This window comes from Cetorhinus maximus, chromosome 18 (genome assembly GCF_964194155.1).
Source record: "Cetorhinus maximus chromosome 18, sCetMax3.hap1.1, whole genome shotgun sequence".
Lineage (NCBI taxonomy): Eukaryota > Metazoa > Chordata > Chondrichthyes > Lamniformes > Cetorhinidae > Cetorhinus > Cetorhinus maximus.
This window is the reverse complement of record NC_135896.1, coordinates 28,502,225-28,790,582: the sequence shown is the minus strand read 5'-3', so window position 1 is coordinate 28,790,582 and position 288,358 is coordinate 28,502,225. Positions and strand designations below refer to the sequence as shown.

The 288,358-nt window shown below is 42.0% G+C and overlaps 3 protein-coding genes and 1 long non-coding RNA gene across 18 annotated transcripts in view; 1 reads left to right on the top strand and 3 right to left on the bottom strand.

The window, feature by feature from the left end:
• LOC144693023 (echinoderm microtubule-associated protein-like 5) overlaps positions 1-17,773 on the bottom strand; it is a 182,861-nt gene extending 165,088 nt beyond the window's left edge. For all 9 annotated transcript variants that reach the window (XR_013579443.1, XR_013579444.1, XM_078562291.1 and 6 more), the window contains exon 1: positions 17,290-17,773. Coding sequence is in view for 7 of the 9 variants with exons in the window: in XM_078562291.1 (XP_078418417.1) it covers positions 17,290-17,486 (197 nt within the window). In the remaining 2 variants the exon portion in view is untranslated. The remainder of the gene's footprint in view (positions 1-17,289) is intronic.
• A 303-nt stretch (positions 17,774-18,076) lies between these two features.
• On the top strand, positions 18,077-59,518 carry ttc8 (tetratricopeptide repeat domain 8). 3 transcript variants are annotated; one of them, XM_078562285.1, is made up of 16 exons: positions 18,077-18,163; positions 18,818-19,328; positions 27,151-27,180; positions 38,030-38,150; positions 42,800-42,863; positions 44,505-44,664; positions 44,783-44,872; positions 47,130-47,174; positions 51,629-51,714; positions 51,989-52,076; positions 52,987-53,097; positions 53,209-53,348; positions 53,664-53,838; positions 56,304-56,426; positions 56,527-56,610; positions 57,825-59,518. In XM_078562285.1, the coding sequence occupies exons 2-16, from the start codon at positions 19,215-19,217 to the stop codon at positions 57,939-57,941; spliced, it is 1,548 nt and encodes a 515-aa protein (XP_078418411.1). In that variant the 5' UTR covers positions 18,077-18,163; positions 18,818-19,214; the 3' UTR covers positions 57,942-59,518. The 3 variants fall into 3 exon arrangements, with proteins under 3 accessions (XP_078418411.1, XP_078418412.1, XP_078418413.1); XM_078562286.1 differs by lacking the exon at positions 27,151-27,180; XM_078562287.1 differs by lacking the exons at positions 18,818-19,328; positions 27,151-27,180 and having other exon boundaries at positions 18,121-18,163.
• A 34,274-nt stretch (positions 59,519-93,792) lies between these two features.
• Positions 93,793-279,698, bottom strand: rtn1a (reticulon 1a). 5 transcript variants are annotated; one of them, XM_078562280.1, is made up of 10 exons: positions 279,217-279,698; positions 220,495-220,533; positions 191,934-192,611; positions 188,057-188,869; positions 122,815-123,022; positions 117,995-118,133; positions 110,851-110,920; positions 103,242-103,288; positions 103,072-103,130; positions 93,793-94,441 (listed from the first exon to the last, which is right to left on the bottom strand). In XM_078562280.1, the coding sequence occupies exons 1-10, from the start codon at positions 279,437-279,439 to the stop codon at positions 94,399-94,401; spliced, it is 2,319 nt and encodes a 772-aa protein (XP_078418406.1). In that variant the 5' UTR covers positions 279,440-279,698; the 3' UTR covers positions 93,793-94,398. The 5 variants fall into 5 exon arrangements, with proteins under 5 accessions (XP_078418406.1, XP_078418407.1, XP_078418408.1 ...); XM_078562281.1 differs by lacking the exon at positions 220,495-220,533 and having other exon boundaries at positions 279,217-279,601; XM_078562282.1 differs by lacking the exons at positions 188,057-188,869; positions 191,934-192,611 and having other exon boundaries at positions 279,217-279,601.
• Positions 160,468-174,016, bottom strand: LOC144693020 (uncharacterized). The gene is made up of 3 exons (XR_013579442.1): positions 173,910-174,016; positions 172,619-172,691; positions 160,468-160,558 (listed from the first exon to the last, which is right to left on the bottom strand). It is a non-coding gene; the product is annotated as an uncharacterized LOC144693020 (long non-coding RNA).
• Positions 279,699-288,358: the final 8,660 nt, after the last annotated feature.

Sequence of the window (288,358 nt, the reverse complement as noted above, 5' to 3'; positions counted from 1 at the left end):
TGATTGAGAGTTCAAGCCCCAATCATGACACCAGGACACATTATGCAGATTGCAGTACAACACTAGTAAAGTGTTAATGTTGCAGTTGCCATATTTCAATGAGCCATTAGACCGAGGTCCCATCTACCTTCTCAAGTGGACATGACACTATTCGATGAGCAACAGGGGAGTTCTGTTCGTACCTTGGTCGATATTTGTACTTCTACCAACATCTTTAAAATATATTATCTGATTACTTATCTCGATGTTGTTTGTGGGATTTTGCAGTGCGCAAACTAGTTGTTACATTTCCTTGCATTAGTGGCTACACTTCAAAAGTACTTCATTGGCAGTGAAGTGCTTTGGAATGCCCTGAGTGATAAAGAATCCTCATTAATGCATCTTCTTTCTCCACCTACTGGACTCACTGTCGATGGGTTTTCCTTTCTGCCAGATTAACAGTATGATGGCCAAGCTCTGCCTGGTCTTTGGGCTTGTCTTGATGCCACCTTGGGGCACTTTTCAACAATAACTGCACTATATAAAAACAAGTTGTTGTGTTGCTTTGTTGCTCTTAAATCCACATTCCTTTATTGCTTCATGCTTTTTTTTTCCTTTCTCTATCTTGTGCTCCTCCTTCGTTACTTTGGCAGAAAATTCAGCTGAAGGTCAAGCTTAGAAGTTATATTATGCAACTGTCTGAGATTGCACATTTTATTGTAATACTGTATTGGCCCATTGTAATATTGTAACCTACTATTCTGCTCATTTACAATTCCGTTTTTGATCTTTGTGACCTCCATCAATTGGCACCATTATGTTGTTGGATCTGTTCTGTTCTTGTTGCCTAAATTCTTCAGACTACATCTTTAGACTAATGTCAAGTAAATTCTTTATGCCTCAGAGCCTCAAGTGCATCTTCATTGACCCTGATTAGCCACACACCCAAGATAACAACCTTAAAACTTTCTGTAAAAAAGTGTTTTAGCTACTAAATCTCTCATACCTTCACAGTTCAAACTCAAAGGCATCACATTGGACCTCATTTCAGACTTAACTGACAAGCAAGCTTTCAGACCAAATGATGAAGGCATATGAAATATATTTTCAATATAAGTTAAACTGATCAGCTCCTTAAATTAAACTAAATGGTCATAAGTTATATGCATTTAAACTTGTATATGCATAATTCTTGTTCCTTGTACTCTTCTGTAGTGTAGGGGTTAGCTAGTTAGTCTAATCTAGCTTCCTTTGAAAGTTTCAACTCACACAACTCAACCTGTGGGCACATGCAGTACCTTAATACCTCCCAAAACAACTGCCAGCGATTCCTGGATTTGAATAACTGGCTGCCCAACCACTAATTTCAAATGTAATTTATGTTCAGTTATGTGTATGGCTGTTGTGTTATGTCCTCAACACAAACTCCAACGATCCAAACTTCTACAGAACATAAGCTAAGTATTCACCCATCATCTCTTTCTGCTGACCTACAATGGCAGCTCAAATTCCATGTATTAAACTCAGAATCTTTGCATTTCTCCACTCTAGTTCTAGTCTTCGCCAACCTTTATCTCCTCCCAAATGCTCAGTTTCTCTGATATTCTTTGCTTCTCCTCCAAAGCAAAGCTTTCATCACCTCAATCCCCCTCTTAGGAACGACTTGCATAAACCTCTTGCCTCACCACCACTATCAGCATTTATAAAATCCTCAAGATCTTGGGTTATCCTTCCTAATCAACCCCTTTCCAGTTGAGTTTCCATTTTCCTTATGCCTATTTGGGAAAGCCTTGCGACATTTGTTACGTTTTTGGCGTTATGTTAATACGAGTGGCTTTAATGTGACTCCCTCAAGTTTTAAGAGGCAATGGGACTTTTACACTGAATAAATCTGGGGACGCATTTCTGACTGCAACTGGTACTTTTATTTCTTGATTCATTGTTACGAAAAACTAGGTAAAATGCTGCACTTTTGTCAGAGATACATTCACCAAATCAGATAACTCTAATTTCACAAACTATATTAGCTAAACTATATATAAGCAGTATGCTTTCAACTAGTTTCCAAGTAATCTAAATGTTTTGCTTTGAAAATCCATTGTCAAACACAATACATATAAATTTAATGCCTTTTCACATAGAAACGTCTCAAAATGTTTCACAAAACTAATTTCTCGCTATGGGGCCCATAAAGGAAGCACCCAAAAATTGCAGCCAGAGTACTAAGAAAGAAGCCACCAATTGGCCACAAAGGCCTCAATTGTGTTGACAGCAGGTGGGCCATCCTAGGCCCCCACACGCCACCCGTAAAATCGTAGCAAGATCAGGGCAGGTGGGTAGGCTGTGGGAAGTCACCCGCAGAATTTTACAAGATGCCCTGACTGCAAACATGCCTGCAGGGGCTGTAAAATTCTGCCCTCATGTGGTTCCAGAATATTCACTTCACTGTAATGAGTCATGCTCATTAATTTTTTTCAAATTGGCACTGATGTACAGTAAGACCAATGAGATGCCACAAAGTTTTAATATTTTGATGGTCAATTACAGGCCCTCTGCTATTTAGGATGTCATTAGATTAAATCACTGAGTAGTACCTGTACTATTCTTATGCTGGACACATGATAGAATTCAGCATGGTTACTGTTAAACAATAGTGGCGTGAAACAGTAACTCATGGATAATAGAGCACATTCCAGGGAGTAGAGCAGTGAACAAAATTATAAGTCACAGTGTTGGAAAGGGTTAAGTATGTAAAAGACTGGGTGCAACATACAGAGTATGGAAGATAATAACAAATAGGAAACAGGTTTCCATGAAACAAGAGATTTATCATTCATGAGAATGTAGAAGTATCTATACTATACTAGAACAAAGGCATACTCATTAATGTGTAAACTACACAAAATGTCTAGATGTACTCTGGTAGGTCCCAAAGGATTTCCCATTTGCGCACAACATATTGTTTGTCGATACTACAATGCTATTCCGTAAGGCATTGTTATATTTCACTCCAGTATCGAAGTCTTCAATGGATGGAATAATGTCCACACCAACGTACCCCCTATTTTTAAAAAAAGAGCGTGTGGGCAATTTGATCAAGTGCGCGGAGCCTTTAATTTTTTTTGCGTGATCATTTAAGAGGACTGACATATGCACGGCTTGTACGAGAACTTTTGGGTTGTTGCGCAACTGCACAATTTACATGAAACATGGTCCGCACTGTCCACTTTAATTAATAAGAGAATAATTTGCTAATGATGCCAAACTGCAGAGACAGATAACTGGTTTGTTTAATATAAATTCTGAACAAATTAAAGCCAACAGATTTAGAAACTGCAATATTTTAAACTGGATAAACAAAGGAAATGAACATGCTTTCAAAGTATTAAGTACAACAATGTACACCCCAAAGGTTTACAAAGTTCGCACAATTACAGCTGAAAGTAACAAGTCACAACTATCCACAAGAAGTCAGCCAAAATTTGCATCGTGCTCTTAAGACATAGTTGGCGAGAAATGACTGATGTTATCTAAATTAATACCTTCAATCTATATAATCTTCAAATTGTCCTTGTCCCGTGGGTTCAGGCTGTAATCACTCTTCATCCTTTTTCATTAGCTAATGAAAAAGTCATCTATCGCTGCAATTTTTTTGTGTCATTGGCAGGCATTCAATGGGTACTCATCTTTACTCCTGCGTGATTTTAGAGCACTTTGCTACTTAGTTTCTTTTTTTAACTAGAAAAAGTATTAATGAGCATTTTAAAAGCAGTCTCTGTGATTGATCATTTTACTTCAGTAATTAGAAAATTTATGAAATGGTGGTTATAGCTATTGTACAGGCTTTTAGAGTGAACCTTTAAAGTTTTAATGCACTTAGTAGCTTTCAGATTACATAACGTCCATTAACATATTACTTGGGCAAAGGCATTTGAACTCTGATCAATTGTTGCAATGATGCTTTTGTACCATGTTGCAGAGTTTTGTCAAAGAAATGGTATCCCTTCATTACAAAGGAATTCTATTAACTCAGATTATGCTTGACCACGTGGAAGAAATGGTCAAACTTTGTTTTTCTGCCTTTCTAATGGATAAGTTATTTCTCTGTTGAAGTTTAAAACACACACGCATACACTCAAAAACAGTTTTTCCACTGCAATTAACTCAAAGTGGATGACTGTGCTGTCAGTGTTTTCCCCGAATTGGAGGCTATTAAATTGCACTTCATGCAATTAATCACAAATATGTGGAATTCAGCCTTCTTCCACTTAACACAAACATGCAATACAATTTCCTACCAAAAGGTCCTACCAAGTCATCACTTTTTGTGGTTAAACTGATAATCAAGGATATTATAACTCTTACAGGATGCAATAAAGATTAGTCCGCATTTAATGGAATTACAAAAGAGACAAAGAAACATACGAAATAGGAGTAGGCCATATGGCCCACCGAGCTTACTCTGCCATTGAGTATGATCATGGCTCATCTCAAGGCTTCAACTCACTTTCCCACCCACTCTCCATATCCTTTGATTCCTTGAGACACCAAAAATCTGTCCACCTCAGCCTTAAATTTATTCAACAATGCAGCATTCACAACACTCTGGGGCGGAGATTTTCAAACCAACCCTTTGAGTGGAGAAATTTTTCCTCATCTCAGTCCTAAATGATCCTGAGACTGTGCCTTCTGTATTCTAGATTCCCTAGCCAGGGGAAACAACTTCAGTGTCTACCCTGTCAAGCCCATCAGGACCTTCTATGTTTCAATGAAATCACCTCATTCTTCTAAACCTAAGGTTGCATCATAAGACAACCTTCTCACACCAGGGACCAATCTGGTGAACTTTTGCTGTACTGCCTCTAATGCAACATGGGAGACCAAAACTGCTCATATTACTCCATGTGTTCTCACCAAAGTCCTGTACAACTGAAGCAAGACTTCTTATCCTCTTATTCCAATCCCCTTGCAATGAAGACTGTTATACCATTTGCCTTCCTAATTGCTTGATGTACCTGCATGCTAACTTTTTGTGTTTCTCATATGAGTACACCCAAAAACCTCTGAACATCAACATTTAAAAGTTTCATGCCTTTTAAAAAATACTCTGCTTTTCTATTCTTACCACCAAAGTGAATAACCTCACACTTCCCTACATTATACTCCATTTGCCACCTTGTTGCCCACTGACTTAAACTGTCTAGATCTCTTTTCAGTCTGTGTCCTCTTTACAGTCTGCATTCCCACCGAGCTTTGTATCATCAGAAAACTTGGATACATTACTCTCTATCTCTTTGTCTAAGCCATTAATATAGGTTGTAAATAGCAGAGGCCTAGTACTGATCCTTGCAACACTCCACTAGTTACAGCCTGCCAAATGGAAAATGTCTATTTTTTGCTCCCTGTCCATTAACCAATCCTCTACCCATGCTAATATATTGCCCCAATTCCATGAGCTTCTATTTTTTGTATTAACCATTTATGAGGCTCCGTAACAAATGTCTTTTGGAAATCCAAGTATACAAACTATTCATTTCCCTTTACTTAACCTACTAGTTACATCCTCAAAAAACTATAATAAATTTGTCAAACACAATTTCCCTTTCGCAAAACCATGTTGACTTTGTCTGATCATACTATGATTTTCTAAGTACTTTCCCAATGTCAGGCTAACTGACCTGTAGTTCCCAGTTTTTTCTCTCTCTCTCTCCTTCCTTACAGAGCAGTGTTTCTTTTGCTAACTTCCAGTATGCTGGGGCTGTTCTAGAATCTAGGGAATTTAGGAAAAACATAACCAGCTGTCTCTGCAGCTATCTCTTTTAGAACACTGGGATGTAGGCCATCAGGTTTTTGTTGGTTTTTAATCCCATAAGTTTTTCAAATACTTTTTCTCGTGATATTAATTAGCTTAATTTCCTCACTCTTATTAGCCCCTAGGTTACTCTCCATTCCTGGTATGTAACTTGTGCCTTCTACTGTCAAGGCAGATATTTGAAATATTTGAAAAAAGATATAATTGCATCAGAAACAGTTCAGAGAAGGTTCACTCGACTGATTCCTGAGATGAAGGGCTTACCTAATGAAGAAAGGTTGAGCCTATATCTACTGGAGTTTAAAGAATGTGAGGTGATCTTATTGAAAGATATAAAATCCCGAGGGTGGATACAGGAGGAAGTTTCCTCTTGTGGGAGAAGCTACAATTACGGTCCACAGTTTAAGAATACAAGGTCTACCCTTTTAAGATGGAGATGCGGAGAATTCTTTTTCTCTCAAGAGGGTCATTAGTCTGTGAAATTCTCATCACCAGAAAGCAGTGGAGGCTGGATCATTGAATTTATTCATGGCTGAATTAGATAGATTTTTGATAGTCAAGGAAGTCAAGGACTATGGAGGGCAAACAGGAAAGTAGAGTTGAGACTAAAATCAGATTAACCATGACCTTATTGAATGGCAGAGCAGGTTCAAAGGGCTGAATGGCCTACTCCTGTTCCTAAGTGCTATGGTCCTAATGTCTCTACCATTTCCTCACTTGCCACAATAATTTCTCCTGACTCTCCCTCTAAGGGACCATCGCTTTCTTTAGCTACTCTCCTTTTTATATACTTGTAAAAGTTCTTACAATCTGTTTTAATATTCCTGGCTTGTTTGTGCTCATGTTCTATTTTTTCCTTCAACTTTTTGGAGGCCCTTTGCTGCTTTCTAAAAAGACTGCCAATCCTCAAACTTACACCAATTCTTTGCAAAATTAAGTCTCTTCTTTTAATCTAATGCCATCCTTAACTTAACTTGGTAAGAATGTGTGATTGAAATACTGTTGAATGGGACACAGAAGCAATAGCTTTCAAGAGATAGCTTGTCTCTGAATGGCTCTTGATTGTCTGCTGTCCAAAACAAGACACTCATAACATGCCCTGAGTTCTAGTTCAGATTTACATTGACAAGAAAGCCAATTTCCCATTACTACCATTCTCTTATTCTTGTCATTTAAGTGATTTTCACATCCCTCCTACCATCTGGCAGTCCTTTGCCCCATAATGTCAACAATGTTGCTTAGAACCACACATGAGTCCCTATCCACCTCATATATTTCCTGAACCACGTACTTATGGGATATTTCCAGTAATTCAGGGTCCTTGCATCTGCAAATCCTCTGTTCTTCTACTGCTCTTCCAAAGTCACTCCTAGCTTTCACACGGTTTCTATCTACCACTGTCTCTTTGCACACACAGAGACCTTCTGCTAAAGATACAGTTTTCCAACACCATGCAAATCTGTTAATATCCTGAGGATCCATAATCCTTCACATATTGCATTTCACATCCGTTAGAAGGTTCCCTGTGCTGCCATTCTTCCAGCTTAAAAGTGTACATTCTGTTCATCTATACTCCCACTAGCAACTAACTCTCAAGAACCCTGAGCAGGGCAGCGTATTTCCAGTGCACTGAATGAAAATTGGCCCCATTATTTCCACTGCTATACTAGGAAATAAAAAGTACTCACTTTGTCTGCTGTCCCACCACCTGCGAGATCAATATGCAGCATACAACTGGGAACCACTATTCTGCATAATCTCACTCTAGTGATTTATACATTAGAATAGATTAACAGGTAATAGTATCCTCACACACACAGTTTATCAATTTTGGACCTACCCTCTTTTTCAAACCTTATAACTTAATTCACTAACATTGCAACTTCTTACTCCTTGCCCTTCACCTGAAACTTGCAAGATTCAGCCTCCTGGTGCCCACTTTCCTGCACCACTCGAGGAATTGCAAATGTTAAACCCTTGATTGAACAAATGTGTAAGGATAAATCCAGCAACTAACTTTGATGGTGGGAAACATTTTAGTGACAATAATCCAGGACAAAATTAGCAGTCATGTGGGCAAGTGTGGATTAATTAGGGAATGCCAGCATAGATTTGTTAAAAATAAATCATGTTTTTGCAGAAATGGCAGAGACGCTTAATCAGTATTTTGCCTCAGTTTTCATGGTGGAGGACACTAGTACCATCCCAATAGTAACAGGTAGTGCAGAGGGTATAGAGAAGGAGGAACTTAGAACAATCACCATCACTAGAGAAAAAGTACTGAGCAAATTATTGGGATTAAAGGGTGACAAGTCCCCAGGACCTGATGACCTACATCCCAGGGTCTTAAAGGAAGTGGCAGCAGAGATAGTGGATGCATTGGCTATAATATTCCAAAATTCCCTGGATTCTGGAAAGGTTCGAGTGGATTGGAAAAATGCTAATGTAACACCCTTATTCAAAAAGGGGCGGCAGGGGGAAGAGGCAGAAAGTAGGAAACTATAAACCAGTTAGTTTAACATCTGTCATTGGGAAATTGTTGGAATCCATTATTAAGGAAGTAGTAGTGGGGCATTTGGAAAGTCAAAATGCAATCCATCTGAGTCAGCATTGTTTTATGAAGAGTAAATCGTGTTTGACTAATTTGCTAGAGTTCCTTGAAGATGTGACAAGCAAAGTAGATAATGGGGATCCTGTAGGTATAGTATATCTGGACTTCCAGAAGGCCTTTGATAAGGTGCCGCACAAAAGATTAATACACAAGATAAGGTCACACGGAGTTAGGGGTAATATATTAGCTTGGATAGAGGATTGGTTAACCAACAGAAAGCAGAGAGTTGGGATAAATGGGTCTTTTTCTGGATGGCAAGCTGTAACTAGTGGGGTGCCACAGGGTTCGGTCCTTATTAATGACTTGGATTCAGTGATAGAAGGTACAATAGCTAAATTTGCAGATGACACCAAAATAGGTGGGAAAGTCAGTTGCAATGAAGAAATAAGAAATTTACAAATGGATATGGACAGGTTAGGTGAATGGGCCAAAATTTGGCAGATGGAGTTTAACGTGGATAAGTGTGAGGTTATGCATTTTGGTTGGAAGAATAAAAAAGCGACATTACTTAAATGGAAAGAAACTTCAGAATGCTTCAGTGCAGAGGGACCTGGGTGTCCTCGTGCATGAATCACTGAAAGCTAGTGTGCAGGTACGGCAGGTAATAAGGAAGGCAAATGGAATTTTGGCATTTATTGCTAAAGGAATAGAGTATAAAGATAGGGAAGTGTTGTTGCAACTGTACAAGGCATTGGTGAGACTGCACCTGGAGTACTGTGCACAGTTTTGGTCCCCTTACTTGAGGAAGGATGTAGTTGCATTGGAGGCGGATCAGCGGGGGTTCACTAGATTGATTCCAGAGATGCGGGGCTTGTCTTATGAGGAGACATTGAGCAGTTTAGGCCTATACTCGCTAGAGTTTAGAAGGATAAGAGGAGATCTAATTAAGGTATATAAGATGCTAAAGGGGATAGACAAAGTAGATGTGGAGCGAATGTTTCCCCTTCTGGGGCATTCTAGAATGAGAGGCCATAGTTTTAGGCTAAGGGGCGGTAGATTTAAACCGGAGATGAGGAGGAATTACTTTTCTCAAAGGGTCATGAATCTGTGGAATTCACTACCTCAGAGTGCAGTGGATGCCGGGACACTAAATAAATTTAAGGAGATAGATAGACAGACAGATTTTTAATTAGTAACGGGTTTAAAGAGTTTGGGGAGAGTGCGGGAAATTGGAGTTGAGGCCGAAATGAGATCAGCCATGATCGTATTGAATGGTGGGGCAAGCTCGAGAGGCTGAATTTGCCTACTCCTGCTCCTAGTTCTTATGTTAACTAGCTTGATTGAGTTTTTTGATGAGGTAACAGGGATGGATAAAGAGGATAGTGTTTTTGGAGCTGCACTCATCCAGGCAAGTGGGGAGTATTCCATCACGTTCCTGACTTGTGCCTTGCACATGGTGGACAGGGTTTGGGGATTTAGTTGGTCTCACCACAGAATTCCCAGCCTCCGGCCTGCTCTTGTATAACAGTTCATTTTCTCCTGGCAACCTCCCAGGAAGCTGATAGTGGAGGATTCAGTGATGGTAATGCCCATTGAATGTCAAGAGGAGATGGTTAGATTCTCTCTCTTGTTGGAGATGGTCATTGCCTGGCACTTGTGAAGTGTGAATGTTACTTGCCATTTATCAGCCCAAGCCTGAATGGTGTCCAGGTATTGCAGCATATGGACACAGGCTGCTTTAGTATCTGAGGAATTGCAAGTGGTGCTGAACATTGTGCAATTATCAGTGAATACTCCCACTTTTTACCTCATGATGGTGGGAAGGTCATTGATGAAGCAGCTGAAGATGAAGCCTAGGACACTACCTGAGGAACTCCTGCAGCAATATCCTGGGACTGAGATGACCTCCAACAGCCATAGCTATCTTCCTTTGGTAGGTATGACTCCAACCAGTGGAGAGTTTTCCCTTTGATTCACATTGACTCCAGTTTTGCTAGGGCTCCTTGATGCCTCAAATGCTGCCTTGATGTCAAGGTCAGTCATCCTCGCCTCATCTTGAATTCAACTCATCTGTCCAATATTTGGACCAAGGCTGTAATGAGGTCGGGAGCTGAGTGGCCCTGCCGGAACCCAAACTGAGCATCAGTGAGTAAGTTATTACTGAGTATCTGCTGCTTGACAGCACTGTCATCAACACCTTCTATCACTTTGCTGATGATCGAGAGTGGATTGATGGGGCAGTAATTAGATTTGTCCCACTTTTTGTGGACAGGACAAACTTGGGCAATTTTCCACATTGCAGGGTAGATGCCAGTTTTGAATCACAGAACTGTTACAGTGCATAAGGAGGCCATTCAGCCCATCATGTCTGCACCGGCTCTCCAAATGAGCATTTCACCTAATGCCTTCTTCTGCCTTCTCCCTGTAACCCTGCAGATAGATTATTTGAAAAGAAAAAATTCCCTCTTGAATGCCTCGATTGAACCTGTCTCCATCACATTCTCAGGCTGTGCATTCCAGACCCTAATCACTCACTGTGTGAAGAAGTTTTTTTCTCATATCACTTTTGCTTATTTTGCCAATTATTTTAAGTGTGTGCCCTCTCATTCTCAATCCTTTCACAACTGGGAGCAATTTCTCCCTATCTACTCTGTCCAGGCCCCTCATGATTTTGAACACCTTTATCAAATCTCCTCCCAGCCTTCTTTTCTCCAAGAAAGAGTCCCAACTTCTCCAACCTTACTTCATAACTGAAGTTCCTCATCCCTGGAACCATCCTCGTAAACTTCTTCTGCACTCTATACAATACCTTCACATTCTTCCTAAAATGCAGCGTCCAGAACTGTATGCAATACTCTAGCCGAGTTCTAACTAGTGTCTTATATAAGATCAACATAGCCTCCTTGATCTTGTACTCTTTGCCCCTACTAATAAAGCCTAGGATACTGTATGCTTTATTAACTGCTCTTTCATCCTGTCCTGCCATTTTTAATGACTTATGCACATATACACCCAGGTCCCTCTGCCCCTGCATCCATTTTAGAGTAGTGCCCTTTATTTTATACTGTCTCTCCAGGTTTTTTCCCTACCAAAATGTAGGAAAATCTATCAAACCTCCCATTTCTCCACACTGAGCTTCATCTGCTACCTATCTGCCCATTCCACCAACTCGTCTAAGTCCTTCTGAAGTCCTCCTCAAAGTTTACAATGCTTCCAAATTTTGTATCTTCCACAAATGTCAACAATGTTCCCTGTACACCAAGGTCTAGATCATAAATATATATTAGGAAAAGCAAGGGTCCCAATAACGACCCTTGGGAAACTCCACTACAAATCTTCCTCCAACCCGAAAAAAACATGCATAAACCATTACTCTCTATTTCCTGTCACTCAGCCAATTTTGTATCCAATTTTGTACTGTCCCTTTTATTCCATGAGCTATAACTTTGCTCACAAGTCTGTTGTGCAGCACTGTATCAAACGCCTATTGGAAGTCCACGTACACCACATCAACAATATCGCCCTCATCAACCCTCTCTGTCACCTCTTTAAAAAACTCCAAGTTAGTTAAATACGATTTTTCCTTAAGAAATCCATGCTGGCTCTCCTTAATTAACTCACATTTGTCCATGTGACTATTAATTCTGCCCCAAATTACAATTTCTAGATGTTTCCCCACCACTGAAGTTAATCTGACAGGTCTATAGTTACTGGGCTTATCCTTACACCCTTTTTTGAACAAGGGCATAATGTTTGCAACTCTCCCCAATCCTCTGGCACCACCACTGAGTCTAAGGAAGATTGAAGAATTATGGCCAGTGCCCCTCCAATTTCCACTCTCACTTCCCTCCATATCCTTAGATACATCTCATCCTGTTCCAGTGCCTTGTCAACTTTGAGTACAGACAGCCTATCCAATACTTCCTCCTTAGCAATTTTAAACCCTTCTCATGACTGAATTTCCTCCTCTTTCACCATGGCCTGGGTAGCATCTTCTTCCTTGGTAAAGACAGTTGCAAAGTATTTATTTAATTCTTTGGCCATGCCCCTGCCTCTATGTGAAAATTCCTTTTTTGGTCCCTAATCAGCCTACTCCTCCTTTTACCACCCTTTACTATTTATATATCTTTAGAAGACTTTGGGATTCCCTTTTATATTAGCTGTCAGTCCCTTTTCAAACTCCCTCTTCGTTTCTCTTATTTGCTTTTTCACCTTCCCTCTGAACCTTCTGTATTCAGCCTGCTTCTCAATTGTATTTTCTACCTGGCATCTGTCATAAGTATGCTTTATCTTCTTTATCTTAATTTCCACCTCCTTTGTCATTCAGGGAGCTCTGAATTGGTTTGCCATACCTTTTCCTTTTGAGGGAATATAGCTTGACTATGCCTGAAGCATCTCTTCTTTGAAGGTAGCTCATTGTTCAGCTCCCATTTTTTCTGCCAACCTTTGACACCAATTCATTTGGCCCAGATCTGTTCTTACCCCCACTGAATTTGGCTTTCCCCCAGTTAATTATTCTTACTCTGGAGAGTTCATTGTCCTTTTCCATAGTCATCCTAAACCTTATGATACAGTGATCCTTGTCCCCTAAATGTTCTCCTACTGACACATGATCTACATGGCCCACCTCATTTCCAAGAATCCGGTCTAGCAGTGCCTCATTTCTCATTGGACTGGACACATACTGCTGTAGAAAAGCCTGAACACACTCTAGGAACTTTTGCCCCTCTGCCCTTTACACTACCACTATTCCAGTCTATAGGCGGATAATTAAAGTTCCCCTAATTTTTGCACCTCTCTGTTATTCCCTTGCAGATTTGTTCCTCTATATTCTTCCCACTAGTTGGTGACCTATAGATTACACTAAGCAATATAATTGCACCTTTTTGTTCTTTAGCTCTAGCCAAATTGATTTTATCCTTTACCTCTCTGGGACATCCTCTTTCTCCATAGTAGCTGTACTGGAACAGCTTGGCTAGTGGGCGTGGCTAGTTCTGGGGCACAAATCTTCAGTACTATTGCCTTCTGCGATTTCTTGATATCGTATGGAGTGAATCAAATTGGCTGAAGCCTGATATCTGTGATGCTGGGGACCTCAGTAGGATGCCCAGATGGATCATCCACTCAACACTTCTGGAGGTATACGTGCACAAATCATTGAAGGAGAAAGAGCAGGTTGCGAAAGTGATTAATGAGGCACATGGGATCCTTGACTTTATAAATGGAGGCATTGAGTACAAAAGCAAGGAAGTTATGGTGAACCTTTATAAAACTCTGGTTTGTCCTCAACAGGAGTATTGTCTCCAATTCTGGACACCACATTTTAGAAAGCATGAGAAGGCTTCAGAGAGGATGCAGGAATTTAAAAACCAAAAACTTCACCAGGCCAGGCATGTAAATACGGCAGCTACAAGGGTGGAGACTTAGAATTTTACAGTGAATAACTCACCTCCTGACTCCCCTAAGCTTGCCCACCATTATCAAGGCACGAGTCAAAAGTGTGTTAGAATATTCTCCACTTGCCCGATGAGTGTGTGCCAACAACACTCAAGAGGCACAACATCATCCAAGACAAAGCAAGGCACTTTATTCGCACTCCATCCATCACCTCAAACACTTACTCCTCCACCACCAGCACAAAGTGACAGTAAAGTGTACCACATAAAGATACAATGCAGTAACTCATCACATCTCCACCCACAGCACCTTCCAAATTTGTGACCTTCATTACCTGAAAAAGGACAAGGGCAGCAGATGCATGGGAACACCACCACCTGCAAGTTCCCCTCCATGTACTAGATCACTGTTCCTTCACTGTCACTGGGTCAAACTCCCTTCCTAACAGCACAGTGGGTGTACCTAAACCACATGAATTTCTGCTGTTTCAAGAAGGTGGCTCACCACCACTTCAAGGGCAATTAGGGATAGGCCAGTGATGCTCATACCCCATGAATAAATATTAAAAAAAAGATTCATGAGAATGGTTCCTGGAATGTGGGACTTCAGTTGTGTAAATTGATTGGAGAAGCTGGGGTTGCTCTCCTTAGAGAAGATGGGGAGGAGATTTGATAGTGGCATTCAAAATCATACAAGATCTAGACAGAGTGAGAGAGAAAGTGTTCCCATTGGCAGAAGGTCTGAGAACCAGAGGACACCTGTTTAAGGTAATTGGCAAAATTACCAACAGTGACATGAGGAGAAACTTTTTTTAAAAAAAAACATAGCAAGTGTTTAGGATCTGAAATCACTGCCCGAGAGTATGATGGAGGTAGATTCAATAATGGGCTTCAAAATGGAATTGAAAAAAGCACAGGGAAAAAAAAAATCAAGGCTTTGTGGAAAGCACGGGGGAATGGCACTAGCCAAGTTGTTCTTGCAGATACCTGGCATGGACACGATGGACCAAATGCCCCCATCCTGTGCTGTAACCATTCTACAATTCATTAAACATTTATTCTACAACCCCTTTACTCTCCTTCAGTCTTTTCATACTGAGCCATAGGGTCCCAATTTCCCTGCTATCCAAGAGTAATATTACCAGCATTAATACTCTCGGCCATTTCGTTGCAGAATGTAATACATCTAAATGTCTTTTATTGGAAAACGTTGATGCTCCATTAGGAAACTGCAGAAAATTGCCCTCAGTTTATTTTGGGTTTGGAGGCCCCACTCACATGAACATTTCCAAAATCCAAGCCAAGCCGTAGGAGCCCTTTCCAGCCGTACTGCAATTTGCGTCTGACACCACCAGGTGTCTTGGTTAGACAGTAGATCTAGAGACTGAATCAATTTACCAGCCATCCTGTATACAAGCCATTTTCAGCATTGCCGTAGAGCAGGAATGACTTCACAGTGACACTGAAGATGGTCTGTTCAGTCAACTCACGTTGAAGTATGGATAGTTACATATAGATACATGGACAGCCCATTAAACCCAACTTGTCCACCTAGTGAATATGTTCCAAACAAGTGTCCAACCTTCTTCACCTAACTAGCAGTGTATCCTGCTACTCCTTTTCCTCTCATGTTTATCTAGCTTCCCATTAAATGTACCCATGCTATTTGCCTCAATTACACCGTGTACAAGTGTGTTCCGTACTTTTACTACACTTGGGTAATGAGATGTCTCTTGAATTCTCTATTGTTTTTTGTAACTAACTTATATTTACGAACTGTGGTTTTGGATGTCCCCACAAGTGGAAATATTCTCTGAGTGTGCCCCATGCATCAAACCCTATTGCGCAAATGCCTTTAAGAGCTCAAAGCATTTCCGTCTCTTTAATGTATCACTGAGCCCACATGGAGCGCCAATAGCAACTGCCACCAGCAAGAAAGTACCATACAAAACTAGATATTTTTCAAAATAAATGCCAGGATCAAGTTCAAGGATACCTGCCAGTCTCTGGGTTCAAATAGCAATTACAAACTCGTCAAGCTTCAATTACATAATTCAGGACGTCATTAATATCCCTGGGATAAAATTACATCCTTGTAATTCACCCCTGTCCATTCCCCTCGAGGTACACATCCATATCATCCGTTTCTTACCCCCACTGATCACATTATGTAACAGTTTGAAATGATTGAATTTAAATCAGTTCGACAATGGTGTTTGTTCTGGAATTTCAATTTACACATAATGGCAATTTTGTTACAATTGAATACGCTATGTTAAACACACACACACATATGTATATAGCATATATATAGCAATGATTTAACAATCAGCTCAAAATACCCGGCATCATATCCATTTTCATGCTCTGCCCAAAAGTCTTTCCGGAAATCAATTGAACAGCTAAATCTTTCACTTCATATCCTCTGACTCAAAGGACGGTGAATGGCAGTCCATCTGTCGTTTGTAAGATTTAACCTTTGTAATTTGGAGTCAAGAGCCATCCTTCCACACAAAGAGAGCCACGCACCACGGAATCTAAAAAGTGGATTACTACATCTGATAAATTATACATGTTATGATTTTTCTGACTAACTGTACCGCAGCTTCCAAGGGGAATGCACTTTTATTTATTAAACAATGGCCTGGGTTCCGCTGCTTGGGTTCTATAAAACGCTCCCGTAACACAAACCATCCGCATGTACAAAAGGACAGCAGCAACCGCCCGAGGATGAGTTATTCTCTGCCGATAAAAAAAAGAGCTGGTTTTATTTAGTTTTGGGAGCCGTTCCAGTGAGGGCTTTCAAAGTTGCAGATCCATACGATCACAATCAACGGTTACCTGTTAGGAGTTGGGCATTCAGGATCACAAAGTGCACTGTACAGTGTTGTCCAATTCAGATTAAAACAAAACACCCGTCGCCTCAAAATATAATTCCGAATTATTTGGAATATGTCGGGCGCTGTACAATGTAACAAACAAGTTACATTTTATAAGCCTAAATACAATCTCAACCTGCAGCATGGATCAATTCATTCAATTAACTGTGAATGCATTATTATCCCAACAATCGCAGCAAATAATAAACATGACGGCTTTAAGTATCTTTTTTATGGAAGCAACTTAATTCAAATTAATTACACTTGTAGAGAAGATGGGGAGCTCAAATCAAGAAATTCTTTTGCATGACAGAAATAAAATGCCTTTATGAACGATATATTGTTTCCAACATTCCAGGGCCAAATAAACAATTTATCTAGTTAGGTGAAGAATTTGAGGGGAGGGGGGGGGGGGGGTGAATCAAATATGGACCCTTCATAAATTCCAGAATCTGCGCGGTTGAATTTTTGACGTACATGAAGTAGTTAATTTAAAGTGCAAAGGAACTAACCAGATTTGTAGACTCGAGGTTACATTTTGCTTTCCCAGTGCATACAGCCGGATAACGGGACGCCGGAGCAACGAGCGGAATTCATACTGTACGGATGCGCGATTTTTTTTTTCATAATGGATTGGGCACTTTTTAAAAATAACAAATCATGATAAAATACCTGATTATATCATCGTTGTGACCCAGAAAGAATTTCTGTTTATGTTCCCGTGTGTTGTAAACCACCCCAACGCCCGCAACGAAATAAACGATTTCCTTGGAAGCTGTGTAATAGAGGTTGTTTCGACACTGGTGCCCCCGGTAGCCATAAACCCACTCCAGGCGCAGGTGACAGTTCGGTGCTGTTCCATCAGCCATATCGCCGCCTCCCACAGCCACTGCCACGGCACAGCGCCGTCCTCAGCTGATGAGTCTCCTCTTCCCAACCTTGCTCTGCACACAACCAGATTGAAGATGCGCGAATACTCAACAGTTGTCATGCATTTTATGTTTTTTGCTCTCCCACGCACACTTTGCAAATACGAACGTCAGAAACGCATGACGTCAAACCTTTTTTTCCTATCCCCCCCACCCCCTCCAGAATAAAATAAAAATGAGCTACCGAGCTCTGCAAGTTGACAGGTTGCCTTTGCCTCGCTTCGCTTTACATCGCCCGGTGTTGTATCCAGCGCTTTGACACCTCCGCCCGCCGCGCGCATGTCCCGCGTCCGCTCGCGCCAGCCCGACCAATCCTCTGCGGGCATTCCACTGATGGACAGCGCGACAGACCAATGGAAAGCCGCGTCCCCACGTCAATCATGCGCATCCCTCGCTCCTTCCCCCCGTCGGCCCGCCCCCTCCGCGGCGCTCCGCCCCTCACGCCCGCTTTTCGCTGGCGGAGGAAATAAGCGGGAGGTGGGAGGAAATAAGAGTCGTCTTATTAGCCGAGTGATTATCTAATGATGCACGGCATCGACTTGGAGCCGTCAATCATATCATATCGGGGCTGGAAATCTGAAACAGAGTCAGAAAATACTGGAAATAGAAAATAGCAGGTCAGGCAGCATTGTGGGGGAAAAGAAATGTAACTTTCCCAGGCATTACCTGGTTTTTGACGAAGGATTTACACAGTCCCTGAAATGTTAAGCGGAATGCTAGAAACCTGAAATAAAAACAGAAAATGCTGGAAATATTCAGCAGGTCAGGCAGCATCTATGGCTCCACATTCTCTGTTTCTGCAGCTGAAATGTTAACTTTTTTTAACCTTTTGCTGCTTGACCTGCTGAGTGTTTTCAGAATCTTATGTTTTCTTTTGTTTCAAATTTTCAGTATTTACAGATACTGGTTCTTCTCGCCAGTTTGAAGTAGCAACTTACCTTTTTTTTAAATTAAAAAAAAGCCACCCAGCTTACATCCACCGATTTAAACGGCGAAGTTATTTACCTCAGTGTGGCATAGTTTCACTTCCAGAATAATGAGAAAACGACATTGATGTAGAATGATTGGGAAAATGAATATGCTGCAAAATAAGGTGCTCAGCACTGGACATCAATGGCTCAATATGGGTTATTGCAATAAGCATGGGGCTATTTATAAAACATAATGTGATATAGGTACTTTAAAAATGTGTCACTTGCAGGATGCTTCTAATATGCATCAAGAAATGCATTTTCCTCTCCATTGACATTTATTTTTATATGTATACACAGATCTTTGGTTTATGAATGGCCACTGATATTGGCAACTGGAACAAGCTGATTGACAAGTAACAGTGAAGCTCAAGGTCGTAATCACTGCCGTGTTTCCAGTTTGCCAGTTTTTTTAAAAAAAAACACAATACGATTATAAGACAAAAGGTGCTTGACTTTATCCCGATGACTATAATTTTCGGTAAATGTTATTCCTATCTAATCGCGCTTCATCTGAGTGCAAAATGTGTCAATACTACGGTCGCTAATATGTTAGGCAGTTCTGGAGCCACCCCCGCGCTTTGCGAAGACCCGTGGATGCCGTTGCCGGGGGTGACGGAGGAAGGTGACGGAGCAAGGCCCCGAGGCCCCGATCCCACCTCCCCACTTCCCGGGATCGGAGTTTTACTGGAATAAGATGGGGCTGGACATGGATCCCATGTTCTTGGCCTGGAGCTATTTCAGAAGGCGCAAGTTCCAGTCCTGCGCAGCCCTCTGCACCAAGCTGCTGGAGAGCAACCCGTATGACCAGGTAGAGAAAGTGGAGCCGGCAGTTCAGCTGCCTGCAGCCCCGAAATGTCCTCTGTTTCCGCAGCTAATATATGGAAAATCGCGTGCATGTACCGGTGATTGTCTCATACTGTTCAGGGCGGCCGAATTTATGTGCTCCAATACTGAAAGTTAGACTCTGGAAAGTAAAGTGAAACGTGAGCTCCAAAACAGCAGAAGTACAATAAATTTGTAATATATGAAAAACATCTCGGAGCTTCCTTGTCAGATGGATGGATAAAGGACAAATTCATCCCTCTTTCATTCGCTCTCAAGGATATATATACATACACACACGCACTCAACTTCTACAGGTTTATCTATTTGTACAAAATAATGTGTAGTTCATATGGCTGAAGCCTTTGGGGCTCAGACTAATTAGGCATCAATCACGATTATTGCATCTTTAATTTAGCAGTTCCCATATGTCAGCTGTGTAAGTATTGAAGAATTACTGACTTTAAATGACTTGTTATTTTGTATATGCAATTGTTTGGTTAAAAATCAATTTCTGAATGAAACAATGGTGCTTTGGTGTATTCGTGTATATCCTTTACTTATTATAAAGAACATATGATTTCCTCCAACATTTTAATTCAATGTTTTTTATACTTATAGTCTGGATGCTACTTTTTTCACTACATTATTATGATTCGGAAGTCACTTTGTAAATTTGCCTTTTCTCACAAATCAATTCCTTTAATTTACAGGTAGATGTTGAGAAATTTAATGGAAATTGGTTGGGATTGTAGCCTGGCTTCATTTTACAATTAAGAGCTTGAATCTTGCACAAAATGATAGAATTTAAAATATATTTCTGTGGTTAAACATTGTCAATCCACTGCTCACTATTTGAAAATAAAATGCCAGTCCCAAAGACAAAAGATTGATTGATTATGGGATATGGAGATATCACTGGTGCATATGCTGTTGTAATGTTCAAGTTAAGGTATTCTTATTTTAAATTTTTCAGTGTTTAAATAAAGGCATTTCAAAAAATTCAAATCTTGATCAATAATTGATTACAAAAATTATTGCTAGTTATTCTCCTATTGCGTTGCTCAAAGCCAAAGTTCAGTGATTGTGTTCTGGAAGACCTTAAGCCACTGATCACTGAAATAGAATTATCGTTTGGTAGTACAGAACTTGAGTGTTGCTGAAAAAAGAGACATGTCTAAGCCTTACATCTTGCGCTCACCAGGACATTCGCAAGAATACCAATGTAAGGAGGAAAACACCAATTTATACTGTATGTGAAGCAAGTGATGATTTCTTGGCAAGTGGCATTGTCATGGAGAATGCACCGTTGATAGCGACTGACAGTTTACTGCAAAGCATTGTTTGAAATTTAAACCAGGCAGCTTGACCCTGATTGGTCAAGACGTTGCCCTGATGTGCCCTATTTCAGCATTAAGCTTGCATGGTAAGCAAATGGCTCAGGCCCTATTTACAAGATTGTCGATAAGAACCAACTTATGGCATGTGGCTCTGTAAGAATCCCAGCGTGTATATTGACCAGTGAAGGTAGGCTTGCGGGTAGACCATGGTAGAGAATCCCCTGGCAGATTTCTCAACTAGTACGTCAAAGAAGGGGAGTTCATTTGACTGCTCCATTTCATAGGTGCATTTGAGCGCAGGATAGAGTCAGTGAATGACTGTCACTTATTTTGTTTAGCTGAAACATGCACAATGTATGTACACGTTCTTTCTGTCTGCAAAGAACAGGGCCCTGTGTATTAATATATGTAGCTTCCAATACACGCAGATGCACCACACTGCGAGCCCGACTGACAATCTTAAATTGGCTGTCAGCGTAATTCTTAGCACATTGAGTAACATTTGCTAAATAATCCTCAATCGCAGAATCACAGCTAATGTTTTGTAAGCATGGGCTAGTTGGGTATGGTCTGTACCCTGCCCATTGCGAACAGTGGCTGGGTCACGCTGTTTGATACGATCCAACAGCCTTTGGGACGTACGCCCTACATACTTAGCATCATACTGGTGCTGAAATTCACATACCACATTATTCATTTGTGTGATAGGCAGAACGTATTTTTGGCTTGACGGCAGCATCCTATTAAGAACATAAGAACTAGGAGCAGGAGTAGGCAATTTAGCCCCTCGAGCCTGCCCCGCCATTCATTATGCTCATGGCTGATCTCCTTTCGGCCTCAACTCCAATTTCCTGCCCTCTCCCCATAACCTATTAGTGGTGAATACCACTCATGTTGCTACCACATAGCAGCGTGAAACAGCTAGCTTCACCTATTGCTCAAAATGTTGAGATACGTTGCCCTTCCAGGGTAACCTAAGGTAGACTGGGCACTTTTCAGGGCCAAAAAGGGCCCATTCATGAGTTTGCGTGAATTACAGCCCGAAATGATCTGATCAGGGTAGCCGTTATCCTGCAGGATGCCTTTGATGCGCCCTATTTCAGCATCAAGCTTGCATGGTAAGCAAATGGCTCAGGCCCTATTTACAAGGTAGTCGATAAGACCAAACTTATAGCGTGTGGCACTGGAAGAATCCCAGCGTGAATATTGACCAGTGAAGGTAGGCTTGCGGGTAGACCGTGGTAGAGAATCCCCTGGCAGATTTCTCAACTAGTACATCAAAGAAGGGGAGTTCATTTAACTGCTCCATTTCATAGGTGAATTTAAGTGCAGATTGGACCCCATTAAGACATGTAAGAAAATTGTTACATGCAGCTGCGGATTTAAATATAGCAAACGTATCATCCACACATCAGAAATATGGTAGGAGGTTAGGTGTCATTCCATCAAAGAAATGTGCCTCATGGAACTCAAAAAAGATATTTGTTGGAGCTGGGCCAAATGAGCAATGTGGTATATGAATTTCAGTGCAAATGTGATGCTAGGTATGTAGGCCATACGCCCCAAAGACTGGCAGATTGTATCAAACAGCATATCCCAGCCACTGTTTGCAATGGGCAGGGCACAGACCATACACAACCAGCCCATGCTTGCAAAACTCAAAACAGCGTCCAACATTAGCTGTGATTCCACGATTGGACAACATTTGGCTGAATAGTCCTCGGTGTGCTAAGAATTACTCTGACAACCAATTTAAGGTTGTCAGTCGGGTTCGGGATGTGGTGCATTTGCGTGTATTGGAAGCTACATATATTAATACACAGGGCCCTGTTCTTTGCAGGCAGAAAGAACATGTACAAACATTGCACCTGTTTCAGCTAAACAAAATAAGTGACAGCCATTTGCTGACTCATTCCTTAGGGCAATGCCTTGACTAATGAGGGTCAAGCTGCCTGGTTTAAATTTCAAACAATGCTTGGCAGTTAACTGTCAGTCACCATCAGTAGTGCATTCTTCATGGCAACGCCACTTGACAACCAATCACCACTCTTTTCACATACAGTATAACTTCTTGTTTACCCACCTTATATTGGTATTCTTGCGAGTGTCCTGATGAGTGCAAGACGAAAAGCTTAGGCATGTCTCCTTTTTCGGCAATTTGGAATTGAGTGGCCTTATAAGGCCACAGTTGCAATCAAAAGTTAATTTGCTATGAAACGGGAAAAGCACGGCATGGGAAGTTACAAAATCCATGTTAATCCCTTAGATGGAATTGTGTTTAATTCACTGCCTGATGTTTTTACTTTCAATTAAACTGAAACTTTTCCCTGAAGAAAATGATGTGCCGATAGCAAAGTGCCAAGATTATGTTCTTTAACTTTTTTTCAGTGGAAAAAATGCTATGCCCCATTATTTTGTTGGCTTTCCCCCTCCGTCAGCTCTCGCTCAACCTAGTATTCAGAAATAACCAGACACTATAAAAGGAAATGGAGGTTATGGCACCCCTGGAGAACAGAAACCACAGAATCATGAAGTGTAACATGATCTGGGATTCAGTCATAACCAGGAGCAAGGGTTATTACTATAAAAGGATTACATTCCCAGAAGTTAGGGGGGGAATGAAAACAAATGGATTGGCCGATAATGTTTGGCATAATTTCAGTAGAAGACAAATGCAATACCTTTGAAAGATGATACTGGGCATACAGAATAAATATATTCCTAAAATCATACACGTTAAATTAAGTAACAAATAGAGCTGAAATAATGAGGACAAATTACCTCCTAAAATCTTGTACAGAAGAAAGGATAATGTTAACACACAGAAAGACACCAAACATTTGATCAGAGGAGCTAAGTGAAATCCAAAAAATGCTTGAACAGTTGTAATAGTGGAAAAAAAATCTTTCAATACTATATATAATAATGAGGATTGTAGAGGAACTATAATATTAAAAATGGGTTTAAAACTGAAGATTAGCACATTATGAATATTTTTAGGAAGTATTATCATAAGAGAAAACATGAATGACATGCCCTCTTGGGGGACAAAAAGAGTACCAAGCCAAAATTCAGTGTTTCCATACAAATGAGATGTCCTGGATATGTTAACAAGGCTTAAAACAAATAAATCTCAGGTTGGATGGTATTTGTGCCAGCAAGGAGATTTATGAGATATTGGCAATCATTGTGCAAGAGTCCCTGTTAAGTATGATGGAATTTATATGCCCTGTTATTGTGAGTTATATTCTGAATGGCAAACTGAAATATGAATCCCAAAGCAGCAAATGTAAAACAATTTAATGGTACCCAAAGGGCATCTCATGAGCATCCTTTGATAGATACATGCTTGTCAGACAGATGATTAAAGGACAAGCTCCTCTGTCTTCATTTGTTCACTCGCGAGGGTGTATACACACAGGCATTTGGTGCCTTAATGATTTTACACTGAACCACTGCTTTGAATGTTTATATAAATTAATATGTAGTCCATAGAGCCCAAACCTTCGCTTGGGATCTAAACTAGTAGCACGTCGATCATGATTAACAACTCATACACAAAGATATATTTCAGGCACTTGGGTTTAAGTCTTGAAGAATTGTTGACTTTAAATAATTCATTATTTTGCATATAAATTGCAGACCTAAAAGTCGTCTTTCAATTTTGTGTCACATAATGGAATTGATTATCAGAAGTAAACTCGGGCATTATCTGTGCAACAACCTAGCAAGGGGAAAATTAGGTCTGATTTTAATTTATTTGAGAAAGTTTGACTCAGGTTGTCATTGTGGTAAAACTAAGACATTGACCTGGATTTTGCAGTTGTAATGACAGCGTTCGCCTTCATTACTCTGTGAAACTGACAACAACTCCTGACATCAGCACATGTGCAGTTAAACACAGAAATCCAGAAGCTGTTGTCCCTGATTCCTTGCTCCTCCAGAGGGTATGCTTTTGAAGTCCTCCCAGATGGAAATGATCTAGAAATCACAGAATTGATTTGAACTTCCACTTTATACGCTATTATTCTCACCGTAAAAACCCTTGAAAAAGTTGCACCTTGTTGAATGAGGTGTGGCTGGATTTTTAACGGTATAATACGTCATTATTGCCAAGCAACCTCTCTAGTCCTGAAAAGCTATTTTATATTTGTGAAATAAATTTTTCTATTCCTTGATAACAATTTCACAGGCTTTTGAATTAAAAAAAAAATTACTTTCAATACTTAAGCTTACTTAATGCCATATGTATGTGCCAATCTTTATTTGCTTTCTGTAAAATGATAAAAATCAGTGAATGTTAAAACATGTTACTTCCTAGTTTGCTAATTATGAGAATTATTCAAACTGGTTGCTTAATGTTGCTGGACTCCAGAGATACTCTATAGCTAATGCCAGAATGAAGTTAATGTCAGAAAAGATGAAGGCCATGCCTCACTAGATGTTTGTGGACAGCTTTTTTTGAGGTCAGCAGTGAGTGCAATCACTTCCCTGGTGATTGTAAAATCTGGGCCATTGTGTACTTAATGTCCAAAAGGGATTTGATTAAGTTCCATATGAAAGGCTACTAGTTTAAGTTCAAAGCTCTGGTGACTTGAGGGTAAAACTTGGGAATGGGGTTTTAAAAAAATTGCTGACAGACAAATGTAAAGCACTGTACATTGGGGGGAAAAAAGGATGATGTACATACACCATGAATGGTGTTGACATAGGTATGAAGTTGGGATTCCTAGAATTCTCAATGCTTCACTTGTTCAACCAATGTGGGGAAGCTAACAACAAAGCCAATAAAATATTGAACTATGTAGTTAAAATAGTAGAATACAAATCAGAGAAAGTTATGATCTTGTCAGAGTGGAATCCCAATTGTGGCTGCCTAGAAACAAGGGAAACAATGCCTAAAAGAGCTGTTACGCTGATCCCTGATGAGAGGAATCTGAACAATGAAAAAATACTGGATACTTTTCAGGCTCAAAAAAGCATTTGGGAGATAACTTTTTATGGAGAGGTGTAGGACAAGGAAATCTGGAATACTAATATAAATTTAAATTGTGGCAGTAAGACTAGGGGTAAAGGTCCAAGCTAAAGAAAGGCAACGAGCTATTATTCAGAAGTTTTTCTTTATGCAGTGAATGATAAACACTTGTAATGGACTTCTGGACAGTGTTGGATGTGGAAACCCTGTAATCTGTTTAAGAAATAGTTAGGTGCAACCAAGGGGGACTGTAATGTCCTTTTGAATGGATAAATTAAAACATGTAAGTCTACCACTTTCCAGTTCTAATAATCATTATTTGAATTAAAATTTACCACTATTTAATGTAGAAGGATTGCTTTAAGGACATGGTTTAATCATACTGTAAGCTATTAAATTTTGTTGAAAAAAAGAATGATTTTGCATTTCGAGCATACTGGCGTCCACACAGGTGAGTTTGGGTACAAGAAAAATGTAAATACATGGAGAACAAAGTATACAATATTTCTAAATTATTTTGATGTATTGAACCAAATATTTCTGTACACTGGTAATACAAAACGCTATGAGAACCATGACATTTCATCTTTTACAATATAGTTAATATTTTCAAAGTTAACTTATTACCTTTTTAATTTCCAGCAGATTTATTTTAAAACTTTTCTTGAAAATGCCTCCTCTAAAATGCTGTTAGCATTCATACAGCGCACCATTTAATGTTTCCCACTTTGATAAATATGTTGTTGCTTTCACTTGTGACAATATAACAACTTCTCCAACATTCCAAAAGAAACAAACCAAACTTCCAGCTATGTCTTTGGGAATCCTTGCCAAAATTGGAATGCACTGCAATTTTGTTGCTTATAGATAAGATGAGGTTTCAGCTTTCTGCATCAGCTAATTATACACATTTACAAATGAGATACTTTATGAAAAGTGATAATATGATATAGATGAAATTGTCTTGCTCAATAACTAATGGCATCCTGGAAGATATAAAATTTCATATTGATTTTAATTTACTGTGGGTTTTTTTTTAATGGTACATTTTATCTTTAGGAAATGTAACAATAAAATACATTTGCTGCCTTAAGGTAACATTTCTGTCCACGTTCTAAACAATACAGTAGTCATGGCACTTAAGTTTTAAGCTAATTGGAAAAATGCTGAGCACCTCCACAAGGCCTCCCCCCACCACCACCACCACCCCATTCTCTGTAATAGGTAGTTGTTGTAGTATATCAACATATGAGAATGAATAGGAAAAGATGAGCTGGACCTCCCAGCCTGCCCCACACAGCCCTGAAGTCTTCAACATCGTGACTCACAACACCCATAGACACATAAAAACACTCAGTTTAGAAAGAACAATCTGAAGTATCTCTCTTCGAAACAATTGATACACTCTCTTTTCTACATTAATTTGTGTTCTGTTAAACGATTAAAATGATTTCTGTTTATTTATTGATATTTTCTTTTTCATGCTTCCCAAGGAAACTGAAACTAAAATCATTGTAACTGAGGTAAAACACAAATCTAGGTTCTCCCATATTCCTTTTCACATGCTCCCTTTTTCACGCCAAACCTGTGCAATATTTAGAAAAAAAATCCTTTCAATGAAATTAGTTATGCTAAACGTAATTGCAGTAAAATATTTGGTGAATATTAGTGGACATCTTGCGGCATTGCTCATTGAGAGCTTTTTTTAAAAGTCTGTTGTTAATATAGCACAAAAAAAGCATGCTAACATGTTTCTTGGCTATTTCCTCCCTTGTTATATGCCATTCTTTCAATTGCTCTCCCCTTGCTTAATTATTTTGCAGGCTCTATTTTATGCTTTCTTGTTTGAGTTTAATGCATTTTGATGGTTTAATTTTGCTACTTCAATTGTGTTTTGTCTTTTTTCCTGTTGTCTATTTTGTTTTAGAATTTTATCTAACATTTGGTGATACTGATCTATTGTTATGTGACAGGGGAGCAGGAACAGGATCTTGATGGGAGGAAAATGCAGAGAGGAGAAAAAAAATGATCAGTCCATGCTGACCATGTAATAGATAATGGCTTGTAGTAAGCACAGGTCAATCAGATAATGCATTCTTATGATACAAATATTGTTACATTGATAATTTTTTTAAAATTAGTGAATGCTGGGAATCGGAAATAAAAGCAGAAAATGCTTGAAATGCTGACCAAGTCAGTCTGGGATTGGAGCTATGGTTGAGGGTTGGGGAGGATTGAAGTCCAGACTTGACCGATTTGGCACAGCACTGTCTCAACAACAGTATCTAATGTGATATTGGTGTTCACGTCAGACATGAAACCACAGCAAGATTACAATTGTGAATTTAAAAGAGCCAATTTTTACAGGCAGTTTTGGTCGAATTCTATTGGTCAGCTTGAATGTGTTTAGGTGGAGTCATGAGCCAGGTCAATCAGTATCTATAGAGAGAAAAGACAAATTAACATTCAGAGAACAACTCTTCTCAGAAATTAAAATGTAAAAAATAAACAAGCCTTTTAATAGAATTGTGGGGACCAGGCAGGGCAAGGAGAGAAAAACAAAATGTGTTGCCCATATTCTATCATGCATTAAGCCCTGATCACTCAATCACCTATCCTTAAGGATCTGCACTGGCTCCCTGTTCCCCAGAGCATCTATGGCCTCACTCCATCCTACCTCTGCAACTTCTTGCATATTTCCTTTTTAGCAACTTTCAGCCTTTTAGATTATGCCTCCTCTGAGCTCCCCCTCCCTTTACACCACCATTAGTGGATGAGCTTTCAGCCACCTTGGTACTGCGCTCTATATCTTCCCTAAACATTTTTGATTCTCAACTTCTGCTCTTTAAGGTCGCCTCAAAACCTCCATTTTTGCGGAAGCATTCAATCATGGTTTCTTCGGCTGTGTTCTTTTCCTCTCATTACTACCCTCTATTGTGCCTTTGGTTGTTTCTACATTGTTGTTTGCTTTAAGCAGTTTTCAGGTCTTCCTGGAATTGAGTATCTGTTATTTTTGTGGCCACCTCCTTTTTTTCTGATTCTACTAGAATGCTTGTTTATCTTTGCATTTTCAGTTCTGAGGAAGTGTTTTAACTGAAACATTAAATTTGTCTTTAACCTATACAGATACTGACTGCCCTGTTGTGTATTTCCAGCATTACCTGTTATATAGAAAGTAAAAAGCAAAATAACTCAAATGGTTTTAATTTCTATTAAAGGGAGTTGAGGTCCTGGATTTTGATATTTGTAATTGCAATTATTTTATTTAAAGTTGCTGAATGGGTCACATTTTATTTCAAAATGCATTGAAAAGTCCTAGTCTAGGCCCTGTATATAACAATAATTGAAAATGCTGGAAATGTTCAGGTCTGGCAGCATCTGTGGATAGAGAAACCGAGTTAACGTTTCAGGTTGGCGGCCCTTCATCAGAAATGAGAGTATTTAGAGATGTAGCAGTTTTTAAGCAAGGTGAGGAAAGGGAGGAGGGTAGAAAAGAACAGAAGGGAAGGTCTGTGAAAGGATGTAAGGTAGGAGAGATTAAATGACAAAAGGGATAATAGTGAAAGATAAAAAGAGATGGTAATGGGACAAGTAAAGAAATAAAAAACGTGCCTCGCGGAAATGTAAACGTGAAACCAGGATCTTGGTTAAAAGCTGCCATCCAAAAAAAAGGGAGGAAGTTATGATCTGAAATTATTGAACGCAATGTTGAGTCTGGAAGGCTGTAAAGTGCCTAGTCAAAAGATGCAATACTTTTCTTCAAGCTTGCATTTAGTTTCATTGCAACGTTGTAGGTGAACAAGAACAAAGAGAGTAGAGTAGAAGTGGAGAATTAAGATGACAGGCGGCAAGAAGCTCAGGGTTGTGGTTTGTGGATTAAACAGAGGTGATCCACAAAGAGATCAGCCAATCTCAGTTGTTCTCACCAAAGTAGAGGAAATCGTGTTGTGAACTGCAAATAGGGTATACAAAATTGAAAGAAGCACAAAGATAATCGTTGTTTCACCTGAAAGGAGTATTTGGGTCTTGGTTGAGAAGGGAAGAGGCAAAAGGGCAAATGTTGCATCTCTTCCACTTGCACGGGCAGGTGCCCTGGGAAGAGGAGGGGGTGTTGGGGTTGCTTGAGGAATGGACCAAGATGCCTTGGAGGGAACAGTACCTTTGGAAGGCTGAAAGGAGAGGGACGGGGAAGATGTGTTTGGTGGTGGAATCATGCTTGGGGTGGTAGAAATAGCAGAGAATAATCAGTTGAATGAGGAGGCTGATGATATGTAAGGTGAGGACAAGGGGAACCCTTGTGATTCTGGGAGGTGTGGGAAGGGGCGAGATCAGAAGTGCGAGTTCCACTTGACCATTTGAAGGCAAGAGAAGGATGAAAATTGGAAACAAAGTTGATTAAATTTTCCAATTAAAGGCAAGAATAGGAAATGGAACTGAAACAGTTATCAGTGAATTAGAGAAGAGGTGAGGAAAGGGTTTTGAGTAGGACTGGAACAAAGGATGTTCCCTACATTTCATGAAAAGGCAGGCATGGCTAGGGCCCATATGGGTTCCAATAGCAACACCTTTTATTTTACTTGGAAAAAGTGAGTGAAGCTAAAGGAGAAGTCGTTCAATGTGAAAACGAGTTCAGCTGGAGGAGGGTGGTGGTGGATGGGGACTGTTTTGGCCTCCGTCCAAGGAAGAGTAGAGAAATTCTCAGACCATCTTATTCTGGAAGGAGGTGCAGAGAAATTGGACATCTATGGTGAAAAGGAGACTTAGGGCCAGGAAATGGGAAACTTCTAAAGTGGTGGAGGGGATTGGAAGATTCCTGGATCTAGGCGAAAGAGACCAGACAAGGGGAGGAAAAAATAGAGTCAAGATAGGAAGGAATCAGTTCTGTGGATCAAAAACAGGCTGAAACATTGGTCTATCGGGGCAATCTTGTTTGTGGATCTAGGGAAGGAGATAAAAGTGGCTTTTTGGGATTGATGGAATATGAGGGTGGAGGCCAAGGAAAGAAGATCTCCAGAGGAGATGCTGTCAGTGATAGTCTTGGAAACAACGGCTTGATGATCTAGGTGGAAATCAGTTCACCAGACAACAGCAGCGCCACCTATGTCAGCACATCTAATGACAATGTTAGAGCTGGATCTGAGAGAACAGAGTGCCACAGGTTCAGAGGATGGTAGGTTAGATTGAGTGAGGGGAGCAGAGAAATTAAGACAGCCGATCTCACAGCAATTCTCAATGAAAAGATCTAGAGGGAGTAGGAGGCCAGACTGCTGGGTTCAGGTGAAAGGAGAATTCTGATGAAGGGGGAAAGAGTCAAATATGCAAAGGAAAGACTCCTGGCCAAAGAAGTGGGCGTGGAGGCAAAGGCAACAGAAGATGATCTTAGTGTCATTACCAAGCTCTCAATTCATTGATGTGGGGGTGTAAGCAAATGAAGCTGAGGCCTTTGCTAAGGATAGATTGTTCAAGATCAGAGATGGGAAGGTCAGAGGGGATTGTAAAAACAGAGCAAGGGGTTAGATTGGAAGAAGGGATGGGCTCAGAGGAAAGGGGAAAAAGGACCCGAAGGGTCATTGATATCCATGCGCAGTTAAATCTTGTGCTCCGACATACCTGAAAGGAAGAGAAAATGGAACTGTAGGCTCTTTGAGATAAAGTGAGTCAGTATTGCTGAAGAGAGAGGTCAAGAGTGTGCATGCGGCGGTGCAGGGTGTTGAACCTGTATCTTGGGATGCAGCGACAGCAGTGACTTGAGAAATGCTGGATATCTTGGAGATGTCTGTAAACACAGATGGATCTGAAACATGAACGCATTTCAGTTGGCATCCACATGGAATAAATCCAAATTGGAGACATTTGCTGAGGAAAGATATGTGGCTGTGAAAGTGAGTTTTGGAAGATCCCTCATCAAAGCCAGGAGGGGAAACAGAATGCAATCAAGATGAACAGGGAATAAGGAATTTAGAAGAAACTTCTTCACCAAGTGTGGTAAGAAAGTGGAACTCGCCACCATTGGGAGTGGTTGAAGCAGATAGTATTGATTCATTTTAGGGGAATTAGACAAGCATATGAGGGACAAGGGAATAGACCGGGGTTCCCAAATTGTGTGTTGTGACCCCCAATGGGTTGCAGAGGTCATATTTGGAGTTGTGAGCTGCCCCTCCTCTGAGCAACAATGACGACTGTGGCAAGGAGATGATCCAGTCTGGTGGGACAGTCTGGGCCCACAGAATCAATTCTGAAAAACAGTAGGGGCAGATAGTGAGCCTGAAGTGTTCTTTAACTTCAGAAAACACCCCCAGCAGCGAGTTTGAATGGACCTGTGATGTTTGTATGCTGACTGGCGCAACTGGAGACTGACAAGTGTCACTCAGTCACTGACTGCGGGAATAACCGGGAGGTTATGCAGCTAAGCCAGTAAGGTGAGTAGTGACTTCAAACTTGTTTCTGCTCCAGTCTGTCTGGCATACAGGCTCCTTACCTTAGGCTAGCAACTCTGCTTCACAGGTGCCAGCAATTAAACCAAAAGACGGAAAGGGAAGTTTGGAAGAGGTTTAAGGGGGGCAGGGGGTTTGGGAAGAAGGGCTGGAGATTCTACACAGAGCGGGAGAGGTTTTGGGAAGAAGGGAGCATTGGGGGGGTTGGGGGGAGGTTATCGGGGCTGATTATAATATGTATGTGGGATTGACAAGGAGAGGGGTTTCACTAAATCTTCTGTCACCAGGAAATATGGAGAGCTTGGCTGAAACCTAAATGAGTACATGAAATATTCTTAAAATTTGCATTAAAAGTACCAATTTTCATATATGTATTATATGTTGATCTATAATACACCAATTTTAATAATTAGACAATGCTACTATGCTGCTTTATTGCTGTTTTGTTTTGCTGGTGTCTGGGGTCATATTAATTTTCAAGTGTTGAATTGGGGTCACATTGGAAAATAATTTGGGAAGTGCTGGAATAAATAGTTACAATAGCAGATTTGGTTGAGAAACGAAGAGTGGAGGCTCAAGTGGTGCATAAACACTGGCATGTATTTATTGGGCCAAATGACCTGTTTCCGTGCCATATATCCTATGTAATCCCAAGGTAAAGGAGACAAACAGAAATCTGTCACGCAAGTGTAGAACTTACTCTAATATAAGAGCAAAATACTGCAAACGCTGGAGATCTAAAATAAAAACAGAAAATGCTGGAAATATTCAGAAGGTCTAGCAGCATTTATGAAGAGAGAAACTGCCACTATTCCACCACCCATTTGGTTGACCATTGATTTTGCTTTCTCCCTCAGCTGTTATTTTGGGTACCCATTTATTAGTCCTTTTCCAAGCCCGACTTACATCTTCCCCACCCCCATCCAGATGAATATAACCTTCGTTAAAAACAAAAGTGCCAGGCATCAGAGTGTTATCACGGGGCAAATTGTGCCAGGTGGACCAAACCCACAAGGGAAACTTGGCCACGCTATCACAACAGTTTTGCAACTTGTATTTATTATGAGAAGATGTGTGCACTGAATTCAGAAGCAATGAGTCCATTAAGGCCTTTAGAGATTTTAAAAATTAAATTAAAATGTTTATTAACAAAATAAAAGCTTTCAAGCACGTACATAAGTCTACAATTACTTAATACTATAACAACTCCTAAAATTCCTAATTCACCTGACTCTCAGTTACACACTCCCTTTAAGGCACCAGTCCAAAATAGATTTTAGATGTAAAAACAAAACCAGCAAATTAACACAGTACCCACTTGACGGTGGAATTCCAGTTGGCTTTCTCTAACTTTAGTTAGTGGACACAACAGATTTGTGCACAAATGGCTGGAGGCTTCTTCAAGGCTGTTTCACACACTCTTGTTAAATCTTACATAACCTCCAACATATCCTTTCATTCTCCTTTATGTATGTTTCTCTCTCTTTGGCCAGAATTTTTCCGTTGGCGATTTGGGGGCGGGGCCCACTCGCCAACGGGAAAATAACGCGGAATGACGTCGGGAGGAATCTCCAACGTCATCCCAGTCCCTTTAAATTTTCAGAAAGGGGGGCGGACAGCAAAATCAGCTGTCCGCCTGCCGACCTGTCAATGGCCAATTGAGGCCATTGACAGGGTACTTAAAGTAATTAAAGGACCTGTCCGTCCAACCTTAAGGCTGGCAGGCAGGCCAGGAGCCCCAGCGGGCTTTTGATAATACATGAAACCTCATCCACTGACAGGATGAGGTTTCATGTTCCTTTTTAAAAACTTTATTAAATGTAATGTTATATTTATTAACATGTCCCATCTCGTGTGACATTATCACATGAGGGGGGCATGTTAATAATATTTTTATTTTTCTATTTTTAAAATTTTTTTAGACCGTCACTAATCTCCCTGAGACAGCACTTAACCTCATGGAGCAGTGCGAAAGAATGCACTTTGACAGCTGGGGATTCCCTCCCTACCCCAGCACAGGATGCACATAGCGCTTCTTGTTGGGCAGGCCGCTGGGCGGGCCTTAATTGGCCCACCCACTCAAAACGGTGGCGGGGGTCGGCTGTCCGCCCACCGCCGAGCCGGTGGGGTCCGCACGCCCACCAAGGGCAAAATTCTGCCCTTTAATATATAAATTCCATTGCTCCATGTATCTTTGGAACTGGACCTTTCCCATAATATAAAAACTCTCATGTTGTCATTATTGTCAGTAACCTTTGGGAAAAATAAACACACACTCCTTAGCCCTGCTTATCTGGCTAGTTGTAAACATACTAACAACCCTTTGAAATCCAAACAATCCCTTCACTTATCTAAAAATGCAAATTCCCTTCACACCTTACATGCTAAGACCCCATCCAGGTTTACTCATTAGCATTTCAAGTATATTTCTACACCTAACCTCTTTTGATAATTTCAAGCTTGCAGTCTCCCTGACTCCAAGGTAATTAAATCACACAGACCGATCCACCTACATTCACACCCATAAACCTACTTGACAATAAACCAGAAAAGTATTATGAAAATTATTATACTTTTGTAACAAGAGCCAATCTGCTATCAGAGCATGTATTCTCTGCATTTAGGAGTGTCACAATTTGAGATTTATGCTGTTTTATGCTTTCAAATTCACCAGTCTTCTTCACAAAGAAAGGTTAAACATGACATTTTGCCATTTTATTCTTGTGATTCAGATTAACTAGTTGTTTTATTATGCTAAGTTGAAGCATCAAGTTCTGTGTTCTGCTTGTTATCATAGAAGCTTACAGCACAGGAGGTGGCCATTCGACCCATTGTGTCTGTGCCAACTCGATTATACTACCTCTCCTGTCGTTTATCTCAAAGTGCATAATTTCAAGCTTTTCCACATTAAAATGCATCTGCCATGTTTCTGCCCATTTCACCAATTTGTCTGTATCTTCCTTGAGTTTGCTTTATAAATTGACTACTGCCTTTCAATTTGGAGTCAACAATTGTATATGTGAATTTTGTCATTGTGTAATGTCAAACCTGTTTTTGTTTCAATAACATTATTTTGTGCGAATAATAATGTGAAATCAATCAGGTGAGATTTTGAAATTCAGCAAACCACAAGTATTTGGGATGTAGCCTAGTATTTTTGAGATAAAAAGAGTACAAGGCAACTGGGATTTATAACAGTTCTTCAGAACTCTCACCAGCCTTTCTTTAGACTCCTGGAATTAAACTGACAGTATTTTCAATATTGGTGAATTGACTCAAGTCTGATGGTCCCCCTTGTTAACAGAATGTTGCCTCAAGACATATTCCTCAGTAGCAAGAAAAAGGTATTTATGGTGGATGTTCAAAATGATGCGTTGGTGTTTCCGAAGTTCAGTCCGGGCAGGAAGTGAGTCAACATAGAAGTGGTAAAGAGAAATTGGGAATAGCAGAGCTCGGTCATCAGTCTCTATATGGAGGTGGACCTTAAGCCTGTGGATGATGCCAATGGTGAAGCAGTGGGGGCTCATGGCTGCAAGAGATGACTATAATTATCCATATACTATAATCATCCATTTGGCAGGAGACTACAACTTTTATTAAACCTCATCTTAGTTTCTGTTCATTCATTTTGGCTTAAGAAACAATGCGATTGAAAAATAGGAAGAGAAAACACCAAGTGGCCCATTCAGCTGTCTCATTCAGGCATGGTGCAACCTTCATGCATATCAACCGCCTTCCTATCCTCCCAGCACACACTCACAATTTCCTGGGGGTGACAAAAAGACCCGAAGTCACTTTTGGGAAAAAGTAATTCTGGGAAACTTTTCTCTGAATGCAGTCAAGCAAGCTTCAGGGGATAGCAGAAACTGATATCATTGGTAACTAGTAAAGTGCCAAAGAGATTAGTACTGGGGCCTCAACTATTTATGATCTATATCAATGATTTGGAAGAAGGGACCAAATATATGGTAAATAAATTTGCTGATAACACAAAGATTGGTAGGAAAGTAAGTTGTAAGAAGACACAAAAGAGTCTATAAAGGGATTTACATAGATTAAGTGAGTGGGCAAAAATTTGGCAGATGGATTGGCAGTATAATGTGGGAAAATATGAACTTGTCCACTTTGGCAAGAAGAATAGAAAAGCAGTATAGTATTTAAATGGAGAGACTGCAGAACTCTATGGTACAGAGGAATCTGGGAGTCCTGGTAGATGAATCACAAAAAGTTAGTATGCAGGTACAGCAGGTGATTATGAGGCAAATAGAATGTTGGCATTTATTGCATGGGGAATTGAGTATAACAATATGCAAGTGCTGCTACAGTTGCACAGGGCCTTGGTGAGACTACATCTGGAATACTGCGTAGTTTTGGTCTCCTTACTTCAAGGATATAATTGCATTAGAAGCAGTTCAGAGAAGGTTCACTCAACTGATTCCTGGGATGAAGGGTTTATCTTATGAGTAAAGGTTGAGCAGGTTGGGTCTATACCCATTAGAGTTTAGAAGAATGAGAGGTGATCTTATTGAAACACACAGGATTCTGAGGGGACTTGACAGGGTGAATGCTGAGAGAGTGTTTCCTTGGGGTGAATGCTGAGAGGGTGTTTCCTCTTGTGGGGAATCTAGAATTAGGGGTTGCAGTTTAAAAATTGGGGATCTCACATTTAAGTCAGAGATGAGGAGATGGTCATTAGTCTGTGGAATTCCCTTCCTCAGAGAGCAGTGGAAGCTGGCTCATTGAATATGTTCAAGGCTGAGTTAAATAGATTTTTAATTGACAAGGGAGTTGGAGTTGGGGGTTTCAGGGGAAGAGAGGAAAGTGGAATTGAGGCCACCATCGGATCAGAAAATAATCTTATCGAAGGGTGGAGCAGCCCTGATGGGCTGAATGGCCTACTCCTGATTCTTGTATAACAGGTAACACATCTTTCTTCCTTTCCTGATTCACAGCAATCTGACTCATGAACATGGGGACTCAGCTTCATATAATTTATATTAAAGCACACCTGAAAAATAATTTATGTCATGTGAATGTAACACTTTCTAAACTTGCTACCAAGTAGAAAATAGCAAGGAAAAGGGGTGTTCCATGATACAGGACAAAAATCTTTTAAAAGGATAGACATGATCAGTGATTCTTGTGAAATTACGTAGCTACTTATAATATGCAGAGGATAGCTGAGTCTGAGGATAGAGGAATACTAGTTTTGATGAAGGAACTAAACTCAAAACACCATTTTTCTTTGAAAATATTGAAAGTTCTGTTATGTATTTCTGCTGTTTTCTGCTTTTAATACAGAGAAAGCCTAGCAAAAATTGAACCGGTGTATATTAAATGGTAATGCCATAGTTAATTAAATATTTAGTTTACAATTGTTATAACCATGAGCAAGTTTCTACATCTAGGCACAGGTATTTGGTTTAAAATAATATACTGAGACATTTAATCAAGGGATTAGCATAAGGGCTCAAATAACACCTTATATAATCTGAACTTCAATAAAACAATTGCTTCCTTGAGCTCATTATTATAATTTTCTTCACCTTATTACTTTTAAAAAATAAACTTCTAAAATGTAACAAAACCTCATTTTCCTCAAGTATGTCTCTTTTTTATATTGGTAGTGTTTTCAGGTAGGATGTAGTAGAATATATAAAATTTGAGGTTCTTTAATCTAGGGTAGAAACTGTGCACTTAGATTGTCAATTTGAATTTCAAATAGGTGATGAATTTCTTCCAATACTAAATACTGTATTTGATGCAGTGCACATCAGTATGGCAAAGGGAGCCTTCTTTTGCTACTGCTTTTCCTTAAACCATGACTTAGCTACTCTTTTGTCTTCCACCCATTTGCTCCATTCCTTTAATTGTAGTTGTAGTTGATGTAAATTTGTAATTACAAAACTTTTGAAATGGATATTTGACTATTCTGTAGGCTGCATGGAGTTTGAAAACCCGAGCCTTAACAGAGATGGTGTATGTGGATGAGATTGATGTAGACCAAGAAGGAATAGCGGAAATGATGCTTGATGACAGTGCTATAGCCCAGATTGCCCGTAAGTACATTAGAAAATTAATTATAAAATTATTAAATTAGGCCTGATTTTAATTCAGTCAGACCTTCATTTCGACATTTGCTGTTGGCACTAAATAGGTTTGCCAAACAGTGAGACAGACTGTAAAAGATTTCAGGCAGACAAAGACAGATTAGTGGAATGGGCAGACAGGTAGTAAATATGATTTAATGTGAGGTGTGATATAATGCTTTTTGATAAATTAAAAGAATGGGAGAATACAAACAATGCAAAGATAATGAAAGAAGGATATGGAGCATCCAAAATACCTAGACATGTTGAATTCTGTACTTACAACAACTCATTTATTTAGTTTCTTTAACATAATGAAACCTCCCAGGGTATTCATAGGAGCACTATAAAGCAAAGTATGACACCGAGTCACATAAGGAGATATTAAGTCCGATGACCAAAAGCTTGGTCAAAGTGTTAGGTTTTAAGGATTGTCTGAAAGTAATGAAGCAGCAAGATGTAGGGAGGGAATTCCAGAGCTTGGGGCCTAGGCAACTGAAGGCTCTACCACTAATAGTGGAGCAATTATAATTGGGAATGCATTAGAAGAGCGCAGATTTCTTGGAGAGTTCTGGGGCTGGCAGAGATTACAGAGAGGGGAGTGGCAAGGCCATGGAAGGATTTGAATAAAGGATGAGAATTTTAAAGTCAAGACATTGCTTGAACCAGAAACATGTCAGTGAGCTCAAGAATGATGGGGGAACAGGACTTGCTGCGAGTTAGGGAACGGGCAGCTGAGTTTTGAATGGCTTCAAGTTTGCGAAGGGTAGAATGTGGGAGACCAGTGTGTTGAAATAGTTGAACCTAGAGGTAATGAAGGCCTGAACGAGCATTTCAGCAGCAGATCATCTGAGACGGGGGCAAAGTTGGGAACTATTATGGAATTGAAAATGGGTGGTCTTAGTGATGGCACAAATATGAGGTCAGAAGCTCATCTTGAGATCAGATGTGACAACAAGGTTGTAAACAGATGGCTTAATCTCAGACTGTTGCCAGAGGGAGGGATGGAGTCAATATCTAGGGAACGGAGTTTTGAGTGAGAACTGAAAACAATGGCTTCAGTCTTCCTAATACTTAATTGAAGGAAATTTCTGTTCATCCACTACTGGATGTCGGATAAGCAGTCTGATAACTTAGCAGCAGTGGAGGAGTCGAGAGGTGATGGTGAGGTACAGCTGGGTGTCATCAGCGTACATGTGAAAACTAATGATGATGTCAACGAGGAGTAGCACATAGATCAGAAATAGGAGGGGACCAAGGATAGATCTTTGGGAGACACCAGAGGTAACAGTGCGGGAACAGGAAGAGAAGCCATTGCAAATGATTCTCCGGCTATGATTAGATAGATAAGAATGGAACCACATGAGAGCAGTCTCACCTGACTGGACGACAATGGAGCTGTGTTAGAGGAGGATTGCATAGGTCAACTGTGTCAAAGGTTGCAAATCAGTTGAGAAGGACAAGGAGGGAAAGTTTACCTTTGTCACAGTCATGTACGATGTCATTTGTAACTTTGGGATTTATCTTAGTATTGTGGCAGGGGGGGAAACCTGATTGGAGGGATTCAAACATGGAGCCCTGGGAAATGTAGGAATGGATTTGAGTGGCAACACCATGTTCAAGGAATTTGGAGAGGAACGGGAAGTTGGAACGGTAATTTACAAGGACGGTGGGGTCAAGGGTTTGCTTTTTGAGGAGAGAGGTGATAACTGCAGATTTAAAGGTCATGGAAAACGCCTGAAGAGAGAGATACAATACTGTAATTTACAATATTGACTAATACAGGCCAGGAGGGGATGTTGGGTGATCAGCATTTTAGTGGAATAAAATCAAGGGAACAGGAGGTGGGTCTCGTAGACAAGATGAGCGCAAAGAAGGCATGTGGGGAGATAGGAGTCAAAATAGAGAAGTGAGTTCGGGGCTAGGGCAGGAGGGAACGTTAAAGGGAATTTGGCCAGGTGGGCAGTGGAAGGGAAGGAAGTGGCAGAGGCAGCTTCAAGGATTGTCTCAATCTTAGTGACAAAGAAGTCCATGAGCTCCTTGCATTGTTGTTGGATTTGAGGGTCAAGGAAACAGGGAGAGAGGTTTAAGATGGTCTGCAGTAGAGAAAAGACAATAGGGGCTATCTTTGCATTGCAGGATTATCTTGAAATTATGATCGGTTTTAGCAGGTGAGAGTGGAACCAGCAAGTGTTTTATGTGGTCTAGCCAGATATGCTGCATTGCTTGGAGTTTAGGGAGTGGAGATGAGGGCTTTACCAGGGGAACTGCCAAGAGTGAGAGAGAGAGTAATGGTTTTATGGGGATGCCTTGAAAGTGCAATTCAGTAAAGTCAGATCAAGGTCAATAGCACTTGGGGGTGGGGGAAGGAGGGTTTTTGGAGGGTGGTGGATGGGCTGGGGAGTTAAAAGAAATATATAATATAAGAATAAAGAGATGATAACTTTGTACCTGATAATTTAACTATGTGACCAGGTTTGAGCTATAGTTAGGTTACTGTGACCAGGTTTGAATGTCCCATTATAGAAAATACATTTGTCAGGATTTTGCATTTGTAATGTTGACTGCAACTTCTAGAGTCCACCTGTGAGCAGTCAAGTGTGGAGATTCAGAAGTTGCTGCCAATTACTCCCACTTCTCTACAGGGTCCACTGTTGAAGTCGGTGCAAATGAAAATTTTTAGAAATCACTTATGTTAATGTGAACCTCCACTTTTACTCTATTAGTCTTTCTGTAAAAGTCCTTGGAAAAAGGTGCATCCTGTTGAATGTTGTGCAACTGGATTTTTAACAGCATACAAGTTCATAAATATTGTTGAGTGACCTCTCTGGCCCAGAAAAGCTAACTTTATATTTGTGGTATGTCAGATTTCTCCATTATGCTTCAAAGAATAATTTCATGGATTTAAAAAACAAAGTTTGATATTTCAACTTTTACCTTAACCCCATGTTTATGAATCCATATTTTACTCTCCATAAAATGCCTTCAAAAATTAAGGATAACCAGTGGTTTTCACTCCTTTGATTTCTGTGATTTGTCTGCTTAGCCTGCTTGATGACATCACTGTTGCTGGGTGCAGGAGATCCCTTATAGCTGATACTGGAATCAAAGTAACATTAGGAAAGGTGAAATCCACGTCACAGAGTTTGCTAGGTTTTTGCAGGCGGTTTGCTTCAAGGTTAATGGTGAACACTTTTTAAAAATTCATTCATGGGATGTGGGCTTCACTGCCTGGGCCAGCATTTTTTGCCCATCCCTAGTTGCCCTTGAGAAGGTGGTGGTGAGCTGCCTTCTTGAACTGCTGCAGCCCATGTGGTGTAGGTACACCCACAGTGCTGTTAGGGAGGGATTTCAGGCATTTTGCTTTGTTGCTGACCACAAAATCTGGGTCTTTAAAGCCATAAAGAGTTTACAGCACAAGCAGGATGATACCAGAGATTAGGAAAAACCTGAGATACTGAGACTAATTCTGTAGGAGCAGGAAAAGCCAAGTCTGATTGTAAATGAAAATTCTATTTTCTTCTGTTGGAGAGTCAGTGATGAGGAAGTCATTCATATCACTGAAAATGAGAAGGAAGGTTAGGAAAAATTTACATAAAGAGCTGCTGGAACAAGGAATGCTTTTCTATAGGCAGTGGTTGATGCAGGGACCATTGCACATTTTTTTAGTGGAAAGGTTAATAAATATTTGAAGTAGAGAAAGGTGCCGAGATATATGAGAGAACATGATAGCAGGATTGGTGCTGGATTGCTCTAGTAAAGCAGCTGGGACATACAGCTGGCCTCATTAAATGCTATAAAATTGTATCTTCAATTATGACATCAATTGAATTTTAAAAAAACACCGTTTATCATTGTTGTTTGAACACCTCATCTGAAAACTAACTACTACACTGAGGTGTCAGCCAGGATTAGATGTTCAGGTGTCTGGAGGGACTTTGAACCCATGATCATCTGACTCGGGTGATAGTGGAACAACTGAACCATGAACATTCAGCTTTTAAAGTTCATGTTTTACTATTATTACCACAAACACAACTCCTATTTAGATCCATCTAAAAGTGTTAATAATCACAGAATATATGGAAATGTCATCCAGAATTTCAGTGATTTTCTTTTCATTTTGCTCAATTGACAAAAATATTTTTATAAGTAAGTATTATTCACAAATGATCATGGGCAGGATTTTTCAGTCAGCATACAGGAGCAGGCCCGACACGCTGACGCGTAAAATGACGCGCAGTGACGTCGGGCGTGCTTCCCGACGTCATCACGCAATCCCGCAATATTTCGATAGGCACTGGAGTTGGCTGCGCGCCCGCCAATATGTAAACCGCCTATTATGGCCATTAAGAAAGTAAACTATGTCATTGGTAACACTGCCCGTCCAACCTTAAGGTTGGCGGGCAGGCAAAAAGGCCAAGTGGCCTTCGCATTTTTTAGCACTACCACTTGCGTATTACGTTGGACGGGCCTTAATTGGCCCGCCCCCGCCCCCTCCTACCAAGCCCGTCCGCAGCTTGAAAAATTGAGGCTCATGTGTTAACTTTAGACAGTGGAACTATATTTGGATATTGAAATCAATTTTCAGAGATATCTAAAGTACTTTTTGTCTGCAGGACCTGGAACCTCTTTAAAACTCTCAGGAATCAGTCAAGGAGGAGGTCCTAGCCCAGCTGTCAGGTATTAGGAGCTTTAACTATGATCTGCTTGATGGCTTAGTGAGTAAATGCTCTGCAAGCTGTGCTACTGAACCATATGCACCAGGAAGGTCTCAGGTTTGATCTCAAGGCTGGATTGAATTAGCTGATCTCAGCCAGGTTGACAGTGAAGGTGCTACCCCAATTGGCTTTAGAAAATTTAGGCTAGGACGATGATTGATTAACCTGGGCTTCTTATCCTGCTGAAAGGAAAGGAAAAATGAAAGAAAGCATTTACATTCATATAGCACCTTCAACAACCTCAATGTCTAAAAATGCTTCACAACCAATGAATTACTTTTGAAGTGTAATCACTGAATGTCAGGTGATGAAAGCTAATACTTGGTCGTAGCTATGTTCTGGTCAGCCTGGTGTCTGATCCATGCAAGGACACCCTTGCTTAAGGCTCTCCAAACTAAGTTAATGAAAAAGCAAACATGAAGGCTTCTATTCCCCAAAAATGAAATGCACAAGCTCTCCTACTGCATTTACCTAAGTCTAGGGCATTTTGTTATGGTTAGGTATTGCCAGAACTTAAGGATATCCAAATTTGTTCAGAAATAATACCGGAGTTTAACCATCTAACATTACTGCATATTAGAGAAGACCAGGTTTGTTTCCTGCTGTTTGTCCAGCCATCAATGCTTTAGATTATTAGCTTGGAGCCAAGTAGGAAGAATATTGGCCCCAAGACAAATCTAACTGCAAGTTCTAAGATGGCTGTTCAGTTTTCTATAGTCATGAGCAATGACTATAATATAAATATGCTTTAAGATGATTAAGAAGGACGTAAGTATGATGAAAACCAGGGTTAAGAGATTGGAGCAAAGCTGATTTTGAGGGGCTAAGAATAGAACTTGGGAAAATAAAATGGATAACAATATTGACAAACAGTGATGTGGAACAATAATGGGAAACATTTAAAACCGTGTTCAACAGAGTGCAGAAAAAATATATTGTGCTGAAAGAAAAGAACAAACTAAACACTAGTGAGGTTCCATGGATGAATAAAAACATAAGAGAATAACAGTAAGGGTTAGGAAAGAGGCATGCATTAACTACATAAAAAGAAAAGAAAAGGAGTGTATGATAAGAGAGAATATGACGAGATTAGGAGAAGTCATAAAAACAATTGGGAAGGCAAGAAGGAACTATGAAATTAAATTATCGAGGAACATATAACAAAATATTAAAATATTTTACAGACACATCAATTTTAAATAAAGAAAGGCTGTGATGGAAATAGGGCTATTGAGGGATAAACAGGATATTACCACGGGTAACAATGGAGAAATGGCAGATATATTAAATAATTATTTTGCTTCAGGTAGACATGACATTGAATAATGAGGTGAGAAATGAGACAGGTGCACTAAAAATTTTTTTAAAGGGGATGTATGGAATTAACTAATAAACTAATACATCTGTCCCTGGATATTGTTTTAATTGTCAAGTCAGTCACTCAGCTTTAAGGTGTGAAGCTAAGCTTCCTCTAACAAGTAGCAGTTTTGAAATTCTATTTAAAAACAAATGTCAATCATTCAGCTGTCCATAAATCAACAGTTAATTTTCCTTGTAACATTTTAATTGTGTTTCTGTTCAAATTGTTTATCTCTTTTCATAGACCCATGTCTCAGTCAGGAAGACCCATTACTGGGTTTGTTAGACCAGGCACCCAGTCTGGCAGACCTGGCACTATGGAGCAGGCTATCAAGACCCCGAGAACTGCCTACACTGCCCGGCCAGTAACAAGTGCTTCTGGGAGATTTGTTAGGCTGGGGACGGTAAATTTTGTAGAAGCATCGTTTTTAAATTTCAATTATTTTTCATAATCATCAATTTTGTAATCAAATTCTGTTGGAATTGCAGTTTAATATTCTTAATATTTTTTCTCTCCTTTAGGCCTCCATGCTTACTAGTCCTGATGGACCATTTATTAATTTATCCAGATTAAATTTAACCAAATATGCTGGGAAACCAAATTTAGCTAAGGTTTGTGCCACATTCTATATACATAGGCATGGCTTTTCTGCTAGGTTGCACTGCTATTTCCAGTGGAATTCACCCTAAATCCACCAAACCAGCACAGGGGATTGGAGAATTTCAAACGCAAATTATGTCTAGTACAAATTGAGCTCCTGCTGTTTTTGCACTAGTTTTAAAAGCATTGCGCTGGAAGCAAACTCTGCCAACTGTACCAGATCGCCCACTGCACCTGATCGAATTATTTCACCACAGCGAATTTGCCTGTTTGCAGGCTTCAAATAGGCTTTTAAAATTAAACTTTTTGGGTGCAAGGGCAATAATAGGCACCTTTTTAATTTCCTAAGAAACTGAATGCTGCCCACCCGTGAAACCAAATGGTCCTGAATAGTTTTTTAAGGGTCATTTTCAGTTATTTAAAATCAGGTTACTCACAATTGGGAGATTGGACTCTCTGATCAAAAATACTTATTTTTACGTGATAAGCCTATTTTCAGTTATATCAATAAAACTGCACCAGGTGACTACTCTTGAATGTATCAGGGGCTTTTTAATTGAGAAAAAAATTAAGTTCTAAACCACTGCCCAATTGCGCTGGTTCATGAAAGATTTGTTTTATGCTATGCAAATGAATTGATGCAGAAACTTGTGTAACACTAGTGGAATTTTTATTCAACTAGTTTTGATCACACAGGCTTTAAATCCCCATTTTAAAGATTTGGGAATTTTTGTTTTTAAAGTTAACTATTTTAGGTTTAATTTTAACATTCTTGTAGCTGAGACTTACAGCTTGGTCCACTTGTATTTTTAAAATGTAATTATGTCACTTCTACTCCAGAGCTCCTTCTACAGAGCCAAGAACTAGGCACTAATTTACCACTAGGGTTTTGAGAGACCTGGGAGGTCATTGCCGAAGAGAGAAGAGTCTCAAACATTTGAAAGCAGGGAACCTATGATGCAAATAGAACCTTGCTGCAATTTTAACTCTGTCATGAAAGTCTAAATCAGTGCAAACCGCCAGAGAAACTTGGCAGCAAACGGAATCGGGGCCAATAGAGGGCCAAGAAAGTAAGTTTAAAAAAAAATCTTTTAAGGGGTCTTTGTGGACCAGAAGGAGCAGGACTACCCCAGGTCCCACAATGAAATCTCGGTCCTCCCCATCTAGCCTTCACCCCCATTCTACAACCAGAATTGGCTCCAAATCTTAGTGCTGTTCTCTTGCGCCCGTTGGTGGCTCCTGTTGCTCAGAATCCTGTTTAGCTGAGACCCGGCATATCTCTAGCAGTCATTGAGGCAAGTGGATGAATAGGCTGTGTCTCTCTCTTGAAAAAAGAAGGCACAGGGGTGACCTAATTGAGGCTTTTAAAGTTATGAAAGGTTTTGACAGAGTGAATCCAGAGAGAATGATTCCACTTGTGGAAAGAGCATAACTGCATGTCAACAATATAAGAGCACTCCAATAGGAAAATCAGAGAAAAAAACTTCTAGCATAGCTGCATCTCAGGGGAAGCTAAAGCATATGATGGAAAAGGGAATAGAGGCTTACAATAGCAGGTTTAGGTGAGGAGGCTTGAGTGGAGCATAAATGCAGGCATGTCTGGTTAGGCTGAATGGCCTGTTTCTATGCTGTATATGCTATGTAAATAAGGATTTTTTTTAATGTTTGTTCATGGCCGATGGCAAGGCCAGCATTTATTGCTCTTCACGAGGTGATGCTGAACTCCCCAGATGAGTGAAAGTGGACCCAACCAGTGAGGTCCTGATGAAGGAACCAGTCTGGGCTCCTGAATTGAAAGAAAGAATTTTTTTTTTTAAAAACACCTTTCATGACCACAGAACATTTCAAAGTGCTTTACAGCCAATGAAGTTTGAAGTTACTGTTGTGATATAGAAAAGTTGCAATGAAAGGAGACATTCTTAACAAAAAATTCTTGATTGAACATGGAACTTCCTTCATAGGTCAAACCACTAGTGCAAACAGCACACATAATACATTTCTGCTTTAAAAATACAGCAAAATGGGCTAGGTATCTTTAATATTTTGCAATATATTATAATTGAGACTGGCAGTAACCATTGAAATGCCAACTGGACAATTGTGTGCTGCACTAATGAAGTGCGGACCCAGCAAAAAAAAATGTCAGTGAGATTTCTCCAGCCTCACCCTTATTCTGTGCAGGCAAGACAAGATGTGTTCATTTTTATTGGCGTGTGCAAATGTTGGATTGGAAAAATGGTAAACTATTGTGCGTTGTGTATTTTTCAGGCACTGTTTGAATATATTTTCCATCATGAAAATGATGTCAAAACTGTAAGTTATCAATAAATACCTACTATAGAATTGCAGTTTCTACCATGACTTTATTTCAGTAACGTACAGTAAACCTGGGCATGTAACTGATAAAAATACACTGCAAAACATAAGTATGCTGAAAAACAGATGTATGAAAATGTCTTTTGATTTTCCTAAAGGGACAGATTTTCCTCAATTACCACTCTCAACACCAAGCTTTGGTGATGGGAATGCATATTAGGGATTCCAGCCTGGAGTAGTTGCACCTCTACAATTTTCCATATGTGTGGTGTAAATTTGCAAAATCTACTAGGTTCCCATAAAATTACTGTACTCATGTTTAACAAAGCCACTTTAAGGTAGAATGTTTATAGAAGATCCTAATGTAATCAGAGAAATTCTACTGTCATTAATAATGATCATGAAACTACCAGATTTTTGTCTGTCCTTTGTTAATGAAGGACATTAACAAATGTCATACAGGAGAGGAAATCTGCCACCTTTTACCTAGTCTGGCCTACATGGGACTCCAGATCCACAGTAATTTTTTTTTAAAAATTCATATGTGGGTTAAGTGGGCTAGGTCACTGGCTAGGCCAGTATTTATTGCCCGTCCCATATTGCGCTTGTTCAGGGGGCAGTTAAGAGTCAACCACATTGCTGCGAGTCTGGAGTCACATGTAGGCCAGACCAGGTAAGGATGGCAGATTTCCTTCCCTCAAGGACATTAGTGAACCAGATGGGATTTTACAACAATCGACAATGGTTTCATGGTCATCATTAGACTTTTAATTCCAGATTTTTATTGAGTTCAAATTCCACCATCTGATTCAAACCCGGGTCCCCAGAGCATTACCCTGGGTCTCTGAATTACTAGCCCAGTGACAATATCACTATTCCACCACCTCCTCTCAGTAATGTGATTGACTCTTGCCTCAAACAGTCTAGCAAGCCACTCAGTTGTATTAAACCACTACAGAAAAAAGCACTGTGGGTGTACCTTCACCACATAGACTGCAGTGCTGCAAAAAAGTGGCTCAACACTACCTGCTTAAGGGCAATTAGGGATGGGCAATTAATATAAAAGCAAAATACTGTGAATGCTGGAAATCTGAAATAAAAACAGAAAATGCTGGAAAAACTGAGCAGGTCTGGCAGCGTCTGTGGAGAGAGAAGTAGAGTTAATGTTTTGAGTCCGTATGACTGAAAAGACTCCTCTGAAGAAGAGGCAAAAGGACTCAACATTAACTCTGTTTCTCCACAAATGCTGCCAGACCTGCTCAGTTTTTCCAGCATTTTCTGATTTTATTATTGGCAACTAATGCTGGCCTTGTCTGCAACCCTCGCATCCCAAGAACGAATAAAATAAAAACGTGGGTGAACACATATAGCATAATATTGCAAGTTAGAGAGTACTGTAATACATAGCGTTGAGTCTATGGAAACATGGAATAATATGCATTATATAACAATTGTAATGTTCCATCATGAAAAATATGAAGTATGTGGCAATTATTAAAGTTGTCACTTGTTAAATTCCAGGCATCACAATCTGGTAAAACAAGATTCTGGCAAAATGTACTTGAAGATAATAAAAATTAATTTTTTCCATGAGTTGGACTTCTTGGAGAACTTGCAGACAATTAATATAGGAACAAGAGTAGGCTATTCAGCCCCTCCAGCCTGTTCTGTCATTCAGTTACATCGTGGCTGATCTGTAGCTCAACTCCATCTACCCACCCTGGTTCTGTAACCCTTAATACCCTTGTTGAACAAAAATCCTTCAGTCTCAGTTTTAAAATTTTCAATTGACCGAGACTCAGCAGCTTTTTGGGGGGAGAGATTTCCATATTTCCGCTACCCTTTCTTTGAAGGAGTGCTTCTCTTGAACAGTCTAGCTCCAATTTTAAGGTGATAGTCCTTGTTCTGAGAACTCCTACCAGTGGAAACTCCTCCATTTAGTCTGACAAATCTTGTAATCGTCTTACTCCTTACACTTCTGTATTCATTGGATTACAAGCCTATTGTATGTATGGAACCTGCTCTCAATGTAATCTTTTTAGCCCCAGTATCAATGTAATCTTTTTAGCCCCAGTATTATTCTGGTGAACCTGTGCTGCACCCTCTCCAAGGCCAATATATCCTTCCTGAGGTGCAGCTCCCAGAGTTGAATGCTGTACCCCAAATGTGGTGAAACCAGAGCTCTGTTCAGCTGTAAAATAACTTGCATCCCTTTGAATTCCAGCCCTCTTGAGGCAAAGGCTAATATTCCATTAGTCTTATAAATTATTTTTTGTACCTCTCCACTAGCTTTTAGTGATTTCTGTATTTTGAACCCTAAATCTGCTCATGCTTAGTTCCTAGTTCTTGCCACATATAAAACACGCTGATCTATCTTGGGCACAAAGTGGATGACTTCACACCATCTGTCACAGTTTTTCCACCACTTAATCTATTAATGTTCTTTTGCAATTTTCTGCTCCCATCTACAACTAGTCATGTTTGAAATAAATTATAAATTTCAAGCCAGATTATATTGTCTTGTGATATCACTAGGGTGAAAGATGATTTTACTTTGCTTAGGGTTGCCCTAATGGTCTAAAATGTTACATAATTGTAAATGTTTAATGAAACTGCTCTAACACTTTAGCTCCTTCTGCACAGATTGCATAGGTACATCGGAACATTCAGCTCCTCGAGCTTGTTCTGGTATTCAATTAGGTTATAGCTGATGTACACCTTAACTCCAGTTATTTATCTTTTGTTCCATGTCCCTTGTTACCCTTTCCCATCAAAAATCCATTGACCCCCTTTTTTGAAAATTTCAATTGATCCAGCATCAACAGCCATCTGGGGAGGGAGTTCCAGATTTCCACTGCACATTGCATGAAAAAAATTGCTTTCCAATTTAATTTCTAAATGGCTTAGCTCTGATTTTGAGATCGTGCCCTCTTGTCCTGAATTTGCCCACCCAAGAGAAATAGCTCCTTTCTATTCAATCTCTTTATCATTTTAAATACTTCGATTCGATTATCCCTCAACATTCAAAACTTAACCCATTCTCATAATATAACTCTTTAAGTTCAGGTATCTTTCTGGTAAATCTGCACTGCCAAGGCCAATACATCCTCCTTAAAGTTCAATGCCTAAAAGTAGACACAGTATCCTAGTTAGGATCTGACCTAGGTTCTATACAACTGAAGCATCACAGTTTCACTTTTGATTAAAAAGTCAAAACTCCATTAGCTTTTTGGACTACATTTTGGATCTCTGCACTAGCTTTTATTGATTCGTATACATGAACACCTAAATCCTTTTACTCTTCCACAGCTCCTAGTTTCTCAGAAGATATCCTGATTTTTCTTTCTTTGGATCCAAAGTCGATGACCTCGCACTTTCCTATGTGGAACTATGTCTGCCATGGTTTTACTGACTAACATAGTCTGTCTGTGTCATTCTGTACATTCCTACTCCATCTACACAATTTACTGTGCCTCCTAACTTACTGTCAATGCAAATTTGCATTATGTAAAGCAAACAATTTATTTTTGTTCCTTGTGGGTACAATCACTGTCAATTGTATGCAGCTTCTTATTGAAGATCAATATATATTATCATCACGAACAGACATTACCACTCTTTCTTCAGTCTAATGCAGTTCCTGCACTTAAATCAAAACTGTATACTCCATAAACAGTTTTTAATCATTCCATGTCTCACAGCAACCAACACTGAGCTATTATAATTTCTCATTTTTTGCTGGCTGCGATTTATAAACAATTGAAAAAGTCAATTGGCTCTTTTCAAATGCCATGCACAATTATTGGTTTTATCACTTGAGAATATTATTAATTTTCCATCCTCCATACAAGACGCTTGCGTTTCACAGAAAAAAGATAGATTCCTTCAGGTAACATAGGTAAAACCTCCCAACAGATTCTATAAAATACTCAAAAATATTTCTCTTTTGACCACACCTATCAGCATCACTTATAGTATTTTCATATTCTATGTTTTGAGTGGTTTTTTTTGGTAAATAGGATATTCACTCTTTAAAGATCTTAGATCCACACTTATAATGGAAATTGTCTATGTAAACTTTTCATATTGTAATTACACCTTCCCACCATCAGTAATGCTGCAACATTTTCTATTTATAATGGAAAAGTTGACCAGAAGTGTGCGCAGAAGAAAGATTTTAACATAAACAACTCAATAATATCAAATCAAACATTAGATTAAAAAATGATAAAATGTATGCCTTTAAAATGAGAACTATCTTACTTCTTGGTGCACTGTTTCAGTTACCCCTGCCCTTTAAACCTGTTTCAACTGAAGATTGCACTGAGTTATAATTCACTGTGCACAGCACTATGGGGAATCAATCAATGTTTACTTATTTTTAAAAAATATTTTGCAATGATTAGCTCAGTAAAGCTTTACAGTAAGAATTGGATTTTTTTTTCTAACAGGCTTTAGATTTGGCAGCCCTAGCTACTGAGCATTCCCAGTTTAAAGATTGGTGGTGGAAGGTACAAATTGGAAAATGTTACTACAGGTAAATGGACTTAGATTTACATTTATGTTTAATTAGAGAAGACAAATACATTGTATGTGATTGTTGTGTTCACTGTTTTGTGTATTAATTATGTAATGGGGGAATCATTGATCCATAGCTGCAGTGCATCCATTAGCTATTATATGAAAATTTCTACAAAACATTGTCGTTTTGAATAAAGGAAAATATAATACAAAACATGACAAATGAATGGATACTTTCAACGCATTCTACAGTTTTTAAACTATATTGTCTGATTCTCTGTCCCTAAAAGATTGGGTTTGTATCGTGAAGCAGAGAAGCAGTTTAAATCTGCATTCAAACAACAGGAAATGGTTGATACAGTTCTTTACCTGGCAAAGGTAAGCAGCTGTATGATATTTAGAGCACTTCTCTGAATCAGGGCCCAATTTTGCTGTAACATGGCATCTAACATTGCTGTTGGTTAGCTTTGCTGCTGCACCCTTCAGTTTGAAAAAAAATTCCCATAAATTTGCTGAAAGTGTGAGCTAGTGAGGGAAACAAGACATCTCAGAGCTGAGTGAACAGGGTAACCAACAAGGAGTCTGTCTCCTTAACCAGCAAGATTTAACGATTGGGAAATAAACAGAGGAAGGAATGAGAAGGAGGATGAATTAAAGGAAGTGAATTTAAAGTAAAATCAGGTACAGAAAGGGAAATAAAGGGAGGGAAAGAAAGATTGGATAAAGAGAGGGAGGAAAAAATACAAAGGAAAATTAAGAAAAATAGATTTTAAGAATAGGCACTTTAAAATCTCTGAAAAATTCAAAACCTTGAAGGATTTAGTCTCCATTCTTGTATTAGTTAATTTTCAGTGCCAGATTGGCAGACATTAATGCTTACACTTCGTTAAAGGGTAATTACGTTACTAATTACTAGCTCTAAATATCTGCTGAAAGTTTAGTTTGTATCTATGGTGCAAATACAGCAGCATCATGACGTTCAATGATTGTTGATGTTGAGACAGACATTGAAATGCCATTTTGAAAAGCTAACAATGGAATGAGGCAACTCGGACAGTTACCTTTAAATATTCGCCTTGAACTATATATTTGTCCCTTGCCTGAAGATTTTTTTTAACCATTTACAAATAAATAACCGCAAGTGCCATTTGTCTCACTAATAACAGCATTCTAGCCCCATATGTTATTAAAAGTAGTTACCAGATCAATTCGGATAAGATTAATGAATAAAGGAAGTTGCACTCAAATTCTTGTATCTGCTTAAATAGTTCTCGATTCATTCAAACAGGTCTATGTTCGTTTAGACCAGCCATTGACAGCATTAAGCCTTTTCAAGCAAGGACTGGATCGTTTCCCAGGGGAAGTTACGCTGCTTACAGGAATAGCTCGTATACATGATGTACGTGCTGCACATCACTTGTCTATCCTGTGTTAAGAATTTAGAAAATCTTTCCAAAACATACTGCATTGACACTTTATAATAAATTGATGTTATTCTTGAATTCAACAGGAAATGAACAACATTGTATCAGCCACTGAATATTACAAGGATGTTTTAAAACAAGATAATACTAATGTAGAAGCCATTGCCTGCATAGGGAGTAATCATTTTTATTCAGACCAGCCAGAGATTGCACTACGATTCTATAGGTGAGACCAGAAGATGTATTAATATATAAATTAGCTACAGATTGTGACCACCAAACAACTTTAATAAAACAACTAGAGTTAGGATGGGGAAATTAATTAGGTTTCCAATGATGTTTGCCTTTATGTGATTCTTGCTTAGTGCAAACTGGGTTACTGGGTGAAGATGATTTTGGATTCAGGCTTTGCTGGCCTGAATGATCCACTATGAGTATCAATATCTAAAACATCGGGCTTGTTGCAATTTTTATTTGGCATGGAGAGAGTTCAAAGAATTTTTTTTTTAAATTATATTGAAAACAATTTTCTTTTCTTCAGACGACTTCTCCAAATGGGTGTTTATAACTGTCAGCTCTTCAACAACCTAGGGCTCTGCTGCTTTTATGCACAACAGTATGACATGACTCTGAGTTCATTTCAAAGAGCACTCTCACTGGCTGTGAATGATGAGGAAGTGGCTGATGTATGGTACAATCTTGGCCATGTAGCAGTGGTATGTAGTGACTTCATTACAGAAATTATTGTAATTTCTTCCTTTGCAATCATATAGAATATACAGTACAGAAACTGGCCACTCCACTTAGCCAGTCCGTGCTGGTGTTTATTCTCCACTTGAGCCAAGCTGGTGAATAAATAGTTGTACGGTATAATGGTTCCGAAAAATGAGATCAACGGAAGTAGTAAATTAATATTAATTGATAAATATGATGGTGATATAGTTACCATACTTTATTTTTAAAAATTGATAATTTGACAAATAACTAGTAAGTCTGTTCTTTTCCAGATTAACTATCCTTTTCTGTTTCTATCCTAGACAAATCATATTCAGATGACTGCTCGTTAATGTATTTACAGCAGTACTTAAATATTTGTTACTGAAAATAGTTACTGAAAGTGTAACATACACATGTCCTTGAAGATTTTCTGAATCATTTTGCATCATAACTTTAGAAAAAATACATTGAATGCATACTGCTGAAATGCACTTATGATAATATTGACCTGCAGTTCAATTAATTTTGTCAAATATATTAAGTTAGTTATCAATTTCCATAATATATTATAGTAAATGGTATATCCACGATTTTAAATCTGAGTTAGCATTGGTTGGGGAAGGTGACATGGGGAAAGAAATCTGCTGTCCTTTGACCTTGCTGGCATCAGGCCTGAATGATTTTAACCCCTGGGCATCATTTCAATATAATTTATTAGAGTAACTGCCTTTCTGATTGCTTCAGGAAAAGGACAGTGAGCCCACTCTTGTGGTGAAACTTCTAGCAGGCTGCCCATGGCCTATTTAAAACAACAATGCACATCTTAAAGTGAGGTTGCATTCCTGTTTTTCACTGTTGCTAGCCGGGTGTCTCTGAAATGAGTTGCACAGCTGACCTCAGACTGTCAGATGCCTCCCTGGAGAAATTGGTGGAAGAGGTCTGGGCAAGGAGAGAGAGATTGTTTCTTAACATCCGCAGGAACATCACCAGACCCACTACAGGAGGCCTGGACAGAGGTGGCTGAGAGGGTCAGGCTCATCAACATAATCCTTAGGATGTGGATACAGTGAGGAAGAGGTTCAACAACCTCTCAAGAACAGCAAATGAGTAAACCTCATCTGTCCACCTCTCTTCATAACACTGCCAACCATTTCTCTCTGCTCCATTATAGCCTTAAGCATACAGTCACAAGGGCACTGTACAACACCTCTCTTTCTCTTCCTTTGTATTCTTCACAACAGACACTAACATCATTTTCTTCTCGTGTAGCAGCACTTGTGCAACCAGCAACTCCTTCCAGGATTCTTTCCTCACTTAATAGTCCACAAACTTGCACTCAGTAGATGCACAAGTTATACACATCTCCACTCACCTTTTCAACAACCATGCACTAATTGTCACCCCCTTTTTCTTTAAGACAAAATAGTACAACCTCATACAGAGGATCAACATGTGGGAAGCAGCACTGTATCTTTCCAACAAATGGAGCATAAAGTTCTGAAGAATAATAGCCCAAGCAAAATCATTAGCATCAGGGAAGGCACGACTTACCTGAACAGGGAACCTGCATATTACTTGAAACACTGGGCTGAATTATTTGAGGCCCAGGAATTAGCAACTGCCGCACCCGCACCCCCCACCCCACCCACTCTACCAGCCTCCGGCTAAAAATTCAGGAAGAATCCACCAAGGGGAACACTGACTACCCATGGCCATTTAATGACCGGTTGGCCGTTAATAGACTAGAAGTGGGATTTCAGCCTCTCGGACAGGAAGTCCCTTCTTTGAGAGCTGCCAGGCCATCAGAGGCCGGCAACTCTCCAGAACTTCGGGACAGAGGCATGCAATATTAGATTGGGATTTAGGTCAGTTTTTGGAGATTTCACCAGGTGCCAAGCTGGCCTGTGATGTTGACGTCACTGCCAAGGCCAACATTTATTGCTCTTGAGAAGGTGGTGGTGAGCTGCCTTCTTGAATACAATTGAGTGGCTTGCTAGGCCAGTTCAGAGGGCTGTTTTGAGTCGACCACATTGTTATGAGTCTGGAGTCTCATATAGGCCAGACCAGTTAAGGACGGCAGATTTCTTTCCCTAAAAGGACATCAATGAACAAGTTGGGTTTTTGCAACAATCAAGTAGTTTCATGACCATCATTACTGATGCTAGATTTTATTCCGGATTTATTTAATTAACCGCATTGAAGTATTAGAAAGTATTTACAGCAGAACAAAAGACCATTTGCTTTCCAGGTCCATTGTGGTTTTTACACTGCACACAATAATGAATTCCTACACATTTTTTTTAAAACATGGTTTGAATTATTTAAAGTGAATTGCAATTCCAAGTTGGTTTATGACATGAGATAAATAAGATATGCATTTTTGATCATTTGTTTTCTTGTGGATGATATAGAGCCCTCGCTTTGTGTGTTATTTGTAACTGGACATCATATTGCATGTTTTTAGGGAATAGGAGATATGAATTTGGCCTACCAGTGCTTTAAACTGGCACTAGCCAACAACAATGATCATGCAGAAGCTTATAACAATTTAGCTGTCCTGGAGATGCGCAAAGGTCACCATGAACAGGTGAGCTGCCAGAGTTATCTTATATGTAAGTAGGAAAAAATAATTTAGAAATAAACCATTACTTCATTCCATGTATCTAATCCTTCATTGATGGTTTCAGGCCCGGGGATTTCTGCAGACAGCCGCAGCACTGGCCCCTCATATGTATGAACCACATTATAACTTTGCTGCACTTTCAGATAAGGTAATCAATATTTAGAAAAAAATACTTGACCTAGAGATTTAATTGCCAATTTTATAATATTTTGTTCCCAGCTGAGAGTCTTGGTATCAGGAGTGCTCATTTGTAAAATGCTTAGCTTACTGATTTTGACCAGGGCATTGTAGGGGCACTGCAGTTGGCCACAACACCCCTAAATTAGGGAGGAATCAAATTGGCAAGAGATCCACCTCCTTCTTAGCAGGTGCTTGTGTGTAGACATTAGATGAGGTTTGGCTTAGGTTCAGCCATGGTGCCAATTCATGTTTATGTAATGCTGTGACACTTGCTGTCAAGACAGTTTTTGGGCAAGTAACCAACAGGCTCTCATAACCATGTCTAAGCATGAGAAAACACTTTAGGAGAGAAGAACATTGGAAGAAAAATAAACTTGTAGTCTCTACAAAGATGGTCAATAGACTTTTTTAGGCTTTCTCATTTTTTTTATTCTAAACCATATAGTAACAATTGTTGGATTGTAAATTGTTTTGTTTTTAATTTTATTGTTAGTCTTTTGTTCTTATTTCACACACTTATATCCTTTTGGTCCAATATTATTAGTAATACATTGTGAAAATTCTTGCTTTCATGGAATTAATATGTAACTTTAAAAATTATAGGTAATTCTGCTTTTTGAAGAGTTGCCAATTTAAAGAAATACTCATGCAGAATCTGACCTGCATATTTAAAGATCCCTCTCTGTTTTTGTGGGCATCCTGCTCAAAAGAGCCAGTTAATATGTGGGCCTGTGAGTAAGGCAGCCAGACTGATGAAGATAAGTATTGCCCATAATTTTTACACCCCTTCCCCACCACATGGTTTGGTTTGGGGAAAGGGTTGAAATTGGAGCCTATGAACACATTGTCAAACAATGGAAAATAAACCCTACAGCACAAGTGCCAGAAACCAGATGAATACACTCAACACTCCCAGGTCAGAATCACTCAAATCTGAGGTGTTCAGCACAGCAGTCACCTAATCTGCAATTTGCTTGCGCCAACATAGGGGACTGTATGACAGACACTCAAAACTGGTTACTTGATGATAATCTAAAAATGCAGAGTTAACCCTTGAGAAACACTTTATTTAGGAAATAAAATAAGATTAGAATACTTGCTGGTGCCCACTTTGCACATTTACAATGTGTGGTACCTTGATGGATGATCTACATTACACCTACATCTGTTTGTCTCTTCCAGGTTGGAGACCTTCAGAGCAGTTATATAGCTGCACAGAAATCAGCAGCTGCATTTCCAGAACATGTTGACACTCAGCAATTAATCAAGCAACTGCAACAACACTTTGCCATGCTTTAACTGTACCGTGACGCAATGATCTTGGGATGGTGTATTCTTTGTTGTTAAAGGAGAGAGATTACATAATTTAAATATTGTGTGTTGTGACAGTACAATTGTTAATTTAGTGATTTAATTTTTTTACCTCAGATATTCTGAGACATGGCTGAACTTTCACTTTGGAGGCAGGAAACGGGTGCCTGGACTGTTTACGTGTCCCAAGCCCATCCCAAGGGGGAAACGACTACTCTGGGATTTTGACTGGGGCACTCCTTTAACTGTCATGGAAACAGGATTCCCTTTCCAATTAAGAATGGTGGGCAGGCTCTCAAAGTTGGAGAGCCAATCAGAAGCCTTCCAGCTTGAGAAGGTAACTGAGAGGGTGGTTCAACACAAAGGCATCCTTCATCAATTTAAACAAAAATCAAATAAAAAACAGAGAAGGCAGCCTGGCCAACAGTGCGGTGGCGTGGCTGAATCACTCTACATTGGTGGCCTTTGGCTGCACCTGCACCCAGGCCAGCAGGGAAGGCCTGTAGGCTTGCCTGGACTGCTGTTAAACTGGCCAGCTGCTGAGTACCCACCCCCAGGAAATTAAACTGCCCCTGTTACATGGGGAAACTGGAGGCTGACTGGAAAATCCCAGGCCCCAAACCCACCTCCCCCAAAGTGCCAGCACTGGGAACGGAGTCAAGAAACCAGCATATGGGCGGTGCCAGAATTTTCAGGCCCCATCCGTCTCTGCTTCCGACTTTCCGGCTTGAAAATTCAATCCCCAGTGTCCCCATCAGTGTTCTGTATAGGAAAACTCTGAGGCTAGATTAATGGAGCTGCTCAAGCTATCCTGAGTTCACGCAATGTGCACGTGAATTGATGCCAGATCACTGACGTGGAATTGTTCGGCACTGGCATCTGTGATTTTGATGGGTTGTACTGTGCAATAAATTTCAAAAGTCTGATCCTGTTTTACAGATTCTACCTGTAACAGGGACAGAGTAGTAAGCTTCTTAATACATCTGGCATAACCTGCTGACAGGATGGTAGTCAGGCCAGTTGGTTGAGGGTGATCTGAAAGTAGATTATAAAATTAAAAGTGGATTTTAAAATTAAAAGTATTATGTATACCCAAGAACTCATGAAACAACAATGATAAATAACAATGTTTATAGTTAGACACAATGTTATAACATTCCTTTTAAAGGAAGCAACTATTTTGTTAATTTTTGTATATTCAAATTCCATTTCACATCCGGAAAGTAAAAATGTACTATTTTTGTGATGGTATTTAAACTTATTTTGTAAAGGAAGTTGCACAGTACCCAGCAAATTAGAAACAGTAAATAGGATTGGCTTGTAACAACTGTTTTTACCCTATCACAGGCAATATTAAAAAATGTGTTTACTGCAGATGGCTGTCGCTGCATTGTTTTCTTTTACATAAAAAATCATTTATAAAGCTCCTTTCATGTCCCCAGAACTACCCGAAGTGCTTCACAGGCAGTGGATTACTCTTGAAGTGTAATTATTTTTGTTATGTAGGATACAGCAGACAATTTATATGTAACCACATCTGAAAAACAATAAATGAGGTAAATGACTCGCTCATCTGTTTAGTGTTCATTGAGGGAAAAATGTTGGCAGGGATACTATATCTATGTTGCTAATTTTTTTTCACCAAGTATTACATTTTGTGTCTGTTACATTGCATAACGCACATAAATCTGAAGCAAATTGTTAACTGCCTTGCCCCATTTCAGTGCTCTTCCTATTTGGATTTTGACTACCGATTTAAGAAGCATATTGTGTTCTGCGTCCAGGTGATTTATCTAAGAAACAACAGAGGTCCAAACATTGATCCCTGAAGTACCTCACTCAATACCTCATCCATGTCTAATACCACACTTATGAGTGTGAGCTGTGACTCAATTAGTAGCACCCCTACCTCTGAGTCACAAGGTTCCAGGTTCATGTCCCACTCCAGGGCTTGAGCAGAAAAATCAAGGCTGACACTACAGTGCAGTACTGCGAGAGTACTGCACTGTTGAGGGTGTTGCTTTTTTTGGATGAGATGTTAAACCGAGATCCCATCTGCCTGCTCAGGTAAATGTAAGAGATCCCATGGCATTATTTTGAAGTAGAGAAGGGGAATTATCCCTGGTGTCCGGCCAATATTTATTCCTTAATATCACAAAAAAATATTATCCGGTCATGATCACATTGCTGTTTGTAGGGGTTTGCTGTGTGCAAATTGGCTGTCATGTTTCCTGTGTTGCAACAGTGTCTTCACTTCAGAAGTACTTCATTTCAAGTAAAGGGCTTTGAATCATCCATTGGTTGTGAAAGGCACTATATAAATGCAGGACTTCTTCTATAGTACAGAAAGCGAGCTTGCATTTGTATAGCCTCTTTCGTGTCCTCTAGATGTCCCAAAGTGCATCACAGCAATGAAGTATATTTGAACTGTACTCATCGTTATAAGTAAACATGCCAGTTAATTTGTGTAAAGCAAGATCCCACAAATGGTATGCAACAAGTTGGCAGATAATCTCTTTGTGATGTTGGTTGAGGGATAAATGTTTGCTGGAGCACTGGGAGAAATTCCCTGCTCATCTTTAAATATTGCCATGCTTTTTTTTCTTTATTCATCAGAGAAGGCAGATGATGTCTCAGTTTAACATCACACCTGAAAGGCGGCATCTCTGACAGTGCAGCACTCTCCATCCTGCACTGAAGTGCCAACCTAGAACATGTGATCAAGTCTCTGGAGTGGGGCATGAGAATGGAGTGAGATGTGACCACTGAGCCATGGCTGGCACTGAGTTCTCTCTGCTTCCTACCTTATGTGCAGACCCTTAACCAGTCCTGTATTCACAGGTTTTATCTGCACACAGCCTTGTAAAGGCTTTCTGAATGCCCAAATGAACTATGTCACCATTTACCTCCTAATGATAGATCTTTCTCTACATTTCTGTGGAATCTGCAATGTCCAGGCTACTAAGGAGAAAAAAAAAGGGCTTAGACCTTCTTTCAAGTGTGACACTTTTTATTCTGTATGAAATCAACTGCTTGGATGCTCTGAGGTAATGTGCATCTTTTTTATATTTATGGATGAACAAAACTACACTGAGGAAAATGGATGCCTTAATCCTGGATATTGTCCAGGTCTTGCTGCATTTGGACATTGCTTCAGTATCTGAGGAGTTGCGAATGGTGCTGAACATTGTGCAATCATCAGCGAACATCCCCATTTCTGATCTTATGATGGAAGGAAGGTCATTGATGAAGCAGCTGAAGATGGTTGGGCCTAAGGAACTCCTGCAGTGATGTCCTGGAGCTAAGATGACTGACCTCCAACAATCACAACCACCTTCCTTTGTGCTAGGTATGACTCCAACCAGGGGAGAGTTTTCCCTCTGATTCTCATTGACTCCAGTTTTGCTAGGGCTCCTTGATGCCACATTCGGTCAAATGCTGCCTTGGTGTCAAGGGCAGTCACTCTCACCTAGGGAGTTCAGCTCTTTTGTCCATGTTTGAACCAAGGCTGTAATGAGGTCAGGAGCTGAGTGACTCTGGTGGAACCCAAACTGGGCGCCAGTAAGCAGGTAATTGCTAAGAAAATGCCGTTTTCTAGCACTGTTGATGACCCCTTCAATTACTTTACTGCTGATTGAGAGTAGACTGATGGGGCGGTAATTGGCCAGGTTGGATTTGTCCTGCTTTTTGTGTATAGTGCATACATGGGCAATTTTCCACATAGCCGGTAGATGCCAGTGTTGTAGCTATACTGGAACAATATGGCTAGGGGCATGGCAAGTTCTGGAGCACAAGTCTGCAGTACTAATGCCGGAATATTGTCTGGGCCCGCAGCCTTTGCAGTGTACAGTGGCTTCAGCCATTTCTTGATACCATGTGGACTGAATCGAATTGGCTGAAGACTGGCATCTGTGATGCTGGGGATCTCCGGAGGATGCCGAGATGGATCATCCACTCAGCACTTCTGGCTGAAGATTGTTGTGAATGCTTCAGTCTTATTGCACTGCTGTGCTGGGTTCCTCCATCATTGAGGATGGGGATATTTGTGGAGCTGCCTCCTCCAGTGAGTTGTTTAATTGTCCACCACTATTCACAACTGGATGTGGCAGGACTGCAGAGCTTAGGTCTGATCCGTTGGTTGTGGGATCGCTTAGCTCTGTCTATCACTAGCGGCTTATGCTGTTTGGCACACAAGTAGTCCAGTGTGATAGCTTCAACAGGTTGACACCTCATTTTTTTTTTCTTAGGGATGCCTGGTGCTGCTCCTGTACTCTTCATTGAACCAGGGCTGATCCCTTGGCTTGATGGTAATGGTAGAGTGGGGGATATGCCGGATCATGAGGTTACAGATTGTGTTTGAGTACAATTCTGCTGCTGATGGCCCACAGCGCCTCGTGGATGCCCAGTCTTGAGTTGCTAGACCTGTTTGAAATCTATCCCATTTAGCACGGTGGTAGTGCCACACAACATGATGGAAGGTATCCTCAATGTGAAGGCAGGACTTTTTGTCTCCACAATGACTATGCGGTAGTCACTCCTACTGATACTGTCATGAACAGATACATCTGCATCAGGCAGGTTGGTGAGGATGAGGTCAAGTATGTTTCTCTCTCTTGTTGGTTCCCTCACCACCTGCCGCAGATCCAGCCTAGCAGCTATGTCATTTAGGACTCGGCCAGCTCGGTGAGTAGTGGTGGTACCAAGCCACTCTTGGTGATACACATTGAGGTCCCCCACCCAGAGTACATTCTGCACCCTTGCCACCCTCAGTGCTTCCTCCAAGTGATGTTCAACATGGAGGAGCACTGGTTCATCAGCTGAGGGAGGGCGGTACGTGGTAATCAGCAGGAGGTTTCCTTGCCCATGTTTGACCTGGTCTGGAGTTGATGTTGAGGACTCCCACGGCAACTCCCTGTATTCCACTGTGCTGCCACCTTTGCTGGGTCTGTCCTGCCAGTGGGAGGGAGGCTGGACGCTGGGACATTATCTGTAAGGTATGATTCCGTTAGGTCAGGCAGTTGCTTGACCAGTCTGTGAGACAGCTGTCTCAATTTTGGCACAAGCCCTCAGATGTTAGTAAGAGTGACTTTGCGGGGTCGACAGGGCTGCAATTGTTGTTTCCAGTGCCTAGGTCGATGCCAGATGGTCCGTCCGGTTTCATTCCTTTTTTGTGACTTTGTAGTGGTCTGTTACAACCTCAGAGGGCATTAATATGGGTCTGGAGTCACATGTAGACCAGACTAGGTAAGGATGGCAGATTTCCTTCTCTAAAGGGGCATTAGTGAACCAGATGGGTTTACAACTATCATTTACATGGTCATCATGAGACTTTTAATTCCAGATTTTTATTGAATTAAAATTCCACCTGTCAAGGCAGGATTCAAATCCAGATCTCCAGAGCATTACCCTGGATCTCTGGATTACTAGTCCAGCGACAATACCACTACCCCATCATCTCCCCCAGGCTTGGTCTGACAAGTGGCAAATAACATTCATGCCACACAAGTGTTGGCAATGACCATGTCCAACAAGAGAGAATCCAACCATTGCCCCTTGACGTTCAATGGCATTACCATCACTGAATCCCTCACTATCAACATCCTGGGAGTTACCATTGACCAGAAGCTGAACTGGACTAGCCATATAAATATTGTGGCTACAAGAGTAGGTCAGAGGCTAGGAATTGTGTGACGAGTAACCCACCTCCTGACTCCCCAAAGCCTGTCCACCATCTACAAGGCACAAGTCAGGAGTGTGATGGAATACTCGCCACTTGCCTGGATGAGTGCAGCTCCCACAACACTAAAGAAACTGGATACTGTCCAGGACAAAGCAGTCCGCTTAATTTGCTCCACATCCACAAACATTCACTTCCTCCACCACTGACGCACAGTAGCAGCAGTGTGTACCATCTATATGATGAACTGCAGGAATTCACGAAGGTTCCTTAGACAGCACCTTCCAAACCCATGACCACTACCACCTAGAAGGACAAGAGCAGGAGATAGATGGGAACACCACCACCTGGAAGATTCCCTCCAAGTCACTCACCATCCTGACTTGGACATGTATCGCCGTTCCTTCACTGTTGCTGGGTCAAAATCCTGGAACTCCCTTCCAAACAGCACTGTGGGTGCACCTACACCACTTGGACTGCAGTGGTTCAAGGAGGCAGCTCACCACCACCTTCTCAGGGGCAACTAGGGATGGACAATAAATGCTGGCCCAGCCAGCAAAGCCCACATCTCATGGATGATTTTTTTAAAAAATGCTAAACTCCAGCATCGCCCCAACTGAGCACGAAATAGTAATTATTGTTGACAGTGCATTTATGAGATATTGCGTTGTCCATTATTTCAACGGAAGTACTAACCCATTTATTTTACGTGTTGTCACCTCAGTCATAATAACAAATAAAGGAATTCAATTTTATTTTCACTCTGTACTTTATCTCACTAGGTCTAACTTCTATGTATGTCTCTGGAACACAAAATTACAAACATGTGAAACTTAAGAGGCTAGTGGGAGGAGCAGTGAAATCTAATAGAATAACATCTGAGATACAGCCTTGTAATGCATTTTCACGTTTCCTATATTCCAAAGGAGAGCCATATTGGACATGAAACATTAGCTGTTTCTCTCTCCACAGATGCTGCCAGACCTGCTGGGTTTTCCCAGCACTTTCTGTTTTTATTTCAGATCTCCAGAATCCACAGTATTTTGCTTTTACTCATGTTTCCTGTGTCTCAGTTACAGTGCTGTTTAATTGCTAACAGCTTATCAAAGCAAACAACAATGTGCTCCATTTAGAATGCCGAACACACTTTGCCATAAAACTGTTCAGTTGCTTCAAACCTGCTCTGCTCAGAATGTTTCAGCAAAATTGCAAACCAAAAGTAAGTTTTCAAAAAAAAGATTTAAAAACACTTTCCTGTAGCTCAGGAGTATTCCTCCCATTCCATGTGCACACGTATAACATAACAATTTCCCCCAAGTAATCATGTTTTATTTCCAATAATGTTACAGTGCTTTTGATCATAAGATCATAAGAAATAGGAGAAGGAGTAGCTCATTTGGCCCACAGAGCCTACTCTGCCACTCAGTAAGATCATGACTCATCTGATTGGGGCCTTAACTCTACTTTCCTACCTGCCCCCCATAACCCGTGACTCCCTTGTCGATCAAAAATCTGTCTAATTTAGCCTTGAATATATTCAATGACCCAGCCTTCATTGCTCTCTGTGGAAGAAATTCCAAGGACTAATGACCCTCTGAAAGAAGAAATTCCTGCTCATTTCAGTCTTAAATGGGAGATCCCTTATTTTTGAACTCACCCCCTAATTCTAGATGCCCCCCACGAGAGGAAACATCCTCCAACATCTACCCTGTCAAACCCCCCTCAGAATCTTATGTTTCAATAAGATCACCTCATTCTTCTAAGCTCCAATGAGTAAAGGACCCAACCTGCTCAACTTTCCTCATAATACAACCCCTTCATCCCAGGAATCAACCGAATGAACCTCCTCTGAACTGCTTCCAACGCGAGTATATCTCTCAAGTAAGGAGACCTGAACTGTATACGACACCAGGTAAGGTCTAACCAATGCCCTGTACAGTTGTAGCAAGGCTTCCCTCCTTTTACACCTCCAACCCCATTGTAATAAAGGTTTAAATTCCATTTGCCTTCTTTATGACTTGCTGCACCTGCATGCTAACTTTGTGATTTATGTGCAAGGACACCCAGGTCCCTCAATACTGCAGCATTCTGCACTCTCTCCATTTAAATAATATTCTGTTTTTCTGTTCTTCCGGCTAAGTGGACAACCTCACTTTTTCCCACATTATACTCCATCTGCCAAATTTTTCCCCACTCACTTAACCGATGAATTTCCCTTTGCAGACTCTTTGAGTGGAATTCTCAGTTTTTGAAGCTAGGTGCAGTGGCGGATGGGTTCCATGACGTGTTTCCCGCTGCTTAGAATTGTGGGAAATTGTGCCTGATTCTATGCTTGGAAGCTCTTTAATTATGCACAGGCGATTATCTCTCTGAATCACCTGGCGGGTCAGGAGCTGATTTGTCCATGCCGCCATTACCTGATGGGGTCGGAGGTCCAGGTGCCAGATTTAAACACCACCCGAGCACACACATATCGCTCTCTCCAGTCCACCTGTCTTCAGGAGGTGTGTCCAGATGTCTGCCAACCATAGAAAGAAGGCAACAAGCCACAGGAAGAAGGCAGCACCCAGCTTCAGCCCCGCGCCCTCAAGGCATTCGTAAGAGGAGTGTGTGAATATAGGGATATGCTTTATCCCGGGGACAGCTCCAGAAAACATAGCAGCCTCACCTCTCTGGCCTGGGAGTCCATCACAAAGCGTGTCAGCGCAGCGGGCCACCCCACCCGAAACGCCATTCAGTGTAGGAAGAGGATGAATGATCTCATCCGCTCCGCCAGGGTAACTCATCCTTCAGCTCCCTCCAATATCAAAGTCTCAACATGGCATCATGTACTCAAAGGTCTTCTCTCTTCAGGGATCTCACACAACCATTAGACGAGTGGCCGCCTCCTGTTCCTAATTTGTATGTCCGTAAGTGTGTGATTAAAGTGTTTGTAACCTTTCTTCCTGATGAAACACCATTGTGTGAAGGCAGCTCAGCAGCCTTGAAGGATTAGAGGCTGTTGTGTCTCCTTAATGACAAAGGGCAAGACATAGACAGGAGGAGGAAATCCCCAACCATGTCCTCATCTCACTGGCCGCTGTAGTTTCTCATTAACGTGGCGATGTCTGTTTCAGGTAAGTTTCTGCAGCATTCTCGCTGTTGAGTCGACTCTCACTTCGCAGAGTGAGCACATACAGGGGGCCCCACTGACCTTCTTAGAGGTCATGGCCTGGTGAATCGTGAGGCTATAAGGTGCAATTGTGAATGCTGAACTTGCTCTCGATGTGACAGGTTGAACATCCCTTTCAATGAAATGGAATGGCATTCAGGGCCAGGAGAAATGTGGCCATCTCCCCTTGCCTTCACTTTCTTCCTCCTGGAATCTTGTAGCAAATGAAGTGGCATAGGCACGTCTCCCATGTCTTGCTTCTTGATAGCATTGTCCCATGGTAGCTGACTCACGTTAGAACTCCGTGGGAGACCTGACCCACCATTCACCTGCCTTCGGGAGAATTGCAAACTATTTTTAGGCTGGCGGGTTCCCAACTTTTTGGCTTCTGCTGGATTCTCTGTTCCTGTCTGCCACAAAACCCACTGGATGGGAAGATTCTGCCTTTGTATCCTCTTCACAACTTGCTTTCCTACCTAACGTTGTGAAAATCTGGTTCATAATTCATATGTTTTAGAATATAACTTTTAATTTTAGGAATTAAAATTTTAAATGTAAGATAAATGGAAAAGCCTGGTTAAGAAGCTGATAAGCAACTCTAATGTAAGTAAATCAAAGAAACCAAGGTTTGATTAAAATAAAAAATGCTAGAAAAACTCAGCAGGTCTGGCAGCATCTATGGAGAGAGAAACAGAGTTAACGTTTCAAGCCGGTATGACTCTTCTTCAGGGTTTGGTGAAATTGTGTTTATCTTACAAGGTCAGAGCTGATAGTGTAAAAAAACTTCAACAATGGGTGACCCATTTCTAGACCTCTGGGTAGAGCCAAGGTGTCTATTGTTATCTCCACAAAAGAAGCTAAAAACAATTCTGAGAAAGAGGATCATTAAACTGCATTAGCGATATGGGTTACAGAATCAAAGAGTTGCATTGAAGGTAAAATAATTCACATTTTTTTGAACCATCCCAAAGCATACCATCTTGCCATAGGGATAGTGATTCACAGTGGAGCCTTGGTTAGAAGGTTCTTTTGTTTAATTTAACTGTGTGTTTGTTGATAGAAGCAAGCAATCCAGTTTGGGAATGGACAGAGGCAATTGCAGATTTTGTTTTATGCAGGCTACAACTCACTTGAATGGGGAAAACCAAAGGAAATTAATATTAATCAAACCTGCACTTAAGCAGAGAAAATACTAACATTATCATTCATCTCGTGGAATGCAGATGGGGGCTTGAGCTCAGTTTGGATTTCATGAGGAAAAAGCAGCTGGAAGATTTGTTCTAGTTTGCAGCTAGTGGAGGAAATTTACAGTAGTCCTCATAGAGCTTTTGGCAGAAAGTAGTCAGCAAAACTTTCCTTTACGCCTGCTTGTTACATGCTCAAAGAACACTAATAAAATTGTCAAACACTATTTCCCTTTCAGAAAACCATGTTGACTCTGCTTGATTGTATTATGATTTTTTGAAATATCCTGCTGCTACCTCCTTGAAAATGGATTCTAGCATTTCCCAATGACAGATGTTGGACTAACTGGCTGATAGTTTCCTGCTTTCTGTCTCCCTCCTTTCATGAATAGTGGTGTTACATTTGTGGTTTTCCAATCCGCTGGGATCTTTCCAGAATCTAGGGAACTTCTGAAAATTATAACCAGTGCATCCACTATTTCTGTTGCTATTTCCTTTAAGACTATGGGATGCAGACCATTAGGTCCAGGGTGACCTGTCAGCCTTTAGTCACATTAGTCTTCCTGAAAAGCTGTAGGAAGGCTGTTGGGTATCTACCAGCAACCCAAGCAATGAGTTGAGGCATCCACAGTCATGAGGTCTGTAAAGAAAATGTGGATGGTTAGGTAACCAAAAAGTTAATGCAAGGGGTCCCCATAGGATCATACCTCAGAACGTAGCTAGACCACTGAGGATAGTTAAAGTGAATTCTGGAGGGCTACAGCATACCTTTTGGGTTAGTCCCTGAAAAAGTGAAGGCAGCTTCAAGATTGTTATAACCTATAAGGGAATTCTTGGGGAGAAGTAAAAGGTAGATCTGAGTTCATAGCATAAGTAGTTATAAACTATAGTGTTAAGTTAATAGTGTTTGCTTTGTTTAATTCTTAAATGTTACAAAGTTTGCTTTTTGTTTAAAAACATGGGAAAGAATTTTCCCGTTGTCATGCAGGGGCGGGCCCCGCACACCCACACGTAAAATGATGCGCGGTGACGTCGGGTGAGTGTCGCAACGTCACCAAGCGCCATTGCGATATTTGGGAAGGGGGGCACACTATAAGTTCAGATGTGCGCCCGCCATCAATTAACGGGCCAGTTAAGGCCCTTGAGGCAGCAATTAATTTCGATTTTTCACAGCCCATGCGATCTTCAGGACATTGCACGGGCGCAACGGGCAGGTGGGTAGGAGACATTTGTATAAACCTCATCCACGGGCGAGATAAGAGGGGTGAGTGGGATCGCAAATGTGATGTTTGAGGTGTTGAAGTGTGAAAGTTACTTACACTTCCCTATGTGAGCAGGAAGACTTCAAAACTCATACCAGCTGCGAAGACAGGAGTAAAAGCCTTGGCCAGGATTCTACAGAAGAAATCATTTCTGGGGCCTGCAGCTTTCAGGAAGCCTTCCCTTAGCCTGGGAATGGGAGTTGTGCTCTCCACTGGAGGCACCTCCTCTGAGGAGGAAAGGAGGGCTAGAAGGGGGAGGAGGCCAGGAGTCCACATTCAGCCTCCAGAGGAGCCACCTTTGGGAGGAGAGGCGCAGGCACAAGGGGCACAAGGCCAACAGGAAATGCAAGGCGGAAGGGGCTGCAGAAGACACTAATATCCTGCTGCCAGGGATACCTCTCAAGATCCATGGCCTGCTACCCGAAAGCCCCAACTGGGCCTGCCCTCTGCCAGTCCACATTCGTTCAGAGGCATTGTGCACAGTCTTTTCCTGAAAAGGAGAGAGGAGCATTGATTAGCCTGCACCTGAATTCCCATCGCATCCCTGCCAACCCAGCCAGAGTGGGACATTGCAGGACTCCAGTTCTTCATCACCCCGCAGCTGCCGCACACTCACCCAAACAAGCCAGGGCTGACCCCCCCACCCCATTGTCCAAATGCTGCCTCCTTCACATGTGGCACCACAAGGTGTCACTTTGCTAAGCAAGGAGGCACAAGCACATGGAGCGCAAAGACCAGCAGATGGACTGGTGCCCCGCCAACTGGAAGCTCCCCTCCCAGCATGTTAACACCCTGACTTCGACATGCTTCCCAGTTCCAGCACTCTGCCTAGGTGCAGACCCTTGACTTTCAACCCGATTCTATACTCTGGGCATCAGTGTCACACATGCTCAACCCTCTCAGGGTGAACTGGGCATGGGCAATCTCTGGGGCAAAGGGTGGTGGCTGCATTAAGTGACTTGAGTCAACATGGTACTCACCCTTCCTGAGCGCAGACTATCATTGAACCTTTTGCAGCACTGGGCCCATGTGCGCTGCACCACATCATGGGAGCTCACACTCTCGGCCACCTCCTCCCACGCACGTTTGGTCAGGTGGGGAGGCATCTGCTTCCCGTCCCTTGGAAGAAGGACCTCCCGCTGCACTGCCACCTCCTCCAGGAGGGTAGCTAGGCACTTGTCGGAAAAACGAGGGGCACACTGCCCAGCAGGCCTACCCTCCGGCCTGGCCTGCCCCAATGGTCTATCCTCCGGATATGTGTCATGAACATTGCCCCTCTGCTGAGCCCTTCTCCCAGCCATTGTGAGCAGCCTTTCCAAGGCTGCCCAGGCCTTCATTTATACAGGCCACCAGGTCGCCATTGGACCCAGCGGTCTGAGCGCGCCCGCCGCCGCCAACCCACTCCTGCATTGCATGGGAATCATGAACTACACTGGTAAAATGGCGGCGTGGACCCGATTGCGGACGGTGATCGGGTTCACGCCTGCTCCTGCACGGCCCGCCCGACATGGGGAATAGTTTCCTCATGAAATCTTGTGGCATCATTCTGTTTGTTGATTGCTGGGTGTTCAGATTTCACTTTAAACATAAACAGTCCCTAACAGAATCATGAAACTATCCTTATATTGTCAGCAAATTTGGCTGCAATACAGCCAGTCCCTTCATCTAACTTGTTCATATAGATTGTAAATTGTTCAGGCCCCTGTACTGATCCCTGTGGCATTCCACTAGTTGCCAATCTGATAAACCATCTATCCTGACTTTCCGTGTCCTGTTAGGCAGCTAATTCTCTATCCATGTGAATATATTTCCCCCAACATCATGAATTCTTATCTTGTGCAGCAATCTTTTATGTGGCACTTTATCGAATGCCTTTGGGAATCCAAATTTATTACATCTACTGGATTCCCTTTATGCCCGCTTGTTACATGCTCAAAGAACTCTAATAAATTTGTCAAACACTATTTCCCTTTCAGAAAACCATGTTGACTCTGCCTGATTGTATTAAGATTTTTTGAAATATCCTGCTGCTACCTCCTTGAGAATGGATTCTAGCATTTCCCAATGACAGATGTTGGACTAACTGGCTGATAGTTTCCTGCTTTCTGTCTCCCTCCTTTCTTGAATAGTGGTGTTACATTTGTGGCTTTCCAAACCACTGGGACCTTTCCAGGATCTAGGGAGTTTTTGAAGTTTATAACCAGTGCATCCACTACCTCTGCAGCTACTTCCTTTAAAACTGTGGGATGCAGTCCATTAGGTCCAGGGGACTTGTCAGCCTTTAGTCACATTAGTTTTCCTAGTACTTTTTCTCTAATGATCATGATTGTTTAAAGTTCCTCCCTCCCCTTTGCCCCCTGCTTTTCAACTATTGTTGGGATTCTTTTTGTACTTTCTATTGTGAAGACATACAAAATACTTGTTCAAAGTCTCTGCCATTTCCTTGTTTCCCTTTATTAATTCCTCAATCTCATCCTCCAAGGGACCAATGTTCACTTTTGCTACTCTACATTGTAGAAGCTTTTACTGTCTATTTTTTATTTCTGGATAGTTTTTGTTCATACCCCAATTTCTCCCTCTTTTTTTAGTCTTTTTTAGATTATTTGTCCCTAAACTGCCGGTAGAGTTCTAGCGATACATTTCCAATTGTCGTAAAAATATGGACAACCATTTTACAGTCAGAGAGAAATAGAAGAGGAGATATGTAGGTAAATTACAGAGAAGTGTAAAAATAATAGGGTAGCAATAGTGGGGGATTTCAACTTCCCCAACATTAACTGGGTTAGTCATAGTCTGATAGGTTTAGAGGGAGCGGAATTCTTAAAATGCATCCAGGAGAGTTTTTTAAGCCAGTACGTGGAAGGTCCTACAAGAGAGGGGGCGGTCCTGGACTTAGTTTTAGGGAATGAAGCTGGGCAAATGGCAGAGGTATCAGTGGGGGAGCATTTTGCAGATAGTGATCATAACTCCATTAGATTCAAGATTGTTATGAAAAAGGACAAGGGTGGGCCAGAAATCAGAGTTCTAAATTGGGGGAAGGCCGATTTTAATAAGATCAGATATGATTTGGCCAGAGTGGACTGGGAGCAGCTACTTTTAGGTAAATCTGCATCCGAGCAGTGGGACTCATTCAAGGAGGAAATAGGGAGAGTACAGGACCAACATATTCCAGTAAAAACAAAGGGTGGGACCAACAAATCCAGGGAACCCTAGATGTCGAGGGATATACAGGATTGGATAAAGAGAAAAAGGGAGGCTTATGGCAGATACCGAGGGCTCAAAACAGCAGAAGCCCTAGAGGAGTATAGAATGTGTAGGGGGGAGCTTAAAAAGGAAATTAGGAGAGCAAAAAGGGGGCATGAATAAACATTGGCAGGTAAAATAAAGGAAAATCCAAAGTTATTTTACAAGTACATTAAGAGTAAGAGGATAACTAGGGAAAGAGTAGGGCCCATTAAGGACCATAGTGGTAATTTATCTGTGGAGCCGGAAGACATAGGTAGGGTTCTAAATGAATACTTTGTGTCGGTGTTCACAATTGAGAGGGATGACGTGGGTATGGAAATCAGGCAGAAGGACTGTGATATAATTAAAGAAATTAGCATAGATTGGGAGGAGATTCTAAGTGGTCTGTCAGGCTTAAAAGTAGATAAATCTCCAGGCCCTGGATGAAATGTATCACAGGCCATTGAGTGAGGCAAGGGAGGAGATAGCAGGGGCACTGGCAATAATTTTCAATCCCTCTCTGGCCACAGGAGAGGTGCCAGAGGCCTGGAGGACAGCCAATGTGGTACCGTTATTCAAGCATGGAGGAAGAGATAAACCAGGGAACTACAGGCCAGTCTAACCTCAGTGGTGGGGAAACTATTGGAAGCAATTCTGAGGGACAGAATTAATCTACACTTGGAGAGGCAGGGATTAATCAAGGACAGTCAGCATGGTTTTGTTAAGGGGAGGTCATGTCTGACCAATTTGATTGAATTTTTCAAAGAGGTGACCAGGTGTGTAGACGAGGCCAATGCATTTGACGTAGTCTACTTGGACTTCAGCAAGGCTTTTGATAAGGTCCCACATGGGAAACTGATAATGAAGATAAGAGCCCATGGGATCCAAGGCAATTTGGCAAACTGGATCCAGGATTGGCTGAGTGGCAGGAAGCAGAGGGTGATGGTTGAGGGGTGCTTTTGTGACTGGATGCCTGTGTCCAGTAGGATTCCACAGGGATCGGTGTTAGGTCCCTTGCTGTTTGTGGTATATATAAACGATTTAGACTTGAAGGTAGGAGGGTTGATCAGTAAGTTCGCGGATGACATGAAAATTGGTGGGGTGGTAAATAGTGAGGAGGATAGCCTTAGATTACAGGAGGATATAGATGGGCTGGTCAGATGGGCTGATCAGTGGCAAATGGAATTTAATCCAGATAAGTGTGAGGTGATGCACTTGGGCAGGACAAACAGGGCACAAGGAATACACGATGAATGGTAGGACCCTGGGAAGTACCGAGGATCAGAGGGATCTTGGTGTGCATGTCCATCGGTCCCTTAAGGTAGTGGGACAGGTAGATAAGATTGTTAAGAAGGCATATGGGATATTTGCCTTTATTAGCCGAGGCATAGAATATAAGTGCAGGGAGGTTATGCTGGAACTGTATAAAATGCTGGTTAGGCCACAGCTAGAGTATTGTGTGTAGTTCTGGAATCCACATTATAGGAAGGATGTGATTGCACTAGAGAGAGGGCAGAGGAGATTTACCAGGATGTTGCCTGGGCTGGAGAGTTTTAGTTATGAGGAGAGATTGGATAGACTGGGCTTATTTTCCCTAGAGCAGAGGAGATTGAGGGGGGACATGATTGAGGTGTATAAAATTATGAGTGACATAGACAGGAAGGAACTTTTCCCCTTTCTGGAGGGATCAATAACCAGGGGGCATAGATTTAAGGTAAGGGGCAAGAGGCTTAAAGGGGATGTGAGGAAGAATTTTTTCACCCAGAGGGTGGTGGGAATGTGGAACTCACTGCCTGAAAGGGTGGTAGATGCAGAAACCCTCATAATATTTAAGAAGTATTTGGATATGCACTTGCAATGCCATGGCATACAAGGCTATGAGCCTAGTGCTGGAAAATGGGATTAGAATAGTTAGGTACTTGTTTGACTGGTGCAGGCTTGATGGGCTGAAGGGGCTTTTCTGTGCTGTCAACCTCTGTGACTCTATGACCCTATGATTCTAATTTCAATTGGATAAAAATCGGGCATGTAATAAAAGGAAGGTGATCCACTTGTCAGATTATTGCCCAGGCAGGGGTGGCATAAACCTACCCAAGCAGGTTTGGTCATCAATTTGGGGCCAGGCCACTATCTGGAGCATTTCACAGTAACAAAAGCTGCATGTCAAGGGAATTAAAAAACAGAGGGTAAATCAGAATTTTTAGAAAAGTCAACTCCCTGGAGACAATGAACTAATTGGTAATAGGTTTCTGCACAAATTACAGTAAAACTCAGTAAAGGGAAAATCAAAATAAAATCCACACCACAAACATTTCCTTACTTTCAACAAAATTCACATTTAAACTGAATTTAATATGACATTTTGCTCAAAATAATAAACATATTATGAATATGAAAAGTGTTACAACTTATTGATATTTTAGCTGTGAAATAATATACAAACTGTAGGTCAAATGGCTGTTCATTCAACCTGGAAAAATCTATATGACAAAAAAAATTTGATTTACTTTGTAAAACTTAAGTATTAAGATACTTCTCAGAGGCAATGTCAAAACTCACAACTATACTCATCTTAAATAAATAATTGCAAAATCTCACTTATTTTAATCTTAAGACTGCAATATACCCTTTCAAAATAAATGTGCAAGTTTGTTTTGTATATTTAATCATCACCAGCTGGTGCGCTCTCTATGCTTGACTTCATTTTGTTTATCCAGACTGTTGTAATTGGATTGTGCAAGGGAAGAATTGAATGCTAAAATGACAACAGACAGGCAGCTGCAGCAGCTGGTTTGAGAGCAGAGTGTGATGCTGATGTCTTCAGGGATCACTGGCCAGCTTGCTAATGGTCTGACTGATTATAAATGGACATTGAGTAGGAATAGAAATAATTTATAAAGCAAAAATAATGAAAGAAAATATACAAGAATATATTCAGATGACAAAGTAACTTTTTAACAGTCCTGTAAAAGCCCTATAAAAATAGGATATTACAATCTACAAATGCTCATGCATTATGTTTGTGGCGGGTGTAAAATTAATGTATAAAGGTGAAAGAAACATATTTACATAAAAAATTTAATTCCTGTAGATTCAAACAACTATGATTCCTGCTGATAAATTATATACTGAATTTCTGATGTTTCTTGGATGTGCTCCTTCAAATGTCTAATTATGTTTTAACTCATGGTTCAATGTGAATAAGTTCAGCATTTCGTTTAAAGTGTTCAGTTCTGCTGCGTGACATATTTTCCATTCACTTGAAGTGAAATGATAATATTACAACAAACCTGCCTCCAAACAATCAATAGGAAGCAGCGCAAGATCACAAGACAAAGACGAGGAAGCCATCCAGTTTATTTTCATTCATCCATCCTTGACTGCACTCCTTCCCATTGCATACTTATTCTTTAATCAATACCAGATTTTCACCTCCACTCGCCCTTCTGGCAGCTGATTCCAAGTGTTGATCACTCTCTGTATGAAGAAGAATGAACTAACATGAATTCTAAAATTACCGTTTGCTGGTTTAGACCTATTAGCACCAAAAGATAGAGGACAAAAATTGCGAAATCTTCTTTGTCTGTAGAATTCTGCCTACAGGGGACAGAAAATCCCATTTCAGGAACTGCCAGACTGCCAGTCCAAAGACAAAGGGCTGGGTGTAATTGCAGGGGGCCAGATTGAGAACAGAGATGAGGGGTGTTTGCAATTGCTTGGAAGCTCCGATCATTGAGGGACGGTCCAATGGTATGGAGTGAGAAACATGTTTTTTGGGAAATGGTGGTGGGGATTTGCTGCAGCTCCTCCTGGCCTGCAACCAGTGCACCCACCTCTGCCAGGCAACAGTCCTTGCCTGCCTTTAGCTGCATGGTTTCCCAAGGCCTGGGAAATGTGGCCAGGCAGCATTAAAACGGGAAAAGAGATAAAAATCGGAGTTATGCAGCCTCGTTAAAATATTTAAATGAGCTACCAGCCTCCCAGGAATTTGGGGCGGGGGAGGGGTGGGGTGCAGCACAGTTGGATGAAAGCAACGAGTAGAGGTTCTGAACTCCAGCGCTTCTGACAACACACTGGAAACTTCTCAGCTCTCGCCAGTAGCTCAGGGGAAAAACAAACAGAATTAGAATAATTAATTTGGTCCATTGAACCCATTGCTTCCAATAGACTCTGTATTTCATGCTGTTATAGTTTCTCCCTGATTTGCCAAATCAGCTGAGGAAGCCATTAACCAATAATAATCCTTCCACGAAGATAAAATTGTGTAGTTAATTAAATAATTAGATAATTCGGTATGCAGGAAATTGTATGAGACAAAGCTTCCAAGATTTAAGCTACAACACCTGACAGGATGTGCCACCATTTCACCATGTGGCATACATTTGCTCTAGGTGGCAGACTGATCTGAAGGTTAACTATCTTATGCTGAGCTTCCATTTCTAAAATAATGTACAGTTGATTTTAAAATATGAAATATGAGGTTAAATTAAGCCACTACTGTGGCATTAATATCATCGGGCATTCTATTAATGTTACGCTTTGAAATTTTTCTTATCTGTAAAAGCATTTATACTTAAAAGCATTTATATAGATTGCAGTTTGTGATTCTTAAGTACTGTTCCTTTTTACCCTTAACCTTCAAAATAATTCTGATTTAATTGGGCTTTGTGATTTATAGGGACTTTGCATCCCCCTGTGGCTGAATGTGAGTACTACATTATTGCACAAAATCACTTCAATATGACACCATTCCTGTAATTCACTGTTATATCAACACTTTCTTTTTACATCCTCAAATGGAAATAAATGTGCAAAACATCATTAACAACTTATATAGCAATTTTAATGTATTAAACGCCTAAAGTGCTGCACAGGAGCATTATAAATCAAAATTAAACAACTAGCCATATGAGGAGGTATTAGGGCAGGTGGTGAAGGGCCCTAAAGTCTGCTTCAGGTGTAGCCAGGGTCAAGTTTAACATTGACCTGAATTTACTGCTCTTTGTATCAATGTGCCCCTTGTGCCAAAAAAAAATGCCAAAAAAAACCAATCTCTCCCTGAATGGCCCCAATAATACACAGGATGTGATCCTAGCAGTTATACTTGGACCGCACCCATTGATGCCTTTCAATTGACCTTACCGGAGTTTTTGGGGTACATGGGACGGTACCTAATTTGTATAAAGCTAACTGGGGGCATGTCACTATCGACACATTTCAGGTGCCATCTTATCTCCTGCTGCCGGAAACTTTGACACTCACCAACTATTGCAGGGATGGGGGTTGGGGGAGTGGGGGAGGGTGTTAGCTGGGTACTGTGCATGGGGAATGGGGGGGAAGTGGAGGTTGGTTAGGCACTGTGTGTGGGGCATGCCCATCCTAGAAATCCCATTCTGCCTCCCTTATATACTTATTTAATTTGTATACTAAAATTGTTGAAAAAATAATTTCATCATCTTTGAGAGCTGTTTCATTAGCCTGGAGCCTCCGGTGGTTACCTGCTATCTGGAAGTTTAGTGCAGTTATTACAGTTATCATAATTAAGCTGAAGAAAGTTTGCCTATATGAGCCAGGTCACCTCCCATACCCTATTCACCAACTCTGCATCTCACACAACACTTGCATCATGGGTGTGTCCCAACTTGTTTCAGTCTTTAACAAGCAAGTTTGTAATAGTGTATCAACAAAACACAGTATGGGCATGATTTATATAATGCCTTTCAGGGTGTTCCAAAGCTTTACAACCAATGAAATTAGTCACTATTGTCATGCAGGGAACATGGCAGTTAATTTGCACACAACCAGCTCCCAAAAACAGCAATGTGATCATGACTAGGTAATCTGCTTTTAGTGACGTTGAGTGAGAGACAACTATTGGTCAGAACACCAAGGATAACACTCCTGTCCTTCTTCAAAATAGTGCCATGGGATCTTTTAATCTTCCTGAGAGAGCAGATGGAGTTTCAGTTTAATGTCTCATCCAAAAGATGGCACCTCCAACAGTGCAGTACTCCCTCAGTGCTGGCCTGGAACATCAGCCTAGATTCATGTGCTTAAGTTTCTGATGTGGGATTTGAACCCACCATCTCCTCCATGTAGGGGTGAGATTACAACCAACTGAGCCATGGCTGACACAATTATCTGAATCAAATTGTCCTTCATTCACCCTTTCTAACTCATGAATAATGCACCCCTTCATCACCTCCTGCTTAATCTATTTTGTTTACATAGTGCTGCAGTTTTGAGTTCATCCTGAAGTAAAACAAAACAAAAATATTCTTTAGTTATTCATTGAATGTAAATTAAACTCTAAATTTTAAAGGATAGGTAGAAAATTAAATTAAGCACCAGAGTTTAAAGACTGCTGAATAATTCAGAACGTCTACCTGATTAAAGCAGAGCTTATCTGTTTGCAATAATAAATTCCGCATTCATTAAGTTTGACTTTCTATAATAAATCATTTATCTTTGGTTTGAAGATTATAACATAATTGTTAAGGTAGCATCATCATATGTATATAATTCGCAGTACTTTGCACCACTGACAAGATTTCTAACATTTTGTTATTCACGCTCATATAGCATTCTTCCTTCCGCTAATTGTATCAATTGTATAAAATATTTAAGAATCAATGGCCCAGAAATTCCTCGGGCTGTGATCCCTGCAATAATGCTGGGACGGCCCCTGCCAGTAGTCCCTGACCACCTGGAGTTTAGAGGTTCAGTGAAAGATCACCTCATTTGCATATGTGTGAAAAGCACCAGAACCACTACCGGCACATTTTGGGTGCCTTCCTGCCACAAGATGCTGCATAATCCAGTTATGGTGCCCGGGCCATTGGGGGTGGGGGTGGGGGTGGGAGTGGGGATGGGTGCTTTTGTATTCAACCTTACCAAATGACTTTCTCCTGAATTCCCTATTTAATTTATTAGTGACTATCTTATATTTATGGCTCCTAGTTTTGACCTCCACCACAGGTGGAAGCGTCTCTCTACATCTAACATTTCATTGCCCACCACCACCTTCTCAAGAGCAATTCGGGATGGGCAATAAATGTTGGCCTAACCAGCGATGCCCACATCCTATGAATGAATAAGTTAAAAATTAAACAAATAAAGTTACAGGGATAAGGTAGGGGAGTGGGACTAGGTGGAATGTTCTTTCAGAGAGCCAGTGTAGACTAGATGGGCCAGATGGCCTCCTTGTGGACTGTAAAGATTCTGTGATTCTGTAAAGACCTCTTATCATGTCACTCCTCATCCTTTCGAGCCTCCATGGCCCTTCGGCAGAACTGCAGCATAGTTTCAACAAGGGAGAAATATAAATTGGTTTAAGGTGGGTGGGGGGCAGGGGGGAAGAGACACATTGAGGGTGTGGTGTGAGCAGATAATAATCAAAAGATGTCACAGACAAAAGGGTCAAAGAGGTGTTGAAGGTGATGGTCTTTGTCTGAGAAAAGTGCTAATTAAGAATGGAAAACAGGATATTCAAAGTACAGCTCTAGTAGGGGTGGGGTGGAAAGACTAAAGGTTTTAGTTTTAGATTTAAAAATAATGGAAATAGGTGGGGAAAGAAGAATCTATATAAATTATTGAAAAAAAGGCGGGTGGGGGGGGAAAAGAAACGGGGTGGGGATGGGGGGAGGGGGAGTTTAAGATTTAAAGTTGTTGAATTCAATATTCAGCCCAGAGGGCTGTAAAGTGCCTAGTCGGAAGATGAGGTGCTGTTCCTCCAGTTTGCGTTGGGCTTCACTGGAACAATGCAGCAAGCCAAGGACAGACATGTTGGCAAGAGAACAGGGTGGAGTGTTAAAATGGCAAGCGACAGGGAGGTTTGGGTCTTTCTTGCGGACAGACCGCAGGTGTTCCGCAAAACGGTCGCCCAGTTTGCGTTTGGTCTCTCCAATGTAGAGGAGACCGCATTGGGAGCAACGAATGCAGTAGACTAAGTTAGGGGAAATGCAAGTGAAATGCTGCTTCACTTGAAAGGAGTGTTTGGGCCCTTGGACGGTGAGGAGAGAGGAAGTGAAGGGGCAGGTGTTGCATCTTCTGTGTGGGCATGGGGAGGTGCCATAAGTGGGGGTTGAGGAGTAGGGGGTGATGGAGGAGTGGACCAGGGTGTCCCGGAGGGAACGATCCCTACGGAATGCCGTCAGGGGGTGTGAAGGGAAGATGTGTTTGGTGGTGGCATCATGCTGGAGTTGGCGGAAATGGCGGAGGATGATCCTTTGAATGCGGAGGCTGGTGGGGTGATAAGTGAGGACAAGGGGGACCCTATCATGTTTCTGGGAAGGAGGAGAAGGCGTGAGGGAGGATGCGCGGGATATGGGCCGGACACGGTTGAGGGCCCTGTCAACGACCGTGGATGGAAAACCTCGGTTAAGGAAGAAGGAGGACATGTCAGAGGAGCTGTTTTTGAAGGTAGCGTCATCAGAACAGATGCGACGGAGGCGAAGGAACTGAGAGAATGGGATGGAGTCTTTACAGGAAGCGGGGTGTGAGGAGCTGTAGTCGAGGTAGCTGTGGGAGTCGGTAGGCTTGTAATGGATATTGGTGGACAGTCTATCATCAGAAATTGAGACAGAGAGGTCAAGGAAGGGAAGAGAAGTGTCAGAGATGGACCATGTGAAGACATGGTCCATACTTTGAATATCCTGTTTTCCATTCTTAATTAGCACTTTTCTCAGATAAAGACCACCACCTTCAACACCTCTTTGACCCTTTTGTCTGTGACATCTTTTGATTATTATCTGCTCACACCACACCCTCAATGTGTCTCTTCCCCCCCGCCCCCCACCCACCTTAAACCAATTTATATTTCTCCCTTGTTGAAACTATGCTGCAGTTCTGCCGAAGGGCCATGGAGGCTCGAAACGTTGACTGATTTCTTCTCCGCCAGTGCTGCCAGACTTGCTGAGTTTTTCCAGGTAATTCTGTTTTTGTTTTGTTTTGGATTTCCAGCATCCGCAGTAGCTTTTAGCTTTTTGTTTTTACTCCTCATCCTTCTCTTTTCTAGAGAATAAAGCCTCAGCCTGTTCAGTCTTTCCTGATAGTTATAATTCCCAGTTCTGGTAAATTTTTTTGTACCTTCTTCAGTGCCTCTATATCCTATTCACAGTAAAGTCAGTCTGATGAGTCGAGTGGTTTACTTTGGGCAGTGGATCTTTTTACTGCAACATTTCCCTTTGCCTCTCCTGCATTAGTCATTTATGACTAACTCTATACCTGCTTTATCCAATGTGTCCCTCTGCTGAGGGATATGAATCAGAAAGGAGATCAAACACGAGAAAGATACTGTCAGTTTACAGTAAATGGAAGTGAAGTCATGTCTCTGATTCACAGCCGTTACCTTGGTGATCTAGCTGACTACAATGCTCTTCTTGCTATAAAAAGGGGATGTTAAAATCGTTGAACAGTGTTCCTGTTACTGACATACAAAATTGGATCATTATCTGAAGAGGAAAAATTTGAAGAACTATGGGGAAAGGGCGGGGTGTGGCACATAGGTGCATTGTAGGTGCATTGCTTACATAGAGTCGGCCTGGACATGGCAGGCCAAACAGCCTCCTTCTGGGTTGTAATCACTGGGTGATTCTCTTCAGAAATCCAGGCCCTCGTGGACTTTTAGTAGGAAGCCCATTCAGTAGAAGCAGGCATACTGGCTGCTCAGTTTTTTATATATATGTAGGCAAGGTCAGAATTTATTGCCCCTCCTTAATTGCCCTTGAGAACATGATGATAGCAATGGAGTAACTTGCTAGGATATTTCAGAGGGAAGTTGATAGTCAACTGCATTGCTGTGTGGCAGGAATCACATACAGGCCAGATCGGGTAATGTCAGCAGGTTTCCTTCTCTAAAGGATATTTTTTGAAGAATCCAGTGGTTACATATCGACATTACTGTTACTAGTAACTTTACACGAGCTTATTTAACTGAATTTAAATTCACTGACGACTGTGATGAGATTTAACTTGATTCTTCAGATGATTCCCCCATCCTTCCGGATTGCTACTGCAGTGATATAACCATTAGACTACCATACCCATGTCAGTAGCTTATGGAGACCACTTTGCTAAGTGTAACCTGCACCACAAAAATAAGGAATCAGATGAAGATTTTTCATCCCGCTTATAAAGATGGCAAACGGGGACATTTTAAAGATGTTTCAGTCGGACCAGCACCTTGTGTCCATTCCCCACCAACCTTCACTGCAGTTTGATGTCTCCAGGGGACAATGTCGCCTTACCTAATGAAGGACACACTTGTCCCGGAGGGAGTGCAGTGAAGGTTCACTAGACTGATTCCTGAGAAGAGCGGATTGTCTTCCCAGGAGAGGTTGAGTAGACCTAGATTCCCTGGAGTTTAGAAGAATGATATGTGATCTAATTGAAACATATTAAATTCTTAAGGGACTGAGAAAATCTTCCTCCTGGCTGGGGAATCTGGAACACAGGGTCACAGTCTTGATTAAGGAGAAAGTTCTTCATTCAAAGGGTTGTGAACCTTTGGAATTCTCTGTCCCAGATAACTGTAGATGCTGAGTCATTGAATATATTCAAGACAGAGCTTGATAAATTTTTGGGTACTAAGAGATATAGGGGGTGGTGGGGGTGGTGGGGGCGGTGTAGGAAGGTGGAGTTGAGGTAGAAAATCAGTCATGACCTTGTTGAATGGTGGAGCAGGCTCAAGGGGCCAAAGGCCTACTTCAGCTCCTACTTCTTATCTTCTTGTGAAGGCAGGGACCTGAGGTGTGCCAGTTGCGATGTAGGTACCTGCCATTGGCATTCAAATGAAGGGAAACTTTTCAGGGTAAGTGCCAGGTGGGCACATCTCAACATTCAAGCAAGGTGCAGCATTGGCATTTATGACCCTTTACTTCTTTAAAAATGTCAGCTTCAATTTTGTACATATTTTGGAATTATCACAGTTATGATATAGTGGTCTCTAAATATAGCTACACCACCTCCATATTAGTTTAGATTATAAGAAGCACTTGTTGCCTGAGCAAGAAAAAAGGGGTGTGAACGAATATAACTGATATTCTGAATATAGCATTGATTCAGTTCTGGACTGGTTGTTGTTTAAGCAATCCATTAAAAAAAATTCTTCCAGTCGAAAAGTAACAGCTCTTCAACTCGGGTCCAGCTGGTAGCTCTCCTACCTCTGATTTGGAAGGTGGTGTGTTCAAGTCCCACTCCAGGACTTGAGTACAAAAATCAAGGCTGACAATCCATTGCGGTACTGAGGGAGTGCTGCGCTTTCAGATGTGCTGCCTTTTGAATGAGATGTTAAAACAAGGCCCTGGGCGGGATTTTCCGCATCCACCCACCCGCCGCCAGGATTGTCTGGTCCCGCCGCAAGTCAATGGACTCCTGGCTGGGGCACCGCCTCACCCACGGCGGGTCCCAAAAATCCCGGCCCCTGTCTTCCCTCTCAGGTGGATGTTAAAGATCCCAGGGCACTATTGTGAAGAGGAGCAGGGCAGTTATCCCCAGTCTCTCTGGCCAATATTTATCCCTCAAACAACATCACTAAAACAGATTAGCTGTCACCATTGCATTGCTGTGTGCAAATTGTATTTCCCACATTACAACATTGACTTAACTTTAGAAGTAGCTTATCAGCTGTAAAGGGCTTTGAGACATCCAGGGCAGAATTTTCTGCCTGTCGGGCAGGCGGAGCGGGAGTGGGAGCGGGCGTGGGCCCGGGCAGGCATGGATCCAATCGCTGCCCATGATCGGGTCCGTGTCGCCATTTTACGTGGGCGGGCTAATTAAGGCCTGCCCAGGGTGAAATGCGGCTCCCGAGGACAGCGGGAGTGGGTGGGCAGCAGCGGGACTGCAATGACCACCGAGTTCAATGGCGACCCTGCGGCCTGTTTTTAAAAAGCTGCTGCAGCCTTTCAAAGGCTGACAAACATGGCTACTGGAAGAGCTCCCCGGAGCGCTGCTGATGAGCAGGCCAGGCAGGGGAGTAGGGCAGGGGGCTCTGTGCCCCTCATTTTTTGGATGATTGCCTTGCTGCCCCCCTTGAGGAGGTGGCAACACAGCGGGAGGCCCCTCGTACCCCAGGACAGGAGGAGGAGGCCCCTCCACATGACCAAACGTGCCTGGGAGGAGGTGGCATAGATAGTGAGTTCACACAATGTGCTGCGACGCACCTGGACCCAGTGCCACAAGTGCTTCAATGACCTCTTGTGCTTGGGAAGGGTCAGTACCATGTTGGCATTGGTCACTTAACGCAGCAGGTAGGTTTTACCCCCTGGTGGCACCCCCCTAAAGTCTGAGTGTAGTGACAGCATTGAATCATTGACGGCATGTGTACTTTGCTGGGTGGGCCAGCAGATATTGCCCATGCCTAGGTCACCCTGAGAGGGTGGTGATGAGATGGGTTCTGCACCCGCAGCATGTGGCACACTGAGACCCACATGACTGTTTTGGGGACAACCTGGAGGAGCTGCACCTAGGCGCAGTGCTGGAACTCCAGGACATGCCAAAGTCAGGGTGATGACATGCTGGGAGGGGAGCTTCAAGGTGGTGTGGCACCGATTGATCTGCTGTCTTCTGCGCTCCACGTGCTTGCGCCTCCTTAGCTATGGAAGGTTAGACCGTGTGGTGCCCCATGTGATGTAGGAAGCATTTGGCCAAGGGGGCGGGGTGGTTGGGGACAGGCTTGGCATCTTTGTGTAAGTGTTCGGCAGCAGCGGGGTGAGGAGGCACTGGAACCCTGCAATGTCCCACTCTGGTTGGGGTGGGCCGTCTGCGAAGAGAATCCAGGTACAAGTTGCACTAATCAATGCTCTTCTCTCCTTTTCAGGAGAAGAATGTACATAATGCCGCCGAGCGGGTGAGGACTGACAGAGGGTCGGCCCAGGTGGCGATGCTTACCCGAAAGCATAAACATAAGACACCTTAGGCACACCACAGGTTTATTGCTGGTGCTTTTGTGTTGGCCCTAGATGAGGTCTTTAAGAGTTGGTGTGATGTTTAAAATCTTCATCATTTTGTTTTCTTAAGTTCCTTTTGTTATACCATTAAATTCAGACGTGTCACCATGGCTGAAGGTGTCTCTTTTCTTCTGTAGGCGGATGGTTACCAATAATGTTATGAGTGATTTGTGTGACATTCAGCTTTATTGACAAGGCCCTTAGTTAATGTTCCTATCCAGGCAGATTTAGCACTCAGGAATCAAGTATGGAGCCTGCAGCCCAGGCTTGTCCTGGTGATCCATATGTGGTGTGCTGGCTGAAGGTTCATTGGATTAAAGCCTCCTGGGTGTCCCTGCCTCCCTGGAGTAGGCCCGGATTAGCGTCTACCCCCTCAGCATTTTCCTGTCCGTGCTCATCCTTGGATTCACTGCTGGACTCATCGTGTGCAGCCACAGCCGCTGTGTCCATATCTTCTTTGTCCACAGCATTGCCCCTTTCCAGCGCAAGACTGTGCAGAGCGCAGCATGCTACCACTATCAGCGATACACGATCTGGGGGGTATTGCAGTACGCCCCCTGGATGGTCCAGGCATCGGAAGCGCATTTTGAGAAGACTGATGGCTCTCTCCACTACAGCCCTTGTAGAGGTGTGGCTCCTGTTGTACCGCTGCTCAGCTTCTGTTCTTGGATGGCGGAGAGGCGGCATGAGGCACCTTCTGAGGGGATAGCCCTTGTCACCCAGCAGCCATCCATCCAGCCGGGCTGGAGCGCTAAGCAGCCCCAGCACCTGGGAGTGTCTGAGGATGTAGGCGTCGTGGGAGCTGCCTGGGTACCTTGCACAGACTTGTAGAATCTGCATCCTGTGATCACACACTATCTGCACATTCATGGAGTGGAATTCCTTCCTGTTGACGAAGGCACCGGGCTCACCTGCTGACGCCTTGATGGCCACATGTGTACAGTCTATAGCACCCTGGACAAGGGGGAAGCCAGCAATGGCCTGAAGCTTCTGTCCAATTCTGTCTGGCTTGCCTAGTCCCAATGGTAGTGGATGAAGGTCAATGCACGCCTGAACAGAGCGTCTATGACCTGCTTGACACAAGTGTGGACAGATGACTGAGAGACACCGCAAAGATTATCCACCAACCCCTGGAAAGAGCCAGAGGCATAAAAGTTGAGGGCAACTGTGACCTTTAGAGCCGCTGGCATGGGGTGTCCACCCACACAGTTTGCAGAGATCTCAGGCCCAATCATCTGACAGATATAGTTGACTGTCTCCCTCAAGAGACGGAGCCTCCTTCGGCACTGCACCTCAGGCATATTGCAGTAGCTGCTTCGCCGCCTGTATACCTTGGCAGCAGGATAGTGGCATCGTCTGTGGCCCCTTCCGCCTTGGAAAACCTCTTGGCCCTGCGCCCCTTGTGCCTGCACCCCTCCTCCCAAAGGTGGCTCCCCTGGAGGCTGAATGTGCATTCCTGGCCTCCGCCCCCTTCTAGCCCTCCCTTCCTCCTCAGAGGAGGTGCCTCCAGTGGAGAGTTCAACTCCCATTCCCAGGCTAAGGGAAGGCTTCCTGAAACCTGCAGGCCCCAAAACAATTCTTCACTGCGGAGTGCTGACCTGAAGGTTGAGAGTCCAGACCAAGCAGCTGGTATGCGTTTTGAAATATTGCAGCGCACAGAGGCAAGTATCAGTAACTTTCCAAATTAAATATTTGACAGAGCACATTCGCGACCCCACTGAGCCCTCTTATCCTGCCTGTGGATAAGATTCATACAAATGTCTCCTACCCGCCTGCCTGTTGCGCCTGTGCGACGACCCGAAGATCGCACGGGCCCCAAAAAAATCTGTCAATTGGTACCTCAAGGGTCTTAAGTGGCGCGTTAATTAATGGCTGGCGCGCATCGGAGATCATCGTGCACCCTCCCACTGAAATATTGCGTTGGCACGTGGTGACGTCGGGATGCTCACCCGTCACCGCGTGTCATTTTATCCGTCGGTGTGTGGGGCCCGTCCCCGCACGCCAATGGGAAAATTCTGCCCCCAATGGTTGTGAAAGGCGCTAGGTAAATGCAAGTATTTATTTTTCTTTTCAATGCTCCAAACTTGATACTAATTACATTTTCTTCAGCTGAACAAAGTTTGTTAATTCACTGTGTATGTTTGTAGCACCCTACTGTAAAGAAAAAGAACGGTTTAATGCAACAGGAAGCCATTATGATTTTAACATTGACATATTTACACAATTTTTCTGCCAAAATTTAACAACCAGGTATGTCATAATCCTATTATGTAGTGCTATTTTCCAATCTATAGATCTTTCCCTACATTTATATAATTTGCAATAAATATTTTATAAATATTTCCATATAAGTAACTTCTTTATGTAACCCATGCCCCATGTATGTTGCAATAAAGTATCAACTACATTTTTCTGATTCTTGCAAGGGAAATTTGAACCAATCAGTATTTCACTTTAACATTTACTTCACTTGCCGCCGAGATTTTCTCTGTCAATTCCTCTTTCGAGAGCTTTCTATGTCACCACATTAGTTATTCCTTCAGCTATCGCCGCTCCTTTTTGTTCCTTTGATTCTTTTTTCCACCCTTGGTTGCTCACTCATTTTCTTCTCGCTGAATGTTGGCACCGTCCCTTTTTCTACCCTGCCTCCCAACCCCACCCCCCCACCGCCCCCCCACCACAGGCTTTCACTGAAGAGAGAAATAAGAATAAATTTAACTACCAACATAAAAAACAAACACAAAGCAGAAGGTGGAAACAAGGTGTAAATAAATGCAACAATTTAAATTAACACCAATCAAATGTTTTCATGTGTTTCACCGTGAGCATAACCCTTGGAGATCCATCAATATTTGATGTAAAAAATGGAATGCATTTTGGAAAAAGATCATTCAGTAGAACTTAAACAAACAAATTTATCTATGAAAAGGATACGGTACAACCCTATATTTTGTACTAAATCAGGGCACAGAAAAAATATAGAATCATAAAACAGCACAGGAGGCCATCAGTCCATCGAGTGAGCGTCACCCCTTTGAAAAAGAGCAATCCAGTTAGTCCCACTCATTAAGAAGTGGACACAGAGATGAAGGTGGCGGAAGTAGTGCTCACCATTTTCCCAACGTCGAAATTAATTGAGGTGGGTACATGTGGGGAAGAAGCTGAGGCCTTTGCTGATGTCTCTCCTTTCAGCATTCCGACCGTTCCCTTCATCATACCCTTGTCCACCTCATCATCCCTTTTCCCTGACACCAAGGCGTGCAAGTGCTTTCACCTCCTCCCTTCCTACTACCTGGAAGCCCAATCACTCCTTCCAGGTGAAGAAACAGTGATTTACTTCTGATTTACTTGTACTTTCAATTTGGTATACTGTTAAATTCTGGGTATGTGATGTTATAAACAAAGGTAAACATATCTTAAATATTATAGCTTCTTCATGCAAAAGGCCTTGCACTTCCCTGTCCCTGTATTCTCCTTCATCCCTAAAACCCTCTGAGATTACTATTCTCTTTCAATTCTGGTCCTGTGCACATCCTCAATTTTCCATTGGGGCTGTGTCTTTGGCTGCCTGGGCCCTAAGCTCTAGAATTCCTCCCCCCCCACCCCCCCCAATCCTTGCCACCTCTTTTCCTTTATGGTGCCCCCTAAAATGTAACCCTTTGACTGAAATTTTGGTCACTTGTCCTTATATGTCATGTTGGTCAATATTAAATTTTGCTTGAGAATGCCCCTTCGAAACAACTAGGGCAACAATTTGGCAATTTGTATAATATTATTTTATGAACACTTGAGGTCTTGTAGTCTTATGGGCGGAGTGACTGCCTGATTCCTTACCAGCCCTTCCTAAAATGGGGGACAGGTCAAGAGTGCATGGGAAGGCGGTGGGCTGGCCATCCGCTTTATTTTACATGCTTCTCCACCTTCAAATATGCCAGCAGGGGGCTGTAATATAACGTCCAAATTATAGGGTTGTACCGTGTCCTTTTCATTGATAAATTTGTTTGTTTAAGTTCTACTGAATGATCTCTTTCCAAAATGCATGACATTATATTACAGCCCCCTGCTGGCATATTTGAAGGTGGGGAAGCATGTAAACTAAAGCGGGTGGCCAGCCCACCGCCTTCCCATGCACCCTTGACCTGTCCCCCATTTTAGGAAGGGCTGATAAGGAATCAGGCAGTCTCTCCACCCATAAGACTACAAGACCCTAAGATTTGGCCCATCGAGTCTGCTCTGCCATTCAATGAGATCATGGCTGATTTGATAATCCTCAACTCCACTTTTCTGCCTTTTCCCCATAACCCTCGATTCCCTTACTGATTAAAAATCTGTCTATTATGTGAAACACATGAAAACATGTGATTGGTGTTAATTTAAATTGTTGCATTTATTTACACCTTGTTTCCACCTTCTGCTTTGTGTTTGTCTTTTATGTTGGTAGTTAAATTTATTCTTATTTTTCTCTTCAGTGAAAGCCTGCGGTAGGGGTGGGGGGGTTGTGAACGTGGTGGGGAAAGGAGACGGTGCCAACGTTCAGTGAGAAGAAAATGATTAAAAATCACCCTTGGATCTATTGAGGCCTGTAATTGTTAATGCTAGCCATTTAGGGACCTCATTCTGCCTCTTCCGTTATAATACATGAAGGCAGAAGGAAGGTGTCTGGTCTGGCAGGTATCTCAGCACAGGCTAAAGGCGTGCAAGAAGGGGAATATCTCCTTTATGGGGGGGGGGGTCCCCATTCCCACTAGAGGAGGAATATGTCCCCCTGTAAAATTTACCCCCAGGACACCATCACAAGCCTGCATGCATCAGGAATCTATTTTATTCTTCTGCGTTTGCAGAAATTTGATCAATTGCACATTGGATAAAATGAATATCTCATTAAAGGATGGCAATTAATTTTCATTTTTTAATTTGATTTGAAATATAATCCAGTTTTACCGACTTATTCTATTTTGTTTTTCTTCTCTCTCCGAAGAAAGCCTTTCGGGGCAGGTGGCCGGCCAGAGATAGTGCTGACATTCAGTGAGAAGAAAATGTGTGAGCAGCAAAAGGTGGGAAGAATCAAAGGAACAAAAAGGAGCAGTCTTGGAGAAAACAAAGGTAAAATAGGAATGCGGTCAGTTTTCCAGTCTCCATTCTCCAGCCGCAATGACACTATGTGCCACAGCAAATGCTTCCCAGATCAGCCCTCAGTAATCAGCATTTTGTTTGACATATACAGCTATCATCTGACAATATATTTCCTGATATTCTTCCGAATACGTGTGGCAACATTTTTTTAATTCTTGTCAAATCCGGAGGGTGTTATTCATGTCTCATTTTTCTAACTGATTATCACAATCATATTCAGAATTTAAAATTAAATATATTTAAATAATGTCTTCTAACTTATGGAGATCTATTTCATCCCACACATTCAACTTTAGATTTCACACAACTGGCAGTCTAACCAATTGTTTAAGGTTGCATCAGTTCAATGCAAATTTAAGCTAAATTTCCAGATTGTTATATTTAATGAGGGTCTTCTAAATTCTTCTCAAATCACTTGGTGAGGTTCATTAATTACTTTCTATATATAGTCAACATACTTTCATGTTTGTACCCTACAGAGTAATTGGGAACATTAAATGATAAGAAAGGATCCACTGTGCAGTTATCATTTTGGAGGCTACAAGTATTTTTTTCTCCCCTTTTCTCCTGAAGGTACTAATGGCTGCTGCAGTCTGTTTCTACAGGTGCAGCAGACTCCTGGTATATAGAAGGTAACAGATGGCCTTGGAGGATATAAGCTGCTTTTAGCAAAAAAAAACTGGAGAGCCACGGGGTCGTTTACTTAAGGAGTCAAAAGGAGCAGATGGAATTGTTCTGGTGTGATATTTTGTGAGAGACCACATTCAGTTATGAGACTATGTGAGGTTTTTACTCCTTATGCAGAAATATACAATAAACTTGTTGTAATTTATAAGTAAATGGTGATAAAATGGTGACCATAGCAATGTCACAAAAAAGAAATCTAACGGAGCACTGAGAAGCTGTGCAGTGTTTTTTTACGTATATAAAACATATACCTTGTAAAGTCAAACTTCGAGGGAAAGCACGGAAAAGAAGATGCATTTTACAAATCCTTGCCAATCATTAACATCTATTGAAAAAAAATTAGGCCACACGAGGACTAAAACAATTTAGTCCAATAAACATTGATCTAGTCAGTGCTTACTGGACCGGAAAAGCTTTGGAGTGAAAGCTCAAATTAATGAATGTCTGAGACCTGGATGGTGCAGCCATTTAGACACTGGATTTTCACCTCTTGTAGTTAGGTTCAAATCAAGCCCAGACTCACGATATGTCTGATTGCTGCAAGGATCCTTCCTATTTGAATAGAGTTTAGGCAGCCTCACTCCAGTCTCTAATGGCATTTGGCCCACAGCTCAAAACTGCCCCTAATTCAGCAGCAATTGGTGATTTTACTCATAGGATGGTCAGTTTGGGAAATGGAAAAAATATCACACTGGGTTAATTAAAGTTTGCTCTTCTGAGGTTGGGATTGACCATATTGTTAAGCTTTATTCTGCATCGACCAGAGCTGTACTTGATCTGGAACTGCTTAATGCAGAAATGGGATAGTTAATATAACAAAGTGTCCATTTTTCAGTACTAACTATCCTGATGTTGATGAGTAAAAAGAAGCTTTAAAAATGAACGTAAAATTATCATTATGAACCAGGCCTATTTTGCTATCTAAAAATTTAAATTAAAAATGAAGGATCATCAATGCTTTTTACTTTCTGGTTTACTGTCTGTGAGAAAAATTCAACATGATTGGCTACATATTCTGCTTTCTGACATCACTGCCATTGGGTGCCTGGAGATCCCCCTCGACTTGGCAGCAGATTTAGACTATCACTGGGCATGAGGAAATCCACCCCAGAGAGAGAGCACTAGATCTTTGTAGCCAGTTTTCCTGGAAGTCAGCGGCAAGTGCTGTTGACCACAAATCCAGCCTCCCGTTGTTCATATGGGCTGTAAGAATTATTCTAGTCCTCTTATTCCTGACATCAATAGTTACCACCAGGTCTGGCTGAATAACAGAAAAATGTGGAGAAACTTCTTACGTAATTACAGGGACATACCACTATGTTTTTGGGCACTGGGATCCCAATTTCTCCTGCAAAAATGGATATTTATGAACAGAATTTAATAAGATTGCATTTGAACTCTCTAACTCTGTTTCCAGGCTGGCAGCTAGCCCAGACTGAGAGGCTGGAAGGCCTGTGCTGCAAGGCCACAGCCTTGGAGAGACTGGGAGGTAGAAAAACAGGGCGAAACAACCCTGCTCCTTGTGGCCCTCAAATAGTTCTGCAAAAACACTTACCAATTTGATTCAGCTATTCTCCCTCCCTTCAGCTTTTGGGTTTCTTGAGCACTGGTAAACTTGAGTTGGAGGCGTTAAATGTGTAAGTCTAAAATTTTAGGCACGCAGCCTCATTAGCATCTTTAAATAACTACTCTACCTCTTGAGCAGAGCCCCTTATCCTGTTAAAACTGGAAGTGGACAAATTCAAGAAGGGTTTTAGGTTCTTGAAATTTTAAACGTAGAACCTCTGACCTTTTCCTGCCCACCATGGAAACTAAACATTACCTCCTAGGACGCACACAAGATCAACCATGTATGGAATCCTCCTTCGATGATTCCTCCCTCCCAAGAAAGGGATCTCAAACTAATCGGGATGGAGGAGAAATCAAACCTGTATCATACACTGTATGGTGCCTACAAGCTTTTTCAGCAAAACGTTACTGCAGTTAGTTAGAAAGCATAATTCCTACAAGGAAAGTTTAACACTCCCGATCAGCTGCACAGGAGCAGGGCAGCAGTTAGAGTGGCCCCATTTTCCACTGATCTGCGGTTTTAACACCGCTGATTTTGGCACAAGATAAGGCTCCCACTGGACACCAATGAAGGATAAATGGGGTACCATGTGGGGCCCCGATTTCAAAGCGTTTTTGCTTTGGGTGCCTGCAGCAGTCGCACTGCCAGGCACGGCAGTAGAGAAGCCAAAAAGGCCCTCACAGGTAAGTTTCAAAAGCCTTTCCTTCATGGGACCAGGAGATGCAGAAGGGCTTCCACTTACCTAGATGCAACTTTCTTCAGATGCAGCCTGATCTTAGTCCGAAACATCTGGCCAGCTGCTGCTTTCTGCTGGAAATGGGTGAGTGGCTGACCGAGCGCATTCAAATGAGACCCTGTGGTTGAAATCTACTGGGCATCCAACTCAGACTCCTGGCCAGGATTGTCATCGATTTCCACCACGAATTAAAACCTGCCTTTTAGCAACTAGCTTTTATCAGAAAGAAATTGCAGCAAATTGGCTAGGAGGAAAAAAAGCCAGGAGTCTGTTTCCATACTTCTTTAATAGTATGACAATAGTTCGAAAAACATGAGCTTTGTATTTCTTTTAGTTTACAAAACCAAATGCCACAATTACAGTACATAATCCTTAGAACTTTTGTGCTGGATAAACACCAAAACATCGATCCACTGTTCTATTGTTTTACTCAATAAAGCCAAACTGACTCAGTGACTTTGGAGCAATTAGACTATTGCAGAAGTGCACTAAAGCAGAAATGCCCTAGCCACAAATAACATTAAAAGTTATAAGCACTGCCATAGCAGCAGAAAACACTAGAAAGTTAAATAGAATTAAGACTCTTAACATCATGCAATTGTTTATAAGCAACACAAAAACACATCTAATACAATTATTATTACTTGCTTTTCCTTACTATACTTAGTGATCGACACAAGTGATTGCAGGTATTCTAATCATTTGGGAACAGCATGGGAGAAGGACTGTCTCAGTGCTGCATGTTTCTAAAACCATGATGCTGACAAATGGGATAACAACTCTCCAAGACAAGTCTGATTAATTTGAAGAATACAGAAAAGCTTCTGCTTCAGATGCCCTTTCATGTGCCAACAGTCTCTCTTCACGCTGCTCTTACTCAGTCTTTCGTTTTGCACCCGGGATTTTGGCCTGAATCCTGAATAAAAGACGCAAAAAAGATGTAGGTAAGTGAGCTATACAACTTGAAAGCAATCAAATTGCTAAAATCGTGTGATTTCAGAAAAATGAGTGTAGTGGCACAAGATGGCTTCCTAGATGGCTATTCCACCTCTTGGTTTTAGTGGGCGTGAAAATTAACTCAGAACCCAATTCCCAGTTTATACTAAAATAATAAACAGAATGAGCTGGAAACAATCTGCAAGTCAGGCAGAAGAGTTGCTTTGGAGAGAGAAACAGGAGTCAGCATTTCCAGTTGATAATCTTTCTTCAGAACTCTCTGGCTCATCTCCATGGGCAGGATTTTACATCCCGCGGGTGGGTACACACCCGACCTGATCGGGCGTAAAATAGTGCGATGACATCGGGACGCTGGCCTGACGTCATCACGCATTCGCGCGATATTTCGGTCGGCGGTCGCGTACAACAGTCGGATGTGCGCCTGCCAAGAATTAAGAAGCCTATTAAGGCCATTAATCAATTAATTTGAACCTATTTTTTGCTGCCCGTCCAACCTTACAGTTGGCGGGCGGGCAAATCAGCCAGACAGCCTTTGGATTTTTTAGGAAACCTCATCCACGGATGGGATGATGTTTCCAACGTTAATTATTTTAAAAAATTAAAATTTCTGACATAACCTTTATAACATTTATATTTGTGGCAGTGAGTCCGATGTGGGGACATGTTTTGCACATTTTCAGATTCTTTATTTTTGATTTTAATATTTTTCAGCTCCCTGCCTTCAGGGAGCTTTCAGTGCGCGCTCCCCCGTGCATGCGCAGACTTTTGCGCTCGCCCCGCCTCCCGCCCCCACCCCGGCAGCATTGAGCTTCTCAGCGCTCCTTTCACGCTGTCCGGCCGTTAATTGGCCAGCCAGCGTGAAATCGCGGTTGGCGGACTGTACCCCAGCCGCTCCCGGGCCCACCCGCTTGACGAACCGAAAATCCTGCCCCGTTTCTCTCTCTTCATAATTAATAGCCACTTAAGGGCCCCTTCCTGCTTGGCTGCAATTGTTCAGACAGCGAAAGCTGGTTGGCGACAAGCAGGAAGCCTGGCAACTAAGTATGCTTGGGCCTCGGGTGGCAAAATGCAGATCCACCCCGCACCCCCCCGCACCCCCCAGCACACCCCGGCCCCCAACCCCTCCATCCAACCCCCTCCCCCCACCACACAGGGCCAGTATTTGTTGCACAGAAACACACAAAATGAACCATGTTCAAAACTAGCAAACATAGCAATTATTTAAATTTGCATTGTTATGGAGCACCATTGAATCAAAATATATATATATATATATAAAAAATGCTGTAATACTGAAAAGTTGTCAGCAACGCTTTCTTAACCTTCAATTTTTATCTGAAGTACGAGATTGTCATAAAATCACACAAATTTACGGAACAGAAGGCCGCCATTTGGTCCATTGTGTCTGATGGTCAAAAAGTGCAAAACAGTCTAAACCCACTTTCTGCTTTTGATCAGTAGCCTTATGGGTTACAGCATTTCAAGTGCATATCCAAGTATATTTTACATGCAATGAGGAATTCTGTTTCTACCACCCTTTCAGGCAGTGAGTTCCAAACCCCCTCCAACCACTGGGTGAAAGAACTTCTCCTCAACTCCCCTCTAATCCAAGATCATTACTTTAAATTTATGTGCCCCTGGTTATTGATCTCTCTGCTAATGGAAATAATCATTTCTATACAATCTACCTAGGCCCCTCATAATTTTATGCACCTCAATTAAATTACCCTCCAGCCTCTTTATTAAAGGAAACAACCCCAGCCTATCTAATCTTTTCTCATAGCTAAAATTCTCCATTCCGGATAATGTCCTCATAAGGACCTTAGTAACCTATCGAGTGTGATCGCGCCTGTCCTTTAGGGTGAACAGAACTGCACAGAGTTCTCCAGCTGTGGCCTAACCAGTATTTTATACTGTTCCAGCATTACTTATCTGCTCTTATATTCTATGCCTCAGCTAGACGCCGTATGCTTTCTTAACATGCTTATATACCTGTTCTGCTATCTTCAGGGATCTATGGACATACAATTCAAATTCCCTCAGTTTCTCTACACTTTACAGTATCCTACCATTTATCATGTATTCCGTTGCCCTGTTTGCCCTCCCAAGAAGATAGATTCAGAACTGATCTAGCAGTTCAGAACTGGGGATCCATGAGACGCTGTATGTAATCAGAGGCAGCAGAATTGTAATCAATCTCAATCCGCAACCTCATGGCCTTGCATATCCCTCACTCTACAATTACTGATAGGTCAGGGGGTCAACCCTCGTTCAATGAAGAATGGAGGAGAGTACAAGAACAACACGTGGCATACCTAAAAATGAGGTATCGACCTGGTAAAGCTACAACAGAAGACTACAATCATGTCAAACAGCGGAAGCAGCATGAGACAGATAGAGCTAAGTGATCCACAATCAGTGCATCAGATCAAAGCTCTGCAGTCTTTCCACATCCAGTTGTGAATGGTGATGGACAGATCGGTTTCAGATCTGAAACCATCACTTTCAAAATCTGGATCAGCGTCAAGCAAGGCTGTGTGATAGCCCCCATACTATTTACAATTTTTCTGATAGTGGCTATTCACCTCATCAAACATCAACTACCCTCTGGCATAAGTATTAATTACCACCTAGATGGAAAACTCTTTAACCTCAGTTGCCTCTGCACCAAAACCAAACTGACCACTACAGCCATACATGATTTACAGTTTGCAGATGACTGTAGGGTTGTTGGCCACTCTGCACCAAATTTGTGAGCCACTTTCAAACTCTTCAATTCTGCATACAAGGGGCTTGGCTTGTCCACGAATGCTGCCAAAACAAAGTCATATCAAGCCATACACCTCATATTTTTTTATTTATTCTTTCATGGGATGAGAGTGCCACTGGCAAGGCCAGCATTTGTTGTCCATCCCTAATTTCCCCTTGAACTAAGCGACTTGTTAGGCCATTCCAGAGGGCAATTAAAAGTCAAACACATTGCAAGCAGGGTGTTTTGCTAGTGCTGTTGGGGGGGCTTTAAACTAACTCGGCAGGGGTGTGGGAACTAAGAGAAAATATTAGAGATGAATACTAGGGTGCACAAAGTACTGAGGGGGACAGATAGCACTAGTATAGAGAATACTAAATTAATAGGTGAAGTCAGGGTGAGGATGAAAGTAACAAAATCTAAATCAGGGTTACTATGCATGTATGTGAATGCACGGAGTATAGTAAATAAGATTGGGGAATTACAGGTGCAGATTGTCATGTAGAAATATGATGTTGTGGCGATAACAGAGACCTGGCTCAAGGAAGGGCAGAACTTGGTGGTAAATATTCCTGGGAACAAGGTGTTCAGAAAAGATAGGAAAGGAAGGAAAGAAGAAGGAGTGGTGGTATTGGTTAAGGAGAGCATTGCAATGCTGGAGAAAGAGGGTGTACCAGAGGGTCCAAGAACAGAATCAATTTGGCTACAGCTAAGGAACAAAAAGGGTGCAATTACATTGTTCAGTGTAGTCTATAGACCACCAACTAGTGAGAAGGGCGTAGAAGACCAAATTTGCAGGGAAATTGCAGAGAGATGCAAGCAGTTATAATGGGGGACTTTAACTGCCTGAATGTAGACTCGGGCAGTGGTAGTGTAAAGGGCGGAGAAGGGCAAAAGTTCCTAGATTGTGTTCAGGAAAATTTTCTACAACAGTATGTGTCCAATCCAACAAGAAAAGACGCACTGTTGGACCTGGTTCTTGGAAATGAGGTGGGCCAAGTAGATCAAGGGGAGAATTTTCTCCTCGTTGAGTGGGCTGGGCGGGAGCGGGCGCGCAGCTGACTGTTGCCCGCGATCGGCTGCACGCCATTTTACACAGGCGAGCCAATTAAGGCCCGCTTACTGTGACGCGCACCTGGAAGCGCTTAGGGCTACCTGTGCGGGCGGGGGAAGGAGGGAGAGTCAGGGCCTGCGCTCTTCCGCGCATGTGCGCAAAGATCTCCCTGAGGCAGCTCCGTGCCTCAGGGAGATTAATTTCATCATGAAAAATGCAATAAAAGAATTTTAAAAATGATTCAAACATGTCCCCTCATGTGACAGTGTCACATGAGCTGGGACATGTTTATGAATTTCAATAAAAATTTTTATTTAGGTTATAAATCCTTCATGAAACCTCATCCCGCCCATGGATGAGGTGCCATGAAAAATCAAAAGGCCACCTGGGCTCTTCGCCTGCCAGCCAACCTTAAGATTGGACAGGCAGCCCTGACAACTACTTTAATTGGGTTATTAATGGCCTTAACAGGCCTTTGACAGTTCAATGGGTGCACGTCAGAGTTAGCTGCGCGCCCACTGAGTGGAAAATGAGAATGATGCGCGGTGACGTTGGGATGCACGCCCGATGTTACCGCGTGTCATCTTACGCGTCAGCATGCGGGTCCCACCCCCGCACGCCAAGCAGAAGATTCTGGCACAAGTGTCAGTGGGGGAACATTTAGAAGACAGTGATCATTGTATTGTATGTTTTAGGATGATGATAGAAAAGGACGATAGACAATCCAGAGTAAGAAAAATTAACTGGACGAGATCCGACTTCAATGGGGCAAGAACGGAGCTGGGCCAGATAGACTGGAACGAAAGTCTGGCGGGAAAAACTGTAGCTGAATAATGGGCTACCTTCAAAAAAGAATTGGTTTGGGCACAATCAAAGTATATTCCATCGAGAGGGAAAGGTAAACAAGGCTGAAATATTTGCAATCATCTTCAGCAGAAGTGCCGATGATCCATCTCAGCCCCCTCTTCAGGGGAGGCGATGGTGTAATGGTACTGTTGCTGGACTAGTAATCCAAAGACCCAGGGTAATGTTCTGGGGACCAGGGTTCAAATCCACCATGCTAAATGGGATAGATTTTGAACAGATCAACTCAACACTGGGCATCCATGAGGCGCTGTGGGCCATCAGCAGCAGCAGATTTGTACTCGAATACAATCTGTAACCTTGTGGCCCAATATATCCCCCACTCTACCATTACCATCAAGCCAGGGAATCAACCCTGGTTCAATGAAGAGTGCAGGAGGGCATGCCAGGAGCAGCACCAGACATACCTAAAAATTAGGTGTCAACCTGGTGAAGCTATAACACAAGACTACTTGCGTGCCAAACAGCATAAGCAGCAAATGATAGACAGAGCTAAGCGATCCCACAACCAACGGGCCAGATCTAAGCTCTGCAAGTCCTGCCACATCCAGTTATGAATGGTGGTGGACAATTAAAACACTCACTGGAGGAGGAGGCTCCACAAATATCCCCATCCTCAATGATGGAGGAGCCCAGGACATCAGTGCAAAAGGTAAGGCTGAAGCAAACAGAAAATGCTGGAAAAACTCAGCAGGTCCAACAGCATCTGTGGAGAGAGAAAAACAGAGTTGATGTTTCGAGTCCGTATGACCCTTCTTCAGCTGAAGCATTTGCTACAATCTGCAGCCAGAAGTGCAGAGTGGATGATCCATCTTGGCCTCCTTCGGAGGTCCCCAGCATCACAGATGCTAATCTTCAGCCAATTCGATTCACTTCACGAGATATCAAGAAATGGCTGAAGGCACTGGATACTGCAAAGGCTATGGGCCCTGACAATATTCCAGCAGCAGTACTGAAGACTTGTGTCCAGGACTTGCCGCGCCCCTAGCCAAGCTGTTCCAGTACAGCTACAACACTGGCATCTATCCAGCTGTGTGGAAAATTGCCCAGGTATGCACTGTACACAAAAAGCAGGACAAATCCAACCCAGCCAATTACCGCCCCATCAGTCTACTCTCAATCAACAGTAAAGTAATGGAAGAAGTCATCAACAGTGCTATCAAGCGGCACTTTCTTAGCAATATTCTGCTCACTGATGCCTAGTTTGGGTTCCGCTAGGGCCACTCAGCTCCTGACCTCGTTACAGTCTTGGTTCAAACATGGACAAAAGAGCTGAGCTCCCGAGGTGAGGTGAGAGTGACTGCCCTTGACATCAAGGCCGCATTTGACTGAGTGTGGCATCAAGGAGCCCTAGCAAAACTGGAGTCAATGGGAATCAGGGGGAAAACTCGCCAATGGTTGGAATCATACCTAGCACAAGGGAAGATGGTTGTGGTTGTTGGAGATCAGTCATCTCAGTTCCAGGACATCACCACAGGAATTCCTCAGGGTAGTGTCCTCGGCCCAACCATCTTCAACTGCTTCATCAATGACCTTCCTTCCCTCATAAGGTCAGAAGTGGGGATGATTGCTGATGATTGTACAATGTTCAGCACCATTTGCGACTCTTCAGATACTGAAGCAGTCCACACAAGTGCCAGGCTATGATCATCTACATCAAGAGAGAATCTAACCATCTTCCCTTGACATTCAATGGCATTACCATCGCTTAATCCCCCACCAAAAACATCTTGGGGGTTACCTAGTGACCAGAAACTTAACTGGACTAGCCATACCAATACTGTGGCTATAAAAGAGTAGTTCAGAGGCTGGGAATTTTGAGTGAGTAACCCACCTCCTGACTCCCCAAAGCCTGTCCACCATCTACAAGGCACAAGTCAGGAGTGTGATGGAATACTCTCCACTTGCCTGGATGAGTGCAGCTCCAACAACACTCAAGAAGCTCGACACCATCTAGGACAAAGCAACCCACTTGAATGGCACTCCATTCACCACCAACACACAGTGGCAGCAGTGTGTACTTTTTACAAGATGCACTGCAGCAACTCACCAAAGCTCCTTAGACAGCAAACTGCAAGTTCCCCCTCCAAGCCACACACCATCTTGACTTGGAACTATATCGCTATTCCTTCAATGGAACTGCAGGGGACATCCTTAGGAACTGACCAAAAATATGGATAGTGCAAATGAGTAAGGCAAGTATCTTGTCACAGTATGGTTCTGGTAAACCTTGCAATTCTCAGCATTTAACCTGTGTACCATGACTTTTCTCTTGAAGTAGACTGTTTTTAAAAATCTGTTGCTGTTGTTGTTGTCCCCATTTAGGCTACTGAAACATACTTCCTATTTTCCCTGTAACTACCAGGGCTTCTGCATCCTATTGTCCTTGTTGTGGGTGCACATTTCTTCTTCCCATTATGTCTTTGTGCACCCTACTTTGAGTTGAGAATGAAGTTCTCACTTGGTTGCCATTCCAGCTTTCTTGTTTCAAGTCTGTTCAGGCTTGAACCTTACATTTTTACAAAGAGGCTCATCTTGGCCAACAGGACTGCCAGATCCACAATTTAACGTGATTGAGCATAAAAGATGATATATTAAAATTTATTTATTTGATTTCATATGCTGTAGTAGCAGATTTCTGATTCTTGTTAGGGAGAAAAGAAAGGGAGTCTATATCCTTTGAAATCAGTACATTACTAACTATAAGAGTAGATTTCCTGATGCCTCGCCTGTGGCAAGGTAACCAGCCTGCTGCAAGGCTGAATTCACAAAAGGCCTACCTCATCACAGGTGAGGAATTGGAAAATCTACCCCTCCTATAGCTCATTTAACATCTGACTCCTCTAACTGCACTGACTCCTGTGGGGGAACGAATGAAACAAACTTTTTTTTTTCATTCAACTGTGTCACTTTGCCAGAGCGGCTGAGAAGACTTGCTGAAAGCAACTCAGACATGCTGCACAAAAGAAAATTGAGAGTGCACGGTGAAGAATGCAGTGCCAACAATCGGGTGACAAGTCACTGCTAAAAAGCTCTGTTTTCTAAGAGACCAGCATCCACACGGATGGAGCTAAGTGAGAGTATTTGTTTCATTGAACATCTCCCCATAGAATGAGATCACTGAAAGTTATTTGACTAATATGAATTTAAGGGAAATGCATAGTTATGATTTCAGGGATATGTAGTTTCTCCCAATGCCGTATACCTAATCATATTACTCGGAGAGGGTGTTGTGGTTTTTGGGGAAGCTCCCAGTTTCCTGACAATACTGCAACAGTGGCAGATGGAACCACCAACTATAAGGGCAGGCACATTATGACAATCCTTGCTTTGTCCATATGCCAGACAACGTGCTTACAGCAGAAGAAAACATTTGAAAAGTACATGTTGGAGCAGAACGATGTTGTGACTATCAAAAGCTGCGAAGAAGTTGAGAAGGACGAGAAGGGTGTTGGGGGCAGGTTGGGAGAGTGTACCGTGTTCACAGTCACAGAAAATGTCACTTACGAGTTTGATAAAGGCCCTTTCAGTGCTGTGGCAGGGACAGAAGCCTGAAGTTGTGTGAACAATGTACACAAATTTGGGAGGTGACAACACATTCAAAGACCTTCGAGGAAAGGGAGGTTGGAGAAGTGAAGGTATTGCAGGGTCAGAGGAGTCAAGGTTGGGTTTTGAGAGTTTGGGTATGATGGCAGCAGTTTTTAAAAGGGAAGGAGCAGTACCTGTAGAGAGGGAGCTGATTACAATCATCAGCTAGCATGGGGACCAGCTGAACTGCAGTTGTAGTTTACTCTCCATTTGCCTTTCTGATAAACGCAAACCTAAGTAAATAGGCTAATTTGGATATCGTGCTTCCATAGCGTCAATGGATGGATTATCTACTCTACATACTTTGTACATATGGCTCCAATGTCAAACTTACTTTGCCACCACAGAATTAACATGGGTCCTCACCAGTCCCAAATACTGGTCAATTTGTGCCTGCAAAGGGTAACCATAAAACACGGATTATTAAAATAAATATACTTACTATTAAACAACACTAATGTTTGCATTTCTATTGGTTTTATGTAAAATAAATAAAACTTTTACCTGGTATTTCTCATATACAACAGGCAAGGTAAACATAGAAACGACAGCTGGAAAGGAAAATCAAACATATTATTTGTTGCACTGACAACGACTTACACCAATCTTACACAATTCTTCCTGTACAGAATATACAGCACCAAATATTTAGCTAAAATTTGGAGTTAAGGAAAAAGATTGAGAGATTGAGAGAGAAGATTCGATGTGATTCTTGTCTTCAAAATACTGAAAAAACAAGAAGAAGTCAGCATAAGGAGGACACATAAACTGTAATCACAGAACTGAATAACAAGAGGCAAATCTCAAGTTGATTATATTATTTCCCCCTCCCCCACCCAAAACTAAAAACAATTCTCTTCAGCAGCAATTGATTATGTCTCAGTTAATTTTTTTCAAAAAACACTAGGTAAATACAGCTGGTTATAAAAGTTTGGAGCTGAAGGGCTTCCCAATGACAAAATGGATAAGTGCATCACATAATGTAGCTACTAAAGCAGAGGAGGATGCTGTTTTTATCCATATTCTGTGTTAAATTTGTCAATCTTAGTTGGGACGGTAGGGAGAATATCTCAATTGATCTCAGTAGGTGGTGCGGGGAAGGCTCAAAGGTCATGTGTGGGTATCAAGTAAGGATGACATCTAGTTTAGTGTGATGTCCTTGCTTGCTGGGACAGACACTCCAGGATCACATGTGAAAAATGTCCATCAAGGTACTGCAAAGTTGTTTTTGACTACTGAAGTGTAGCCCATGGAATGTCTGAGGTGGGGCGGTCGGGGGGGGTGGGGAGTGGGATCAGATTGAGAATAATGGACTGAATGCTCTCGTCCACCTGGAAGAGGAGGAGGAGGCGGGACCAGAGAAAAATTGAGAATTAGGGTTCTTGGGCCCGCTACCCAATGTGTTCTCTCCTCTGAGCAATCTTGCCAGAGGCAGGTGCATAGTGGCAGCAGCTAATCGCTCAGCAGAGGCGGGTAGCCAGTTAGGCCCATCAAGGGCCATGTTTATGTTGCCACCGGTACCTTCCTCATGGCCAACTGGCTACCTGATAACACTGTAACCCCACAGGTACCTGGAGGTTGCCTTCCAGCAGCAGGCTGGTGGTGCCATTGGCACTCCTTTTAATCATCCCAGCATGGAGCCAGTGGGATAAGAGGGAAATAACCATGGCCACAAGTCCTCTTGTGGAGGAGAACCCCCCTCTACGCTGATGGCCTTACAGCTCTGGCCCTGTTTGAATTTAACATTTTTAGAATGCTACAGAGATGCTTCCATTTTGAGGCCCCCCCTGCTCCCCCACGTTCCCAGACCTGCCTTGCCCAATGGGGCTGCCAGACATCTAGAGCCTCGGACCCTCAGATTGGGCTATCCGCTTTGGGAACGTGCCCGCTGTCCTTAATTGGACGCCTCCCAAAAGATCACAACGCCATGTGACCAGTGGGGACGGGACCCACAGCTGTTCCTGAAGGCATAAAATTTCAAATACAATAAAATTCCACCCCACGAGATGATAAGAAATAGGAGGAGATCATCAAATGGTCGCTCAAGCCTGCTCCAATATTCAATGAGATCATGGCTGGTCTCCAACCTCAACTCCACCTTCCAGCATTATCCTGATATCCCCTGACTTCCCTTGTATCCAAAAATCTATCAATCTCTATCCTGAATGTACTCAATGACTAAGCATCCACAGCCCTCTAAGGTAGGGAATTCCAAAGATTCACAACACTTTGAGTGAAAAGAAAAAAAATGAAAGGCTTGCATTTAAAAACACTTACATGACGACTGGACACCAGACTGCTTTACAGACAATTCGGTATTTTTTTTGAAGTGTATTCACTGTTTTAATGTAGGAAATGTGGCAGCCAATTTGCACACAGCAAACTCCCATACACAGAAATGTGATAACAACCAGATAACATGTTTTTATGATGTTGGTGGTGGGATAAATACGGCCTGGACACAGGAATAATTCCCCTTCTCTTTGAAATGGCACCAAGGGATCTTTTAACATCCACCTTAGAGAGTAAACGAGCCTTGGTTTAACACCTCACTTGAAAGATTACTTGTCTGACAATGCAGCACTCCCTTAGTACTGCAATGGAGTGTCAGCTTAGATTGTCCTGGATTGGGACTCAAACCCACAATCCTCTGATTTAGAGGCAAGAGTACTGCAGAAATATCACCTCATCTCAGTTCTAAATGGCCAACCCCTTATTCTAACCCTGTGACCCTCAGTTCTAGACTCCCCAGCCAGGGAAACATCCTCCCAGAACTACCCAGTCAAACCACTTAGGAATTTTATGTTTCAATGAGATCATCTTACATTCTTCTAAATTCCAGAGAATATAGGCCTAGCCTACTTAATCTCCCCTCATAAGACAATCCCCTCATCTCAGGGATCAATCTAGTAAATCTTTGTTGCACTAAGGCAAATATATCCTTCATTAGGTAAGGAGACAAAAACTGTATACAGTATTCCAGGTGTGGGGGTCTCATCATGACCCTATATAATTACAGTAAGACTTCTTTACTCTTAGAGCGGAATCCAATCTTTAATCCATCAGCGTAATTGGATGTCACTTCCGCTTTCGTTGGCAGCCAGCACCCACGCAATTCATATGAAAATTTAAAGGATCGGCAGCTGGCAAGTGAAACATATGCAATTATGTGACGGGGCAGGTCTTCATTGGAGGATTCCGCTGTCCGCTGACAGTTCAGTGGGTCAGAGTGGGCTATACCGCCTGGACAAGCAGCGAGGCTCTGCATCAAGGCCCTAACTTTCTTATCCACCTCTTTTTTTCAGAAGTCTGAGCCATTTGTTCCATGCACACCTTCTTCCCCCTCAAACTTCTCCCCCACAAGACACCCCTCCCTCATTAATCTTTATTGTCCTGGGACCAACCCCCTATCACTTCCAAGCTCCATCCATGTCACTTTGGAGAAGTCAGAGCGAAGACATAGACCATCACCATGGTTCAGCAATGCCTTCTTCAGATTCTCCTTCAGGCCATCAGGGAAACGCGGCACTCTTCCCGAGCAACAGTAACAGCTGACCAAGGCGGCCTGGACAGAAAGCACAGAGGAGGTTAGCAACCATGGGGTCCGCCCAAGATCATGGGTGTAGTGCAAGAAGAGGGTCAATGATCTCATTCAATCCGTCTGGGTAAGTATCATGGCGGCATGGGATTGTCTCTCATGTGAACATCAGGCCATGTATTTGTGAGAGTGTGCAGCTAGACTAGGTGGGTGAATGTGTGATCAGCCAAGACGGAATGGCACGTGAGGCCAAAGTGTGCGATAGTTTGGCTTGAGTGAGCGATTGGATAAAAACTTAACAAATCAACGGGCCAGCATGTGTGATGGGGATGTGTGCAGACAAAGGGGTCAATTGGTATTTGTCACGTGACTAAATCTCCACTTTCTCCTCAAGCAGACCCATAACCTGAAGGGAAGTGTGAAGACCAGTGGAGGGCTGCCTGATCACAAGGTCCTCAACCCTACTAAGGAGGGAACCCTCTAGATTGTAGGAGAACAGGGTGGCTGAGCCATAGCTGATGATGTGGCTGGAGTGACAAGGCATCAAAGTGAGAATGCATCCAACCTGATGCTGTCAGATGGGTGCTCAGGACAGCGAGGAATTGTGCTCTGCTCATAAACTCTGTGCGTCCTTAATGTGTTTGTTCTCCTTTGCAGGTCCCCGCAATCCAGACCCTAGACCTCAGCCACTCCAGGAGACCGAAGACTTCACCTCTGGGGCTATGACACCAGTGAACAAGAGGATGCACTGTCATCTGCCTCCCGCACACGTCTCGGAGTGGTCTCATTTAGAATCAGGATCATTCTTGTGAGCACAGCACAGACATGTCCCAGCAGCTGAGGGAGGCTATAACAGCTGAGGCCCCAGACACTGAGGGGGCTGTTGGGGAACAGCCACCAGAGTCCCACACTGAAGTGAGGTCTCTGGTCATGGGCCACATCAAGCCTGGGGAACATTTGGCGGTGATGCCTGAGACTATGCACAGCTATATGCAGACAATAGAGAGTCCAGGCACATCACGTGTTCTGCCATGTCTCAGGCATATGAGCAGGTGGCTTCATGTGTGTGTCCATTGAGATGTTCACCAGTCTGTGGGACATGGAGGAATATGCAGGCTCTGCAGACACTCCTTTATATGCCGTGTCAAGGAGATTGTCAGAGATTATGTTCTACAGGGACAACTGGGCTACTTTATGTGCAGTCAAGGACTTGTAACGATGAAGCAGGATCAGTGGTATCGGTCATGATAGTCTACTTGATGTAACAGTCTTCAGTAGTGTGTGTGACAGAGGTCCACTCCTGTCACTATTCCAGGTGGCAGAGGACACAAATTCAGAGGTAGCTCCTGGGGGAGGCTGGCAAGGGTTGGTAGACAGCCTGAGCAAGCAAGTTTGTCTCAGCAATGGGACAATGGTCATGTGGGTCCCACAACCTTGGGCGAATCGCGTGGATGAGATTGTCCCTGGTATCCCTAGCACATCTCTCCAAGGCACTGTCACCCAGAAGAGGCTTATGCACTTTCTTCCTCACGCTCATCCCATTCTGAGAGAAGAATCGCTCCTCCGTGTCCTCTTGATACAAGAGTTCACTGCATTGCATGGTTACATAGTTGCAGTATGTTATGCACTGTACTATCAATGAAACTCTCTGTGATGTGTGGTGTAGAGACGCCCCAGACCTGTCAAGGCAGCAGAGGTGCATTTTCAACATGCCAATGGTCTGTTCGATGATAGATCTGGTGGAGGTATAGGTTTGCCTTGTACTGCTCTTCTACTGTACTTATAGGGATGCTTCACTGGTGTCATCAAACAGGGCAGAGCGGATAGCCCTTGTCACTAAGGATCTGGCCATCAATCTAGGCAGGGGCCTCAAAAAACTCAGGAAGCTGTGAGCTCTGCCAGATTTATGAGTCATGAGAGCTCCCTGGGAAACGGGCACAGACTTACAGGATTCTTCACCTGTGGTCACAAACCAATTGGACATTTAGAGAACGGAATCCCTTGTGGTTCACGTCTGTCGCTGGCTGTTCCCAGGGAGCTCCAATGACAACATAAGTGCAGTCAATTACCCCTTGCACTCTAGGGAAATGTACGATGACCATGAAGCCCATTGCACTGGCCCCCTGGCTGTTGTCATCTGTGGTTAAACTGATTATCTTATTGGCATGATGGAAGAGAGCATTGGTCACCTCTTTGATGCAGCTTTGTGTGGCAGCCTGCGAAATGCCACACGTTACCCATGGAGCCCTGAAAGCAGCCAGTGGCATTGCAGTTTGAGGGCTACAGGCAAGGGGTTTGTCAACAAATCCATGTAGCTGCAGGTCTTACTGCACAATCTGGCAAATTTAATTGACTGCTTCCTGGGACAATCTCAGGCGCTTCTGGCATTGCCTCTCGGACATCTACCCTCCCCCTACCATTTTTGACTTTGTCCCCTTCACTCTGACCCTCCCAACATCACTCTGCACCTTCTCTCTGTAACCCTTGAAACTTCCCCCAACACCCTGGATCTTGTCATCGTGGAAGTGGATATGCTCCCCTTCGAGCGTATCCCCATTCCCTTCGAGCTTCCTCCACTGATCCCAGACCCTCCCCACATCACCCTTAGAGTTTCCATTAGATCCCATGACCTGCCCTACGAGATCATTGAATATTCCTACCTCAGACTGGATGTGCCCCCATAATGAATCAAATTCCACTCTGTGATTGTGAACATTCCCTCTGCCATAGCCAGCACTCTGAGTTGATCCAAAGGACTTAACTTTGGACAGTATTGACCCTGCTCTTTATGACCCTCATTTTGTTTACCTTCACTGACTTCTCCCACTCCACCCCACCCCCACCAAGACATCCAAGATGCCAGGCCTACCTGACTGCACACTTCCATGCAACTGTCCTCTCCCGAAGCCCTCTTCCAGTCCTTCATGCCCCTGCCCGACCTCCCCAAGCCCCCTCACTTCTGACCCGCCCTTGTCGATCTGGACCCTCTGTCCAAGCTGCCATTCAGCTCCTCCCTTTCCTTGTGTCACACAGTTCAATAAAGCCAACCACTCACCTCAGACAAAGGTGCACAAAGTTGACTGCTACACGCCACCATTAAATGAACATGAAGCGGGTGCCACAAGTTTGCTGTGTGCTGCTGACTTAATCTTGAAGGCAGGACCTAATTTCACAAAGCCTTAAGATAATCAGTATTCATGGGAGGCAAATGCATGACAAGTAGGGACCCACTGCGGGATGGCGTGAGGCCCGACCCACCACTGCTATGCCACCAACTTAATTTTTCAGTCTGAACCCACCGTTGTAATTTTGAAATTTTGGCTCCCATACAATTAACTCACCCCACCCGCCATCTTTCACGCTCCTAAAGTCATCGTTAAATTCCACCCTTATGCTCTAATCCCTTTGTAATGAAGGCTAACATCCATTTCCTTTCCCAGTTGCTTGCTGTGCCTGCACGTTTTCTTCTGTGATCCCTGGTACAAGGACAACCAGGTCCCTCTGACTGCACATATCTCCCAGTCTCTCACCATTTAAAAAATGTATATTTTTCCTGCCAAAGTGGATACCCCCACTCCTGCCCAATGGTCTGTTCCCCAACTGTGTGGGCATAGCAAGATAGTGACTGAATGAAGGGGTAATGCTGGAGATGGCAGAGGTGAAGCTACACTCTTTCAATAGGATACTACATCCATCCCATTCAGTCACCTGTTCAAATGATGTTGGATGCAAAAAAGTCCAGGAAATCACTTCAGCAGTGGATATGGAACAACTTCATGATCCCACTTAAAAAAAAAAAGAGGTCCACCTAGTCCCAGACTGGCCCCACTGACACCCAGGTTAGCTACCAGCTACTTCACTTATATCTATCTGCCCTGGGGATGCACCAGGTTAACTTCCAGAGCACACAAAGCATCCATGGTTACCTAGGAGAATCAGTGCCTCCTGCTGCCTGCAAAGGTGATATCAGCAGGAGAAAGAACCATGAGGCACATACTCAGAGTATTTAATGAACCTTGATTTCAATTGTTCTGACAGCTTTCTTGGCATAGTATAGAATAAGGTACACACTGAGGTAAGGAACAAAAGTGGAATTAGTGTAGAGGTCAATGTTGGCAAAAAAGGGCATTTGGCCAAGACATTGTGCAAAGTGCCGTTTGCATGGATGGAACACTTTGTTTAAAGGCCTTATCAATGAGACTTTTTTGTATGGCTCTCCTTGCCTGCAAAGGTGGTTCAGCTCCTCTTTGTTCTGCTTTGCTCTTGGTTACAAGTGGGTAGATTGATCTGTAACCAATTTTTTAACCTCCATTACCATTTGTTCCTGGAAAATGTACCCCTAATATATAGAGGTGCTAATATACAGTGACAACAACCTAACTTTTCTGAGTTATTTTAACACTGATGTAAAAATATCAGTTTGAAACATCTAGGCCTACATGAGCTGCATAGATAAACAAAGTGTAGGTTGACAGTCTCAAGCATTTGCTACTTTGCTCACAAGCCTGGAAAATGCACAGCAGTAATTTTTTTGTGTTATATTAATTTTTGTGTTATACGTCATAAAATAATTACCCATGATCATCAGAGTCAAGCCATTGAAGATAGCTCCAACATAGGTCAGCAGCCACATCAGCACTGCAAACTGAGAAAAAGACCAGTTAAACATGAACTACACATTGAAAAGGCAACAGTAGATTGCTTCACAAATAGAAGCCCACTGATCTGATATGATTAAATTGTGATCCTCTCTGCTAAGTTACCTTTGCTGTATTTAAAACAGAAAAAACAATCTAAATTGCATCCAAACATATCAAAAAACTGTAATAATGAGGAAAAAATGTATTTGTATTTCACAGTAAACAAATTCCATTCGTTGACAGGCATTGAAAATTACATTATTACTAAATTATTTTTCTTTTTTTGTAGGTCTACATATACATATTTATATCTCAAGGGGCACCATCTTCAGGAACAGGTTTGCCAATATTTTATTATATGTTTGAAAAAATGAAAGATGCAGTATTGTTACTTTTGCACAATTCCATTTCAATTAAAATAATGCACAACTTTGCTTCCTCTGTAGATTGAGAAAATAAATCTTCAAACACTTTTCCCTCAAAGACTGCTAAAACTACCCATTACTTTAGGATCACCCGGGAGATGACAGATAACCCCAACTCTTTTCTCCTCTATCTACCACCTCCCTAAATCTCTCTTCTCTGTGTCCTCAGTCCTCACCTAACACCAAGTACGAGGTACTTATGAAAGTGTTGATAGCAAGATGGAAGTTAGCAAAATGGAAATATCAGTAGTTTAACTGACTTGGCACACTATCCCCATTCCCCTTGTCCACCAATCAAATTTTCTCTCTAGGCCCCTGCTGCCCTGACCTTGGACTCTTACCTTCCTCTACATTCCTGTCTCTCCCCCTTGTTATCTCCACTCCACTCATCCAGAGAGTCACTTCCTGTTCCTTTGACCCCCCAATCCTACTAAAATGTTGATCACCCAACTTCTTTTCCTGGCCCCCATACTAGTTTACATTGCAAATACTTACCTTTCCTAATTATTGTTCCCCTATCTTTCAAAACTACTATCCCCACCCCTTCCTCAAAAAAACACCCCTGATCTCTCTTCCCTTACAAACTAGTATTCCATATCCAACCTATCTTTCCTTTCCAAAGTCCTTGAAATAATTCTGTACCCAAATTTATTCTAACTCCCCATTTGAATCTCTCCAATCAAGTTACAGGGCTATGTTGACTTCCGACCCTCTCACAGCATTGAATCAGCCCTAACTAAAGTCACAAACAACCATGATTGTAACCAAGATGTATTAACCCTCCTTGTCCTTCTCGACCATTATGCAGCCTTTGAGATGGTCAACCATCTTTTACAAATGCCTCTCCTCCATGGTCCAGCACAATAAAACTGCCTTCATATGGTTCAATCCTTATCTCCAACAATAGATTCTCTTCCAGCCCTCACATCACTTCCCCAGTTCTACTTCTTCACTTCCTTCACTGCCTTTGTGTTGTTGGACTGCTTGCCTGACATCCGGTCTAAGATGGGCTGTAATATCCTCTACCATCTAGTAGAATGAATCAATCATCTTTAGCTCATCACAAATATTACAGCCTTGCCACCAACTCTAATCCCCTCTTCAGCTTTCTTCGCTGGTAGAACCTGCTTGTAGTCCAAGCGTCCTATTTAATCCCAAGAATAGCTCCCAATCCCATTCCTCACTCTCACAAAGAATATCTAATTTCACCTCCATAACTTGCCTGCCTCCATCCCTATCTCAACTCCACTGTCACTGAAACTCTCATCCATGCCTTTGTCACCTTTAGACTCGACAATTCTAATGTTCTCCTTGCCAGCCATCCACCCTCCAACCTCCATAAACTTCAGCTCATCTAAATTTCTACTGATTGTATCCTGTTTTGCATCATCTGTTCACTTGTCAACACTTTGTCCTTGTTGGTACCTGGTCCTCCAAAGTCTCAAAATTAAAATTCTCTTCCCCGTTTTTAAATTGCTTTGTGGCCTCAACTCTCTCAATCAGACTGTAACCACATCCAGCCCTACACATCACCATTTCTGGTTCTCCTTTCTTTTTTCTGACTTTAGCCTCTTGTACATCCCCTCCTTTTTTGCCCATCTTGTGCTTTTAGTCACCTAGGCCTAGCACAATTCTCTACCTAACCCCCTCTTCCCCTCTCTCTTTCATCCTTTAAGATCCCTGTTGAAACCCACTTCTTGGACCTGGCTTTTGGTCAATGCTCCTAATATGCTCTGGCGTGCTTTTATTTTAAAACAAAACAAAAGACACGGATGGAATAGTTGGGCATTTCAAATGGGAATAAAGTAAAAATGTATTCTCAACGTAAACATTATGAATGCTAAACCATTAAAGGTCAGTGGATTATAGTAATTATTCCTCATGGTACAATCAAGGAGGCTTTTTGTCCTGATCGATCGAGGCTCAACTGAAATCAAATCAAGATACTTTAAACCATCTGTCAAAAGGATGTGTGAAATGCCCCTAACAGATAGTGCATGTCAAACAGTACAGTCTGTCATTGTCCGGTCTTTGTGAATAAACATTGTGAAAACAGTCAACATTGTTCATGTAGATAGTCTCTGACTCACAGACTGCACTTTAATGCAGTGCTTATTTTAAGTTGCTCTGTTATAAGTCATTCCGCTTTAATGTTGGTCAGTTAATGGGGTCTGTATCCATATTTGCATTAGCGTTGTGGGCTTTATTTTAAAGTTGTTTTGCGCCAGGTCTGATCTAGGGTCATGTAACCCGATCAACGCCATTTTGGAGTGGCTTCTGCCGCTCCCTGACACTCGATCTCATCGTAAATCCTCCAGTTCATGGCCTCTGCCACCACCTGACCCTCCTTCTTGCAGCTGATCCTTCAGTTCATGGCAGGCCCTTCCTCTGCTGCTCCCTTGACTCTCCCTCTCGCTGTTGACCCTCCAGCTCGTGGTCTCTGCTGCTCCCCGACTCGCCCTCTTGCCGACTCTCCAGCTTGCAGCTTACCTGCAAGTCGAAGCTGCTCCCACTCGTTGCTCATGTCCAGAGCCCCCCGCTCACAGGGAGGGTTAAAGAGTGGGAAGCAGGAAAGCAGGGAGCAGGAGGTTCAGCAAGAGGAAGGGTCCACAGCAACCAGGAAAGTCAGCAAGTGGCAGAGACTGCAAACTGGAGAGTTGGCAGTGTGAGGGAGCAAAACAAGAGGAAGGGTCCATAGGGACCATCAGGGTCAGGGAATGGGATGTGGGGCGAACTGGATCGGCTGCAAGTAGGAGAGGCAGCAAGCAGAAGCCAAGTAGAAAGTTAACGTATTTATTTTATATTTTAAAATTTATTTTATTTTAAAAGTTTTTTCGTTTACCAATGTAGGAATTTAACAATGTAAAGTATTTCAACTTACAAAGTATAATGTTTTTTTTCTAATGAAAAAGGTCCAACAAAACCTAACTACAGCTTTTACAATAGTTTTAATGGGGAAATCTGATTCATTTAATGTTGCTTCACTTAATGTTGCACTTTTCAGCAACGCAACCACAACCTTAAGCGAGGACTATAAATAACCAGTACGCTTTATTATCGGATGCTCAGCTTTGCTGAATTTTCCACAATTTTGCTGGTTGAAAACAGGTGTAAAACAAAGCTCAGAATTTTAGGGGCTGCAGAAATGCTACTGCTATTTTGAGAGTAAGCTTATAATTTATCCTCCTTGATACTTACACTGTAATTTGTGTGCCTTTGGATGTATTTTTAGGATATCAGTATAAATCATATTAAAGATTGAAATGCTGCTATGGTTCCATCTTAAACATTCTGCGCTCAATGTGCATGAATGATGACTTGAAGCTTTGATTTCCATATTTATAAAAAGGAATATATGACACAAGTTCACACTTTCATCAGGCCCCGATTGTGTACACTTCTTCTGCTTGTTTATACTCACTTTTGAGGAATTTTGACCATATCTTCCCAAATATGCTCCCACAGGAAATTCCACCAAACTGGTTTGTCGTTTAACTCAACTGTAACCTTTCATTACAAGTTCTCATGAAATGTCATTGGCCTGAAACATCGGGCAGGATTTTCCCGATCCCGAAACGAGGACCCAAAAATAGTGAGGTGCCACGTCAGGACATTTCTCCGACGCAGTCCCGTCACTGGGAAGTTACCAGGCAATCAATTTAAATATTTAAAGGATTCTATTATGGTTGATTCTTCAGGCCTGGCACAAAGAGGAGGCTGCAGGCAGGGAATGTTAACTTGCAGTCCGATTGGGCTATCCGAAGAGGCCAGCCTGCACAGTCTCTCTGGTATTTATGTTGTTTACTTACCTCTTCACCCTCTCCATCCCTGACATGCCTCCACCACGATCTAAGCTCTAGACCTGCCTTAATTGGATGGCAAACCTGGAGGCGGCCAAGTAGGAGGCTGCCTCTGGGAAAATTGCTGAACAGGTCCCACTGCTGGCACGTCTGGGCCTGGGACGCTCACTTCATCCTGATGTCGGGATCCCAAAGCCCATGTAAAATCCTGCCCGTTAATTCTATTCCTCTCTCCCACATGCTGTCAGACCTGCTGAGTATTTTCAACATTTTCTGTTATTGTTTCAGATTTCCAGCATCCGCAGCATTTTGCTTTTGTAACTGGACTGAGAACTGGCCTTAGGCTTCTGTATCAAATATAATACTCACTACCCACAAATAAGTCAACTAGAGGTCTGCTACGAAAAATGTTTGACATTACTGGTATTATTTGTCTTTTGAAGTGACACAAAGGACAGAGGAATTCACAAGTAACATCCTGTAACAATGGGCAAGAATTTACCTCCTGTGGGCAGGCATTGGGTGAGCATCCCGACGTCATCGTGCACTCGCGTGATATTTCAGCCGGTAGGCACACTCGAGAGTCAGCAGCGTGCCCACCGACAATTAAGAAGTCTATTAAGGCCGTTAATCAATTGATTTAAAGCTATTTTTCGCTGCTCATCCAACCTTACAGTGGGCAGGTGGGCGAATCGGCCAGGTGGCCTTTGGATTTTTTAGGAAACCTCATCCACGGGTGGGATGAGGTTCCCAACATTAATTTTTAAAAATAAAAATGCTTTGACAGCGTTTTTACTATGTCCTTGTTCATGTGCGTGTGTCCTATGTGGGGACATTTTTCTCACATTCTCAAAAGCTTTATTTCTGATTTTAAACTTCTTCAGCTCCCTGAGGCAGCCCCCTGCCTTCAGGGAGCTTTCAGTGCGCGCACCCCTGCGCATTCGCAGACATTTGCGCTCGCATTCCTTGCGCACCCCACCCCCCCCCCCCCCACCCCGGCAGCGTTGAGCTTCTCAGCGCATGTTTCACACTGGCTGGCTGTTAATTGGCCAGCCAGTGTGAAATTGCAGTCAGGGGCCGATCGCGGGCGGCGCACCATTTCCCAGCCGCTCCCGGGCCTGCCCGCCACACCTGCCCGACGACCCGAAAATCCTGCCCGTTGTTCCACCAGGACACAAAATGCCAGGTAACTTTAAAGGTAAGGTCTTATTTCGGTTCATAGGCTTACTTATGGAAGTGTTGGCCATGAATCATAACACAGACCAAACTGGAACCTAACAGTAAACCGTAAAAGCTACTCATGTTTAAGAGAAGACAACAAAATTAGACAACATGACAAATGTTAACATTTCAATTAAGTACTTTTGATAATAACTTGAGAGCCATAGGAACACATAGGAAATAGGAGCAGGAGTAGGCCATTCGGCCCCTCGAGCCTGCTCTGCCATTCAACTAGTTCATGACTGATCTTCTACACCAATGCCATTTTCCTGCACTATCCCCGTACCCCTTGATATCTTTAATATCTAGTGGTCTATCGAGCCAGTTAGATTTATTCAAAAATTTGAATAATACAAAAAAGCTATCAACTAAGTGAAAAGGATAAGGAAATTGAGATTTGCTCCCTGACTGGGGAAGCAACAGAAAATGTTTCCCGTCCTTTTAAGCGGACAGAAGCAGAGAAACAGGATTACAAAACAATTATCAATGAATTTGAGAGGCATTGTGGGGTAAGTAGAGATGAAATATGCAAGATAATGACATTTTATTATAGGAAATAAGTGAAATCCGTATAAAGGCCAGAATTTCATACTCCCCCCCCCAGTGAGTTTCCCATGGGAGGGGGGCACGCGGGGGGAGCGTGAAATTGAAGGAACATGATTCCTTCTGGGTTCCCACCCACCCTGACCTTGCAGTGGTTTCACACTGGGGCGGGCAAGGCCTCAGACCGGAGGTCCACCCTTTCCCCAAATGAAGCCTTTAAGTGGTCAGTTATTGGTCACTTAAGGGCCATTTCCCACCCAGCCTCAATTTCTATGCTGCCAGGAGGATTTACCTTGTGTGGGGGAAGCCTGAAAATCAGCGGACTTAGATCTCTGGTGGGAAGTTGGGGAGGGTGGGGGACCTCCATTAGAAGCCCCCTTCTGAAATTGAGTTTAAGGTCCCTTAAGGTCTGGTGGCGTCCAGGCCTTCCTTCTTCCCCCCACCCCCCCACCCACACTGACACCCTAAGTGACCCCTTCGCACCCTGTCCAGGTCAATCTTACCATCCCTGCCCTGGGATCCCTTAAACTGACTTTGGCCTCTGGTGCTGGGACTTAGTCTCAGGCATGTTGGCACACTTCCTCTTCTGTCCACTGCAGCTTTTGTCACTGCAGGGACTGGAGAGCTGCTGGCCAATCAGAATGGGAGGAAGTCCCGCCTGCAGCTCTTCATTAGAGCGTGAAATGGCCGCGGGACACTCTGAGTTGGCGGAGGACGCGTTCCCCACTGGCTCTTCAGAAGGGAGACCCTGCAATATGAAAAATTCAAAAGTTTCATCATAATCTTATGCACTTTAGCTGAGCTCTGCAAATATGGTACACTGTGTGATAAAATGTTTTGTGACCAGATTAAGCAGTGTACAGCCTTTGGTTCAGTCCTGACCTTACAATTGAGAAGGAAATACGACAGGTATTGGGGGACATGAGGGGTATAGGTGTGGGAGTGACAAGATAAGTCATTGCTGGTGATTCTTCATGATGGCAAAGGAAGGCAGTATTAAGTTTCCTAACAGACTAAAACCTCAAGGAAAAATCAATAAATAGCCCTTCACCTTTAAGGCATAAAAATAAAATGACTTGGATGCTCTTACTTTCAGAGAATCCACAAGATCCTGCACAAGAAACAGTCGTCGCAGCTCTTTGACAGTACTGTTTACATACACCAGCGCAGAATCGGCATACTTTTGAATCTGCTCTTCAGAGAGGGTAGCGTCCATATCCAAGTAAGATCTGTCAATACAAAGAATTATAATTTAAACAGAAAAAGGACAACAAATTTGGGGTTTGAGTGCTTTGCTAGAAGACTCAAGGGCATAACAAGCCATGTTTATACAACCTGTCCTCGTAATTAACCCCTTTAAATCACGGTATAATCTACTACATTTTGTAACTCATCAAAGCAGCAATGTCCTGCATCATCAGTTGACCATTCATATTATGTAAATTGAATCAATGTTTATGTACCATTCACAAATGATACAAAGATTAGGTAGTGTAAAAAGCATCAAATCTAAAATCTAAAAGAATGATTCATGTAGTTTTAAATTGAAGTAATTATAGTATATTATTTTTTCAACTACCAATCAGTAAAAGGTACTGTACTTATTTTACATCAATTTTGTTTTCTCCAGCTGCATGCCACCCAAACCTCACCAGACTAGTTCCCAAACAAAAGGTAAGGCAGCAATCTGATCTCCCAGCTTTCAGTGCCACAAACTCTGTTGCCTGGCCACCTCTCTCTCCCTAACAACTTTGAGGCTGTGCCAGATTCTTCGCAACCTTGACACCGAGGCAACCTTCCAATCTCACATCCACGCCATTACTAAGACCACCTATTTTCATCTCTATAACATTGCCCAACCTCCACCCTGCCTTATCATCTGCTGCTGAAATCCTCACCAAGGTTGTAATCTTTAGGCTTGACTATTCTAATGCACACCTGGCCATCTGCCATGCTCTGCCATCCGTAAACTTGATAGCATTCAAAATGCTGCTGCCTATGTCCCTACTCAAAACCAGGTCTCATTCACCCATCACCTTGGTGCTCACTGATCTACACTGGCTCCCAGTTAAGCAATGCTTTGCTATTAAAATTATCATTCATGTTTTCAAATCTCTACGTAGATTTATCCCTTCTTGTCTTTGTAATCTCCTCCAGTCCAAAAACCCTCTCAGGTATCTGTGCTCATCTAATTCTGGCCTCTTGGACATCCCTGATTTTAACTGCACATCATTGGTAGCATGGGCCTTAAGCTCTGGAATTCCCTCTCTAAACCTCTCCAACTCGCTTTCTGCCTTTAAGGCACTCCTTAAAAGCTACCTCTACGACCAAGCTTTTTGTCATCTGCTCTAACATTTCCTTAAAACAAAAAAAAATGATGGAAACACACAGCAGGTCAGGGAGCACTTGTGGAGAGAGAGAGAAAAATAGAGTTAATGTTTCAGATCAATAACTTTACATCAGAACTGTTACCTCTGTTTCTCTCTCCACAGATGCTGCCTCACCTGCTCTGAGTGATTCCAGCGTTTTCTGTTTTCATTTCAGCTTTTCAGCATCTACAATATTTTGCTTTTGCACTAATATCTCTTTGTGTATCTTGGTGTCATATTATGTTTTATCATGCCCATGTAGCACCTTGAGGTGTTTTATTACATTAAAGGTGCTTTATAAATACAAGTTGTTGTTGTTGCTCTCTATCCAACCAACTAGATTTATCAATCCTGTTTACTCTTCTTACTCTTCAGTTTTGCAAGATCAAACTTTCAACACGCAGAGCTGTGCCAGCAAAGAGCATCACACCATAGTAAATTTCAGTCACAAATTCCATAAATTTCTACTTATTTCTCCTGTCTATACATATTCAAGGTTTTGCACCTTTATAAACGTTTACACCTCACCCAAGATTCAGGGGCCTAGCACCCATTTTTCACTGTAAAACAGATGGTTATAAATTGAAAATGTCACCCAATGTATTCACACAGGGTATGGCAAATAAAAACAAAATTGTCTCCTGTTGCAGCATCTTTCAAAGATTGGACACAATTTACCCAATTGCATGTTGTTTCGTATGAAGAAAACAACTTGCATTTATAAACCACCTTTCACAACCACAGGGCATCCCAAAGCGCTTTACAGCCAATGAAGTACCTTTGAAGTGTAGTCACAGTTGTAATGCAGGAAACGCAGCAGCCAATTTACACACAGCAAGCTCCCACAAGCAGCAATGTGATAATAAATAGATAATCTATTTTGTGATGTTGATTGAGGGATAAATATTGGTCAGGGCACCAGAGATAACTCCCCTGCTCTTCTTCAAAGTAGTGGCATGGGACCTTTTACATCTACGTGAGAGAACAGATGGGGGTTTCTTGTTTAACTTCACACCCCCAACAGTGCAGCACTTCCTCAGTACATAAGCACAAAAATCAAGGCCGATGCGCAAATCCTGGAGTGGGGGTTGAACCCTAAACCTCCTGACTCAGACACAAGACTGATATCTGCTGAGCCACTGCCGACTCCTCAAGACAGAGCTGAGTAACTAAGAGTAACCTGGAACTTCTCCTCCTCCCAAAATTAAAATTACAGATGGTTAATAGAGAGGAAGAAAGCTGTCAACTACAGGAAGATTTCAACATACTGATCAGGTGGGCAGAAAACTGACAAATGGAAAATCCGGAGAAATGTGAGGTAACGCATTTGGGAGGCCAAACAAGGCAAAGTGGTATAAATGATAGGAATACTGAATAGTATTACTGAAAATTAAAGAAGAACAGAGAGACTTTGGAGTGTATGTCTACAGATCCCTGAAGATAGCAGGACAGTTGGGTAGGGTGAACTAGAAGGCATATATGGAATACTTTCCTTCATTAGCCAAGGCTGAGAGTATAGCAGCAAGGAGGTAATGCTAGAACTGTACAAAAATACTTGTTAGACCACAGCTGGAGTAATGAGTACATTTCTGGTCTCTAGTACAGAAAGGACGTGATCACAATAGAGTACAGAAGAGGATGTTGCCAGGAACTGAAAATATTATATTAACTATGAAGAAAGAATGGATAGGTTGGGGCTGTTTTCTTTGGAATAGAGGATGCTGAAGGGAGATTTAATTGAGGTGTGTAAAATTATGAGGGGCCTAGATAGAGTGGATAGGAAGGATCTATTTCCATTAGCAGAGAGGTCAATAACCAAGGAGCATAGATTTGAAGTAATTGGTGGAAGGGTTAGAGAAGGTTAAGAAGGTGGGATTCTGGAACTCACTGCCTAAAACCCTCATTGCATTTAAAAAGAACACTTGAATATGCTGTAACCTACAGGAATATGGACCAAAAGCTGGAAAGTGTGATTTGACTGGGTGGCTTTTTCAGCCTGAACAGGTGGGATGGACTGAATAGCCTGCTTTTGTGCCACAAATCTTCCTTTGTTTCAATGCTAACCAGTGGAACTAGGGACACACTATTTCAAACAGTCTTTGACTATATTTCAGTATATGCATCCCAACACCATTCATACTGCTGGACTATACTCAAGCATCATCAAATTATATACCAAGAAAGCTGAGCCTGTAGACAAGTTTTTAAATGAAATTTTAAGATTGCTTGAGTGCATAATCTGGGATGGCATTCCAGTGCAATTGTCAAGGAATGCTGCATTGTCAAAACTGTTGTTCTTCAGTTGAGAGGTTAAATTGTAGTTTTTGTTTGACCGGTGTATAGGCAAATCGCTGGGTGTCCTTTTTATAATTCTTTCACGGGTTGTGGGCATCGCTGGCTAGGATAGAATTTATAGCCCATCCCTAGTTGCCCTTGAGAAGGCGGTGTTGGCCACCTTCTTGAGCTGCTGCAATCCATGTACACACACCCACAGTGCTGTTAGGAAAGGAGTTCCAGGATTTTGACCCAGCGGCAGTGAAGAAATAGTGATATTGTTCCAAGTCAGGATGTTGTGTGGCTTGGGGGGGAACTTGCAGATGGTGGTGTTTTCATGCATCTGCTGCCCTTGTCCTTCAAGGTGGCAGAAGTAGTGGGTTTGGAAGGTGCTGCTGAAGGAGCCTTGGTGAGTTGCTGCAGTGCATCTTGTAGATGGTACATACTGCTGCCACTGTGCATCGGTAGTGGAGGGAGTGAATGTTTAAGGTGGTGGATGGGGTGCCAATCAAGTGGACTGTTTTGTCCTTGATGGTGTCGAGCTTCCTGAGTGCTATTGGAACTGCAAACATCCAGCAAATGGAGAGTATTCCATCACGCTCCTGATCTGAGTCTTGTAGATGGTGGACAGGCTTTGGGGAGTCAGGAACTGAGTTACTTGCCATCGAATTCCTAGTCTCTGACCTACTCTTGTAGGCACAGTTTTTATATGGCTGGTCCAGTTCATTTTCTGGTCAATGGTAACCCTGACCATGTTGATAGTGGGGGATTCAGTGACGGTAATGCCATTGGATGCCAAGGGGCAATGGTTGGATTCTCTCTTGTTGGAGATGGTCATTGCCTGGCACTTGTGCGACGTGAATGTTACTTGCCACTTATCATCCCAAGCCTGAATATTGTCCAGGTCCTGCTACATAAGAACACAGGCTGCTTCACATCACTCGCAGCCAAAAACATGTAAAACACATTAACTGGTCAGCATTCAGGCTGTTTGTAAGATATCACACATGAAAAAATTGCTGCTGTGTTTCACGAGACAGCGGTTGCTATTCTTCAGAAATTAATTATATTGTGCGAAACTCTTTTATGTTAAAGACATTACAGATATGCAAGTATTATTTTATTATGACTATCCTTATGTTAATATCCTGATAAGTTTCAGATCTAAAATTTGTGAATGATGAAGGGAGTGTTATCATTTGACACAACAAAAGAATTACAGGTTACAACATTATTGAGGGAAAAGAAGAAGGAACTGTGTACTTACTTAAAGGGATGTCCTTCATCAGTCTTCTGCACAGCCTGTAGCACTGATTTATAAATTCTGAAGCTGATTGTAGCCGAGAGTGCTGCGAGTGCCAGGTAGGCTATGACACTCACAACGCTGAATTGGGTCAGTGAAAACAGCAGGAGCAGCACACTTCCAAAGACAATTCCTGTCTGCTTGATGTCATGCCAATACAGAAGATCAATAACTGTGGAAGAAAGAAGAGAGAATAAGATAAATCTAATTCAAGATCAATTATTGTGAATAATAATGTGTACCTGGAATATAAAACAAAATGGGGTTGAGTATAGTCAAGTCTTCCGCATGCCCCTTTGGCCTGATTTGTTTATCTTCTTATCCTCATTCCCATTCCAAGCAGCAGATTTCACTCAATGTATGAAGAAAACATCACCAGAAAATGTAACTTTTTACTGTCCACACTACAGATTATTACTGTGAAAGATATCAGAAGTTTAAAATCGAAAAAAAACACTTCGAAAATTTGATGTCTCCTTGTTGCACGACTGAAATGTTTAGAGATGAGAATCCTTTAAAGGCCTATTATGAATATGAATTATAGTGAGTACTGTGAATTAAATCATGTCCTATGAAAATATGTAAACTCCCTGTAAAAAATGGACCAATAAACTGGACCATCATCAACATGAAATGATCCTAACAAGATGATTTTAATGGGTTTGCAAACAGAAATAACTAGCTAGTAATTTTATTATTAAGTATGAGTAATTCAAATTCAAATTCCAATACTGCGTTGCAATTAGTACTTAAAAATAGGAAAATAACTGCCTTCTTTAAGTGGTTTATTGCTAACAAAGACATGATTAGCAAGTACTGAAAAGAGAAGCAGCATTACTGCTGATGACATTTGATTAAGTTCTCCAAGTAAGGAAGATCATTGTTCATTGAACTAATAGAAAATAGTTAGCCGGATTGAAGACTTCGTGTAGGCAATAGCCAATTGTGCAGTCCCATAGGCAGCTGTTCTAGATCCATTGTTCATTACCCTGTTCTCGAGTATTTTTTAAAAATTGCAATATGCAAATATAAGGAGTACAAAGGAATTTGATCACCTTAAAAGGATACAGATGAACTGATCACATGGTGTAAGGAAAGGTAGGTTACTTTTAAAAAGGGAAAACTATAAACATTGTATTAGGTGGTCATTAGGAAATGTATAAAATGAATAATATTTGGGTGTTATTATTATTGTGAGGAGGTTCACTAGATTGATTCCAGAGATGCGGGGCTTGTTTTATGAGGAGAGATTGAGCAGTTTAGGCCTATACTCGCTCGAGTTTAGAAGGATGAGAGGAGATCTAATTGAGGTATATAAGATGCTAAAGGGGATAGACAAAGTAGACGTGGAGTGGATGTTTCCCCTTGTGGGGCATTCTAGAATGAGAGGCCATAGTTTCAGGCTAAGGGGTGGTAGATTTAAATCAGAGATGAGGAGGAGTTACTTTTCTCAAAGGATCGTGAATCTGTGGAATTCACTACCTCAGAGTGCAGCGGATGCCGGGATGCTGAATAAATTTAAGGAGGAGATAGACAGATTTTTAATTAGTAATGGGTTGAAAGGTTATGGGGAGAGGGCGGGAAATTGGAGTTGAGGCCAAAATGAGATCAGCCATGATCGTATTGAATGGCGGGGCAGGCTCGAGGGGCTGAATTGCCTACTCCTGCTCCTAGTTCTTATGTTATGTTCTTATGCACTGATACTCCAAACAACATGACAATGTTATCAACGAGGGTAATGAGGTGGATCTCAAAGGCATTTAGTCCAACTAAATTATCTTAACCCAATATAACTTGATTAAGACCATATTTGGAATATTGTGCAGCTTTAAACATCCTTACCTTTAAAAGAACATTGCTCCATTTAAGAAAGTTCAGAATGATTTTGATATCTACGGTTCTAAATTATACAGAGACATATACAAATCTGTTTTGATACAGAAATATATTATTGTGAGGCATGTAAGATATGGATACAAACAACAACTTATATTTATTTATGTGTAATGTCTCAGATCATTAAAGTTGGCATGATAGGTCCTAAGCTGCTAGATATGCCATGTTGTAGAATGTAAATATTCAGAACTGAACCGTGGAACATTAAACCGTCTTTCTGAAATTAGTTTGGAATAGTGAAAGGAAGGAATATTAGAGCCTATTTCCCAAAGAATCTAATAAGCCAGAGAGAAATCAAGAGAGGGGTGACAGAAGGAAGGGAAGTTGCAGAGTTTTTTCTCAGGAGAAATGAGTCGATGATCCATGCGGTCTAGCCTAGCTTGCGATCTCAGGCTTTCACTCTAGAGCCTGACCCCCACTTTTTTGTTAAAAGTGCTTAGCACTAGTACCAGATTTTCTCCTATACTTGATCTTGAATGTTCATGGAAGTATATGAAAGTCATAATTTGTATATATAATATGGAAAACAAAAGGAGTTGCAAATAAAAATGGCAAGAAGTAGAATACTTACCAGATTTTGTTTTGGTCTTGTCGGACAATTCCTTCAAAACACCAAAAATCATCTAACAGCCTTCTATAAAGCAGTTTCCCAGTCATTTTAAATAATTAATTTCCTCCCTATGATTGGTAGATGTGTTCATATTCCTCATCTCTGCCCTCACCCACTTTCACTCTATTTTGTTTTACAACCTTATTAAAATGCCTGCTGGTCTTTAGTTCTGATGAAATGTGGCACCCAAAATAGCATAACCTATCTTTTCTGTGAACACTTACTGACTAACCTGATGTGAACTTTTAACATTTTCTGCTTTTACTTCAATCACAGCATAATTCAGTATTCATAAAATATTACAATAATATTTTATAAACTCATAATTTCTTAATTCACCTAAGAAAACAACATTTTATATATGTACCTATTGCTAGGATTGTAATATCAGCCGCAGAAGCTTATGCTTTTTCTCCAAGTGTTTGCAATCCTTCTTTCTTAAGGTTGCTGGGCACTAAGCACTAAATATCCATTCTTTCTCTGGAAAGCACGTGAATAGGTTAAAAACTCTGGCATTACAACTGATGTACACATTACTTCATTGTTCAGGCCACAGGTATTCCAAGAAAAGGGGAAGAAATTGCAAGATGACCATGTGGGATTAATTAGGCCCTAAATCAATATCTGTATTTGCTACTGCAACTGACCATTGATTATGAGTTTACCAAGTGGGAAATCATAGCAAATACATACATTGCCAACCTTTTCAAGAGGTGGGTGAAGCTATAAGAGATATCGGGGAAGATGTGGATAACAAAATAATTGATGAAATTAAACGAATCGAAAGAAAATGATTCTAACAATTTTACTATACCATGTTATTGGGTAAAATTTGAAGACAAGATGCTACTACATTTTACACTGAGCAATTAACTTTTGGCACAACATAATGCTGAGAGAAAATTAGGTTAACCAGTGTACTCTTGAATTCAGAGGTTCATAATTAAAATTAATGAGTGGCGGAAAGGAAAGAACTGAAATAAAGATAATGTATTACGAATGAGTAACAAATTGAATTCTGAGCCTTACAAATTGAATTAAATCAGTCTGCATTAATCTGATAAATGTTACCAAGCCGAAATGCCTCATAATCACCAAATGTACATATTGAGATAATAATGATCTGATTAAAAACTGCTGTCACATTCCTCTAAAATTTTTCCCCATAAAATTTTGGAGCCCACCCTCATATCTAAGAGCATTTAAATTAGGTACCATTCTGGTTATTATGAGAGAGAGAGTGAGAGAAAAACTTTCATTTAGATAGTACCTCTTATGACATCAGTACGTTCCACAGCCATTTAAGTGCTTTTGAAATATAATCACTTATGTTATAGGAAACAGGGTAGCCAATTTGCAGAGAACACGGTCGCACAACAACAAGATAATGACCAGATCATTTGTCTACATGCTGTAGGATGAGGGTCAGGATGCTGGAGAAAATCCCTCTTTTCCTTAAATGGTGCCATGGGATCTGTTACATTGAACAGATGTAACAGAATAGATGGGGCCTCGGTTTAATTTGTCATCCAAAGGACGGTTCAGGGACCACAACTGCATGTTGCATTTCATGTGCGGACGTATACTTGTATAATTTACACGGTGTTTTGTATTAAACTCTATTTCACTAGCTAAACTACTAAAAACTTTGGTTGTTTCCCCTTCAGCTACCTCACTTGACCCTAGTTATTAAGAAGTCAACAATTACTCCAAGAACTTTTTCTTGATCCATTAAGGGCACTCTTGTATATCTAACCCAAAACAATGATGCTGTGTTATCTGTATTAAAGGGCATCTGCCAGAAATGGGCCCATTCCCTTAATTTGTTCAGAGCGCCCTACAACCTGTTAACTTTTTAAAAATTATTGATCTCTAAACGTAATTGTGCCAGCTGTGAATTTAAGAATGGTTCCATTTATTTCCTAACCTAAATAATTGATGAAAACATGAAGCAGCAACAGCCCAAACATGGAGCCTTTTGAAACTCCACTCAACCATGCCCCATTCAGTTCCACTTCCATTAATGACAATCCTCTACATACAACACCTTAACCAATTACCTATTCAGCATATCTGCCTAATTCCCCATAAGATCTAAATTCATCCAATAGCCTCCTACATGGTACTTTATCAATTGTATTATGGAAACCAAGGTATACAGCATCAACAACAGTACCATTACCCACGCTTTTGGTCACATTCTCAAAGACCTTAATCAGGCCACCGAGGTAGGAACTACATTTTCTAAACCCATATTGGGCAGCCCCAATAACTTTCTATTTGATTATAAAACACTTCCTACATGATGCTTTCCAACAGTTTCACTACAAGAGACATCAACTTCAATGAATGCATGAGGCAGTAGCTCAAATACAACATTCAACCCCACCCAATTTTTTTGGCACTCTGGAGAAATTGAATCAAGCCCACAGTCCTATCAGATTTAAACAGCTGAATTGTAGCATTAACTTCTATTAAAGCAATTTAGGTCCGAACTCCTGGGACCACTGCAGAGAAGTGATAACTGATGCAAATCTATTTAGCTCATTCCATATCTTTATCCTCATATGTAACATGTCCTGATAAATTTCTCAAAGGACCATAACATAGCTAAAGAAAATCTGCTACTGTTAGTACAATTATCCATTATCCTTCCTTCTAATACCTTTTTTTTTTAAAAAAAATGCCATAAACAGGCTGATGTATTTTGGCTGGTGTATTTTGTCAGCAATTTTACCTATTAATTATTCTCCTTTAAGCAAAATGGACACCATGATGATTAGTGAACAAACATGCTGGGCATATTTTCATGGAGGAGGGGATAAGGTCGAGTCGACCTGGCAGACCGGTCTCCTTTAAAAAGGGCCCCCCCCACATGCCATATTTTCCTTCTAGGGAGGCAAGGACGGGATAGAGTTAGACCCGTCACCTCTGGAGACAGACCTAAGGCAGCAACGAAGGCGGACAAATGGTTAGGCCAGCAGACTAGAATGCCCACCTCTGTTTACTGAAACATTGGCCTAGTTGTAAGAGTGAATGTTAGGCCCTCAAACCCTCACCCCACATCCCACACCATACCCTATGCCCTTCCGTGATCTTCATATCCCCCATAACCACTCATCCAGTATCCACTATGGGCAGGATGTCTTTGAAATGGACGTTAGAAAAAACTTAAATCTAATAAAACACACTTTGTACTGAAAAAAAACTCAATATAAAACCCATTCAATCTCAAGTGAAACGTCTATTTCACTAACAACATCAAAGACAGTTTAATAACCTCTTAAACTGTTTGTCAAAATGTGAATGCAGCCTCCTGCTGAGATAAATAGTTCTGGACCTTTTGAAACTCAACCAAGCTTTTGCAACAGGCTCAGCTATAATAACAAAGCCTGGGAAATGTAAACAATTGAGTCTACTGAAACGGAGAAACCAGATGGCTTTTTTCTTTCTAAGCTACAACAGGTGTCCTGTCAATCAAAGCAGTCCAGGGAAATGTTTTCAGAATTCCTACAGGAGTTTGCACTCATGACAGCATCCTGGAAGGTTAATCTTTTCAGGAGAGAAATGAAGTACCGAATACTGGTGAAAGTAAAGGAGGAAGGAGAATAAAATTCTGCACAATATTGTAAGAGTTTAACCCTGTCAAACCCTTGGTGTAATGTTGTACCACAGTGGTTGTATTCCTAAAATGACAGCATTATTAAATTTGAAGAAACATAAAACTCAGCTGTCTTATTCCAGTTGTTAAATATAACTCGTCTATAGTCAAACATTAAATTGCCATTTCAAAAGATTTTACTGTGGTTTTTACTGCTCAAAGGGCATCCTTTGGTTAATCTAGCCCAACTGACAGTGACAGTCTTCTGTCTTGTAAGACGATAGTTTGCACCATGGTGGTCAACTTGGTGTTCAGCATCGCCTGGAGTGGCTTAGGAGCCCCACTCTGGCATGACAGTCTCTGCTGCATTTGCTGCAGTGGAAGACAGTGGGCTGAGAAATGTGCACAATTCACTGGCCTCTGTTATCTCTGGGCCCTCTTCTTGGCCAGCTGAGCTTTTCATTTCTGCTTGCCTCTTCCAAAGCCCTTCCTAACAGTCAGCCTCCTGAGGTTACGGCTGTCAGCCACTGTCTTTCAGTTGTCAGTGTCCATCATCAACATATCTTACTTGCAGGTGTCCATGTAGCAGAGATATGGACACCTAGAAGGTCATAACCCAGTGGCTAGGTTATTGTATAGAAGGTCTTTAGGTATACTGCTGTTATCAGTCTGATGAAGGTGACCAAGCCCGCGCAGATGTCATTGGCTTTGCAATGAATGTATGCCAATGAAATTAGCATCCTCCAGGACCCCTGAGTTGGTGACCGTGTCCTGTCAAGAGATGCCAAGGATATGCCTGAGACAGTGAAAGTGGGAACAGTTTAGCCTTTTTACCTGCATAGCACATGTTGTCCAGGTCTCACCACTGTAGAGCAGTGTGCTGAGGATATAGGCTTGGTAGACCCTCAGTTTAGTGTTCTCAGTCAGGTTCCACACCCTCTTACTCAGCTTGGACATAACAGCTGCAGCTTTTGCAATGCGTATCTTGATTTCAGCATCAAGTGACAGATTGCTGGTGATTGTGGAGCCTAGATATGTGAAGCTATCAACAACCTCCAACGTCACATCGTCAATACAGATAGATGGCAGTATGGCAACATCCTGGACCATGACATTTACATTTCTGATGGTGATGGTTAAACCAAACTCTTTATAGATGTGGGATAGCCTGTCCATTTGCACTGAAGGTCTTCCTTGGCATGGAACGTTGGTGCAGCATTGTCAGCGTAGAACAGCTCTCTGAAGGATGTTCTTGCTATAGATGGAGTGCAGCGAAGGTTTACCCGACTGATTCCTGGGGCAGGACTGACATTTAAAGCGAGATTGAGTCGGTTAGGATTACATTCGCTGGAGTTCAGAAGAATGAGGGGGGATCTCATAGAAACCTATAAAATTCTAACAGGACTAGACAGGGTAGATGCAGGAAGGATGTTCCCGATGGTGGGGGAGTCCAGAACCAGGGGTCAGTCTGAGGATATGGGGTAGACCATTTAGGACTGAGATGAGGAGAAATTTCTTCACCCAGAGAGTGGTGAGCCTGTGGAATTCGCTACCACATAAAGTAGTTGAGGCTAAAACATTGTATGTTTTCAAGAAGGAGTTAGATATAGCTCTTGGGGTGAAAGGGATCAAAGGATATGGGAAGAAAGTGGGAGCAGGCTATTGAGTTGGATGATCAGCCATGATCATGATGAACGGTGGCGCAGGCTCGAAAGGCCAAATGGCCTCCTCCTGCTCCTATTTTCAATGTATGTTTCTGTGTATGTAGGACATGGTGGACCTTTGTCTTGGATTTCAGGTGAGAAACGCTGAACAGCTTTCTGTCAGTTCTGGTATGTAAGCAGACGCCCTTGTAGATGACCTGAAGGCAAATGACGGTCGCAAAGAGAAGAATGTGCCTAAGAGTTTCGGTGCCAGGACACAACCCTGTTTGACCCCACAGTATATCTTGGAGGGTTCTAATGTTGGCCTGTCCCCATCATGTTGTCATGGAAAGAGAAGCTCACACCAAGTGAATTTTCTCCAGCAGCTTAGATAGACTGCCTCTGCTCACATGGTCCAATGCCTTGATGAGATTGACGAAGGCAATATATAGTGGCCTCCTGTGTTCATGGCATTTCTCTTGCAGCTGCTGGACATGTCAGTTGTAGATCTTCCAGTTCTGAAACCACACTGTGATTCAGGGTAGTTGCATTCAGCCAGGATCTGCAGTCTGACAAGGTCAACACAGGCAAATACTTTTCCCACGATGCTCAGCAGGGAGATGCCTCGATAGTTATTACAATCACTGTAGTCATGCCTGTTCTCATACAGAGTCACAATCTTTGCATCATGCATAACTTGGGCACTGCCCCCTCCCTCCAACAGAGTCAGAGAAGTTTGTGCAGATGCTCCAGAAGTGTCAGTTTCTTGTGTTTGGATGAGATCAGGCGGTATAGCATCAGCATCTGGAACCTTGCCCATGGCAAGCGAGTCAATAGCTTCGTCAAGCTCCTCCACTGTGGGTTTGATATCTGGTTCTGCCATGACAGGCAGGCTTTCTATGATGTCTAGAGCTTCCTCGGTGACAGTATTCTCCCTAGAGTACAATTCAGGGTAGTGTTCCACCTATCTCTCCAACTGTTTATTGCAGTCGGTGATGACCTCCATTGCCTTTGTTTTCGATGGAACTGCTTTCTAGCTGATGGACCTGTTGCCTTTTTGATTCTTTCATACTTGCTCCTAGCATTCCGTGTATCGAAGAACATCTGGATATTCTGGCAAAGTTGTAATCAGTTGCCATTGGCGCACCGCCTAGCAGTCTGTTGGACTTTACTTTGAGTGACTCTTAGTGCATTCAGTGTCTTCTTGCTCAGAACTCTTTCATAATTAATGAGAGCAAACTGCCTGGCTTCAGCAACAGTGATGTTAACCTCGAATCAGTCAAAATTTTACCACTCTTGCTTCCCATATGTTGAGAGTGCAGTGTTGTAGATGGTGTCTCAAAGTATGTTCCATTCTGCTTCTACACTTTGTGTGGGAATGCTGGAAAGCTCCTGTTCAAACAAGTTGTGGAACTGTTGGTTTTTATCTGGGGAGACAGTATGGCTGATGTTCATACAAGGACAGCATTTCTGCTTGAAAGAAAAAAACCAAGGGTATCTATGCTCCAATGCTGTGCTCCACTACAGAGATGAAAGACAAGTTCCAAGATGAGCTTGACACTGCCATTAGCAGAATCCCTAAATCAGAACATCTTTACTTGTTGGGGGATTTCAGTGCAAGAGTGACCGCGGACAATGAGGCATGGCCCTCCTGCCTTGGGCACCATTTCCTGGGGAAGTTAAATGAAAATGGAGAGACTACTTGGGCTTTGCTGCTACCACAAGCTATGTGTAACTAATACCATCTTCCAGAGCAAACCATACCACAAGGTGTCCTGGAGACATCCATAATGCACCAACTAGATCCGATCATCACTAGACATGACTCCCTGAACAGTATTTTCAGCACATGCAGCTAGCAAAGCACTGACTGTGATACAGATCACTCCCTGGTGTGTAGAAGGGTTAGGATGCAACCCAGTCCCAACCATACCACACTAAAAGTGCATCTCCTACATGTACTAAACTGAAACAAAGTGAGAATATTCCACTGGTGAAATGCACTTTAAGGAACACTGAGTGCAACTCCAGCTGCTCCAAAAACATGTAGTTTGTGTAATGCCCAAAACAAAGATAAGAAAGATATGAACTACATAATGAATGTGCCTGAGTATAGCTATAATTTATTGTTTACTGTCAGATTATATAATGCAATAAAATACTTGACTCTTCTCACTGAAGCTGCTTAAAATACACAGTGAATGCTATGCCCTTCATGCAGAAAGACATCTGGATATGCAATGATGTCACTTTGACACCTGGCTAATGATTTTCACTGACACAAATATTTCAAAGTGGTATTTAGTTTATTTTTTGCAATTATCCCTGATTTTCATTTGTCAGGGAAAATGCTTTGAAAAAATTATTGTAATTTTTTTTTGCAACATCTACAGCTCTTCTTAGAGAAATGTGACAAATGAACCAGCTTCTGTTTCCTTGCCACAAGGTACAATATCTAAACCATAATTATTCAAGACTGGAATGAAAGTACAACCATGAAGGCATCTACTTGATCATTTTAATTTAGCTTTATGTTCTGATGCAAACCTTTCAGCAACCACAGGACTTGTTTGGTTCTGTTCTAAACAGCCAACATCCAAATTATTTTATTAAATAAATCAAAGATGCCCAACCAATCTGTATATTTAACAAAGGTTGTGCTTTTAATCAAATCCTACAGACATCTCAAAGACATCCTGCCTTAGAATATCCATACTCCGAGAAATGAGGACAGATTATTTACTGGATTCAGCGTTGAGACTGTGATTTTTCTCGATACAATACAGATTTAATGGGAATGTCTTTTGTTGCTATTGCACCATTTACCAATGTCTTCAATCATAACAGTTGAAAGGTGATCCTACTCCAGTTTTATCACACCCAGTGATAATTCAGAAGATTCTTCCCCAAATCTAATAATTGTCAAGACACTTGGGCAGGTGGGTGAAACTGCAGATCACGACCAGCAGGCAACTTTCTTTACATATTCTTTCGGGTTGACTCGTAAATAAACATCTGAATATATAAATACTTATCAGATAAAGCTATATTATAAAGATGCCTTTCTCTCATTCTATCCCTGGTATTTTGCTGAACTGAAATACTTTCATAGAATCCTTAAATTTCAGCTGAGAGTCAAATAGACACAATGCATGTTTATTTCATGCTCCATTTTCTTTATGTTTTCTTCCCCATGTAAGGTCTCTCACCTAGTAAGACAGCAGGCAACAACCTTATCAAATTCAAACAAAGGAGTTTTCCCTGTTGACTCTAATGATCTGACACTCCCTTCAACAATGTTACCAACTCTTATTACACAAATGCAAAGTCTCTTCTTGCCACCTTAAAAGGAAATTCACTTTGTGAAGAATGTCAGTTGTCAACCTAAATCCTACTTTTCTTTGAAACTGATATTCCTCACTATAGTACCTGGGTAATATTCAATGCGTAGGTGCTATAGAAAGGAAAATGGGCAGAGAACTGTCTCCACAACTCAAATGCTGCATTTGCATCTCAAAGTCTTCCACAAATAGGTGAAACTTGAGCACTGTGTCTGTGCCTGCAATAAACACATACCCGAGCTACCCTTGGAAATGAGAGGGCAATTGTGGCCCTTCTGCCTCAATTTACTCTTAGCACAGCCAAGAGGTGTCCATTTCTCTTAGGGCTTCTGCTGCAGCTCTGTTCCCTTCCCCTATTTCTCAATGTACCAGGGCTTCAGCCATGCCAAGCTAATGGCTTGGCCCACCAGGTTTGAGCATATGGCAGCCTTGACTGAAGTACATCTGATACATTCCATCTGTCCCATCTGGGGAAGAGAAGGGGGAAAAAGGTGAGAGGTAAGTACTGTGGCCATTATTCCTACATACATATAAATCTATGATGCTTGCTCATTAAGACCTCTGTTGCTTACTTGAAATTAATTCAGTCTGAATTAACTTTGTGACAATTACCTCGAGGTATTTATAATGAATCCGTACATTGTAACTAATATCTTTATCCAGTTTGTCTTTGTTATATAGATTCCAGTAATCATACAAACAATTAACATACATGTTCAAAGCCAACATCGACATCAATCCATTCTTAGATTTAAGGAAAATTTTACAGCGCTATCTGGAAAGAATGGGGGAGTGGAAGTAAATCGATAGCTCTTTCATAGAGCCGGCATAGATACAATGGGACAAATCACCTCTTTCTGTGCTTTAAAACTCTACAAATGCATATTTTTGGATCCAGGAACTGTCTTGCAGAAAGTTTGAACTTAAGCATCAATAAGTGATTTCTGGCAGTTTGTTCAGATATTTTTATTTTTAACATTACTTTTTATAACTCTTCTTCGTCTTGTTAGGAGACAAGATACTTCAACAGTGCCTCCTTCGAGGTCTGCGATCCATTTGGGAGAGAAATACCACCTGCTACACCACATTTAATATCACAAACTGAACTGTTTAACTACCACTGCCACATAAATATTTAACTTAACCAAGAAACATTAGGTTTAGAATTACCAGTAGAATTGCCAGAGAGCATTTCCTGTATTACAAGCATCTCTTGTATATTTATGATTATAGAATCTGCTAAGGGATAATTGAATAATAGCTTAATGATGGGGTATTGGGTGGGACAATGGTTAACAGCATCATACCCTCTTTCTGGTGAGACCTAGAAACACAGGCCGATGGAATGAGAGTTTCCTTTCCCTGTCAGCTTTAAGAGTTTTATGTGAATTAAGCTTGGCCACACTCAACCTATTATTTGCTTAAATAATAATAAATAACAATAATAAATAATAAACATTTAAAATGTTTGATGCTTGGGTACGAAGGCTGGTACGAGTGTTTTGTTCCACAACACTAACAACATTCGTGCAAAGCACAATATTTCGCTGACAGAAATAAACTAGCTTTACCATTTCTATTTTGAAGAAATATTTTAAAAATATTTTAAAGAAAACATACCACATTAATTATTGCCGATCTTAGGAACGTCTCATAACAATTTCAAGTACAATAAATTATTTTTAACTGTAGCATCTGCTTTAAAGACAAAAATGGCAACAATTTCTACATAATAAGATCCCAAAAACAGCAGTTAATCGGTTTTAGTGATGCGGGTTAGCAGAAGCCATGTTAGTCAGGCACCGGGATTCTCCCGGTGCTTCTTTGAATAGTGCCATGGCACCTTGAAGGTGTACGTGTAGTAGTAGAACAGGCAAGCATTGATTCAACAACTTATCCAGAACAAAACATCTTCCACAGTTCAGCACTCTCTTAATATTGCCTGTAGTATGTGTTCAGTTCTGCAGTAGGTCCTGAGCCCAGTACCATCAACTAGGGCAATGTAACCGATATGCAACTTACAACATTCACCCTGCAAATTTCTAGTATTCGCCCTGCCATCTTTTGCATCACTTAGAGGTCAATTTATGAATGGCACTGGCAGGGCTCCAGAAGGATGTTGCTTTCCTGCCCCATAAGGAAGGAAACAATGCATGGCATTGGGAAAGCTAATTCATTCTGCTTAAAAATAAATAATTTAGAATTGAGAACATTTAGGGAAAATAAAATAAAATATATGCATGCAGGAAAAGGAGCATAAGTACTTGATTTCTTTTAAAGTTATGATGATGGCAACATATTACAATTAAGGCAAAGAATCAACGATAGTAATGCATGCCTGATCTGAGCAACATGCTTCCCTAAAGCTTGCTACTGTAACTGGGGAGTGGGGGAAGAGGTGCTGTGGGAAGGTTGTCGGAGGTTGGGGGTCAGGGGTAAGAGGGTTGTCAGAGATGAGGGGGTCATGGGGATAGTTGGAGGGCGGTGGAGGCGGTCGGGGGTGGGACAGTGGTTGGGGGTGGAGAGGGTAGTTGGGGATGGGTGGGGTCAGGGGTTCTGGAGGATAGTTGGGGGGGGTGGAGGCGTAGTTGGGAAGTTGAGCGAGTATTCGGGGGGAGGGTTGGCAGTTCAGAGGGTGGGTTGGTAAGGGGGTAGTCGGGGTTGAGGGAATCGGGGTCGGGGTAGTTGCTGGATTGGTGGGGATCAGTCTGCGGGGTGGGAGGTAGTTAGGGGGTAATCACAGAGTAGGGAGGGTAGTTGCAGGGTCACGAGTGTAGTCAGGGAGTAGGAAGGGTGTCAGGGGGGCGGTGGGGAGTATAGTCAGGGGGGCTCAGTGTGGAGGGTTGCGGTGGGGGGGGCGGGGGGGGGGGGGGGGGGGGCGCAGGTTGTCATTACCATAGTTACCCAGGAGTTAGAAGTGATTTTAATCCTTCTTACTTTTCCTGCATAACTATTCTGCTAAGGGAGTCGGAACCATCCGAAGTCTCCAATTTAAGTTGGAGTATCGGATGGCTCCAGGTGCAGGATAATTGTCCATCGGAAGTTTAAGCTTCCCGGGCAATTGCTGTGCAATCCTTGCATGGGGACCTCCAGGAGCTATCCCAGTGCATCTTCTGAGGTACCTCCCGCTACGACCCTCTCCGGGGGACAGAAATTCTAGGCCAATATATCTGCAAAGAAACAATGGTGTTTGTACTCCTTGTTACCATTCCCTACCCTATCAAACAAGAAGGTATTTGCTAGCAGCTTGGACTAACCATTATACAACTCTGATAAATAAGGTTAGGGACAATTGTACTCTATCTGGTGTCTCACCTAATTTTAAAGAGTTAAAAAACAAGTTCAAAATTAAAAGTGCCGATATGGTACTTGATTTCAGCTTTGCTGAAATCCATATCTGAATAAAGGAACATATATTTAAACACTGCTTATTAATTGTATTGTTTATCTGGATGCTGAGAGCTCATCTAATAAAACCAAATTAAAATGTGTCCCACTACCTGATTATCTAAGTATGCATTCAACCATCTGTTGTCTGTGGAATCCATTAACCTGTAGGATTGTCAAATAATCACATGCTGTACAAAATGTCTAATTCACCTAACGTACCTTCCTTACAACAGTCAGATCTCAGTGCAGCAGTTGTTATACATGGTACTCACAATGATCCTGTGTATCAGAGAGCAAAATTCGTTAAACCAAACTCTTGCAAATAAAGGTTGTTTGCCATAAACAACAGAAAACTCTATGGATTTAAACTAAGAGCTTCAAAAATGCTTGCAGGACCATTACGTCAATACCCTCCCATGTTTGAGAATCTCTCCACAGGAACAATGGCACACAGCAAAGAATTATTTTTACAAAATGGCTGCTGAAGTTGTTTACGAGATAGATGCCACATAGAAAGCAAGACTGCTCTGATTTTTTGAGGGAAAAACTATACATAAATATCATTTACAATGTTTTGCTCACTCTGTGAGGCATAATTTCTGAAGGATTTTTCATCACTTTTACAAATGGTACTACATTCAATCCAGCGAGTACTGTTGTATAGAAGGACACAATGCTGTTATCTACATTTAGCAACCTACCAGATCATTTTGAGAAGTTTTATTTTAAACCTGCTGAATTGCAGATTTGCCCTACAAAAATGATGATATTTATACTATATACAGCAACAGTTATTTAAAGCTTGTGTAGTTACTAGCCAAAGCAAAGCATTAACAAAAGATATAGGACCCAAACTTCCTGAGTTTGGCGGTAGGGCTGAAATTGGGCATTGCCCCACTGGGCAGAATTTTATCTTCCCCTATGTAAACTGCACACAAAATTCCAATCCAGGTGTATGGATGGGCACATCTGCTGCAGTGGCAGTTTAGAGGTATGGCTGGGCATGTACCAGGTTAACCTGGCAATTCCACTCAGAATGCCACACGACGGTCCAGCAGATCCCGTGCTTGCTGAATTTTTTTTTTATTCATTCATGGGATGTTGGTTTTGCTGGCTATGCCAGCATTTATTGTCCATCCCTAATTGCCCTCAAGAAGGAGCTTCTTGGATAGCTTGGTGAGTTCTTGCGGTGCATCTTGTGGATGGTACACAGTGCTGCCATTGTGTGGCAGTGGTGGAGGGAGTGGATGTTTGTGGATGGGGTGCCAATCAAGCCTGCTGCTTTGTTCTGGATGGTGTCAAGCTTGAGTGTTGTTGGAGCTGCACTCATGCAGGCAAATGGATAGTATTCCATCACAGTCCTGACTTGTGCTTTGTAGATGGTGGATAAGCTTTGGGGAATCTTCTGTTGCAAATATCCTGAAGATCTGATGGTATAGAGGCAATTAATCCTTAAGGATCAAAATCCTTCATACGGCAGAGCATGCAATCCCCTTTTGGCAAGCAGTGTTCTTTTTCTAAGAGCACATTTTTCTAAGAGCTCATTTGCCCATTGGAATGGGAGGGTGCTGCTTTGATCTTCTACCAGCAAGAGATGTCTTTATTGCATCTTTACAGGCATGTGTCTTCACACCCAATATTGCAGATCCTATATGGTGGCGATGTAAGTCCTGTCCAGAATGGAAATGATCGGGTCACTCTCCCATCAATCACACCCAGAGTCTGCAATTCTGTAAGTAACTAGATTTGATTTTATGATTATAATTTGTACTAGGTAGCTAACCTTCACTTATTGCATTTTGCTGGAGAAATAATCCTGCTGCATTCAGGAGGCTTTTGTTTATTGTTGCTTTGCACAAGAATTCGAAGGTTTCCAGGTACTGCCCCACCTCTAACTTGCTAGCTGACACATGTAGAGTCAATAATCTGTTTGAATATTAAAATGACCCCATCCCTGGGTTTTGGATGTGGTCATCAGCCTGCACACCTGGCAGGCAGAGGTCTGTCCCCTTCTCACTTCTGGTGGCAGAGTGATAACCCAACAAGTTGGGCACATACTTATTACTCAAGGTTATAAAGGTACAATGCTCCTTTGTTAGAATCATAGACCACAGAACCACAGAAAAGTTCTCATCATTGCAACCAACAAGGATTGAGGGGTGTGTGCAGACCCTATCAGAGTTTGGGAGCATCTCAAGTAACTCACGCAGGCCGATCCTGGGTTGTCCTCAATGCAGCTGCTAGGTTTCTGTAGACTTGAATAAGTGATCGGGAATGTCTCACCCTTATAGAGATGAGCTAGAAGCCAGTGCTCAAATATTACAACGTGGACATATGTGTGTTGGTAAACTGCTGACGCCACTTAGGTACTGAATACAGTAGAAAGCCAGGAATTATTATGGAGCCTGGTGTGCGCAAAAAAATAAGGGAAAAAAGAAATAGATGAATGAATTAATTTGAGTGTAAAGTGGTTAATGGCATGTGTGGGAATCAATCCAAAAAATTAATCATACTGTTGGGGGTGAGAGGGAAGGATGATTGGGCTATATGTTGTGTTTCAGCTTGTTATTGTTAAAACTGGATTTCAATTTAATAACTATCTGAAAGCAAACTGAATAAATACTGAAAATACTTCTTTAAGTGACTGCAGTAGAAGTTTTGTTTATCTTGCTTTTGCAAACCTTCATATTTGCATCGGGGCCTCCTGTACGATCCTGTCTGACTGGTGGTTGCAAACCTTCCAGTGATTAAAAATTAACAAATTCCTTCAGGAGTTTTGTTCTTTCTAAAATTAGGGAGAAGTACCTTGAGCATTTATTAATATTTTTATAGACACCTCTGCTTATATCCAGTTCTGTGTAGCTTTAAAAACATGCAGCTCTTTGTGGGATAGGTTATTTATAATTTTATGATGAAAGCTGGGCAAATTCCTCAGGATATTTTCTGCCCCACTGCAAACTCAGAAATTTTCTGATCACAGTGTACCAGAATTGCTCGATCCGCAGCCTGTCCATTTAATAACATGCAACTATTACTTACAAGTTTGATTAAATTGATAATAGTGCTAACAAAATGTGGTCCCAGGGTCTTTTCACAAGACCATGATAAGTACAGATGAGGTGCGCCATAAGACCCAACCTAATTTAACCATCCAAGTTTCACATGAAGTAAATAAAACAAACAAAAAATAAATAATATATGTTTGATTGCATAATTCATTTTGATACAGTACGGATACTTGTGTTATGGGGGTCAATGGAATTCTTCTAACATGGCAGGGGTGCCTCAGAAGCAAAAAGGTTGAGACATCCTGATCCAAGCAACAAAATGAAACTGATTTAACTTTGCTTTGTGCTGAGGGTTGATCTATTTTCCATGTACAAAGCAGAGGAAAAATTGCAGAAACCCATTACGGTGGATCCAATCCCCCGCTTGCGTTAGAAGCACAGTTGGAAGATATTCCCAGAGCACACTCCTATTTCTCAGAAAGTACTCATTTTGGTGAATCCCTGTCAGGTAGTGGCCCAAAGATTTCAGCACACACTGGAACTGAACCATGGGAGTGGCACTTTGTCTCCACAGACCGCAGGATGCAACAGACTGCCAGCAAACCCCTAAATACCTTCAAATTGCACCCTTTTTAACAGGTGGGGCGTAAAATAGCTGTGTCTGCAGGCCAACTGGCTGCTGTTTGTATTGGACAGTGGCATTGAAACTGGTGGCCAGTAAAGACATTGCAGGCCTCTAAAGTATGGAATACTTCCTCTCAGGCCTGCAGCAGTGGTCCATTTTCCATCCTGAGTTTTCAATGCAGGTCCTGTCAAATGGGAGTTTCCTACGCTGGGGCACATTGGGTCCATACAGATAAGCCGTCAGGTCTATCATTTCAAGTGCAATTCGCTCATCGGGTGCTTAAGACGAGGTGGGGGGATAAGGGCAATGAGGGAAGAGAGCAGAAAAATGTTTCTTTAAAAGTTCCTCCATTGAAGTAACAAGACACAGATACAACATGTAAACTTGCATCAACTATAAAGGAACAATTTGTCATGAAATTGTAAACATGAAAAAATAATATGTTGATCATTTCAGTACAAAAGGCAGTGGAAATACTCCCCTATATCATTCTGACTAATCAGCAAAAACTGGCAAGTTGACATTCAGATACTTCAACAACAACAACTTGTATTTATATAGTGCCTTTAACAGAACAAACATCCCAAGTGCTTCACAGAAGCATTATAGAGCAACATTTGACACTAAGCCACATAAGACGATATTAGGACAAATTACTCTAAAAGCTTGGTTAAAGTGGTATGTTTTGAGGAGTGTCTTAAAGGAGGGAAGAAAGGTAGAGAGGCAGAGGGGGCGGAGAGATTTAGAAAGGGCATTCCAGATCTTAAACCCTACATCATCCCAATCCCACCTCATTAATCATGCATTCCTGAGAAACACGCAATTTTGCTGGTGGGTGGCCTCCAATTCACCCACCATCTGTCACCTTGCCACTTCCTCATGCAAGGCGCCATATTTAAAGTGCAGCCACATGCACATCTCTCTGTGCTTCCAGCCCAGGACTACCGCACAGAAGACATGGCCCCGAAAGGCAAGAAGATTGCAGCCCCCCGATTCAGTGACGTGTTCCTGGAACGCCTTTTGGACACTGTTGGAGCCCGCCGCAATGTCCTTTACCCCTGCGGGAGGGGGGGGGTGGTGGTGGTGGTGGTAGGTCACAAGGTTTCATTGGACAGCTGCCCCATATGGGTTACGAGCCTGACCTGCTAAAATACCTGCAGAGGTGGGAAGTGACCCTTAATTGGCCACTTTAGTGGCTCAATTGGGCTCTTGATTGGCAACACGTCCATCAGATTTCCCACCACTGGCAAAATGGCATAGCCACAGGAAGATTTGAGCACACCCCCAATGCCTTCCTGTGCCATTTTACCAGCTTTCCCACCCTCCAGCTTGTCACTAATGGGTTGGTAAAATTCCACCCATTAGCTCCGCTTCTCTCTCCATAGATATTGTGTGACCTGCTAAATATTTCCAGCATTTTCTGTTTTTATTTTGGATTTCCAGCATCTGCAGTATTTTGCTTTCATTTTATATTGTCTACGTGGCCATAATTCAAAAATAAAATCTTCTCCCATCACCTTCTGACAATGCATCTGGAGGGCATCCTAACCTCTGACAGATACAGGACTTCTTCCCTCCTTTCCACTTCCTTCATGGCTTCCAGTGCAGTATGTGAAAATCTTGGGAGCCGACGCACTTCCACATTGTAGCAACTTTTGTTTCTCGGGTCAGAGTCACTTCCTGCATGACTGTCAGCACCTATCCCAGGTGCAGGCCAGCTTTAAGTGATGCTAGCCACTCACAATATTGGTCCTCTGCTGATGTGTCCAGCCAATAACAACTTGGTGATTGAAGTGATCAGACAGCATAAAGTTAGCATGCTGCCTGCATCACAATCAACAGGTGCAGGTCGAGCATGCGTCACAATGTCCACGCGCTACCGAATTTAGCTCACTTCATTTACATTTTTGGGACATGGGTGTTGTCAGAAATGTTGGCATCTATTGTCAATAACCTGCCCTTCTTCTTGAACTACTGTAGTTTGTGCTGTGAAAGTGATGTTAGGTAATAAGATTCAAGAACAACTCCTTTTGGTTCCTGCTACTACACAAAAAATAAATTGTCAATGGACACTTCAGCTTTAATGTCATAAAATGAATTGGGATTGACAGTGGGGGGTGGCGGGGATAAGGATTTTTAAAAAAAGAACAACTGCACGTTATTAACAACATCTTACAACCCACCTTCTCTCAGGGCTTTCAACTCAACCTCTCAACAGTAATGAAGAATGAAAACTGCACAGCTAAGTGTAGAGAATGAAGGGAGAAGGGGTTGTTTGGATTGGGGAAGAAAGGAAACAGGATGGAAGCCTTTAGAAAGTTGTGATGGCAACATTGATGGCACAATGTCAAGAGACAGTGGAATGATAACCTACAACTTCTGATGGAGCAAGTTCTAGAACTCAGTTTGTGGTCAGTGAGAGATAATGGGCCAATTTTTCACAAGGAGGGAGCAATTGCAAGTTTACCTCTTTCACTGCAATAGAAGCCACTACTGCTCATTTTAAAAGGTGCCAACATCTGGCTGTACACTTTTTAGGATGTTGGGTTCAAAGCACTAAAAACAACCGAAAGAAAGCAAGAGAAGCAATTTTGAAAGACATAGATATAAAAGTGAAAAAATGAAAACCATTTTGATCCTGCGATCCAACCTACCAGGGTATAGGTTCTATCCGAAATCTGAATTATAACCCTTCCTTAGAGATCAGTATCCAAAGCAGAATGTTGGAAGGAATCTTGGCCCATCCCACTGATCCATGTTCTAAAATTAGTAATGTGAACCAGTCGCATTTGAAGATGTAATAGGCTTCTTGCATGTTAAACTCTGGATCAGCTGTCTTCTTTGAATCAAATTACAACGCAAAGGTATTGTGTTTCTTTACCCAAGGTCAAGACGTGAAACTCTTCATATTATTAAATCAATATTTTCCCTCACTGAAAATTAGGTCTGAATCAAACTTTTTAAGAAGTTTTCCTGCCCTGTCACAAAACAATTACAGCATCTGCTTTATACACATTAAAGGTTTGTTTTCTTGAGCAGGTTCCACAGTGATTCCAGCACCCAAGACAGCAACCATTTACAGCCACTTGCACTACACTGCAAATAACTAAGTGCGTGCACATTCTCCACAGCACTTTAACATGTCAAATATAGAAACAAATAATTTAATATTTCATTTTCTTTCCTAAACAAATGAATCAAGCGTATACTAACCAAATGCTGCTATTGTGAAATCATACAGCTGAATGGAGCCCTAAACAAAGAGTCAGGCTTCCTACTTCCTGCTGGGTTGTGAAATGGTGAATACAGACTTCGCTTGACTAATGGGAAGTGCCGGCCCTTGTTAAATTACATTTAATACCATATTATCATAATACACTCAAAACACCACTCCTACAATAGTATACCATGCATTGCCCATGATATTAGGTTTCTAGTGAAGTTTATTAGGCTAAAAATGTACTTAACTTACTATTCAGCTCCTGCCTAGCAACAAAAAAATCACAACGTCACTTGCTTAGAAGGCTATGAATCAGAATTGCGGCAGCGCCCCCAAAGTACTTAATAATGTGCCTTGTATCAGCCAGCAGGCCCCTAAAGCCATGTTTTTCAATTAAATATTGTGTTCTTATGCTAACTTGAATGTACAAGTTTGATGTCCTCATAAGGTTTTGTCTTTAGAAATGAAAAATTAAACAATAAAAAAAGTTAGCTCCTTAAATACTTACTTTTAATTCAATATGTTTTCCATTCTGGACATGGGTGAAGCAGTGCCATCATTCACATACAGCTCCATGTGAACATTTTTGCTAGCAATTGGATATAAATATCAAAGTTTATTTCTCATGGTACCATACTCTATTACTGCAGGCCTAGATGTCCTTACTTCCTCTTTAAACTAGTGGTATTTACTTGTTGAGACATAAGGCACTCTTCGTTAAAAGTGCCAGAAAAATCTTGGGCTTAGCTTAAGATGGGTGAAAGGGCTACAGCCAGTAAAAAAAAAAATTCTGTCACTGGTTGGCCAACATATACCAATGTCCCCACTTATACATTCAATAAAATAGCAGCTATTCTCAAGCAGTCCACAACACTACCTCTGGAAGTTGGTGATTCATACGATTTGTTTAAATTTTGCTTCTGTATCATAGTGCCTTATAGCACAGGAGGAGGCCATTCAGCCCATAGTATCTGTGTCAGCACTGTGAAAGAGATATCTAGTTAGTCCCATTCACCTGCTTTTCTCTATTACTCTTTATTGTTGATTATATTAAAAGTCTGTGCCCCTGGGTTGCCAACTGCGCTGCAGTGGAAACAGTTTCACCCTATTTGCTCTATCAAAACCCCTCCTAATTGTGAACATGTCTATTAAATTTCCTCCTAACCTCTTTGCTCCAATGAGAACAATCCTAGCTCCTTTTGTCTCTCCACGTAAATGATACCATTCTGGTTATTCCCCAACATGCTCTCTCCAAGGCATTAACATCCTTCCTAAAGAGCATGCCCAGAATTAGACACATAATAAGACACATGAATATGGTTGACTCTTAAAATGCCCTCTGAACAAGGGATGGGCAATAGATGCTGGCCTAGCCAGCGACTCCCACATCCCATGAATGAATAGGAGAAAAATGAAGTAATATTAACACATTATTTGTTCAGAGTGAGCATCAGCCATGTTTACAAAATCTGGGTTATGACATCATCAACACTTCCCCATTCTGTTCAAGCCTTACAATGCACCCACATTCAACAAATGTTCTTTCCAGGGTCTATCCGGCAGCACAAATTGTGCGCATAATTTCAAAATAAATGTATGTCTTCAATTTTTTGCCGAACTGATGACCTGACAGTTTTCCCACTTAATCTGCAATCACATCAAATGGATAGTAAAATCTATGTTAAAATCCGAAGATTTATTTAGATTTGATTATTTTATGTTTTCACTTAATACTTCCCTTACATTCCCAGGATTGTTTATAAATAATATTTTATTGAGAACAAAATGAGGATATTTTATTACATGCAAGGAAATCATAGTAGAAATAGTGTATTATGTGTACTAGAACAACATTCAAATCAAAATTGGTGGCAGACAACTTTTTAAATGTATTTACCAATGAAATCTGTTTATGAATGTGGTTGTTCAAATAATCTCCTATGGAGATTAATAGGGTAATTATTACAATGTTGAAAAACTGAAGGATTAATATGCTTTTTTCCATTCATTAAGGAAAGAATTCAGCTGTATTTTGCATTTCTGCACCATATATCAATGGGCGGGGTATTCTATTCTATCTGTTCTGAAAAACCGTGATCATGCTGGATGGTCCAGTATGGAATATGCTCGAAGGCTTTGGAATATAAAAGGAACAAGTCTGTCAATAAATTTTTTCCTAATGGGACACGGTGAGTAAACAGCATTATCCCAGTCATCCTGGCAACAGAAAAAAATCCCTTTTTTGAGCACAGTTAGACTTCTTCATTATTGGTCACCTCAGCTTCTGAAATGTCTAGACAGAATTCAGAATGATGCTGAAAGGGAAAAAAAAATGGCTGAAAAACCCCTCTGTGCGCTGTAGCGGAGGCATATGGCCACACCCAGTGCTGATCTGGATGCTTTTGAAACATGTACAAAAGGATGCTTCCACTCGTCTCTGTATGTATTATTTTGTTATGAGCAATAGCACAATATCTACCATGACTAGAGATTTACTTTGCTTCAAGTAGAGTCCTCAGCATATATCTGGTTAGACGTTTATATGAGGTAACAAAAACAGATTATATAAATCTCATTAATTATGAATAAAACTAAGGATGAAAGGATAATTTTGTCCCTTTATAGAAGATGGTCTGTATTGAGAAAAATGCTGCTTTCAACATGGGTGTGTCCGATTAGAAAATGATTCTCTATAGATATACTGTTAAATTCTGCTCAAAATGGGAATGTCAATGAATAACACATATAATATGCATTCATTCTAGTACAATCTTAATGTAATTTATTTTGCTATATCTATACATAATAAATAAGGACAGATGATCAAATTCCAAACAAATCTCCCTGAAAAGGCTGTGCACAATCAGATACACAAAGCAATATAAAAATGTTATTCGTGCTTTCTTTCAGCAACATTTATTTTAAAAAACATAATCTGCGCCACACCTACCCACAGCAGCACATTGCACAACAAACCACTGCTTTGCTGCAATAAGAAGCAAGTGAAAGGCCCACAGGTGAACAAAGCACATTAAGATGCATCTTAGTACAGGAACAACCCTCCCTGCTCCAGTCCTTTTCAAAACATGCAAAACAATTAAGTACCATGGTTCTTCCAGCAACTCCACAGGCATTCCATCTTCGCTGAATCTGCACTGGTCTGCATCTTGGGACATCAAAAATCTCACAGATATTTCTGCCACCAGGTTTTTCAGTTAGGCATTCCAATGCATTTATGGGGTGAAGTGCGTACTGGCAGGAGACTGGTGTTGTAAGCAGAACGGGGATAGGGGAGGGCAATATGTAAACGCTGCAGTCTCCACTGCAGCAAATCAGCACTGCGATATAATTGCCCTAGGGAATGCTCTTCCTTTGAAACAGAATGCAAATCTCTTTTCAAATTAAAAGCAGCTGCCTCACCAAGACTTGGGATAAGCTATTCAAGTGATTAATCAAACCTGATGGCACAAGAGCATGAGTAATTAAAAATACGACAGATTTTATACATTATTATTTAAGACTATTCGTTTCTGGTTTAACGTATTATAGGCCGTCACTAAGTTACTAAATTTAACAGCTCAGTTCCCAAACTATTGTCTTCATTTTTGACATCAACCACCTGTACCACATCATAAAATATGAATTCAATGACTTTTATCATGAAATTAATCTCTGAATCAGCAGCCAAAGCACATAGCTGCATGACAAAATCTGTGAATAATAGCTTCCCTGTAAACAATAATATAACTACACTACACAGACCTGTTTAGTTTAAATTCATTATTGAACAAAGTACCACACTAAATACTTTTTTGTATTAATGCATCAAACAGCAAATACTTGTGAAATAAAATTTGCAACAGTATTTTGTAGGTCTTAGTTAAAAATCACAAAGTGACGAGTTTAATTCAAACCAGATATAAAATAGGTTGTAATAGACATAGCTCTCCAAAATATTATAACTTTATACACACACTATATCAATATATTAAGTCCAAGGTTGGTTCTGTATTCCATGCAACTTATAAATAGCAGACATAATGTATGTTAGAAAGTGGGTACAGCAATTTTCATGCCTTAGACTAGTATCCATGGAAACGGAAGCAACCAAAAGGCAGGGAAGGTACATAGATTTAGTTGACTACAAAGGAGAATGAAAAGCATTATTCACATTGTACAGAATCGATAAACACTGTGACCTACAAAAGAAAATAGCTGATATCAGTGGGACCTTTTAATAAGCATCTATTCCGACTGTCCCAAGAGGAGTATAAAGTTGTGATTCTAATGGAACAAAACAGCCATTTGTCCAAGAGGGCAAGGTAAATTATAAAAAATCAGCATGTCATTATAAAATTGGTAACAATCATTTACATTATAGATCTGGTTTCCTCAAACATCTAATGTTTCATACACTGGAGATATCCAGTACAGGCCTCAGATACAAAAATATTTGCAACAAAATACACTCCACATTCCTCTCATCGGACAAGTGTCTAAAGTGGTGTACCTCAGGGATCAGTACTGATCTAATTTAGTTCTTGATATTTATACTGATGACTTGGACTTGGGCATCAGGAACACAACATTGAAATTTCCTGATGATGCAATGTAAAGGGCTTGGCAGGGAATGTAAGGGAAGTCTGTAAATGACTTCAGGAGGATACAGACAAATTATGGAATGGGACAGACAAGCTAAAGATGCAATTTAATGTACAGCAATGTCAGGTATTGCATTTAGGGCGGAAAACTATGGAATTGAAGTATACACTCAATGGAAAGACACTGAAAAGTATGGAGGAACAGAGACACCTAGGGGTTCAAATACACAAGTCCTTTATTTTGCTGCAGGTCATGGGCAGAAATCCACTTTCTCCTGTACCCTAGTCCATTTCTCTGCTTCTTCTGAACCTCAAATGTCACTGCTGTTTCCCATAAACTCTGCTGGGTCACCTCATTTCTAAGATCTGGCCTGCTTCTGCTTTCTCAGTTTCCTGCCTTTCTGCTGGAAATTTTGAAAATTAAGCTGAGCTAACTCTGATCGGTCTCTGCTGGTTCCCATCCTGCTCTGAGCAGACTGACAGCAGAATCCAATTACACTCTAACCTCTGACTTTGATGCCTTTGCTTCCACTAAGACCCTTACTCTCTCCCATCCTGTTGTTCACACTGGTATGGCCCCCACCTTCACTTCTTTAAGTCAAAGGGACACAGGCTTGAACATATATTGAACATTCAATGAATGGCATGACACTAGGAAGTTCTGAGGAACAAAGGGACCTTGGCATGTGTGTCCATAGATCCCTGAAGGCGGAGGGGCATGTTAGTGGGGTGGTGAAAAAGGCATATGGGACACTTGCCTTTATCAATTGAGGCACAGTTTACAAAAGTAGGGAGGTCACGTTGGAGTTGTATAGAACCTTAGTGAGGCCACAGCTGGAGTACTGTGTGCAGTTTTGGTCACCACATTATAGGAAGGATGTGATTGCACTGGAGGGGGTGCAGAGGAGATTCACCAGGATGTTGCCTGGGATGAAACATTTAAATTATGAAGAGAGGTTGGATAGACTTGGGTTGTTTTCGTTGGAGCAGAGAAGACTGAGGGGCCACCTGATCGAGGTGTATGAGATTGTAAGGGGCATGGACAGGGTGGATAGGGAGCAGCTGTTCCCCTTAGTTGAAGGGTCAGTCACGAGGGGGCATAAGTTCAAGGTGAGGGGCAGGAGGTTTAGGGGCGATGTGAGGAAAAACTTTTTTACCCAGAGGGTGGTGACAGTCTGGAATGCATTGCCTGGGAGGGTGGTGGAGGCGGCTTGCCTCACATCCTTTAAAAAGTACCTGGATGAGCACTTGGCACGTCATAACATTCAAGTGAAATTCAAGGGCCAAGTGCTGGTAAATGGGATTAGGTAGGTAGGTCAGGTGTTTCTCACGTGTCGGTGCAGGCTCGATGGGCCGAAGGGCCTCTTCTGCTCTGTGATTCTGTGTGATATATGGTACATGATTGGTTTAGCCATTCATCACCCCAGATCTGGCTGGACCACATCCAGCACTATTGGGCCCTGCTCCAGGATCATTCTGGAATGCAAAGAGAACCTCTGGCTTCTTTTCTTCATGAGCAACCATCGTCTCCTTTTTTTAAATTCATTCATGGGATGTGGGCGTCACTGGCCAGGCCAGCATTTATTGCCCATCCCTAATTGTCCATGTTCAGAGGGCATTTAAGAGTCAACCACATTGCTGTGGGTCTGGAGTCACATGTAGGCCAGACCAGGTAAGGACAGCAGATTTCCTTTCCTAAAGGGCATCAGTAAACTCAGATCAACAGTTGTTTCACTGACATCATTATACTTTTAATTCCAGGTTTTTATTGAATTCAAATTTCACCATCTGCTGTGGTGAGTTTCGAACCCTGGTCCCCAGAGCATTACCCTGGGTCTCTAGACTACTAGTCCAGCGACAATACCGCTATGCCATCGCTTCTCCCACACCCTCCTGAAACCCTCTCCCATGCTCCTTCCGCACTCAACCTCAACAAATGCAAGGAGCTCATGGACTTCTTTGTCAATAAGATTGAGATCATCTGTTCAGTTGCCTCCTGCTCCCTTGACCCTATCCTTGCTAAACTTCTGACATTCAACTGCCCTTCCTGGTCCTATATAGCTGATATTGTAAATGGTTCCTTCCCCTCAGATACGAACATACGGACAATAACGGACAGGTAATGACCCTCTGATCCATTCAGTGTGTCCTAAACGATATTTTGTGTATCACAATATTTACGCTCTCCCCACAAAAAATTACATGATCTCCCGGGAAAGGTGTAAAAGCAGATTAAAAAAAGGGTTAATTTGGGAGGGAAAAAAATCTGGGAAATTCCCCTCGGGCTCATCTAGGAAATTGAAACTATCCAGGAGACGAATTCCTTGAAGTATCTACCTTATGTATGAGTTGGGGCGGTATTATATCCCCACCCCCATGGCGGGTTTGCTGGCGGAGGCATTTAATCAGGCAGGGTAATGGTGGATGGGAACCCTGCCACCTTCCTGCCTCCACTCCGATTAAGTCTGTGGTGGGAAGGCCCATGGAATGCCTTCCTGCTCTGCAACCAATTAAATCAGTGGCAGGCGGGCCTGTCGCCACACAGGGAGCATGACAAGTAAACTTGTGCAGGTTGCTTGTGATCTCCCAGGGAAGTGGGGCCCCTCGTTTAAAGGCATTTGGTGCCTAATCGAAGTACCCGTCATTGGGAAGGGGGGTGGCCCACTTAGAGCCACCTCCCTGTCCTTGTTGCCGATCCCCCTAACCCGCGACTCCCACACCACGAAACCTCTCCTGCCGTCACTTACCTCTGGCTGGAGTCACTCCACAATCCTGCGCCTCCAGTGGGTGCATTTCCTGCAGCAGTCACCGCCTTACTGCTGGACAAAAGAACTGCCAGCCTCTGATTGGCCCCCGTGGTCCTGATCCTGTGGAAGGCCCGCCAATGACCTGTTAATTGCCTGATTTGTTCATAATTCAGCAGGTCGAGACCCCCATCACATCCATAAAATCCACCTCCCCCACCCCCCGTGATGTCCACTCGAAGAGGTCCAGTTCTTGCATGAAGAAATTCAGCAAGTCAGTGCCCACTGCATGAAATGGCAGCCTGTTCTAGAGGGCCACTATTCCCTGGGAAAGAAACCATCTCCTGAGATCTAACCTTTACCTGGCCTTGCATAGCTTCAAATTGGGACCCCTGGTCCTCCTTAACCTATTTAATTGGAAGAAAGTGTCAACTGCAACACAATCTACTCTGATCATAAAACTCAATCAGATCATTCCCAAGTCTATGCCTCTCTAAAATGTAGAATCCCAATTCTTTTAGCATATACTGGTAACTAAGATACATTATACTGGACATTGCTCAAGTTGGGCTCCTCTGCAATTGTTATATTTTTATATCATTCCTAAAGAAATGGGAACTAATTGTTACGAGAAGGTACATCAGGAGGGTTCCATACGTTACTGCTGTACTGGAGTCATGTGCTGGGTAACAATGTTTCAGCCTATCAGTCCACTGGCCACATGGAGAGCTGAAAGAAGTACACTCAATGAAGCTCCAGCATTTTGGAGTCTAAAGGGTGATTGTTTCTATCTTATGAGAACCAGAACACATAACATGGTGGCAGTGGGTATCTGAGAGTAAAAAAAACCAAATATTTTAAACTAATTTAATGCTGAATTAGATAGAAAAAGCAACCCAAGCTAGTGCCAGAGAGAGAAAAGCTGAGTGAATCATGTGAAAATGAAATGGTCGGCACAGCAATAAACACACAGCTCCAGTCCATGGTGAATTGAAAAACTGATGATGTCGCCAAGGAATTTGAGAAGTTTAAACACAAGTGCAGACTGACGTTCAACAGCTTTCTAAAAGGCGCTAGTGAAGCGAAAAAGTCAGCTATATCATTTTGCGGGCAAGAGAGAAAGGGTTAAGTTTATTTCATAGCTGGGAGCTGACTGAAAACCCAGACAAAATTTCTAAAAGATTTAGCACACACCAGCCAAAGTCAAATCATCGGATCTACCGATATGAATTTCAAGGCCTGAGGCAGGAATCAGTTGAGCCTGTTGACAATTTCATAGCAAGGTTGAAAAATGCAGACAGAAAATGTAAATTTAAGGACACAGATGAACGGTTGCTGGATCAGCTTATTTGAGGCTCTGCACACCCTGGAGTACAAAATGATTTAATTGGAAAGGACAAGCTCACATTATCACAGGCTGTAGACACTGCCAGAGCACACAAAGCCACGAGTAGATAGGTGAAGACACTGACTATCCCAATGGTTGGCTTTCAGTTAAGTCAAGAGAAAGACAGCAAGGTTGATGCAACAAAACAGCAACAAAAGAATGCACACCAGAAAGAGAGAAAGAAGTGCAAGAGCTGTGGTCGACCACATGAGTTCACAGATAGAAGGAAATGTCCCACATATGGATCAAACTGTAGAGCTTGTGGAAAACTCAATCGCTGGGAAAAGACATGCCGAACAAAGAAAGAAGATGGGAAATGAATTATCAGGGGCAAAGCAACATGACAAATGTACAGGAAAAGAAACCAAAACATCCACACCCCAGTAGCTGACAACGAATTTGAGGATACAATAGGAACCATGAAACTGCATGAAATGTTAGGATGCAATAGTTCCCATAGAAAATAAATTCACACAACCTTTCAGATCAGGAAGAGGGTGAGGAATGAGCCCAAAACCATAATTCTGAAGTTGAAGCTCGATACCAGAGCATAGAGTAATATCATTCCACTCAGACTATATCAGAAGATCTTTCCTGAAAGTTTGAAGGAAAATGCTTTGAAACTGAGTGACATCACGCTAACGGCATACGGGGGAAACTGAGATTCGACAACTAGGAACAACCAAAATCAGAGGGACACACAAGGGAGGAGACAGATAGTCCTGTCAACTTGGGGTTGAGTAGTTGAGAAGAGCTGCACCTTATCTCAGTAAACCATGAGATAAAGGGTCTAGGAATAAAGATCCATCACGCAGTGAACGTAACACTATCAAAACTGAGTCAAATTAAAGATGAGACCACAATGATGAAGAGTTACAGATGCTCTCCCAGCAAGCAATCCAGGGATGGCTGATGAGATACAGCAAACACAACTAGCAATATGGCAGCGCTGGTCTATCAGAGGTGGCATCTCATTGTAAGGTGGTGTTTTGCTATCTGATCCAGAATAGTGTCCAAAAATGAAAGCCACGTGGGAATGGAGAAATGTAAACTCAGAGCCAGATCAACTGTGGCTGGATAGGCATTTACAAAGGCATTGAAAAAATGGTATCTCCATGCACTAAACCAAAAGTACAGAAATACACAGCAGGAAAAGGAGATGATAGCTACTAAGTACCACCCGGGCCATGGCACATTGTAGGAATTGATTTAGTCACACGCAATTGAGGATGGTTGCAGAATACTACTCATAGTTCCCTTTCATTTGAAAGGTGAAAGATTTGAGAGCCAAATCAATCATCTCAGCAGTAAGAGTTCTGTTCACTGAGCAAGGGTTTCCTGAAAGACTAATTGGGCCAAATCTTCTGGTCTCTGGATCATTGGAGACCAGATGTACAGATGTGAAGATGTGTGTCAGGACCCTGCGGAAGTCCTGATGCACTGACCTGTGTGGAAATTGCCTGGGAAGTTTCAACTTCGGATGAGCAATTCCCCTGTTCCTCTGGCCACTCTGTATTTGACTCGGAGTTACATTCAGGAACTTGGGACAGTTCCAATATACTTACCTGAATAGTTATCCAGGTAATGTCAGACAGATTAAAACTAGTCTAACTCCTGGATAACTCCAGAACTGACCCCCACCCCACCCCGACTACCCCTCCCAACCACCCAACTACCTTCCTGACCACCCAACAAACCGCCCCAACACCCCCATCCCAACTACCCCTCCCAAACATCCAACAATCCCCGATCCCCAACTCCCAATTACCCCTGACCCATCCAATCAACTAACTCCTCCAACCCAACCCGACTACCCCTCCTGACCACGTTACCCCCTCAACCATCCAACTACCCCCCACCAACCAGACCTACCATTGAAAACCCGACTGCCCAAACAACTAGACCTGACTAATCCACAACCTGACTACACCTACGGACCCAACCTGACCACCCCCAAACCTACCTACCCACCTCACCCATTCTCTACTTATCCACCTAGCCACACCCACTTACCCACCTATCCTTACCCACCTACTCCCCCACCCATGTACCCAGCTCACCCACCTATCCGCTCACCCACTTGCCCACATCACCAACTCCAGACTTGCCCACCTTGCCGATCTAGCCCCAACCACTTACCATTTACCCACTTACCCACCTAACCCCAACCATTTACCATCTACCCCACTTACCCACCCAGCTCCAACCTACCATCTCCTCACCTTACTGCTCACCCACCTACCCACTTACTTATCTCACCCACTCCCCAGCCACCCACCTACCCACTCACATACCCACTTAATCACCTAACTCACTCCCCACCGACCCCCCCAACTACTTACCCACCTACCCTCCCTACCCACTTACCCCTACCCAATAACACACCTACCCTCTCACCCACTTAACTGTTACTCATCTACCCATTTACCCCTTCATCAACTTACCCACCTACCCCCTATCTACTTACCCACCTACCCCATCTCCCACTTATCCATCTACCCTTTCACTCATTTATCCACTGACCCATTCACTCACATTCAAAGACTGAAAATTTAAACTTACCATACTGCAGTTAAAAAAAAAGCAGGGAGGGGCTGTTGTCTTTCCCTGACTACTCTGTTTTGACAAAATACCCTGAGGGATGCTGCGCTCCATATTTCACATTTCTGGAAAAGCCAGGGTCAGAAGGTCCCAGAAGAAAATGTGCAACAACATCGCACCAGGGGGAGTTTTGAAGCAGAACAGCAATCTGTTGATGATTGTCATTCCTTGGAAGATCCGGGTCAAGATGTGACAAAATGGAACCTAATTCAGCTCCAGAGAATTTAAGTAATTCACTGAACAGTATGAAGGGTTCAACATCGTCACCACATTGCCCAAGGACTAACGGGTTTATAGAAAGACATGTCCAGAGGTCAAGAGGACCCTCATGAAATGCCGAGAGGCAAGGGAGGACCCAAATCTTGTCTTATTATCACTTGATCTACACCTCTCAGGCTGATATGAAGTTGCCTGCAGAGTTGTTGAATGGAAGAAAATATAAGACAAGATACTCCCTCCAGGTGGCCAGAAGGAAGAAAGACAACTCACTGATGCACATGTAGGATGTCAACACTTCAACAAACATACTAAATCCCTGCCTGAGTTTCTGAAAGGACAAACTTTACACATACAGGATCCAATCATGAAAACCTGGACCCAGCAGAAATTGTTGGTGAAGCTGAGATTCCAAGATCATAATCATTGTTACCAAAACCGGTAAGCGAATAAGAAGGAACATCCGTGTTTGACCTACACCTGAGCTGGAAAAGCAGAAAAGATCACAAACAACACCAGCAACATCTCTAACAAGCTGTGCAACATCAACAACGTCACCAACAAGTGACATCAAGCACGACTCAGGAGCAACATGCACAACATCACCTGTGCAGTGTGCCAACTCACCACTGAGAGCAATTAATGTAACATCTACAAGATGGAGGCATACACATACATACAAATTAGGAGGAGTAGGCCACTAGGCCCCTTGAGCCTGCTCTGCTATTGATTAGGATCATGGCTGATCTGATTGCAACCTCAACTTCACATTCCCACCTACCCCAATAATCTTTCACCTCCTTGCTTATCAAGAATCTGCCTTAGAAATATTCAAAGACTCTGCTTCCGGTGCCTTTTGAGGAAGAGAGTTCCAAAGACTCACTACCCTCAGAGAAAAAAATTCTCCTCATCTGTTTTAAATGGGTCACCCCTTATTTTTAAATAGCGACCCCTTGTTCTAGATTCTCCCATAAAAGGAAACATCCTCTCCACATCCACCCTTTCAAGACCCGTCAGGATCTAATATGTTTCAATCATGTCACCTCTTATTCTTCTAAACTCCAGTGGATACAAGCCTAGCCTGTCCAACCTTTCCTCATAAGGCAACCCTCCCATTCCTGGTATTAGTCTAGTAAACTTTCTCTGAACTGCTTCCAATGCATTTACATCCTTCCTTAAATAAGGAGACCATCTGCACACAGTACTCCAGATACGGTCTCACCAATGCCCTGTATATTTGAAGCATAACCTCTCTGCTTTTATATTCAATTCCCCTTGCAATAAACAATAACATTCCATTAGCTTTCTTAATTACTTGCTGTACCTGCATACTAACCTTTTGCGATTCATGCACTAGGACACCCAGGTCCCTCTGCACCTCAGAGCTCTGCAATCTCTCACCATTTAGATAATAAGCTTCTTTTTCACTCTTTCTACCAAAATGGATAATTTCACATTTTTCCACATTATACTCCACTTGCCAGATCTTTGCCCACTCACTTAACCTATCTATATCCCTTTGTAGCCTCCTTATGTCCTCATCACAATTTACTTTCCTATTTATCTTTGTATCATAAGCAAATTTAGCAACCATACCTTTGGTCCCTTCATCCAAGTTATTTATATAAATTGTAAAAAGTTGAGGCCTCAGCATTGATCCCTGTGACACACCACTTGATACAGCTTGCCAACCAGAAAATGACCCATTTATGTCTACTCTCTGTTTCCTGTTAGCTAGCCAATCTTCTATCCATGCCAATAAGTTGCCCCCTACATCATGCGCTTCTATTTTCTGCAATAACCTTTGATATGGCATCTTATCAAATGCCTTCTGGAAATCTAAGTACAGTACCTCCACCAATGCCCCTTTATCCACAGCACATATTACTTCTTCAAAGAACTCTAATAAATTGGTTAAATTTCCCTCTCACAAAACTATGTTGACTCTGCCTGATTATCTTGAATTTATCTAAGTGCCCTGCTATAACGTCTTTAACAATAGCTTCTAACATTTTCCCTATGATAGATATTAAGCTAACTGGCCTGTAGTTTCCTGCTATCTGTGTCCCTTCCTTTTTGACTAAAGGAGTTACATTCACTATTTTCCAATCTATTGGAACCATCCCTGAACCAAATCTAATGGAACCTAGGCATAACCAGGGTGGCCCAACTGTCTTGTATTTTCAGGGATTGACCCTTATTTTCACTGTTTTTCCTCATCCCTCAAGGGATGCCTTTGTCCCTTATCTTTAGGACAGCCTGTGGGAGACTGAGCCTGGAGTCTCCTCTTGCCTTTGTCTCCATGATTCCTTTTTTGAGCAGACTTGCCATTGGCCAGCAGCATCGCCACCTCTCCTTTCTTATGGTCACCTGCAAATCCCCCCTTCCGTTCTTAAGGTGACTTGCGCCCCTCCCCCCCACCACTCTTATGGTTACCAGCATTCCCGCCCTTACGGTGACCAGCACCGCCCTTGCCTGGTCCCACTGGTCAAAGTGTCCCTTATTTCATTTCATAAGAGTTGGTCATCCTGGACACAACATCCTGCCGCCTAAGCGATACCATGAATATTTTGAGAAAGGAAAAAGCTTAAAGGGTTCAGTTTATTTATAAAAGTTGATTGTTAATCTTGTTTGGCTGTTAATGATTGGAAAAGTTATATAGATATCGAGGCATTTTTTTACAAGGAAGAGTTATGTTATATAATTATAGAGAAATAGGAACTAATAGTTATGAGAATGTACAGTGTGCCACATTTTACTGCTGCGCTGGAGTCACGTGCTGATTTCAGTGTATCAGTCCACTAGCCACATGGAGAGCTAAAAGAACTATGGTCAATGAAGCTCTAGCATTTTGAATCTAATGTGTGATTATTTCTAACCTATGGGAACCAGAAGACATAACAGTAACCTTCCAAAAACTCAATATCACCCACCATGTGAAGAGGACAAAAAAGGCACATCACCATTAAAATTGAAGAATATCTTTTTACAGATAAAGGAATCAAAAATTAATTTTGGTTTAACAGTCTTACCAGATTGAATTTATGGAATGGATGCATTTGAAGAAAAACCAACCTCTCTTTAATACATAACGGATCCTTAAGATGCATCACTATAATTTAGCAGCTCTGATTTTATTTAATACAGATATTTTGGGTAAAAGAATGAACAAAGGCATATTTTAGATGACAAAATTAACACTGGTTGTTCAAAGGAAAAGAAAAAGGGTAATAGAAAAAAAGCAGTAGGGTAAGAGTAATGTGAAAATTGAGTTTCATTCATATTCTGTTAGTGACAATATCAGACAGATTATCAACGACTTATAAATACGTGACATAATAGATGCCTGTCTGACATTCCTATCCTCTTTAGAACACAGGAGTAGCTGTTCTGTGTGTTGCGGCTGTGCAAATTTTAGTTTTCAATGGCAAAATTAGATTTTATTTGTAAATGCAACAAAATTATTAATTGCAAGAAGGCAAGTCAATGAACAAAGTATATTTTTTGTTGATGCTGAAAGAAAATTCTCAACAACTTGTTTTTAAACTTGTACACTTATCCCCTCAGATTACAGGAATGAAGTTATGACAGATGGGGGGACCCCTGACCCCAGCCCCAGAAATCCACCTCCTATATTTTCTAAATGATTTGTGCACCCAACTGTCTTTAATTTAAAGCAACAGGAAAGCTAAATGAAGATGTAAAATAAATACAGAACATTGTAGAAGTATACAGAAGGTGAGTCAGTATCTGTAAAGGAAATGAATATACCCTTTAAATTTTAATCAAACTAAACTAAATTTAATTTTATTGAAAATTATTGCACATCTGTGCTTTCCCTTGCATGTTAAATGTTTTCAGATTCCCATTCTCTAAAAATTACCTACAAGACATAATAAAAGGATTGAATTATCCCATTATTCAGCTGTATTGATCAATCGTATAAAATTTGCTGCAGTCACAAATTCATTCCAGGCAGTAAACAGCACTGGGTGTTACTTCTTTGCCAAGCTCAGTACAGCACAGTACATCATTAATCAGTCAGAGCTGACCTGAACATTTATCCCATTTCAACCAAGGAAATGCACTTAGAAATAAACAAAAAAGTCTCTTTCCGTACAAAGTATAGATTGGTGTTATTGCTTACACAATGTTTAGCAAATTAACCTATTTGTCAGAAAAATATGGTGCTAACTAGATGCTTCCTACCTCTTACCTAATATTAACTTAATAGCATTATTTAGTTGACAGTGAATCATTCATTATTCTTCTAATAGTCAAAGTAACATTTGGGATACAATACACCTTTTCAACTTAATTACCTTTCTGATCAGAACACTGATTACAGAAAGATTTTATGGTGTTTAAAATAAACATTTCTAATTTTTATTAATCAAAATACAAATAGTATTTAAAAGAAAACTATAGTGTGTATACCCTATGCAATGCTAACAAGTTATCTACTTCTGGGGGGTGCTATCAGAGTACTCATGAATTTCAAATAACTCCCAGCTCTTCTTTGAATGATGTCATGGGGTCCTTTGTGTCCAACCTGAGACAGCAGATGTCGCCTCACTTTAAGGCCCTGAACTTCCACAGAATGGCAATCACAGTCGGATTGGCACTCTGCTCCTTTTTACTTACCCAGTTCAGGGACTGCACATTTCTCACCCAATCTTCCTCCCTGGGCCAGGTGAGGAAGGTGTAGTGCAGCAACTCCGGAGTCCTTTCTGTGGAGGACAGCAGCGTCGGGAGAGGTGAAGCCACACCTCCTTTTTACGGCACTAGCTACCTTAAAGCGAGTAAGTTTAAAGGTTCTAGCCACCTTGAGAAGTCAGGGAGAAGGTAAGTGTGTAAGGTAAGTGGGTGAGGGGTTAGGGTAGTCAGGGAGTTGAGGGGATAGTCGGAGGATTGAGGGAGTTAGTGCAGAATTCCCTCTGTGCTGCAGTGGAGTGTCACAAAGATTTGTGCGATCAAGTCTCAAGTGGGACTTGAATCCAGAATTTTCTGACTCGGACATGAGCCACAGCCAAAATGACCAAGTTCCACATCGTTGGCTCGTTAGTAAAATTAAAGTCCATTGGATTGAAGGGACAGTGACAATGCAGATACAAAATTGGCAAAGGGACAGAAAGCAGACAGTTGTGGTAAACGATTGCACTTCAATGGGATCTGCTGCTCTTTTTGCGATAGGGTATATTTCAAAGGCTGTAGATGACACAAAACCTTGAAATGTAGTAACCAATGAGGTGGATAGTAACAGAATTCAGGAGGACATAGGGTGGGATTTAAATTCCCGCCCAAAGTCAACAGACTTCTCGTCGTTTTCCAAATTTTCTGGTCCTGCCTGCACCAATTCTCACCATGGGCAGGACTGGAAAATCCCAGCAATAGATTGGAGAAAAGAGCAGATACATGGCAGCTGAAATTTAATGCAGAGAACTGTGAAGTGATAAATTCTGGATGAATAATGAGAGTCATAAGTGCACGAATCTTTGAATGTGACAGGACAAGCTGAAAAGGCTGTTAAAACAATATGGGAATATTTCACTTTATTATTAGAGGCATAATCTACAATGGCAAGCAAATTATGGTAAAACTTTATAAAACACTAGTTAGGCCTCAGCTGGAGTAATGTCTTCAGTTCTGACCATCACACATTAGGAAGGATGCGAAGAGCTTAGCGAGGGTGCAGGGTAGATTTACTAGAATGCAGCCAGGGATGAGGGGATGGTACCAAAGAAGAGGCACTTTATTTATGTGGGAGAGACTGGGGGACAAAGTGAGGCTGTTTTCCTTACAGCAGGGAAGGTTAAGAGGAGATTTTGTAGAAATGTTTAAAATTATAAATAATTTTGAAAGAGTAAATAAGGAGGAGCTGTTATGAGTGTTAAAAGGGTCGATTGCTGGAGGAAACACTTTTTCTAAAAAAAATACAGTGGGCTAAATTTTCATTCTGGGATTAGGACCTCGATGTTGTGTGCATCCCTAGGTCCTGACCCCACTCCATGTCTTGTTGGCACCTGAGGCCCAACTCAATGTTTAACAGCAGGCCAGTGGCCAGGGTCCATGCTTGCCATCAAATTAAGGATGGCAGACAGGCTCCTGAGCTCAGATGTCCAATACAAAGCCTTCCAGCGCTGATAGGTTGGCAGCCTCACCGCCAAAGGTGGGAGATGCTGATGTAGATAGGAGAGAGAAGCACCCTCAAGATGGAGACACTCTCTGAAGAGCTTTTATAAATTCTTAAATTCAAAAAGACCACAGCTGCCAGGTGATAATTATGGAGGGCAACTCCTCCACTGAACAGCTAGCAACCATGCTGTGGCCTTTTGCTATAGTGGGTGTGATGGGAGGTGGTCTACTAGCAAGGTGGAGCCTTCCCCCCACCCCAGTCTACCACCAGTGGGCAGCTTCCATCACTTGGCTGTGTTTCAGCCTCAACGAGGGGCCCAAATGCCACTTCTGGGCAGGTAGCCATCATCTCCCATCCGATCTTGCGTGAATGAAAAATGGCCTAGAGGCAGGACCACGGCAGCAGACCAGCACGCGGCCAGGAGTAGGGAATTGTGGGTCCATCCTTCTCCTGTCCTGCCTCTTCAGACAAATTAACATCCTGCCCAATGAATCATTGTGATTGGGAATGCACTGCCTGAAAGAATGGTGGAAGGAGATTCAACAGTACCTTTAAAACGGGAATTGGATAAGTACTTGAAGGGTAAACATTTACAGGGTTATAGGGAAAGAGCATGGGAGTGAAATTAATTGAGTGGCTCCACCAAAGCAGGATGGCTTGGAATGGACTCCTTCTCTGTGTTGTACCATTTATGATTCTACTGAAGCAGGTTTCAGATAACATTCAAAGCAAAAGTTGGCTACTTTTCTACCGGAATGGAGGAAAAAAGTCTCAAAGTTAGCCAGTTTTATGCATCTCCTGCTGACCTCAATAACAGAATAGCATAACAACAAGAATATAAAAAAGATTACAACATTTTAGAGAACAAACCTCACACCACAGACCACCAAATCCCTTACTGTAAAGACAAATCTACAAGACTCAACATGATGGCATTATAAAAGGGTCTTTTACTCTCTGAAAGATGTAAATCTATCTTCCCATTTCAAAATCATAAACCTGGTTTGGATGAAGAAGGTCCTTTAAACCATGGTGATCTCATCATTCTAATTTGACAATTTCTGATTAAAAACGATCTTTAAAGGGGCAAGGTGTAAACAGAATTCTGCATGGTAGTAACTAGAACATTAGATGGATTTTGTTAAAGAACATCCCACAAAGCTCATTGAGATCTCGCTGCTCACGAGTGCTGAGATTTTCATTCCAGCATTTCCCCTGCTCATTAACAAAGATGCAGCACCTTTTGGCAGTTACCGCGCTTGAGGTTAAACATAAATATTTGCATTTCAATGTGACATTGTGTGCAAAACAATTGTACATCTAGCTTTACTTGAAGGGTATATTCTTTTGGAAACAAAATACAACTTCTATATAAGACTGTTAAAAATTAAATGAAGTCTAAGTAATTTAAGATTGGGCATGAGTATCAGTTTGTATATTTACAATTAATGTTAATTAATTCCTGTGTTTTCATTCTGGTTGCAGTTATTATGGGCTGGATTTTCATGGAGTCAGGAAATCTCCATGCAGGTGTGAAAATGACAGCCGGGACCTGATTCTGAGACTCCCAACCCCATTCCCAGGGTTTCTTATTTTCACCAATGCAGGTTAAGGGTGCAGGCTGCTGCGGTTTGTGAGCCCACGCCCTGCAATCCTGACCTGGCAGGCTCCATTGCAGGGATAGGCGTGCCCTAGTCCTCCGCAATTTTCATGGAGTTGGGCCAGCTTTTAAAAGACTTGTGATTCACGGCACTACAGGGGTGTCGTGAACCATAGCGTGGATGAGGGAACCTTTTTAAAGGCAAGTTCAAAAGGTCTTACCCACACCCCCACATATCAGGCTATGCCTCCTCACCCACCCCACTGGCCCCTCATACTCTCAATGCCAAGCCATGCCCCGCCACCCATCCATGGTCCCTCATAACCTCCATGCAAAGCTATGCCACCCCTTCCACTCCTATGCCCATGGTCCCTCCTACACTCCATGCCAAGCTATGCTACTCCACCCACCTCTCCATGCCAGCCTATGGCACTTCCATGCCCATTCACCCTCTATTTACTCTGTACAGAACCAATGAACTCTATAGTGGCAATAGGATGCGTTGAGATGAATGTCTGGCCTTTCAGCCAAGAATGCACATTGAGGCTTGGCTGAAAGCCCAGACATTCATCATTATGTTGAAAAAGCTGCGCCTCAGTGAAAACATTGCTTGATTGACAGCTCTGGCTCTCTGATCTATTCTGTCAATTGCACAATTTTTATTTACACAAGATAACGAGGTTTCAAGTGCTTGCAGTTTCTTCTATTCTTACTTTAGAGGGTCTGGATGATTGACACTTCTATTGGGTTGTAGGGAAAGGAGTTTTTAAAAGACAGTTGGAAATTATGAATGAGTGACCTTGGAGAGTGGGTGGAAGGGCATAGGTTGTCATGGAGCTTATAGAAGGCCATGGGAGTGGGTGGAGGGGCACAGTATGGCATGGTGGGGCTTGGTATAAGGGGCCATAAGGGGTGGGTGGGAGGCATGGGGAGTGTGTGGGGGGGTGAGGGCTACAGAGCCTTATTGTTTTTATTATAACTATGACAAAGTCCCAGAGCACCGAAGTGGGCCTTTTAAACAACTCGTCTCAGCACCTGGCAGCCTCCAAACTGCCTTTGAGCACTTTCTGGGGGCAGTGGGCCCGACTCCAGTTAGCACCCACCCCCTACCCCCCAGAACAAAAATCCCGTCTTTGCTGGGAGGAGATTAGGCCAGTCTGCTTGCAACGCAACCTCGGTGTCACATTTGACCCAAGATGAGTTTCCGATCTCATATTCATGTGAGCACTAAAACCATCTATTTCCACCTCCAAAACATTTCTCGACCCCTGCCACCCACCTCGAAGGTGAAAATTCAGCCCCATATGTGAAAGGAAATCAATGACTAAAACAACTATATGGTCAAATGGGGTGAAATTGCACTCAATGCATTCACAGGAAATACTTTGTCTGCTAAGCTAATTGGTGTTATCCCCTAGTTTACCTTAATCAACATAAGGGTCAACCAATTTTCATATGTATACATAAAGCATTTTTACATTAATATTCCATAATACCCTTGTCTATATTAGCTCAATTGAGTTTTCTAGCTTTAAAAGGTATGTATATTGTCACACAGTAATTATAAAAGAACAAATAGAGAGAATGTAAACAGAATGCGAGCATGGCCAGCAAAGTGAGACTGGCCTATAGATACGAGTGACAGAAAATAAACTAAATATACTATGAAAGTGTACTTAAAGACTAAGCTTAAGACCAACATTAGATGCCAAATGCGGAGAGAAACTAAACAATAACATGAAAGTGGAAAACGTGAACATGGGGCTAAAGAACCCTGGGGGTAATGCTGACTTGTGGTAACTTGTGATGCGTAACACAGATGATAATGATTCAGCCTCCAAGTCGCCAGAGTCAGGAACATAGGTGCTGCTGGGACAAAAAGCAGAGGGCAGAGGAGAGACCCCCCATTTGAGATTGAACAAAGATGGTACTCAAAAGGGAGGAAATGGTCAGGGCAGTCAGTGTCAACTCCCTGGTGCCATGTATATCAATTTGATGCAATAAGAAGTTTAATTACCTGCCCAGATCAGACAAGGTAAGAATTAACCACAGTTTCCAATAATTGATGGAACTAAGCATATTTGCCACTTACAACCAACAATTTTAGAACCTGGACAAGCAGGGAATGAATCAGCCCATCCCAGGAAGCCAACAGGGAGGAAGCCATCGGGGACTTCAGAAAGCAGGTTCCTCACTTCATTCTTCCACTACACATCTAATTTCTTTGCCAGCAAGAGAACCCAAGGAGGTCCAAATTTAAAAAGAAAATTGTTTGGAATCACTAGTGAAAACAAAACAGCAAAATCTTTAAGAAATGCTTTCTCCTGGCTTTGCGCCTTCTACATAGCATTGTGCACTTCTTACACAAGTGTACAATGATGGCTACATATAATTAAAGCAAGCCCATTAAATATGTGACAGGGAGGTCATGGCCTCACTAATAAACTTTAAGTCCAATGAAGCTGGTGGAGTAGAGCTGCAAAAGCCTCCTGATCCTCCATCACTGCCAGGTCAGAAAATAAAATCAGCATTTTTCAGGCACTTCAAGCAACTTCTGTCAATTTTCAACTTCCTGCACTGAGTGCTAACCTGTTGTTGGCTCGTGCAAGCAGAACACAGGAATTGCAGAAACAAGAGGAGGTCATTCAGCCCTTCAAACTCGCTCTGCTGTTCAATTAGACCATGGCTGATATGCATCTCAACAACCATTTTGCACCTTTGCTCCATGTCCCTTGATACCCTTATTTATGAAAAATCTACCAATCTCAATCTTGAAAGCTCCAATTGACCACAACTTTCTGGGAGAGAGCATTCCAAACTTCCACTGTTCCTTTTGTGCGGAGCAAGCGCTTTCCAATTTCGCTCCTGAATGGCCTAGCTCTAATTTTAAGACTGTCCCCTCTTCCTCGATTACCCCACCAGCTGAAATAGTTTCTCCAAATGTACCCAATCAAATCCATATAATATTTTAGCCACCTCGATTAGATCATCCCTCAATCTCCTATGCTCAAGGGAATACAAGCCAATTTTATGCAATGCACGCAGACATATACTTTGTAAAATGCTTAGTTCATGAATCTGTCATGTGATGGTCTGCCCAATGCCATCTACATTTGGCTGCATTGCAAACACAGGGTATTCTCATTTTTTGCATTTTTCTTGGAAGAAAAGTTCATCCACAGTATGAGTATTAGAGAGAAAGGGTTGGGGAGGAGAAGAGGGCAAGGATGCAAGAGGAAAAGTCAAAAGTGCCCCCCCACCACCCCCCCCCACCCAGCCTGCCTCCTATAGTGGAGCAAGGACTTCTCAGGGATGAAGCTGAGAGGCATCTGGAGACTCCTACTACTCCCTTGATGAAAATGAAACATGAACTGTGCTCCTCACCTCTTCTTCTCCTTCTCTATCCATGACAATGCAAGGTAAAGTAGAAAGCGATGATTCACCAGGCCTCTGCTTCATATCCTTCATCACATGCACCAGTATTCACCTTCTTAATGTCAGGAGGTTAGGCCAGTCTGTTTGTAACCTCGGTGTCACATTTCACCTGAGATGAGCTTCCCATCTCATATTCATGCCATCACTAAAACCATCTCTTTCCACCTCCAACACTTTCCTGACTTTGCCCGCCTCAGTTCACCTGCTGCTGAAATCCTCATTCTTGCCTTTGTTACTTCTAGACTTGACTATTCCAACACAATCCTGGTTGATCTCCCACATTCTACTTTCCATAAACTTGAGGCCATCCACAATTCTGCTGCCATGCCATAACTTGCAGCAAGTCCCATTCCCCTATTACCCCTGTGCTTGCTGACCTACATTGGCTCCCTGTCAAGCAATGTCTTGATATTAAAATTCTCATCCTTGTTTTTAAATCCCTTCATGGCCTCGCCCCTCTCTATCTCTGTAATCTCTTCCAGCAACACAGCTTTCCGAGATACCTATGCTCATTTAATTCTGGCCTCCCTATTTCAATTGTTCCATCATTGATGGCTGTGCCTTCAGTTGACTAGGCTCCAACCCCTGGAATACTTTCTCTACACCTCTCCACCTTACTACCTCACTTCCCTCCTTAAAACCTACTTCTTTGACCAAGCTTTTGGCCATCTGACCTAATATCTCCTCATGTGACTCAGTATCATACTGTTTTATAATGCTCCTTTGAAGCACCTTGGGATGTTTCAATACATTAAAAGTGCTGTAGAAGTTGCTGTTTCATACACTAGTCTGGAGCCATCTATTGGAAGAACATTAGTCAGTGAACTAGAGGGAAGTACACAGGGTGATGTGTAGAGCATGCTTTGTCAGGAGAAGCTGATGGAGAAAAATAAGGTGGAAAACATTGTCGCTTAGGATGTATTTCCCTTAAATAAAAAGGCTTGGGATCCAGGTTTAATGGTTCTTACTGTTAGGACAGTATAATCTCCTCGAGTGGTTAATCTCTTATAAAAACAAACAAACTTCTATTCAAGCTCCACATCAAAGACAGCTAATCTTTAAATTATAATTCAAATGGTGAACTCAATACCCATTGCTGAGATAGCTATGGTTTTTGAAACCCAGCCAAACATCCGTAATGACATAATGATAACCCTTGGGGAAATGTCAACAAACAGCTCTACTGAAAGTGTATGACCAGATGCTACATTTTTTTCGACTTTACACTTGTTATTCAAAGTAGTCCAACAGAGGGTTTTTTTTTAAAACTCTCACTGATAGTTGCAGCCCTTTGTTGAAGTTTAAAGAGTGGGGCATTTAAAAAAATTAGATGATTATAGTTATACAGACCTTATCCACTCTTCAAGAGTGTTTACATTGAGTCCATCAATTTGAGATTCCTACACTGCATGTCAAGGCCCTTGCAACAATTAAAATTAGGTCTGTTTGAATTCAGCCCTTGTTTAAATGGTTCCTGCTGAGTTTGGGTTTCCCTCCTGTGTGAACCATGCCCGGGCCCCTTCTCCCTACCTGCAAAAATTGGATGTTGGAAATGGGAGCGGGCTTTCACATTCTGGTCCTCAAAAATCCAGCCTTGTCAGATGATTTGCCCAAAGGGTAACAGATAGATGAGAAATAGGTGGGGCCAAAGATTCTTGGGAGGATATCAGAGATAACAGTGCTGGAGCAGGAAGAGAAGCCATTGTAGATAATTCTCTGGCTACGATTGGGTAGGTAAAATGAAATCTGGCGAGTGCAGTCTCAACTAGCTGGACAACAGTAGAGAGGCATTGGAAGAGGATGTTGTGGTCAACCATATAAAAGGCTACAAGCAGGTCAACAAGGATAAGAAGGGATAGTTTACCTTTCCTACAGTCACATAGGATGTCACTTGTGACTTTGGCAAAGGCCTTTTGGTATTGTGGCAAATGTGGACACCTGATTGGAGGGATTCAAACATGGAGTTCTGGGAAAGATGGGCACAGATTTGGGAAAAGATGACATGGCCAAGGGCTTTGGAGAGAAAAGAGAAGTTGGCGATACGGCTGTAATTAGCAAGGGTGGTGAGGTCAAAGGTTGATTTACAAAGAGCATGCTGATGATGGCAGATTTAAAGGAGTAAAGGATAGGAACTGAAGAGTGAGGACAATTAACCAATATCAGCTAACCTGGGGCAAAGACGGGAAGCTGGGTGAATGGTAGTTTAGTGGAAATAGGGTCAAAAGAGTTGAAGGTGGGTTCCATGGACAAGATGTTCTCAAGAGAACACATGGGGAGGACAGGAGAGAAAGATGCAAATTCAGGGCTAGGGCAGGGGGAAGCTTTAGAGGGAGTTTGGCCTGGTGGGGTAAGGGAAGAAAGAGAAGCAGCAGAAGTAGCTGATCGATTGGCTTAGTGACAAAAAAAGTTCATGAGCTCTTTGCACTTGTTTTTAGAGATGAGGGTGGAAGAGACAAGGGACTGTAGTTTAAGAAGATGGTATGCAGTGGAGAAAGGAAGCTGGGGAATTATGTTTGCATTCAGGATGATCCTGGAATAGTGAGCAAGAGCTGATAGTGCTTTATGTGGAAAAGCCAGATCTGGTGGTGAATGATTAAACCAGTAATCTGTCATATTCATTCAAGTTCATGTTGCTTGCAGATAAGAGAGTGGATATGAGGCTTCTACCAAGGGAATGGCCAGTGTGAGAGAAAGAAATACTTTTAAAGTGGAGGTGAGGATATGGTTGAGCAAATCAGTAGCTGCAGAAATGCTGTGGCGAACACTGGGCCAAATGTTAGATAGTTGGGATTTTGAAAGTGCAGTTGCAAGTGAATTGGGGGATAGTTTTTTTTCCTGAGTGGATACAGAAGGAAGTAGGATTGGGATGTGGAAGGGAAATGTGGATGGAGAACGATACAAGGAAGTGATCAGAGATGACCTTATCTGTGATTGATATAGTGGGAGTGGCGAGGCCAGGTGAGATGGCAAGGTTAAGGGGATAGTTGTGAATATGGATTGGGGAGCTTACACAGAAGGAGAAATTTAGGGAAAGGGCAGGGAACTCAAAGGAGAGACAGCATGATGAGTTGAGCTGGAGGTGCAAATCACAGAGGATGAGATGAAGCTGTTTGGTGCAGAAGCTGAGGGAGGAAAACAGTGAAGATATCTCGGTGAGAAAGAATTTTGGTACTTGGGAGGGCGGTTAAGAGTGAGAATTTTAAATAAGAGGTGCGAGGAATGGAAGAATGACGAATATTTATATAGTGCATTTAACATAATGAAAGATCTCAAGGCACTATAATGGAGCATTATAAAACCAAATATGATACTGTGCCACATAGGGAGGTATTGGGTTAGAGAGCCAAAAGCTTGGTCAAAGAGGTAGGTTTTAAGAAGTTTCTTAAAGGAGGAAACTGCATTAGAAAGGTAGGGAGATTTAGGGAGGGAATTCCCAGAGCTTGAGGCCTAGGCAACTGAAGACACGGCCGCCAACAGTGGAGCAATTACAATTGGGAATGCACAAGAGGCCAGAATCAGAGGAGCTCAGATATCTTGGCATGTTGAGGGGTTGGAGATTACAGAGATAGGGTGTGGCAAGGCTATAGGGCAATTTGAAAACAAGGGTGAGAATGAAATGCGATGAACACGGTGACATGCTCAAAAGGAAACAATGATTCACGGGTGATTTCAGGAAGCAGTTCTTCACACAATGGGCAATAGAAATCTAGAGCTCTCTTCCCCAAGTTGTTGTTGCTGCTAGGTCAATTGAAATTTAAAAATTGAAATTAAGAAAATTTGTGTTAGGTAAAGGTATTAAGGGGTATGAAATGAAGGCAGGTAAATGAAGTTACGATAAAGATCAGCCACAATCTAACTGAATGACGGAACAGACTTGTAAAAGTGAATGGCCTACCAGTGGAGCTATGTGCCCAGAGATGTGAAAGGTTGGAAGTGTTGTGAGAATGGATTTTTAAAAAATATTTTGGGGAATATTGTGTTAATCTGTAAAGAAGGTTGGATGTCGATGTATGAGATATAATTAAGCTGGGCAAGAGGTTGATAGGAGTCAGGCTGTCTGGGTGTTTGGAAACATGAAAAGGTTAAAGGTGTTAAGTTTGCGATGTGAGTAAATAGGTTAGATCTAACATGTGCATTTTTAGATAAGTTGAGAGGTTGTTTGAATTTCAAAGGAGAGTCAGAGGTTGCAAGGAAAATGTTTGCATCATGCAGGAGTCCAAAAGTAAATAGTAGTGGGGAAATTATATTTTTATTGACCTAAAAGCAAAGACAGGAAGGAAACATGAAAGAATTTGTATTTGGAAGGGTTTGAGTTTCAAAGGAGTGCAAGAACAATGGGACTGAGATGAAAGGAAAGAAAGGTATATTGGAGTTACTGTGGACAGCTGTTGAGGTAGCGAGAGCTAGAGATAACTATTGAGCTGAATAGCTGTCGAGCCGTTAAGCTGGTGGCCGGAGCTGTTTAAGCTGTTGAGGGGCTGCAGCAAGCAGTTTTATTCTGAAGTGAATTCCATAGCAAAGTGGAAGAGAGTAAAGGTCATGTGGTACACCTTTATTGAAGGTACAGCAGTCTGCCATGTGTAATAATATTGGATTCCATATTTAAGTATTTATAATGGAGTGTTGCCTGGAACGTGTTTACTTGTGGGGTGACCAAGTAAAGTATTTTGGGGGGAATGTTCTGCAAGACTAACCTTAATTATGTAACTGTAATCTTGTGTGCTTACATTTTTTTTTGCTAATAAAACATTTACTCTTTTAAAAAATCCAAAAGTGTTACTGGACCTCTTACTGCTGAGATTGGTGTGTCCCCTTCTTGTTATTAGAATATAAAAAAAAAAGGTTGTGGCCTGTAAACCAAGTTTGCCTCTGGGATTTGGTTTGCGAAGCAATTAACACCAGTTGTGGTTATAACATTGGTTTTGATGAGGTAGCATGAATGGGTACTGTGACAGTTGAAGAATGCAGAAAAAAAAGTCTGCAGTTAATGGCACCTTTGTGGTTGAATGAGGGAGGATATCGACAAGATCGTTAGAGCAGTGATCCAACGTAGTATTCAAAAGAATGTCTCCGAAAACAGTCAAACACAAATTAACCTGTGCATTATTTCAGACTACTGCTTCTCTTCTGATTAATTCTTCTGCTGCTGACTGTCTTCTTTTGTGATGTCATTTCATTGTAAGGCAGAATTACGTAGCAGATAACAAGCTTGGAGCAGCTAACCAGACAATATTAAAGTGCATTCACTGACAGATTCAGTCACTAGAAGTGTGTCCTCAACATTACAATTTAGCTGGAAAAACACACAGCTGTTGTCAGTCATGCTTCTGGAGGATAGCCTTGATCTAACTGATGCTTGCCCACCTGGCTGAAAGAATGCAGAGGCAGGAATTGGATGTGCAGGAAGTATGAGATAACTTCAAACAAAGAAAAGCCAAGCAAAAGATGGAAACCAATCAGAACAGACATAAGGAGAAAATAGGAGAAAAAATACTCGATGCAACATAAGCAGAAGGTTAGGAGATAATCCAGGGCTCACAAACTCCAAATCCTGTAGTCTTATCTCCCCCATTGATTAAAACCACCTGTTCCCCCTAATAGTGGATGTACCTTAGTTCAAAATACAAGTTCAAGCTAAATGCCTTGGTTGCAGCGAGGGAGAACCAATTACTGATGTACTTTTGAACAGAGAAGAGTTAGCTGTTTGCACTTACCAGTGGTCGAGGCCCATTTGCTGATGTTCAATTTCTTTACCACCACAGCAACTTCCTCCTTGAATAGAGGACACTAATAGGAAGACATGAACTGAGGAAATCAGCCACCATTACTTTGCGGGTGTTCCGTCGCTACAACATATTTATACAGAGCTTTGAACCAAGTGCTTCAGTGTACTAGATCAAAGCAGGTAATAATCCAAACTTGAATAATGTGTAGTACTTAAATACTTTTTCATACTATGGAACATACATTCTATGGCCCACATCTGGCACTCAGTCTTAGGTATCTGGCCATCAAAACTCAGGTAACTTGTTTTCAATTGCATTTATGTTTCTTTTTCTCTGATTTCTTTTTTCAATTTCAGAGGCCTACGGCTGAATTCTCAGGCCCCAGTGAGGGTGAGCATGGAGATGGGCAGACAAATAAATTCTCGCCGTCAGCCAGCAAGCCAGTTTGCCAGCTCCATTCCCGCTCCGAGCCATTTTCTGCAAGTAGCAGATAGCCAGTTAAGGCCTGTTTTCAGAGGCTGACTAGAATTTTCTAGTGGGCCTCCGGATCCCCACAGGCATTAGGGAACAGTACAGCTGCCTGGTGGTGGCAGCAGCTCGGAATGGGAGTGGGGTGCGGTGGTCCAGGCAAGCTTAGAGGCCCTCCTTCCCTGCCTTGCTTTAGCTTAGCCACAGGCCATTCTGCGGAGGGGCTCCCCCTCCACACTGGTGGCATGAATGTTGAGGGAGTTTTTATTTTACAGCTAAAATAATTGGAGAGAAGGCACCTCAATCTTGGGGCCCTCTCTCTCTCTCTCTCGCTTACCTGCAATGGCAGCCTGCTGTTTCTTCAGTGCCTGAAGGCTTCCTATTGCCCTTGCAGCTTTGACAGCCCATCCACCATCCTTAATTGGACAGCAAGCCCATCCTCTGGTCATTAATTGACCAATTCGGGAAAAATCACAGCTGGGTGACTGTCCCTACACAGTGTGGGCTTCTGACCCTCAATTGACCCAGATGGCAGGTTCCCGAAGCCCACCAGGAGAATCCTGCCCTGAATTCTAGATAAGGTCTGCTCTAGCACAGCTCTCTTTCCGTACAAATTCTAATTCTGAATGTCAAAATCTGGGCATATTTATTTAAAAACTTCATATATGTCCAAAGTGTGGGGCACACTTAAGTGGTTCATGAAGACAAAACGGTAGGAGTCGGTAGCAAATAAAAAATGGATGCAATTTAATTGCTCAGTCACTAGATGATCCTATAACCTACTGATTCCTGGACTGCACTTGCCACTGACCTCAACAAAAGCTGCCCACAAAGATCTAGCTGGAGCACTGATTTCTCCTATTCCAATTCCAGCACCATCAACAGGCAGTCCATGCTGTCCAGCAACAATGAAGTCATCAAGCGGGCTGAGGAGCCATTGAGGTTGAAGAATTCACACAGACAGCAAACCAGAAAGTAAAAAGCATGAATTGCAACTCAATAGTTAACAATTTACAGAAAGTGAAAGCGAGATTGGGATACAAACAAGGAATTAAAGTAGTCACCAAAATATCAGACAGTCTTAAAAAAAAATACAAAATTATTTATTTAAAACATCTTGAAGTGGACAGACTGTAACTCCACACTTATAAAATTAGTTTTTCAGAGTCAGGAAGACTGTTTAGCAGTAATTATTACTCAGTACGCCATTAAAAACACACCTAGCTTCATTCAACAAGGTTCAACATTTTAATGGTTTTTATGGCAAGAATAGTGCCTAAAAAGTTGAAGTTTGCGTCAAGTCACCAAGTTTGTATTGATTGCTTCTGTTAAGATTTCAGCAGTCAACCCTGTGGAGGATCAGGATATCATTGACAATAACGTCTGAATTTCCAAGTTTGACTACGCCAGAGGTTACTGTCAGTTTTAGACAGTAATGATGCCAAGTGCCGATAGCTTCACTACACCCACAAGCTCCAGGGAAATATGCGTTTTCAATTATGAAAATCAGTACTACACAGGTCAGCGGAACTACAGCCAATGTAACTCAATCATCATGCTGTGATTCCACATTACATTCCCACCAGGAGTTCCAGCATTCTGAAAATGCTCATAGAGCACTTTTTTTTAATGTTTCAAGATCATGATGAGTCTGGACAGAGTAGATAGGGAAAAATTGTTCCTGTTGGCAGAAGGATCAAGGATCAGAGAACACCGATATAAGGTGATTAGCTAAAGAAGCAACAACGACAGAAGCAATGGCAAGAAGAGGAAAAACTTTTTTTACGCCGTGAGTGGTTAGGAGCTGTAATGCACTGCCTGGTGCAGGCAGATTTAATCGAGGCTTCAAGGGAGAATTGGATAATTACCTGAAGAGAGTAAAGTTGCAGGGCTGCAAGAAAAAGGCAGAGGAGTGGGACCAGGTGAGTTGCACTTGTAGAGGTCTGGCACAGACATGCTGAGCTGATTGGCCTCCTTCAGAGCTGTAACCATTCTATGATTTTATCATAAATGTTTCATAAATTTGGCTCAATTTAGTTTCCTTTATACCCTATTTCTAAAATAGACTGAAAATAGCCAAGGTAGTGGAAATTGTAATTTTTCCTAATATTGAAAAACAAAAGCCACCCAACCAAATCCAATCCTCTGTCGTGCAAAAGGCCACTATTAATTAGCGAGCCACTTGAATGGTTTCATTTTGTTACATGACCTATATGCACTCTGACCTGCACTCTGTTGCTCTAGCCATAGGCTCCATACAGCAGTGGCTAGGTGAGAGGGGGGACAAGATACCTGGACATCTCTCCAGGTGCCCTTTCTCCTTAGGAAGACAGGGAGGTACCAATGCACACCCAGATGGAGGAGGAATACAAGCCAACTGGCCCGGGGGCCTCCTCTCATGGTTTACCCAGGGTGAGCGGCCTCTCCTCATCCCCTCTGTCTTTAACTCCATTGCCTCCAGTAGCTATGATTGAGGCTTCCCCTGCACCTGTACAGGACACCCCCAGGAAGCTGAAGCCCTCAAGGCCCCAGACCGCCAGAGGAGGCACGCCAAAGTCAGCGGAGGCAATGGAGCATCACACTCAGCAGCCTGCCTCCACCCCTGCTGCTGATGTTGGGGTCACACCAAGACATAGTGGCAGGAGGAGAAATAATTCATGAGAACACAAAGGTGGCATGTGTTTTTTTCCAAAATTCACTTTGCCACATGCAAATATTGCACAATATACTGTTTTCACTATATTCATGCGTGCATCATTATCTTTTTTGGGAACTGCTTAGTCAGACAACAAACTGGCATGCCTCATGGCTGACACTCATTGAAGGCTGCAGGGGAGTGTTAGACATCTGCTTTGTTGTGTAGGAGACTATGGTGCAGTGTGTTTGACAAATAACATAAATAAAGACTGACCACAATCTGTGGGACATAGAGGAACACTGGGCTCTACAGACACTCCATTGTATGTAGTGGCAGGAAGATTGTTGGAGATTATGTTCCATAAGGACAACTGAAGTCAAGGACTTGCAATGATGCAGCAGGTTCTGAGGTCTCGGTCATGATAGGTTGCTTGGAATATGCCCACTGGCGCATCAGCTGTCCTGGGTATTGCTCTTCAGTAGTGAGTGTGTGACAGAGGTTCATATTATTGCTGCTCTAAGTGGTAGAGGACACAGTTTCAGGGATAGGTCCTGGGGGAGGGAAGGCTGGCAGGTGGTCGGTAGACGTTCTGAGGAAGCAAACCTGTCCTGGCGATAGGACAATGGCCCTCAATATTGGGCGAATTGCATGTATGAGATCGCTCCTGGTATCCCTGACACGTCTCTTCATGGTGCTAGCATCCAGTAGAGGCTCGTGTACATTCATGTCCTCTTCCTCATGCTCATCCCATTCATCCACTTCTGAGAGGACAGTTGCTGCTCATTGTCCTCCTGATACAAGGGTTCACCACATTGCTTGGCTATGTTGTGCAGTGCAACATATGCACAAGATACCACAACTATCTACGAAACTCTCTGTGGTGCACTCTGCAGAGATTCTCCAGGCCTGTCAAGGCAGCGGAGGTGCATCTTCAACATGCTGATGGTCTGTTTGATGATGGATCTGGTGGAGGTATGGGTTTGCGTTGTACTGTTTTTTTGCCGCACTATAGGGATGCCTCACTGATGTCGTCAACCAGGTCCGGAGGGAATAGCCCTTGTCACTTAGGATCCAGCCGTCAATCTGGACAGAGGCCTCAAAAAGCTCAGGAAGCTGCGAGTTCAGCAAGATTTATGAGTCATGAGAGTTCCCTGGGAAACAAGCGCAGACTTACAGGATTCTTCGCCTGTGGTCACAAACCAATTGGACATTTAGAAAATGGAATCCCTTGTGGTTCACATCTGCCGCTGGCTGTTCCGAGGGAGCTTCAATGGCAACATAAGTGCAGTCAATTACCCCTTGCAATCTAGGGGAACAAGCGATGGCCATGAAGCCCATTGCCCTGGATGGCATCATCTGTGGTGAATCTGATGGCAACATGATTTGGCATAATGGAAGAGGGCATTGGGCACCTATGTGTGGCAGCCTGCGAAATGCCACAGATGTTGCCTGTGGAGCCCTGGAAGCAGTTGGTGGCAAAGAAACGTAGAGCATCGCAGTCACTTTGAGGGTCACAGGCAAGGGGTTGCCACCAAATCCAAGTGGCTGCAGGTCTTGCTGCAGGTTTTGGAAAATTTTGGTGACCACTTCCTGGGATGGCCTCAGACGTCGCTGGCATTGTCTTTTGGACATCTGGAGCTGATTTGTCTGCATCCTAAAGACACGCTGACAGGCCAGTGACCTTCTCCAATGCGTTTCTCTGATGGCTGCCTCCTAACAACCCTCCCCACACTGGTGCTGCCTGCTGCTGGCCTTGCAGCCTCAGTTGCTGACCTGTGAGGGCCCTCCTTTGTCACATCTCCTTCCCCCAAGGTTGTAGCAATATTGAGTGTATGAGACCCATAGACATTCCGCCAAGTGAACTGTGTGAAAAAGGCAGTCAATGATTTGGGCAACTGTGTGTCCAGGGGGATCATCCACACAGCTACTGATGCAGTGAGACTTTTCTACTCCTCCCATTGTCCACACCCAAAACTCCACCCACCCCACAGTGGCCTCCTCCCAATCTGAACTCCTGGCATCTACAAGTAAGGTTTTAGGCATGGCGAGTAACAGTGCACGAATGACAACCCCTGATCCTCCACCCACCCTCTGTCACCTTTGACTTTGCGCTCTTCACCCTTAACCCTCCCAACATCACTGTGAGCCTCCCCCCTCTAATCCTTGAACCTCCCCTGCATCACCTGGACCCTGTCATCGTGGAATTGGACATGCCATCTTTTGCACCACCCTCCCCCGGCACTACCCCCATCCCTGTTGAGATTCCTCCTCTGATCCCAGACCCTCCCCCCATCATTGTTAGAGATTCCAATAGATCCCATGACCTGCCCGACATGACCTTTGAATGTCTCTATCCCTCCCTATGCCCCCCTACCAAATCGAACTCCCTCTGTAATTGTGAACATTCCCTGTGCCAGCAATCACCCTAAGGTTGACCCACAGAACCCAACTTTGGATGGTACTGACCCTGCCCTTTAGGCTCCTCATTCACTAACTACCCCCCACCACCCCCTTCCCACTGCTCACCTCCAAGCTCTGACCCCACCTACTGTCCTCCCTCAATTCCCTCTTTTAGTCCTCCACGCCCCGGCCCAAATCCCCAACCAAGCTCCCTCACCCCTGACTTCCCCTTGCCGGTCCCTAGTCTCCATCCAAGCTGCCATTCTTCTGCTCCCTTTCCCTGTACTGCAGAGTTCGGCAAAGACAACCACTCACCTCAAACACAACTTTGCAAAGCTGACTGGCGCACACCACCTTTAAATGAACGTGAACCAGGTGCCATGAGGTTCCCATGCACCGCTGACTTAACCTTGGAGGTAGGACTTAATTTCAAAAACTTTTAAGATATGAATATTCATGGCATGCAAATGTACACAAGTATGAACCTGTTACGGTGTGAGGCCTGACCTGCCACTGTCGTGCCACCAACAACTTTTCAACCTGAAACTGCCGTTGTAATTTAGAAATTCTGGCTCCTGCATAATTAACTCACCCCACTCGCCAAATTTCTCATGCCCAGGGTCATCATTGAATTCAGCCCATTTTCTCTTGCTGTACATCACAGAAGTGCCAGGTACCAGGAACATCAATCTACTTCTCTGGAATTCTGGTGTCAATGTGCACTTAAAGTTCAATATCATCAGATGAACATTTATTCATCTCTCCAAACTGAATAAATTGAACCAATGGTTGAAGAAGGTGACATGTGTGTGGGCACTAATGCAGCATTAAAAAATGCCCTGAATGTTTAGTCCTTGCATTCAGTCAATCTTACTGAATGTTTGAAGAATTCAGATTTGAAATTCCAATGATAAAACTCATTTGTAAAGCCCTCTGACCATTTTCTATAGAAAACATTTAAGCAAGATTACCAAAAAAGTTTCATTGATGGCTGTATACCCTAAATATGAAAGTACATTGAGAATTAAAGGAAACCTCCACAAGTCCACTAGGTGGCAGCAACATATTGCAAAATAGAAACAGAAAGACAGCTTTCATAAAAACAAAAAGCTACTGCGGATGCTGGAAATCTAAAACAAAAACAGAATTACCCGGAAAAACTCAGCAGGTCTGGCAGCATCGGTGGAGAAGAAAAGAGTTGACGTTTCGAGTCCAACATGACCCTTCAACAGAACTCTGTTGAAGGGTCATGTTGGACTTGAAACGTCAACTCTTTTCTTCTCCACCGATGCTGCCAGACAGCTTTCATGTCCAGTCTAATTACTCAAATTGAATTAAACAAAGTTTGACCCAAGATAGGTAGATAAAAATCACAGAATCACCAGGCTAACTGTAAAGCTCCAACAATGTAGCAAAGTCTCAATGTAAGGAATGCTGCTAATATTTAAAATAATAGTTTCCATACCAGCCATGCAGATGTCCCCAAACTTAGTACAAACCGGTGCCAAACTGCGGCCAGTTTGAGATGTCAAACAACAAAGTAAAAATCGTGGGAAAATTTCAACTGACAGTAAAAGGAAACTTATTCAACCACTTTGGAAAGAAATTTAACACCAGCTCCCAGAGGTGGAAAAGTAATGTGCTCTCTGAAGCTTCACAGCTCAGTCACTGGCAAAAGAAAAACATTTCCTAATTTTAATTCTGATCTTTTATATTATCCACATAAAGCTTTAACTTGCTTTTGGTTATTTGTTTGCCACAAACTTATCAAAGTAATGTTTCATGCAAAATGTGAATATTACATGGTAGAATAGTAACCTAAAATTACTGTTGAAAAGACATTGTTGTTCCCTTTACAATTGGTATTCTTGTGAATTCTGTCCTGATTTGTGCAAGATGAAAAGCTTGGACAGCATCTCTCCTTTTTCAGCAATACACAATAGTAACCTTCTTAACAAACAAATCAAACACTTTTAATTACTTGCCCTGAACCACCATTTGTACATTTTGATGGATACCTTCTGCAAGTTTTCAGAACAACATTACATCTAGTCTCAGGTGCTTGAATGGATTTAAAAGAATCCGAGAGCAGGAGTTTTGATTTTGGTCCCAGGCATCAAATGCAGGTCCTGACTCTGCACCATGTCAGGAGCAGTCACGTGACATTGATTTTGCCTGGATTAGCCAATTAGTGACCAGAGGGTGTGCTCACTGTCCAATTAAGGGCGGAAGGTGGGCTTCCAAAGATGGACGGCTAAAAGGAGGTCCTTAAGCATGAAAGGTACTGCAGCCTGCCACTGCGGGTCAGAGAGAGAGTGAGAGGGCATCTCACTCAGCGCGTTAAAAATACTTGAAGTATACAATGGCCACAGCTGCTGGTCCTGCACTATGGAGGGCAGCCTGTGGCCAGGTAAGCAGGTGTGGGAAGGAATGGTGGGGCCTCAAAATGAGCCAGGGGTGCTTGTTGGGTCTTTCCCCCCTCCCATTGCTGGCGGGAGGCTATCTCCAGGCAGCTGTTGTGCTCCCAACGCCGCCAAGGTGACCAACTGTCCCATACTTAATGGGATCATCCCCTGATCTAGTTACTTGTCCCATAGTGTTTCTTCACAGGACACCAATTTTCTAGTATACTTGTGTTTTTTGTGTCTTTGGTGCTTACTGTGCATGTGCTGTCATAACATCAGCCCGAGTCTGCCTGGATTTGGACTGGAGCCTAGAAGGAATGAGCAGCATGGAGCACTGGAATGGTGCCTCGGTGGACCCACTGAACTTTGTAACTTGCAAGGATAGTTAAGATCGGGGAGGGGGAGGGGGAGGGGTTGGTTCCACAACTGGCAGCTCCAAATGGGTGGACAGGAGAGCCCGAGGCTCACTCTGGGGTTCAGGCCTGAGGCTTGGTCGGGGAGTGAAGGCCCGAGGCTAGGTGGGGGAGTGAAGGCAGGCCCAAGGCTCAGTTGGGGAGTGGAGGTAGGCCTGAAGCTCAGTCAGGGGATTGGGTGCAGACCCAAATCTCGATCGGGGAGTGAAGGCAGGCCCAAGACCGAGATTTGGTGGGGGAGTGAAGGCAGGCCCAAAGCTTATGTGGGCATCTGGGCTATTAACCCCCTGCCTGGATCATGCCAACCCCCTACACCACCCCACCCCTGCGCGAGGTGTCCAAGGAAAAAAAAGTAAGGGACTTGGTCACCCTGGATGCTACAGGATGCCAGCTGGCCATCTGTAGAATTCCATTCAGCCTCTGATCATTGCCTTAATTAGCCTCTTGATTATTTATTTATTTCCGTACAATTCACACACAAACCAAAAGATAACGAACACAGCATTTACGACAATTGCGATATTCAAATATATCAAATACATATTGATTGTTGTTACATGTTTGTACAGGAGGGTCATAAGTACTTGCTTGAAAGTTGACTTTCCTCTAGGGAGAGAGAGGTATGCGGGTCATAACGTATCGATCGGAAAGAAAGCTGAATCCTCATGCGATACTCTGAGATAACTACAATTTATTACCATACATGAATTTACACACTTACTGATGCAAAAAGGAGAGCAAGAGAAGATCAGTATCAAGAACAGTACTCGAGATTACTTTAGAGCTTAAAAAATGTGTATAAGAGACTAATGGTTAGACGTTTGCTACTATATCATCACTAAGAATCTCTATCGAGGAGAAATCTTCTCACTATGGACTTGAACAAAAGTTTTGTCGAGATGGTTTATATGTTCAGGGGTGTTGAATTCTATACATCTTGGCCATGCTCTCCAAACTCTCCGGTCCTGCCCACGCCGATTCCCACTGCGGGTGGGATTGGAAAATCCCAGCCAGTGTGTCTTATTGATTTACGTGATAAAGCAGTCACCTTAACAAGCTACTGGCACTTGCAGGTGGATAGCTATTCCACGCCCGGCCCGACCCGACTTCCAGGAAAATGGTTGGGGGAGGCGGAATGGGTGCCGGGAAACTGACACACTGGCTGGCAGCGCTAAATTACATGTTTGCCCACCGTAGTTCTTGCCCCCATTTCGGGGCCAAAGTCCTGACCTAGGCATAAGGTTTTAATCCGTGCTCAGTCCTTACAATGTGTGGACTTGTCATACGTTACATCTTAAACTAGCAACTTATTTGAAAAAAGTGAAACGAGGGAACAAGAGAAATTTTTTATAGTTAGCACAACAATGCTAGGCATCAGTAAGTTAAACAAATCAGATATTTGGATTTATTAGAAGGCCAATATTCAGCCAAAATAGTGAAGTAATTCAGTCACTTTATAAATCATTAACGTGACTGCATTTAGAACGTTGTATCATTTTTGTTCGCAACGGTACAAAATATTACAGGTATTGAAAGAACACAGAGGCGATCAACCAGAATGATTGAGGGGGTCAGAGGTTTTGGGTTATGAAGGGCTATTGGACATGTCATCAATGGAAAAGAGCAGGTTGAGAGGTGATATGAATGTTTTTAATAGGATTCAAAATGGGACTGCATAATGTCAGCCATGGACAATAAACAAGAGGACACAACCCACGCTTGAGAGGAATTGTGAGGGAGGAGGTGTGAATTCAAAATTAATCTGCAGAAGCATTATTTCAGTGAGAAAGTATTAAATCCAAAGGGAGACAGTGGAACCAATTAGTATTGATTCATTCAAATACAAGTTAGATAGATTTCTTTCATGAAATGACATTTTGGAGTACAGTATATGACTATTTTTTTTTATATAACCAAATCTAGCGTCCTTGGGAGGAATAGACGACTTTGGACCTACACTTTCCAAAGATTACTACCAATGGATGTTTCCTCGCCTCATGTCTGGGTCTGTTGCAGACTAATTGATAAAATTGATTGCTTTAAGTCAACAACTCCATTATCATGTGACTACCAGGATGATAGAAGATGAACTAGATGGACCTTGGTTTTTATTCAGCAAGCAATTCTCATGTTACTACTTCTAAGTATTCCTTCCTTTAGATCTCCTATAGAACAGGCGGAGAAAATCTTGGCTTAGAAAATACTAACCTTCTCTCTGCTTTTCAAGCGCATTAGTTTCATTAAAATGAGGACAATGTGCACAGGTAATAAATAATCCTGTGACACGTCAGTAAAAAGAAAAAGTGAAAACAGCACTGTGTGTTTATTACTGGTATTATGGTAAAAAAACAATATGGAAAGACTGTGGATGGGCTGTCAGCATTTTAACAAAAGGGAAGAGTGATTTTTTTTGGATTAATTTTCATTATTGATGAGCAACCACCCCTCAGTCCAGAATGATTTTTTTTCCATTCCACATACCAAACATCCTTATAAATGGTGGTGTGGGAAAAACTCCATTATTGATTGTGGTTAATTAAAGCACCATAGTTCATTTCTATGTGCATATAGAAGATTATCTTTTACAGACGCTATGTAATGGAATGGATAGATCAATACATGCTCACATGCATCACCTAAAGATATATTAAAACAAATTATACTTTCTTTGTTAACAAATTAATTTTTCCACATTCAAACTTCACACCCATAAAACTCAAGGATGAATAAAAAAAACCAATCTGTATACAAAAATACAGGGTTTACAAACATGTCTGCATAGAAGACAATGAAACAGTTGTTAGAATGTAGATTTTAACTAAAAATAAATTACCTGAATGGGATAAGAAAATGTAACTTAATAGTCTCTTGTAAGATTGATTGGCAAACTTCAAAATCTTTCACTGTTATATTTATCTTCAAGTAGTTATAAATGTTTTGGATATTTCCATTGAAGTATATGTATTTAATGTAAATTCGTAAACACTTTTCAATGTATGTCATAGTCTTCACAGTACAGGTAGTTTTAAGCAAATCGACGCTTTGTGTTATCCAAATAACAAAGACCAACAAATACATCTAAGAGCAGCCTATTTATATATTCATGAACATCCATGGTTTTTACTGGTAATTGACTAGAAACTAAACTGTTCCAGCCATATAAATACTGTAGCTATAGGAGCAGATCAGAGGCTGGGAGTTCTGCTGCGAGTAACTCACCTCCTGACTCCCCAAAGCCTGTCCACCATCTACAAGGCATAAGTCAGGAGTGTGATGGAATACTCTGCACTTGCCTGGATGAGTGCAGCTCCAACAACACTCAAGAAGCTCAAAGCCATGCAGGACAAAGCATCCCACTTGATTGGCACCCCATCCATCACCTTAAACATTTACTCCCTCCACCACCGATGCACAGTAGCAGCAGTGCGTAGCATTTACAAGATGCACTTGCATGAACTCACCAAGGCTCCTTCGACAGCATCTTTCAAACCTGAGACCTCTACCGCCTAGAAGGACAAGGGCAGCAAATGCATGGGAACAGCACCACCTGCAAGCTCCCCTCCAAGTAACTCACCATCCTGAGTTGGAAATATATCACTGCCCCTTCACTGTCGCTGGGTCAAAATCCTGGAACTCCCTAACAGCACTGTGGGTGTACCTACATCACATGGACTGCCGCGGATGAAGAAGGCGGCTCACCACCACCTTCTCAAGGGAAATTAGGGATGGGCAATAAATGTTGGCCTAGCCAGCGATGTTCCCATCCCATGAAAGAATAAATTTAAAAAAAGAAATCAGGTGTCTGCAACCTTTAAAGAAAGGTCACACACAAAGAGAGCATTGGGATCGCCCTGTAAATGCCAGCAGAAATTAGCACTATTTAAGATGACTACGGATCCTGTCTACCTGAACAATAAATTGTTATCCAGCAACCATGGCAGGAATTTTATGGTCCCGCCGTGGTGGGGACGGGGCCGTAAAATGTGGTGAACCATTCTAAACTCCATTGACTTCGGCGGGAATGTAAAATCCCACTGTCGTAAAATTCTGCCCCATGATTTCACTTTTGTTTAAAACGAGGAGACAATAGCCTAAAAATAATACTTTACAATATCACTATATAATTGTTTTTTCCACTACATTTAAAGGCCATAACGATTCATCTTAGACAATAGCTTCATTAAAACAAATACTTGGATTGGAGAAGGCCGAGAAATGGTGTACCCCAATGGTTAGTGCTGGGTCCACTTTTATTCTTGATAACTACTTGCACTTGGACATCGGGAACATGATATTGAAACTGCCTGATGAAACAAAAGAAGAGCTCACTAACATCAAAGCAGATTGTGAAAGATCTTTTACTGTGAAGAAATATGAAGTGCTGCATTTTGTAAGTAAAGGACCAACAGGAGTAGACCCTCAATGGAAAAACGCAAAGTTGTTGTGAACAAAGGCTCCTAGGAATTCAAATACATAATTGAAATGTATATAAATAGCAAAGTAATGTCATACAGATACAGTGGAATGGTAATAACAATGTAATTTCTAAACTGTCTCATTGCATTATAGTTCAGCTAGATTAATTCAGTCAGATTTGAATTACTTAGATCTGGCATTGCCTCAAAGTTAAACTGTGGGGATGAAGGAGCAATAGATTTGTTTCAAATAAAGAGGAATCACTGCACATAATATCTAAATGTCCCTTTTCTTGGCGTTTGCTCCTAAAGAATTCCCGTTCCACTGTGTGATGCTCAGAATTTGTTGTGTCAGCTAGATCTCTACACAATCTCAGAGTTTCTGGAGCTTCGTAAGGGGTGGAGCACAGTGTGTAACTTCAATAGGTGCAGACGCAACTTATGAATGTAAATGAGGAGAAGTGCGACACTCTTGGCTTCTCACATCATATCCCTGTCCACTTGGTCCTTGGGCAATTCAATAAGCTGGTGTTAGGTTTGCATATGGGAACCCCTACCTTCCTTAGCTACCTCAGATTGGATGGTGTCAAAGGGGATCCCAAAGGTTAAGCATACACACCAGATTTTCATTCCAAAATGGCGCTCAGCCTTTCTTTCACTTTTGCTGGCACAAGACCCTGCCAAGGGATGGACCCCCACCAGATCCTTGCCAAGGCAGTGCTATAAGACCTAGGCCAGGAAATTTATGCATGCATAAGTCAGAACGGATGCAGTGCATTTCAACCAGGAAATTATTGACTTGCTAGTCTAACATCTGTTACAGGGAAGTTATTATAATCTAAAATTAAGGACAGAGCGAATGTGCACTTGGGAAATTTGAGCTGTTTAGAGACAATGAACATGGATTAGTAAAGGGTAGGCCATGTCTAATGAACCTAATTTAATTTTTTGAGGAAGTATGGATATGGATAGCTTATCGATATACAAGACTGCTCAATAAAACCAAAGCTCATGGAATGGAAAGCAAATTATTAACCTGGTTAGGAGATTGGTTATTAGAAGACAAGAGTGTAGGAATAATGGGCATTTACTTCAATAGGAAGGAAGTGCCCCTCAAAGATTTGTGGCAAAGCTTCAACTCATCACTATATTTATTAAATTACTTAGCTAACAGAATAGAGTCATATATTCTAGGTTACCAATGGCACACATTAGTGATATAGTAATGGTGTGGATGAGGGCATAACATTACAAAGAGACATTGATAGGTTAAGTGAGTGGGTGACTTTGGTGCAGATGGATCAAAACAGGGCAGATCAGGGTGATATATAAACAGTGAAGGTCCGAAGAGATGGAGGGATCCATGTACATAGACCATTGAACTGCAGTAGTCAGGTACAAAAAAATAATCAAAAAGGCTAATAGAATGTTAGTCTTTATAACTAGAAGACTAGAATATAAAGGGGAGGAAGATTTGCTACAGCTATATGAAGTCCATCTGGAATACTGTGCACAGTTCAGGGCAACACACCTTAGAAAGGATATAATGACCTTGGAAGGAGTGCAAGGCCAGTTCATCAGAATGTGATCATATCTCCAAGGATTAGATTATGGGGGAGATTCTATAAACGAGGCTTATATTCCCTGGAGCATAGAAAGTTAAAGGGTGATATTTTTGAGGTTTTTAGGATTGTGAAATTGATAGCGTAAATAGAAACATTTTCCACCGATGAGGCAGTCTAAAATACGGGACATAACCTTAAAACCAGAGCCTGGTTTTTCAGGGGAGTTGTCAGGAAACACTTCACCAGACAAAGGGTGGCAGGGGTGCGGAAATCTCTCCCATAAAAATTAATAATATTAAATCAGAAATTGATGGACTTTTGCTAGACAAGGGTATACAAGGAAACGGAGCTAAGGTGAGTGGATGGAGTTAAGGTACAGATTAGGTGTGATCTCACTTAATGGCAGAATAGGCTTGAAGGCCTGAATAGCTTGCTCTTATTCAAGCTAGGGCAGAAGAGGCCAGGAAGAGGTATCCTTTTATTTATTTGATAGGTGGTTAAAAACACATTCTCAAAATAATCAATTAATTAAATAATCACATTCTCCAGATTGAAAAACCGGTTTTAAATTTATGACCCAAATTGATTCTTGCCCCAGCTGTACCCAATTAGTCTGACAGTAATTTTACTAATATAGTAGGTGGGCAGGGATTGACAGTTACTCTTGCCATTTTCAAGTCTTTGACTACAGAGGTATACAGTGGCAAAGGGGGATAACAGAACACATTGATGTAACGTGCGCTCCAGAGCTGCACCTCGAAAAACATTTTCAAGAACTGGAACAGCCATTTGTCAAATACAAGTGCACTGCCTCATAAATAATTTAGCTGTTTACATTTCACTTGACTTACTTTACCTGTATGGTTGCTGGACATTATACAACACATTTAAATTCTCAGGGTACGAGACATGGGGTGGGGGCTGGAGCAGGGGAGAAAATTAAGCTAAATGTAAAATAATATTAAATAACTGAACATGCAATCAATATCAAGCAATTCATTTTTTTGAGCACTTCGGTATAAAAAGGAAAGTTATGAACAGATGGATTATAAATTTTAAATTAGTGAAACATAAAGACGGTTTAAAATAAATTATGAAGATCAGAGTAATGACTAAAATTACCTGTTTTCTTATTTAGTATCAGCAGAAACCGCTCAGAAGAAATGGGCTGGCTGCTCTCCAAATCTTTTCCAGTCTTGGCTCCATCTGAGGATTTGCTATCACTTATTTTTCCAGCTGTTTCTTCAGAGGCTTCTTCAGGAGATGGCTCTTCAACTACTACTTCAGGTGTGATGAAAGCTTCTGAATAATTCAGGGGGGTGGGGGGCTCAGCTGTGGCTGCATCTGTTCCCTTTGTACCTTTGACACTATAAGATGAAGGATACTCGGCTGATCGACTTGACTGAAGGTCCAATTCTTGCTGGCTGTCCATTGTTAAGGCTTTTTCATCAGATTCTCTCCCCATGCTGTTAGATTTCATAGGGGAGTCTTGTTCTCTTTGGAAACTCTCTTCAGATGCTGATGAAGCGTCATATGGATCGATGATGAGCTCACTGTCGAGCTCAGCTTCACGCTCCTCCCTCAGGATACTGTACTGGACCGAAGAAACAGAAGAAGGTGGAGTTCCACCAACCTGTCTGAATGTCATATAGCTGCAACCTTCAACTTCTTCCACAGACAATGACTCATCTGGCACTACCTCTATCTCAGAATCTCCAGATTCAGCACTGCTAGCATCAAGGTCTAATATTGTTGCTGGTAGCTTTGGAAAATTCTGCTCAGACTCATCTATTTTTGTTAAGGCAGCGCTTAGGGACCTCTCCTCTTCTGTGGCATTTAATGAAAAACACTGAGTTTGCTCTGAAGTCTTGTCAGCAGCAGGGCGTTCCTCCTCCAGGAAATGGTAAGCTGCTTCAATCTGTGAATCAGATTCTTCTGCAATCATAAATGCAGACAGAAAATATGCTCAGTGAGCATCCAAAGTTACTTTCTTTTTGCTGCTGCAATAGCACATCAAGTCATACCTCATTTATGATCAACACCACATCTGTTAAGTTCTGTCACTTTTAAAACTCAGTTGTACATTGAAGAAAGAGCTAGACTAGAAGTACATACTGGTAAAACTGATTCCTCTTTCAAATGTATTTTGAAACTCTCAGCCATCAAGATGGTGGGCAAGCATTCTGCAACCACACCTTGCTAAAACTCTCTTTGGCTGGTCTTATGGAGGCATTCAAGAACAAGCCAGCTATGGCATTTCCATCCATTTTTTCACTACTCATTTTAGGGAGGTGCAGTAGTATAAATCCAACACTTCCTGCTTGGCAAGAGTGCAGCAGGGAATTCAACCATTCGTTATGCAACGTGAGGCATTCCCTAATAATCCTACTGTTCGTTTCTAGTGCTTCACAGTACAATAGCTAGTGGCTTATTTAGTACAGTCCCAGGGCTCTGCTCAGTGGCATAGAAGAACATTTAAAAGGAAAAGCTCTTCATTAATTTTAACAACAGAAGCTCTACTGTCACGAGCAGGATATAAAGCTGGAAATTATTAATGGGTTTCTAACTGCAAGGTAGAGTATTCCACAGTAACAAAGATTGATTGCCACGCTATAATTATAATTTTTTAATATTGCTTCTATTTGAACTTTAAGAGTCATTCAAACAAAACTGTAAGCTGCATTTAACTTGAAGGTCCCTCCATGTTTTAGGAAGCTAAAAAATGGAAACTAAATTTGGAGCTACTATGCATTCTAATTATCATATTGCATTATCATATTGATGTGGTTTTCAAACAGAAGATAAGCTCATGTCATTCCATTAAATATTTATATTCTTTTATGGACATGACATCAGGTAGTGCATAAGCATCAAAAAATAAATTGAAAATTTTCACACCTTTTCAGCTATTTTACAGCCAAAAATTAGAAGGGCCACAACACACACTGCAAAAATGGTGCATTTCACTTCTCCCCATTTTAAGGAACAAGAAATGAAAAAAAAATTGCAGTAAAAAACTAACTAAAGGATATCAACGCCAGTCCTATTTACAGAAACAGGAATATTGGTAGTTTATAAGCTAAAATCAATTACTATAAAACATGAATCATCATTAACAATGAAGGTAAATGTATCAAGAAAAATGATTAACATTTTTTATCCATTACATTTATGAAATAAAACTTTATTAAAATTACTTTCAATAATGCTGGGAACAACATGCACCAGCAATGAGATCTTCCAAAAAGATTGGATTAATCGTAGCACTAAGTGACGGCTTTTAATCCATCAAAGCAAAATAATAGACTATATATCATGCACACCACTACCACTGTATGAAAAGTATAGGATTATTACATTATGCACAGATTTGTGGAGATTGGAGAAATGGAGGCAGCAGAATAGGCTTGCTGTGATGCTGTCCATGGTTGAATATTCTATCAACAACCGCTATCAATGCTCCCACATGCATAGTACAAGAAAGGGACCAGCATAATGGAACTGTACCCCAGGAAAGAATCAGTACTTTGCAAGGACAAACAGAAGGGAAGATAAAGAAGAGAAACTGGTAGAAAGGTAAAAGCTTGTAGAGTCGTGAACGTTGAGGAAGAAAAAAATGCAGTGGAACTAATGGATTTTCCAGAAGAAAGGTTACACTTTTCTTCATGCGCAACTAAATAAAAGATGAAGCAAAGCTATTTTTCCCTGAGACACTCTTCCTTGTAAACTTAAGTGAAAATATAAGTTCAGAGAATTTCCTGAGAATGTGAACCAAGCATGTTGGAAAAATAGTTTTATTCTTACTAACACAAAATGAGTAGCTTTATTTAGTTAGTTGAGGTTGTGGAAGTCTGACCACATTTATGTAATGCACTCTTCACTGGCACTGAAAAAAAATATGGTACATCCATAGAGCAATTGACAAAGCATTTTATAGAAAAGCCATAAATGATAAGGGCCTGCAACACAAATTCATGCAAGGGAAAGCTGGAAAATCTGGACACAATTCAGCCTGTCTGAGATGAAATCCCTCTTACACCTGCGTGCCTATCATTGGCCCTCATATTAATATTTTTACTTAAGGTGGATATCTGCTCTCAGACATTTTAACAGGCACCGTCTTTGCCGAGGTTTGATCAGCAATTCTATTGCTGATTGCTGGTAATCCAAGAATGAAGTCAGTAACCAGCTGGGATGCGGCAGCAATTGGCAGAATTAAACATTAATTCAGCAGAAATTAACTAACAAACCCCTAGATTAAGTTAAATCTGTCCAGAAGTCTGCATAAAAATCATGGTCAAGGTGGTTAAGAAACCTGTGTGGTTTTAACTAGCCACCTGGTAGGTTAAAATCACCTCCTCTAATTTCTAACACTTATGAGTCAAAGGTAAAAGAAAATAAGACAAGTAGAGTGAGATAAAATAGAGAAAGGAAGACAGGCAGTTTTTTCATTATTCAATTTTATTTTTTTTAAAAAGAGAAAGTGTGAGGGAAACAGGAAAAAAGACTAAGGGAGGAGAGGAGGGTAACTGTTTGAAATAAATAATATGCATTTTAAAAATCTATTTGCATTGACTAAGCATGCATCGATCAGTGTAAGCTCATGTTAGCAAGCACAGAGATGCATAGTTTCTCCTTTAAATTTCGCATTTTATTTGCGTCCTTTCACACTTGGGCTGCCATTGGCCATTTTTATGACATTTTGTTTTCTCTCCTGATAGTGAAACCGCCCAGCCGTGTAAACAGGATAGACAATAAGGAACAGAAAACTATCATTGTAAGTTATATAAAAGAAGTCACAGATTGACAAACATTCAAGACATTTTCAATCAACAAGCCAGAAGAAAGGGAAAAAGAATCAAATGTTCAAGTTGAATAGAATGTCAACATATATACACACACAAAACAATTACAGTAGTTCAATGAATAAAAGACAAATTTGAAATGATTTGTACACACACCAGCAACCTATTAGAGTAACTCACATAACAATTGTTACCTGAGCTTGAGGGAGTAGGCGTTTGGGATATTGGGCTGTCATCATCAGGCTCTGATACAGTCACAGTTGGCACTACATCGGATCCTTGTTTTGGTTTAGTCTCTTGTTCATGCTGAGACTTGCACCTGCTATTGGGATCTACAATGGTTTCTATCTCAGTGAGATAAACATGGGTTGGCGATGCACAAGGATCCATTGTGTGAATATTGTGCTGGATGTCCTCCAATTCCCATTTCTCTGAAATGTCTTCATCTGAAGGCTCTTCCACATATGGTGCTGTTGTTGGTTCCTCAGGACTCAGACAGGGGCTCATTTCTTCTATTAATTTTATCTCCTCAACTGACTTTTTCAGATTTTCTGGGGAGGCTTCTGTGTCAGCTGATGTATTATCTACAAAGGACATCATCTTCTCTTCCCAGTATGTCTTGGATAACTCCTGAGTTTTCGATTCTCCAGAACGGCACATGTCAATATAGTTTTGGTCTTCTGCCTTCTGTGACCCTATGGGGTCCACCAAAGTTTTGGCCAAGTCAATAGAATCTCCTGTTGCCATCTCAATTCCTGAATCTGAGCTGATCATACAGTGAGACTCAAAGCTTGGAACTTGTCTTGCTGCACCAACCTCTGGACTATACTCTTCAAAACCTGTTGAGCTAACAAGTGATCCTTCTGTAACTTCTAAAAAGAAAATGAAAAACATGGAACAATGACAATTGTGATTATAGCTCTTAATTCTGCATTTAATCCAACATTGAAATTTTGTCCAAACGGCTTCTTATGTGAGATTAAAAGGTAGACATGTGTACTGAGGGTTCATTGAAGGCACTCTCCCTTAAAGCAAGATCACATTCAATAAATTGAAGGAGTAGCATTTATAATGAAGCGTCGGGGCAGCATGAAACTGTTGATGCAACAGCAAGCTTCTTTAGAGAGAAGGGTGTTTTTGTCCTTAACTGCTTTCAAAGCAGGTTAGAGTGTTTGAGCTAGAAAACCCTCTTCATATTAAATGGAATGTTGTTAGAACACTATTCTGCTGCATTGAAAGCAACATGTAACTGAAAAATACATACACATAACCAAGAATAAGATGAAGAAAAAGTGGCAAACACATGACAATAAATAGCACAGTTACAAAGGCCTATCACTTTACAGCAGGTTTAAGACAGTAAAAGGGCAGTGTAGTGCAGAATATATTTAACTGTTAGAGTACAGAGCTAATTGTGACGTGTATTATAGACAGGACTTCTCATTGTATAGAAAGCTTTGTCGCACAAAAAGAGCTTTATAATACCTCAAATGTTTCATCAGCAAGCTACTGAAATTTCTATATCTGAAATCTCATCAATGATTATCCACAACACTAAGACAAGAATGTTATTCCAATTTTATTCTTGATATTCCCCTCCTCTATTTATTTTTCCTTTTGTTCTGATTTTCATTTTTTACCTGATGCCTATTCTTTATTTCTTCATTTAATACCTTTCAGTTTTATGATCACACCTTACAATGTTTTTTTCCTTCCTTGATTGCATTCTTTTTTTCTCGATACCATCAACTCTTAAAGAAGTAAGAGGGATTAAGATTTTATTTTTTCCTGCTGTGCTTATTTTTTTCAACCATTGTTCCCTTGCTCTCCATTCTTCATAAACAGTGGAGTGGCGTTTCTTATCAAAATCATTGATCTTCAACATTAGGATCAATAAGAGATGGTTCATTATTACATACTTCCAATTCTACTGACTCCTATATTTAAGTGATAAAACAGATCTACAAAGGAAACAGAAATAGTAATGGCATGTGTGGGCTGACAGGAGATTGAGAACATGATTGTCGTAGTTTTGGCTGAAAAAGTCCACCACCTTGGACATTCACTTGAAACAGGTAATTTCGGTCTCGCTCAATATATAGAGTATAATTTAAAGCCTGTGGACAAACAGGATTTTCTCCTTTTAAAAAAAGAGTTGGAGAAAAATCATTGAATGCTAAAAATTAAAAGTTAAGCTACACCTTAAGTACATTAATCTTTCCTTGGGAAAAAACCCTTCAATTTTTACAAGGAATTACAAAGGATGGGGGAAGAGCTGAAGGTTACCAAACAAGAGAGTTAGCAAAAGGATCATTACATGGCATGCCCATGAACTTTTAGTGATTATAAGCACAGAACATTTGAACAGAAAGAAATGTTAAACATTAACCTTTTGTATTTTGTAGCCTGAATGAAATTAATGAGATTAGGTGATCTTTGTAGAGAATTAATTCTGCACAGTATGAGAAATATGTATGTTTAAAAGCCACAGGAACAGGCAGAATGGGGAGATAATTTTTACAAAATAATGAATAAGTTAACATGTAGGAATGGCGCAAGAAAAATTTAGCAAGGAAATTCATCGGTGGAAGCCGTTTCTGTCACTTGTCAGCCTTTAAAATGCTTCCCACAAGTCTCCCCTGGACTCATCTCAACTGTCGGAAAACCAATGACACATGCAACCTTGAGTTTCCAGGGTTTGCACTGCTGGTAGGCTCTACCTGTTAAATTGCGGCCTGCAAAGAAGACTAAGGGCTGGTTTTATGCTCCCCCACTGGTGGGTTTGACGGCAGGGAAGCATGTAAAATCCAATGGGTGGCCTTCCTGCTGCCTACCCACCCGCCTTTGGTGGCACCTACAGCTAGGAATCTGTGATTCCACCCTTCAATCTCCTCAATCTTTCTCCTACTGCTACTTATACCCATTTTACACAGTTAAACCAATAACTGAACCAATGACTATCGAAAAGAGCAGACCCAGGAAGGATGCTTGTGACACCACCTGCAAGCCATCGACAGTGTATTTTTTTTTAAAAAAGGGACAACTCATTTCGAGGAAATCCTAGGCCAATGTAACACTGTGTGGGCAGTGTTCTAACTCCATACACCATCAACTGCCATGGCTTTTGCTAGATCTTATGCAAGATTGCTACTGAGCAATTGTGACAAGACATCAATATCAAATGAGAATTACTACTTAGAACCAAATGGACCATGCTCACTGTGGTAAACATACATATTATTGGTCTCTAGTGCCCAGACAGTGTTTGAACAGTGGTCCTAGAAGACTCTGCTGCATTTTAAGCGCAGGATGCATTGCAAAGCTTTAACTAGTTTTGAATGATTTTTGCTGGTCAAGTGTTAGGAAGATTGTTGCTCAGCACAGAAACAATGCAAATATCAAAATGATCAAATAAGGATGGGAAAAAACTCTTACATGTTTTCATATTCAATAAAGAAGCATTAAAAGTTAAATCTTTGGAAATATTGATATTATCACCATCACCATATGACTCTAAGCAGAAGATGAGTAGGAAGAGGGGCTGTAAGGAACAGAATATCATGCAAAAATTTACTTTTGAGGTTGGTGGAGAAACGTCACTGCTAACAACAAATTGCATAGGTATTGAAATGTTAACAATTCAGAGGTGGACTTGACATGAGCAATATGAATACAGGATGTTAAAAGAGCAACAGAGTAGGAATTGTCAACTGCTATCCACTTTCTTGTACTAAAATCAGTGGGCTCATCAAAAAGAATTAGTGAACTGTATTAAGTAATTAATCATATTGAAAACAAACATTTTAAAATTGTCTACAATCATTGTTTATTATTTGTAGTGCAATGATAAACAATAATACAAAGAATGAATTTATGATTTCAGTGCAAACAGTGAACAGAAGGAATCTGTTTCCATGGTGGGAAATGGAAATTAATATAAGGTATCGTTTGTCTGACTACCAAGGGTGAAGGTGTGGAGTTTCCTTATTGATCAAAATATTGAAAATTGCATTCTTCCATTGTTTGAGCTGAAAGATTTACAACATGCAATAAATTTGAAACTGGACTTGGACAACGCAATTCAACTCAATATCACTAAAAGATGTTTGAGAAATTCAGCTGAAGGTACAGTTCTATATAAAACCAACATAATGCTTAATGGATCCCATTTTAGTGAATCTAATGAAATAAATCCTCATGAAGACAGTTTAAGATTCCGTATATACTCGTATGAAAGTCGACCTCGTGTAACAGTTGATCCATGACTTTTGGCCCAAAAAACAACTTTTCATAAAGCTCATGTAAAGGTTGACCCTAATTTTTCTGGAATAAAACCACATTGTGATTATTAATTACTTACCGGTAATTACTACAATTCATTAGTTTGAAGGTACAAGCAGGAACCATTAAACTTTCCCTCCACCAATTCTAGCAACATTCTCCTAGCCAATCAACAAGACTAATGTGTAACTCATGAGTTATCACAATGCCTTCAAGAAAGAATAACAAGTACGTAACTCAATGTAAAATTAAGTTGTACCATTCACCAAGATGACTAACAATTGTGCAGCAGCAAGGGAGTTTAATGTTTCCGAGAAAATAATTACAGACTGGAGAAAGATATCCAATAAACTAGAAATGATGCCAAAGAATAAATACGCCAACATAGGAAAACTGAGCAAGTGGCGTCACCTGGAGAAAAAAGTGGCACAATGGGTTAACAGGCATTGTCAAAATGGTCATGTTATCACCAACAGAGCCACCTGACTCTATGCTATTGGAGAAGTGAAGAAAGATGGTATTCCAGAATTCAGGGCCAGTGCTGGGTGGTGCACACGATTCATGAAAAAGCACGTTTTAGTATTTTTCATTCAGAAAACAAAAATTTCACATCGTCTGCCACCAGAACTCAAAGATAAAATCATCAGATTCCACCATTTGTCACCCGACATTGAGAGAAGATGTGCATTGATTGGCCTGCATTGGAAATATGGATGAAACACCAATGAACTTTGACATGCCAGTTACCAAGACTGGTTAAAAAGCTGCCTTTGTAAAGATGACTGGCCATGAGAAGACATGGTTCACAGAAGTTCCATTTTGTATAGCGGATGGCACAAAATTAAAATCGATGCTGGTACTCAAATGCAAAACTCTCCCCAAAAGAGAAATTTCAGAAAGGAGTTGTTGTCCATGCTCCTGGGAAATGTTGGTTGAATGAAGGCGGTTGTAAGAAATGGATCAAAGGAGTGTTGAATTTGAGACTAGGAAGACTGTAGAAAAATTTGCTTTACTGGGACATGTTCAAATGCCACCTTGTCAACGATGTAATCTGTGATGTGCGATCATCCAATACTGACGTGGCAGTTATTCCCAGCGGACTTTCGAGTGTTGTTCAGCTCTTGGATGTGTGTATAAATAACCAAGAAAAAGAGTTTTGAGGACCAGGATCTCAAACCTAGGACTCAGATCACAGTTTACCAGGCATCCCCATGCTCATATATGTTTTGAAAACATGGAAAGCCTACACCAGGCACCTCAAAGCACTGGAGAAGTACCATCAGTAGTGCCTTCGTAAGATCCTCCAAATCCAGTGGCAGGAACGGCAGTCCAACAGCAGCGTCTTCTCCCAAGCCAACTTGCCCAGCATCGAAGCACTAATCACACAAAACAAGCTCTGCTGGGTGGGACATGTCATTTGTATGTCTGACGCCAGGCTACCAAAGCAGCTGTTCTATTCAGAACTTGGTCACAGCAGGAGACTCCCCAGAGAACTACAGAAACACTTCAGCGATGTCCTCAAAGGATCCCTGAAGAGATTAAACACCTCTGCCAACTCCTATGACCGACCAAAGTAGAGAAGGTTTATTTAGAAAGGCACCAAACACATTGAGAGATTTCACTGGGGTCAGGCAGAAGTGAAGTCAATGCACCGGAGTGAGCACAAAACCTCCAAATGCCTCATCTACCCGGCCCTTCATGCATCACCTGCCCTGCATGTGGTAGAGTCTGCAGATCACACCCTGGACTTATCAGCCATCTCAGAGCCCATCGACTGAAGTGAACGCAAAGCATCTTTGATTCCAAGGGGCTGCCTTAAGAAGCAAAGTATAAATAAATGTCTCAAGCACATTATCTGAAAGACGTGGAATAATTGGATTTTGGGAGGCGAAGAAACATTCACTAAAGGTGGGAACATTCGAGCACTCTCACTAGCAACATTGTGTCAATGGGCCCAGAGGCGTGGAACTTGATCCCAAATTGTCATAAAATCATTTCTAAAACATGGAGCATTGAATGCACAGGATGGTACTAACAATGATTACTTGTGGAATGATGATGCCTAAGTTATCCCAGTACTAACGATGATGATGCTGATGATGATGATGAAGATCCATATGATGATGTTATACAACCAGATTATTGGAGAAATTGTTTGTTGATTCAGATGGTGATCAGAGGGATTTTGAAGGATTTTAATGTGAAATGGTGTAGTCAATTTGTTAGGGTATATATTTATTCTGTGTTGGATGAAATGTATATAGCTTGTGCTGTTATAAAATAAATAAATATTACAGCATTAATACGAATTCTTTAATGTTACTGGTTTTTACTTTATTTCATTTCAACAGTCCTTTCTGGGCCCAAATCAAGCATACATGTCAATCCCTTAAAAACATTACTCATGTAAACATCGACCCACTGACTTTTGTCCTAAAAACATCAGTCTCAAAAATTTGACTTTTACATGAGCATATGCAATAATTTGAAAAAGTTGAGGCATTGGACTCTCCATGAAATTTGTTATGCTATCTTTTATTCCAGCATAAAAATCACTGGAGTTAATATTACGGGAAAACTTGCAAGCCATAAGGATCCTTACAGACATGGACAATACTTCGAATGGGCTCAAGATGCTGAGTGGCCTACTCCTGTTCCTCTTCTATAGTATCGCAAGGACCATGGAATCATTTGTGGCATGCGGTTGGTCAGGATTGAAATTTATATTTTGGTCTACCATGCTTTCTCATAAGAAAAGGAAATATTTTTAGTACTAAATTCACAATTGTCCCAATGACTACACTGCATAGATACCAACCTGAAATCACCACTGCAGCCAAAAATTATTGTATACTTTTTCAACCAATGCTTAAGTTAACTTGAAATATGAAGATTATTTTATATCATATTAATATTTATATTTATGTCAGTAAATTTCATTTAAGTGTTAATGTTTAATATCAGGGGGAAAAATTGCAAACATAAGTCAATTTTCTGAGGGGAAAAATCTTCAAAGGAACTGCTGAGAGAACCTCAAAACATGTTTTGCACAGGATTGAAGTTATATTGCAGCTGGGATGAACACAAATTGGCATCAATACAAGCACCCTCTAGCAGGGACTCTCATAGCAGGGAGCCTTACACTGGATATTACATCAAGATCTGTCTCTCAAGTTAGACTGTAGCTTTCATCTCAATGCACACCCAAATTATTTTGCATTGACCTGAAAATGGCAGTACCCTGTAGCCTTAAATATGCCATTATATCACCACAGAAACAGTATAGACTCCCAGACTCTTGAATAAAATATGTTAATCTACTGGACTCTTGAAATATAAATGAGAAAATACACGAGTCATGTTTCTACTAAGTAGACTCTGCTGCTTTCTTGATAGCCTCTACCAGAAGAATAAAATGGCATCTCTCACAGAATCTTAGAAGCGTACTCAAAAAAAATCAATTAATAATTTAATAGAAAGCCTGCAACATCATAAGTGGCATCATTCTTACTGCTACAGCACTTCTTAAAAAGATGTACCCATATTCATCCTATTCTATAGCCAGTTAAATACATTTATTAAATTTGGGAATGCTTTTCAAAAATTAGTTTTATCTGCATCCATTGTAAAAAATGTTCTGCACACAGCATCGATAAAGGTTAGGTAGCATTTTCATGCAAAAGGCAATTTAATCAAAGCATCGTTTGTGGTTCAGAAGAATATTTCAAAATACTGCATTTGCTCCTTTGTAAGGAATGCTGCATACATGATCAAAAGGACTAGGAGTAAGGCTAACCCGAGAAGCAGTCCCTGTGGATTTTCAGAGCCTCAGGGCTGGGTTTTCACAGGGTCAGTCCGATATCATTTTCACTGGGAGGAGAAAGGGTTGGAGTGTGAATCACTCAGACAGGTAACCCAAACTCAGCAGTGCCATTTGAAAATAGTGCTAAGTTTAAACAGAGCTCGTTTTCGCTATTCCAAGGGCTTAACCCACAGTGTGGGAGTCACAAATTTATGGAGGAGATGTAAACCCCCTTGAAGGGTTGATATGGCCCACTTAGGTGCCATGATTTGAGGTTATTTAAATCCTCAGACCTTTAAAAATGAAAAAAGGCTGCAGCTGTCAAATAGGGTTAAAGAAATACATACGATTGGGCTGCTTTGATTGACAGGCCAACTGGTGTACCTTAGAAAAAGCATGACCATCCATTCTTGCTGTTTCAATAGACTTCATTGTTGACATTTCCCGAGGGCTGTTATTATAGCTGAGTCCATTTCCAGTGCTTTGCTGAATTTTAAAAAGGTCCAAAAACTCTTACCTCAGCAGGAAGTGGGGTGGGGGGGGGGGGCGGCGGCGGGTGTGGGGCTGAGTTCACACTTTGATTGATAGTTTTAAGAGACTATTAAAGGATTAGCTGTCTTGATGTGGTTAGTGAATTGAACTTTGTTTTTACAACAGATTTACCACTTGAGGGGATTTAAACTCTGAATGGATTTCATGAATTAGTTTTTTTTCCCCCTGTGTGATGAATGAGAGCTCCCTTAGACTGCTAGAAGTTTATTTTGTTCATCTCTATGTTTCTCCCTGGGTCCGCCCATTGTGGACACTGGGCGAGTGGTTATGGAGGTGGCATGGGGGTATGAGGTGTCACTGAGGTATGAGATGGCATGGAGGGAGCATAGAAGAGTATGAGATAGGCATGGGAAGGGAGAGAATGAGAGGGTGAGGGCCTAACAGGTTTTAAAACAATTGGGGTGAAGCCTCAGAGAACTGAGGTGGGCCTTCCAACAAGCCCACCTCAGCACTCACCCACCCCCATGACCACCTCTGATCTGCTTTCAGGGTTGGTGCGCCTAACTCAATTCCACCCCTACCTCTCCAGAGCAAATATTGCATGTGATAGGGACCTTTATAGCAAGGCAGGACTGTTGAGTCAGGAAATTTCCTGACTTGAGCTACCCGACTTGGTAACAAAAATCTGGCTTTGGCATCTTAGAATCATTTTTTTTTTAAAATAGTCTTTTACGATAATTATAAAAAGCACAAAAATAACATTTCTCTTGTTGGTGTAGTCATTAGGGATTCCTGTACAGACACAGTGGGTTGAATTTCCTGGCCCAGGGTGGCGGGCTTGGAGGCAGAGGGCATGAAAATAGCAGGGAGCAAATTAGGACCCAATTGGGGGCAATTTAGAAGGCTCATTGGCATTTTGCCAGTGGCAGAGCAACCCCGCTGTATGCGGAGGTCACCAGCTCCATGTAGGCACCTTCCTCTGGCAGGAGCCTTCATAGCAAGAGTGAAAACATTTGTAAAAGATTCTCCTAATGTGTTTTAACCCAACATTACCAAGACCTCCACTACAGCTACCACTTCTCTTGTGACATGCTCAATGGCAGACTGTAGCAAAAATAACTGTTACCACATGGAAATGTACATCTGAGTGTTTATATCTTTGACTCAGCCTAGGCAACTAGTGCCTACAAGGAGGCAAATGGGTCTAGGTTTCAACTGCCTTTGAGTGAATTAAAACCAAATAAGATATGCATCCTGCAACTCAGTAGGGGCATGCACCATGAAACACCCTTGTCCAGTATCAGATGGCTAGTGAATACTCTTCACTGCCAATCCTGTGTGACAAGCCTTGCCTTCCCCTCAAAATCATACCCAAATCTATGTGCATCTAGGCTAATGTTCAATTCAAGTGATGACAATTTGAGCTGTGCTGAGTGGTACTCTCCTGTTTTGGTTCAAGCATGACTAGGTCTTCTTTGGTCTGTTAAGAAAATGAGTGGTGCACTTAAATAAGTACATTTATTAATTTGCTATATCATTGTTATTTCGTGCACCATTATGTAATATCAAAATCACCCTGAAAATTCATATTGATATCACATTGCAATAATCATAGAATATTTGATTATACATAAGGTTAGTTTTCCCCTTCAAATCTTCAAAGGCAAACACCTTGCCATCTCAAGACCTCAACTTTAATTTTCTCATCAACTGTTTTATCTGAAAGATCTCGCTACCTATTTCAAGCTGCAATCGCCATTTATATGTCAATTTATCCATTAATTGTCAGGATAATTTGACCAAGGGAATTTCCTTCCAGCACAACATCCCCTTTCTTCTATGGCATCATGTAAAGCATAATTTGATTAATCATGCTATCTGCACTTTTACTACCTTGGTTGCTACAACCATACCAAAATTGTTCTGAGTCAAAACATATTTTGCATAATATGCCAACAATTACTTTCAATGTATTCCATATATGTCATGTACCTTTTTCTTTTAATAGTAATATTCATGTCTTACCTATGTGTTCCTTTTTAAATGTATGCAACTTTTAGTAAATTTGTTGCAATTCCTTGAGTCGAGATGATGTTGTCCTGTTCATCACTTCCTATGATGTCAATTGCTTCTGATGCATTATTGAGAGCAATTCTTTTCCCACCAAAAATCTGCCTACCTCATCGTTTGTAAGACTTATACCTATAAAAATAGGCTTTGCACTTTTAACATCAATCTATCTCTCAATAATTCTGCATATCCTATAGATATGTGAACAAACTATGCCCTTTATGCCACTTAAGTGGCTTGTTAGTTCTTAAGAAATGCTACAGAATTGTTACTGCAGACATTTTCTAAATGATTGTTCAGATTTTTTTTAAAAAAACATTCCTGCTAATAAAATTGTGTTCTCAGGAGTCAAACATCTCTAGAACCAGTGGTGTTAGCTTGTGAAATAGAAAACAGGCATTTCTCCAGTCACAAAAATCTGAGCCAAGTTCCTCACAAATAATGCTGAATGGACAATTTATAAGTGATGGGGTCACAAGTTAGCCAGTAAACCTAGTGAATAAAAATAAAAATCTTAATTTGTGGGCAAGCAGTATATATTCTACTTGTTAGGCTCACTGCATTTTTGTTTTGAAAGGATTTTTAAAAGTAGGATTTGCAAAGAGTAAGGATAAAAACAACCAGATAATCTGTAAACCATTCAACTGTGAAAATTATTTTTAGATGGCTAACCACCAGGACTGAATGATGTCAATGCTCCATTTAAAACTTCAGTTTCAGCATAATATCCTAAAAATCACATGGCTTTCATAACTTTCAATGTCTCAGTCCGCTCACAGGAGATTTGTTTTGGCTTCTGCAAAGTTGTAATGGTCCCAATGGCTTTTTCTTTCCTCGCAAATGAAATGCCACAATGTCATAAAATGTTAATCTAGTGAATTGGACCAAAACTGCTGGTTAAGATCCAAACTTTACTTCTTTTGTTGGAGACCGCAAAGATTTGGTCCCCAGGCCACACCATGCATTTTATTTTAAAAATTTGAATCCAAGACTCACATTTCTCGTGTCCTTGCATTTATGAATCATGGCGCCATTAATCGCACAGTAATACTTTCTGGCTTTAACATTAGGAAAGCCTCGTATTGAATTCTATTATAAATATTGACCTAACTTAGAGGCATAGGAACAGAAGCAAATCCATTGAACCCCTCGAGCCTGTTCCTCCATTCAGTTAGATCACATCTGACCTGTACCTCACCCTCCACTGACCTGCCTTTGATCCCCATCAATACCCTTAGCTGATGAAAAACTGCCAATCTCAGTCTAGAAAATTTCAATTGCCCCAGAATACATAACTTCTGGGGACAGAGAATTTCTACTACCCTTTGTGTGAAAAAGTGCTTCCTTATTTCATTCATAAATGGATAAGTTCTAATTTTAACATTGTGCCCCATTATGCTGCAATATTTCTTACTGAGGAATATCACACTCAGCTGAAAATTTGCAACAACACTACCTTCATAAAGTGTAAGATATGACTTCTCATAAGTGACTGATTTGAAGAGCAAACTTGACACAAAGTATTAATATTTCAGAGCAGAATGGTTTTAATAGTATAGTAAAACCTCAATTAAAGATAATGCAAACTTGCAAGTAACTGACAGTCACTACCTGACATTGGCTTTTTTATTTCCAATTGTCTATTTGCACTGTCTAAACTTATTATTTAATTATTCATTTATGGGACAGGTGGGGGTGCAGTGGTGGTGCTGGCAAGGTTTCAAGCACTTTCAAGCCCAAAGTTTTCCACTCTAAAATTGAAATATTCTTGAAAGCAAACGCTGGCAGTCCAATCTGTTGGTCTCCTCACTCAAAGTCAAATATCAGAAGGTGCACAGATAGCTAATTCTACTCCATACTAGATATCCCCTTAACTTATACAGTTATGGTAGATCATAAAACCGAAAGTTTGTGAAAATTTAATTAAAACTACTCAATTGTATTCTAACTGATGGTCTCTAGACTCTTACAAAAATTCTTGCAGATAAGGCTCAATTGTATTTAGTTCCTGATATTATATGGCTGGCATCTTAGAAACACTAAGCAGATTATTCTTCTGATTATATGTTGTCTCCAAACCTTATGTTTAATTACAAAACATCACTTACAGGCAATATAACATAAAAATAAAATGCTGCAGATGCTGGAAATCTGAAATAAAAACAGAGAATGCTGGTAAAACTCAGCAGGTCGAGCAGCATCTGTGGAGAGAGAAACAGCGTTAACGTCAGAAGAAGAGTCATATGGACTCAAAACATTAACACTGTTTCTCTCTGCACAGATGCTGCCAGACCTGCTGAGTTTCACCAGCATTTTCTGTTTTTATCATCACTTACAGGCAACCTGGTTTCTATTTTGCACATATGTCTGACACAGTTAAGAGTATAAAACTGTTGCAATACAATTTGATTTGTGTATTAATTTTTATCTATAAAAATTCTCTAAAAGCCTAGTCCATTTACAGTGAGCGTGAATTACATTCTTTATTTCAATCCTTAACTCATTATCTAATTAGGCTATGCCATACAAAAGAAAAATCTCTGCTGCCAGCAAAATAGGAGTGTTCCTTCATGCTAGAGAGTTATTTTTAGTATAGGATCAGGCCAGCATCAAGCTCTACCTGTTAACCCTTTAGAGATGCATGTTTTTGAACAATGGGACTTCATTTCTTCTCTTTAAAATAAAATACAATAACATTAATATATCCCATCAAGCTTTCAAGACAATGCAACAACATTTTGCTGAAAATAATTTAAAATTGGGTAGAAATTTCCCATCCGGGACTAAACCCAGTGGCGGGGCCGGGGATTTTTTCCCACTGTGGAGGCCACTGGGGATTCGCACGGCCCCAGCCTCATTAATTATGCAGTCAAGGATTTCTCAACGTATCGCATGGCAGGGCAGGCTGGATGGCACCCGCCCTGCCATCATATCTGGGCACCCTACTTAAAAGGCACCCAGACAGCAACCTATGCAATGTTGAGGGAGAAGATGGCCTGAAGAGGACAGGGAGCTCCAGCGCCCAAATTCAGCGATGCCTCCCTTGGCGTCCTGCTCGACCAAGTGGAGGCCAGGAGAGACGCCCTCTTTCCACAGGATGGGAGGAGGCGGCCAAGCAGGGAGACGAATCTGGCATGGGAGCAAGTCTCCAGGGCAGTCAGTGCCCGGGGTCTCCAGCAGAGGACAGTCCTGCAATGCCGCAAATGGATGCATGACCATATCCATGCTGCCAGGAGAAGTACACCCTCAACTGCTCACACTCACCTACTGAATGGTACACGGGGCATAGGCCTCAGTGGCAATGTGATAAGGTGATGCCTCATAGCCCCACTGCAGCCCATCTGCTCTGCAGGTGGAGAGGCCACTGTGCCTTACCCTTCCACACAGAGAGCTCACATACTCTTGGGGGCGGGGGAGTTGATGAAGGTGTCTTGGGCATTGAGGGTACAGCACCGCTAATGACATGCCTCTCTGAGCCTTATCCTTATATATGCATGAGCTCACCACTCTGGAGGGTGCTGGCCCAGAACCCTTCTGGACAACCTGCAGAGCATCAATCAGATGGCACACAGTTCAATGGGTTAGTTGTGAGACTGGAAGCATGGGAAAGGTATATGAAACTAAATTTCTCTCAACCCCATCTTCTCCCTTTGTGCAGGAGAAGTTAAGCCACAATCAGAGAGAGAGGGAGAAGATGGGAGGGGACCAGCCACCCTTAAAAGAACTGACCAGTTTCAAGCAGTGGGCAGCCCAGATGGCATGGGTGGAGTGGAACAGATCCAAGCGGAGGAGGAGGGATTGGCTTGTAGCCTCCATCCAGTAAGGAGCCATACATGTCATAGAAACCCTAGAGTCAAGCATTCCTCCATGTTGGAGGCAGCTCATGCAGATACTTGCGCTCTCCTTTCTCAATTACAGGTGCCAGCAGAAAGAGGACAAGGCCCAAAAGTGATGAAGCCCTGTCTAGCGCTCAGACAAGCCTGGAGAGGAGCAAAGACATCGTGGAGGAAGAAAGTGCACCTGTAGAGGCATCACAGCAGTCACCTACACCTTCCATCAACCCAGAGACACATACCTCGGTGGGTATTAGATCTAGTTTAGGAAGAGTCTCACATTCTGGTGGTCACAGCAGGAGGAGGCAGGGTCAGCCAAGTTCACCGGCACTTGGAGGATGCTGGGGGAAGAGGCATCTGCAAGGTTCGCACCCGATGACGGGCCTCTGGAATCGGCCTTCCAAGAGACGCTGCAGAGGCAGCAAGAGATGGGGGACATCAGTCAGAGTTGTTGGATGCGCTTAACAGAGTGACACGCGAGGTGCAGCAGTCTGTCCACCTGCTGGCTGAGGGGGTGCTTACTGTCTCCATGGAGATGGTGGCAGATTCCATGGGTCCAGGAGATTCGGCCGGAGGTGCATGCAGGCCTGCACTCCGTTGCTGTAGCCATGGGTGAGAGTTTGAAGTGGCTATGTGAGAGGAGGATGGGACACCTCAACCTCCCTCCAGCTTCCCCTTCCCCTCAAGGAGTCATTCAGGGGCCCTCAGGCACCCAAAGGATGGAGCAGTGGCAGTTGGATACCCTTGGGGCCTCCACTCAGGACTCTCTGAGCGTGTCCAGCCCTTCTGAGTTCCCTTGGCCTGTGAACCCTTCAGCCTTGTCCTCTGTAAACACAGAGGGAGCAACTGCCCCACAGCAGGACAGCCAAATTAAGCTGAGGCCCTCTAGGCCTCAGGTTTCCAGAGGACGGCCACCAAGTTCATCCAAGGCAACAGAGCCAACTGGTCAGCAGACTGCCTCCACCCCTGCTGTGGATGCCGGGGGAGTACTTAGGAGAAGTGGTAAGAAAAATTAAGAAGTTCTGATTTCACAAGCGGTTGCATGGGCGTACTATAATGGTTACACTTATCATCCTTTTGTAAGTATAGTTCACTTGCACTTTAATCATGTCTGATGTGGTTTATTTGCAATAGTCCTCAAGCCTGACCCCCACCATCTTCCGAGGGACACACCATGTCCCCCGGAATCAATCAGGCATGTGCAGGGAGGCAAAGATCTTTGCCAGGGCCCTTGTGAGCCATGTGCAAGAAGTCTCCCGCGCACACTGAGCCTTTGCCCTTCACACACTCATCTGTCCCAAGGCCCTAGCGTTGTAAGCACTTCATGCTGGGGTTCCCCTTCAGTTGTCCAGTTGAACTAACCTGCATCACTGCCCACCCCATTGACCCAACTCCCATGTAGCATCTCAAGATCTCCACCACAAGGTCCTGCATAGTTGCGAGCAGCCATGGTGCAAGTAACATTTGAAGTTGAGTCTAATACCTTTACCCCTCCCACCATCATTCACACCACCCCCCACCACATAATCATTGACCCATCCCCTCTCCAGGTGTTACGTTTAACCTCCTGATTGCCATCCTTCAACCCTCCCCCATCACCTTTCTTCACGTGCAGGTGAATTTAGAAGTCCCCTACCTTGCCAAAGAGCTCACCCCTGCACAACTGACATGCCTCCCCCATCTTGCTCAGCCCCAGAATCTGCATCACCTTCCACACCCCTTCCAACAACCCTCAGTGCCCCTTCACCTGCCAGCGCCGTTCCCTCATCTTCCCACGCTACAGGCTCCCACTGCCCCTTTTAACCATCACCATCCCATCCTCTTACTGGGGCCCTGAGTACGTCCCTCAGGACTCCTCCACTGACACTACAAATCCCTGCCTCTCAACATCTTTCCCCCCACAATGCTTGTCCACATTTCAACATCCGCCCTATGCCCATCATCACCTGCACACCCCCCATGCCCCTTCACACCTGCCCCCCCACACTCCAGCATGCCCCTTCCCACCCTCCCGCTCTAATCTAGCTCGCCCATTCCATTAACCACGCAGAGTCTCTCTTTCCCCTACCTACCACCCCCAACCTCCCAGCCCTCCTCTAGACCTGCACAGATGCCCCAACTCTTCATTCCTCTCCTCCCTGTCTAATTGCCACCCTATCACAGCACAGACCATCGCCACCCACCACTACCTCCTGCAGCCTGAAGATTCACCTCTTCGAAGAAGCTGCTGCTTGAAGATCTGAGCCCTGGGAGAAGCTGCTGGACCGAGAACAACCACGTCCTGGATGCTGCTATGCAGAGAAGGTCCACATTGTTGATGCTCCATGTGGTGTTCCAGGCTCCAGTCGCTGGAGGCCTTGTCTTCAGATCGCCGACATGTGCAAGCCACATTAGTCCAGACATGTACTGGACCGCTGTGATGGCACAGATGATCGGGCGGGGGTGAGGCGATTCCAGCCGGACCTTCATCTGCATCCCATAAGCGGGAGGCAAATCAGTTTCACACAGCCTTTGAAGGGAATTGCAGTCCGCCATGACGGGTGGGTGCGCAAGATCCTGCTGTCATTTTACGCCAGCTGCAAACCAATTTTTCAGTTCCCACCACAATGTCCCCCCCACCTGCCATTAAACCCGCAATGGAGGGGGAGAAGGGGTCTGGAAAATTCCACCCACCATCTGGAAATATGTCAACAGGACTGGATAAAAACTGGTGCAGTAGTCAGGGCTCTAAGAAGTCACTGTAATTAATTAACAAGATATATTACTCAGGAAAAATACAGCGGTGTATTATGCATTCAGTGAGATTTAGTCATTTACCTGTATCAGCTTGCTCATTTTGGTAGGGGCTCTCACCTCGTGAACAGAGGCTCTGGATTCATGGCACAGCTCCAGAACTTGAACACATTACTCAGGGTCACACTTTAGTGCAGTACTGATGAATTGCTGCATTGTCAGACATGTTTCTCTTTACCGGAGGTGTTGAACCAAAGCTCTGAATCCTATTTTAGGTAGGCATTAGAGTCAACAGAAGACTAGGGATTATTGCTTGTGCAAATGGCAGTCATGTTTGTACTTCAAACTAAATTGCTCCATATTAAGCCACATGATTTCAGTCATCTAAGCTCCACACTCTGAAATTCCGTCCTCAAACCCCTTCACACCTTTTCCGTAAAACCAATCTTTTTGCCTCATAATGCCTCCATGGTGTCAGTCATGGTTGAGTGAGTAACAATCTTTCCTCTCGGTCAGAAGTTTGTGGGTTCAAGTCGCAATCTAGAGACTTGAGCACAAAATCTGGGCTGAGTTTTGAGTATTGTATACTCTGTAGTATTGAGAGGGGTACTGCTTTTTGGATGAAACGTTAAAGCAAGGCAGGTGAATGCTCATTATCCTAGCATTAGTCACGATTTTATCATTGTATGACAGTTTGTGCTACCTTCATTTGGCCCAACATGGGAGTCATAGGCTGGTTATTGGACAGCAAGGGTTACCTACTATTGACATGGTTCACAACTTTGGTTCAGAACCCACACACACATGCACAACAGGCCTACAATCAAAGCTATCATGTTCCTTGGGGTAGCAACAGCACACCATCTGTGTGCTCATGCAATGCTTCTGCTTTCTGGACATTTCCGAAGGGGACCTGCAGTACTCAGTTGAGCGGCTATCAAGAATTATTGATGTACGCTACATGCTGCACAACCTGGCCGTTATGAGGGAACAGCCCTTGCCACACCTATCAGGCATGAAGTTGAGGAGCAAGAGCACAAGGATCAGGAGAAAGTGAAGGAAATGCAACAGGAAATGGAGAAATGGGAATAAGAAGGGCGGTCAAAACATAGACAGCCACTTTCTGCCCAGGACCTACATGATCAAACTATTGATGAACAATACCAGTAATCTCAGCCACACCTCCCCGTTCACCGAAGTCACACACTCCTTACCTTCCTCTGTCATTGACCATCTCATTGTCCTCTCTTTGGCAACACAAAAATAAAACATACCAGAAAAAGTACATTCCAATTCAATTTTATAAATTACTCATTAGTTTAATTTTGTATGCATTGCATAATCATTCTTGTGCATTCCCTTGGTGCCTGCTTTCAATGTGCCTTTGTCTGTCCTAGTGCTCCTACAAGGTACTTCCCCAATAGCTTGGTGCAAGACTGCTGAACTTCAATTGACAAGGCTACAGATAGCATTTGAGGATAATCCCGAACCGCTCCAAGCCTAGATACAGCACCATTTTAGCTTGGGCTGCAGCAGTCTGGGATGGTTGGCTGACTGGTAACAGCAAAGGCATTTGTAGAGTGGCAGGGGTGGGAGCAGGAATACTATCATTCTGAGACAGGAGAGCAGGTACACGTTCTCTGGAGTCACTGCCACTCTCCCAAGGCTGCACCTCAGCAATTAGGTTTATCTGTTGCACAACAGATTAACGTATTGCTGTGATGTCCTGGCAGCCCCTTTGAACAAAAGTATTTTCTTTTATTCTTTCATGGGCGCCGCTGGCTAGGCCATTTATTACCCATCCTAATAGTGGGCTGCCTTCTTGAGCCGCTGCAGTCCATGTGGTGTAGGTATGCCCACAGTGCTGTTAGGGAGGGAGTTCCAGGATTTTGACCTAGCGACAGTGAAAGAACAGAGATATATTTCCAAGTCAGGATGGTGAGTGGCTTGGAGAGGAACTTCCATTCTATTCATAGTCATGATGGTAGAATTCTGAATTTGTAAGGCAGAAGTCCTAGCTTCCTCTGCAGCACCTAGAGCTTTGATGGAAGCCATTTGTGTTGCAATAAAAGCTGTTTGTGCTGTAATGGGATCAGGCATCGGATGCTGCATCATGGTGGGTTTCACATGTGTGCTGACGGAGGTGACCATCTGTTCTAAGTTGGAATGGGGATGAACTACATGCTCCGCACAAATCCCTGCCAAGTTAGTGCTGGACTCCTCCATGCTGATTGAAACTGAGTCCAGATTTTCTAGCAGACTTTCCAATGCATCAGGCATTTTATTGTGTACACCCAGCAGCATTCTTCTGTAGCCTGGCTTATTAAAGTCAACAGTTTACTCCTAATCAAAACAACTAGCGTACGACCTCAACCTTCTGGCAATCTGCACTATCCTTTCCCCAGCCCTTGCTCCTCTGCCGCTGTGTCCAGTGTCTCACCCACGTGATGAATCTTTCTATGTTCTAGCTTCCACAATATGGGCAGCAAATGTCAGATGTGAGAATGTTAAGTATTGCTTTATTTTCACTGTCTTCTTCCCCTTCCTCCTCTGACTGAAGTTTCAAGTTCTTGGGTATCTGAAATGAAAAAGGGACAAGGGCTGGGTTGTGGTGTAGGGAGCGCAGAAAATAAGAAGTGCCTACACCATCTTCAGTTGTGAAATTGTGGGCTGAGGGGGAGACAGAAGGCGGATTAGGTATGGAGATAACCCTACCACCATCGGTGGCTACAGTCTCAACGATGCCCCTTCCCACGGTGGCCAGCACTGTCTCCTCTGTAGGGATTAAAACATGCAGAGGCATGCTTGTCTTTCATTTCTTTCCTGCTGTCTCCTCTTATGTGCCACCTTCTCCAGCAAAAAAGAGGAAAGTGTGTCAGTGAGAGCCCTACAATATGTTTGGGTGATTTGGCTGTCATATTTAAATAGCTACCAGTGTGTGTGGGAGCTGTGGGTGCAAGGTGCTAAGTTTGTCAAGGTGATGCAAAGCATATGACTTGAAGGGTTGTGTACAGATTGATTCTTGGTAGGTGTGTGATGGGGGTGTAGTGAATTAAGCAGTGGATGAGGCTCGAGGTTCAGTTAGTAGAATGTGCCATTTGAAGACTGAGCTCACTCACCTTGACAACATGTGTGAGATTCTTAAATCTCTTTCTGTACTGTGCCCGTGTTCTTGGAGCTGCAATCCAGGCAATAAGCTCTGTGATATTCTTCCCACTCCCTCTTGAGCATACACCCGGAGGGCCATCTGCATCATGAGGATATAGGATGTCCCCACTTACTTCTCTGCACGGCTGGCACCAGGAACTCCAGTGCATCGTCAGAAATCCTTGCTGCTTGCTCTCTAACATTTTCAGCCATTCCTCACAGTATCACAGTACAGATTCACTTTTCAAAAAACTCCCATCAACTTTTGTTGCCCAGGCTGCTTTTAAGTAATGCTAACCACTTGCAATATTGAGCCCCTGTTGACGCATGCAGCCAATGAATTTGAAACAGCGGCTCAGAAAGAGCAAGGCCCATAAAAGACCAAAAAGGTAACCTATGTGTGGAGGCAGAGGATGTGGGCATGGTTCTTAATTAATGCTGTACTTTATGTCTGTCTTCACAAAAGAGGGGGACAATGCAGACATTGGGCGGGATTTTCCACACCCACCTGCTGCCGGGATCTTCTGCTTCCGCTGCAAGTCAATGGGCTTCTGGCTGGGGCGCTGCTTCACCCACGGCAGGTCCCGCCCACGGAGGCCGGAAACCCCCCCGCCATTGTAGTTGAGGAGAAGAAGTGTGAAGTATTGGGCGTGATAAACATAGGGAGAGAGGAAGTATTAAGGGGATTAGCATCCCTGAAAGTGGATAAATCACCAGGGCTGGATGAAATTCATTCCAGGCTGTTAAAAGAAGACAGGGAGGAAATTACAGAGGGTCTGAGCATCATTTTCTAATCCTCACTGGATGCAGGTGATTATTGGAATCAATTCTGAGGGACAGTATAAACTGTCACTCAAGAAAGGCATGGATTAATCAAAGACAGTCAGCATGGATTTGTTAAGGGAAGGTTGTGTTTGGCTAAGTTGATTGAATTTTTTGAGGAAGTAACAGAGGTTTGATGAGGGTAGTGCAGTTGATGTGGTCTACATGGATCTTAGCAAGGTTAGACAAGGTCCCACATGGCAGACTGGTTAAAAAAAAATAAAAGCCCATGGGATTCAGCAGAATGTAGCAAGCTGGATACAAAATTGGCTCAGTGGCAGGAAGCAAAAGGTAATTGTTGATGGGTGTTTCTGTGACGGGAAGGCTATTTCCCGTGGGGTTCCACATGGCTCAGTACTAGGTCCCCTGCAGGGAAAATGATCAAGAAGTTTGCAGACGACACAAAAATTGGCCACGCGGCAGATAGCGAGGAGGCTTGCTATAGACTGCAGGAAGATATCAATGGCTTAGTCAGGTGGCCAGAAAAGTGGCAAAAGGAATTCAACCCAGAGAAGTATGAGATGATGCATTTGGGGAGGTCAAGCAAGACAAAGGATTACACAATAAACGTGAGGGTACTGCGTGGAGTAGAGGAAGTGAGAGACCTTGGAGTAAATGTCCATAGACCCCTGAAGGTAGCAGGGCAGATCAATAAGATGGTTAAGAAAGCATATGGAATCCTTTCACTTATCAGCCGAGGTTTAGACTATATGAGTGGAGAGGTTATGCTGGAACTATGTAAAACATGAGTTAGGCCACAACTTGAGTAATGTGTGCAATTCTGGTCACTTCGTTACATAAAGGATGTAATTGCATCCAGTGAGGGTACAGAGGAGATTTACAGGGATGTTGCCAGGACTGGAAAATTACAGCTATGAGAAAAGATTGGATAGGTTGGGGTTGTTTTCCTTGTAACAGAGGAAGTTGAGGGGAGATTTAATTGAGATGTACAAAATTGAGTGGCCTGCATAGAGTGGATGGAAAGGGCCTATTTACTTTAGCAGAGCGGCCAGTGACTGGGGCCCGGTGGGGGTGGGCCAGGCATAGATTTAAAATGATTGATAGAAAGATTAGAGGGGAGATGAGGAAAAATGTTTTCACCCAGAGGATTGTGGGGGGTCAAGAACTCACTACCTGAAAGGGTAGTAGAGACAGAAACCCTCAGGTCATTAAAAGGTGTCTGGATATGTACCCGAAGTGCCATAACCTGCAGGGCTACAGACTAAATGCTGGAAAGTGGGATTAGGCAGGGTGGCTTGTTTATCGGCTGGTGCAGACACGATGGGCCAAGTAGCCTCTTTCCGTGCTGTAAACTTTATATGATTCTGCTGTATTGCAAAAAATGGGCACTGGTTAAGAACATAAATAGGATCAGGAGAAGACCATTTGGCCCCTCAAGCCTGGTCTGCCTTTCAGTATGATCATGCTTGATCTTCTACCTCAACTTTACTTCACTGCCCATTCCCCATATGCCTTTATGCCCTGAAAGATCAAAATCAGTCTATCTCAGTCTTGAATATATTCAACAATGGATGGAGCAGCCACAATCCTCTGGGGTAGATAATTCCAAAGATTTAATGTACAGCTAATGCTTTTGAGTCCAATATAACTCTTCTTCAGAACTGAAGAAAGGTAGGAGCGTAATGGGTTTTATGTTGTTGAAGGAAAGGGGTTTCAACAGCATAAAACCCATCATATTCCTACCATTTTTCAGTTCTGAAGAGTCACATTTGACTTGAAACGTTCACTCTAGTTCTCTCTCTAGAGATGCTACCAGACCTGCTGAGTTTTTCCAGCACTTTGTTTTTATTTCACATCTCCAGCATCTGCCGCATTTTGCTTTCATTTTAGTGCTGACTTTCTGTGTCCCTTGTACGAGCACACCCAAGTCTTTCTGAACATCAACATTTATAAGTTTCACGCCTCTTAATGAATTTTCTGCTTTTCTATTCTTACGACCAAAGTGAATAAGCTCACATTTTCCCACATTATACTCCATCTGCCACCTTGTAGCTAACTTACTTATCCTGTCTACGTCTCTTTGCAGCCTCTTTGTGTCCTCCTCACAGTTTATATTCCCACTAGCTTTGTATGATCAGCAAACTCTCGATACATTACTTCCTGTCTCTTCATCTAAGTCATTCATATAGATTGTAAATAGGTGAGGTCCCAGCACTGATATTTGTGCCACTCCCCTAGTTACAGCCTGCCAATATGAAAATGCCCCATTTATCCCTGCTCTCTGTTCTTCCTGTTCATTAACCAATCCTTCATCCATGCTAATATATTACCCCAAACTCCATGAGCTCTTAGCTTGTGTATTAACCTTTTGTATAGAGCCTCATCAAATGCCATTTAGAAATCCAGTATGCCACATCAACCAATTTTCCTTTATCTACCCTAGTTATATCCTCAAAAAACACTAATAAATTTGTCAAACAGGGTTTCTCTTTTGTATAGTCACATTGACTTTGTCTGATCATACTATAATTTTCTAAGTGCATTGTTAAGGCTTCTTTAATAATAGGTTCCAGCAAATTTTATGATTGATGACAGGCTAACTGACTTGTAATTTCCCTTTTTCTCTCTCCCTCCTTTCTTAAATAGCAGACTTACATATGTTAATTTCTAACCCATTCTAGGATGTGGGGAATGTTGGAAAATTTTAGCTACTGTATCCACTATCTCTGCAGATACCTTTTAGAACCCTGGGATGTAGGCAATCACTTCCCAGAAATTTGTCAGCTTTTAATCCCTTAAATTTCTCCAATAAATTTTTTCTGCTGATATTAATTATCTTAAGTTCCTCACTCTTATTAGTCTCTTAGTTATCCCCTATTTCTAGTATGCAACTTGCATCTTCTACTGGGAAGACAGACATTAAATATTTGTTCAATGTCTCTGCTGTTTCCTGATTCTCCATGATAATTTTTCCTGTCTCTGCCTCTAAGGTAACTAAAGTTTTCTTTAGTTACTCTCCTTTTTATATACTTGTTAAAGCTCTTACAATCTGTTTTTATATTCCTGGCTAGTTTGCACTCATATTCTATTTTTTTCCCTTTTTATCAACTTTTTGGTGGCCCTTTGCTAGTTTCTGAAACACTCCCAGTCCTTAGACTTAATACTATTCTTTCCAACATTATTCTTCTTTTAATCTAATAATATCCTTAACTTCCCTAGTTAGCCACAGTTGGATCCCCATACCCATTTTTGGAGGTTTTCCAACTTATCCCCAGCAGATTTAAAATATGCACAACGCGACAGGCTTCTGAGGAGTGGAACTGCTAAAATTGAACCTTAAATTAGAATTAGTCTCATGTTAGGGTCTCCTATCTATCAGGATGTAGGTCAACAGAAATAAAACATTGATTTAACTTTTCCTGTTAACCAAGAACGAGAGGACCTTTTAAACTTTTTCCTTAGCTGGAATTGAACACATTCTCAACAGGTTTAAAATCATGGGACCAAATGGCTCAACAAATTAACAAATATCAGGTGCTTGAAAGCTTATAAGTAGCATCACAAGTTGTTTGCACTCTTTATAACCTTAACAATGTATTGGGGTGCAATGCTCAAGGAATGGAACATAATAGCAGAACATAATAGTAATGTTGAATTATATAGAACTTTGTTGGGCCATAACTGGGGTATTTTGTGCAGTTCTAATCTCTGAAATACAAAAAGAATATTCGCTGTAGGAAGTCCATGAAAGATCTACCAGAATTGAGAGGATGCAGAGAATTCAGTAAATTGGGATGCGTCTCTGGAAAACCGAAGATGATGACCTTAGACAGATCCTCAAGATTATGACAAAAGCAAAATAATGCAGTTTCTGGAAATAGGAAAAAAATAGAAAATGCTGTAAATACTTCTTTTTGTTCATTCAAGGGATGTGGGCGTCGCTGGCTAGGCTAGCATTTATTGCCCATGCCTAGTTGCCCTCAAGAAGGTGGTTGTGAGCTGCCTTCTTCAACCGCTGCAGTCCACGTGGTGTAGGTACACCCACAGTGCTGTTAGGGAGAGATTTCCGGGATTTTGACCCAGTGACAGTGAAGGAATGACGATATATTTCCAAGTCACGGTGGTGAGTGGCTTGCAGGGGAACTTCCAGGTAATGGTGTTCCCATGTGTCTGCTGCCCTGGTTCTTCTCGATGATCATGGTCATGGGTTTGGAAGGTGCTGTCCAAGAAGGCTTGGTGAGTTCCTGCAGTGCATCTTGTAGATGGTACACACTGCTGCCACTGTGCGTCAGTGTTAGAGGGAGCGAATGTTTGCGGAAGGGGTGCCAATCAAGCTGGCTGATTTGTCCTGGATGGTGTCAAGCTTCTTGAGTGTTGTTGGAGCTGCACTCATCCAGGCAAGTGGAGGGTATTCCATTACACTCCTGACTTGTTCCTTGTAGATGGTGGACAAGCTTTGGAGAGTCAGGAGGTGAGTTGCTCACGCAGGATTTCTAGCCTCTGATCTGCTCTTGTAGCCACAGTATTTATATGACCAGTCCAGTTCACTTTCTGGTCAATAGTAACCCCCAGTACGTTGATAGTGGAGGATTCAGCGGTAGTAATGTCAAGTGGCGATGGTTAGATTCTCTCTTGTAGGAGATGGTCATTGCCTGGCCCTTGTGTGGCATAAATGTTACTTGCCCCTTGTCAGCCCAAGCCTGGATATTGTCCAGGTCTTGTGCATTTGGACATGGACTGCTTATCAGAACAATCTGTATCTATAGAGAGGATAATAGAGTTAAAATTTCAGGGCTGTGGCCCTTCATCAGAACTGTTCTCTAACCTAGAGGGTTGTGGATACTCCATCGTTGAATGCATTTAAGACTGTGATAAACAAATTTTTGGTCTTTCAGGAAATTAAAGTGTATGGGGAGTGGATGGGAAAATTAAGTTGAAGCCTAATATCAGCCATGATTGTACTGAATGGCAGAGCAGGCTCAATGGGCCGTGTGGCCTACTCCTGCTCCTATTTCTTATGTTATGTTCTCTCCACAGTTGCGGCCTGACCTGCAGGGTATTTCCAGCATTTTCTGTTTTAATTCCTTAAAATCAAGAAGGAGTTTGACAAGAAGAAACTCTTTTAACATATGGGTGAGTCCCAGAATAAGAGCACATAAATATAAGTTAACAATGAACAAATCATTCTATTATTTCATAATTGCTTGAATAATATTGTTTTGTTTTAAACTATATTCGGTTTCAGTTGGACCAATTTTAAATGGGAGGTAGGTGAAGGGATCATAGCAAGCAGCAGTTCACATGTTGGCGCAGTGGGAGGTATGGAGAGATTTTAGTTCGCATGTCTCATTTTAATATGGAAGGACTGACTCCTGTGCATACCTGGAAGGAATCTGTGTGGTAGGCTGGAGTGAGATTTTGAGTGGTAGATGGTCGCCACTGGGAATCCAAAAGGAATGGTTCCCAGTAATAAGATAAGTTGTAAGGGAATGCATCAGAAGACGATCACAGTTTGGGGAGAGGGTCTGGACAGGGGAAGTGCAAAAGTTTCCTTGAATGACCTGGAGGAGCACACCTCATCCTCCTGTCAAAACCCAGCTCTACTCATCCATGAACTCTTATCGATCCCTCCACTGCCTCTGTGGTGTCAGACTACTTGTGCAATATCCAGTGATAGATGCGCCACTGTTTCTGTAAGTGAAATAATGTCTTCGGTCTCCGCCGCAAACTCTGTACCCTCACCAGTTCCATCCTCCTACCCGATCAATGAACCTGACCGTTTCCAATTTTGGCATTCTATTCCAAACCAATGGAACTTTCAATCCCAAATATTCTCCATAACAAAGACTGCCTACTTCCACCTCTGCCTCGCTTCTGCTGAAACCCTCATTTACGCATTTATCACTTCTAGACTATTCAGATAGCCCAGCATTCCTGATCATAAAGGTTAGGTGGCTGAAGAGTTTGGTTTAATAACAAAGGCCTTGTGGTCAGGTCAATATAAATGTATCATTCGGAGGGACTTTAAGGGATGAATGGGACATGGTTCTAAGGTGTTCTTTGCACTTTTTAATTTGCACTATGAATAGGTAGATGCTTTTAATTACTGCTCCTCATCCTCCATAATTAGTAAACATCAGCTTGTCCAAAACTCAGCAGCACGTGTCCTATCCCACACTAGATCCCAATCAAGACCTTTCAACCCTGTCCTTGCTGAACTACATCGGTTCCAAGTCCCTCCATGTCTCCAATTTAAAATTTTAACCCTTGTGTCTAGATCCTTTCATAGCTTCACACCTTCATATCACTTCTTCTGCTCTACAATCCTCTCCAAAATACATTGTTCTCTGACTCTAGTCTTTTGTGCATTCCGCCCATTTGCCCCATCAGTTCCAACCATGTATTTGGCCTTTTCTGCAGTTCCTAAAATGCTACACAGCTTCCTACTGCTTTAAGACTCTCCTAAGAACCCAAACTTTGACCAAAGTTTTGATCAACCCTCCTAATATTGCCATATTTGGATTGGCATCCATATTTTTAAGTAGGCTTCAGTGAAGCACAGTGAAATATGTTTCAAAATTGAAGTTATCATTGCTGTAATAGATGTGAATTGGTTCAGAAGACTTTATATTAATGACTTAAGAATGGTAACCCTGAAGGAAAATCTTAAAATGTTCTCTTTCTTCTCAGCAAATATGAGAGAAAGAAAAGGGGTAGAAACAGGAGACCAAACTAATGATAAATAATTTAAAATATTTATTTTTCTCAACAAGCAAAAAGAGCTGCAATTGAGCTGGAAGTAAAGACAGAGCAGAAAATAAGTGCACGGTATTCATAAAGTCCTTGTGCAACTTTAAAGATAAACAACGTTGAATGTAAATGTGATAGAAGCACACTGTAAATGGCATATGAAAGCATAACTCAAAGTTTTTTTTTCATAATTAATGATGTTGTTATGGCTTCCCTGATTAAGAGTGGTGAGAATTGAGAAAATGTTAACTGTGTGTTATGGCTAGCAGTTCATGACAGCTGTGAGAAGTTCACTGCTCATTATACCAAAAATGCACCACATAGGAACTCAATTAAAAATTGGATGAAAAAATTTCTGTGCACACATCCAAAATTATTCAAGTTTAAAATTGCACACGAAGTTTATAAACACCCTATAGACAGCGGTTAATGATACACCAAGCTATATATTTTTTTAAATTCAGGTTACAAAGTAGAAACAAAGCTCAAGTAATTCACTCAATCTCAGCTCATGGAGATCAACTATATTGCCAGGTACTGCTATGAACTGACACTCAAGCAACCGTTTCATTTTATGCTGCTATCATCAGACTGACTTGCAATCGTATATTCTCATCTGGGCGGACAATAAGGGCAAATACTGAACCATTGTACAATGTAGGCTGTTGTTCATTATAATGGTAGGTATAAATGGTTTGTCGTTTACATAAATATAATTTATATTTCTCAATAAATTTACAGGCAAATAGTTGGGGTTTAATCTTGTAAAGAGATTCTTGGAAATTAATCAAAAAATCAAAAATCAATTAAACTCAATAATATTTCAGAAACAGCATTGGTATTGTAGTGTAAGTGAGGGGTTACCTTTTGTGCTTAGGTTCTGATTCAGGGGAGGATGTCCAACTGGAAAAAAGATAGAGATATACAGTCAGTAAAACAATTAAATGTATTGTCTGTGATAAAACATTAATTTTTGTCCATGGTTTCTTCTGGTTACATTTAGTTTTAAATAGATTTATCACCACACTCAAACTTGAGATTACAACTATGTAAAATGTCAGGATGTTTGCTTCAATACCAAGTGTCCGGTTTGTATTGCTGTACCTTTTGAAGCGGACAACGCATTTGATCATTAGTATCTTGATTGAAAGATTGTTAATAGTTATGGACCACAAGAACATTTCCTGCAGTCCCATCAAGATGGACTACAGGAAGAAACTCACTTGCTTCCAATCAGAAAAATCAAGTAAATGTGCTCTGAACCAGGTGAGAATGTAACGTGGGTAATGTCTACCGAGTTAAAATTGCAGCAAATTGCCAAGTGTCAATCACCTTCTTGTGATCGTTATGGACACATGCTTCTGTGTCTACAGATAATGAAGATTGCAGATATTGATTAGGCATTCATCTTTATCTGACAGACAGGCCTTCAAGTGCCTGTACATTGTAGAAATCAGGGCGGGAGTAGGGGGGGGAGGGGATGGGCACTGAAATTCAATAGCCCCTGAAAATAAATGTGTGGATTACAATGCAGGATTAAGCCATGCCTGCTGCTTCTGAAGCAAGTATGAAAACAGAAGAAATAAGAGCAGAGCCCAGATTTTCGCCAGGTTGAGTGGACTCACACGGCAGATGGAACCAATTCTGGGATTTCCATCCCCATTCCCGTTTGTGGCAATTTTAGCCAGCAGAGGATAAGAGCGTGGGTAGCGAGCCCGCATGCAACACTCCCACCCTTGCTAGCTCCATTATGGGAGTGGGCAGTTCAAACAAACCAATGCACCCATCCCCCCGACAATTTCGGTGGGGCCGGGCCCCTTTTGCAAGTTGATGTGTGTAACGGCCTCTCAGAGGAGTCCTGAAGCACATGGGGAAGCCCCAGTATTGAGCGATCAACCAAAATAAAACAAACATTCAGCATTCCCACTGAAATACACTGGTTCTCGTACCTTCTCAAAAAGCTGTCACTCAAAGCCATTCATTGTTTCAATGTCAGAAGCTTTTCACCATTTCACACCTCTTAATGTTGTGAAAATAAACAGACAGTGATAAAAATCTTCAAAGAAACAGAAGGTTGTTACAAGTTAATAGAGATGTCAATCTAACAAAGTTTTTCTCTTCCCTCTGCAGCTGTATAAACATTGCTTGCTGAGGTTTAAGTAGATGAACTATTCTAGGGGCTCAGCCAGGCATTCATAATGAAGCCATCTGGCAACTGTATCAGCAAAGCAGGCCGAACAGATGGCCTCATGATGAATGCCTTCCTGGATGATTTCCAAGAATGGCTAATCTACTTAGATCTCAGCAAGCAATGTTTATACAACTACAGAGGATAAGCAAAACTTTGGCTGACATTTCTATTACCTTGTAATAATCTGCTGTTTCTTAAAAGAGGTTTTTTCACTACATGTGTGTTTATTTACACAAGATTAAGAGGTCTGAAGTGGATAAAATCTTCTGACATTGATATTATAGATGGCTTTGGTTGACTGACACTTTTAAGAGGTTGTAAGCTAAGCCTTTTTTCAAAGGATCTTTTCGAAGCCTCTGCTTATTGTGTCAGTTTGAGGATCATTTCAAAGTCTTGTCAGCTTTGTTAGATTGACATCTCTATTAACTTTTAATAACCTCCTGTTTCTTTGAAGAGTTTTTGTCAGTGGCTCACTGGTTCTATACATAATAGATACTGGGGGATTGGGTATGGACAAAGCTTGTGGGGGTACATTGAAGGGGCCTGGGAAATATGAATGGGTATAGGAGATACGAGGGGGCATGGAGGTATCAAGGGATATGTGGGGTGGATGGAGGGGTGATGGGCAGGGTTGAAGTTTGAGGGTTTGAGGGGCTGTTAGTCTTCGTTATTAGTGGGGTGATGTCCCAGTAAATGGGGATCAGTGTTCCAACGTGCTGGCCTCACCATCTGTCCACCTCTGTTGCCACATTGGACCTGCCTTGGGAGGTGGACCCGTCTCCATCCTGACTTCACGAACGAAAATATGGCATGCGGGGGCCTCCTTAATGGAGGTGAGCTGGCAGAGTCGGGAACTTTCCCAACTCCCAATGCCAGTCTCCTTCACGAAAATCCGGCCTCAGGAGTAGGCTGAGTGGCTCATCGAGCCTGACCCATCATTTAATAAGATTATCGCTAATCTTTGACCTCAACTCTGCCTTTCTTCACTATCCCTTTATCATCTCATCTTTGAGTCTGAAAATTTATCAATCTCAGCATTGAATATACTTAATAATTCAGCATCCACAATCATCTGGGATATAGAATTCCAAAGATTCACAACCTGCGTGTGCCATAATTTCTCCTCATCTCAGGTTTAAATACATGACCCCTGACCCTTAGACTGCATCCCTAGTTCTAGAATGTCTTGCAGGGAAAACAATCCATCAGCAAGTACCTTATCAAGTCTTCTTTGAATCCTATGTTTCAATGAGATTACCTCTCATGCTTCTAAATTCCAGGGACTATAGGCCTAGTCTACTCAATCTCTCCTCAGAGGAAAACCCTCACATCCTCTAAGGCATCCTCCAGAATCTCCCTTAGGTAGAGAAACTAAAATTGTGTACAGGTGTCTTGTACAATTGCAGCAAGACTTCCAACTCATCCTCTTTGAACTAAAACTTGGTTTGCACTGTTATTCAAGTGCGGAGATCATGATTTATGACTTGAATGTGCTGGTTATGGTGGAGGTAGGTAACATGCAAATTTGGTGCTGCCACCTCATTCCCATGATTGTAACATACAGCTGAGCATCTGCCATGCTGCTAGCTACCTCTGCACTCAGCACGTGTTGCAGCCAGCCTTCTATTCCTAAAGTTCTTTTTAGCGGGAAGCTGCACAGAATTATAGGAGGTTGCTGCGGAATATTGTTGCTGCCATTTCAAACAAAGAAAATCGAACATGAGAGCAAAGAGGGAGCACCAGGGTCACGGATGCGGCACTGGAGGAATTAGTGGTGGAGGCGGACAGGACAGTGGTTGGGGGAGTGGAGGGGACCCAAGTAACGCACTCTGAAATGACTGGAAGCAGGTAGCCAGGGAGGTCAATTCCTAGTGTCTGGACCCCGAAGACCTAACAGCAGTGCCACGAGAAGTCTAATGACCTCACATGGGTGGTCAAGGTCAATGAATGCATCTGCACGATATTCCCTACCCACCACACTACCATCCTCTCATTCTGCTCATAGCACCACATCCTCATCACTCACCCAGCACCAGGACTCATGCCTACCATTAGGATACTCCACCTCACCCACATAAACATACAAATGTTGCTAGCATCACACACATCTCTCGCTGCCTGCACATATCTCCAGCTATTCAACTATGGCAGGCACATGACCCAAACACATTGCAACAAAATTGCTTACATTCTTCCCTCTCTCTTACAGGGCATGGTGGCACACAGTAGAAAGGAGCAGAGCAGGGCCAGATGGAGAAAATAGTTGCCTTCATCTCTTATGCTCTGCAGAGTAAATGGGTCTCAGTATCATGGGGTCAGTTGCGACAGAGACAATGGCATCCAGGATCAGTGAGAACTTTCAGGGTGACAATATATTCCTGCCTTATGCCCCTTCTCAACTCCCTTCCTGCTATGATAAACAAGCTGCAAACGGCATCACCATGGACTTCTTGCTTTCCACCCCACCTGTTTCCCTCACACAACTTCCCCTTCTGATTTTTCTGCTTTCAGAGACCCAAGCCCAACCACAGCAGCCCCGTGAGAAAAGAATGCAACAGTACAGTACTGATGAAAAGCCCCATCACCTGGTCTGGCACTAGATGGGATCAACATGTAATGAGTCACCAGGCACAAATGGGCTGCAGGCAGACCAGGGGTAATAGATGGTTTGTTTGCTAAGTCACTATAGGGTGAGATCACAGACAAATGCTGCTGCAGTGGACTCCGGGGACCTCGATGGGCAACATACAGAATGCAAATGGGCATGCACATAGAGATGCTGGGTGCACTGGATTGCCTGCCAGACAGCATAGAGTCACTGTCAAGAAAGATGGAGGGGCCCAGCTCCAAGTTGGCAGAGGGCATGGCATTGAGCTTTCACTCCCTGCAGACTGTTCCATTTCGTTTGTGTGTTGCAGACCAAGAGGCACTGACACTGCATCCCTCCATAGCTGTTGCAGCCTTTGCGTGGGCAGGTCACCAAATCTTCTGCCTTCCTTGTGAGGATGCAGAAACACTCCCTGAGAAATGCAGAAACTCACCATATCACCTCCAGAAACACTCCAGAGTACTTTCAAACACTTCGTAATAGCAGCCATTTTCAAAATTACCTTACCTAGAAGTTGAGTTCCTGGTCTTTAAATAATACAAGCCCTGTGCCTTCTTGCAACTGAACTCTTAATCTGTGGTAAGTGATCTGTGAATCCATTGAACAAACCTACATGGTCCAAATTTGGAAAATGGGCATCATATCAGCTGGTAGAGCTGTGTGACATCATGGTAACACCGGTTCAGTGAGCCTTTCTCAAGATGCTGTGTGTCTTGTGACGAAAGCAGCCGGTGGTGAAGCACACAACCCCAGGACGGTCATTGTAACACCGCCTTCTGTAACACCGCCTCCAATGATGCTATGGATCAGAATTCGTCCTCCCTTACATCCTCCTCAGAGCTTACTTTCCCACCTAGCTTTGTATCATCAGCAAACTTGGATACTTTGCACTCGTCCTTTCATCTAATTCATTAACACAGATTGTAAACAGCTGAAGTACTAGCACTGATCCTTGTGGCACCCCACTAGTAACAGCCTGCCAACCTGCAAAATTACCCCTTTATTCCTAGTCTCTGATTTTGGCCTTTAATTGATCACCTATCCATGCTAGTATATTAAGCCCTAACCCCATGACCTCTTATCTTGTGTAACAAGTAACTTAGCAAATGCCTTTTGAAAATGGAGGCATACTACATTCACTGACTTCCCTTTATCTACCCTTTAATTATATTCTCAAAAATCTAATAGGTTTGTCAACTTCATGCTGCCTGCTAATTAACACGATTGCAGTGTGCAGCCAGCACTAACCGTGCTTTTAAGTAGCTACATTCCTCAGCAGGGTGCCCAAAATTGTGAGATACTTTCACCATTTAAACCTAGCTCCATTACTTAAAGCCAAACTTCACCTATTAAAGGGGAGGTATACTGTATCTGAAGCAGGTTGTGGAACTTGTTGTGGAACTCATTTTGACATGGAAAAAGGTGTAATAATGGCATCACATTGGATACAGCAGGTTTCAAGATTTTCTGACAACATTGGAGGCCTTTGGTTGGATAGGAGCAGAGAGAAAAGATATCCACAGGAGCCGGGAAACCCACCAGACAAACTCCCAGGAGGCACTGAGACGGGGTAGCCACGGTGAACAACGTCAGCAATCTAACCCCAAAGGACCTGAGCAGTGCTGCAAAACACTCAATGACCTCACACAAGTGGTTGAGGTCAGTGAAAGCACCATTAAATGCCAGATCCCACCAAATACACCATCTGCCTCACTCACATATCACAGCTTGCACACAGTGCCAGCTATAATGACAGCCACATCACCCAACCACATTGCACCACACTCACTGACACACTCTTTCCTCTCTTGGAGGATAAGATTCATAGATGGAGACTGCAGGAACTAATTGGTGGAGGACAGATGTGGCTGCATGCCCTTATGCCCATGGAAGGGATGGTGCTCATCAGTATTGCTGAGGCCATAAGTGATAGAATTCAACGTTATCGTTATACCTAATTCTCCTACTCATAGCCCACTTCTCCTTCATCCCACAATCCCTCCTGCTTAGGAGTTGCAGATGGTGTACACAATGACCTATTATATCAGTGCCTCTTTACAAATGTCCTCAATTTATAATAATAGTTGAGTTTTGTTTGTCCAGATATTTTTGATTGGACAGTTTAAGGGACACATCTGTTGGATTTATCTGGTGGGTATTGTGTGGCAGACATGGACGCAGATGGGGCACACAGAGTACTGGAGTGTGTGACGCACTTCCAGCTACCAATGGTTGACGGTGGTGTGGTTGTAGGGGTGTGGTTGGTGAAGAACAAAAAACGGAAGGTAAGGGGAGCCCACCAAAGTTACCCTGGCTGGAGAGATTGTTTCCATGAGGGGTGGGATGAGATTGATGGGAGGGATCAGGTTGCCAAGTGCTGGATGAGATGGTGTGGGAAGGATGGATTAGATGATGGAATTGGGTCAGTGGCAAATGGTGGGGACAATTATTTGATCCAACTTATTTGAAAGCTATTCTTTGTGATAAAAATGAAGATTCACTAAGTTTGAATGAAAAAGTTTTAGAAAAGCTGTCAGGTGAATTAAAAGAATACATCAGTGTTGATTTTATACACAAAGATGATGATAACAGTCTATACCTAGAGGTTCTATACATTTTAACTCCTATGGGCATGCCATCACACAAACTTAGACTCAAGGAAGGAGCCCTCCCTCAGTTGGTGAATCAGTACTTCTCTATGTTGAACACCAATTGGAAGAAGCACTAAGGGTGGCAAGGGTACAGAATGATGACTGCACCATGTTCAGCACCATTCGCCATTCCTCCGATACTGAAGCAGTCCGTGTCCATGTGTATCAAGACCTGGGCAATATTCAGGCTTGGGCTGATAAGAGACAAGTAACAAGCACAAGTGCCAGGCAATGACCATCTCAACAAGAGAACCTAACCATCTCCTTTGACATTCAATGGCAATGCCATCGCTGAATCCCCCACTATCAACATCCTAGGGGTTAGCATTGACTAGAAACTGAATTGGATCGGCCATATAAATACTGTGGCTACAAGAGCAAGTCAGAGACTGGGATTCTATGATCAGTATCTCACCTCCTGACTCCCTAAAGCCTGTCCCCAAAGCATCTACAAAGCACAGGTCAGAAGTGTGATAGGACACTCTCTACTTGTCTGGATGAATGCAGCTCTAACAACACTCAAGAAGCATGACACCATCCCAGACAAAGCAGCCTGCTAGACTGACACCCCAACCAACATCTTAAATATTCATTTCCTTCACCACCGACGCACAGTGGCAGCAGTGCGTGCCATCTACTAGTTGCACTACAGCAACTCACCAAGGCTCCTTCGACAGCACCTTCCAAACCCGCGACCTCTAGCACTTAGAAAAACAAGGGCAGCAGATACATGGAAACACCACTACATGCAAGTTCCCCTCCAAGCCACACACCATCCTGACTTGGTACTATATTGTTGTTCCTTTGCTGTCGCTGGGTCAAAATCCTGGAACTCCCTAACAGCACTGTGGGTGTACCTACACCACATGGACTGCAGCTATTCAAGAAGGCAGCTCACCACCATCTTCTCAAGGGCAACTAGGGATGGGCAATAAATGCTGGCCCAGCCAGCAACACCCACATCCTGTGAAAGAATAAAGAAAAAGTTATAATGTGGCTAGGAAATTTGAATCCTAAACAAGGACGTTGTCACGGAATAAGATTGGTAGTTAAGAAGCCATTCTCTTCGATGATAGATTCTGAAATTATAACAGCCAGATTTCAAGGAGAGAGCGTTTATTCCACAAATAATATTGAGCCCATCAGATGGAAAATGGCCTTTTCAATTCAGGAGAAAAGAGTTCCCAACTTGACTTTCATATTTAATAGGTGGTATTTAATGGCGGCAATGGGGGTCCCGTCCGCAGACTGGAGAACCGTGGAGATCCTTGTGTCACCTCTTTTAGGACAGACCCACCACATTAAGTGGGGCTCAGGCACTTAACTGGATAGCAGCGGGCCGTACTCAGGATCAAGGACCATAGCGGCTGAAGTCCCGCTTTGTTGAGAACTGCCAGTCAGTCAATGAGAGGCCGGCAGCTCTTCATTGATCAGCAGTGCCACTAAGCCAAATTAAAACTGCTAGTTACATGAACAAATGTCACATATAAAAAAAACTGCAATCAAGTTCAAGCATGCTGAAGTAATATGGTACTACTAATAGCCAGCGCTTTGAAAAGCCATTGAAAGTTACCTGTACAGAAATACAAGAACACAAGAAATAGCAGCAGGAGCAGACCACATGGCTCCTCGAGCCTGCTCCACCATTCAATACGATCATAGCGGATCTTGGATTTCAACCCACTCCCGAGATCCCTTAATTCCCTGAGACACCAAAAATCTGTCTATCCCAGCCTTAACGGTATTCGGCAATGCAGCATCCACAACCTACTGGCGTAGAAAATTCCAAAGATTCAAAACCCTTTGAGTGAAGTAATTTTTCTTTATTTCAGTTCTAAATATCCCCTTATCCTGAAACTGTGCCCCTGTTTTAGATTCCCCAACCATCGGAAACAATGGCTGGAATTTTTCGGCCCGTTGGTGTTGGGCGTCATGGTGGGCGGGGGGGCAAACAGTATGGCGACAAGGCCAAAAATCGGTTTCACGCCAAGAGAAATCGTCTGATGTTGTCCACATGGCGGAACGCCAATCCCACTGGAGGCCGGCGAGAACCCACTTTGCATCCAGCTAATGGGATGCAAGTAAGGCCCGACCAGAATCGTTACCCCACATCATATCTTCTGTTACGCCAGGGGGAAAACACGTTGACCCAGAACACGTCTGGACAAGTGTGATGTGCAGAAGTCGGGGCTTATCATTAGGGCCTTGCTCAGATTATGGACACCCGAGGAGCAGCAGATGCTGGAGCCCTACAGCTACCAGATCCTGGAGGATCATGTGCATCACATGCTGGGCGGATTCTCATGGACATGGCTCCACCGCGAAGCAGCTCATGGAAAGTGGGAGGCCCCCGTTGTTGTCTCAGGTCTGCTTTGAAACATCACGGTCTTGGCCATAGGCTGCTATAGATGATCGGTGAGAGGGTGATGGAGTGGAAAGTCCAGCTGTGAGTGGGAGAGGAAGGTGTACCGGGAGCAGGGGTGGGTGGGTGTGGGGGAGGAAGGTGTAGGTTTGACTGGGAGAGGAAGGTGTACCAAGGGGGAAAGAGTTCAGGGAGGTATGTGGGGAAGGGAGTTCAGAGTTGAGGGGGGAAGGAGTACAGAGGTGGGGGGAAGGAGTTCAGGGTGGGGGGGGGGAAAGGAGCTCAGGGTGGGGGGGAAAGGAGCTCAGGGTGGGGGGGAAAGGAGCTCAGGGTGGGGGGGAAAGGAGCTCAGGGTGGGGGGGGTGGGGAAGGAGTTCAGGATTGTGGGGGGCGGAAGGAGTTCAGGGTGGGGGGGGAAGGAGTTCAGGATGGGGGGGAAGGCATTCAGGGTTGGGGGAAAGGTGTTCAGGGTGGGGGGGGAAGGAGTTCGGAGGGGTGGGGAAGGAGTTTGGAGGGGTGGGGAAGGAGTTCGGAGGGGGGGATGGAGTTCAGAGGAGAGGAGGCAGTTAGGGAGTTCAGAGGGGAGGGGGGAGTTCAGGGTGGGAGAACGAGTTCAGGGGGAAGGAGTTTGGGGGGGAGGATGTCGGAGAGGGTGGGAGGAGTAAGGTTGGAGGAGGGAGTAAGGAGCGGGTGTCCATGTGAATGTGCAAGGGAGGGGTCCGTGGAATCAATGATGACCTCCTGGGGAGTGAACTGAGGGTGGGCGTGGTAGGAGGAAATGGTGAGTATGAGAGGGGCAGAGTGAGGCAGTAGGGTCAGAGGGTGAGGGTGCGATGGTAGCGGTAGAAGTGGTGGTGAGAGTGGTTGGTGAGCACTCGGAGGCAAACACGGACTCTGCGGGGGAAGGAGGAGGTCAGGGAGGCCAATGTGGATGGGAGTGGGATTCCCAGGATGGTAGGGAACGTGCACATTCACCTGGGCATCCTGGATAGAAAAGGGACCTGGTTGGTAGGTGACAGTGGTTGGGGGGGGGGGCGGGGGGAGGGGGGCAGTGAAGGTTATGCCAGGGTGGTCAACAGTGATGGGGGAAAAGACATGGGTGACCGGGGAAGGGGAAAGAATGGGGAGCTTACAAGAAACCTGGCTATGGCCATGTTTTTTAAATCGAAAGTGAGCGCAGCCTCATGCTGGATGGGTACAAGTGCTGTATGGGAGTGTGGTCAGTGGGTGGGTGGAGATGCAGGTCAGCTCAGATGGACAATGGAAAGAGAACCCCAGCAGGCAGCATTGAAAATGCTTGGGACAGTGAAATGATTGTGATGGAGGAAGGCTCCGCGTGTGTGGAAAGTGCTTGTACGAGACTCCGAAAGTCTCTGCCACACACACACTTGTCCCACCAGAATCACTCGGGGTCTGGCTGGGTGCAGCTGAACTGCGAGTGGCGGGCAGTGGGGGGGGATGCAGGGGAAAGACACGCAAAGTCTTTAAATGAAGCTGAAAGACAACATTACACATTATTCAGTGAAAGTGAATATATTTTTAGATTATAAAGTGACAAAATGTGTTCACCCGTGCAACTGCTTGTGATCAGAATTTCTTCCTTTTCTAGACCACCTCTTCTAGGTGACATCTGCAGAAGGGGTGGAGACAGCCAGTGCAATGGTTGGCCCTGTTGCCTCTGATGACTTCGGCACTGTCCTCTGGAGAGCCAAGGCCTTGAGGGCCCCAGCTTGCTATGGCTGTCCTCCTGTGGGCCAGCTGCTCCCTCTGTGATGACAAAGGACGAGGTTGAGGGGGTCACTGGCAAAGGGTACTTGGAGGAAGAGGACAGTCTCTGAGATTCCAGAGTGGATGAGCCAGGGGTGCCCAGCTGCCGCTCCTCCTCCCTTCGCGTCCTCAAGGGCCCCGGCCTGACTGCTGAGGGGAAGGAGAACCTGGAGGTACATTGAGGTGTCCAGTTTCCCTCTCGGGTTGCCACTACAGGAACTCACCCATGGCTACTGTGGAGGAGGAGTGCAGGTCTGCGTGCATCTCTGCGTTCTGCTGGACCAGGGTCTCCATGGTATCTGCCATCCTTCCCATGGTGACCTCCATATGTGCACATGTGGGCACCAATTCATCAGAGAGCAGGTGGCTGCACTCCTCCGACTCGCGTTTCACTCTGTTGAGGGCTTCCAACAGCTCTGCGTGATGTTCCCATGCCTTCAGTTGACTCTCCATGGTGAGATTGAAGGCCGAATCCAGAGGCTTGTCATCTGACTTGGACCCCACAGATGCCTCTTCCCCAGCAGTCCTCCGAGTGCCAGGGAGCTAGGCTGAACCTGCCTCCTCCTGCTGTGGAAACGTGTCCGTGCGGTCACCACCAGTTTGTGGACCTGATCTAGGTCTCACCGAGGCATTTACCTCTGCGTTGATGGAGGGTGTCTAAGCACTGTGACAGGCCTTCTAGGACAGGCTGGCTTAGGGCGTCGGTCACTTGGCAGAGCTCCCTGTGAACAGCGCGAAAAGCCACCATTGTGGACGGCAGGTAAAATGTCCTTTTCCCGCCCACTACTGCACGTTAACTCTGTTTCTATCCACAGATGCTGTCAGACTTGCTGAGCTTTTTCCAGCATTTTCTGTTTTTATTTCCATTTTCTAGCATCTGTAGTATTTTGCTTTTATCCCCTAATCGCAGGGCTCAATTTAATGAACCTTTGCTGTGCCACCTCCAATGTAAGTATATCCTTCCTTAAATATTTAGACCAAAACTGTATGTTATTCCAGATGTGGTCTCACCAAAATCCTGTAAAGACTTCTTTATTCTTGTACCCCAATCCTCTTTCAATAAAGGCCAACGTGCCATTTGCCTTGCTAATTGCTTGTTGTACTTGCATGTTAGCTTTCTGTATTCCTTGCATAAGCACTCCCAAGTCTCATTGAACAACAACATTTACAAGTTTCACACCCTTTAAAAAATATTCTGTTTCTCTATTCTTATTACCAGAGTGAAAAAATTCACACTTTCCCACATTATACTTCATTTGCCATCTTGTTGCCCACTCAATTAATATATCTCTATCTCTTTTGCAGCCTCTTTGTGTCCACCCCACCCCACAGCTTACCTTTCCGACAAGCTTTGTATCATCAGCAAACTTAGATACATTAGTGTCTTGTCTCTTCACCTAAGTCATTAATACGGATTGTAAATAGCTGAGGCCCCAGCACTGATCCTTATGGCACTCCATGAGTCATAGCCTGCCAATTTGAAAATGCCTCGTTTATGCCCACTCTCTGCCTCTTGTTCGGCCACCAATCGTCTATCCATGCTAATATATTACCCCCAACTCCATGAGCTCCTATCTTGCCTATTAACCTTTAAGTGACATCTTATTGAATGCCTTTTGGAAATCCAGGCATACCACATCTACTGGTTCCCCTTTTTCTATGCCACAGATTACATCCTCGAAAAACTCTAATAAATTTGTCATACAGGATTTCCCTTTTATAAAACAATGTTGACTTGTTCTATTCATACTATGCTTTTTTAAGTGCATTGTTAAAATTTCTTTAATAACAGATTCCAGCATTTTTCTACCGACTAATGGTCGTCAACCTGTTAGAGGCAAGGTACTAGCATGGATAGAAGATTGGCTGACTGGCAGGAGGCAGAGAGTGGGGATAAGGGGGTCCTTCTCAGGATGGCGGCCGGTGACTAGTGGAGTTCCGCGGGGGTCAGTGTTGGGACCACAACTTTTCACTTTATACATTAATGATCTAGATGAAGGAACTGAGGGCATCCTGGCTGAGTTTGCAGATGATAAAAAGATAGGTGAAGGGACAGGTAGTATTGAGGAGGCGGGGAGGCTGCAGAAGGATTTGGACAGGTTAGGAGAATGGGCAAAGAAGTGGCAGATGGAATACAACGTGGGGAAGTGTGAGGTCATGCACTTTGGTAGGAAGAATAGAGGCATAGACTATTTTCTAAATGGGGAGAGAATTCAGAAATCTGGAGTGCAAAGGGACTTGGGAGACCTAGTCCAGGATTCTCTTAAGGTTAACTTGCAGGTTGAGTCGGTAGTTAGGAAGGCAAATGCAATGTTGGCATTTATTTCGAGAGAACTAGAATATAAAAGAAGGATGTGCTGCTGAGGCTTTATAAGGCTCTGGTCAGACCACATTTAGAATATTGTGAGCAATTTTGGGCCCCGCATCTCAGGAAGGATGTGGTGGCCCTGGAGAGGGTCCAGAGGAGGTTCACGAGAACGATCCCAGGAATGAAAGGCTTAACATATGAGGAACGTTTCAGGACTCTGGGTCTATACTCGATGGAGTTTAGAAGGATGAGGGGGGATCTGATTGAAACTTACAGAATACTGAAAGGCCTGGATGGAGTGGACGTGGGGAAGATGTTTCCATTAGTAGGAGAGACTAGGACCCGAGGGCACAGCCTCAGAGTAAAGGGAAGACCTTTTGTAACAGAGATGAGGAGAAACTTCTTTAGCTAGACAGTGGTGAATCTATGGAATTCATTGTCACAGAAGGCTGTGGAGGCCAGGTCATTGAGTGTATTTAAGACTGAGATAGATAGCTTCTTGATTGGTAAGGGGATCAAAGGGTATGGGGAGAAGGCGGGAGAATGGGGTTGAGAAACTTAACAGCCATGATTGAATGGCGGAGCAGACTCGATGGGCCGAATGGCCTAATTTCTGCTCCTATGTCTTATGGTCAAACTGGCCTGTTGTTTCCTGTTTTCTCTCTCCCTACTTTCTTGCAAACTTCCAAGCTGATGGGACCATTCGTGAATCTAAGGAATTTTGGAAAATCATAACTAGTGCATCCACTATCTCTGCAGCTATCTCTTTTGGAACCCTAGGGTGTAGGCCGTCAGGTCCTGGGGATTTGTTGGATTTTAGTCCCTCAAGTTTCTGCAATACTTTTTCTGTGCTGATATAAATTACCTTAATTTCCTCACTCTTTTTAGCCCCTAGGGGAGGCGATGGCATAGTGGTATTGTTGTTGGACAAGTAACCCAGAGACCCAGGGTAATGCTTTGGGGACCTGGGTTTGAATCCTACCACAGCAGATGGTGGAATTTGAATTCAATTATAAAAAACTAGAATTAAAAGTCTGTTGTAAAAACCTATCTAGTTCACTAATGCCCTTTAGGGCATTTACCCTACATGTGACAATGTGGTTGACTCTTAAAAATGCCTTCTGAACAATTAGGGATGGGTCCAATGAATAAAGAAAAAGATTACCCTCTATTTCTGGTTTGCAACTTGTGTCTTCTGACAGACACACAATATTTGTTCAATCCCCATGTTAATTTCTCCTGTCTGTTTCTAAGGGACCAATGTTTACTTTGGATACTTCCTTCTTTTGTATATACTTATAAAGCCATTACAATCTGTTTTTATATTCCTGGCTAGTTTATTAGCATATTCTACTTCGTCCCTTTTTATCAACTTTTTGGTGGTCCTTTGCTGGTTTCTAAAACATTCCCAATCCTCATTCTTGCATTTTTGACAAATGCTATTCCTAATTTCCACCCAAACAGATTCTACATTATGATCTTCTGATGCCAGATACTTTCTCACCAAAGCCCTTACGTCATCCTTTACTATCGGGGCTACCCCTCCTCCTTTGCCATTATCTGTCTTTCCGAAATATTCTGTTCATTACAACATTATCAGCCTTGAGCCACAGATGGGTTTTTTTGTTGAGTTTTTCTTATTCAATATAATGTATTTTTATTGAACATTTTTAATTGGTTCCTTTAAATTTTCAGTCTATTTAGCCAATCAACCTTTGTCAGTTCTCCCCTCATATGTATGTAATTGGCTTTGTTTAAGTGTAAGGTTCTTGTTTATGGCATATGTCACTTTCGAATTTAACATGGAATTCAATGGTACCATGATCACCATTTCCCAGCGGATGTTCTACTATGACATTACTAATTAAACTTGCTTCATTACACAAAACTAGATCTAAGATAACTTTATCCCTAGGTGGTTCCACAATGTATTGCTCCAGAAAACTGTCACGAAAATATTCTACAAACTCACCTTCTAGATCATACTTGCAAATTTGATTGTCCCAGTCTATATGAAAATTAAATTCCCCCTCAAATATTACATTGTCATTGCTAGAAACTCCAATAACTTCTTGTTTAATGTTCAGTCCAGCAATATAACCATTGTTAGAGGGCCTATAAACTACTCCTGGCAACAATTTTTTGACTAATGCTATTCCTAATTTCCACCCAAACTGATTCTACATTATGATCTTCTGAGGCCAGATACTTTCACACCTAAGCCCTTACGTCATCCTTTACTTTTGGGGATACCCCTCCTCCTTTGCCATTGTCTGTCTTTCTGAAATATTGTGTAACCTGGAATATTTATTTCCCAAGCTTGATCATCTTGAAACCACATGTCTCTGTAAAGAACCTTTAATTTCATTTTTGTTACTTCTATTTCCTGCAATGACCTTATTTACTGATGTACAATTTATGTTAAACTCTGTTCCTTCTCGTCCTACTCTGCTCGTCTTTAGCCACATCGCTACATTGTTCTGTTGCCTCGAACGTTCTTTTGGATTTCTAAATCTCCCTTCGCCCAAACCTGTCCCTCTCCTTCTGTTAGTTTAAAGCTCCGTTCATAGCCCTAGTTACATGATTGGCCAGGATACTGGTCTCAGCCCAATTTAAGTGCAGCCCATCCCAATAGAATAGCTCCCTCTCCAAGTGCCCAATAAATTGAAACCTATTCTTCCCACACCAACTTTTGAGCCACATATTTAATTCACTAACCTGCTTGGTGTCATAGGTGATGGTGTTTTGTTTCCCTTTTTAAATTCATCCTATCAGACAGGATGAATTTAAAAAGGGAAACAAAACACCATCACCTATGACACCAAGCAGAATACATAAAAGCCCATTCAATTACTGTACTGTCAAGCACAGCATAGTTATTTGCTAAAATTAGGTCAACCCCAAACACAGTTATGTTCTGCACTCAACATCAAAATCACAGTCCAACATTCAGAAATAATCACTGTAGGATCAACCCACAACAGGGAAGTAATAAAACGTACTTGTGGGGGAAATATTGCAAGCATTAGAAACATTGTGCCCTTCAATTTTGTTCTTTTGATGAGATAGCTTTATCTTAATGGCTTAGTGAAGACAAACAGACAAGAACACATCCCAAGTTGGTTTTGTGCCTTGAGGTAAAAACCAACACAAATCACATATACATCTTTATTTCATCTACCAACCATTTTTCATCTGTCATTTCTGTTCCTCGAAAGTGATTATGTCTCACTCAGTCATGGTATTTCAGAGTTTAAGTCATGACTCATAATCAATGTGCAAAGTCTATTGGCCTCTGGATGGCAGAAAAATAATTTTCATGCTATTTATGAAGGTGATCCTGTATCAATACCATGCATCGCAAACAGGAGATTTTACAACCAAATGAGAGACTCTAAGCTAATTTTATCTTGGACATAAATCATTATTATGGAACATTTAAAAAGGAATCTTGAATGTTTTAGCATTTCAAGTGCTAGTTGTGAGAGTTGCTGCATGTTGTATTAATTGTCTGTGAAGTTTACATTCAGTCGTGTATTCATTTTGGTTCAAAGCTGTTCTGGTATCCATTCAACTTTTTAATGATTGGTTTCATAATTAGCACTGCTATATGTGTCGATGTACCCAATGGGAAAATCCTCAAATGAATTTCTCCCTTTAAACTCAGCAGTGATTGCAAATCGCTTCATGCACAGATCTGAAAGGTTTCCTTTCTCTTTGTGAAATGATTTTGCTATAAAAACATACAAGAATACATTTTAGGAAGTCTAGCCAGCCCATCTGATTATTTCCTCCTTTTCTGTGAAATTTTTGAGAAATATTAATGATCCAGAATTGGGTATAGTGGACATAATTTCAAACTTGATAGATGATACGAAACTAAGGAGAACTGGAGGGCATAGACTCTTGAAACAGGCAAGACACATGACAGATGAAAATGAATGATTTTGGTAGGAAAATGAGGAGAGCCAAAATAAACGACAAAACAAGGCACATATTTAAAGGGGGTACAGAAACATAGAAACCTGGGGGGTTATATATACACAAGTCTTCGAAGGTGGCAGGACAAGTTGAGAAGGCTGTTAAAAAGACAGGCAGGATTCTTCACTTTTCTACTCTACGCCTCCATTTGCAAACCACGACGTTACACAAAACCTTTATAAAACACTGATTAGGCCCCAATTAGGGTATTATGGCCAAATCTAGGCACCACACTTTAGGAAGAACATCAAGCCAGAGAGTGCAGGGGAGACTTACTAGAATGGTACCAGGGATGAAAGACTTCACTTATGTGGGGAGACGAGAGAAATTGGAGCTGCTCTTCTTAAAGCAGAGCAGGTTAAAGGGGAATTTGACAGAGATATCCAAAATAATAAAGGGTTTTTGATAGAGTTAATTAAGAGAATCACTGTAGGATCAACCCATAACAGGGAGGTAACAAAAGGTACCTGTGGGGGAAATATTACATTTGTAACATTAGAAACATTGTACCCTTCAATTTTGGATTCTTTTGATGAGATAACTTTGGAAAAATATTCTATGAAATTATAAATTGTCAATTAGGTTTATCAAGAACAGTCAGCATGGATTTGTTAAAGGGGGGTCATTTCTGACTGTCTTGATTTGAATATTTTGAGGAGGTAACAAGGAGATTGATGAGGGTAGCATGTTTGATGTAGTCTACACAGATTTTATGAGGTCTTGTGGCGCAGCAGGCAGCGTCTCTGCCTCTGAGCCAGAAGCTCCAGGTTCAAGTCCTACCCCAGGACTTGATAGCCAAGAAAGGTGCATTCATAATTCAATCAAGTAGGTTCAGTATCAACCTGCAAATCCTTCCAAAACATGCCAATGGCAGGTGGTAAGGGCAGGAGAGATTCCTGATCAGCCATGTGTTGGAAAGGCAGTTGGAGCCTCTACCATCACTATCTATAGCTCCAGACTATAACTTGCATGTAAAAAGTCCAAGTTGCCACTCGGTGGCCGAGTGTACCGTAACATACCACCGCATGGATTTTAGTAAGGCTTTTGGCAAGGTCCCACATGGTAGACTGGTCAGAAAATTAAAAGGTCATGGGATCTGAGAGAAAGCACCAAGTTGGATCAAAAATTGATTCAGTGGCAGAAAGCAAATTATTATAATCAATAGGTGTTTTTGTGACCAGAAGACTGTTTGCAGTGAGGTTCTACAGTTGAGTACTGGGTATCTTGTTTTTTGTGTTACCAATGATTTGCGCTAAAGTTCAGGGGGCATGATTACAAAGTTTGCAGGTGATAAGGAAGTTGACCGTATGGTTGATAGCAAGGAAGAAGGCTGCAGAAAGATTCCAATGAACTGATCAGGTGGACAGAAAAGTGGCAAATGACATTCAATCTGGAGAAGTGTGAGGGCAATGCATTTAAGAAGGCAAACAAGGCAAGAGTATGCACAATAAATGGTGGGATTCTGAGATCTGTAGAGGAATAGGGGGATCTTAGAGTGCATGCCCAGAAGGTGATAGGACAGGTAGAAAAAGGTGGTCAAGACGACATAAGGGATACTTTCCCTTATTGGCCAAGGCTAGAGTACAAGTGCAGGGAGGCTATGCTAGAACTGTATAAAACACTAGTTAGGCCACATCTGGAGCACTGCAAACAGTCCTGATCACCACATCACAGGAAGGACATGATTGCACTAGAGAGGATACACGTGAGCTTTATGAGGATGTTGCTAGGAATGAAGAATTTTAACTACCGAATGAAAAAAGATTGGAGAGGCTAGGGTTGTTTTCTTTAGAAAAGAGGAGGCTGGGGGAAATTTAATTGAGGTGCATGAAATTATGAGGGTCCTCAATTAGCAGATGGGTCAATAACCAGGGAGCATTAATTTAAAGTAATTAGCAGAAGGATTAGGGAAGAGCTGAGGAGTATTTTTCACCCAGAGTATGATGGAAGTTTGGAACACACTGCCTGAAAGGATGGTGGAGGCAGAAACCCTCATCAAAAAAATATGTGGATAGGCACTTGAAGTGTTTTAACATACACAGCTACGGACCAAAACTAGAAGGTGGCATTAGACTGGATCACACGTTTATGGCCAGTGTGGACATGAAGAGGTAAATGGCCTCCTTCTATGCGGTGAATCTTAGTATGTTCCTAAGCTGTGGACACCAAATGGCATTCTGCTGCAGCTCTCAGTTTGTGGGAGTGGGGAATTCTGCCAGCAGGCAGGTCAGGCAGGCAGGGAAGTGGAGGATAGCCAATACTGGACGGGGGCGAGTACGAACTCTCAGCAGGCCACAGTATTTATGTGTAGGCAGGAGTGCCACAAATGTAAAAGAGAGTTAGGAACCACTGGTTAGGCCACTCACTATCTGGTATGCAGCATTCACAGGCCCTGAAAATTGCATCAAACTGGTCTTGGAGGTTCGAAGAGTGTCTGAGGTGCCCCCCAACTCCATACCATCCCATTTTCAATGACTGGTCACCTATTTTTCAGGAGAGGATCGGGTGAGAATTACCCCAATATCTTTATCATTTTTACAATTTAAAATAACCTTGAATTCCAAGATTACTTGAGTACTTGTGCTTGTTGAGCTACATTTTCAAACGTGCAGCACCTACTGGTACTTAACCAGGTAAAAATTACATTTAATTAACTGAAAATAAGCAACCATGTGCAATGATATTTTAGAAGAACTTTATCAACTTGCTTATTTTTAGTCAGGTCAAGTTATTATTCACTCAATTTTGTAACAGGTAATCTAACTTCAAAGAAAAATGACCTAAATATGAGAGACCCAAGGTCACACCATACTCTAAGGAGAATGATATTTCAGTTCTATGCATGAGGAAAGTAGAACATTTTACACATAGGTTTGAAAACTTGGAAGATCATTTTGTGTTGGAAACAGCTCTCTGGATTTTCAACAGTATGAAGAAAAGTTACACAAACATCGTGTAAGGAAATGAGAGGATGCTGACATAAACATTATAAGTGTTATAAGCAGTACTTGAAATTCAAGGAATACATGGTAATACTTGTAAGATTGTTTGGTGTCTAAGAGGTCTGGAGGCTTGTATGGTTGAACATAAACTGTTTATTATTAACTCACAACTATATACATATCTCCAAGGTCTCTGCCTAGGTGATATCTTCATGCCAACTGCTCTCTACACACTGTCCACCATCATCTGACTCTCTATATCATAATGTGGGTGGTACTGTGTTCCCTTACTAACCAAACACCCTAATACTACACCTCCTCACAAGTCTTTATCTAAATATATTTAGATAATGACATTCCCATGCTACCCCTTCTCCCCCCAAGTCTCTGACTTTAAAAATTCAGATGGTGTGGAGGCTTCATGGCTAGTCCAGATCTCCTTCTCTTCCCATTCGGAGGAGTGATAGCCTCAGTTGCTTCAAGCTGACTTTGTTGGTTCGGAATTAAATTGTAGTACTGGATAGCACTGTTGGTGACACCTTCCATTACTCTACTGATGATCGAGGGTAGACTGATGGGGTGATAATTGGCCGAGTTGGATTTGTTCTGCTTTTTGTGTACAGGACACACCTAGGCAATTTTCCACACAGCCAGGTAGATGCCAGTGTTGTAGCTGTACTGGAACAGCTTGGCCAGGGGCGTGGCAAGTTTTGGAGCACAAAGTCTTCAGTAGTATCATCAGAATATTGTCAGGGCCCATAGCCTTTGCACGAACCAGTGCCTTCAGCCGTTTCTTGATATCATGTGGAGTGAATCAAATTGGCTGAAGACTGGCATCTGTGATGCTGGGGAACTCCGGAGGAGACCGAGATGGATCATCCACTTGGCACTTCTGGCTGAAGATTGTAGCAAATGCTTCAGCCTCATCTTTTGTATTGATGTGCTGGACTTCCCCCATCATTGAGGATGGGGATATTTGTGGACCATCTCCTCCAGTGAGTTATTTAATTGTCCACTACCATTCACGACTGGATGTGACAGGACTGCAGAGCTTAGATCTGATCCGGTGGTTGTGGGATCGCTTAGCTCTGTCTATCACTTGCTGCTTATGCTATTTGGCACACAAGTAGTCCTGTGTTATAGCTTCACCAGGTTGGCACCTCATTTTTAGGTATGCCTGGTGCTGCTCCTGGCATGCCCTTCTGCACTCTTCATTGAACCAGGGCTTTGCAATTCTGCAGGAAACCTTTTAAACTGATAGTTTTGATGAGTGATTCACTTGTTTGAGCTTGGGAAATTGAACTGAAGGAATTTTTTTTCCTCTGCCCTCTGTTTAAATTCTTTTTTCATTCATTTGAGCTAGGCTGCCATGTGGAAGGCACTGTGACTCCAGACCTGGATGCAGCATTCTTTCAGCTGCCCATGTTAAACAATTGGTATGCTCTGCCTAATTATTGCCCTGGTTATTTTTAAAAGGTTAGTTCAGCCTTTTAGTGAATTTTGCTCAGTCTTTTATGATCTGGCTAGATCCTTTAACTCTGTGTTCGATCAGGTTTGGCAATGGACCTCTACAAGTTCTAGTGGAGTCCTTTTCAGCTGCACAATGCATCTTGCTTTTGCTCTTCAGCCTCCATGCCTGTAATGGAGCTATTTTAGGCAATCTCCATCTGTGTCTTCAAGTTAGGTGCACTTTGCTCAGGTCAGGCTGCAGTTTCTTTACTGTTTCATGTCTTGGGATTTCGGGGTCCTTCACCAACTTGGGGATTTCAGGATCCTTCACTTGCTGCCACCACGTTGTAAGATTGCTTCGTGTCTCACTGAAAGGTCTGGAGGCTTGTGTGGTTGAACATAAACTGTTTATTGTTAATACACAACCATATATGTATCTCCAAAGTATAGCCCTGTCTAGGTGCTATCTTTATGCTGATTTCTTTCAGACTCTCTTTATACACAGTTTACCATCATGTGACTCACTACATCATAATGTGGGTAGTACTGTTTTCCTGTCCCACATTAACCCTTACCAACCCGAACATCCGTATACAACAATAATGTATTATCTTGAATTTGCCAACTTAATGCATGGCAAAAAGCAACATAAATGAGATGAATGAAAAAAAGACTTACATTTATATAGCATTTTTCATGACCACCAGACCTCTCAAAGCGCTTTCTAGCCAATGAAGTTCTTTTAATGTGTAGTTCATGTTATAATGTAGGAAACACAGCAGCCAATTTGTGCATAGCATGCTCCCATAAACAACAACAACAACAACATGATAATAAACAAATGATCTGTTTTCGTGATGTTGTTTGAAAGATAAATATTGGACAGGGCACTGGGATAACTCCCTTGCTCTTCTTCAAAATAGTGCTATGGGATATTTCATGTCCACCCGAGAGGGCAGGCGGAGCCTTGGTTTAACGTCTCATCTGAAAGGTGGCACTTTCGACAGTCCAGCACTCTTTCAGCACTGCACTGGAGAATCAGCCTTTACGTTTGCACTCAGGACCTGGAGTCTGACTTGAACCTGGAACTTTGTCACTCAAGAGGCAAGAGTGCTACCAACTTAGCCATGGCTGGCACTAAAACGAGAAGAAACATTGCATGTTAACCACTTTATTCTTGAATTTCTTCCAGTACAATTTTTTTTTTGAAAACTGGTTCCTTACATAGCTGCAGGTGACAGTAAGGACTTAAAAGCAAAAGGTCCTTCTGGGCACTGAGATTATTTTATTTATTTTATCACAGAATCACAGACTTATTTCTTATGTTACATTTAATTTTGAATTTCTGGACATATCAGAAGGTATGTCCCATTCATATATTGAATAAACTGATACATTCTGATACAAACTAATAGTTGAAGAATACATAGATAATGAATTGTATATTTTGTTTTGAACTCTGGGCTCAGCCATGTGGACCCAAGTGGTCTTGCTGGTGCTGTACATTACTATGTTCATATTGTAGAACTGTGTTTGACATGATGCCTGAGATAAAACAACCTGTCTACAATCATGGCCAGGGTTCACATGTGAAGAATGTCCACAAATCAGCTGTTAAGGACTATTCAACCTGTTGCTTTTACATCTTCGTGCTAATTTTCTTAGATTCCCAGTATGCTTTTCGCTGACCTAGTAGAAACTGCCAACTATAGAGGCTATTTATAGCTTTGTGAATTTTACTTGCTGTAAGATTAATGTGACTTTTGTTTACTCAATGCAGTAACAGTTTCTAGGACATATATGTAGGATTATAGAAACAGTAAATACTCATCCAACTTCAATTGATCTTGCATGGTGTTTCCCACAGATAAATAACTTAAAAATAAATAAAATGTTCCCGTCCCACACCATAGTTCGATAAATGAATAAACTTGGACCCTAAACACCAGTTAGAAAAATAATTGGTTTCTTCAACAGCCATTGCATCTGGTTATTTCATTAGAAATAGAATTAAAAGCAAAATAATATAATTTTACATATAAATTAGGTCTCTAGACAATATTAGAAATTAGAAATATGTATCTGATTTCACATATATTCAACATACCTATCCATATTAATAAATTAAGTTTGGCAGATGTGGGAATTTTGTTATGATCCTAGCTAATGTTGCTACTGGACAAGCCAGGTCTCAGGGTGGAACCTGGCTTGATAGATCCTAACTTTAATTTTTTGTTTAGAAATGTGGAGAGTGGCTACTGAACAGAGTCACAGGAGTCAGCTGATGGACTTTTAACAAAAGAATAAAACATTTATCAAACAAGAAAAGATTAACTATATTACAATACCCCTTCACCCATGGCTATACCTTTACAGATATATGCAGATTCGCAAGGATAACAGAAGCTACAAAAGCTATCTTATACTCTCATGTTCACAGTAAGTACACAGTCCATGTAAATGAATAGGCAACCTGTGGTCAAACACACCACACTCTGAAACTGAGTGACAGATGCCACCTCAAACAAATGCTATGGATCTCTCATCAACTCCCCCAGGTGCTCCATCACACCATGAGCCAACTGGTCTCACTGAATGCTGTCTTTCACACGAGGGTTACCGATCTCCATTCTCAAAGGACCCGCTTTGGAATCTTCTCCCAAATGACGCTTTCTCTTGGATGCTTTCCACAAGGGCCCACCTCCAGGTTTTGAATTCTCCTTCCGATGTTCGTCTCTCCTGCACCGCCACTTGTGTGGAAGGCAAAGCTTGAATGCATTCTCTCTCAGATACTCAGTCACGCCAACAGAACACCACTGCTTCACAGGCCCATAGTAAGGAGTAACCAAACCTTTGGCTGTCTCCTTGAATCTTCTAGCTTCTCGCAAGCCTATCTTGCTTCAAAATATGTGCCCTGCAGCTTTCTCCCTTTAAGCTTGGAAATCTCCTCTCTGCTCCTTACTTTCACTTCCACTGAATCTTGTTCAGATTCCTGTTCTTCTCCCTCATCTTTCTGGGACCTTTTTCCTGTTCCACTCCCTGGTTTTGGGACTTTCTTTTCATTCTTTGTAACCTACTTCCTGCAGTTCCCTGTCCTGTGTCCAGCTTCTCCTAGCACCTGCTTCCAACTGAACTAAAACTACTTTTCTGTTTTTCTCTGTCTCTGTGTGTCCCTCTCTCTGGACCCCTGTGGCTAGGCAACAGCACAGTTTTTCTACCTTGTGTTTGTTTTAATTTGCCTTCAAGAGTCATACAACCTCATTAGAATGCAGGTATCTTTTAAAGTGAAACCAACACTCAAGTTCCCCCTTTCCTAGCATTCAAATTACAGAATATAATTTTTCAGTCATGCTCATATCTGCCTTGCTTTATCCAATATGAGTAAACATACTTATTAATTTTACTTATCTTGGATTGAGACCTCTGCAAGGAGTGATGCTTGTGTACTTGCCTCAAACCTTCCAGTGGAGTTTCGGAGAGGTGGTTCTGCTGAATAATTGTGTTGAACAAGCGGAACCAGAATTGACAAATCTTGACAGTGATCTGTTGCACCCTGCTCCAATGCTGCTGTCACCTTCACAAATCCATTCCCTCCTGTGATGATCTGATGCTGCCTGACAATACTCCACTCAAGGTTCCCCGCCCTCAAATCCAGACCCTGAACTTTGGCTCCCAAAACCCAGACTTTGCTGAGCCCAGTCTAAAACCTGGCTCCACCTCGAGATTCTCTCCCCCAACCCCCACAAATAAGGTTTGAGGTTTTCTGTTCCCGGCCAGGCCTGAGCATCCATGAGTTGAAAATGAGCAGTCCAGTTGAATGGAAACTTCATGCAGAGTTTAGATCATGGTTGGAGGCATAGCATAGCAGTGAGGCTGATAATCAAGCAGAGAAAATGCTATGTGTAGAGTCAGTCTGCAAATAGAGAGAGGGGAAGGCAACTGTAAAATTGGATGAGAAATGGGCAGTGATAGGACAGGCTACAGAGTCAACTAGTAGCAGGAGATTTGATGTCAGTACTTTATCTCAGCTCTTGAATTTGACTAGTTCCCCTTCATCATTTGATTACCAGTACCAAATGCTTTCCACAGAGCAAATCAGATTGCACATAAAGGATAATTACTGTTTAATAACATTAATGACTTCAAACTTTGCTTCCTTTTTATAGTCAAATGATAAGAAGATGCAGGCAGAAAATAATAACTTCAAAAATATATTTGTGATTATCTTACCCAGAAATTCATACTGGTTTTGAGCACAGGCAGCTGAGCCTACAATCTAATCGTGAAGCTGCATCATGTCATTCTGTTGAGTACCAGCACTTTAAAATATCACTGAATCCTCATCCAGATTAGGAATTAAATGAAGTAACATTAGGCTAATTATACTCTAATAGCACTCCTTCTTAAAAAAAGTTGGGATACATGCAGAATCAGTATTACAGATCACAAATACTCATACAGTACGTGTTGGGGCCATTATTCATAAACTACTGATGTTTTTGTTACCATTGTAAAATTTCACTAGCAGAAACATATATACTGCATTCAGTACAAGATCAATCTATATCCTGCAGAAAAAAAACTAACTAACGTTTCCAGGAATGCACATCAGAAGTGCCATAAAAATATTTTTAAAAGATAACATTGAGGCAAACTGGACCTTTCATCTCTGGATCTATGTCTGAATTGATCTCTCACTAATAAGGTAAAATTCTTGTTGCTGTGCAAACAGTTAAGGCTGCTTGTGAAATTAATCATTTATAACAACATAATACTGCTATAATTTAGCACAAATTGTCAATTTCAAGGGTGTGCAGGAAATAAAATAGCATTACGACACAGAAGAGAGGGGCAGTGCGAATGAGGAGCTATGAAATACGGTATAGATGGTAGACCTGATAAAAGTAACATTCATGAGCTATGGCCAATGTCAGAAGTGAGATATAAAACATATTCCAAGGCTCATCATATACACTTTTTACCACCTGTAAAACATCACAATGAAACAAAAGTGACGTTTTACTATGAATGATGGAAATCTGAAATAAAAACAGAAAATGCTGGAAATATTCAGGAGGCCAGGCAGCAGCTGTGGAAACCAAGGGCGGAATGTAATCGATGGGAGACCCTCATTGCCTCCTTTGGGGGAGACCTGCTGAATTAAGTGTCGAGCAGGCAGTGACAGGCTGTCCTTAGGATTAAGGACCCTAGGGATGGAAGCCCTGCCCTCCTGAGCTGCTGGCCAATTAGAGGCTGGCAGCTGTCCATTGCAGGCAGCAACCTAGGATCACCCAAGGAACCCAGGCCACAGGTGAGTGAGGGCAGGATGTGGGTCACGGGGTGGGTATGGGGGAGAGGGGGTCGGCAGCAAGGCCAAAGGGATGGCTCTCAATGGGCTCCCCCCTTCCTCATGCCAGGTCCCTCGATTGCCTAGGCATTCAGTGCCTTTGAATGAGGAATGCCCCTACTAGGAGCTAACAAGCAACCCAACAGGGTTAAGTTTTTCAGACTTCCTGTGTGGCAACTACCCTGATAGTTGAATACCAGTGGCAGGATGAGGCCCTTCAGTGGGCTTTTAAGAGCCTCGATTAACCGTGGGACAGGAAGGCTGTCCATAAGCCTTCCTGCCCCAGATTTCATCTGGGCAGAGGCAGGCAAGTGATGGGGACCCCACCCAGCACCCTCCCCCACCTCCAATCTTGCCTCAGGGAGGGCATTAGGTTCACCCAAAGTTAATGTTTCAGGTGACCTTTCATGTGAACTGGGAAAAGTTAGGGATGTAAACAGGTTTTAAGCAAATGCAGAGATAGTGAAAGTGGGGAGTGGAGGAAAGATCAAAAAGAAAGATCCATGATAGGGTGGAAAGCACAAGAGATTCAATGACAAACTGGACATAATGCAAGGAAAAGGAGATTACAATAAGACAAGTAAAGAAAAGAAAGGTGGGTCTACACGACGTATAAATGGCAATATCTGAATCATTACCAACAGCTGCTGTCCAAAATTAAACTGGGAGCAATGGTTATGACCAGAAATTGCTGAAATCAGTGTCGAGTTCAGAAGGCTACGAAATGCCTAACGGAAAAGTGAGGTGCTATTCTTCGACCTTTCATTGAATTACATTAGGTCAGGTGGGATTGGTAGGAGGCCAAGGACAGAGAGGTCAGAGTAGTTGCTATATTTTTTACTACTTTTCATTATAGTCTAAAACTAAATTGAATGAAATGTAGTGCATGCTCCCTAAGTCTTGGTGTACAGAATAAATCATGTACAAAATTAAACATATGCACATAAGTACACAAATGGACACAGGAATCCCAATACTAAACCAAAGCCTGTTCTCATCCAATGTCCACACGTGTGTTTAACTATTGTACTGCTAAGTGATGACATATATATGGTTACTAAAATTTCAGCATTACTAGATTTGGAAGATAAATATATTTACTTGGCCTTCCACATCTAAATGTTTTTCAAATTTTAATTACCAGCTCCCTGCAAAATACTCCAAGAATTCTAGCATGACACCATTCTTCCGCCCCCTACAATGTTTTCCTCATTAAAGTCAGTTATTTTACAGGGAACAGTTCCATGGGAGCTCTTGTACCTTGCTCAAGCAACTGATCTTCTTGCGAGATTTGACAAGTGTTAACAAGCTATTCCAGACTGAACATTATTAAATCCAAACTCAATGCTGCTCAAACCTGATGTCCAGTCACAGTTCCCCCCAGGTGAAAGTTGTTACACGCAGGAGGTGCTATGGACAGAACAGAACCAGCATTAGCATTAGAATTGGCATTACAATTAAAAAATGTAGAAAATATGCATGAAACAGATGACCCTCTTTACAGAAGGAGAACATGGGTCATGTTTCAAAGGAAATCTCTAGGCACATCAGGCTGTAAATCACAAATACTTCCTTTAAAAAAGGCAAATTATAATCATGAAGCTAGCTCTCTTTTCTGGTGCAGCAATTTATCACAACAAGCTATTTATAAGTTAAAGGAAAAGACACATGCAGACTAGTTTAAATTCTGTGTCTGGGCACTCATCTCCGATCTGGTTATATGTTCTTGTCTGTACATGAATATATTACTTAGAAATACTGATAATTTGATAGCTATAGTGGTCAAGTTTACTAGTTTAGAACAGCTCAATTAAACTCAGTTTTTCCAAGTCCAAAATGGTTCTCCTATGTTTGATGTGGATTTTAGATGGACCCCACCACTACAGCAAACCTAAAAGAAACTGTATAAATGAGTTAAATGCAAGTGATTTTCATTGGCCAGGGCTTTATTTGCACACTTGTAGCATTACCATTCATCCATATTTTTGCCCCAAACCAAAAATGCATATGTATATAATATATAGAGTTTCATCCAACATCCTATTTAGCAGGACAGCACTCCAGAATACAGTCTAAAATTTTTAATTACCAGGATAGTTTCAATAGATGTACACTGATATTTTTGGCTGTGCATTTCCTGTTTGAGGAAACAAAAACAACTGATAAGGAACAAATGCTGCAAAATGCAAGAGTCAGTTTAGCCTACTGTAATATTATGTTTTGGAAGAGTATAGCCCTTTGACTGTTTGTCAAATATTCTCAAATGCATCCTGTTACTTTTAGACACACCTAACAAGAAAACAACTAACCAAGAAAACAAAGCTGGGAAAACCAGTGGGCATTCTAATCGATTAGTAAATAGATATCAGATGTGTATTTTCCACCACAATGTTGGCACACAATGTTTACTTCCATCAGTACTTGTTATATTCCTTTCCTTCTCAAACAACCAAGTCACATGGCGCAATCCTCCCTTGACGATAAGGCACGGGGAGATTGGAAAACTTCTGTCAAACTAGCTTTCTTAAATGTTGCAAATTTAACTCAATGGTCATATTGAAGTTAACAATGTAGGTTTTCCAGAACCTAAAATGAGTCTTTTGTTTCACCAGTGTTCATTATTAAGCCCAAACGTAACAATGGGGCAAGGACATGAGATTATGCCTTGTCTGTGAATGGAATATGCAGTTTTTATCCCTTCGAAAAGTTTGGACAGTAAAACATGTTCTACCTGTAGTCATCAGGGATTTAACTGATGCGCATTAATTTTGAGGAAATTGAAACATAAAGCACAAAATAAGTGGATTATTTAACTTAATCAAGCCCGCCTCTTCTACTGGCCACATAATTTAAGCAACTATGTTTTTAAACTTAAATAAGGGCAATTATGAGAGCATGAAAGCTGAGCTGGCTAAAGTGAATTGGCAGATTAGGTTAAGGGATAGGTCAATAGAGATGCAGTGGCTAATATTTAAAGGGATATTTCAGTACAGATAGATTCCAATGAGTAAGAAAAGTCCAAGAGATGGGCACACCATCCGCGATTAACTAGAAAGGTTAACGGTAGTATTAAACTTAAAGAAAGTGCATATAATTGTGCGAAGACAGGTGGCAGGTCAGAAGGTTGGACAGAATATAAGGAACAGCAAAGAATGATTAAAAGACTAACAAGGAGGGTAAAAATTAGGGTATGAGAGAAAGCTAGCCAGAAATATAAAAACAGATAGTAAGAGTTTTATAAATATTTTAATAAGAAATGAGTTAACAAAGTGAGCATTGGTCCTATAGAAAGGTGAGTCTGGAGAGTTGATAGTGGAAAACAAGGATGGCAGATGAATTTAACAGGTATTTTGCTTCAGTTTTCACTATAGAAGATAGAATTAACATTCCAGAAACAGCTATAAGCCAGGGAATGGAAGGGAGGGAGGAACTCAGGAAAATTACAATCAGAGAACTGGTACTGAGTAAATTGTTGGAGCTGCAGGCTGACAAGAGCCCGGGTCCTGATAGGCTTCATCGTAGGGTCTTAAAAGATGTGTCCGGTGAGATAGTTGATGCATTAGTTTTAATTTTCCCAAACTCCCTAGATTCGGGGAAGATCCCATTAGATTGGAAGATAGCAAATGTAACTCCATTATACAAAAAGAGAGGGAGACAGAAAGCAGGAACCTACAGACCAGTTAGCTTGACGTCTGTCTTAGGGAAAATGTTAGAAGCTATTGTTAAAGAAGTTATGGCAGGGCACTTGGATAAGCTCAAGGTCATCAGGCAGAGTCAACATGGTTTTCTGAAAGGGAAAGAGTGTTTAACCAACTTGTTGGAGTTCTTTGAGGAAGTAACGTGCTGTGGATAAAGGGAAACTGGTGGATGTACTATACTTAGATTTCCAGAAGGCATTTGATAAAGTGCCACATCAAAAGTTATTGCAGAAAATAAAAGCCCATGTATAGGGGTAACAAATTGGCTGGCTAACAGAAAGCAGAGAGTAGGTATAAATGGGTCTTTTTCAGGTTGGCAAGATGTAATGAGTGGTGTGCCACAGGGATCAATGCTGGGACCTCAACTGTTTACAATTTAATATAAATGACTTGGATGAAGGGATGGATGGGATGGTTGCCAAATTTACTGATGACACAAAGGTAGTTAGGAAAGTAAGTTGTGAAGAGGACATAAGGAGGCTACAAAAAGATATAGATAGGTTATGCCTATGGGCAAAGTGGGCATAGATCTAGCAAATGGTGTATAATGTGGGAAAGTGTGAAATCGTCCATTTTGGCAGGAAGAATAAAAGGGAAGCATATTATCTAAATGGGGAGAGATTGTAGAGCTCTGAGGTGCAGAGGGATCTGAGTGTCCTAGAGCATGAATCACAAAAAAGCTAGTATGCAGGTACAGCAAGTAATTAGGAAAGCTAATAGAATGCGATCATTTATTGCGTGGGGAGTTGAATACAAAAGTAGGGAGGCTATGCTTCAGTTGTACAGGACACTAGTGAACCACATTAGGAGTACTGTTTACAGTATTGGTCACCTTATTTAAAGAAGGATGTATATGTATTGGAAGCAGTTCAGAAAAGGTTTACCAGACTGATACCTGGAATGGATGGGTTGTCTTATGAGGAAAGGTTGGGCAGACAAGCTTGTGTTCACTAGAGTTTAGAAGAGTAAGAGGCAACTGCATTGAAACATAGAAGACCCTGAGGGATCTTGACAGGGTGGATGTGGAGAGAATGCTTCGTCTTGTGGGAGAATCTAGAACTAGGGGTCACTATTTAAAAATAAGGATCGCCCATTTAAAACAGAGATGAGGCAATTTTTATTCACTCAGAGGGTCGTGAGTCTTTGGAACTCTCTTCCTGAAAAGGTGGTGGAAGCAGAGACTTCGAATACTTTTAAGGCAGAGGTGGATAAATTCTTGGTCAGCAAGGGGGTGATAGATTATCAGGGGTAGGTGGAATGCAGATTTCAGGTTATCAGATCAGCCATGATCTTATTAAATGGCGGAGCAGGCTCGAAGGGCTGAATGGCCTACTGCTGCTTCTTGTTCGTATATTCGTAGGTTGGTATGTTCAATTCCATCAAATTAATCTCCCAAGAGAAAATTCCTGATCAAAGAGAATCATGTGAACTCCAAAACACCTATTCATCACCAGATTCTGATGCTCTATTTTCCTTGTATCTGGATATGTAGTAATTTCATCATTAATTAATGACTGATTTTTTTTTTCCCTTCTACTGGCACCAAATTAAACTGCCTAGTAATTACTTGGATTAGCTCGGTCACCCTTTGGAAGCGGATATACTGACCACCCTCCAGCCTTTCAGCACATATCCACATTCTACAAAGACCTGAAATATAATCTCTATGGCGTTGGCAATTTTCTCCTTCATCTCCCTCAGGATTCTAGGATGCATCCTGTCAAGCCCTGCTTTTTGTCTTTTTTTAGCCTAATTTATCTAATATGTTCATAACTACTTCAGGGTTCAACTCTAAAATCCTTCTTCACCATTTCCCTTCTCAAAACGGTGGGCTATTTATTCGTAAGGAAGGCGTAATACTCCAGGAAAAGCTCTAGAAATAGTTTATCACCGAGTTTCCTTTTAAAAAAAAAGCTTCCTAACAATAACAAACCAATTAAGTTTTAAATTTTGCAAACTTACAGCTAGTATCCTAATTGTAACCACTATTATCCTAACTGAAGCTAACATTATTCTAATTGAAGCCACCATTGTTATTATGTGAGAGAGGCTGAGGCGTGGAGACCTAATTTGTTTCCAGAAAAAAAAAAGGGACATGTGGAGAAAGGCTAATTTTCCTTAATGCACTAAGCAAGGATTACTAAAGTCTATTTTCTTTTGCTAAATAGAAAACCCTTTTCTCTTAAGTTTCAGCTTCATTCTTAAGTTCATTACTTTACTAAAAAAAGAAAATTAATTGAAAGAAATTGCACTCCAAAAAATCTGAGTACATTTGGAAACAGGTACAAACAGTTTTTAATTTGATCATTGCTAAAACTCAACAAATATAAACAAGAGACACAAAAAGGTTCTGCCAAGCTACATGAGAACCCACAGTTCCTTGGCATCATCTTGGTGGTTCTAATCATCAGAGAGTCTGACGACTCTCTATTATCTAGGTTCTTTAACTTAAAAAAAAATTATTCATTCATGGGATGTGAGTGGTAAGGCTAGCATTTGTTGCCCAGCGCTAATTGGCCTTGAGAAAGGTGGCAGGTGAGCTGCTTTCTTGAGAGGGTGCAGTCCATTTGTCGTAGGTACATGCATAGTTCTGTTAGGGAGTTCCAGGTTTTTGACCCAGCTACAGTGAAAGAACAGTGATATAATGCCAAGTCAGGATAGTGTGTGGCTTGGAGGGGAACCTGCAGGTGATGGTGTTCCCATTTTTCTGCTGCCCTTGTTCTTCCAGGTGGTAGAGGCTGCGTGTTTGGAAAGTGTTCTCCAAGAAGTCTTGGCAAGTTGCTGCAGTGCATCTTTTAAATGGTACACACTGCTGCCAAAATGCATCAGTGGTGGAGGGAGTGAATGTTTACAGTGGTGAATGGGATGCTAATTGAGCAGACTGCTTTGTCCTGGATGGTGTTGAACATCTTGAGTGTTGTTGTAGCTGCACTCACCTAATAAGTGGAGAGTATTCCATTATACTCCAGAGTCATGCCTTGTAGATGGTAGGCAGGCTTTGGGGAGTCAGGGAGTGAGTTACTTGCCACAGAATTCCAGCCTCTGACCTCCTCTTGTAGCCACAGAATTAATATGGCTGGTCCAGTTCAGTTCCTCATCAATGGTAACCCCCAGGATGTTGATGGTTGGGGATTCAGCAATGGTAATGCCGATGAATATTAAGAGATGGTTAGATTCTTTGTTGGAGATGTTCATTGCTTGGCATTTGTGTGGAGTGAATGTTACTTGCCACTTAGCAGTCCAAGCCTTCCCAGGTCTTGCTCCATGCAGGCATGACTGCTTCAGTATCTGTGGAATTGAGAATGGCACTGAACATTATGTAATCATCAGGAAACATTCCCACCTTGCGATGGAGGGAAGGTCAATGTTGAAGCAGCTGAAGGTGGTTGGGCCTAGAACGCTAACCTGCAACGATGCTCTAGGACTAAGATGATTGGTCTCTAATAACCACAATCATCTTCCTTTGTGCTACATATGACTCCAAAAAGTAGAGTTTTCCTTTGATTCCCACTGACTTCCATTTTCTCAGCTCCTTAATGCCACACTCAATCAAATGCTACCTTGATATCAAGGGCAGTCACTTTCACCTCATCTCTTTTATCCACATTTCAGCCAAGGCTGTAATGAAGTATGGAGCCAAGCGGCCCTGATGGAATCCAAAGTGAACATCAGTGAGCAGGTTATTACTGAGTAAGTGAAGTTTGATAGCACTGTCAATGACACATTCTATCACTTTGCTGATGGTGGAGGGTAGGCTAATGGGCAGTAATTGGCTGGATTGGATTTGCCTTGCTTTTTGTGGGCATACCTGGGAAATTTTTTACATAATCAGGTACAGCATTGTAGCTGTACTGGAACAGCTTGGCTAGGGAACGTGGCTAGTTCTGGAGCATAAGTCTTCGATACTACAGCCAGGATACTACGATTGCTTTGCTCTATTGCAAGCTGCTTCTGCTATTTAGCATGAATGTAGTCCTCTGTTGTAGCTTTACCAAGTTGATGCTTGGTGCTACTTCTGGCATGCTCTCCTGCACTCCTTGTTGAACCAGGGCTGATCCAGAGCGAGGAATATATTGACCATGAGATTATAGATGGTTTAATACAATTATGCTGCTCCTGAGGTTGTCAGGGCCTTCGTTATATCCAACTCCTTCAGTCGTTTCTTGATATCATGTGGAGCTAATCAAATTGGCTAAAGACTGGCATCTGATGCTGGGAACCTCAGGAGGAGGCTCAGGCAGATCACTAACTCTTGACTTTTGGCTGAGGATGATTGCAAATGTTTCAGCTTTGCCTTTTTCACTGAATTACTGGGCTTTCCTATCATTGAAGATGGGGTTGTTTGTGAAGTTTCCTCCTTTGGTTAGTTATTTAATTGTTCACCACCATTCATGACTAGATGTGGCAGGACTGTAGACCTTTGATCTGATCCATTGGTTATACAATTGCTTTGCTCTATCGCAAGTTGCTTCTGCTATTTAGCATGAATGTAGTCCTGTGTTGTAGCTTCACCAAGTTAATGCCTCATTTTTATGTATGCTTGGTGCTACTCCTGGCATGCTCTCCCGCACTCCTTGTTGAACCAGGGCTGATCCCTTGGCTTGATGATAATGGTAGAGCGAGGAATATATTGACCATGAGATTATAGATGGTTTAATACAATTATGCTGCTCCTGATGGCCAACAGCACCTCATGGATACCCAGTTTTAAGCTGCTAGATCTATTCTGAATCTATCCCATTTAGCACAGCGGTAGTGCCATGCAACATGCAGAAGGCATGCTCAGTGTGAAGATGGAACTTCGTCTTCACAAGGAATGTGGGCCGGTGACACCTGCCAATACTGTCATGGACAGATGCATCTGCAACAATTGGATTGGTGAGGGCAAGTTCAAGTAGGATTTTCCCTCTTGTTGGTTCTCTCACCACCTGACAGGTCCAGTCTAGCAGATATGCCCTTTAGCTCGTTAGGTGTGGTGCTACTGAGTCACTTTTGGTGAATGGACATTGAAGTCCCCCACCCAGAGCACATTCTGCACCCTTGTTATCCTCAGCGCTTCTTCTAAGTCATTTTCAAAATGGAGGAGTACTGATTTATCAGCTGAGGGACGCAGGTACGTGATAATCAGCAAGAGGCTTCTTTGCATATGTTTAACCTGATGCCATGAGACTCCATGGGGCCCCGAGTTAATGTTAAGGACTCCCAGGACCATTCCTTCCTGACTGTAAACCACTGGGCTGCCACATTTAGTAAGTCTGAACTGCTGGTGGGACAGAATACATTCAGGGATGGTGATGGAGAAGTCTGGGAAATTGGCTGTGAGTATGACTATGTCAGGCTGTTGCTTGACTAGTAGAGAAATGCTGAACTCTTCTTCCGCCGCCTTCGTCTCCATGCTCACTTCTTTGGGCAGGAGTCCTCTCCCTGTTCAACAGATCCTTTTACCCGCCTCCAATATTCTCCGTCTACCTGGACCCCTCCCTCTGGATTTTTACCGCTCTTGATCTTTTCATTGAGAACTGTCGGCGTGACATCAGTCGTCTCAATTTCTCTGCTCCTCTCACCCACTCTAACCTGTCTCTATCTGAACTTGCCGCTCTCCGTTCTCTCAGGTCTAACCCTGACTTTGTCATCAAAACCGATGACAAGAGCGGTGCTGTTGTTGTCTGGCACACTGACCTCTACCTCGCAGAGGCTGAGCGTCAACTCGCAGACACTTCCTCCTACCTCCCCCTGGACCATGACCCCACCACTGAACATCAAGCCATTGTTTCCAGGACTGTAATTGACCTCATCTTCTCTGGAGATCTTCCCTCCACAGTTTCCAACCTCATAGTCTCCCAACCTCGGACGGCCCATTTCTACCTCCTACCCAAAATCCACAAACAGGACTGTCCCGGCAGACCGATCGTGTCAGCCTGTTCCTGCCCCACGGAACTCCTTTCTTGCTATCTTGACTCCATTCTCTCTCTCCCCTCGTCCAGTCTCTTCCCACCTACATCCGCGATTCCTCATATGCCCTACATCATATCAACAATTTCCAGTTCCCTGGCCCCAACCACCTCCTCTTCACCATGGACGTCCAATCCCTCTACACCTCCATCCCCCACTGGGATGGTCTGAGGGCTCTCTGCTTCTTCCTCGAACAGAGGCCCAAACAATCCCCATCCACCACTAGTCTCCTCCGTCTGGCTGAACTTGTTCTCACTGAACAATTTCTCCTTAAACTCCTCTCACTTCCTCTAAATAAAAGGTGTGGCTATGGGTACCCATATGGGCCCCAGTTATGCCTGTCTCTTTATGGGGTATGTGGAACATTCCTTGTTCCAGGCCTACTCAGGCCCCCTCCCACAACTCTTTCTCCGGTACATCGATGATTGCTTCGGTGCTGCTTCATGCTCTTGTCTGGACCTGGAAAAATTTATTAATTTTGCTTCCAATTTCCACCCCTCCATCATTTTCACATGGGCCATCACTGACACTTCCCTTCCTTGACCTCTCTGTCTCAATTTCTGGTGATAGACTGTCCACCAATATTCATTACAAGCCTACCGACTCCCACAGCTACCTCGACTACAGCTCCTCACACCCCGCTTCCTGTAAGGACTCCATCCCATTCTCTCAGTTCCTTCGCCTCCATCGCATCTGTTCTGATGATGCCAGTTTCCAAAACAGTTCCTCTGAAATGTCTTCCTTCTTCCTTAACTGAGGTTTTCCACCCACGGTGGTTGACAGGGCCCTCAACCATGTCCGGCCCATCTTCTGCGCATCCGCCCTCACACCTTCCTCTCCCTCCCAGAACCAGGATAGGGTCCCCCTTGTCCTCACTTATCACCCCACCAGCGTCCGCGTTCAAAGGATCATCCTCCGCCATTTCCGCCAACTCCAGCATGATGCCACCACCAAACACATCTTCCCTTCACCTCCCCTGGCGGCTTTCCGCAGGGATCGTTCCCTCCAGGACACCCTGGTCCACTTCTCCATCACCCCCTACACCTCAACCCCCTCCCACGGCACCTTCCCATGCAACTGCAGAAGGTGCAACACCTGCCCCTTTTCTTCCCCCCTCCTCATTGTCCAAGGGCCCAAACACTCCTTTCAAGTGAAGCAGCACTTCACTTGCACTTCCCTCAATTTAATCTACTGCATTCGCTGCACCCAATGCAGTCTCCTCTACATTGGAGAGACCAAACGCAGACTGGGTGACCGCTTTGCGTAACACCTTAGGTCAGTCCGCAAGCATGACCCAGACCACCCTGTCGCTTGCCATTTCGACACACCACCCTGCTCTCATGGCCACATGTCCAACCTTGGTCTGCTGCAATGTTCCAGTGAAGCTCAACGCAAACTGGAGGAACAGCACCTCATCTTCCGACTAGGCACTTTACAGCCTTCCGGACTTAATATTGAGTTCAACAATTTCAGATCATGAACTCTCTCCTCCATCCCCGCCCCCTTTCCGATCCCCCCTTTTCCAATAATTTATAATTTTTTTTTTTACAACTATAAATTTTTTCTTTTCCCTCCTATTTTTAAATTTATTTCGATCTATTGTTTCATCTTCACTTTTTAGCCCATTTCGATCCCTTCCCCCCACCCCACCCGCACTAGGGCCATCTGCCACTAGCGTGCTTCCCTTAATATCCCCATTAGCACATCCTTTAGATAATATCACCACCGTCAACACCCCTTTGTCCTTTTGTCTATGACATCTTTGGCAGTCTCTTCTTGGCCTCCACCTATCACTGGCCCCCTATCGAGCTCTCCTGTCCCACGCCCTTCTACCAGCTTATATTTCATCTCATTTCTATATGTCTTAGTTCTGATGAAGGGTCATACGGACTCGAAACGTCAAGTGTGTCCCTCTCCGCAGATGCTGTCAGATCTGCTGAGTTTTTGCAGGTATTTTTGTTTTTGTTGCTTGACTAGTGTTTGGGGCAACTCTTGCAATTATGATATGTCCCTAGACATTAGTGAAGATGGCTTTGCAGGGTTGACTGGCCAGCTTGTGCCTTTGTCATTTACATTATAAATTCAGCCTCCTTCCTACCATTATGAGATAGGTAGGGGCTGATAATAAAAAGGTGGTGAATGCACAGATGTGGTTTTGCTCCTTAACAATCAATGCCTGCGTGCCTATACTGAGTTATTGTTAGCCCTCTGAAAACTGGGATCGCAAATGTGCTAACAGGAACATAGGAACAGGAGTAAGCCATATAGTTCCTCAAGGCTGTTCTACGATTCAATCAGATCATGGCTAATCTGCAACCTAACTCCTTGGGCTCCACCTTTCTCCCTTATCCATTCGTACCTTTGGTTAACAAAACTATCTTAAATATCTCAGGTATAAAATTATAAATTGATCAAGCATCAATTGCCATTTGCAAAAGAGAGTTTCAAACTTCCACCACCCATTTGTTTAGAAATGTTAATTTTATTCCTGAAAGGTTGAGTTCCAATTTTTAGACTATGTCACCAGTCCACGACTCACCAAGTAGCAGAAATAATTTCCCCCAATCTATTCTGTTCACCTTAATATCTTGAAAACTTCAATCAAATCACCCATACCGTCTAAATTCCAGGGAATATAACCCTAGTTTGTATAAACTCTTCTTGTAAATTAACCCTTGGAGTCCAGGTAACATTCTGGTAAATTTACACTGCACTTCCTCCAAAACCACTCACAGTACTCAGGCTATGAGCTAACTAGGGCTTTGCCTAGCTGAAGAATGACATCCACCCCTTGTTTTCTAATCCTCTAGATATAAAGGCCAGCATTCCTTAGTCTTATTAATTAAAATGTCATGAATAATACATGAGTCATAAAACTGAACCCTCAAGTTTCTTTGGCCCTCCACTAATTCTAGCTTTTCATCATTTGGGAAGTACCCTCTTCCATCCTTTTTAGGTCTGTAGTAATCTGATGTGTAATATACCTTTAAGACAAGGGTTGTAATGTAAGATCACCTGATCCTAATACCCAATAGCAAAGTACCACGGGTTGCCTCTGTGAGAGAGTCTTGAATTAGACACTGAAGAGTGAAGACAGAGTTTTGAGCTGTGGGCACACAAATGTAGCTGCTAAGTTTAGTTTGTAAATAAACAGCATGTGTTTATTCTAACAACGATCTCCTGATGTTCTCTGTCTGTGTACCAACTCGGTCACCACGAAACAAGCGTGCAACCCGGATCCTTTAGCCCCCAACAAACCAAGGGCACTGGATCCAACAAGGTCCAAAGTGGATGACCTCACATTTGCCTACATTGAAATCCATTTGCCACAGTTTAGCCCATTCACTTAATCTATCACTATCACTTCATAATTTTATGCTTCCAGTTACATTGCTTTCCGTGCTTCTTATCTTTGTGTCATCTGCAAATCTGGATATGTGGCTTCCTGTTCCATCTAAGTCATTAATAAATTATGGTGGTTAGCTGAGGCCCCAGTATAGATCCTTGCTGGACACCATTAGTCACATACTGTCAATTAAAGGACTTGCCCATTATCCCTATTCTCTGTCTCCTGCAATTCAGCCTATTTCCTAACCAGGTCAATAATTTCCCTTCAATTTCATGAGCTGCAACTTCAGCTAACAGTACCTTATGAGAGACTTGAACAAATGCCTTCTGCAAGTCCATATAAGTAATAAGCATTGACATTCCCCTGTCCTCTATAGTCATCCCTTCAAAAAGTTCAATCAGATTTGTTAGGCATGACCTACCCATTACAAATCCATGCTGGCTCTCTCTGGTCAACTGATAAGGTTCAAGGTGTTCAAGAGGCAGCTTGACAAATACATGAATAGGATGGGAATAGAGGGATACGGACCCTGGAAGTGCAAAATGTTTTAGTTTGACAGGCAATACGATCGGCGCAGGCTTGGAGGGCTGAAGGGCCTGTTCCTGTGCTGTAATTCTCTTCTTTGTTCTTTGTGTTCAGTCACTCTATCCTTAATTATAAACTCTAGCAATTTCCTGAAAACAGTTGTTAGGCTAACTGATCTATGATTCCCCAATTTCCCTCTGTTACCTTTCTTAAATAGCATACCGAAGCATGCCATTTTCCAATCTAAAGAAATGGTTCCTGTATTGAATGAAGAGTATAGTTAGGGTATTTGCAATGTTCTCAGCTTTAAGACCTTGGGGTTGAAACCATTTGTTCCTGGGCATTTGTCACTCGTTAGTGCCATTATTTTCTTTCTTAATGTTATTTTGCTTATTGTTATGATCTTGATTGAGACCAGCAACTTCTTTTTAAAAAAGAAAATCCAAAATCCGTTAACTACTGAAAGAATGAAGCCGCAAGATAAACAGTTCAAAAGAAATTTTACTCTGCAAGGATCAAACAAAACAAACACTATCTTGGGTAACCACCTATACATTAAAACTCAGAATCAACATAATAAACATACCAATTAGGAGGAGTAGGTCACTCGACCTCTCGAGCCTGCTCCATCATTCAATAAGATCATGACTGATCTGATGGTTACCTCAGTTAAGCATGAAATAACAGACAAATTGTGTTTGATTATAAACTATAAATTACACATTAGTTGGCAGATACATCTAAGATAGTTCTTAAGAGTTGGCTCGGCAATCCAGTCAGCATATATGTAATCGATCTTGGTCATAAAGTTCTTCAAAACACTGTCTTTCTCATGAAGAATTTCAGCGTCTTTCCTTCTAGAATTTAGCCTGATCCCCAAACGACAGCAGTGCACAGCCAACCTAAGTTCCACAGGCATGGTCTTCACCAAAAATGGAACAAGTCTGCAGAACCTCCTCAACCCTGCTTATGACAGTCTGGATGACGTAGATCCACCAATGTTATCTTCAAATACAAAAACAGCCACACCAACTGTAGATTTACTATTCTCAGCTTCTGGTCTAGCCTACGTCTTCTTCAGCCCGCCTGTACTGCACCACTGGGAACATCATCTGAGCTCCGATGGCTCCGTGTACTTTTTTATGGTTTCAACTGGTTCCAGACTTCCCAGAAAGTTTGGTTTCCAATCTCAATTTCAGTCTTAGTCTCCTTAGAAATTGGAAGGGTCAGTTTTCTTTCTCAGTTTCCCCTTTCATTTAGGTTTGGTCTCAAAAAAATACCAGCTTTGAAACCACGGATTCCATTACACTTCCTCACTTGGGGGAAAAAGAAAGCTTTACCATAGTTAAGCTTTCTGTACAACAATTTCAAAATATGGCAAGTTATCATCCTAAATATTTTAACAAATTGCTTATTACATACAGTACTGGTAACCTTTTCACATTTCTGACATCTCTGCCACATATTCCCCTACTTTTTGCTGCATGCTCAGCAGGCTTATTATGGCCATGACCAGAGGCCTCATCAGCATGGGGCTCAGCAGGGGCCTGGTCCCCAGCAGTCTTCCAAATGTCAGGAACCAAGGCTGTCACATCCTCCATCAGTTGCTTGGACCCGTGTGCAATATGCTTACCAGATTGTGGTCCTGATTATAAATGCACCTCTACAACGTGCGTGGGCGCAACTGCGTTGGTGGAGGTTGTGGAAGAGACAGGTGACGGTGCATCCTCTGGGTCAGTGGTGTCATCGTCCCCAGAGGTGGAGTCTTCAGGCTCTTACTATGGCTATGGCATGGGCAGGGCTGTGCAAGGGCCTGTAGAGCAAAAAGAACCACATTAAGGATCAGCCTAGTCTATGAGTGCATCACATTTCCTCATGTGCCTCCTGTGTGCCCAAATGTCAGCACCAAGTTGGATGCACTCTCACGCTTACGCCTGGCCATTCCAGACTCACTGTGTATGATTGCTCGGCCTCGCTATTCTTCTGAAATCTCTATTGCCTCTTCCTCTGCAGGGGTGAGCAGCCTCATGTCCAGCACTGACCTCTCCCTCGTGTTGTGAGTCTGCTTATCCTGCATGACAACATGCAGAGTTAGTGACATGTCATGTGACACCTAACTCCCTTGTTTGCACACATCCCCATCACACATATGCGTTTACAGAAGCCAAATAGTCACACGCTTTGGCCTCAATTGCCGAGTGGTACGGAGGCTACTCACGCATTCACCTGCCTGGCCTAGTTGCCCAACTGCGTAAGTACATTACTTGATCCCATGAGGGACCCGGTGGTAACATCTGACTTACCCTGACAGACTGAAGCAGGTTGTTCATCCTATTCCTATGCTGGATCAAGTTCTTTGATATACCCTATGGTTGCTGCACATCCTCTGTGATTTCCATGCAGGCCACCTTAGTCAGGTGGGAAGGGTCTTTTGCTGCCATCCATGGGAAAGCGCTTCTCAGACCATGCCCTGAAGGCCTGGAGGAGAATCTGCAGTGGAGCATCGCTAAACCGTGGGGCCAGTTTCTGTTTCGTCTCAGACATGTGTGCAGTTGAGAAGTTTTCGATGCGCTTGTTGTGTGGGGGTTGTGGGAAGGTTGGGTGCAGGTCACAAAAGAGCAATAAAAGGAGGGAGTGATGGGGTAGGGGAGAAGTTAAGGGGAGGTGAAGGGTTGCAGCAAGAAATGGGACAAAGTTGGGGTGGGGGTGCGCAGGAACCTTGTGGCCATTAAGCAGAGCCCCTCTGTTTGTCCAGGAGGCTCTTTATAGCCCAACTGTATTTGCTGCATTGTCAGCTGATGGAAGAATCCACCAATAAATACCTGTTCCTGCCCTGTGATTGCATGCCCCCTGTGCATGCCACCAGCACTTTGAATTTTAATTTGAATCTCGTGGGAGCCAGCTCCCAACATGAAAGCAGAAGTGGTGCCCACTTCTAGTTCTGCCGTTGGAAAAGGCATGGCACTGATTAAGTGCCACCTATAGTGTTAATTTGTCCTTCACTGAAGAAACCCAATACTGAAGGACTGAATTTTATTTCCAGAAATAGTTAATTAAAATTATACAGATCTTAACTTATCCTGATTTCCCTTTGGAATAGGCCAGCACTTTTTCATAGTTGAAATTCTTTGGATATAATGAGACATACATATTTGATTTTTTTTTTTGGCGGGGGAGTACTTCAGTGTTTTAGCTGCTATCAAGAGAGTAAAAGTAAGCATAGCTTTTAGATATAGTTAGACAGCAAACTTTTTCTAGGTCATTCACAATGCGATACTGAATTATTTTACTTTGCAACATTCCTAAGCCTTCGTCTCTGGCATATTTCAAGGAGGTTCCAGACCGATCAAGGCACAGGATCGATAACATCAAGATGTCAATGGTATGTTCAAGACTGTCCTTTGTGGTCCCATGGCTACTACTGCATCTGTGCTCTTCAGGCCGGATGGGATTGTGGAATGGTGTCATTAGTCAAGTACATAGAGGGCATCCTTTGTCCTCTAACAGCCATCCATTTTTGCTGGCCAGGCCCATCCCTAATTGCCCTCGAGAAGGTAGTGGTGAGCTGCCTTGTTGAACTACTGTAGTCCCTGTGGTGTAGGTACACCCACAGTGCTTTTAGGAAAGGAGTACCAGGATTTTGATCCAGCGACAATGAAGGAACGGCGATATATTTCCAAGTCAGGATGGCGAGTGGTTTGAAGGGGAACTTCCAGGTGGTGGTGTTCCTATGTATCTGCTGCTCTTGTCCTTCAAGATGGTAGCGATCGTGGGTTTGGAAGGTGCTGCCTAAGGAGCCTTGTTGAGTTTCTGCAGGGCATCCTGTAGATGGTGCATACTGCTGCCACTGTTTGTCAGTGGTAGAGGGAGTGAATGTTTGTGTAAGGGGTGCCAATCAAGAGGGCTGCTTTGTCCAGGAAGGTGTCAGGCTTCTTGAGTGTTGTTGGAGCTGCAGGCATCCAGGCAACTGGAGAGTATTCCATCACACTCCTGACATGTGCCATGTAGATGGTGGACAGACTTTGGGGAGTCAGGAGGTGAGTTACTCACTGCAGGATTCATTGCCTCTAACCTGTTCTTGTAGTCACAGTATTTATATGGGTAGCCTAGTTCAATTTCTGGTCAATGGCAACCCCTGACATACCTGAAAATTTGGAATAGTGGAGGGATGAGCTTGCACCTCAGGATGAAAGCATCTTGGCACAAATCAGCATGGACATTCCATCAATGTCTAACTGGTGTATGGTTATCACCAAATGATAAACCTTCCCTGTTGAGAAAATCTTCTTTCTTGAAGTCACAAAACTCAGCCTCTTAGTGCTAGTTTCTCAGCACTACAAGTGCGATTTTGCCTCCAAAATGGTGTGCACCCAACTTATGGTGTGAGCTACGTCAGATGCCATTTTCACGAGGATGCTAGCATGTGTGCAGTGATCACCTGCCTTTAAGTATGCAGAGTACACAGATGGTGATGTCAATGTGTAACGCGGATTTGACGACAACGTTGATATTTTGGAGCTGAACACTTCGGCTATGCCCTCTCTTAACCTCATACAGCTGAAGATGTGTTCAGCAGTAGAAAGTGCCCCAAGCCAGTGCTATTTAACAACAACTTTCAGATTAATTGCTGATTGATTTCTACTGGCTGTTGCTGCAATTGTGGAAGTGTTCAGTGGTTCTAGAGTTCTTTGAAGTTGTTAAAGTCTTCAGGCAGTGATGTGGCCTTTATCCTGACTTCAAGAATTCTGCACAAATTACTTGCTCCCAGACATGGGTGCAGTAATTTGCATTCCTCTTGGATTACAACATGACAGAAGAATGAGCAGCGGTGACTCAGAGCAGGACGAAGTGCAGGAAGAAGGAGGAGATGGGGAGAGTAGGGCTCTCAGCAGCAGACCATATCTGCTCAGAACGTTCAGCAAGCAATTCTTTGACCAAAATCTCAGCAGGGAACAGTGTATCAGACATCTATTCTTTGCTAAAAATGGCCTCAGTCTACTACCTGCTGCAGCCACAATTGCAGCTTCAGAGCGGTTTGAGGATAGCATTGCCAGTGGCCATGAAGGTTCACAGTCAACTGTAGCATGAAAGAGATCACTGTGGTTCAGTACTCCAAGAGCTGGATATGTTTCATTCTTTTGCCAGAAAGAAGCAGGCAGAACAAGCGCACAACTTTGTAAGGATTGCAAACATCCCATGGTGCAAGGTGCCACTGACTGTATACAGGTTGCTTTTCAGGCATCACATGTAAACTCTGAGATATAGCTCAAACAGAAGAGATTTCACTCCCAAGTGTGCCATGCACCAGTATGACAAGTAAACGCAACTCCAATTCCTCATTCACCAATGGTCCCACGCCTCATCTTACCTCTGCCACTGACCATCATACCCCCTGCTTGGCCACAACGCAAAAATAAAAATAACCACAAAATGAACATTCAAAACCAAATTTATAAATCGAATTATGTCAGGTTGCATATAAACACTAACTAATTACCCTTGTGCATTCCCTTAGAGCCTGTCTTCCATATGCCTTTGCCTGCTTATTGCTCCCAAGCAGTGCTATCTCAGTATCTGCAGCAAAACTAGCAGAAGACTACTGACTTGCAGTGCAGGAGACTGAAGGTAGCCTTTCAGGACGACCTGGAGCAGCTGTGGACCTGGAAGGCCAACTTTGGAGTGACCACTTAAGCATGGGTGCCAGAAGTCTGGGTTGGCTGGATGACAGGCAAAGCAAGGGCACTGATGGCATACCAGAGAGTGGTATGTCTTCCAGAGAGTGGATAGCAGGTTCATGCTCCACGGAGCCACTGCCACTCCCACAGGATAGCGCTTCAGCAATGCGAGTTATCTGTTGAACTGTTGTGACACCCTGCAAGCCCTCTTGAGTATTGATATCTACAGTCATGATGGAAACAGTCTGAGCTTGTCTGGCAGAAAGTTGAACTTGCATGAGAGCAGTGTGAACTTCCACTGCAGCACTCAGAAGTTGGGTGACTTTTGCTTGTGCTGTAATGTAAGCTGTGACATCGGCTATCAGACACTGCATCATGATTGGGTCCACCACTTCCATGCTGGAAAGAATGGACTCCAAGCACAAAGCCCTGCATTAAATTGATGCTGGACTCATTCATGCTCCTTGATATTGAACACAGGCTTTCCAGCACGCCTTTTAATGCTTACCCATTTGTTATGCATACCCATCAGCTTTCCTCCTTAGGCTATCCCAGCGAAGTCCTCATCCGAGTGTTTTGCAGCAGGCTTGTGTGCAGCCTCACCCTGTAGTATGCCAGCATCGATATCACCCTTGTCCTCTGCCAAAGGTGACAGTTGCCCAGTGTCTCACTCCATGCATATTCTGCCTTTAAGTTATCTTATAAAATACCCAGTGTCAATATCTGACCTGGTGGTTGTGAGTGTGAGAGCGGGTGATAGCGTTTCTTCTTCATCCCTATGCTCCACCTCTTTTACTACTGCCTTGCCAGGTTGCAGTTCTTGAGCATCTGAAGGGAGAAGGGCACAAGGGTAGGATCATCAAGAAAGGGAGGGAGGGAAAAGGACCATATTGACAATACGAAAGATTTTCATATTACGGGAAAAGTAAATTTTCAAAGACATGTAGAAAAATGGAAAAAAATGTTACACATTAAAGAGAGAGAAACATATATAAAGGAGGCTGGAAGAGTCTGTGGGGTGGCCGTGTAAAATCTTGTCTGACACAGATTTGGAAGAAGCCCTAGCCACTCTGAAGAAGTGCTGCTCTAGTAATTAAAGTTGTGTTAAAAGCCTTTGGAATTCCACTGTCGAGTAGGTGCTGTGGTAACCTTGCTGGATTGCCTATTTAAATTTAAAATCTATTTTGGATTGTTACCTTAAAGGGGGTGTGTAGTTGGGAGTCAGGTTAATTGGGAAATTTGGGATTTTTTATATCAAGCAATTGTAATCTTATTTATGTGTTTAAATTGCTTTCTTTTGTTAATAAATGTTTTCATTTAATTTTTGAAATCACTAAAGGTGTCAGTGGACTCATTACTTCTGAATTCAGTGCACAAATCTTCTCGTAATAAACACAAATTACAAAACCATTGTGATTGCGTGGCCAAGTTTCCCCTCGTGGATTTGGTCCGCCTAGCTCATTTCACCGGCCACATCATAACATGCTGCCTACCAGGTGGGTCCCCTGATACGGCCCATTGTGCACCTCCCCTGAACTGAATTTTACCCCTGGTGATTAGATACCTCTATGCTCCAAGTAAATTATCCCGAAAAGGAAATCCAGGTGATTTAAAGTTTTTAAAAAAAACTTGACTTAATTAAGCTTGGACATCCACTGAGCTACTGTACTTGGATTGTTGCAGAACATTGTTATAGACTAGCTGGTACCTCAGTATTAAAGTGTCCACTAAACAATTGCTCCTGCTCACTAATGGGAGCTTTAAGAGGAAAATAAAACAGCCTTGGCTATCTTCTATAAAAAAAAAGACCATGGTTGATAATTTATATACATTTAAAGGGACATGTAAATTTGTCAATTGTATACATTTACCTACAACCAACTTGGGTCCCAAATATCTGTTATTTACTCTCTTTTGTGCTATTGACCAATATTTGATAAGAGTCCAAAATCTCTTTAATTGAGGTTCACTTTTGTCCAGAAAAAGATATCTCATGATGAAAGTTGTAAATCTTGGAGAGCTGGGGGTGATTGGAATCCGTTAACTATGCTGTTGCATGTTTTGGGAAGACCATACATCCACCTGGTCACCAGATGTGTTCTCCAGCCAGGCAAACAGGAACTACCATTATTATTGATTAACATAGCTAGGCAGAGTATGGCCCTGAAACTTGACTTGAAACTTTGTAGTTACATTGGTTGCTAACATCAATACTGAGTCAAATTAATAAAAAAAAGATAGAAGCATAAAAAGGAAACTATGGTACATACAAAGAATGCATTTATCTTTCTGATGGGAAAGGTAACAGAAAGAAAATTGATGAGTGTTTTTTAGCCTGAGTGCCACGAATCACTGCTTCAGACATTCTGCATTTTATAGTCGCTTCAACATACAGAGGTTGAAGATGTTATAATAAGTACTGAAATTATGGTATGGTACAAATGGTACATGCTCATTTGAAATTCCTTTCTCCCTGCTACTTTGGAGATGGCATTAAAATAATTTAGTCTGAATAACATAATGGTTCCATTAAAATAGCAGACAATGGAATTTCAGATGAATCTCTATTATCCCATGCCATAACTTCAAAGCCTTTCAATGCTCAATTTGTTTTATTTAACTAATAAAAACAATGGTACTGGTTAAAACCTAAAGGTTATGAAACAGTTAAAATGAACTCTAAGAGCACTTACTGTTGTTCAATATCAATCTGCAATAAAATATTCATGAGGATCTCCTATCTCTGGTTTCCCAAAGCCACAGAAGCAGAAATGGAATTTGTAATATTCACGTTGCATTCAACTTTAACATTATAAACAAACCTAATATAGTTAAAAGCTGTGTGTTGGAGGAGGTGGGGGCGGGTGGGGTTTTGATTGGGAGAGAGAAAGATTCAATACTAAATGTGTGAATACTATAATCAGACATAGTACACATGCTATGATTCATTAAAAATAATGCTATTGATTTTAATTCAACCTTTACCCTATTCAAGTTGTAGCTAACATGTGGTAGTGGAGCATAAAAGAATCCAGTATACAAAGATGTTCCACTACAAAAGAACACATAGGAGGCAAATCAGATGCTCCATCAATATTCAGTTGTGGCAAAATAAATTGACTTCTGTGACAAGTCATCTTCCCAGTAAAAGCTAATCAAAGGAAACACTTGCCCAATTTCAATAGCTCAGACTTCAAACTGTAATATGATACTTTACAAATAAAATAATGAGAAGGCAAATGGAAACTGAAATCATAGACAAGGGATGAGTACTTCAAAGTAACAGGAAACTTTGGTGCAGTTCTTAATCTATATTTTTCATTGTTATTGTTGCCTGTAAATTCAATTTGTTAAAAAGGAAATGCATGAAAGTGTGTTTTTCATCACTCCTTCCTTTCATCTATCTTACAGTTCATTCTAAATATTCACTAATAGCAGCTGAATGTCAGTTTCACTGGCTCTAAGATTGAAGGTAGTCTAATGTTTCCTTGTGCAGGTCAATACATAGCCCTTCTACAAGCAGTGCAGCTATAATGGCTGATAAGGCCAGAATATACATCTATAGTCATTTGAGTCTGGGACTTAGGGGAAAGAGATGTGGTACCACGGAGTTGTGCCTGCAAACTTTTGAAAAAGCTGGATGCTTTACTTTAAAAAAATAGAATTGAAATGGGCACACGATGAGTTGGGGGGGTGGGGTGTTAAGTGACCTTCCTCCTGTTATCTGCAAATATATATTAAACTGTTCAAGGTTGGGAGTAGCTTGTTTGTATGGTCAGGAGATTATAATGTAAACAATCTTTTGGACATTTCTTTGTATATTAAAAATGCAACAGCTCTCTCCTGCAGCCTCAACAGCTATTAATGGCCGCACAGACTCATTGGATACAGACTAAAATTCCACAAAATGGGTGAGTGGAAAACCACCCTAAAACAAGAAGGTGAAAATGGCCAAGATTCAAACCCCATTCTATGTCAATGCTGATGTCGTCAGGAACCATTTGTGTGGACAATGGGAACATAGATTCTGTGGTCACATGACAGAAACTAGCTTATGGTAAGAAGCACCAGAAACTTACAACTCCATTGTCTTCAGTGAATGAAAAGCGAATCATCAGCCTGCAACATTTTCAGCTACTAAGAGTAAAAGTGACTTTTTGGACTCTTTAGGAAATCTAAGTGCATGCTAGCTCATTTGCAATCACTTTTTTCGTGTGTGTTGTATGTGTGTACATGTACATGTACATGCATGTGCATGTGTGTGCATCCTGTATGAATGAGTGGATAGGTGTTGCGATTACATTCCGGGTGTTGAGAAATAAACATTTATACTTCCTTTTTTTAAAAATCTTACGAGTAAGCCTATTTTGTGTCAGTTCTTCAGAGTCACAGCACTCAAGGGGTTAAAATACTTCTTTAAAAGCACATCTTTTTGCGGATAGTCAAGGGGTGGAAAAGGGGGAACCATCCTACCATCTCTCCCCTGTCCGTGGCATACATTAGAGGCACAATATAAATCCAAGTTGTTGTTGCTGTTACTTGTCACATTTAGGTCATTGGTTCAACATATTGTGCTGATAACATTACATAGTCTAGGAATATTTCAGAGCAGTTTAAAAGATGATCAGCTGGCAAAGTACCACACATTCTCCCCTAATGCAGGTGCAGCAAGTCTAAAGTACTGCTCAGGTTCAATGTAAGGTAACATATCAGCCACTTATTTTTGCATGCCTGTGTAACCCAGCAAATATCTTCCTCACCTGCTCCCAGGTTGAGGGCACTGCCCTGGTGCTGGTCTTTACTGTAGAGCGGTCTCCAAATGAAGCATTCATCTCTACAAAAGGCATCTGAAGCTGTGTCACGAAGTGGTACAGTTCTCAGCCACTGTCTGTCTATCTTCAGCCAAATTCTCCTCTCAATTACAATACAATTATGGGACTACACAGAAGCCTTTTAAAAACTGTTGGCACCCGGTTATACACCACTGGCTTCATGGTGCTCTCAGTACATCATGTACTAAGCACCCAATATTTATTCAAATGAACTGACCTAGCATTATGATGTGAGGCTAACAAATTGCCTGATGTACCCTTCTGGGGAGTGGAAGAGGTCATTGTGGCATACAGCTAGGTTGGCTACTTCCTGTTTAAAAAGTCCAGGACAGAAAAGCACGTAAATCATTGTTAATTCAAGAAATTCACAACATTGATCTAAAGCATATTAATTTGTGTATGCCTAGACCATATCATCTAAGTTATTTTATTCAGATCACATTGCTAAAATAATTAATAGATATTAGTAACTAAACAACACCAACAAATCATGGTGCAATAGCTTTGACAAATTTGATCGATTGCTTTGTCTCTTATGCATAAGGATATCTCTGACGTGACTCCAGATAGTTTGGTGTTTATGCTCTGTTTATATCTCTACAGGAAATCCTTTGCAATCTATCCTGTAGCATGTTTCAGTTTTACGATTAAAGTTTACAAGACCTCCTAACCATATTTGATCCAATCCGAACATTTTTGGCATTTATTTATCTTTGTCTCAATTGGATTTTAATTGAATCATGTAGGGAGGATTAGAGTTGCAAAAACTAAAAACATTTGGTTGCTCCTCAAGTTGTTCTTGGCCTTCAGGTAGTTAAATGTACATATCATTTTATCCTCCCCAGTAATTTCCAGTCTACTCATCTAATTAAGAAATTCCCAATGCTAATTAATACATTTTGCCATATGAGTACCACCATCAAAAGGAAGCATTCAATTCCCAAACAGGTTACATGCCTAATTGTACTAATTTAACTCCACTTAAAACAGCTAATTTATTTCCTTCCCTTTACAGGAGGATTGACTTTCTTTATAAGGTGGGGTAGCAATATTTCGATTTGGTTGGGTTTTAGGCTACAAGCCAAAGGTAAGTTTTTTTTAAAAATTGTCTTGCTCTGAAAAGTGGAGCAATACCCAGGCAAAAATCAACCCCAGGGTCTCAAATGCAGGACAAAATAGGATCCACAATATCTGCACAGTTCTCAACTTCCAGTGGAGTGTTATTTAGTGTGATCAAAGGCAGAAATATGACACCCTGTCCTTAAACCAGAGCCTTCTTGATACTCAGGAGTAAGGGAGGACAAGTTACAGGCATGGGAGAGACAATTCATGAGTCTTTATAGCTGAGATTCTGTGTGAGTGGCTAATGCGGCAATAACAGCGTAGAGGAGTTCTCTGATCAAGACTGCTGCATTTCTATCTTTGTTTTTAGTCTGTACAGATTGTACAGCTTGTTGTCTGACATGGTATACAGGTAAGCCCCTTCCATAACTGCAGGGAAGAACAAAGGCAGGAGCATGGAGAAGAAAATACCAAACAAAGTGGAGGCTAGGACACATCCCTGTTTCACACCATTCTTCACCCTGAAACTGTCAGAGATGGTGCGGTCAAAGTGTATGTTTCCACAAAAGGAGTAAATGAGACTGAGAAGCTTTGGTGGGCTGCTAATTTTCTCCAAAATCTTGTAGAGTCCTGCCTTTCTGATGGAAACCTACATGTTGTGTATGATGGGCTCAAGGGGGTGCTCAGACTTAACATGACTAAAGTTGCTCCACTGAAATCGACAGATGGTGAAGTACTCACCATCAGAAGTAAACACATGTCCCGCTGGGTTGAACACTACTGCGAGCTGTACTCCCACGAGACAAACATCTCCCAGTCTGCATTTGGCACTTTCCTTCAGCCATGGTTGAGTTAAATGAACAACTCTCATCACTTGAGCTCCAAAAGGCCATTGATTGTTTAGCAAGCAGGATGGTATCCGGCAAGGATGGAATTCAAGCCGAACTGCTCAAGCACAGAAAGTCCTATCTATTGCCACACCTTCATGACCTCCTTCTCTGTTGGAGGGCAGGGCTCATTCCACAGGACATTTGTGATGCAAAAATCATCATATTATACAAAAACAAAAGCGACAGAGGAGATTGTAACAATTACAGAGGTATCACACTCCTTTACTCCATTAGGCAAGTCTTTGCTAGTGTAATGCTTAAAAGGCTCCATCTACTTGCAAATTAAATGTACCCAGAAGCACAATGCAGTTTCCATGTTGGCAGATCTACAGTGAACATGATCTTCTCCATACACCAGCTACAAGAGAAGTGTATGAGAACAGGATATACCTCTTTACCTTACTTTCGTAGATCTCACTAAAGCATTCAATGTCATCACCAGAGCAGGATTCTACAAGATTTTAGATAAACTATTTAAAGCAGTTCCTCAGTAAAAATCAAATACTTTTGAGAGAATACAGCATCTTATACTCAACCAGCAGCATGACTTTGAAACCCAGAGCAACGTAATTTCTTAACCTATAAAAATATACAGTTTTGCCCTAAATATTTATACTTTGCTATGGACTCCAGAAAATCTGAAGCCAGCCCTACAGCAGTGGCATTTTATTCAGTATTATTGATCAAGAAAACAGTGATGTTAGTTGACCAGATCTGTAATTGGTGGCTGAGATTAGTCCCCTATAAAGTTAACATGCAACCTCTAATATTTAATTTAGTGACTAAAATCCTGTTTCTCCCCCACCACCCTCTCCCGCTATTGCATTAAATTCACTCTTAATGCATCTTAAGGATGCATTAGCTTAACCTGACATTTGATTATAGTACAGGTTTCAAAACAATATGTCGCCTTGCAAGAAAGCAATTTAAAATCAACACCCTCTTCTTTCAGTTCAACAATGACGTCTTGATTTACCCTTGTAATTTCACAGCACAGTTATCAATTCAAATTGTATCTATAATGTTTACAAATCCAGCATGTTATTTGTTTGGTTTATTCATTTTCTGACAATTTTTAATGCGTGATTAATTGTGCTCCTTCATACGCTTCATTGTACCTTCTTAGATTTATAAATTATTATAACTGTGTGCACAAAATCTTAATTTTGTTTGTATAACATTACATATTGTGCCCCTTAAAGATTTCTGTCCAATATAAATTTTTACATTTTGCAACTGTAATTCAATAGATTAATCAAGTAGTTTTTATGATTTAAGAGGCCATTCCACTCCAATAAAAAGCTAAGCACAAATGACTATAGCCATTTGTACATTATTTTAAAATCTAATTCAAGATCAATTTGAAACTCTAAATTCAGCTGAAAATTAATATTTTTCTCGTTGATTGATGCCAATAATTCCTAGATTTTGCTATAGCAAGCTTTTTGATATTCTCCTCCGCCTGGAAATCTTTTCTGTTCCCCAGTATTGAAATTCCTTAATTTGATGAATATTAAAATTTACAATCTATCCTGTGCAAGGAAGTGGTTACATTAAGTATGATGTATGTCAAGTCTCACATAACCATCTCCAAGTCAATCCGTTTGAAGAGTAGTTGTTGAATAATCTTATTTTATTCAGTTATTATATTTGCAGAACTGTCATGTTGGGGTCTTATTGTTTTGCTCCACATCTGTATTGGCTACTTCCACTCCAAAAAGTAGGAAATCTTTTTGTCAACCTGTATTATTTCAATTCCTAAAGAAATGCTTTCTACAATAGAACACCCTCACTCCCATTGTTATCTCTTGAATCCCTGAGGAGCTATTCTTATTCACCTTACTCTACATTTGCCGCTTGGTAGCATTATCCAAATACATAGGTCAGTTTCCACATGCACCTTCTCTACCTCTCTACCACTTGTCTTGACCTTCCACGACATTTGCATTAAGAGTGCCAGTTTGGATAATTTTCTCCAGTTAAACATTCTATAAACTGAAGCTATCATCTTCGGCTTCCACTACAAACTCCAGGAATAGTGAGTCTCACGTTAAGCCAGACTGTTCATTGCCTCACCATCCTACCTGATGCCTCGCTCAGATTGATTCTATATTCTCCCCATTGCAAAGACTGCACTCTTCCACCTCCTTAACACCACCCCCTAGAGCCCCTACTTCAGTCCATCATGCTTTTATCACCTCCAGGCTCAACTATTCCAATTTTTTTCCAGTTGAACTTCCCATCTTTCACTCTCTGAAAATGTCAGCTCATCATCCAAAAAAAATGATGCTCGTTATCCTATCCTGCACCAAGTCCCACTCATTCATCACCCTGTCCTCACTGACCAACAACTGGCTTGTGTCTTCTTGTGCCCTAATACACCAAGGATAAAATTCTCATCCTTTTGTATAAAATCACATCCTTACCACTCCCTAGCTCTGTTACGTTCTACAATCTCTCCCCAAGAACTCTGCATTCCTTCCACTCTACCCTCAGTTGTCTACATCGTATGGCTTGAAATTCCCAATCTAAGCCTCTCCATTTCTCCAACACACACTTGTTTTAAGATCCTGCTTAAAACCCATCTTTCACCATTTGGTTGGCCCTCCAAATATCTCCTCCTTTGGGTAGTATATGGTGTATGTCTGATCATGCTTCTTTGAAGTGTTTTAAAAGGTACTAAATAAATGCAAGTTGTTGTTGTTATCCATAAACCTAAAATTATTATTCCTGCAGAAATTGTGAAGGACCCCATAGAGCTGAGAAAGCTCTCTGCTTCACTCTCTTGTATACTACGCAACTCCCAGTGAAACCAGAATTCGATTTCTTGTAGAAGGTAGGAATGAGTGAAGCAACATCGGACTTGGTCAAAATGTGTCACATTAATGCATGACCAAACTCCCAAGTTCACTCGTACAGTTTTAGGAATGCTTGTTTGAGTTCAAAGTAGTTCAAATTAATTTCTTTCTCAGTGATTCTTAAAGCGATTTCTGCTCATGAAGGAAAAACACTGCATTCCTAAACTCACTTAGCAGGAAGCATGTTACCTAACTTTAATCACCATAACATAGAAATGCTTATAACTAGATTTTATCTGCACTAAGAACCAATGTAAATGCCTTGATCTGCTTTTAGCACTGCAGCTTCTCAAAGACAGCACAGCAATAATCCGCCATACAATTCACCAGAAAACATGCTACAATGACAGATTATCAAATAAATCCAAATGTAAATCTTTCTATATTGTTTCACAAGACTTTATAGTGATTCAGTAAGTAGCAAGGTCAATTAACCTGCATAACAAATACTTCAATACATCGTTTAAATTTAAGTGTAGGCATTGGTGAAAAACTGAACAGCCTTAGGTACGGTGCAGGACAATCAACACAAAAAGACAGTAATGTTAACACCCACCATATCTTATCCCCTCTGCCCAAACAATTATATACAGTAGTATCCAAAAACAAAATGAGTGCATTCATGAAACAGCATGAAAGGCTCATTTCAAAATTGTTTGGATACACTGTTGTAGTTCTCACAATGTTTCGGCATACATTAACAAATTCCAGGGTATTTACCATAGAAACATGCATCATTCTCTCATTCAAATAAGGATGTTTTTGTGTCCAACTTGAAAGGATAAATGATGAACCAAAGGGAAAAGAATAGGCAAAAATGAATTAAACAATATCAGTTACTTTATGATTAAGGCAAAAACCCAGTTACATTTTCTCACTTTCTCTATGACTAACATTACGTAAAATACCAATTTTGCTTGGAACTTTATGAGTATAAAGAACTTTCAAGCTACTCAATTTGCATGAATGTATTTATGTAAATAAGATCATTTCCCCCATCTTAGACCATCCATCTTGAAAGACCTTGCAGTTCTCACATCACAGCACTCAGCATTTACTCAAATGATTCCACATTTTTGCCTCTGCATTCCTAAGCATTCTTTATGGAAAACTTCCTATTGTGAGCTTTATGTTTGCCTCTTACTAGTTTAAGTTCTAATATCATGGTTTACTTTGAAGTAGGATACAGGTCAATATTTACTGTACAATTACTATATTTATATATATATCTACAATATCTCCTTTTAGAGCTGAATAGGATTACACTCAAAGTCCCGAGCAAAATTGGTATTTTATGTAATATTAGTCGTAGAGAAAGTCAAAAAATATAATTGGGTTTTTGTCTTAATTATAAAGTAACTGCCATTGTTTAATTAATTTTGCTTTTTCTTTGTAGGTTTCCTCTGAACCATCTCCAGTGTCTCCCTTAAGTTTTGACCAAAAATGTGTATGCACAGTTTAGAATTCTATTTCCTCCAATTACTGCTCTCATCATGTTCTATGTCAGGATTATTAAAGTTCAACATCTCTTAACTGTTTCAACAATAATGGATAATTTTATTCTCAAATTTATTCCCATATACAGTTCCTTACATAAAAGTAAAATACTGCTGATGCTGGAAATAAAAACAAACAGAAATTGCTTGAAATACTAAGCAGGTCTGGCAGCATTTGCGGAAAGAGAAACAGAGTCACCATTTCAAGTCAAATATGACACTTCAGAACTGAAGAAGAGGTCTAAAGAAGTCATATTCAATGTGAAACGTTAACTTGTTTCTTTCGCCACAGATGCTGCCAGACATGCTATTTCCAGCACTTTGTTTTTATTACAGCTCCTTACACTTGTCTGTATTAAACTACATCTGCCATCACTCCAACCACTTGCATTTTTTGATTAATGCTTTCCTGAGCTGCCTTCTTTGTATCAGCTACCCCTTCTAGGCTGTTATTGTTTGCAAAATTTAGCTAATCTGCACTGAGCTTCTGAATCTAAGCAGTAATATACATTACAAATAATAGGATTAAAACAATTCTTGGGGCACTTCATTAGCACTTACTTCTAATGGATAATCACTGATTTCTACCCTTCAGCTACTTTTTGTGAAAACTTATTTGCCCTAAATTTTAAGTTTAAATAGTAGCTTTTGTGTGTACTGTTGTTAAATTGGTACAGCACACCATAGGGCTTTCCAATCTGGATTCGGAAAATTAACCTGGAATGTCATTTTCTCAAAATAAAGCCAGCATGTCAGGATCTCCTACCTCAAACTGTGTTGGCTGCTGTTTACTAAATTGTAAAATGCACTTAACTCAAATTGCTGAAGTGCACACATTTGGTGCCAACTTCAGTTTGTTTTCCTACTGAATCACAACAATCAAAAACCAGGAAAAGGCATTTTGGAAACAATGAATCTTTAAAAGTCTGTATTCATGATCACTCTGTGGGATTCATCTGACACTTCAAATATTCATCATATTTTTCCAGCTAACATGATACAACAAAGGACTCCCCCACTAATTAATGTGCTTCTTTAACTGTATAAATAGCCTATATTGTGTTGTACTCTCTAATCCTACAGAGCCAAAATGCCATGTTTAACGCAGCAATAAATTCCAATAGCCAACTTTATTCTAATAGCTAAATTTCAAACATTTAGCATCAAAAAATGCCAATGTGTAACTAACTCAAATGCTGCCAGTAATACTGCGAAGATTCGTCAGATGCTGCAACTTAAAAACTTGTTCCAAACAGGAGTTAAGTCTACTTCAGCCTGTACTGAAAATCTGACTGAAGGATTAATGCCAACATTTTTTAACAAAGAATCCAGTGAATCGTGCCAATTTCTACACAGTCGGGGACAGAAAAATGCGACTGCAATACTAAAAAACTAAATGTTACATTCAATGTATCCGCAATTTCAGGAGTCAACATTTCAAACACAAAATTAGCACCAATTAAAGTGTTATTTAGCTAAATCGCTTCATTTAAAAGCGGGATGAACGACCTCTCATTTTAAACCTTCAGAGAGATTGACTAAACGAGCGCATCTTGTCCTCAATACGATTTCCAAAGCATCTCTGCAATCGATGCGTGTTTCCAACACCTCGCCACCCCCCATCCCCCCCCGCCCCACCTTACCTGCGGATGCAGTTGCCTTGGTAACAGGCTGTCCCCTGGAGTCTGGTACAAGGGGTTGCTTCACTTCGGCTCTCCAGCTCTCAGCTGCTGCAGCTGCATCCCCCCCAGCAACAGCCGCCCCCGCCTGCGGACTGGCACCAACAGCACGATCAGTCTGCTCAGGGTCTTCTCCTTCGCCCCACTCTCCCTTTGCGAACGGCTGGACGAAAGGGTTGCCCGCCATGGTAGATAGATGGATGGATGGATGGATGGATTGCGAGGAGGTGCGTGTTTTTAAAGAACTTGGTCTCTTTGTGCAACTGTTTTCACTCCTCCGCCCCGCCTCTCACTCTGAAGCCTGTACGCATGTGAAAATGGCTTGTTTGGTTCAGTCTTTCTACCCTGACGTCAGCTGTGGGAGGATGAACTAAAAGATTGAAGTGGCTGATGGGAATCATTCCGACTATAGCTAAACGTAAATATTTATACACTCGAAATAAATCAATAACATTAGCACTTTGCTAACTTTAAAAATGCATTTTGCAACATTAAAAGCGTTATTTCTCTAATGTTATAACATGCAGTCACTGGAAGAAGTTGTCCATAATCAATTATTTAGAACCTATATCTGATCTGTTTTCACTTGCCTAACCGATGTCTAAGCGATCATGTTTTATTTAACGTCCCACCTTGGGAACGAAGAGTAGCCCTTGGGTTTTTAACCATCCACACGTACAGTAATGCCGCACCCATCCAGACTGGTGGAATTTTGAGCAGACCGCTTCCATATGACACCGCCTTTCTAGCTCCCTTTGTCCAAGCTGGGTTGTTCCCTCACCACTTAGCTCGTTAGAAAGAATAAGGAAACAAACTATTGTTTGCCTTCTGCTCAGGTCTTCTCATTTTTTATGTATATGTGTAGATTTGAGTATAAACATTAAAAAACTTGAAGCAGTTTATTTGGAGTACACGCCCAGTCCCAGAAAACTGTCATCAGATACAAAGAGGATGACCATGGAATCTGCAAAGATATGCTGGTAGAAGTGACGAAATGTTAATGCCATTGTTTTACTTTCGTGGACCATGACAAAAAGGTTTTTGTTTGCTAAGAATAAATAACAGAACCAGATACATTAAACCAGTCACACAAATTGCCTCGATTCTTGAAATAGATGGATTAACGTCTCCCCTCCCTAAAGCTTTCTGGTTTAGATACTATCGTGCTTCAGAACAGGAAAGCACCCTGTTGGTAAGTGCACATGGTGCTCTATTGAGATGATATTTAGATTAACGATTCATATTGATGGCTATCCTAAATCAAAATGAATGAAAGATAGAAGCATCAAATCAGTGAAAAGTGTTTATAATGGGAACAGATGGTTTTCTATAATTGTTGATAAGGACAGGCACAAAGTAGGCAAGAAACCTGCAAAAAATAAATCATTTCAAAATTGAGAGACTTTATTCATCAAAACATGATACAGAGAGATCATCAAATACTGGCAATTAAGTGCACCAGCATACAACTTTGTAAACAATACCAGCACAATGCCAATACATTCCTTGCCAAATAAATTAAATGTAAAGGTGAAGAATTTACTAACATCTGAAGCCTGCCACCTACTACACATAACACAAAGACCTATATACCAAAATACTTAATAGAATGTATAATACTCCAAGCAATCTTTTGTTAATTGATGATCGAGAGTCTAATATTTGATGGAGGTGTAATACTGCAATAGAACACTGCTGCAATTTTTTAAATGCCCCAAATTGTTTCCCTTCTGGCAAAGTAGAAGGGGCATCAAAGATGCATATAGCCTATCTGCAGTGTCTTTTAAAAATATCTGACTTTTTAGTTTATTACAGATTTCCAGCATCTGCAGTGTTTTGCTTTTAACTCAGTGGAAGTGTCTCCCTGAATAGGTGCTAACTGCAACAGCAGAAAGCCTACTTGGCAGTTGTAACTAAAGTATGAGCCATAAGTTCTCTATATAAGTAGTCAGGATTTGCTAATGCCCAGAATGTGGAGCACAGAGTATTTAATAAACAGAATGCTAAAATCAGGAATTTCTAAAAGTGTGATCTTTTTGCAGAAGGGGAAGAAGGTGCACCTTTGTATTCTTTTAGTTTTACTTCCAGTGGTTGAAGAGTGTTTTTCCATTGTCCTAAGCTAGGAATCTGTAACGTGCTATTACTTTACTAAATTAGTAACTAATTAACTAATCAAATAAATGAATAAGGTTAGACAGACATGGCAGCACAGGTAGTGTGTTGTAATTGCAAGATGGTGTTCATGGAGAGCATTGCAATCCCGGACAATCATATTTGTGTAAGGGTCTGCAGCATGAGCAACTGCAGCTCAGATTTGCTGAGCTGCAATCCAAGCTGCAGATATTGCAGGCATCAGGAATGGAGTAGTGTGCAGCAGATCTGATTGTTGTGGTGCATTTGGGCACAAACGACAAAGGTAGAACTCAGAATGACTAATGAAAAATTTTAGGGAGTTGGGTCCAAATTAAAATACATGAACCTCAGAATTAATAATCTCTGGACTGTTACCTGAGCCATGCACCAATTGCAATAAAGTCAAGCAGATTACAGAATTAAATATGTGGTTCAAAGAGTGATGTGTTGTAAGAAGGGGGTCTCAATTCATGGGATACTGGCACCAGAAGTGGGGAATGAGTTAGCTGTTCCATTGGGATGGCCCCCACTTAAACTGGGCTGTGATCAGCATCCTGGCAAATCATATAACTAGGTTTGTGAATAGTGCTTTAATTTAAAGGGGAGGAGTGAAGGGAGATTTAGAAATCTAAAGAGGAAGTTCAAGGCAATTGAGCAGTGTAGCAATTTGACTAAAAGCAAGCGAAGTTGGATGGGAAGAGGCAGAGTTTAATGGTAATAGTGCACCAGTGAATAATGTCCATGCAAAGAATAGTGGTAAAAATTTAAAATTAAAGACTCTTTAACTGACTGCACCAAGAATTCATGATAGATGAATTAGTGGCGCAAATAGAGATAAATGGGTTTGTTATAATCACCATTACAGACACATGGTGGCAAGGTGACCAAGGTTGGAAAATAATTATTCGAGGACACTTAACAATTTGAACAGGTAGACAGAATGGAAAAGGAATAAGCATAACCCAGATAATTTAGGATGATTCTAAAGGCAGGAATAAGGAAGAATCTTGGCTCAGAAGGTCAGGAAGTAGAATTAGTATGGGAGAAGATTAGGAATAACAAGCATCAGAAAACACTGGTGTGAATAGTTTATATGCCTTCTTATGGTAGTTATATCACTGGGCAGTGCATTAAGCACAAAATAATTGGAGCTTGCAGCAAAGGCATGCAATAATCATGGGAAACTTTAATCTTTGTATAGACCGAACAATCAAATCAAAATCTCAGTGGGAAAAATCCTTTCATAGAGTCATAGAGGTCTACAGCACAGAAAAAGGCCCTTCGGCCCATCGAGTCTGCACCGGTCAAATAAGTACCCAACTATTCTAATCCCATTTTCAAGCACTAAGCCCATAGCCTTGTATGCCATGGCATCACAAGTGCACATCCAAATACTTCTTAATTGTTATGAGGGTTTCTGCCTCTACCACCCTTTCAGTCAGTGAGTTCCAGATTCCCACCACCCTCTAGATGAAAAAAATTCTTCCTCACATCCCCTCTAAACCTTCTGCCCCTGACCTTAAATCTATGCCCCCTGGTTATTGATCCCTCCACCAAGGGGAAAGGTTCCTTCCTGTCCACCCTATCTATGCCCCCCATAATTTTATACACCTCAATCATGTCCCCCCCTCCCCCTCCTCTGCTCCAGGCAAAATAACCCCAGTCTATCCAATCTCTCCTCATAACTAAAACTCTCCAGCCCAGGCAACATCCTGGTAAATCTCCTCTGCACTCTCTCTACTGCAATCACACCCTTCCTATAATGCGGATTCCAAAACTGCACGCAATACTCTAGCTGTGGCCTAACCAGCGTTTTATACAGTTCCAGCATAACTTCCCTGCTCTTATATTCTATGCCTCAGCTAATGAAGGCAAGTATCCCATATGCTTTCTTAACCACCTTATCTATCTGTCCCGCTACCTTAAGGGACTGGTGGACATGCACACCAAGGTCCCTCTGATCCTCGGTACTTCCCAGGGTCCTACCATTCATTGTGTATTCCCGTACCTTGTTTGTCCTGCCCAAGTGCATCACCTCACACTTATCCGGATTAAATTCCATTTGCCACTGATCAGCCCATCTGACCAGCCCAAGGCTATCTGCCTCACTATTTACCACCCCACCAATTTTCGTATCATCCGCGAACTTACTGATCAACTCTCCTACATTCAAGTCTAAATCGTTTATATATACCACAAACAGCAAGGGACCCAACACCGAGCCCTGTGGAACCCAACTGGACACAGACATCTAGTCACAAAACCACTCCTCGATCATCACCCTCTGCTTTCTGCCAGTCAGCCAATTCTGGATCCAATTTGCCAAATTGCCTTGGATCCCATGGGCTCTTATCTTCGTTATCAGTCTCCCATGCAGGACTTTATCAAAAGCCTTGCTGAAGTCCAAGTAGATTATGTCAAATGCATTGCCCTCACTACACACCTGGTCACCTCTTTGAAAAATTCAATCAAATTGGTCAGACATGACCTCCCCTTAACAAAACCATGCCAACTGTCCTTGATTAATCCCTGCCTCTCCAAGTGTAGATTAATTCTGTCCCTCAGAATTGCTTCCAATAGTTTCCCCACCACTGAGGTTAGACTGACTGTCCTGTAGTTCCCTGGTTTATCCCTTCCTCCCTTCTTGGGCTGATCAGTGGCTGACTGTGGAGTTAAGGATAGTATTAGATTAAAAGAAGAGGTTTATAATGTTGCAGAGAATAGTAGTAAACCTGAGGATTGGGAGAGGTTCAAAAACCAGCAATGAGTGACTAAAAAGCGGATAAAAAGGAATAAAAAATGGAATGAGAGGAAACTGGTTAGGATTATAAAGGACAGATACTGACCATATGCAGCTAGGCCTGGACAATATCCAGGTTTGGGCTGACAAGTGGCAAGTAACATTTCTGCCACACAAGTGCCAGGCAATGACCATCTCCAATAAGAGAGATTCTAACCATCTGCCCATGACATTCAATGGCACTACCATCGCTGAATCCTCTACTTTTAAATACAAAATCACATAATCACACAATGCAGAAGAGGCCTTTCGGCCCATCGAGTCTGCACCGACACGTGAGAAACACCTGACCTACCTACCTAATCCCATTTACCAGTACTTGGCCCATAGCCTTGAATGTTATGACGTGCCAAGTGCTCATCCAGGTACTTTTTAAAGGATGTGAGGCAACCCGCCTCCACCACCCTCCCAGGCAGCGCATTCCAGACAGTCACCGCCCTCTGGGTAAAAAAGTTTTTCCTCACATCCACCCTAAACATCCTGCCCCTCACCCTGAACTTATGTCCCCTCGTGACTGACCCTTCAACTAAGGGGAACAGCTGCTCCCTATCCACCCTGTCCATGTCCCTCAATCTTGTACACCCTCAATCAGGTCGCCCCCTCAGTCTTCTCTGCTCCAACGAAAACAACCCAAGTCTATTCAACCTCTCTTCATAACTTAAATGTTTCATCCCAGGCAACATCCTGGTGAATCTCCTCTGCACCCCCTCCAGTGCAATCACATCTTTCCTATAATGTGGCGACCAGAACTGCACACAGTACTCCAGCTGTGGCCTCACCAAGGTTCTACACAACTCCAACATGACCTCCCTACTTTTGTAATCTATGCCTCGAATGATAAAGGCAAGTGTCCCATATGCCTTTTTCACCACCCCACTAACATGCCCCTCCGTCTTCAGAGATCTCTGGACACACACGCCAAGGTCCTTTTGTTCCTCAGAACTTCCTAGTGTCATGCTGTTCATTGAATACTTCCTTGTCAAATTACTCCTTCCAAAGTGTATCACCTAACTTTTCAGGGTTAAATTCAATCTGCCATTTATTTGCCTATTTGACCATCCCGTCTATATCTTCCTGTAGCCCAAAACACTCAACTTCACTGTTAACCACCCGGCCAATCTTTGTGTCATCCGCAAACTTACTAATCCTACCCCCACATAGTCATCTCACAGGGAATCACAGAATCACAGTGCAGAAGAGGCCCTTCGGCCCATCAAGTCTGCACCGACACGTGAGAAACACCTGACCTACCTACCTAATCCCATTTGCCAGCACTTGGCCATAGCCTTGAATGTTATGACGTCGTTTATATAAATGACGAATAATAGGGGACCCAGCACAGATCCCTGTGGTACGCCACTGAACACTGGCTTCCAGTCACTAAAGCATCCTTCTGTCATCGCCCTCTGTCTCCTACAACTGAGCCAATTTTGAATCCACCTCATCAAATTACCCTGTATTCCATGTGCATTTGCCTTCTTTATAAGTCTCCCATGTGGGACCTTGTCAAAGGCTTTGCTGAAATCTACATCAACTGCACTACCCTCATCTACACGCCTGGTGGTCACCTCAAAAAATTCAATCAAATTTGTTAGGCATGACCTCCCTCTGACAAAGCCATGCTGACTATCCCTGATCAAACCTTGCCTCTCCAAGTGGAGATAGATTCTCTCCTTCAGAATTTTCTCCAATAGTTTCCCTACCACTGACGTGAGACTCACTGGCCTGTAGGTCCCTGGCTTATCTCTACAACCCTTCTTAAATAATGGAACCATATTAGCTGTTCTCCAGTCCTCTGGCGCCTCCCCCGTGGCCAGAGAGGAATTAAAAATTTGGGTCAAAGCCCCTGCAATCTCCTCCCTTGCCTCCCTCAGCAGTCTGGGACACAAATCATCCGGACCTGGAGATTTGTCCACTTTTAAGCCTGCCAACACCTCCATTACCTTGTCACTCCCTATATCAATTTGCTCAACAACCTCGCAGTTTCCCTCCCCTGGAGGTTACCATTGACCAGAAACTGAACTGAGCTGGCTATATAAATACTGTGGCTCCAAGAACAGGTCAGAGGCTGGGAATTCTGTAATCTTACCTTCTGACTCCCCAAAGCATGTCCACCATCTACAAGGCACAAGTCAGGAGTATGATGGAATACTCTCCAGTTGCCTGGATGAATGCAGCTCCAACAACACTCAAGAAGCTTGATACCATCCAGAATAAAACAGCCTGCTGGATTGGCACCCTATCCACCCCTTTAAATATTCATTCCCTCCACCACCTACAAATAGTGGTAGCAGCATGTACTATTTACAAGATGCACTGCAGCAACTCAACAATGCTCCTTCAACAGCACCTTCCAAACCCGCGACTTCTACTTCTTAAAAGGACAAATTTAGCAGATGCATGAGAACACCACCACCTGCAAGTTCCCCTCCAAGCCACACACCATCCTGACTTGGAATTTTATCACCGTTCCTTCACTGTCACTGGCTCAAAATGCTGGAGCTCCCTCCCTAACAGGTGATCCTACACCATGTAGACTGCAGCAGTTCAAGAAGCTGGCTCTCCACCACCTTCTCAAGGGCAATTAGAGATGGGCAATAAATGCTAGCCTAGTCAGTGTTGCTCACACCCTGTTAAATAATTGAAAAAGAGCTTTTACAAGTATATATTAAAGGGGAAGAGTAGCAAAAGTAACCCCCTTGGCCCCTTTGTGGCAGGGAAAGGAGAAATTATCATGGGGAAATAAGGAAATGGCAGAGACATTGAATAAATACTTGTGTCTGATTTCACAATAGATGACGCAAATTACATACCAGATATGGTGAGTAACATGGGAACAGAGTAGGCTATTCGGCCCATTGAGCCTGCTCCACCATTCAATTAGATCCTGGCTGATCATTTACCTCAATGGCACTTTTCTGCACTTTCTCCATATCCCTTGATGTCATTAGTCTCCAGAAACCTATTGATTTCTGCCTGAACATGCTCAATGATTGAGCTTCCACAGTCCTCTGGGGTAAAGAATTCCAAAGATTTACCACCCTCTGAGTGAAGAAATTCCTCCTCATCTCAGTCTTAAATGGCCTACCCCTTATCCTGAGATTATGTCCCTGGTTTTAGACTCATCAGCCAGGAGAAACATCTTATCCATATCCACCCTATCGCGTCCTGTAAGAACTTTGTAAGTTTCAATGAGGTCACCCCTCATTCTTCAAAACTCTGGGGAATACAGACCCAGTCTCCCCAATCTCTTCTCATAAGACAATCCTGCCATCCCAGGGATTAATCTGGTGAACCTCCGTTGCATTCCTTCTATGGCAAGTATATCCCTCCTTAGATAAGGGGATCAAAATTGTACACAATTCTCCAGACGAGCTCTGACCAAGGCTCTACACAACTGCAGTAAGACATCTTTACTCCTGTGCTCAAATCCCCTTGCATAGAAAGCCAACATACCATTTGCCTTCCTAATTGCTTGCTGCACCTGTGTGCTAACTTTTAGTGACTCATGAACAAGGACACCCAGGTCCCTTTGGACACCCGCACTTCCCAACCTCTCGTTTAAGAAATATTCTGCCTTTTTGTTTTTCTACCAAACTTAACACTTATTCACATTATATTCCATCTGCCATGTTCTAGCCCATTCACTTAGCCTTTTCCAAGTTCTCTTGAAGCTATTTACATCCTCCTCACAACTTATGTTCTCATCCAGTTTGATGTCATCTGCAAATGTGGAAATATTACAATTGGTCCCCACATCCAGATCATTTATACAGGTTGTGAACAGATATGGACCTATCACTGATCCTTGCAGTGCCCTACTACTGACAGCTTGCAATTCTGAGAATGATACATTTATTCCTGCTCTCTGCTTTCTGTCTGTTAATCAATTCTCAATCCACACTAGTATATTTTCCCCCAATCCCATGCGCTCTAATTTTATTTGCTAACCTCCTCTGTGGGACCTTTTCAAAAGCCTTCTGACAATCCAAATGCACCATATACATTGGTTCTCCTATATCAATGCTACAATTAATATCCTTAAAAAACTCCAACAAGTCTGTCAAACATGATTTCCCTTTCATAAATCCATGTTGACTCTGCCCAATTTTACAATTCTTTTCTAAATGTCCAGTTATCACATCCTTATAATAGATTCTAGCGTTTTCTCTA

Bases quoted from the DNA above. Each gene is read 5' to 3' on its own strand.
- ttc8 (XM_078562285.1), top strand. From the start codon at position 19,215: ATGGGGCTGGACATGGATCCCATGTTCTTGGCCTGGAGCTATTTCAGA. The intron at 53,098-53,208 runs GTACGTGCTGCA...TGAATTCAACAG, and splicing joins GAATAGCTCGTATACATGAT to GAAATGAACAACATTGTATC. The intron at 53,839-56,303 runs GTATGTAGTGAC...GCATGTTTTTAG, and splicing joins ATCTTGGCCATGTAGCAGTG to GGAATAGGAGATATGAATTT.
- rtn1a (XM_078562280.1), bottom strand. From the start codon at position 279,439: ATGGCGGGCAACCCTTTCGTCCAGCCGTTCGCAAAGGGAGAGTGGGGC. The intron at 118,134-122,814 runs GTAAGTACACAG...TTGTATTGACAG, and splicing joins GATGAAGGACATCCCTTTAA to ATCTTACTTGGATATGGACG. The intron at 103,131-103,241 runs GTAAAAGTTTTA...TACCCTTTGCAG, and splicing joins TTGTATATGAGAAATACCAG to GCACAAATTGACCAGTATTT.